Here is a 288,358-nt window from a genome sequence, read left to right on the forward strand (position 1 = left end):
GGTAACGCAATTTGTTGTTGTCGGCAGCTGCTTTTAAAATTCCAGAAAACTCCGAGGGAAGAGAGAGGCAGAAAACTCTCCACGACATACAGAAGAGGGCAGCGGCAATTGCAGGCCGGCCGCCTTAAAATGTGAGGTTATGTTGCAGTCAACAATTTGAAGGAAAACATAGAAATACAAAGCAGGTGTACAATTTAGGCCAACACCCTACATTTCCTGCCAACCGACATTGCTTTGCTCATTAACTGAGGCGCCTTGGGCGAGAAAAAGGAAACAGCTGCCATCAATTTTTGGTTGTGCTGTGATTAAGCAATAAGTGCCCATATGGAGAGAATGTTGATGCCCCCACACAGCCAGACAGGCAGACACACACACGCAATTACAAACTACTTGTCAGACCATATTTGTAGAGATTGGAGCAAACAGGTTAACCTCAAGCAATCTTGACGATGACGACAACCGTCTCTAAATAAAACTTATGCGTCGTGTGGCGGGGCGTGGGCAGGCGTTGAATCTGTCGCAGACATACTGTGATTAAAAGCTGCGCTTCAATGAATTCAGTTTCGACAAAACAAGCAACTTTTTCTATACGAGCCATGAGCCATGTAGCTGTTTGATCAATAGACCATATATAGCATAATGGGTGGGGGCCAAGACCTTAAATAGCTGTGCATAAAGCAGGTAGGCACCTGACGTAAGCATAAACATTGCTGAAAGTGCGAAAACTCAGTAACAATTGTCTAAATAAGAATAAAGCAAATTTTCTGCATACCGACTACTTGTAACGAGCAGGTCAGTTATTTAAATCTGCTAGAGCTGTGCGTGATCTAGCAATTGTTTTCGTGAAAATTTGTCACGCTAAGCTGTAAAATGTAGTTGCCAGTGCTGCCAATTGGCTACTTTTCAAATTTCAATTGCCTACAAATAAAAACAAGAGAGAACGCTACAGCCCGACAGTGTAGTACCCAGGTAAACTTCCGTCACTGAGTTATATGCGCCCAAAAAGAGGAAGAAGAAGAGCGAACATGTTGCAGCAGTTTGGGGGGAAGCGTGGGAAGGAGGGGGGGGGGGGGAATTAAAAAAAAATAATAAACTCTTCCTTTCTCGGACCTAGGAGAATCTGGATGCCAACTTTGGTTATTCTAGCTTTTACAGTTTCTGAGATCCTTGAGTTCATCCAGACGGACGGACAGACGGACGGACGGACATGTCTAGATCGATTTCTCTCGTCATGCTGATTCAGAATATATATACTTTATGGGGTCGGAGATGCTTCCTTCTTCATGTTACATACTTTGCACAAACCTAATATACCCCTTTTACCCTACGGGTACAGGGTATAATAATTTTGCTATTACCATTTTTTACATTTTTAATATATTTTTTAAATGATTTAACTTAGGGATTTTGTAAAATACAACGCAAAATAGGAATCAAATAGAGAAATGGTATTTTTCGTTGTTATAAAATTAAAAATTGCATTTATGATAGGGAATTTAATGTAATTTCTAAAACTCAATGCACTTTAAAAGGTAATATTACATATAAAAAATAGAACACAATGCTAAGATAATGAAAGAAAACTTCGTAAGTTAAGAAGAAATCATGTCAGCGCACAAACTGAAAAGCCAAGAGCACAGCAAGACCGGCCAAATTCGAAAATTATCTATATAGCAGTCAGTAGATGATGTCATATGGTAGTGTGAGACTTACTAAAAAAACAGCGAAACGATCGAATAAGAATTATAAGAAAACGTAGCTTTTTTTAGATGATCTAGCTTTTTTTTAACACTTCACTGCTCGCTGCACTGCTATTAACATTTGTCGTTGCTGAAGCTTACACTCCGTGTGAGAGATCGCTCAATGTTTATACAATACAAATGTATGTACATACACATGTATGTACATATATGAAAATATAATTCTTGCAAAGAGCAGATTTAAATGAATAAAATAACATCAAAGTTATTTATAAATATATTTAAAGTAACTACTATTAACTCATTGAATTGCTTTATAAATATTAACATTGCTGTTAATTTTTGTTTTGGCTGTTAACAGCCAATGTTGGCAAACGTCGCGCCTACAGCTGTTAAGGTTTTGAATAACATATCAGCATATGTGATGTTGACAAACGAAAGCATGCTGGCGCTTACACATCAATCAGATCTCATATAAAACATAACAAATTGTAAAAAAAAAACCTTCAACTGCTTTTCAAAACGTTACAATTTATTAGTTTACATTATGGCGGACAGCAAGGAAATGGGCACGGATGCTGAGCCCATCGAAGAAGTCAAGTTAAATAAACGCGATAGCTTGGTGTAAGTTGAAGAAAAAGTTATTGATAGTAATACTTATTTAAGGATCGGAAGAAACTTGCTTTTGGATCGCAACATTTCGTTTAGTAACTTATTTATTTTGTGTTGCAGCTTAAAGGATTTGCTGGAGAAACGTTTATCAGAATGTGGCTGGCGCCAAAATATTGAGGAATTGATACGCAAGACCGTGCAGGAGCGCGGCAATATCAGCCACGAGCAACTAGCTGCTGAAATAGTACCACACGTAAGCGATATACATATGTACAAGATATGCCTAAACAATTTACTAATATTTAATATTTTAATAATATTTATATCTTTATATAATAATATAAAACCAAAGAAAAATTTAATATTTAGAATTAAACTAGGAAACTGAAACCTGTTAGCTTTTTTCAAAACTGTTTGAGGGCCTGTACGAAAACAATCCAATATTTGTTGCTTACCAAAACTTTTGAAAATTGCTTCGTTATTTTCGATTCATAACCACAGAAAATAAAATGAGCTTCACGTTCATCTTTTAACTCTGTATTCTCATTAATGATCCGACTTTAATGGAACTTTTTCCCATCTACAATTCCTAAACACATTTCAAATAACAAGGATTGAAGTGTTGTTCCATATTAGAGTGATCGAAATGGTAGCGTAAATTCGAAATTGTTTTGGACAGATTTATTCGAGCTCGAAAACGGGAGCAGGATTCAGAATACTTGTATAACACTTCCTAAAGATCTTCATATGACTGATAAAAGAACTACTGCCGAAATATCATCACAGAACAGTTTCCTGGAACTACTTTCCAAAGATCTGTAGCTTAGACAAGAAATGCGTTATGTGAGGAACTTATTCTTGCTATGCCTTGAGAATCATAAACCAAATCTAAAATCAAAAGAAATACTAATCTGCTTGGGACACAATCCATTCCGAATTTACATTTCCTGCCTCTCTAATGATATTTACTTTTCCCAGGCTCGTGCCATGGTGCCCGATGTGGTGCGAAAGGAGATGATACTGCGCGTGCGCGCCGCCTTGGAGGAACCACTGCCCGTCAAGAAAGACTGAACAATAATTTTACAAAAAAGTACAACACGATTTGAGTAATGTTTACACACTAGAGCAGCACATTTGTCATCGATTTATTCACGTAATTAAGTAAATATATATATGTGTATATATATTTATATGTATTTGTATTTGTATGTACATTCCTTAGGTATGCTAAGCGCTAGTCATAAGTTATAGAACTGAGCCACTACTTTCGAATATAAATAAACAACTTAAGGATAATTGCATTATATAATTATTATAATATATAATTGCTATCTGTACGATTGGCTAAATAAAAATTGTAAATAGGAAACTAGGAACGCGGTTTATGGGCTCTGGTGGAGTTGTTGTTGCTATTATTATTGGCGTCTTATGCAAAATTAGGCTACAAATCATAAGGCTAGTGATTTATTTATGTATTTTGTATGATGCAATGTTTTTTTCTTGTTTTTTCATGTGTGTATGTGTTTTTTAAATATTGATTTTACTTATTCAATAGTGAGTCGATTGAAAAGTCTTTGAATTTGGCGTTGGAATCATCGTTAAATAATTGCGTTTGCTGCTCGCTTGTTGTTGCAGCTGGTGTTGCCGCAGTATGTTGCAATGCCGATGCTGCTGGCAACATTTTCATCAGCTTGTTGCGTGGCTTGCGCAAAAATTTTGTGTTTATTTGAAATTTTTGTGGTCTGCTTGTGGACGGGGTGTGTGTGGGTGTTGTTGTTTTTGTTGCAATCGCTGTTGCTGCTGTTGCTACTCCAGTTGTCGTTGTTGTTGTTGTTGTTGCAATTGTGTTTGTGCGATAATTTTGACGCCAAGTGCGCAGCTCATTATTTCCTGTGTTGCTACACAATGTTGCTGTGTCGGTTGGTTGCCGATTGAGTGCCATCGTTGTAGTTGCTGTTGTTGCCACTGTGGTGGTGGTGGGTGGTGTGGTTGTGGTGGTTGTTGCTGCTGATGCTGAAGCAGCTGCATATACCGCGCTGGCGCCAAAATATTTGAGAAAACTTTGCACCTGCATTAGACTCTCATTTTGATTGTTGTTGTGCGTTTTACACTGCTTGTCCTCATTCTCATCCTCGGCCTCGTAGTCCGGTGAGGAATGTTGCTGGGAGGATGAGGAGAATGGCGACGAGCTGCTGCTGGTGAGCTGTAAAGCGAAATGTTGAAATTGTTTGACTGTTAGAGTTGTCAGAGCTTCAGAGTGAATGTTAAATAAACTTGAAATCGGTGTTAAGGGTCGCTGCTAACCATGCAATAACAGAGGCAAGTTCTGTCTACTTACATCATCGTTCTGATTGACGGGCAGTGGCTGAAAGCCTCCCGCTGTTTGCTTCAGCTTGGTGTATGTGTGGGTTTTGGGGCGCTGTGTGGAAGCCTTTGGTTGCTGTTTGGGGGCATTGTTCGAGCTGTTTGCGTTGCGTCCACGTTTGGCCAACGTTCCTTTCTTCTTGGACAGTGGTTGTTGTTGTTGTTGTTCTTGGTGTTGTGGTTGTTGTTGCTGTGGCAGTGATAGTATTTGTTCGCGATACGACTTTCAGCTAGTTTTGGCGAGGTTATCGTCGCGCCTTAGTTGGGACTGTAAAAGAGTTGGCATTTAACATAGGACTTAACATTGTGGCTGTAAATGTCAAATAACAGAGAACAGTTAACAGTAACAGTTGATCAGCTGGCACACGAAAACAAACAAACAAACAAACAACAAACAATTTCTTTAACTTGCTTTCCTAATAATAAGAATTAACATTTTATGATGCGTAAAAAAAAAGTGAGCGGGCGCATTGTAGTTTTTGGTTTTGTTTTGGGGAGAAAATTAGGGCTACGGTCAGACATGCAAATAATTTGCAGCAGAAAAATATATGTATATTTGACTATAGAATTGTAATTGGTTTCGATACTGATATGTGTGCAATGGAAATGCTTGTCTGACCACAGCCTAAGGCACACGAATTGTATGTGTAAACATATTTGTGGTTGTTGTAGTTGTGGTTGAGTTGAATGCAGTTGAATGCGTTAAATTATAAGTCAAAATATATGGCATATATGATGGATGAGAATTTTGAAATAACGGTTACGAACAACGAACACACAATTGCCGACTCTCTCGCTCGCTCTCTTTCTCTCGTTTCTAAGCACTTCTGAACACATACACTCACACGCACACAACACACAACACACTACCTGCTGATGCGTGTTGTAGAGCGTATGATGAGCGGCATATGCCGTTGAGACTGCGGCACCACTGCTACTGTGTGGATGGGTGCAGGCAGAGGAGTTACAGTTACACAAATGTGCGCCACCTATGTGGTGATTTATTACAACGCAGCCCCCAAACTGTGGTGTGCTCGTTGCTGCTGTTGTGGTTGTTGTTGTTGTTGTTTTTGTTGTTATTATTGTTGTTGTTGTGCATATTGCTGCTGTGACGACATGTGGCAAACTGGCTGTTGTCGTTGTTAGAGTTGTAGTTGCTGTTGTTGCTGACCCACCTCGTCCACCAATTCCGACGCCGACGCCGACGCCAGCGCCACCGCCAGCTGCAACGCTTAAGCTGGCGGGGCCGAATGCCATCCCCACGCCCAACATGTGAGCGGCAACTGCCGCACTCGTTGCATGATGCGCTGTGGCATGCTGCATGTGCGGTTGCTGTTGTTGCTGTTGCTGCATGTAGGCCGCATGTGATTGTTGCATGTTGTTGCTGTTGTTACTGGAGATTGCATTGCTGCTACTGCTGTTGTTGTTGCTGTTGCTATTATTGCTGCTGTTGCTGCTGGTGTTGTATGCATGCGATGCTGAAACGTGCCTGTAAATAACATTGAACTGTTAATGGCTGGCAACTAAATAACATATGCTGTTAAGTAACAGACTGTTGTGATTACAGTTGAGCTTTTAAGTTACTATGTGTAGAAAATGTAGAAAAAAAACCGTCTTTATTGCAAAGTGATGCACATTTAAAGAAAACTTAATTTTTCATTTTAAAAGTTTCACATCTATTAGATTGTAATTCAATTAAGTTTCACTTAAATTTCCCTTTTTTAAAAAAGTTACTTATGCTTGAAAAAATCAACTGTTTACGCACCTTAGGCCCAAGTTCGTTGCTGCCGTTGCTGTGTTGTTACCACTGTTGCTGTTGTTGTTGTTGTTGATGCTGTTATTTGAATTGCCACGGTAGTCGACAATGCCACTGCTTGCACCACCACCAGCGCCACCACTGCTGTTGTTGCTGTTACCGCTGGCTGCTGTTGTGCCACCACCGGAGCGGCTGTTGGCAGTTGTGGGCGCTGTATTGGCAGCACTGGTCGCCAGAGATACGGCTGCTGCTATTGTTGTTGCTGCATTCAGGGCATTGGTGCTGTTAATGATGCTGTTACTGTTGCCGCTACCGCTGTTATTACCGCTGGAAGCTAATGTGGAAATAACAGAAGTTGTACAAGTTGTTGTTGCTGTTGTTGTAGTAGTGGTAGTAGTAGCTGAGTTTGTTGTTGTTGTAGAAGTTGTTGTTGCTGTGGCCATTGCGGTGGTTGTTGTAACACACGCGGCTGTAAGCATTTTGGTTAGACTTAAAGACTTTTGTATACCCATTGCCGTTTTTTTGTACATGTTGTCGTTGTTGTTTATCTTCTTCTTCTTCTGTTATTGTTGTGTGTGTGTGTGTGTGTGTGTGTGGGTGTGTGAGCTGGGTGTGCATGCAACATATTACAACACTTGGTCGTAACACAATCAAAATGTAAATTAAAAACAAGTTGCAGAAACTTTACATAAACTGAACAGCAAACAAATGAAGAGACAGACAGAAAGAGTGAAGTAGTGAGAGAGAGTAGAGTAGAGTAGAGCCAAGTGTACCGTTATATGAGCGCACAGTGTTGCAAATCATAAATAATAAATAAGAATTTAGAATTTGTTTTCGTACATATATTTTAATTTTTATTTTATTCATTTTGTAAATAAATAAAATCCAAAATGTAATTAATTAATTAATTAACTTAATTAATGTTGTGTTGGTTCGGAGTAGCAAATATTAGCATGTTCTCTTTTTTGTACTTTTCATATTTTCCTTACATAAATATGTATATATTTTAGGTGTATTTGTGTATGTGGTATGTGCCTATACAGATTATCTAAAACAATGGTTTAAGTACGTTTGTCATCTCAGAGAAATAGCTGCCTAAACAAGCTATGGTTTCGAAAATGCAATGCTGATTGGTTATATTTTGTTTTTTAATATATTTATAAATATACTTGTATGTATGTGTGGGTGTTTATTTACATGACTACTATGCATATTAGAGTGGGAATGGGGGTGGGGGGAGGGGTGTTGTTGTAGTGTGAACTTAAATTGTAAATATAATTAGCGACATGTTAGGAAAATGCAGCGTTGCTGCTGTTTGGCTTCGTTATCTATATTTAAAAGATTACAGTTATACCAATAGGTAGGTATCGATACTTTGGATTTATTTTCCTATCCTGTACTCCAAAGGGTAAAAGGATAATTTTTTGTCGACAAGTAGCGATACTTTGGAGTTATTTTATTTTTTCAATAATAAGTGTCGATAGTCCTGAATTAAATTTTAAATCATAGTTCTGTCGATAAGTATCGAAATTTTGTATTCATATTACTTTTTAAGTCATAGTTTAAAAAAAAAAAAAAATTTTATTTTTACAATTTCAATTGGTTCAGAAAGTATAGATACTTTTGATTTCTTGTATTCATATTACTTTTTAAGTCATAGTTTAAAAAAAAAAGAAGAAATATATATATTTTTACAATTTCAATTGGTTCAGAAAGTATAGATACTTTTGTTTTCTTGTATTTTAAAAAAAGTATATTAAGTCGGCCAGTAACGATACTTTTGATTTATTTAAATTGTGAAAAATATGTGTTTAGTAAATAAGTATTGATAGTTTCGTTTTATTTTATTTTGAAAATCATAATTTGATCACGAAGTACTGATACTTTAAATTGAAATAATAGTTTTTTTTCGATACTTTCGCATAAAGAGCCAAACAACAAGCAGCTACGCATCGAAAAACTTAAAACAGAGCACGTGAATCAAGCAATTTCACAGTTAGGATCGCACACTTATCATCTAATTGTGTATGAATGTAATGTAACTATCTATCTATCCATCTATAGATATTTATATGTATATATACAAAGAATAGAAAAAATTTGTGGTCGCAATCTGTGGCTCGCTAGCTAGCCGGCTGTGTCGCGTCGAGCTTCCAAGTAGGTAAGTGCTTTTTTGTTTTACGAAACTGCCACCAAGGAGTACAGAACAGAACACGCCGATTTCTCTCAATCTACTACTCACCATGCTCGGATTTCGTATTGTGCGAATTAAGCGGTATTTGCAGGCGTGCATTAACCGCCAACAGATGATCTCGGCGAGCTATCAGGCTGGTCACATGCTCCTCCAGGCGTAGATTCTCGCTCTGCAGCTGATGCAGACAATTCAGGAGGGCAGCGACTGCAATAAGAGAAGCAATGTACATTAATCGTTTAATAGAGTAAATCGTGTAATACTAATATGTATTATAGGATCGTATATAATATGTTGGAGACGAACCCTTCCAATAAATCGACTCATACTCACTATCGAAATGCTGGGCCTGCTCCATGAGAAACTGTGAGCCCTGCTCCCATTGACGTTCGAGCAGCTGTTCCAGACTCTGCAGCATGGGCATATTGCCATTCATGCCTGCACCACTGAACATGGACTGCAGGGGGTTGGGTGGTGCGGTGGTGTTATTCGATGTGCCTAAGCCGGCGCTCGCATTACGCTGCCATAGCAATGAAAAATTAAAAATCTTATAGAATGAGAAGAAAATTGCTTTTTGTTTAGATGTACCTGCTTGCCCGGAAAGGGTACGCCCGTATATTGGGAGTTGAGAGAGTCGGGTGTATAGATGGCATGATCTTGGACCTCCATGTGTAGTTGCTCGGACAGTTTTTGGGCCACACTGCTGTTGGGATTGACGTGATTGCCCAGCATGTGGGTGGCTGTGTGCGCGATGATACCACCGATGGTGTTTGTGGTGGTGTTACTGCTGCTGGCACCACTTGTGCTGGCCAGTGGGGAGTTGCTGGTGGCTGCTGGAGTGGTTGGTGGTGTGGGCGTGCTAACTGAGCCACTTGCGCCACCGTTCTGCAGCAGCCGCACATCCTTGAGATCATGTTGATTGGCCGCCAGCGCTGCTGCTGCGGCGGCGGCCGCGGCAACTGCCGCCTGCGCCGCTAATGTAACATCCTTGGCTTTGCGTCCACGCTTGCGAACATTGGTAATGGGTGGCACAGTCACCTGCAATGCGGCGGGATTTGCTGCACTAACGTTGCCGGTGGTTGCTGTATGCAGGGGGCCGGCAATTTCGGAGCCCGGGGAGCTCGGTGGTGAATCCTTGATGGCACTCACAGGCAGCATCGGCACATCCTGGCCACTTTGTGCTTCGTAGCTGAACTTCAAGCCACCGGCAGTGGTGCTGCTGCTTGCCGCTGAACTGCTGCTCAGATTGAGACTCAGGGAGTTGGCGGTGGTGCTGCTTGTACTGGTGGTTCCATAGGCATCTGGCGTTCTATTTGTTTTCGGTTTAGTGGTGGTGGTGTTGGTTGTCGTTGTGGTGGTTGTTGATGATGCGTTGTTGTTGTTGTTGTTGGAAGAAGCATTGGAATTTGCATGTGTGTTAGTGTATGACAAAATTTCTAAATCAAGATGTTGCTGCGCATTATTTGTGGACGTGGTGGGATTAGTGGTGGCTATTAGACTAGAAGAGGAAGAGGTAAGGTTTGTTGGTGAATCACCAGAGGCGGTTACGTATTGCTGTTGTTGTTGTTGCTGCTGCTGCTGTTGTTGCTGTTGCTGATACATTTGCGCCTGTTGCGCACGCAACATTTTCTTATTCAAAGGTTTGGAGCTGGCAGCAACATTGTTGCCAGTGCTGTTTGGGAGCATGTTGTTGGCAGTGTTGCCATAAGCATGGGAATCGCTATTGCTGTTATTTTTGGTGTTGCTATTGCTGCGATAGCCACCGGCTGCAACATGTTGAGTAGTCATGTTGAGAGGTGTATTTTCTAATAAATTGGAACAACTGGAGGACGACGAGGAAATGGAGGAGCAGGAAGATGCCGAGCTGGGCGCCGACTCAGCTAAAGGCCCAGCATTGCTATTGTTGCGAGTGGTGCGCATTGTATTAGAGGGCGGTGAATCAATTGATGACGAGGATAACGTTTGCAACATAACCACTGGTGAGGCTACAGGTGGTGTGGGCAACGCTGGCGGCGGCGTGGGTGTTGCACGATAGTGTGGTGAATTGTGGCGGCTCAGCTTTTCAGCGGTGGTTGCGGTTGCTACTTGAGCTGTTGTCGACTCATGTGTGGCATGTGCCTTGCCTAGGGCGGCGCCGCGTTTCTTGCCCGAGCGCGATTGGGGTTTGTTTGTGCTGTTGGTGGTTGCAGTGCTGGTAGGCGTGGGCGTAAAGGAGCTGGACGACGAGTGCACCGGTTGTTCTAGTGGTTGCTGTTGTTGTAAGTTCTGTTGTATTTGCTGCTGTGGTTGTTGTTGTTGTTGCTGCTGCTGTAGCTGTTGTTGTTGGTGTGTTTGGTGGTGGTGTGATCTACGCGTGGTGCAGTGTGGTTTTAATAATTGTAGTGATTGGGTGGTGTATTGGGAAGACATTAGGCAAAACGAGAGAAAAATAGAGAGTCATTTATAGAGAGAGCGGCGGTACACAGTGTGGTGGTTCGTGTGGTGCTTGTGTTGTTATGGTGTGGTGTGGTGCGGTGGTGTATTGAATGTTTGGTTGTGTGGGTAAGCAACAACTAAGAACAACAACTAATTAAAATGAAAGTGCTTGCTGAACAGCTGCAGCAAAAACCCACCATGTGGTGAGTTGGCATAAATGATAATTTAAGTTCTGGAAACGGCAACGCAGCAACAAATTGAACAACAAAATACGACAAAAATGAATTAAACTGAGGCGCACACGCAGGCAACATAGAAAACTTGTGTATGGTAGTTAGTGGTGGTTAGTGTGGTGAATTGTGGTGCGTACCTGCTGCGACGTGTCGGCGCCGCTTCCTGTTCCTGCAACTGCTGTACACGCGTTGTTTGCTTCTCGTAGCTTATCTTCAGATTTCCAGTCTCTGTGGTGGTGGCGGTTAGACTACCACTGCTTGCACCACTGCCACTACCACCACCACCGATATTACTGCTGACTAGACTGCCCCCCAGCGCAGGCGATGATTTGCCACTCTGATGCTGTATAACAGAGGCAGCAGCGACACCACTCGCCACCACTGAACCACCAAAGACACCGGCCGCATCCAATGGAGGCATGCGTGGTGATTGGCGTTCATGATGCGAGCCACTACTGACACTCTGCTGTGCACGTCCTGTGGCTAAATGTGCATCTGTAAAGCATGTATATGTGTGAGTGGTTGGTTGTTCTGAGAGTGGTTTAGTGCGTTGTAAACTCACCACTGCCGCCACTTTGGCTGCCAGGCAAATTGATACCAGGTACATTGGCTGTGGAGAGCGGTACGGAGACATACAGACTGGGCGCATTGCCACCACTGCTGCTGGAGCCACCTCCAGGTGGTTGTTGCTGCTGCTGTGCACCAATCTGATCCTTGCTGTGTTTTCCGCTGCTACTACTGCTGCCATTCTTGCCCGTGTCCGCATGCGACGACTTCTGATAGGCCGATGTTGTCGAAGCCGCTGCTGTGGCAGCACCACTGCTTGAGGTAGTTGTGGTGGTTGCTGCCGCCGCTGTGGTGGCAGCTGTTGCCGTTGCACTAGCTATTGACGCTGTCGTTACGCTCACCAACGTTGCATTCACCTCAGCGGTGGCGGATGTCTGATGCGTGGGTGGACTGAGCTCCGTTCGTTGCTGGAAATGATAACAAGAAGAAGAAAGCAATTCATATTTAGTTTGTGGTGCTTTATAGGTGGTTCTTAAAGCTAACACGAGATGTGGTTTAACAACGACTTGTTTGTTCTTTTCTGCTTAAGGCTGTTGTTGTTGTTGTTGGGGCTGCGGTCATTAAAAGTTATGTAGACACTTCCGGCTGAATAAGCGACTTGTAAACACATGTCGTCCCAAAGGTTGAGGGGAAAGAAACAGTTGAAGTGGTTTCAGGCAATTACAGCCACACATATGTACATATGTATATACACATATGTAGGTACATATGTATAGCCAGCGATATAAGTGCTGTCTGCCTCAGGCCGACTTCAAAAGAACCGTAATGTGGTAGATATAGTAAATAAATGAAGAGTTCGCGCGCAGCTAATGTTAATAATATTACACTTTTCTTTAAATGAAGCCTACGAATGAAATACTAAAGATATCCACGAAAGTCTGATTGTTGCTTAAGAACTGATTAAAGATGAAAATATTCTTTAACAGTATCCAACCACTACATGTTTGACACGTTCTTCATCAAGTTTTCTAAAGCTTTTCTTATTTTTAATTCCCTAATCAATCATTAATATTTAACAATTAAGCCATGTTTAAGATTATTTATAGACTCGTATGTTGTGTGTGGAAAATTTTCATAAAAACTTCTTACTGTATACATTATTTTACGTTTCTAGACATATAAAACATGTATTAATGTTTTTTTTTTAATGAAATATCAAAACTTATATTAATCGCAATGGAAATCTGTATTTACAATTGAAAATAAAATATTCTGCAGAGGTTCTGGGAACTTCGTGCCTTGAGAGTAGAGTAGAATCTCAACTAAATGTTTTATCAAATATTTGAAGTAAGAGATTCTCATTCTAATTTTTTGTATAATACAATTTTTTTTAAAATCTCTTTTCGTTCTTAGAATTTAGAGTTTCGATATAAGAATTTCTTGTATATTTATTTATTTATTCTTATGGGGACCTTAATGGAAAATACACATCTATAAAATCTGTGTAAAATTTTAAATTATTTATATTTATTTTTATGAAAATAATAAATAAAAAAAGCATTTATCGATTCGGCATTAGCTTTGAAATGGAAAACAATAGCATAAGGAGACACTAAATTGAAAACGATTGGTTCTACTTTAAAACAAAACTGAAAATATCTATTATCATGAAATGTAACTTTCAACATCGAAATAACAACAATTTGACTTGTTGACTAAGTTGTCTTAATAGTTGGTATTTAATAGCAAACTAATTTGCCAAAGAAATCTAAGTTAAGTTTATACATATGCTTATTTATTTTTGTAGTGCCAACCAACTACGTTGCGACATTTTGCTTTGACAGTTGTTTTACAGCGCGCTGTTAACCGCATGTCCCTGTTAGTCAATCAACTGCGTAAGCTTTGTTTGGTTGCTGATAATTGTGGATGTGGTGGTAAAAATCACGCGACGCAGCATGTGTTCCATATAGATTAAAAGTTTTATTTGCAGTCCAAAGACAGGCCTCACACACACACACACACACACGCACACATTCATAGAAACACATAAACAAAGGTACACAACATGCAGAGAACAGGAAAACAAAAACAATGCAACTCAAGAGCTTATCGCTTGATGCACTCAAAACAGTCGCCGCCGTTCGCCTGTCAATGGCAATAACTAAAAAGCAACGGCAACATGTAATAATGATTCAAGTCAAAAGAATGCTCAGACAGCAGCAGGAGTTGCAGCAGCACTAACAACAACAACAACAAGAACAGTAACATCAACAGTAACCACAGCCACAAGCCACTCGTCAGTTAGTTAACAACAACAGCAACGCACCAATGCAACGACGAGTTATTTTTTTATTTTATTTTTATATTCCCTCCACCTTCTGTGGTTTGGCATATGTTGCCATATGCAACAATGTATGTAACTTTATATGTACGAATGTGTATGTAACTAGTCACATGCATGGGTGTGTGCGAGAGTGTGAGGCAACAAATGTTACATGCAGCACCAGCAGCAGCAGCAGCAACAGCGGAAAACGAAACCAAACATAATGCTGAATGCATAAACAATAAAGAGCGCACAGGAGTTGGGGAGAGGAGATACAGCCAAGAGAGAGAAAGAGAGAGAGAGGAGCTGGCAGCTTCACTCTGAGCGACAGCAGTAGCTGCGTGAGCTGTTGCTGTTGCTGTTTAATTTGAGGGTGGGGGTTTGGCGTTGTGTTGTTGTTGTATTTTGGTCACGTAGACAAAAAGTTGAAAAACTATGTCTATGCATTGAATGGCGTTGCCACCTGGAATGCAACCGCTACAAAGAGAGAGGGAGAGAAAGAGAGTGCAGCAACATAACAATAACAATAATAGTGCTGCGTTCCATTTTTACATTGACAGTTGTCGTTGCAATCCAATTAGAATTAAAGTTACATCAAATATTTTTTATTACCGTTACTAATTGAGTAAGACTGGTGCCGCGGCAGTTTTAGGGCCTGTTGCTCCTTTCTTGTAATTTCTACACTACTTGCTATATTCAAGAAGTGTCGAATTTCTTCAACAAACAAGCGCAACAACAACAACGTCTTCATGCTTCATTAGATTTGGGTCAGGCAGGCATTTAAAATCGTGAACTCACAAGCTAAAGAGCTGTTTTGTTTTGTATTTCATGTCAGTAATGCATTTTCGGTTCTTTTGGGTTTTCTGCTCCCATCTGTCTATTATACACACATGGAGTTCTTGCAAGGATTCCAGATCGGATAACACTGAAGCAATCAGTATTACAAATGTGTACGATATTGTGGACATGTTCCTTTTTATTTCCTATTTAATATATTTGCGTTCTCTTTAGAGACTGATAGAATTAATCATATACCTATTACAAGCGCCAGTTTTTAAAAGAAACAATTGTAGGGCCCTACTGCCGTCTCTAGTCAGATTGTAAACGTAACATCGTCGTTTTATCTATCACAAATATTGTAATAGAGGTCAGATAATGTTATGACAAAGTATTTTTAGAATTAGGATAAGTTTTATGATTATCTCGCTTATTTTTCCGCTTTTAAAATGTTGGTGCCCGCCAAATGCTGGCCTGGTGTGAGCAGACGAAGTGAGAAGCAGCAGCAGCAGCAGGCAGGAGAGTCGGAGTGATTATCCTGTTGCTGTGCCGAATGAGTTTGCTTTTGGTTGACAGAAGGAAGGACGAGCGGTTAGGGGAGGAGGCAATCAACCCCTTTGTAGTTTGCTTTTTGCGTGCTCGCCTGCTTTGCATTTGCATTTCGATTTCAATGTCTATGTACTTTTTTTAGTTGTGTAAAATTCAATAAAGAGCAGGGCAGCCGGAAATAAAATACCAACTATAAATATTATATTAGCGTGCGTCGTCTGTCTGCGAACCCCAAACAGCAAAAATAATGCGACGACAACAATGCTGTCCGACAATTGTCAAAAAAGGGTTGCGCGCGTTTCAAAAGGAAGGAAGTAACGAAAGTTTTTGCTTATCGAGTTTCGCAAAATTCGCAAACAAACACAGAACACAAACGACAAATTGTGGAATTATTTAAATTGCGAGGAATTCTTGATTGCGGCTTCGCAAGGCATCCAAATATGGAATGTGAATGTGGAATACGGCAGGGAAAAAGAAAATCCAGCCCACACTCTGCCATTAGGAATTGAATTCAAATCAATTAAAGAAACGAAAACAACAACATATCCAGACCAAGACATATGAATGCACGTGAACTTCATACCTAAGAAGGGAAAAAAGGGCGCACGGCAGCTGTAATAAGATCGAATGAAGGATCAATCAACTGCCAAAGCAGCGGCAGCAGAAGAAGCAACGAAAAACAAACAAATACACTTCGAGAAAAATCTAGATTTCGTTAAAACTTTATATTATGGGTTAGTATAAAAAAACGTATAAATATTAAATTAGGTAACTATATTGTAAGGAAAAAACGAGTTGTTGGTACTAAGCATGTTTTTTCCAAACGATCGTCCTAATGGCAGAGGTTTATTGTTAAACTTAGCATTTGAATAAAAAACTTAAAATTAGTTGTGATATCTTTTTGAACAAACAAGTTTTGGGTGCAATCGTTTTGATAAAATGTTATCAGGATATATTATTAAAAACATTTAAATATTAAATTTGGTTAAGATATCATCATGAGAAGAGTTTTTCATTAAAAGAGTGTTCTACCACACAGTTTTGGCATCCCTATGTTCAAATATTGTTAAAAGCATTCCAATAACAAAATAGAATAGTCTTAGTAAGCCAAGTTTCAAGCATTTTTTCAATTGAAAAACAAGCTGAAATAACTATACTATAAAATAATATTAATATGTTCCTGAACACAGGTCGAAAGAAACAACTTGTTGTGGCACAGGAAACCTCCTTTCAGATGTACTTGTATTATCAGCTTCTTCATTTTAAACAGTAGTTTCTAGAGAACGCAAATAAAATTTTCTTGAAACTTCTTGCGTATTTGTCGAGTGTAAGGACCTTTGGCGAAGGGTAGGAATAACAGGCTGGCAGCTGTCGTAAACTAGGCGCAAATGTGCGAAGTGGTTGCGAGTCCGGGCACAGGACACACAACACAGGCCATTCCAGGCAGGCAGGCAGACAGGCACACTCGGCAACAGGATAGCCACAGCTGAGCCGAGTTGCCTTGAGCCTCGGAATAAGAAGGGATAAGGCGAACAGCTGTCTGTGCCCGTATCGTCGACGAGCCTTTTGTTGAGCCACGTCACGTAGGCCGAAGAACAACTACAAAAAATGTAAAAGAAAAACGAAGCCACCACCAGCAGACTCAGGCGATCGACCAACGCACTACTATAAATACATATAATGGCACTTACACTAATCAATAATCGGCGCGCTTATATTTGGCCAATTGGAGCGGCGGTGAGAACGACAGGCAGGACACAATAATTTAAGTGCCTACTGCATTTATTTCAAAGGACTTGTTGGCGTAGCAGGTGGCTTGCCTCTCAGCTCAATTCTGGGGCATTTGTACATATGTATGTATGTATATATCCGGGGTGCAGGTGCACAAGACAAAGAGTTCTAGTTACTATTCCATATTTATGGGTAGTTAGTTTAATGCCTAATCAAAATGGGAGATACAGTTGTTAACTAATACTATGCAAGAAACAAAGGGATCCATTCATAACTAATCGAAATTACTGTGCTGTTGTGGTAAACCTGTTGATATGATTTAGAATTTCCTGCTCCTATATAACGGGTACATTCCACAGATAATCTTATCAATCAACTATCAAGCAACTTGTGACACTATCTTAAGGCGACAAACTATAATAGCTATTATTAGAGACATACCGAATTCTATAGTTATTTTATAAATCGATAGTATTCCAATCTTTTCACCATTTGACCAACAAGTGATCACAAGAGGACAGTCCCGAATTCGATTCAAATTATGCGAATTGAAATGGGAATATATATTCGTAGTACTCCCAAGCGATTCAATTACTTGCAAATAAAACACTATTGAAATACTAGATCCAATTAAAAGCTTTGCAAGCAGATTAGTTAATTAGTTTCCCGAATTTAATTCATTTATTCCCAACGAAATGGAAAACTACTTAGAAGTTTAATTAACGTGTTAAATATGTTAAAATCTGAATATAATTTTATTGTTAGTAAAAATAGAATGCATTTCCGGTGAGGTCTTTCTATTTGAAGAAGCATTTATTTGTTTACCTATTTACATATGCAGACTAAAGACCTATTTGTTATTTAAGCAAAAATTTTATCTTTTATTAAAAGCTCGCGCTGCTGTTAGGAATTACTTTAATGTGTTGGCATCAAACCGTTAATATTTGTTGAAATTAGGAGTAACTTTTTGTTTACTTATGATAAATTTTAATAGTTATATTCGAGGAAATATGATTATAAAGATATTAAGATATCTCAACGTCGCTTTTAGTCCAACCTTTATAGATTATTTTTTTCCTGAGAATTATGTACTGTTTTTGTTAAAAGTTTGGGGTCTATCCAACCGATATTATGCAAAGGTTTCTCAGCTAAAAGACTTTTACATTGTCTGTAATAAGGTTTTATTTAGGTTTTTGTGATTATAATGCCTGTAATTCAAATATGAGTAGTTATACGTTAGTTTTTGCAAATCTTAAAAAACCCGTCTTTCCCAAAGATAATAAAGAAAATTATTTCTTTTTAATGGGCGTGTTTTTTCTACAATTTACCAGACACTTTATAAATACTACTACAGATCAATTTATATTCAATACAAAACCTTAACATTTTTCTGTATTTTTACTAAAACTTAATTTATTTTTAACCAGAAACTATTCCTGAATCCCTCTTTATTTATTCTAGTCCGAATAGATTGTTTTCTTTTAATTTGCTGACACATTTTAAGTTTCTTTCCTTTGACATCCCCATAAGTGATGTTTCTGAGCATTTTGAAAGTAACTTGTTACCCGATCTTGAGAGAAATGCCTTCCCCTAAGTTACACACTAGACTCTAAATCTGCTCACTTGTTGAACTCTGCGCCATTCTGGCGAATGGCTGAACTATGCAATTCTATAAATAGAGCACTTAAACGACGGGTCGATTGGCAGATGTGGCCAATGCGGCGCCAACGCACGTGCTGTTCGCTCCATGAGGCTGGATGCTGCACTCTATATGCATTATACATAGTGTGTACATAACCATATATGTATATAGCATTTCTGGATGTGTGTTTGCTTACCCCGGAAAGCAGGAAGCGTATTTTTAAATTGTGCGGATATGTTGTGGCTGCGGGTCCACTGTTGCCGTTGTTGCCACCACTGCCGCCCAAATAGGATGGCGAGGCTGAGGCGGAGCCACCAACATATTCGATAGTGGCTGAGGGGGTGGTCGAGGCGGACGATGGTGATGAGGAGGCAGATGTTGAATGCTGACTACTATTGTGATTATGTCCTTCACGCTCACGGTCTCGATCCGATCGATGACGGCGATGTTCGCGATGTTCACGATGCTCACGGTGCTCACGATGCTTGTGGTGGCGATGCTCCTTATCTTTTTCACGCTTTTCACGTTTCTTCTTCTTGTTTTTGCGATGCTCCTTGTATTCTACGGCCATCTCAATATGATGATGATTATTATTGTTGTTATTGTTGTTGCTCTCTGCGGATTCCGCCGTGGCAGCCATGCTGGCCATTGTGGCTGTGAAATCGACGAGTGTGCCGCTGCCAACAGTTGTGGCAGCCAAAGCAACAGCGGGTGCCACATCCATGGGCTGTGTGCTGCTTGTATCCAGTGTGTCCATCATCATCATCTTGGGTTTTGGGTGGTGGTGGTGGTGGAGGAGTAATAGTAGTTGAAGGTGGGGGGAGTTGTGTGGAGGGAATCACAGTTTTTGCCGTTTGCCCGCGAGCAAAAGTTCGCGTTTTTTCTTGCTTTCGACTTGGTCTTTTAGCGGCAATTTTGTTTTGTTGCAACGTCGCTGCTGCTGTCTTCGTCTTTGTTGTTGTTTCTACACTATAATTAGTTAGACAGGCAGCAGAGCTTTTGATTTGGCCAACATAATAATGGTTGCGTTTTGGCTCCGCTCTCTAAAACCAAAGTTAAAAGCCAATGAGTCAGTCAGTCGGTTAGGCAAGTCGGGTCGTCTGTGCGTTGCACGTTGCCTTTCCACTTCTTCTAACCCGTTTGTTGTTGTTGTTTCGTTTTCAATAATATTATTTTTATGCTCTGCTGTCGTTTTTTTATTTCAATTTTCACGCACACCCATTTAAAATCACAGTGCCTGTATGCATGTGTGCGTGTGTGTGTTGGGGTGAATAACTTTCTTGATGGCAATTGCCTTGCTCTCTCTCTCACTTCTGCTCACTCTCTTTGCCATATAGCAGTCGTGTATGCACACACACATATACATATATAAAAAACAAACAGCCGACGTTTAAACTTTTCTTCTGCTTTGCACAAAAATCATAAATGAAATTGACTTTGTATTACTTAGTTTTTTATTTGGTACAATTTAAAACATGTGCTGGCCGCTGGCCACGTGAACAAACACAATATTTGAACAGTTTTCATACACGAAAAACAACTTTTTCGCTACACACTGGCGGCCATAAAAGTTGAGCACGTTTCACAGAGAGGAAGAGTTGACGACGACAATGTTTAGACGATAATTAAAGCACACATAAATAAATGCAACATATTTAAAGCCAAGTTTTTTGTTTTTGTGGTTTTTCAATAAACAGAATGTAAAGACAATTTTTATACACACACACACACGCTCAAGTTAACAAAAAAAAAACACAAAAACGACTACTTAAACGACTGTAAAACTCCAGCGCGGAGTTTAATACTGCGAAGCCGATAACAAATGCATTCACCGTGCTGGCCGTGCGGAGTTGTACTAAACTCTGGTGGGTTGAATTTTATGTTTAGAAGCGGCGGCCTCGGCAGACTGTGTTGCACACAAAAGAGAGAGAGAGAGCGGTGCGCGTGTGAAATTGAAAGAGCACCAGCACAAGCAGCGATGAGAACGAACAGTATGTAGCATTGTTGTTGTTAGCTAGTCCGCAGCCGGTTTTCAGTGCTTTTTTTTGCTTGAGCAGGGGGATTATTTATGTATGTATGTCTGTACATATTGAATGTTATGTCTGCACGTAGGCCAGACACCACATATAAACATACATACAACACACGCACTCACCGGTGTGTAGACGACGTGTACAAAAACAAAATGAAGCATACCACAAAAACAAAACGACGGCGACGGCACCAGCATAAGAACGAACGGCAGCATAAAAATAAACACTCATACATATGTACATACGTATGTATGTATGTACATACATTCATACGCAAGACCTGACGTAGAGTCGTGGGGCAGCGCACTGACGACGAGAACAGAAATTTAACTGGAAAAACGTCACCCACTGCACAACAACAATACATTGTTTCGATAGGGTTGAGGCTGAGTGACGCATTTAATTGAATGCTGATTTCTGATTTTTGCATCAATAATTAAAGCCAATTAGTAAACATTTAAAATTTTTATAAAAATGACTAATCAAGTTCTATCCGAGTTGCGATAAAAATGTTTGCTGGGTAGCCCCCAAAAACACACACAAAAAGAGAACAGTTTTGGAACTCATACATATGTATGTATGTATGTATAAAAGTGAATCCGTCGCATACTCATAAGACAACATAGACAGATACACACACACACAAACACAGTGTCGACTGCAGCATGTCGTAATGCCACTGATGTTGTAATAAAAGAGCAACAACAATAATAACAGAACCCGCTGCAGTAACAGCAGCAAATGAAACGAAAATGTTATCAACAGCAGGAAGCAGCGACGGCGACAGCTACAACGCGCCAACAAAATTTGAGAAGTGATTGCTTCTAATAGAAATGTGAGATGAGAAATTGCAAAAGCATAACAAAATAACAAAAATTTAAAAAATAATTCATTAATAGCCTGTTATCAATTGTAATATACAAAAGCTTATGTTTTAACAACCTATTTTTTACAACAAAAAATATTAAGGCAATGATATTACATGTACATACATGTCTATGTATGTATGTACTTATACATACATAAATGTAAATAATGGTTTGTATAGTTGATTGAAAGGCAAATAAAAATAAACTGCGACTGTTCTCAAATCTAACAGAAACTACTACTAGGAACAGATTAACAGAGCATCAGAGCATAAAAGAGCACAATGTTGCCGTGTTTGAGTATGTGAATGCTTAGATATACGTATGTGTATTTGTATATGTATTGGAGTGTCTGTGCTTTATGCAATGTTGCCAACGGGGGCGGGTGTTGCAAGTTAATACAGTTGGGTACTGTTGTTGTTGTTGTTTCTGCAGCAACAGAGCCAGACAACGAAAACGATTCAAGAAGACAAAACAGGAAAAAGAAAAATAATTGAATTGTAAGGCAATGTTTACAGGAAGAAGAGGTCGTGGCAAAAGAAGTAATCTAACACACACTTACATATTTTTTATGCATTATGGAGCAGCGCCACAGACGTTTGCAATTGGCAATAAATAAAAAAGATTATTTTTCAGCTGGCAGCCACCAAAGAGCCAACGAAGCGAAAGGTGAACATGCAGCATAATTTGTAATGCAAATAAATGAATGTTGAAGCCCGAAAAAATTATAGCAGAAAAAAACTTAAGTGCCATTTATGCGAGAATACCTTGGCAACAATTGGCAAGGTGGAGTTTCATGGATACCCGAAAGGGGAGATAGGAGAGGAGGAGCTTCTACGGTCGCTCGGTTGTTGACGTGCTGACTGACTGGGGAACGTGCCTGTTTTACAAAACAAACAAACACGAAATGGGAATGGGAACGGCACAAATATTGCCGTTGTTTTGGTTGGTTGCATGACCGCGTCTCTGCCGCTGTGCCTGTCTGTAATCAAATCAAAGAAGGTGGCAAAGTGTACAATGGCGGCGTCGCTGATGGCGCCTTTAGTTTCGTCGTTGCCATACAGAAGCAAAATTAATTTTAATATGCAGTCATTGTTGTTGCTGATGCAAGGTAGCATCTTGACAACAACAAAGAAATGTCATTGTGTATCCCTTCCTTTTATACTCACTCAAAAAGTCCATGTGTTATCTGTTAGCGGTTGTAACACACAAAAGGTAGTCATGGGAAATGTTCAAAAGTGTATCGAAAACTATAAAACCTAGAATCACAAATGCCTTACGTAACCAATACTCTACCTCATAAGGAACAAGCCATAGTAATTACTTTTTGTTTTTAACTATTATTGGGTATTATTATTCGTGGAAAAGCAATATTATTTTCAAAAAAGGCAATGATTTACTTGTAAAAGGTTCAAATAGATTAGGTCTATAGATATTTCGAATTTCTTACCAATCTCTTTACAAACATTTACAAATAAAAGTGGTCTTTAATTTCGACAACTGAAATATTATTGTTTTAACTTTAATATAACTTATTTAATACATTCAATAGAGATATATGTATGCATTTTTAGTGAAACGAGATTAAGTGTTAGGGTATTTCATAGTCGAGAGTTTTCTGTCTACTTTTTGGGTATGCATTGAAGCACTCTCCTATGCTGAGACCCGGCAATTTGGCATGCTTAATTACCAGACACTTTATGAATCCTTTTTGGTCGGTAAGCATTAGAAGTAATATGCATTAATAAATGGAACCCGTACGAAGCATTAGCGAGCAGACAGGTTGGCTCTTAAGCGCGCCCAAATTGGTCATTCAACTTCAAAAGGGGGACCATCAAAGTCAAACAAAGAGAGCATAAAGGCATTGTCAAATATTTAATCAGGCGACAGGGTTTAACTTTGCATGCGCACTTCACACAAAACAAACTCATTTAATATCGATGATAAATAATGATATATAAAAGTGTTTGCGGACAGTAAATAGAAATCAAAGCCAAACTAAATTAAATTAAAAATGTCAACAGAAAAATATTTGCGCAGGCAATGCAAAAACAAACCTGTGGGACGAGGGTTGGTGAATTTATGCATTGCAGTGTTGCCAGATAGACACGCACGCAACTCATATGCATAAGCCATAAAGAGCGTGCGTGGGAGAGATTGAGAACGTGGGGCTGGCTGGCAAGGAAACGGTAATTTTGTTAACAGCTTTGGAAAAAGGTATAAGTAATAAACTGCAAAGGGACACGTGTCGCGCCTACTCACACTCTTATTCTCGCATACACATAAACATACACTGATGAAAAATGCAGGCAACACGCAAATAAATACACGGGCAAGGTGTTGATTTACTTTTTTTTGTTTTTGTTGCTGGGTGACCTGCACTAAATAGGTATTTGTGTACATACACACACCTATACATATGCGTGTGTCACGATACGAGCGCCTTTAAACATATTAATTGCGCTGGAAAAACAATTTTGTCAAAATAATTTTTTATGACCATTTAAAAGGAAGGAGGAAATCACTTAACAATGTGTGCGCTTTGGGCTTAAGCCGATTCTGGGCTAGTTTTTACAGGCCGAGGAGGCGGGTCATAAAACGCACAACAGCTGAGAGCAATAAATGATTTTGACACTCACGTGTGTGCATGAGTGTGGGTGTAACGCAGGCACGCGTGCATTAAGGCGGTCATACTTCTGACAGGCGCTTATAATCGAAACGGTAAATAACAAAATTGTGAATTATCACCCACCCTAAAAATTAAATATAGACGCATAATTTATGTACGCTTTTTTATATATATTTTTTACTACTGCATAACAAACCTTTAAGAAAGGGCATCTTTTTGGCTACTCTGGGACAGCCGCGGGGTTAAAATCAGCCCTTAAGAGCAAGGATGCTCACTGGTCAGCCTTTTTTGGGGTAATTTTTGCGGAATAATAAATGTGACTCATTTTTATTTAATTTAGATATGCAGGTCTGTTCTTTATATCAAATAATATAATATTTTACGGATGAGAAGATTTTACATATTTCCCTTTTAGGGCTAATATTTTTAGGAATATAAGTAATATGAGATATATTAAATTACCAAAGTGGCTATCCATATCATCTTTGTTATTACATTTTATTAAGAAGCATAATTTGAGAAAGAGTATATGACTTTGAAAATTTTAATATCGACAACAAAAATAACTGAATTATACATTCTTGCTAGTATCCATCATATTAATACAAAAAATTTTAATATTCCAGGGTAATACAAGAGCTTGCTATATACTTCACTTTTGGTAAACATCATCTTTATAAATTTAATATACCGGGATAACACAAGATCTCGCTATTGTTAACATAATTTTCCAATCAACTTGAGGTCCTTTTTCATTTTCCACATTTGACAATATGGGAACGAAGCCAAAACCAATTTAGAATTAACAATTTTCTACAAATGACGAGTTTTATTTGTAGACACAGTAGTATTATAAACATCAACACCCCTAAACCACACTCACAACAAAAACTTTGCTACTTCCCCCACATTTCGACCCTGAGACTGTCAATTGTGGTTAGTTTCTGCTGTTGATTGCATTTCATAGCCAAAGCATTTTATAATGTGAAATCAATAATTTTGCCATTAAATGCAATCTAGTCACGAAAATGTTGTATAAATTATGTATGTATGTATTTTTTAGTCCCTTTCAAACACTTGTGGAGTAAATAAATGTAGCCAAACGCTAGAGGCGGGTTGTTTAAGAAATCATAGGCGTTCAAGCAAAGGAATGACTTATGAAATAATTTAATATATTTCTCTAAAGAAGGACAAATGATAAATGGACTCGCCTAAACTGTCCGCCTGCATGTCAGTAAGAGCTCAAAATTCTCAGAAAATATAAAATTAGAGTTTTAAAAGTTATTGATTTCAAGAAAAGGTAAGATATTGTCTTCACTTCCATCCAATGCCATCGAAATTAGATTTTTCTATAACTGGCATTTTAGGACATTTTTCCCAATACTCGTAACGAAAACGGAAAAGTTGATTATTATACTTTGTGGCTTTAACTTGAAGGCCCAATCAACTTGGCCTCTTTATAATATAATCCCTGGAAAATTGCTCAATTGAAGCAACAAAAAGACATTCTTAGTTATATTATAAACACATTTAGATTAACTGCCAATATTGTTTTTACGATTGAAAATGGAATTTGGGAAGTAAGTAATTTATTATAAAGATATTGCGCTCTTTATAAAGCGAATCTTTTATAGTTATATAACGTATGTATATTTAACGATTTATATTAATTATTCATTTGTTTCATTTTCCATTCATGTTTTTTAATAACAGTATTTGAATTGTCCACTATTTCTTTTCATTTCAATATGTTCCGTAAAGTCGTCAGTGCATCTCACAAAATGTCAAATTTTGACATGATTTGCCTTTAGGAAAAGAGCAAATTATCGGCACACCCACCCACCCACATGTGTTCTACGTTTATGCGTTAATCTAAGCCATAATCAAGATCACTTCCATATACAAATAGACACAAATTTCAACAAGAACGCATAAATCTATTCGCACCAATGATCACAAGATATTAAGCATTAATTAAAAAGATTCAAATTCCGCAAATATGTATTCAAGTATAGACCTCATCAGCGTTATGGCCCCGGGGGCTGAATGAAGCTACACAGGCATTGGTAATATTTTGCTCATTTTTATATTTTTTGTTTATCAATCGGAAAAGTTTTTAAAGAGCTATGACACATGTGCAAAAATTTTCAAAAACGAATCACTCAAAAATAGACGCTGACTAGGAAGGTCTAAAAATATATATGCTATATGACTGTAAGATTTGTGCCAGCAATACACAAATTGAATTATTTACATATAGTAGATACAAAAAATATTCAACGCAACACAAAACACACCTGCCTGCCAGCATGCCTGCCGGTTTGAGTGGGGGGCTAAGAAACGACCTCCCGATGGGGTCTGGGTCTGCTGTTCTTATGTGTATACGTTAGTGAATAAATATTATCTAAAATGGCCTCTATATATGTTGGCATAGCAACATTTTAGTGGTCAACGTCATTACAAATACAACAAAAAAACAACGTGAGCGGAACTCTTAGAGAGCATTTCGAACGTTAAGGGTCGTGCAATTCTTGTAATTCCCATAAAGAAATGGAAATTGTATTTCTTGTAACTACATGATTTAGTGCTTCGGTTCAGAATAGAGTGGTTACAAAAACGTTATAGGCAAACAAGTTTATGCTACTCAGATTGATTATTGAATCGGTTATTTCTATGGTAGCTATATAAAATAAAGATGCTATATATGGTTTGCATAGAACTCAGTCTGCAAACAGATAAGATAACTCTCTATGCCAAACTTGGGGTTCCTAGCTGAAGTGGTATACAAGTTGTCTCGGTTCATACTGTCGAACAGACAAATGCACTAAATTATTTTGATTCATTTGCATCCCATTCCATTCCATTCCTTATCCTTTTACATACATTAGACACCAACCTGTTGTTTGAAGTGTATAAAATTATTTAATAGTCTGGATGCTTTCAGATGACTAAGCGGGTGAGTATAGGGTAAAAGAAATTGTGATGTTCGACAATTTGTTGAAATCTTAAGTGCTTTCTGCTGCAAGTAATGCGGCATGACATCAATTTTCTATTGCACAATTAAGGTATTATGGACTAGAGGCACTTAAGGCAACATAGTAAGGTAAACAAGCGAAAGAATTCAAGAATAATGCTTTCATACTACTCCCACATCTTTAAGCACGTGGCTTGTTGAATAAGGCATTTAGCTAAACAATATCTAACAGCTACAACAAACATTACGAAGAGCACATACATATAGTATGTATATAGGAAATTTCTCAAGAACTCATATGGGTTCGCACCGAAAGTTCTCTTGAGTTCTTTTGCACTTTCGAGTTAAAATCAAATTTTGAGAAATTCTACGAGTTTTCTCTCTCCGAATTCTTGACGCGCCCCGGCCATCAGGTCAGCTCACCAAATGGTTTATATAGTTTGATCCCAACGTGTCCAAACCAATGCTCTGCCACTCACTCGCACTCGCACATTGGGGTACGGCACGCATAGACGCACCGTTTTCTCTTACTTGTATGTATGTGCATATGGATATTAGCATCATATTTATATTTAGAAAACCGTTTCGATACGGTTATGGAACATTTAGAATGTTTTTCTCGAGTAACCGAATGAGCTGAATAGACAAAAACATGTCTAGGTGTATATAGCGAATAGAAAACATACATAGCAACAACAACAAATCAAAGACACACAACAGCGTGTACGTTGAGAAATGATTTTGTTCATGTTTGATCGACATTCCGCCTATATATAGAACCGATGATATAGCTCAACACCCACCCTTCAGGTGTAGCACCACAGGTATGCACAGCCAATTAAAATAATTGGGACTATGTGTGTGCAGGTGAAATGGAATAGAAAAACAATTTTCTTGTATATGTATTTTGTTTTTGGTTTTGTTTTCATGGAACCCACCAGGGCATATATTATTGGATCTTGTTTTTCTTTTGATATACTTGTACATCTACAACATATGCCAGAAGTGAAAATATTGCTTGTATTGGGCAAATACGAGTATTTTGCTCAGATTAGAAAAGAAATTTATGTATCATTATTATAAATATTAAAGATTTCGTAAGTATATATCGTAAGAACTAAATCAGCTAAATATACATATATAATCTTCATCATCTCATCATCAACAGCTTTAACGTTTTATTCAGTATTGTTGTGCTGCGTGCGTTTTTTTTTTTTTTTTGTATATAGTATATATATAAAATATCATTTTTTATAGCATGTTTTTTTTCAGTTATTCTTTTCTTCAGTTTTGCTTGCATTTATATATTGGAGCATAGCACATACATTTATTTCTTCATCTTCTTCTTGTGCTTTCGTTTGTAAAGAAATAAAACAAACATAGGTTAGGAAATAAATAAGACAATAAACACGACTGTGGGGAGCATTACAAAAAAAAAAAAGATTGTTTGCCCCATTTACATTTGCATTTCAGCATTCTGCGTGCCACACTGCCATCGTACAGTTGGTGACAAAAGTTGACAACGTCGCATTGCGCACAGTCATCGTTTTACAAAAAAATGTATCGTTAGTTAGCGTTCGATAGTTAATTTCGTTTGAATACAATAGCTTTCGAAAGTTGTTTATTTTTTTTTTAGCATTTTTTTTTTTATTTTTGTATTTTTGTTTCATTAAGCTTATTCTCTCATATAACCTAAAAAATTTGTGCAATTTCTGTGTCGTTCATCAAAAATCGTTGGAAAAACCGAAACACTAAGTTAGCTAGCTCTGGATAGTTAGATAGGTAGACAATAGATAGTTAGACGACAAAAATCGGAACGATCCATAGACAAGACAGTCAAAACAGTTTAGAACGTTGTCAAAGCGCCCGCGCCCAGACCATAGCCGACGCCCTTGGGTCCAAAGTTGCGTCCGTAGCATGCCCGGCAGTAGATATCACCGTCAGGGCCGTCGTTCAGATTTGTCGAGTCCAACGATTTGCGACAATCGGAGCAGTAGAAGCAACGTTTATGCCAGATGCGGCTCTTGCTGATCATCTGTTCGGCGGCAAAGACAGCGTAACCGCAACGCGGGCAACCACCGGAGGTGCGCTGACCATTCAGTGGACGACCATCGGGGAATTGTATGGTCGATTCGCCGCTGGTGGAGACCAGAGTGGGGGCATGACCATAGCCAAAGCCCTTGGGGCCAAAAAGTTTGCCGTAGCAGGCGCGGCAATGAATATCGCCATCGGGTCCATCGCAGGCCAGCACCGAGTCCAGGGGACGATGACAGGTGGCACAGTTATAGCACTTCTTGTGCCACACCTTGCCCTTGGAGAGCTGCTGTTCGGCCGCAAATACGGCGCCACCGCAACGGGGACAGCCCTCACCTTCACGTGCCTTAATAGATGTGGTGTCGGGATTGTAGAACGGACGATTGGCGCTAATTTGATCCTCGGTCAGACCATCAGTCTGCAGAAAACCAGAGCCGCAGGCGAAGCCATAGCCATGGGGTCCCCATTTCTTGCCGTAGCAGGTTCTGCAATAGACATCCTTATCGGGACCATCGCTGGCATTGATCGAGTCCAGCGTCTTGTGGCAATCGTGGCAATTGAAGCATTTCTTGTGCCACTCCCGACCCTTCGACAACTTTTGCTCAGCGGCATAGACAACGCCGCCACAGCGGGGGCAACCCTCGCCGGGGCGCGCCTGAATCTTGTCCACATCGATGGCCGCGCGTATTTGGGGGGCGCCATCGTCATGTGCATAGCAATCCGATTGCAATGCGCCACCACCCTGGCCATAGCCATAACCCTTGGGTCCAAACTTCTTCGCATAGCAGCCCTTGCAGTAGATGTTCTTATCGGGCGCCTCGCAGCACAAAATCGAGTCCAGACCCTTGTTACAGCTGCCGCACTTGAAGCACTCCTTGTGCCAGCTGCGACCGCGGGCCAACATCTGCTCGGCCGCATACACAAAGCCACCGCAACGGGGACAACCCTGACCCTCGGGTGCTCTCGCAATGGCGCGTGGCTCCAAACGAGCTCCATTCCGCAGCGATGGCTCTTCGCCGTTCTCGCGCAAAAACTGTGAACCGTTGTCCATGGAGAGTGTGCCCGCACCGGTACCGAAACCGTAGCCCTTCGGCCCATATTTACGTCCGTGGCAAGTCTTGCAGTACAGCTCGCGTTCGTGCTCTGTGCAGTTGGTCGAGTCCAAAGATTTGTTGCACATGCTGCACTTAAAGCAGTTCTTGTGGAATACATAGCCACCGGCTAGACGCTCCTCGGCTGCGTAGACACTTTTGCCGCAACGCGGACATTTCGGGGCCTCAATCGGTTGGAAAGGCATTTTTGTTTGTTTCGGAAGTCTGTTTTCTTTCTTTTAAACTCTACTTGTACAATTATATAAGTATGTATTATTGCTTATTATCTGGAAATGCAAACAGAGACCAAAAAGAGAACTCATAGAATGGCTTCACTCATTGACATTATAGATGGAACTGCAGCGGTGAATGAGTCGGGAAGGTGTATAAATGAATGAGTAATGCCGATTTCGTAAATGTTTTAGTACACGTTATGGATGGGTAGTTATAAGAACTGCTAGATAGATCCCCGAAGTAGAACGCCTTATGCTTCAGAGAATGTGATTGACTTATTGACATATTGCAAGAATAATGAGATTGGAGAGATACAAGAAATTATCCAATCTTGGAACAAATATGAAATGGTAGAAGATCTGATAGGTCTACTAAATTATTAAGGAAGATCGCCTCATCAGGTTGGGAGAAATTATGATCTCTTTTGTCACATTTTAAGAAATAAGGAGGATAAGGAGATGCATTTGATCTGAAGGATGTACTTTAAAACTTTTCTAGGGCTTACTTTTTGAAGAAAAAACGGTGTCTCTTTAATAATCTGTAATCTTGTAAATTTGGATTGATTGTGGGACCGATGTAGATTCTTTACTAAAAAGTACTTCAACTGTTTGATTACAGAACCGTTCAGATGAAGAAAGCCGGTTCCTATGTCTTTTACAATTTTAGTCTAGGGTTATTCTTATCTTGCAAGCAACCTTTTTAGAAATTGGACTACCGGAATGTAGACTTTTACAACTTTGTTAATCAAACTACTCTATGTTTTTACCCGCCTAACACTAATTCCGACTATTTCTGGCGTCCAGCTATTTCGAAAGATTTCTAGCTTTGATAAAATTCTGCAGCTGCTGGCTATTAAAAACCTAGAAGAGAATTTTTATAAAATTGATTAAAAATTGCATCACAGACCTACTCGCTGGGAAAATTTCTATTTCGAAACCGGCCATCTATTAAAACCTTATCCGATGATCGGAACGTCATCATTTTAGCCAATAAATTACCCAACAGGCGTTATACGTAATGCGGACAATATGTTAATGAGTTTTTACACACATGTACAGACATAAATCAGCGATTCTGCCAACTAGATTTTCTCGAAAATACAAATTCTTGTTTTCTCAACAAACGCAGACACACACACACACACACACACGTTAGATAAATATGACAGTAGGGTAGACGAAAGAAAAATAAATATACATATACCGCCTATATACGATATACGCGTGTGAATTTGTATTTGAAAAATACAGAAAATTTTTCTATAAAAATAACACAGGTGAAAGAATATAATTCTCTATATACCCGCGAGAGACTATGACAAATACCATTTCTTGGCGGATGATGATGATGATGTCAAAAACCATATACGTGAGTCACTGTAACTGAAGAATAGGACGAACGTTTCAGACAAATATCTGGGGCGATAATAGGTGGAAATGTTTGACATGTTAGATATGCAATGGGATAGTGGAGGTATGGATGATGATGATGATGATGCATTTATAATATATACACAATGCAATTGTACAACGTCGTGCGATAATATCGGTTAACCGCTGCTAAAATACCCTATATAGTATATATATATATATATTGTATGTATATCGGAATAACGTACAACGTACAGCGCCGCCGAACAAACACCACACGAAAGCAACGAGAACTGAACTGGAAGATTGCTCAACGCAAACTAATCTATATAATTGTGAGTGCACACGGCACCGCACAGCGTTGAGACCGACAATTTCTTCCTCAGATCTGAGTTGAGAAACTTTAGATGTGCTCTGGCTATGGCAGGCGCAACAGTGCTAAAGAATTTTCATCTAATATTGCCCAGCAAGTGTAGAGTGGGATGGAAATATGACTATGTATCTGGGGGCATGGGTGGTTGCAGCGGGCGGTGGCTGCGTTGGCTGCGTTGGCGACTCTGCCCGTGGTTTTCCAACATTTCTATACAAAATTCTACGAAAGTTGTTGTTTTTCTTATTTTTCATTCTAACTTTTTGCTGTTCAGTTTCATTCTGTTTTGCTGTTCAGTTTTTATGTTCGGTAGCCAGAAAAATATTGTGTGAAATTTTTTAAGTTTGTCGTGACAGTAGAAGCTGACTAAAAGAAATCGTAGAGAGTAACTAACACAGTTTTTCTATATCTTTTATGCAGATAATACACAAATCTTTTGAGTCTGTTTAGATGTTCTCAGTTTGCACAATGGGGTTTATTTAAATACAACAAATATGTCAAGACACAACACTTATGTCTTTTTAGTTGAAATTTAACTTCACAACAAAGATTAGTTAACAATTTGATGGAATAATTCCCCAGAATTTGATCAGAGAAACAATATCTTGGAATCAACTAAATACTACAGATAGTTCTCAACCTTTTTTATATGTTTTGTAAACGGAAATTGTGGTTAAGTGTGAAGCTAAAGAAGGTTCAAAACGAGGGCTACTTATTGAGCAACAAAGGGTAATAATCTGTTCTACAATCTTAAACATACAATTGGAATTTATTTTAGAGTTTTTCCTTATCTCAGCTATCTTAAATTGACAATATCCACAATATTTAGCATTGAAATAAAATAGAATCTGTTTCTAAAATGAACTAATGCGTTATTTTATAAACATATATTCTGTGTGCTGACTAATTTAACAACAAAACGGATCTACGACACTTATTTGAATAGAATATATGAGAGCTTTGTAGCATGACACATATAGGGATAGTCTGATTACTTTTGATAGATCTTAGGCATTTGAATAAAAATGATTGGGAATTTCAAAAGCCCCTTCTACATATTCGATTTAAGCAGAGCCCCACTTTGTACTTTAAAACATTTCTTGGGATTACTTTTTGAAGAAAAAACGGTGTCTAGAAACTTTTATAATATGTCCTATAATGCAGATAAACATTTGAGAACTTGAATACACTTTTTATAGAATGGATGTCTGATAAATTATACAAAATGTCTTTCCATCTTATAGACATTCGGCACTCTAGAATAAAGTTTTTTAGGGTGTTCTAAAACGTACTTAAACACAATTTAAGGAACCTTCCTTTTAGATGTTGTGAGGAAAATTTTATTCCATCTTAGATCTGTTTGAAACTTAAATGGGCAGGTTGTAAAGGTTTCTAAAACCGGCTTCAATTTTATCTTCTCACTCAAATATGGGAACTATGGGAACTCTGATCGATTTTTGATTCTAAGAACTTATTCACGCTTTCGTCATACAATCTATTTTTCAAATTTGTCTCAGCTCTGTGGGTTTCTGGATTGTTTTCACTGTACTCCACCGCAACTCACCACACACCATAAAAATTTTTCTGCAAAGGAGCTTATGGCTTGCTTTGTAACTAAAAAAATAAATTGGCTATTCGTGTTCGTGAGTGTGTGTGGGGAGAGATGTTTTCGACGCCTGTGGAACAATTTTCGGGTCAAATTATGCGCCGAATTTCACACTGGGCTAAAATTAAATGGTTTCACAAGCAAAATTTCATTGCGTGTAATTAAGTTGTGGTGATATTTGCAGCTATAACCGATGCTTTTGCACGACACTTGTACATAATGTGTATAAATTAATTGTTGATATTATTTATTGGCTTTCGCTTTTATATTATATTTACTTTTCGTTCGTAATAATAAAAATTCGCACAAAAATTGTTACTTAATTTTAGATGAGCATTAGCTTCGATTAACAACGATTTTCGACTGAGCGCGCTCTAAAATTGTCAACTTTTGTGAGGAGGCTACCCAGGCGTCAAAATGTTGGCCAAATGGTTTGCACACGGCACGAAACGAAACGTAAATGTTTGTCGCCACAGACAAAACGATAAAGATGACTATATAGATGGCAGCAGCAGCAACAACAACAACAACGACGACAACAACAACCGATTCAAACAACAAATCATATTGCTTAATATTTTATACGTTCTAAATTTTTTTTTTTGTAAATTAAAATTATTCGGCATGTTTTCCAGCTTTTCTTTATATTATTTTCGGGGTATTATTTTGTGGGGCTACGAATATTTGTTTGTTTTAAATTTGAATGTTTTGTCGAGTTCTTCTTTATATTATTTGCGACAATGTTTTGGTACTGAGAATATTTAAAAAATTAAAATTATTGAACTAATTTTCCAGAAATTCTACAAATGATTTTGAGAATATTTTCCAGAGTTCTCGAAACCTATTTTAGAAAATTCTTTACTATGCTAAGAATACTTCTTTTTGAATTTAATTTTTTAGTTGATGTTGAAGTATTTTAAAAATTACTTGTAAATTTTTTTTTTTTGTGTAAGGAATTTTCTTTGTAAATCAAAATTATTATCGTTTCCAGCGTTGTCAAAAATATATTATCGCGGTTTTTTACGATTATTATTTTTCTGGCGGTCTTCAAACATTCCCCAAATTATTATTGAAAATATTTGATGTGCTAAAAATGCACTTTTTAGCATGAAAATTATTCAGCTTTTTAAAATGTTCTGAGGCGCCAAGAAACTTTTTTTTAAATAAAATTATTCGTCGGTTTAAAGAATAGTCTCTTGTGAATATTAAGAATATTTATTTAAATTAAAATAATTCAATTAAGTTTGGAGCATTTCTTTTAAATACTTTTCATGAAATTCTTTTGGCTTAATTAGATTTCAATGAAACATTTTGCCAATCAGCCCACACTTTTGAATTAATTAAGAATGTAAGTAACGCTTGCCAACAAAATAATTTGCATCACGCACCAATGGGAACACATTTGGGACATGGCTCATTGCACACGTCAATCAATCAAATCAGCAAACAGAAATAGAAAATATTGAAAAGGCATTTCTTTGTGTACACACACCTGCATACATATATAGGTAGAGTATATATACATATTCGTATACATATATATACTTATAGAACTTTTCCACAATTTTTCACCTGCGTATGCATTAATAATTGCATTTTTCTTCCAAATATAAAAATATGATACGAAAGTTGGCAATGCGCCTGCGCTTGAAACTTGGCTAACGTGTGCGAGCGAAATGGCCTTTTAACCATTTTTATTATTTTTTGACTAGTGTATGCTTTCTTCTGAGCTATACCAGAAGAATAGCAGCATGACAAGTTGCAGACAAGTGTAGGAAATAGAAAATGATTAGACAGGCGCCTACGTCTCAAACGCAACAATGTATACAGAGATTCTCTCGCAATAAACGAGCCAAGAATGAACAAAAAAAAAAAAAAAAAAAAAAAACACTCAAGAGATTTCAAATACGAATTTTTTAGAGTGGCTAGTTTTGTGAGTATTTCATAATAGGCCTCTTTTGTCAAAGAGCTGGATATTCTTTTTGTCTAATTTCTCTTTTATGATTCCGATTTAATTTTGAAAGAACTAAGTACCCGTTACTTAATTCTTAGCTAAAACGATTTTTATTTAAATTTAGTATTAAATCTAGTACTACAGATCCTTTAAACTAAACTATAGCTTAAAAATATGATTTTTAAATTAAAACGTAGCAAAATGTGGAAAGAAGCAGAGTAAAATGCTGTCTGCTATGAAACTGTTGCAAATATACTCGATATCGATGCTGAATTGGATATGCGTTGGTAACACTAATGGGTATGAATGCTGACCTTTCTCAATCAGTCCAATCGACTTTAGTCATATCTTTAGAAACTATGGCAAAAATATTGAATATATTGATGACCAAGTTCACTTAAACTTAACTGAAACCTTTAAAATATTATTTTGATACATTATCATTAAGTTTAGTTAAATATGTTGTGTCAAGTTAACTTAAAGCTAAGTCAGAAAGCGTTTTGTTTATTTTATAATATCGACAGTATTTACAATTCCCATGAATTGTATATATGTATGTATGTATACCTAATATTAAAGCTTTTTTTAAAGGGACATTCAAGATGTATTTGTGGGATTTGAAAAATATGTGGCAAATTGATTGCCTACCTGACTAATATGATAGCTTTATGAAATTGGAGGCATTTGTGGGCAATTTATTTGCATGTCCGATCATAATTTAGATATTCTCTGTATACGAAAATTAAATTTGTATTTCGTAAGCAAATTGTTTACTTGCTGATCAACATTTTAATCTATATAGTTTAGATATATGCAAGCAATTTAGGTACTCACCCTTTTGGAGCTTTTTTCAATTTCCTTTTCAAAGTCTGTTAAAGGCGTTAGCGTGACATGCACATCCTTAATCACATCCCGGAATGAGCTAGAAATAATTGGAAGTTATAATTAGAAAAATTGAAATGATTAAATTATGATGACACCCACCTGTTGACATCGTCTAAGGCCGCTGTGGTTATATTGCCAGATTTGGATTCCGCTTTGCGTTTCTTTGAAGCGGAGCTACCAGTTGTTATGCCACCCGTGGTGGCACTACTTGAACCAGAGCTCTTACTGGCCACACTGGAATTGGCGCTGCCAGTAATGCCAGTGGTGATGGCAATATTTTGGTTTGTGGACGAACCAGCACCCGACAAAGTATCCAAGCCGCTGGACATATTGCTGCCACCTGTGCTGCCAGCAATGCCAGTGCTATTGCCACCAAAGCCAATTGGCTCATTTAATGTGCTGCCACTGACGCTTGTGTGTAGATCGGCGCTGAAGCTGCCACCAACTCCTGTGCTGAGATTGGAGCTTAAATTGGCAACCATTTGGAGTTTGCTACTCGCAACAATTGAATTGCCACCGCCACCACTTGAAACACTTGATCCAGCTTCTTGGTTGGTGCTCAAATTCTGTGCGTGTGGCAAACTGTGCTCGTTAGCAGCGGCTGAAGTGAGTAGTGAACCGCCCGTGCTCGACACATGGCTGCTTGGATTGCTGCCACCGCTGGTGTTGTTGTTGTTTGAGCTGGTGGTGTTGCTGGCCAGTGCGCTGCTATTTGTGTTGTTGCCACCACTGGCTGTGGCATTCAATTGAGCTAGATCTTTGTTTTTCGATGATTTAGATGATTTGTCACGCGAAGATGAAGAGGACGAGGAAGTGGATGAAGCCGATGAATTGGAGAATATGTTGCTCGTTGAGTTGCTGCCACCATCCTTATCCTTATCCTTGCTTGAACTGGATTGTTTGCTTACGCTTTTGCTATGCTTATCCTTATCTTTGTAGCTGCTGCTATTGCCACTGCTCTCCTTGTAGCCGCTGCTGCTCTCCTTGTAGCCGCTGCTGCTCTCCTTATAGCCGCTACTGCCATCCTTGTAGCTGCCACTGCTGCCGGAGGATTTTGTGCTGCTTGAGTTTGCAACAATTGAATTGTTGCTGTTGTTGTTGTTAGTGGAGCCTCCGCTGGGTAAGTGGCCAGCACTTGTACTGCCGCCTATGGAGCTGCTGGCATGCGTTCCACTTACACTATTTCCGCCTGGTAAGCTGCTGTTCACGGTGTTGTTGTTGCCACCATTGCTACTATTGCTGCTGCTGCTGTTGTTGCCACCAAGGGCCAATAAATTGCTGCCACCGGTGTTTGTGCTGCTTGCTGTTCCGCCAACATTCACAGAACTCGTGGGATTGGAGACACCCACCGATGTGGATGCAAATGATGAGCTGCTGCTGCTGCTTGAGGATTTATTGGAGGAATTGGATTTTCGTTGCTTGGACGAGGATGAGACGCCGCCACTGGACGACAGTGTGGTTGAGCTTGCGCCGAGTGGTGTTGTGGTTATTTTAATACTTGTCGCCGATGTGGCTGCTGAATTCATGGTCGAATCAACTTCCTTTTCGGGTGATGAACACGAATCAGAAGAGGTGTCATGTTGTATGGGTTTGTATGGCGGTATGGTTTTGACGTTGCCGCCCTTTTTCTGCAAGTACAAGAATATGAGTAGATATACGTAAAAAGTCTCTGCAAATACGCACCAATTTGCTATAATGATGCTGGCAATATCCGCAATATTTCACATTATCCAAATAGTTTCCAGCCTCCTCGCAGAGCAGACCTAGACTCTGGGCACAGGTTACATGAAATTGTTGCTTACAATTCGATTTATTGCACTGCATGCATGCACCAACATTGGCGCGATTCGGCTTCCCAATTTCCAAACAAATGTAGCAAGCTGTGGATAGATAAAAGGTACGTTTTAGAAAGTTTCTATGATGGGAGCATAGAGAAATAAACGTAAAATATAGCCTCAAGCTTTTATTGTTAGCAGACCAATTTTGGGATGATCGTCTGTTTGCAAAATTCTTTTAATACCTACAATATTCTAACAAAGTTATATTCATTTATTTTATTTTTCTCTATTTGAGGTTTTTTGAAGCTGGTTGTTTGGTTCAAGAGATGTTTAGAATAGAAGTATGTATAATTCACATGCCGTCAATCAAACAACAAAATTGGTTAGCTCTATGTACTTACTCTTCGAATAGCGTTCTGGTGGTATTAGCTGCAATATGATCGGTTCCATGGTCGTCACATTGCCAAAACGTACTTCTGGTATATATAGAGCGCATACGACATGAGCCCATCCACTATTCCCGGTCTTCTTTAGTGCACCGTCCCGCGACGGACACAATTCGCAACGCACTCGCGAGGTACGCTCCTGACTCTCACATTTCCGACAATACCAGGGTCCGGTGGGGACAGTAACAATGCCATAGCATGCCTGATGCACGGCAACAGTGCAGTTTTGGCCGTCACAATAGACGAGCGGGTTCTCCGGCCACCCCCGCTCATCAGAACATACACAACAGCCGCCCACCATTTCCTTCATGTCGTCCAGCTTGTATTTTTTAATTTTGACCAATTTTTTTGACAAGCCCGTGGAGGAGTGAATGGTGCTGTCGGTGCTGGAGCTTAACTCCAGATGTGCATCGAGGGAAGAAATTGTGATGGTATTTCGATTACGGGCGCGGGAAGCTACAAAAGAAAAGGTTAGACATGCAATAAGTAAAAAGCTTCTCATCGATAACTGCAATCGATAGATGCCGGTGTGCAGACAGGTGTTTTGTGTATTTGCAAGGTCATTATTATTTGACCAGTGTTGTCCAACATTCGCACCCTTAATCACCAACACCCAATACATGCATATGTACATATGTAACACAAACAATATCAATGCTCGTATCATTCATTCACAAATCGAGTTACAAGGCGGCGCACGGTAAATAAATAACAATTTTGAAAGAATTGAGAAGTACGTATGCAGCTGCTGCATTAAAAATACAACAACAACCATGGCAGGCATTCATTATTAAAAATTACTTAATTTATTTACATTTTAACGGCACTACAAACGCTGCCGATATGCGTGCAAACGAGATAGCACATACATTCATAAACAAACACATACATACATACATACATGGCACTGAAACCCAATGTCAAGGTGATTTAGCCGCTGCCGCCAACACTTAGCAGAATGGCATTGTGGGGCATTGTTGTTATTGTTTTATATTTGATTCGCAAAACGCAAATAAATTATGGCGATAAACATATCAGCAACGGCTACTTGATTTTCAATGTTTTGCGGCATATGAGTATTGAATTTAAATTTATTAAAGGCCATATAAAGTAAAATCAAATTTCAATTCACACACACACAAATAAACGTACACAAATGCGATCTGTGATTTAACAGTTCAATGAACTTTGACGCGAAACAAGAAATTCGCAGCATAAAAATAAAGACAAAGGTGGAACTTTTGTTGTAATGAGTACATGTGTATGTATGTATGTATTGTCGAATACTGAGGTGTGATTGAAATTTGTAGTAATTACTAATTTAATAAAGATAGTAATTTTGCTACCGTACTATTAGTTTCATTTTATTTAACATTTAATATTATTTAAACTGCGGTTTATTAATGGTTCAATTTTCTATTGAAAACCCAGTTGCAAGAATACATACAATAATTTTATAAACTGTCTGTATAAAGCCAACGATATCGCAAAAATATCGCACGCAGTCAGACGTGTGATAATAAAAAAAAAGCAATTTTAATTTGTACGTGCAAGTAACAAATTGTGAAGAGATTAAATGCGATGCAGTTTTTGTTTATTTAGCACCACTGTGCTGCGTAAATAGCACAAATATATGGGTCGCATCTGTGGAGATTTAACAGTAACAACAACAACACTAATAACGGTAACCGCATGGCATGCGGGCGTGTTCCATTCATGACGAGATTGCATTGGTGTATATGCATATACATGCATACATACGTATGAGTGTATGTGACTATGCGGGTGTCACTTTATACCGTTATTGGGTCAACGTGTTGCCAACTGCCAAAATGAAGCGCAAGTTGCCAACAGTGAGGCGAGTTCAGAGCACAATCAAGCGCGTTTTGGAGTCAGCACTGTAGCCTAACGGTGTAAATAAAAGCACGCGGGCTCACACAAACACACATATGTACATATATAAACTAGAGATGGGCATGAGCCGGCTCTTTGCGGAACTACATGAACTTTCGAAAACACGCAAGCGCACGCAAGGGTTCGTGTCCCAAAAACAATTTTTTATTATGATTTCAAAAATAAATTAAAGGTATGTAGTAATATTAAATCACAATTAACTTCCAAAACAAGTTACTTGTCACCTTACTTATTACGCCGGTTTTTTTTTCTGTTTGTTTTTTATCAACTTCGAGGTTTTTAACATTTTAATCAAAGTCTAACATATGCGGAATGGGCTTTCATAACAAATTCAGTTACTTTTTTATCAAAATTATTTTAAAACTTTAACTTACGAGTTCTTATATTTTAAGTTATTTTCGTGCCTTTAAGAGCCAACACGCCCACCTCTAATATATGCCCACGGGCACATAAAACGAGGCCGCATAGAACGTTTCTTTTGTAATGTTTACAACACTAATACATAGGACGCAGCTGCCGTGGAGCAGAGGCAGCGGGCAGAGCAATGCACTTTCGACAGATACACAAATACATATACACATTTGTATAAATGTATGTATTTGTAACGCAAAATGCCACAAAAGGGGGCGCGTTAGCTCTTCCGCCCGTAATGGGGTAGGAATGTGCGCTGCTACTCCATATATTTCCTTTGCTCGAAAAACAAGATGCTCGCCATAGAATTTGGAGCAGAGGCAGTGAGGGTGGTTTAGTTCCCCCCTCCACGTTCTTTTACACTTTTAGCGCTAAGTCATCATTGCGTTGAATTTCTATCATTTTTCGTAAAAATGTGTACACTCGAAGAAGCTTGAAATTATTGATTTTTATACCCTGTACCCGTAGGGTGAAAGTCTCAACGCTAAATAATTGTAACAGGTAGAAAGAAGTCTATATGGAAACTAAAGACACAAATCTAGGTAGGTGGATTGGTCCTATCAATAGGCAGAGCAGGTTTATTGCAAACACATGCTGCCATAGGAACGATCAGTGCAAAAATGAGTCTTAGTAAGATATTATATATATTATTAACCAAATTCACTATTTTAAGTTTTTATAAAAGCACAACTTAATCTGAATCTTCCACAAAATCGGTTGATAAAGTCGTATGGCTCCTTCAGGGACGATTGTAGAGGGTATGCAAGAGTCGGACTCACGTGACTTTAACGTTTATATGTTTGTTTCACTATAATTTAATAAACAAAACTCGTTTCAACATTGAACTTTTTCATTCACACAGGCACGCAAAGCAAAAACAACAAAAAAGCGGCGTTTTACATAAGGAAAAATGCGCGGTCAAGCAACGCACACATCAGCATAAAATAAAAATAAAAAGAAGTATGTACGTATATATGTATGTATGTATGTTTAGGGAGCGGCGGCATTAAAACTTGAAATTCTTTCGTTTTGTTTGTTATTTTCAACGCACACACACACATGCACAGTATCTTCTGATTGGAAAATGAACAGCAGCTTGAAATTATTGATTTTCTTTACCAATTCTGGCCGTTTTCAGCTATAAGCGCGGCAATAATTTAACTTTGTTTGATATAACTTATTATTCGCGTTGTTACATTTATTTATTGTGTAGTTTTCTTCTAACAATTTGTCTAGATATTTTCGTTGGTCGTTGGTCAGCAGCAATGCGACAGCCGCCCACAAGTTACACGCACGCAAGTAAAGTAATCAACACACGAAAAAAGGCGCTGAACATCCACCAGCAGCAGCAGAAGCAACAACAACATGCACGAGTATTTACAACACACACATACGCACACACAGGCGCGCACCTTGTAACTTGTTTGTTGTTGTTTCGCTTACACCATAACGCAGCCGATTGGAGTCATCATCTGCCAGAATGAGACAGCAATAGCACCTACGCAACAACAAAGCAGCGCTGCGACGACAACTGCAACGTTTTCTACTGCTGTTGTAAAAAGTTAACAACTTTTACAATGTTTTTCCGCCATTCGGAAAGCATTAAAATAGTTCACTTGAATTTCAGTTGTAGTTATTGTTTTAAAGCACTTAATAACGAGGTTTTCGTGGTTTTAAAGCGAGTTTTTCACGCCAATTTTTGTTTTTCTGTCGAACGCGAATTCTTTCGAACCCGAAAGCACTCGACTTGCTTTTATAACCAGGGCTCCAATCACACTCCCACAGTTTGGTGGAGTTCAGGCTTAGTTCAATGAACTTGTTCGCTATGACTGTAGCAACAACAAATTCGTTTTAAAGAAATAAAAACCGACTGATAAATTTATTACTAAAAGCAAAACAAACATTTTTTAAAATAAAAAAACCAATCGATGTATTTGTTGAACTGCAACGCGATTAGGAACCAGAGTAAAAAATTTTACAGCACTCTTTTTTCAGTAATTATCGACACATTTTCGATAACATATCCCATTGCGGTGCCAGTTGGAGTTGGAGTTTGCGAGTCGGAAAAATAAGAAATTAATTTCAATTAATTATTCTTAATAAAAGAGAGGATCTAAAACAGCGTACAAAGGTTTGTCGGTGTTTTGCAAACTCTTTGGAAGTTGTTGGCTTCACTCTTCAGTTTTTAAAACTCCAACGGGCCGCCCCGCCGCCTACGAACAACTGTGGGAAAAATCAATTCCATAACTCCGTCTGTGAATTACCATTAGTATTCAAACGAAATGAGCTCGAATGGCGACTGTTTTCTCGTACTACCGGATAGTTGTGCGAATGATTGTTTAATTGTTGGTCGCAATAACGAAGATGAGACAGCGCTGGGCGTGTCGCAGGAGGTTTGTTACTATGACGTCAGCGAGGTGCTGGAGGGAAAGGTGAGGAAACAAAGACAATGAACTTGATCAATGACTCATCACCATTACCACCCCTTTCCCATCTAAGACTGCCGGCGGCGGAGACTCCACTAAATTGTGTGTCATATTGCAAAAACCCAAGCCTGGCGTTTGGGGCGGGGATTTCGGAGCTAACGAGCGAAATGTTGTTGTGGGCCTAACTTGGAGCACAGGCGAGGAGTCGTCTGAAGATGGCCTACTGGGCACTGATATTGTGCGGTAAGTTAAATTAAAATCATCTAGATTGATAATCTGCTAAGTCGGCTATTCAACCAATATTGCAGGATGACTTTAGCTCAGTCGGAGAGCGCCGAGTCCGCTGTGGAACAGATTGGCGAGCTTGTGACCAAAGAAAGCAGCGATGCAGCTAAGCTGAACTTTATAGTATGTGATGCCACAGGCGCTTGGCTGGTCAGTTGTGCTGGCAAAGTATGGGCAGCGGAAAAGGTGAAGGCCGGCCATTTGCGCGTTCCCAGCGGCGGTTTAACCGTAACGACAACGATTGATAAATCAAGTGATGGCTTGGATGCCGCAGCCAACTTTGCAGCTGCTCATGATGCGGAGACGACTCCATTAGCTTGGTGTGGACCAGAACCCAATGGAGATGCCAAGTATACGCTGCCCGACATGTTCGAGACCCTAAGATCGGCCAGCAATGCCGCCAGCTCCCGTGCGGCATGCATCTCTGTGCTTTCGGCCAAGGGCATTTCTTGCCATTGGTTTACGGCAACTCCCAATGCCAGTGAGTCGGTGTTTAAGCCATTTGTGTTCGCACCAGCGCCCCGAGTATCCCCACTGACCAAAGTTCAGGCAGAGGCGGATGTAACGCTCTTGCATAAATTGCACTCCCAACGCAAACCGGCTGCTTTGGAGCACTTAAGGAGCCTGGAGGCATCCTGTGTGGAGGAATTGAATAATGTAAGATAAATGGAGGAGTTTTCTATTTTTTAACTAGACTTTTTATTCTCCATTCCTGAAGTTTTAATAGGTATACTAGAAATTCAAGATCAGACGACTCGGTGAAGACATTTTCTGTCCGTCTGTGTAAACATCGAAGACTCTTAAACTGAAGCATCTAGGGGCGTCGAAAGATACTTAGACTTGCATTAGAATATGAAAAAATAGGTTCCTTGTAAAGTTGTACTATAATATGAAGTTTCTCAACAATTTTGTTATAAATAAGTTGCTGGGAGAATTCAGTTTCATTTAAAAATCGGCTTACTGACTGCTGACATATAGGAATTATTGTTACACAAAATGTTTTTTATTTAAGAAACTGATGAACTGCAAAATGGGTAATGGAAAACCCGAGATAGTACTATTACTGAATGGATTTTAAAAATCTTGTACAAATTTCAAAATGCATTTTTATTTCTATACTTCCAGCTATTTGGACTGCAAGATCAGCCTACTGAAGAGTTGGATGAACTGCTCAAGGACTGTGTGGAGGCTGAGGTCAAGTTCTATCGTTAGTGGAACTCATCGATTAATAAATATTCAACAAAAACGACAACAACAACTAGCTTGCGACAACAACCAAAACTCTATTGAGTATAACACGACTTGAGCATTTTTACATTAACCTCTAAGCGAACATTCTCATTGCATTTTATTTATTGATTTATTTCTCATTTGTACAATTTTCTATTGTATTTTGCTTTGCGTGATATTTATCGTATTTCCAACCATTTGTAATCTCTCAAATGAAAAAAGCATTTCTTTGTGTTAATTTAAAAAAATATTTATTTCGAATTTTATATTTGTGCATGTGAAACATTCCATTCAGGTGATTTAATTTAGCTTTTAATTTAAAAATTGTGACAAAACATTTGCAACTAGCTAACGATTTATATACTTATATATAAATATATATACATATATAGCTCCTCAAATAAACGCATATATGCTGCATTTATACAAAAATTGTTTGTGGTTTTAAGCTTTATTTATACAAATGTATAAAGTATGTATTGTGGCCGGCTGTAGGGTCTATGAATTATTGTTTAGACCGATTCGACGACGAGATTCGTTACAAAAAGTGTGCTATCCTTGTGCAGGGCCTCCAGTTTTGAAATTTCGAATGCCTGGTAGATCTCCCGGAAGTCCATTATATCGCGTGGATCGCTCTCCATCCAGAAGCGATCGAACTCGAAGAATAAGTAGCAATATAGCTTATGAAAATCTTCTAAAGTGCTATAATGTTGTTTATATGTCGCCGCCTGATTGTAAAAATGCGTCTTCACAGCCCCAGTTTTCAGGAATTTAAAGGCCATAGAGGTAAGATTTATGCCCACAATGGCAAACGTATAGCCCAGTGTGGGGTGCTTGGAGTGGAGCAGCACATGTTTGGCCGCATCATTATAGACGCGCGCAAAATATAGCAAATTTTCCAAGCCCAACATGCCCATGCCACGAAAATCAGTTTTGGGATCATCGCCCTGCAAAAAAGAGTTGATAAGAAAATGTGTAATTACTGGAAGTTGCTTGGAACTCACCTGAAAGCCTATATCCTGCCACTGTTTGGTGATGCGGGCCGTCAGTGGCTCCTCCGGCATTAGCAGACGCCATAATTGCAGGAGTTTCTGTTCGTGTTCCGGATTCTCGGCATCGTACTTTTCGGCTCGCAGCTGCTCTGCGGTATGCATTAAGCGTTTATAACCATAAATGGCAGTGATGCAATTGCCGAAGATGCGTCCGAAATCGGGATGTACATTCGGCTTAATCTTTTTTACTTTGCCAATTACGTGGGTGGCTCGTTGCGCAAAATACAACAATTCCGCATCATCAGCATATGGCGCCGCCTGATCCAATTCCAATAACAGGCACTTAATGTCCGGATGCTTCGACAGCTGCAGGGAACGCTCGACCTAAAGTTTTTCAAAATTATCTTTAAATTCAACTTTAACAACTCTAGCTTTTCCATGCACTGACCTGCCGCGTTCGACTCGCTCCCGCCTTGGCTCCGTAGCAGATGCGCTGCAGCTCCGATAGACGCGTAAAAACGTGGAGGAACCATTTGATAAACGGCCTAATATAGCCGAAAATAAATGGCAGTATTTTGTCCAAAAGAAACATTGCACTCGCGCCACGATTAACGAAAAAACTATATGTACAGAAATATCTTTGTTTAGTACCTCCGCGTTGCTATGACGCCTGCCTAATTGTTTTTGTAATCGCAAAAACAGCTGTTCTACACTCTTAGGGATGGTACAGTATAGAAATGTAAGGTAGGCACAAGCAGAAGTTCTGCTCATATCTAGCAAAAGACAAGCGCGCCAATCAAATTTAAAATAAATAATATTTCAGCAGGTCTGTTTACTCATTTTAAATCGATATTGCTTGCTGTTCTGGTTTCCGGGGCAGCTATGAAACAACAAAATATATATTTCGTTAAATAAATAAAATAATATACAACGTATTTGTTTCGTTGTGTATCTTTATATACCTATTAACGTTCTGCATTGCAACAAAAGCCCTTTCAGTTACCGGTATAAAAAAGAAACTAAAAATAATTTAATGTAAAATATACTATACTGAATATACATGGCTTAAAAGACTGAAGGAGCAGAAGCGCCTTCAAAAGATAAGGCAGTCTAAGTATATGGTGAAACCTAGAGAGGAGAGACAAATGCTTTAAGCAAATTGATCATAGTTAACCGGTTCTTGATGGAGAAAATGTTTAGCGGGCGATATAAGAGATTTACAGCAATGTCGCAAATTTGAGGTAACTATTTTGTCAAATAATGAAGCGATATGATGACTTAATTAATGGCAATTTAGTACTCTGCTTTAGAACACCAGTTAATCAAATAACCAATTTGTACAATAGTTTATTCAACTCAATGGCTATTATCACAAAAGCCGGCAGTTAGCAGCACGACAAGTTGGTGCTACTTTTACGGCGTGCGTTAAAGAGCCGACACGCTATCACACAAAAAATCAGCTATTTAAACTAAAATCTATTGTTAGTCACAGTTTGTCGTTTGTTGAGCTCGGCTGTTGCTGTTTCTGTTTTTATTGCCTTTGAAGATAAGCGTGAGATTTGTTGAAAAATATGCGTGCTAAGAACGGTCGACTGTGGGCAACTTTGCGAGATGGTACGAAAAGTGAAAGTGTTAACATTATTTATGAACAAAAACCATAAAGTTATTAATTAAATATTTTAGGTCAATTCGAGGTGCGTAGCGTAACGTTGGAGGATTTGGAAGCAGCGTTAGATGTAAGTATTGATATCGCAGTCTGGCAGCGCTGCACAACAGCTGAATAAATGAATAACATACCTGCATATGTATGTGATAACTTTGTTTACGTGTTGCACTATTGCAAAAAAAAAACCAAAAGCAACAAATTTGCATACACATGTTGCTTATTATGGCTGGCACGTCAGCTGCTCTTGCAACAGAAAATCGAAATTTGGCGACGCTTTGAACATGGCGTCGGTGGTGTAATGGTTAGCATAGTTGCCTTCCAAGCAGTTGACCCGGGTTCGATTCCCGGCCGACGCAGCTCAATTTTTTTTTATTAAGTCTAATCTTTATTTCAGATAAGTAATATAGCACATTATTTTTTCCCAACGGTTTCTAGGTGCTGGATGGCTCGTTTTTCTTGAATGAATCGGTGAGCATTGCTTGTAAAATAAATTTGCCAGAGAATGTTCAAGCGCGTAAGGAGCTTCGTGAGCTTTGCAAAATAACAGCACAAGATGGCGTGTCCTTGTTGGTGCGTCATGTGCCCACTGGGCGTATTGTGGCTGTAGCTTTCAACAAAATCCAGGTGAAACAATACAGCATTCACACAGTCGACGTTTCTTATAATATTCTATTTTTTTTGCAGTACATCCCATCAGCCGGCGAGGAGCATTTCTTTCTCAAATTTCGCAAAGAGAGCACCAAAAGTCCTCAGGCGCAACGATTAATGGATTTTATGATCGAAGTTGATGAAAAGATCGATGTCTTTGCCATGTATAAGATGGATTGCTTGTGCGAATTAATGTTTTTGGCTACCTTGCCCTCCTATGAGAGATTGGGCTTGGGCACTACTTTGGCCAAATACACCGTCGAGTTGACTCGCGAATTGTCTAAAGGGGTAGGTTTGGAGGATATCGCCCCCGAATTGCGTGACAAACGTCCCGCCGCCGTGACTGCGCTTTGGACCTCCAGTTTCTCGCAGAGAGTAGGGAAGCGAAATGGTTTTAAGGTACTGAACACGGTTCCCTACAAGGACTTAACATTTGATGGCAAGCGCTTTGATGAGCGCATCAGCCCTTTCCATAAATTTTGCGAACATGTCATATATACTTGGCCCAATAACTAATTGCTATGGCCCTATATCTTTGTACTTTATGCCAAAAACAAAGGAACAAATCAAAAAATTAAATGCAGCTTGGAAAATGATTCTATTGCGAACTGTTTTAAGATTGGATGTTAAATGTGTTTTAAGAGTGTTCTAAAATATAAGTAGAAATGTTTTGTCAATAAAAAGGATTTCTAAATCTGAAAAATATGAATTTATTTATATTTATTTTTTTAAAGAAAAATAAATGAAATATTTGTATAATCTAGACATTTTTGGATAAAATAGATCGTTTGTCCGTGAAATATGTTTTCTACAGATCAGATCGACATTAGTTCTACAGTTTATGTACATTTTGTAAGTATACTAGGTACTAGGTATACTAGTATACCTATAATAGAAGATAGGTCTGCGATCAACATACAACAATTAGAAATAATAAATTTATAAATAACTAATAATTTGAATTTTAGACACTATTTCAAATTACTTTAAACATTAATTTAAAAAATATTTTCCTAGCCCTAATTATTATAGCTATTATATAAGCAATGTATTTTTGTTATTGCAATAAATATTTATATAAAATTATAAACGAAAAGTAAAAGCAGCAAAAAAGCAGGGCTGCGTCGGCCGGGAATCGAACCCGGGTCAACTGCTTGGAAGGCAACTATGCTAACCATTACACCACCGACGCCATGTATGGGGGGTGTAAATGTACAGTTTAGAGTTCCAAGAAAGGGGTTCTAGGTAGTTGTGTTTAAGATACAGTTAACAATTTACGATGTGACTGTGGTAGCAAAAAATTAATTACATATATATTTTTATTAATTTTATTTACAAAATTTATTGATTAATGATTTATTTCTTATGTATTAATATTTTTTTTTATTATAATTTATTCTTTCTTTTTTTTTCGCAATTTTAATTTCAGTTTGTTCATTTTTATTATTAAATTTTAATAATAAGTATTAAATGGATATAATTTAAGTGCTTAAATTTGAAATAATTGTCTCTCGTCCAATTAGCAAATCAGCGATAGCAGAGCATTTACTTGGCAGCACTACAAAATACTGACAACAATTGAATTAATATGTTGGAGGGGTCACACTTTTTTGGCGGAATAATTGAATTTTAAATGAAAAAAATGAGCGAAATATGAGCAAAACGTAAAACAAATAAAATGTGACAAATTAATTAGTCAGAGTACGACATTTTCAAAATAGTATGGAATAAATGGTAAAAATACATACATATAAGTTTATTATGTGAATACATTTTGAGAAATATTTTTCTACCTCTACAACTGACTTGCCAAATGGCAATTGTTGTAAAAATCGCAATGCACTAATTAATATAAATTAAACAGCATGTACAACGCGTATTTGTATATAAAACTGTATGTACTCGTGTGTGTGTGTGTTTGTTTCTCACAAGTGTCAAAGGCCACTTGTAGTCTGCAGCGTCTCATTCACAAAATATTATTATTACTCCATAGATACATATGTATAATATGTGTGTGTCCATGCCGCTTGTTATCAATTTAACCACACATATGTACATACATACACATACAGATATACTAGCTATATAGATGTATCTGCCTGCCTCACATTTCAAACTGTTGTGGCACGCTCACACACGCTGGCTGCTTCACGCTTCACAACAAATCTCAATTACATTCAGTTAAGAAACTTTTACGCTCTCGCAAATTTTCTTCATGACGCGACAGCTACTGACTTTTATCATCATGAACAAATATGAATATACTTGTATATTGTTTCGAACATTTGCCTTTCAGTTCTATGCCAACATTGGCGGTGTACGTGTGTACATTTTTGTTTTTATTACAAATTTCTATTGAAAAGTAAATAAAATGGCAAAGCAGTTTGCGCTCAAGGGAGGTAAAAGATAGCGAGAACACGTGCCAATCAATTGTTTATATTCTAATTGATATTGTTCAAAAAATAATATGCAAATTCCAAATTATTTACTCATTTACATATGCGCTGCCAGAGGAATTCGAAATAAGGAACATATCGCCCGATATGTACGAAGAAACGGAAGAGGTGAGTAATAGCGAAAATGTTAGCATTATTATTAAATCCGACTGGAAAGGTCGCTTTTAAGCGACATGCACGCGCCATAATTCGAGTCATAGTCACGCAAAAGTGTGTGTGGCAGACGTGCCCGATGCAGTTGCTTTTGAGCATCAAATCAAAATCCATCATAAACCAACCTTCCAAATGCAATTTTGAAAAAAAAAACATGATTTATGCACCAAACTGTGACGAAAGTACGTTATATTTGAAAACTCTTCTACCCAATACTAAAATTTTGAGTTATTAGAATTCCTTCCTTAGTCTACACGCAGGACAGGCAAAAAATTTGCTAATACTCCTAACTTTGAAAAAAATTATAAAAAATTTAAATTAATTTTGAAGCGGGAAGTCCGAAAGAATTTTTCCTGATTTTACAATATTTTTAAAATATAAAAATTTAAGATGGTGTGCATTTTGGCATGGACATCAAAATGTATTATTCTTTAAAAATTAATATTCAAACTTAAAAAAAGGCACTATCTTTATTAATAGATTTTTATTTTCTATAATTCTTTGACAAAATATCTTAGAGTAAGACACAGCTCAGAATTTTAATTTTGGCAAATTTTCGCATGGACATCATAATGTATTATTCTTTAAAAATTAATATTCAAACTTAAAAAAAGGCACTAACTTTATTAATAGATTTTTATTTTCTAGAATTCTTTGACAAAATATCTTAGACTAAGAGACAGCTCTAACTTTTAATTTGACCATATTTAGGGAAAATTTTCTTTCAAATTCACCCTTAAACTATAACCTACCATATTAAAAAATTATTTACATAATTTTTAAAAATGACATCGAATTTTCAGAAAATGTTTCTCTAAAACTTAAAAAACCGTTAAAATGTTCAAATGTAGTCCAAAAATATGATTAATTTATAATTCATCATATAATTCATATTGCACAGATATATTTATATTTCCCTTCCCATTCATTTGTGTATAAAAAATATCAAATTTTTCTTCAGTCCTTTAATTTTATCAAAAAAAATTAAAATGAAAAATATCAATATTGTTCAAATTATTTTTAAAAAATGTAAAATTTATGATTAATGTTTTTAAAAATGTATTTTTTTATTTGTGTGTAGTGTAGCTTTTTCCTTAATTTTTTTTTAGCTTTTTATGCACGTCTTTCCAAATTATGAAAACATGTGTCTGGCCACCAATATGAAGGAATCCCCAGAGGCCCTCGAAGAGTTAAGGCAACTGCTCCATGCTGTGCTTCCCGATGGAATCTCATTTGCGGTTATACACAAGCCCACTGGCAAGATAGTGGCAATTTGTTGCAACAAAATTATAGTAAGTTTTGGAAGTAGGGCTAATAATTTCTTACTATTCGATTTTAGTGAATGGCTATTTGTAGGTAGTAGTTTTTTAATTTTTTAGTTTTTTCTTAGTTTTGTTTCATTTTGTAAAGTTTTGATGTTTGTGAAGCGAAATTAAAGGCCTGACAGACTTACTGTTAAAGATACGAGACGAATCGATATAGCCATGTCCGTCTGTCGGTCTGTTTTATAGTAAAATTCTAGTGGCTCAAATTTATTTATAGCGCGCTGAGGCACGACAGATTGGACCTCTATATGCTATAGCCGCCATATCGGCGTTTTTAGAATACATAACTTCTTGCTTCCCAACCAAATTTTTGACGTGTTCCAATAATACCTGAATTGGAACCAAATAGAGTTACTTTATAGCTGGAATGGGAAGCATCAGTTTTAGAAAAGTATTTGCCTAGAAAAGTAGTTAGTTTTAAAAGATTAAAACAAAACAATACTTTTTAGGTAGAGCTCCAAAACGAATGTAACTATTTGTGTAAATATTGAATCTCAATTTCATTCAACAGAACCACAAGAAGAATATTTCATTGGACGAGGTCTTCGAGAGCTTTAAAACGCCGCAAATGTTCACCATAGATGCGTATTTGGTACGTTTGGAGAACGATTTCGATGTTTTCAAACAGTGGCAAGTGGAGTCTGCTTTCGAAATTGAGTTCCTTGCCGTCCATCCCGATTGGACCAAACGTGGTTTGGCCTTCAACGTGTGCTCCTATGCCTTGGACTTTGCTGTGGCGATGTCCAAGGGCGAACTAACCCCGGAACAGATGGCACAGATGCCCGATCATATACGAAAGGAGCGACCGGACGTGTCAATGGGTGTCTTCACATCGCTCTATACACAGAGAATGGCTGCCAAATTAAATTTTATTCCAGTTAATGTGGTGCCCATGACAGAATTTAGTTTTGAAGGCAAAACTTTTGCCGAAGTCGTCGCTCCGGAGCACGTCAATTCGCAACATGCAGCCAAAAAGTTGTAGAGGAGATGACTTGTAAAGAAGACCATTTCAGAATTCAAGACAATAAAAAAAATTTGTAGTCGTTGGTGAAAAATATAGCCTAGAAGGCTCAAAGTTTTAATATGATTTTTAATATTTTAAAATTGAATTTTTAATTTTATAAATCTCGTTCCATTTTATTGAAATAAACATTGTCATTACTCCAAACTCCTATGCAACCTTTTCGTTCTAACACAATCGTCTACTAAAAAGTGATTCACGCTTCAAAAAAGATTAAAACAAATTTAATGCTTTTGCAAACTTTTTGTTACCAGCTTACTAAGTTGCCTTCCGTTTTCGTTTGAACAATATAATTGCCAGTTTAATGCCAATATTGGCAGTGTACGAGCGTGCAAGCGTTAAAGTCGGTGTTTAAAATGGTTGAGCTGCTTACGATCGACGGTGGTAAGACATTTAACGTGTAATTCACAAACTCACAAGAATATCCGAGACACAAACCACCCATTTTCCAGATATTCCAGATTCCAGCCACAGTTCATCTCCATTTTAGTCACATTCCAGACATTTTTTTTATGTTTTCCAGCCCGTTCCATTTCCATTCCAACTATTTTCCAAATATATTTAATTGAATTTTCAACGACAGCCCATTTTCATTCCAATAACATTCCAGCTATATACCCAATACTTTCCAGAAAGAGTCCATCTCCTTTCCAGCCTGAATTCAACCATTTTTTAACTACACTTGATAACCACATTCTAGCCAGAATCCACACACTTTCCAGTCACTTTTCAACCTAGATATATTTCGGCTACATTTCAGTAACATTCCATCTACATATGATCTTTATTCCAGCTATAATTCAGTCATATTCCAACCACTTTCCAAACATATTTCGACTCAAATACAACCAACATTACATTTTCTCTTGCAGAGGAATTCGAAATAATGTGCATAACGCCCGATTTGTATGAAGAAAGCGAAGAGGTGAGTCTTAGGAAAGTGCAGCTGGAAAGTCGTCACTGTGCCTAAAGCATGAGTCATACGTCTAGCTTGAATCACGCTAATAGAGTTGCTTTCAAGCGTCACATATCACAAATTGCCGTGACCGACCCAAGTGTTTTATTTTTTTACTTTTCATTTCCCCTATACAGCTTTTTATGTATGTGTTTCCAAATTTTGGGAACATGTGCCTATGCACCAATTTAAAGGAGGCGCCAGAGGCTATGGAAGAGCTCAGGAAACTAATGCTCGCCGTGCTCAATGATGGCATCTCCTTTGCAGCCCGACATAGGGCCACTGACCAATTGGTGGGCATTTGTTGTAACAAAATTATCGTAAGTATAGGTATATAAATATATATACATATACATATTAATTAGCTTGCAAAGCTAAGTCAGTTTAGTCACAATAGTCTATCTGTTCGTCTGTATGAACACTTCGATCTTAGTATCTAATAACTGCGTGGATGCCAAATATTGCCAAATTATTCTTTGAAAATATTTATAAATTGTTTTGAGTTGCATATGGTATATATCTTTCTATAAAAGTAGTTTAGAATAATATACATATATTTATATTTTTACATTTTGAAACTAAAACCGATTATCAGTATCAACAACTTTTTCTCTTATTATATCCTATTTTTCCTAATTTTTTTCCACAATTCCTCGACTACATTGAATTCCAACTTTCAAGGCAATAACCCATAAACTATTTTTTATTTATCGTATCAGAACAACAAGAAGAACATTACTTTGGACGAAGCGTTAAAGAATTTAAAATCACCAGAAATGCTCGCTATAGATGCGTATTTTGAGCTTTTGGAGAATGGTTACGATATTTTCAAAGAGTGGCAGGTGGAGTCTGCTTTCGAAATAGAGTTTCTCGCCGTCCATCCAGCTTGGGGTAAACGTGGTCTGGGCTTCAGTATCTTATCCCATGCATTGGATTTTGCCCATGCGATGGCCAAGGGCGAACTGAGACCGGATCAGATGGCCCATGTGTCGAAGCAAATACGAGAGGAACAGCCACAGGTGGCCATGGGGCTCTTCACTTCATTCTATACACAGAAAATGGTTGCTAAACTAAACTTTGTATCCATAAATGTTGTTCCCATATCGGAAATTAGTTTTGAGAACAACACCTTTACCCAATTCATCGATTCCCAGCATGTCAATTCGCAGTTTGCAGCCAAGAGGTTGTAGAGAAGGCAACCATCTCAGAAATTCTTAAAATTTCTACATAATATAATAATGTTGTTCGATCAGAAGTATTTAAAATTTAATTCGTACAACATTTTATCATATTTTCAAAATTTTACTATTAAAATATATGGGACACATTCAAGAAATATGAAGATGTGAGCATTTCATGATTTTTAAAATGTATATAATTTTTATACAAGTATCCTTGCGTAAAGCTAAAATACAATTATGAACTTTATTTTCTTGATTTATTTATAAAATTGGACGAATTTGTGGGCAAATTATTTCACTGTCTGACCGTAGAACAGAAATTTCTGATTCTGAACATTTGACAATCAATAAAGACAATAATTATTTGAAGGGGCCAGTTTTTTAAAAACAGTATAGAAGATTAATAGATTTTTTTAGGTTATATCGACAAATTTGCTTTAAATATAGAAATTCTTGCATAAATAGTTTAACAAAAATTGTTTATAATGGTTATAACTTTAGAAAGTGGAAATTATTTTGCCAAAGTAAAGGTTTCTCACTGATTTGTTATTTTTTTTTTTTAAAGAATATCTTTAAGTACCTATGATATAATATTAAAACACATGTACAAGTAATTCCCACACTTTTATTGCAGAACGTAAAGAAAAACATTTCATTGCAAACCGTGGTTGAGAGCTTTAAGTCCCAGCCAATGCTCACAATAATCGAGAATGTGCTGCGTTTGGAGGACGGCTTCGATATTTTCAAAGAGTGGCAGGTGGACTGTGCCTTTGAAGTCGAGTTCTTGGCCATTCATCCAGATTGGTGCAATCGCGGTCTCGGCTACAGCATCTGCTGTTATGTGATGCAGTTCGCCCAAGCGATGGCTAGGGGCGAACTAACCCCACAACAGATGGCGCCACTGTCAGTGGAGATTCGGGAGGAACGACCGGAGCTAGTGATGGGTATCCTAACTTCGTTATATGCGGAAAAACTGGGATCCAAATTGAAGTGCATGTGCGTAAATATTGCAGCCGTATCGGGACTTGATGCCGATGGCAATATTGTGGATCCGGAGCACGAAAACTTACGCTTCGCAGCTAGAAGGTTGTAAAGGAAAGGACCCCATAAACCACTTCAGAAACCAAAAATTATTTTTATAAAGCTTAGTTTGCGAATAAAAATGAAATTGAATTAAAAATTGTAATGTGGGCAACCCTTCCATAATCCTGCATTTTCTAGACCAACCTGTGGTTGCAGGGCCCTCAACCCTCAGTTTTCAAATTCTGCACTTTTTAAAGCCTCCAAAAACTTTTGAAATGAGATTAAAATTTACACACACACATTCTATAACTCTAGTGCTCGCCCAGGCATGCCACTCAAGAGGATTTCTTCAGTTTAATGCTCAATGTCAACACAACCCAATGAAGGGCTGGGTTTTGGGATTGCCATTGGGATTGGGAGGGATCAGTTAGTGTGATAAGCATTGCACAGAGTCGTGCTATAGTTTTATTGTCTGCTCGTACCTCAACAATGCAGTTTGGGTTTTTAATTAGAATTCGAAAAGAGAAAAAAATATTAAAAATCGTTTGGCAGTTAGCACAAAAGGACAACACAGATCCCAACCCTTCGCGAGGCAATTGCGTGTAATGATATCGTTATAGCCCGGTATAGCCCGGCAGGCAGGGTGCGCGGAGAGGCGGTTACGCTTGATTGTGTTATATGACGTGTGCATAATTTTTACATACCTACGAGTGCATATGGAGGTAGGTACCACAAAATAGTTTCTAGTTATAAGCCTGGCTTGCCTCTGCAGAGGGGTGGCTTTAATTATATAGACGAGGTCTTTAAGTGTGTGTTATGGATATGGAAAGTGTGGGAAGTATTAGTTAAGAACAAAAGCTAAGCAGGTGTATATTGAAAACAATTTAAAATTTGTCTGTACCTGTTAATAGTGCTAATGATCATTTTTTTAACATTTATATTATTCGTTTGGTCCGTGTTTGTCTGTATGATCCTTTATATCTTCGAAACCTCAGGAATAAATGCTGCCAAACTTTGCAGATAGATAGCTCTAATATAACTGAACAGCTGCTGATAAGGAAAAAGTGTACTTTTCGTGGATGTCTTAGGAAGGAACAGTGCGCAAATCATGAGTAATTGGTTAGGCATTTAAAGGTAATGTTACATTGAACAAAGTTCTAGCATTTGATAAACTTCTGTTTACTTACTAAACAATATACATACTTACTGAACAAAGAGATCAATATATTTTCTATATCTTTAGATGATTTTGTGGACATATGTATGTTCATTTTTTTTGGCTTTAATTTCATACTTTTTGTTATAAATTAATAGGCTGCATATAAGTTTGATACGTTTTAAGGGAAAAAGGAAAATTTGTCGTTTTAATGGCCTTAAAATAAATGTAATCGATTTTTAAATAAATTTGGTACTTGTGTTAAATAAATACAGAAAAAATTGAACCTTCTTAGACCTGATAAACATGAGTCTATTATTGGTGGCAAAAGGTTGCTTTGGTTTACGAGTAATTCAAAAGGTTGAGGTTCAGTAACCTTTCATAAATAAAACTAATAATCTATAAATTTTCTTCAAATATTTTACTGGAAATCACAACATTGTAATCAGCACATCATAATATTATTAACAAATTAGCAACTAAAATAACCAACAACAACCCTAGACCGCCATCCAATGGTCTCTCATTTTTCTACCGAGACGGTAAGAACTTTGTAAAATTGAAAAACTAATTTGTTTATACAGCTGCATGAGGAAAAGCAACAACAACAAGAACAACAACAACGATAACAACTGAAAACAGCAATTTGTTTATCATTCTAGCCCTAGTCGTCGGCACTACCAACCAACGTTTGGTGATCCACAGACAGACTGGCAAACGGACAGCACAGGAAAAAGGACAACAAACAAACCGTTGATGCGCCTCAGCCCTCCGCTCTTCCCCCCTCCTCCCGAGGCACTCAGTTGCTCATCAAGGGTAGGGGTTGAATATTTTGACACCCCTGTCTGCGCCGAGAAATATGCAGTAAATATTGCAGACGCATTTTAAGTGAGTTGTTGCTGCTATTGTTATTATACCCTTTACAAATGGGTACTATGAGTTCATCAATGGAGTTGCTGAGCTGCAGAATGGAGAATTTTCGCACTTAAAAATGTATTGGGTTCTCCACTAGCTTGTTGTAAGTAAGACGAAGAATGGTTTAATAATAATGTTCTTTGCAAACTTCTGATATTTTAAACTATTCATATTTTGTTTTAATTTCTACACTGTTAAGTCATAGCCTGTATTTTCAGTTTCAAGAGGGATATTCTCAAGAATATCGCTCCAACGTTTGAAACGAAATAAGTAACTGTAATATACACAATTTTCTTTAAAGGTTTAATAAGGGAACTGACTTTGATATTAGTAATAATAACAGGGTTGATTTTAGGATTCAGAATCAGTTTTGATATTCTTTATTAGAAATTTAAAATGTATTCCAACCTGCAATTTGATTTTGCCAAAAGAACTTCCAATTTTTCTCTGATTTCGAGTAATATATAGAAAACCGGCAAACAAACCCAAGTTCAATTCTTTTTCTTTTTTTTAAATATTGTTTTCAATTATGTAAATTGTTGTAATTTGCATTTCTTAAAACAATTTTGGGATTTCTGCATGGAAATTAAAAAGTATTTCGAGCAGTATAAATTTATTTTATTTACATGAGTATATTTAATGAACAATATTTATTGTTAATATTATTTTCTTTAAAATTGATAGTATTTAACTAATAGTATTTAGGGATTTGAAAAATAAATACAAAAACTATTTTATGGAATTTAAAAATAAATAAATAAATATGGATAGATTAGTTGGAGCATGCTTGGAGACGCTCAAAAAGATTTGTTTACAAGAAAAATGGCAATCCTATATGCTCGACTAAAAACTAGAAAGGCGAACCAACGTTATACTCTAATCGATTCTAACATACCCTTTTTTTAGAGAACAGTATTTATAGAGTATTTAGATATCGTCTATGTTTTCGTATTACAGGAAAAACTGTTTTTTAATGTTGATTTTAGGATATCCTAGACAATGCAAATATTTGCATTCGGCGACATTTTCCGGCGACGTTTGTCGCTAATGCTTAAAAATTATGCTGGTTGACAAATTTTTCGAATATCACAGAAAACGCAAAAGAGTGTGAAAATAAGTGCTGGCTGTTGTTTCTGCAAATGTTGAGGTCTTTGTCAGACGCAACAAATCATTAATTAGGCTCAGCAGTTGTGGACAAGTTGTGGATTAATACTCTTGATGACACGAGGAGCAGAGGCAATGAAATGGGAGCTCGAGACTGTGAAATGTAGAAATGGGAATTATGCGCAAGTTTTTTGTGGAATTACGAATCAAATTCCAGCACAACTGCAGCTTAGGAACACCTGCAACAACACACGCTACGCTTTCAAGAGCACCACCTTGCAACCACCCACTTGGGCAATAATTCCGCTTAAACAGATAAACGCGCACAAAATCAAAAAACAGTTTAGTGTTTGTCTACAATTGAATGGAAATGGATGAAAGAAAGCAAATAAAACGAGCCCATACGTACAGTGCGTATTGCACCCCAAATTGTTCAACTTAATAAGCTTATAGAAGCAGACAGCCACCCCCTCCCTCCCAATCCTGCTCCTTCCCCACACACCCACCTCCCATTTGGGAAAGCACAATTTTCGTGCTTTCTGATTGGCTCAAACGCAGGCTCCGCCCATTTGGCTGTACCTTTTGATGTCGCACCGCCACCAGACACACACACACACACACACATACATATACACGACATTATTTGACTGCAACCCCTCACTAGAGGCATGACAAGCTCTTATCGGGGCCAGAGTCCTGACTATTCTGCAGCCCATTCGCTTTGCGGCAGTTCGCGCGTTCGTTACGAAACGCGCTTCCATGTCCGATAACCTCTGCACGGGCGGTCAGAGTTCCAACGGCAAATATCGGGCTAGACTCTGTTTGAGGGTTCAGAGAGGTGTCATTAACGCGTGTCGCTTGTGTGTTGAAAGATCTGGTGTTTTATTTGATCGATGTACCTTTCGAGAATGATTCAAAATTTTAGTGCAAGACAAAGTTCTATATAGAGCGGAAGCAGCAGTTACTTAGTCAACAGTTTTCAAAGGATTATTCAGCATATAGTATAGCACAGAACAAAGGGTAAGCTAAAGAAATTATTTATGATTATGTCAAAAATAAATTCTTTTAGAAAAGATTTTAATTAAATAAATTTAAAAATATTTTATACCAACTTTCAATCAAAATATAATAATAAAAATAAAAAATGTAAATAAATATTTAATGCCCTTTCGCAAAGATCTTGCAATCGTTATTCGCGTTCATCGGTATTTTCAGCTGCATTTTTTTGAATTCGATTTTATAATTTTATTTATTTGCGAATAAAACACTGAATCAGAGTAAAAACTGATTCTCAAACATTTTAAAATGAGCAGAAATAAGCCAGAAAACGATGGTTGATGGCGTTGACGAATCGCCACGAAACTTCACAGGTTTACCCACGAGACTATTTTGAATATTGCCACAAAATTTGATCAACATCGCTTGAGCGGTTTCGGAGTCTATACGGAACATATATACATAAATACTTCCTTTTATATGTATATAAATAGGGTGCTAACAACTGTTCGATAGTGAAACAAAACTCAAAACCTACTGCTTCTGATTAAACAAAAATCAAATGTATAATAATTTTAAATTACAATTTTGACTCCTTGTGCAGTTTTAGGAGTAACGAACAAAAATTCGAAGGATAAACAAAAATATTAATAACATCAAAAATAGATAATTAATGATGAATTTGTTCGCCAAAATGTTTCCCGACTAATTGTTAACGTTATTAATACTCTTCTGAAGCATCAACATTTGTAAAAGGCATATCGTTAGGGATGCTGTAAAACGTACAATAATAAAATAAAAAAATATAAAATGAAATGCATGATTTAAAGCCAAATGTTACACAATTATTAAATATATTTTATTATACGAATGTTAAATTATTGTTGAGGGTATTCCAGTTTTTAAGCTTAAATTATAATAAAAAAGTATCAGCCTGACATAGAAAATAAGTAAAAAAAATAATAGTTGGTTTCACTGGAAACTCTCTATTCCTGTTTATTTTAAAGAAAGCTACCTAGATTTACTTATTGTCTTAAATAAATTGTAAAAAAAGTTAATAATGGTACTATATATTTATATAGGCATATTTGTTGACGTACTAATAATTTATAAATACATATTTTTTTTTTTTTTTCGTATGTATACAAGTATAAAGCAATTCGATAACTTCAAATATTAAAGCTGCACGAATCCCATATCAGTACTACTTCATTTTGAATGTGGCTTCTAAATGCAACCCCTAACTATTCTTCTTCTTCTTGACTGGTCTTCAAACCCGTTATCGGGCTATGACCTGACGTAACACAGCTCTCCACGCGCCTCTGCTTCGCGCGCGTCGCTTCCAGTTGGTCACTCCGCAGGTAGTAAGTGCGTTCTCTACCTGGTCCTTCCAACGTAGGCAAGGCCTCCCCCGTCGTCGTCTCCCCCCAACATCCGCATCGAGAACTTTTTTCGCTGGAGCGTCTTCTTCCATACGCACGACATGACCTAGCCAGCTTAGCCGCTGGATGTTTATTCGCTTGACTATGTCAATGTCAGCGTAGAGCTCGTACAGTTCGCTGTTCCATCGTATGCGGTAGTCGTCGCCAACGCGTATGGGACCGAAGATCTTCCGAAGCATCTTTCTCTCAGACACTGCAAGAGCTGCTGCATCAGTCTGCGATATCACCCATGCTTCTGCACCATAAAGCAGCACGGGGAGGATGAGCGTCTTGTAGAGCGTTAGCTTGGTTTTTCGGGAAAGGTCTCTGCTACTCAATTGCCTACTGAGGCTGAAGTAGCATCGATTGGCTAGAGTTAATCTCCATTTGATTTCTAGGCTGACATCGTTGGTTGCTGTGACGGTGGTGCCAAGATACATAAAATCTTTCACCATTTCGAAAGTATAGTTTTCCACCGCGATCTGGGAGTCTGGTTGCCGCGTGTCCCTGCTAGAGGAAAACATATACTTAGTTTTGCTCTCATTTATCACCAAACCCACTTTTGCAGCTTCCTTCTCAATAGCCGCAAATGCTCCGGTGACGCCTCTCCTGGTACGGCTGATAATGTCTATATCATCAGCGTACGCAAGAAGCTGAACGCTTTTAAAAAAGATCGTTCCGCCTCGGTGTACACCAGCTTTGCGCACCACACTCTCCAGCAGGAAGTTGAAGAGATAGCACGAGAGGGCATCGCCTTGCCTGAAACCTTGAAACCTGAAACCCCTAACTATTCACATTATTGAAATACTATCTGTAGGTATTTATCTGCCTAAGGCAGTTCTCGTAATATTTATCTTATCATTTACATGTTAAACACGTTTATTATCAATTCACTGAAATGGACAAGTGTACTCAACACAAAGAGTTGATGACATAAATGTTTACTGATGTGTAACTACAAAAGCCTTAATTTACCATATTGCTTTGCAGATATAGGCAGTTGATCTGAATTCAAAATTGGCAGCACGTTCCGCCGCCCGCTTTCCCCCGTTGCGAGTCAATTTTTCTCACGCCCGCACGTGACCGACACGCGGACTTGTTTATGTGCTTAGAGCAATGTCCTTAAGCGCCCACTTAGCGCACAATTAGGAATACAAACAAAAAAATATAAACAATCTGAAGAAAATGTTCTCCATGGATAATTTTGATTTGGAGGCCACCATGGCGCGGCATTTCTTCGAAGGATCTCAAGCAACTAATGGTTCGAGCTCCGGTTCGGAGTTCTTTTTCGGCGACGAGCACAGCTCGGAGAGCGATGACGACGATGATGCCTATAGCAGTGGCTTTAACAGCGATCAGGAAAATAATGAGAAGACGTAAGTAAAATAAAATAAATAAATTATAATTTATTTATCTATTTAATTCTGTTTCGTTCATACTACACAATATTTCTATGGCAGATAGTATATGATATTTCGTTTTAATTTTCGTGATTTAGATTAGGACTATAATATTATTCATTTCTCTTCATATATGCTCATTGCTTCAACTCCCATCGATTTGAACTCAATTCCATAACAGATCAATCCAATTTTGAGTATATTATTATGTGTTCAAAGATATCTAAATAATCGGCAAAAATATTTCACATTTCTATAAATTCTTTAAAGATGTGTATTCGGGATCCCTTAACGATTTAATTTTAGATAGTTTCAGGTGTATATTATTATTCTGAAACTCAAGAAAGTGATTCAAATACAGTTTCCTTTTGGATAGTTTTGGGTGTATAAATATAATTCTGAAATCCAAGAAAATTATAAAAACAAATTTAATTTTAACTGTCCATTGTCCGTTTAATATTATTTTTTAAACCATTTTTTAATTGCTTCGCTCATTCCACTATTTTAAAGCTAGATATGGGGCTTAAAAGTCTAATATGGGCCTGTTGTTATGTCTTACAGACGCAGTCACAAGCCACGCCGCTTGAAGTTGAAATGCGCCTCCCAGATGGCCCAGCAGCGTCAGGCGGCCAATCTTCGGGAGAGACGACGGATGCAGAGCATAAATGAAGCCTTCGAGGGACTACGATCGCACATTCCAACGCTACCCTATGAGAAGCGACTCAGCAAGGTGGATACCCTGAAGCTGGCGATTAGTTATATAACCTTTCTGAGCGATATGGTTAAGAAGGATAAGAATGGCAACGAGCCCGGACTGAGTCTGCAGCGCAACTATCAAAAGGAACCTCCCAAAAAGATTATTCTAAAGGATCGCAGTGAGTTGACAATCCATCAAACCATAGACAGTGCCAATGTGTGGGTTGGTCCAATCGCTATACATTTAATAACATAATTCGTTTGTGTAGTTGGTTGGTTGCATATTCAAAGGTCATCAGCAGCATCGGGAAGGTTCAGATCTAGGAGGGTTGATCCGAGTCTGTCTGAGTCTCGCTGCTGTATCTCTGCGTAACTAATTAGAATTTTCACACTTTTCCTCCGCGTTTGCGTGACTGTGACTGCCAAACTAAATTGTTTTTCCCATTCCAGTCGCATCGATCACGGTGCGGTTCATTGGCGCAAAGGGCCAAATGGTCCTCATGAGCTCGAAGCTTGGGTTTCGGGGTGAGAGAGCCGCACCGCAATGCAATTTAGGGTTTTAAATAAGCCAGCCAGCCAGTCCGCTCATAAAAGTAGCTTTAGTTACGGTTTCTTGGTTAATAATTTTTCTATTCAAAATGTATGACAGCAACGGGTTTCCGAATACTCTATACTCGCACAGCATCTGCATAGCTAATAGCCATTCATGCCACTTGGTTGGGTTGGTTGGGCAAGGGGTGGCCGGGAGGAGAGGGTTTTCAAGAGTGTTTTCGAAGCGAGCAGGAATATACAAAAAATTGGTTTTCCTACTCTTTTGGGTGCGGGTTTTTTTTCCGACCGCCAAACTATGTCAAAACAGAAATAAATACTGGTTAGAATGAGTCGAGTTCTAAGAGTGAATACAATTTATAGTCCCTGCTGAATATGAATATCATCGTTGGGAAGAGTTTTTTTTTCAATTAATTAAGTTGATATTTATTTTCAACATGACATGGCGACTATAAGTCATGGCATGGTAGAGCTATACGACTTATAGTACCATTGTTTTAGAACCTCACGATGACAAAGGTATTAGATATGCTTCCTTTAATAGAAATGTAGAGCTTGGTACTGAAAATCAAATTAGAAACACAAAGAAAGGAAATCTAATGTGGGGCTCATAATGTTTAAATTCAATGTTTAATTGCCATTTTGGGCTTATAAAACAATTTAAACAGAATAACTGCTCGTCTCTCTTCAAAATGCAAAAAGCATTTCTAGAAATTTTGCTATATAGTAAGTATCCAATGGGTATGATAAATTATACATATTTGTTTGGATTGGTAATGGTTCGGTGTTTCTTTCAAATGTGTTACACATTTCCTCTTCATTTTAAACGCGAAAGTTTTGTAAAGAAAGTTCTATGACTTATATATAATTGTTTTGAATTGATTGTAAAATCATTTACAGCAGCAAAACTTTAACATATTAGAATACACAAGCCAATGGGAAATCAAAAAACTTCTTAAGCTTGATAAAATCTAATAAAGTATGCATTAAATTGCTACAAAAACAATTGGTTCTAGCAGTATCTTCAGAAACAGTTTCCTTCCCCTTATAGCTCCTAGAACACTGTCCCTTCACAAATAATGGAGCTCGTCTATGTTTTCCATTAATTGAGGGCTATGCTTTCACAATTTAAAATCTGAAAATAAAGCCCTATCAGTGTATGTTAATCAGTGGATTTCTTTCTTTTTTTCTGTACAAGTTTGAAATTTAGGAGTGAACTACAATAATAATAAAAACAAAATGTAATTCATGCCATTGCTAACATTTTTTAAATCTTGAGGCAGAAAACTATTTTCTAATATAGGATTGCCGTTAATTTTTATTGAGCCAGAAACTGAGTATTGAAAAGAGCCTTAGGTAGCCTTAAATGAGCTTAAAGTATTGGTATTTTAACTAAGAATGCGTAAATATAATCAATTATTATTAATTGTTACAAAAATAAATAAAACTCAACGAGTTGCTATATCGAATTGGGAAATGCGTTGTCGCCAGTGAATTTATATTAGAAAATTTTAAAATAAATTAGTATTCTCTGGAACCAAAATCTGATTTCCCCCTGGGACTACCGCAATGCCATTATTGCACATATTCCTATTTTCTGGATCTCGAAAAAGCAGTGAATAAATAAATTTGGCATTAAACAAAAATGTATCGTTCTCAAATAATAAGTTCGTAACACACGACTATTTTCGAATGTTGATTTTATTTTAATTAATTTTTTTTTTAGAGGAAGTTAAAGAATCAGTATTATTATATTTATATTGTATTATAACTTTCTAATATATAGAATAATATGTTCATTTGAACTTTTGCTGCGGCTCATCTTAATGCGACAATGATGAGCATATAGGGGAGAGGAGCATACAACTTTTTCAAATAAACGCCCCAAAAAGCCTGTCGTGCTCAGTAATTAATTTTAAAATGTTTCCTCTACCCATATATGTATGTAGTCGCATGTAAATTTTCCGACTGACAAAAGCGCAAGCGATATAATTTGTTATTATAAATATCCAACATGGCAGGCAAACACCTTGCACTCCTAACCACATACTATATTCGACAAGGGGGAAAAAAAAACACCCACCCAGGCGCCGACAAACAGGAACACTACACACACACACACACATACATACATATAGACACATGTACATACATATATATGGAACAATAAAAACAAAAACAATAGCAGTAGCAACAATCGAGCAAAATCGACATAATCATAGCGTGAGAAATTCGTTACACTTCAGCAGATGTTGGCTGTCGTCGTCGACAACAACAACAACAATAACAAAGATAGCAACAACTACAACAACAACAACAAGCGAACCATGTTAAAGGCCAAACTATGGCCAAACGATGGCAAAAGCATTTTCATGCTTCGCAGGCATTAAAAATGTTCAGTAGAAGCAAGGAAAAAAGGAGAAAACGCCAAAATAGATACAAATCGCAAAATAGTAGAAATGGAAAACGAAACAAATTGTTGTTGGGGAGACCAGGCCCCCTTTCCCCCTTTCCGCGCCCTCGGCCATTGAAAAGAGTGCAACTAACTGCTTGGGGGAGGGGGAGGGGCGCACACGCCTGGCATATGTTCACACCAACTTGCAAGATGATGATTATGTTGAATGGGAGAGGCTGTGTAGAGGAGGGATGCCGCCTCAGGGCAATGGTGCTCTTGTACACTTAGAGAAATGCATTTTCTAAATAAAACAAAATAGAAAATTCTATAATAGAAAATTCCCTTCACTGCCCTTTAAAAATTCTATAATTATGAATTTGTATACAATTTGTTTTTTTTTTATTAAGAAATAATTTTCATCAATTAGAAGCTTTTGTTATAAATTATTATACAAAAATTGAAAATTTAAAGGCCTTAGTTGCGAGCACCAGTTGAGAGTTCACTTAAATGTAAAGTTGTAGTTTAAAGCAGACTTTCTTACTTTTGCAAAATATTATCCAATTTTATTTATTTTATTTTATAAAAACTATGATTTATATTATATTATAATATTATAAAATAAAATAAAGATATTTCAACTTAAAAGATAAGAAAGCCTAAGAAAAAACTATACAATAACGTCTACTAATGCCTCCGACACATTGGGGGAATTTCATTTGCCATTTGGCCAGCTTTAAAAAATATGTTTTCAAAGTTCACCTGAAATTTTAAAGCAAATGCTCTTGTTTCAGGAAAGAAACCGTCTCTAAAGTGCTGCTGGACATTTTCTGAATTTTGTCTCAGTGTATGTGAAAAAAATTAGCCCAACAGTTGTGGGTTTGGTTGTTCAAGTGGATTCCATGTGGGGAGGAGGGTTGGGAGCTGCATATTTGAGCAACACCCGCATGAGACACTTGAAAATTGCGTGCGTTACAAATTGCTGTTGGTCGGCGGGGAGGGGGGTTGTGGGGAGGTTATGGGTGTTGCTGCCGGGGTTGACAGTGGACGGATACCCTTTATTATCTCCTGCGCAAGCTGATTGGACGAAAAAAAAAGTGCAAAGCAGCAGCATCAGAGGGTTGGCTCTGGCGCTCTGAACCTCAGCTCTCTTGTTTGTTCAACGCAAATGGCGGGCCAAGCAGGCGGCGGCAGCTGCAATAACATTTCCTTTTTCAAACCCTTTGCTTGTTTGCACAAAATTCCTGATGGGCTTGTAATGATGTCTCCGTTAATGGCATTTGCTCACTTTTGGCAACAATTTTAATTGTCGGGGCGTTACTTGACTTTTGGGAAAGTGCAAACAATTAGATTGACGTTTGTTGCACAGCGTTGAAAATGGGTTAAGTTTTCTATAAATTTCGATAATAAGAAAATTATGTCTGTTACCTCGTAAACTTTTCGAGAATCTATGCGTTCAAACAGTCACACGAATGAACAGACTGAAGAACATGAACTTCAGGGAACTTCGCTAGCAGATCTTCAAGTTCAATAGCTACTGGAGAAAGATTTCGATAATAAAGTTATCATCAGTTAATCATTTTCCTTAAAATAGAAAAATCGCTCTGCTAAAGAGACTCTTGAAACGCTTCAAAAAATTGGAATGTAATATCAGGGTTTTCTCTCTGAGAACTACAAATGAATTTCTATAAATTTCCCAAGAATTATAGAATCATCTTCTAAGAACTAATAGTTCTCATAGTAAGAGGAAATGTGCCTGCATTTTTTCGCAAATCATAGTATCTAAGCGTATAGTTAGAACACCTGTGTTAACACGGTTTGAGATAAGGAACCAATCACCTATTTCCGCATATATTTCTTTTTTTACACGGTGGTTTCTGGAATCAATCTACCGTGTAAAAACAGAATTAGGTGCATAAAATAGGAAATTTTTATTTCAAAATCGTGTAAAAAATGGCTTACTAAATAAGTGCGACATTTTCTTTCTTTTAGCCGGCGGTATTGCCCATTCCCTGTCCTGGTATCGCAAGGGGGATCGTTATCCTGGCAGCAAGCTATACGCACGCACTTGGACTCCGGAAGATCCGCGTGCCCCGCCGCCGCAAACCGTGCAACCAGCGCAGCAGCCGCTGTTCAATAACTCCAATCAGAGCCAGAACAGCAGCCACAGCAGCGAGGATTATAATGGCAGTGGCGAGATGAGCGATGTGAGCGCCACTCCAAGTATCTTTAGCACTGGTCTCTAGGAGGCGAACCTCCAACGCTCCAAAGCAACTCTAACTAGTCAACTCCTGCTAGTCTCCTACACATCCTATGCATAATACGAGTATATCCAATTCGAAAATATTTAAAATAAAACATGTTCTGTGGTATTTAATTGCTCTAAGTTCGCTAATATCTAAATGTTATGACTATACTTAGTGGTTTAGTTTAAAATCAAATAAATTATGAAAAAACAACAAATATATGTATTACTATATATAACAAACATTTCACCCCATTTGCAGTTCAATTGCTGAGGCCAAAGGAGCAATTTATAACTAAATTATACCCGAGTAGTTATCAGCAGACAGTTTATTGAACACCTGGCCTTGTGTCGCGGGCGATATCATTAATACAATATAAAAAATACAGACCGACACACACAAATTGACAGACAACCATCATCGTGGGCTGCAAGTGGAAGGACGTTTTATTTTTTTGGGGTGGGTGTGCGGCACAACTAGAAAATTATTTCCGGTCTTCGCACATGCAAGAGGGATATGTGGAAATATGATGAAAAATGAAAAGTTTTATACTTTAAAACGACATTTTCGTCGTTATTCTGTAACATGGCATTTAAAAAATCATTAACACAAAGGACAGTACAACCGTGCAGAGGCGTAGGCAGGATCTCATTTGGGGGGAGGAACAATTTTTTGTTGCTAACATTAGCTAAAATATATGTTTATGTTTTTCATGCCAATATTGTATTATTTGTAAAAGGGAGTTAAGTGGGAAAATGGAAAAAAACTACCCAAAAGAGTTTCCAAAAAAAATTCCCTTTACATGGCAAACAACTTTTGTAGGAACGACCATCGGAAAATGTTATTAAAAGTACTCTTTTAATAACTTGATTGACGAAAAATACTCGAAAAACTTGAAAGAAATGGAAAATTAACAATGAGAACATTTGCAGGTACAACCAATTATAAAAATACCTATAAAAGAAATGGAAAATAAACTAATTTTGCAATTATTGAAATTTTAATTAGTACTATTATGAGATTCGATTTCATAAAATTTGTATCAATTAGTCAACCTTCTAAAAAAACATATTTTTCTAAGAACTGGATTTTAGTTCAATAAATTCACTCAATTCCTGAAAATGTTCGCCTTTCGATTTAGATCAATGAAATTGAAGTGGAAAACCAGAACCAGAAAAACCAAAAATTTATGAATTTATTCAGACGGTATAAAAATAAAGGTAAATGTTTGTTTTTTAAATCAAATATTTAATTTCAGTTGAATTAGGTGCACAGAATTATTGTAAAGGTCGTTTTTAGGCGATAATTAAATAAGCTTTCTGGCAACTTAAATGTGTAGGTTAAAACTATCTGACTTGGGGAAGATCAGTCAGAAAAAAAAAAAATATTCAAGACGACAAAGCTAAGTTCATTTATTAGCGTTTTGTTGGAACTCTATGGTATGCCCGTCCGTATGTTCCCCCTTTGCAAACAACGCCCATGCAATAGTCCGCAGGGCTGTCACGCTCACACTTGTGCCAGTGCCCTGACAGAAGCCGAGGGTACCGTTAGATAACCAACAGCTGTGTGTGGCGCGTGCGCACGTTCCGAAGCGCAATTTAGATGTTTATCAGCAATTAGGCTTAGCCCACAACTCTCTGACGGAGACCGAGACCTGGAGTAGTGGTGGTGGTGCTTGTGGGTAGGTGCTGTGCCCATGATTGAGCGTTTTGATAAATCAATTCCATCATATGTAAATTTTCGTGTCAATGCAACAATAGATCGACCTTTTTGTTTATGACTTGTGGTCAAAGATTTAATTAACTGACAGAGTGCCGTGACAGCTGCAAATGGACGCCATATTGCGGCATTTATGTATACTTAATAATATTCGATATGACTTTTCATCAATTTTTGTTCGACAGTTATGACACATGCATATGCAAATACCCCGTAATTAGCTGCTAAAGCAAAACAAATCTAAATAACAAATTTCAGCTAAAAGTGCTTTCAACTTTCTAGGCATTAGATATCTTAAGCTTAGCTAAATTATTTTTTTTTCATGTTTTTATACTTTAATAGCTTTGAATAAAATATTAAGTATTGGTGTTTTCGCGTAAGTCGATAGCCAAACTTGCAATTAGGGGAGTCCCAAATAAATGAAAATAGCACATTAAAAAAGACAATTTCTAAGAATTTAAGCAGCAGTCACGGTTTCTGGAAATTTGCACCATTTCTGTCAAACACTTTTCGCTTTATAACAAAATGGTATAAGTCTGATGCGAATTCATAACATTTGTACATTTATGTATGTACATAATTAATTAGTGTATATTGTAAAGGTAACACACATTAAGTGCACTACTTACAGATAGTACAAGAAAAGGATGATTTTACTTTATTGTTAGGATGGGAAACTTTTAAGAGATGTCTTCCATTCTACAATTAGTTTATGTTACACTTACCGATATTCTGCTGCTTGTTTTTATTGTTTTCTCTCCTTTTTATATTAGCTTTTCGTCAATAAATAATTTCTATATAGACAATTTATAAATAAATAATTTCTATATATAATTATTGCAAGTTGCAACTTTTAGAATTTTGTCGAGTTCTTCGTTTCTCGTTTCGTGCCGATATATTCACAAATTTTGATATAATATGTATCGTAAGTTTAAATATCGACCAATTTTGATATACAAATTTTTCTTTCCTTGAAAATATCAACGTTGATATCTCCTCCTGATAATCAGATGTGTTATCTATTCAGTTCTTTTTATCACTATTTTTCAAAGTGTTATTTTCAGGTATTATTTTTATTTTTTCTAATGTAATTAGATTATATATATATGGTCTATAAAGAATAATTGTAAAATATTGTAAAATGTCCGAAATACCGACAGTTGCAGATTATCGAGGCATTCCGTGTATTTAATAAATGTGTTTAACAAAAATTGCAATATTTTTGGTTTTTAAACGCAAAACGTGTGGTTTCTGAAATAAATGCAATAGAAATAAACGCAATGTTTACATTACTGAAGTGATAAAAAAGCGTTGTCAGAACTATCGAGTGTCCAATCTATTGAGATTAAACAGTATAAATATTTGAAAATTAATAGCCCTAATTTAAAAAAAAAGAACTGCTTAGAGCGTTGCCAGATGTTTCAATTGGCTGCGCTCAGCACGAGGTTGAGGTATTTTATGCTGCAAAGCAAACGTTCACACTGCTTTGTTGCTTGAACTGCACGCGGCGGCTTATTTTTGTTTACATTTCTTACTTTATACGGTTGAGAATGCGATTTGCTCAGCTTATTGTGGGACCTGCGGGCAGTGGCAAGTCCACGTATTGCAGCACAATGCAACAGCATGGCTTCGACACCAAACGGAACATACAAGTTGTTAATTTAGATCCGGCCGCAGAATACTTTTCCTATAAGGCTCTGGCGGATATACGGGATCTGATTCATTTGGACGATGCCATGGAGGATGAGGAACTGCACTATGGACCCAATGGGGGCTTAATATTCTGCCTCGAGTTCCTCATCGAAAATCAGGACTGGCTGAAGGCGCAACTGTGCGGGGCTGACGACGAGATAATGTTGGGAGAACCCGATGATGATTATATATTATTCGATATGCCCGGACAAATCGAGTTATTTACACATCTTAAGATGGGCAAACAGTTGGTACAATTACTAGAGTCCTGGAACTTTCGCGTCTGTGTCGTTTTTTGTCTGGATTCACAGTTCATGGTCGATGGCGCCAAATTCATTTCCGGCACAATGGCCGCTCTCAGTGTGATGGCCAATTTGGAGCAACCACATGTAAATGTGCTGACCAAAGTAGATTTACTGAATGCCGACGCACGAAAGCAACTGGAGATGTATCTGGAGCCGGATACACACAGTCTGTTGGGTGAAGTAACGATAGGGTCGGCCTTTGGTGAGAAATATCGAAAGCTAACAGAGGCTATAGGCGCACTCATTGAGGATTTTAGGTGAGTTATAGAATTATTTCCTATGTCGTTTTCCTGAGGATATCTTAGCTAAAAATAGAAACCTTTATAGCCAAAATGCTAAAAGAATCTTCGATCCCTTATTGTCTCTTGTGGGCAGAGTAGAAACAAAAACTATAGAAAGAAAATCCTGTTCCAACAGAAATAATTGCTATAAATGGTTACTTGGGCGCAGAGAGTACAAACAAATAAAGCTTTGGGAAAGAAAATAAATGGGAGTATATATAGAACAATATTTTTAATAAGCTATTTAATACGATCTTTCTTCCTTCTCGTATAGCCAATAAGTTTCAATAACAAGTTTTTCAACCCGACATACATATGTGGTTAAAGAGTAATAAGTAATTTATTTGCTTGCATATTCTATATATACATATTTTCTAGGCATACAATATAAATTAAAACTAGCGGGGTGTTTTTTAGTCAAAACTTAAGCCTTGGGCTTTCGTGTTGGATGAAACGGGTGGTGGACATGCGACAAATCGGGGGGATTTTGTTCAAATTCGTGTATCTCTTGCATGCCGCTATTGGCGATTTCCCACAGCTCGGGATATTCAGCCTTGAAGGTGGCGTACCATTTCTGAACCAGCGAATAGGGTGATAAATCAAAGGATATGGCCTCTAGGCACAGTGTGGCCGAGATAAGCGCAAAATCTGCAATAGTAACATGTTCGCCAGCTACATATTTGGTGCCCGTGCGTTGCAAATATGTCTCCAAGACTTCTAGGGCGTTCTCCACCCGTTTCTGGGACATGGGGGTGCGCTGGTAATCATAAAATATGGGCGCCATGGCATGCATTGAAATGGGAGCGTAGAAGAAGCCCATATTAAAACACAAACGCTGATTGACCAGCGCACGCTGATTGACCTCTTGTGGATACAGCTCTGAATTGGGAGCATATTTATCGCACAGATATTGCATAATGGCAATGCTCTCCGACAGATAGAAGCCATCATCATCCAGCACAGGAATTTCCTTTTGCGGGTTCATCTATAAAAGTGAAGAGAAATGAGTAATATTTTTACAATTGTTGAAGCATTGCTGACCCACCTTGGCATATTCCTCGCTGCGATGTTCCATTGCACAATAGTCCACATTAATGAGTTGATATTGTATGTCCAACGCCTTCAGGGTCATGCGCACGGCCAGCGAAGGCGGTCCATCGGAGACAGCATAGAGCTTCATGGTATAAATGGGTCTGTTGCAAAAAATGAATATTTTATTTGGTTTTTCCACAAATCGAGTGCCTTGCAGAACCGGTTTTTATTAGAAACACGTCAGCCAAAAAGCCCTGAATAGTCAGTCGTATGTGGTTTCTATGTTTGCCAAGAAATAGTGAAAGTATGTACCTAGTTTGTTCTGATTTGCATCTATTTTTGGAGCATATTTGTGTGTGCGCTATTTATGATTTAAAATATATTTTTGTCCAGACGCGGTTAGAGTGTGTCCCCTCTCTTAGTATTTTCTATAAAAATTTAACATTATTTTAGTTTAGTTTACCTGATTTAATGGGTATACGGGTGCAGCTTCAGAACTCAACTGTAGTCGAAGCCACAAATGTTACAGGTTTTTAATCAATTCAAAACAAGTGCGGTTGCTATAAGTTTGTCTAAACGACTAGAGCATACGCTAAATTTTATTATAAAAAAAAAGTCTTCAAATCGGTAATTATGGTGTGACCGGAATAATCGTATGAAATGCATTTCCGGATCTATCTATATAAATATGAGAATGTTTGTTTAATTGTTTTATCTTCAATTATTTTTAGATAAGACTTGAGTTCTTTCTACACATAACGGGTTGAATTATTTAAATAATTGTGTTAGAAAAATCAACACGCAAGTGGGGTAAAATTTGAAAAAAAAACCTCTAATCTTAAATTATATCACATTTTTCGGGTTAAGTCACCTAATAATTGCTTCGGGAAAATTTGCCCCATAAGTGGGGTAAAAGTGCGGGAAATATTTACTTGTATATACAAAATGACTTTATATTCCTAAAGATAAATATCACAAATTTTAGGTTTAATTATTAAATGAACGATTTTAACAAACTCAACCAAAATGACAACTTTTTGAACTTATGGGTTACCTATTTTTGCTTAAACTCAATATACTTATTTCCCTTAGTTAGTGTATTAAAAAGCTTTCAAAGCTGCATTCAAACAAGTTAACTGGTTTGATTGGAATTTTTACATACTCAAGGTCAGCATAGCTTTCGAAGTCGGCCACTTCTTCGACCACCTCGATAATGTTGTCCGTATGGTCCATAATGACAGACATTTCTGACTCCTCCATGGTTATATATTGCTCTTCAGCTTCCTCCTCCTCCTCCTCGACAACGAAGTCCTCTTCTATATCCTGCCCTGCAAGCTCATCCAAAGGTTCCTCGTTTGCCTCCAATTGTTGCTGTTCCTCTAGACTGAACAGCACGCTGCCTGGACCCGCACTGCCGGTATTATTAGCACTCGAATTGGTTCCACCACTTGTGCGCGGTTTTTTGTGCACCACAATATCATCGGATAGATTAGATACGCTTAGCCGCTCAATGGCCAAGTCTCCATACTCTTGTTTAATTTGTTCCAGAGATTTCTCAATGAAATGCAGCGGTCGAAATTTTAATTTCTTATTGCTCTTCTTGTTGACCTCATTAAATAGGCGCCGCTTAATATCATCTTCGCTGTATGGATGGCTATGATAATTATAAACGCGTAATACTCGTATGGTGCCATTTTTTTGTGTGGCCGTCGAGATGCGACTTTTGCAGTTGATTTCCGGATCGCGACTCTTGATGCAAACCCAGTAATTCCGGGAAATGAGACCACGATTTTTAGCATGATAGATGTAACCATCGACGCAAAGCAACTCCCTGCCTTTGGCCGAACGTAGCTTACAAATTTTGGTTAAATCCATGTCAGATGATTGAGGCATTTGTGGTGATATGGTCTGTGCCTTGCGGCGCCTCTCATTCGTAATTTGTGGCTGTGGCGGTCGCCTTACATTGTCTGATTCTGCGTCGACCTCTGCTTCCATTTCCGCGTCCATGCCTTCCAAGGCATTGGGCAAAATTTTTATTTTAGCACTTATATTATCAGAACTGTCCTTCATATATTCGACAATCATGGGAGCCGCCTTGTTGTGTGCCTGCGGCTCCATTTTAATGCCGTCAATGCCAATAACCTTTTTCATCGCTATATTGGCTTTGGCTTTTGTGTGCTGACTATCGTCGTCTAATTGATCACAATTGCTATCGCTACTATGATTATCCATGCGTTTTTCATCAGAAAATTCATAAAATTCTGGTTCATCCCTAATAGCACGTTGTTCCATGTTTTTACGCCTAGCACCAGTTGCCTGCATTTTGTCCAATTTCTTCTGATGGTTAATGCGTTTGAGGATCTCCTGCATGTCGGGGGCATGCGTGTGCTTTCCATTGATGCGTGTAACGACGGGTCCGTCTTCCCGGGGATCTATGGTGACGCGCACATGGCAGAAATGATGCTTATCCCGTCGCATTATGCAGGTAAAGAACATATGCCCGTTGGCACGACTCTGCGAATCAAAGTGGTAGAGATGACGATTCAGACAAAGAACTTTTTTTCCTTTAGCCGAAGGTAGAAATGTGAATTTGGTTACATCGCGTTCGATTATTGGATTATAATCCGCAGGGGTGACATAACTATTAATTACATCCGTAGCACTTGGCCAAGTCGGTGTTTCGTCCTCCTGTGTGGCTATAACTGATTGAAATTCGCTCACGACAGGATCCAAATCCATAAACTCTTCAAAATTCTCCTCACAGTCTTCGATAATAAACGACTCGGCATCCTCATTTTTCGTTTCATCCGCTGTTGTGTGCTCGTTTTCCTCGATGTACTCCAAGTAGGGGCACTCCTCAAGAACCTCAACAATTCTCTCATCGTCGACCATTTCGATTTGATGCTTGGAAAACATGTGCATTAGCTTGGCGGCCGAATAATTCGGGTGTATATGCGCATCTGTTTCCATGTCATGCAAACGATGTGCACCCAAGACTGTTGGCTCCGTGCATATCTTGGCCGTGCAGTCTATGTCCTTTTGACGCACACATGTCCAAAAATACGAATCGGTTTTGCTGGATTTCCCAGCCAGATAGTACAGTTGACCATTTATGCAGACCATCACACGACCATCCCGGCGGTGCAGCATGTACACACGATCCTTGTCCTGCAAACATTGATAATTGAGCATTTATTTAATGAGTAGAATGTTAAACGTCGGGAAGAACCGCCACAGCTTTTAAAATTGAATATGTGTGTATACTTTGCTACATCAATCATTAGTATGACAACTATTTAAGAAGCTTATATATGATTTGTATGAATTTGTGTCCAGGCGGGACAAGTCTACATTGCGGACAGGTGAACGGACTATTTTCAGCGGTCTTTCCTCCCGTTCAGATACAGGCTACAAAAATTAGTTCTAACAATGAGTTTTAACAATGTAATACCTCAAAGTCCAAATGTATGGAAAATTCGGCATTTTTTGCATTTCCTTCTTCGGCCTTTGTTGTTATCCACTCTGGTGGCAACATTGAAGCTGTGGCACGTTCATAGATTCGTGCTCGCTTCGGCTGCAGCACTGAGAACTTCTCCACCGTATTGGCCAACAGTTTGCGTTGGGAGACTTTTGTAATCTCATGATCGCTGCAACGTGGATGTGTGTGTGCCATCGCAACATCGACCACCATGTGGGTCGCCTTGTCCAACGGATTGGTCAATATGGATGAAATTCTGGACTTGCAAGGCGCTGCTTTATCCTTGCGACGATTGCAGAGCCAACGGTATGTGTTGTTCTTGCCAATCCTATCGAAATGATACAGATAGTCGTCCACACATAGCATATCGACCCCTTTAGCTGAGCGCACCACATAGACTCTGGTTAAGTCCATGTCGTGCTCCTGAAATTCCATTTTCGAATTGGATGGCGTTATTTTTTTGGTGATTCTAGAAATTCAGCGTTTTTTAGTTTCTTCTTTCTGTGTGTTTGCAATTTTTTGGCCAAATTTTCGGGCACGAAAATTAGGCGATTTATTGTTTTCACATGCGGCCACTTGCAGTATTTATATTCATTGCAGCCATAATAAATAATTCATTTTGAAATCAAGTAATTTACAAAATCATTGGTACATTGCACATATTTAATTAAAATCTAGATTCAACTTTCTGAAAACACTTAAAAAGTCTGTAATGACGCGTTGCGGAAAAATGCCATGTCGCGCCAGGGCTACATATCGCACTTTGGCGCTGCCATATCGCGCGGCAAATTAAAAATGTTTAAAAATAAATGTGATTTTACACTTTCGACCGCGAACATGGTACCTTTTTTAAAGCATTTGATTCTTTTTTAATGTTTATTGTTTTTGATCAACATTTTATATTACCCTTTGGCCTGAGGAGAAAGTTGCCAACATTGGAAAATATATGATCATTATTCTTTTTTTATAAAAATGTATTAATTAAGTTTAAATCACATAGTTTTTAGTATAAGTTTATTACATTATATATTTACATTATTTATATTCTTTTAAACAGAACACCTATTTTGTGTTAATTGTTAAAATTTATTTATGCAATTTGAATATTAGTCAACAAGTGTTAGCTATTTATTTATTACGGTCGCAGTTTTCATATATATTTATGAAATTTAATAGTGGTAGGTTTTGATTTGTAATATATTTTGTCTAAAAGTTCTTTATAGATGCTCCATTAATTACATTTGCATTTATATGTATTCTTACGCTCGTTTTATAAATTTAAACATTTTATTTTCAGCTTGGTTCGGTTTTTCCCCTTGGACTCGCAGGACGAAGAGAGCATTGGTGATCTTTTGTTGCAGGTTGATAGCATATTACAATATGGTGAAGATGCCGATGTGCAAGTCCGTGATTTTGACGAACCGGAAGACGCACGCGATGACGATATGTAAAGGGCGTCTACCAAAACTTAGCTTTGTAGGACTGTAAATAAAGTTAAACTGTAATAAAGTACACTTAGTGCCTTTTTGTTTCCTTTCAAACTTTTGCGTCAATATGGTAGCACTATTTTCGGCGCTACCACAAGCGCGCAACGTTTATCAACACTACTTACGCATCCTGGCTTCTGTTTTGAATTTCTTTACACAGAGTGCATGTTTGTGTTGCTTATTTGTTTTGATGGTGTTTTTTTAAAGTGTAGAAAATGATTGAAAGCGGTGACGACGTCGTCGCTGCTGCGACTTCACAATTGGACATATCAACGCGCCTGGCTGCGCTGAGTCGTTGGCAGGAGGAACAAAAGCGATTGTTGGAGGAGCGTCAATCAAAACAACGCGAAATTTTGGGCTTAGAACAACGCAATATGTACCAAATGCTGGGACTGCTGCAAAATGAACTTCAAACAGAACATGATATGACAGAGGACAGCATTTCGCAGGACCAGGATGCAACGTTGTGTGATGACCTAGAACAACCCGAAATGCCGCGTCATCATGTAGCCTACCAAATAGAGAATAGCCTGCAGGAGCTGCATCCAGACAAGGAAGCATCCGCAAAACCAAAACGTCCTTTTCTGCGACGTGGAGAAGGCTTAAAACAACGCTTTAAGATACATCCCGATCAGCTGCGTCTGGATAATTTGCCGCGCTACAAGTTTTCGAAGGCGCATCCGCAATATCGCGCAGCTGCGCCTGCGCCTCCGCCTCAGCAGAAGAAAGCGAGCATATTAAAAAAGCGCAAGGACGCGGAACCAACTAAGAGTAAAGAATTAGATCCCCCACCACCACTTACTTTACCCGAGCAACGCTTTCAGCAGCTTCTGTTAAGCGCCAATAATGCGTGCAATTCAACGCCTGATCTCAAGTCTTCGTGTGCTTCGACAAGTGATAGCATATCGCCCAAGGTGCGTTTCATGGAGATAAAAGAGCAGATGGGCCATATGCCGGGTCAATCGGCCGACGACGAAAACTCCACAGATGCCAGCTCAATGGCTGGCGTCTGTTGGGCCAAGGTGCTGGACACCCAACAAATCAAACCGTTGCCAATGCTTCAGCGGCGAACTGCTCAGATTCGGGTCGAGGAGGAGGGCAACGTCAGCATATTTGAGCTGTTGGAACAGAAGGCACGCGAAGGTAATATCGACATGAATTCCAGCTGCATACGCGCCTTTATGGCACGCAAAGAGAAGCGGTACGAGGCGCCCGATGACAGCGATCACATTGTGGTGACACAGAAAATGCGGGAGATGCGCCTCCAGCCGGAGGTAAAGGAAATCATCGGTCAGGAGGAGGAGCTGGAAAGCGATGAAGATACTGTTGGCGACAGCACTTTAACTCTCACGCCTATTCAAGTAGGCAAAGCTAAGGTACGCGTGCGTTTCTCCGACTCCAATGACACCCACGAATATACCGATGGAGCCACCTTATCAGCAAACAGCACTGTTAATGGCAATGTGGAGCTCTTTGAGCAATTCAAGACAGCCCTCTTTCAAGCTCTGGAACAAAAGAAGGCACAATGCCCCTCCACTGAGGAGCCACTCGCACAGGAGCTGCATGCCAAAGCAAATTTGGTGCGGGAACGTCTGCAGGAACTTGAAACCGAAATTGCCACATTTAAGGAGCAAAACTCACAACTCCTGCACCTGAAGCAGCAACATGAGCTGGAAAAGGCGCGTTGCGCTCAGGAACATCTGGAGGCCATGGAGCGCGTGCATGATGAGAAAATCCAGGCGGAGATCTATCTGCATGACGAGCGCATGAAAATCGAGGAGGAGCGACGCAAGTTCGAGCAACAAATGCGTCTACATAAGTCCAACGTGAACAGCAAGGAGAAAAAGGAGTTGGCGGCACTAAAGCAGGAGGTGGATGCCCTTCAGCTGCAGCTTAAACAAAAGGAACAGGCTCATGTGTCGGCGCAGGCACGACTGCGGGCCCAAATGCGTGCCCTTGAGAAGGAGCAACGCAGCTATCGTGATGAGATAGAGTTGCTGGGCAAGGAGAACAAGCGTCTGGAGCAGGAGTTGATAAGATTGGGACGTGAGAACAACAACAAAATGTTGCAGGAGATCAATAGAAACATTGCACGTCTGGCTCCAAAGGTGGTGAGTACCATAATTTTGAAAGTGTTAATACTTTCTTAAATTGTTAAGCTTTGAACGGCGGACGAACGACTGACCGACTGTTCGACTGTATGAACGGCGAGATCTTTTAAATTATAACAGCTAGGAATATCAAGTTTGGCGTATAAAGTTGTCTTATTTAGATGCAGGATAAGTTTGTTTCAGAAGCTATGTAGGCTTACTACTTTATATAGGAACGGTGGTTTCAATTTACGATTTTTGTTTTGTAGAATGACTTAATATATTATATAACTGCTATAGGAACAATCGTTAAAAAAACAACTCTTAGTATCAAAAAGTTTTTTGCATTTTACAACTTTGGTATGTTTTGGTCTTTTATAATGCCTTACCATATTCTCTAATAACAACTAAACATTTTCCCCATCAACTTTTTGTTTCCCAAAAGACACCTAACTCATCCGGACAGATATTGGATGAAAATGGGCGACGTACCAGATCTTTGGATGTTGTGGAAATGGAGAAGCCAGCTAAAGAACGTGAGTCAACAAGACGCCGAGGCAGTAATGCTCCAAATGCCAATACTCGCAGCCGTAGTCGTTCACTGGGAAGAACAAAGAAGCCTCCGGAGGCTTTAGAGGAAAGCTATGCATCCAGCTCCAGTTCCGCTGATTCGGAGGCGCTTGAAGTGACACCAACGACCAGAAAGGTGCACTCGAAAGCCGAGAATAATGTCGATAGCACAGCCACGGAACTGAAGCGTGAAATTACAAATGCGGATGGTAGCAAAGATATTTGGTATCCCAATGGCAATCTCAAGAAAATTAGCGCCGACGGGATGTCAGTGCGGATGCTTTATTTCAATAAGGACATCAAGGAGACGGACATACGGGCTGGCACAGTCAAATATTATTATGCCGAAACAAATACGTGGCATACCAGCTACTTGGATGGCTTGGAGATTCTCGAGTTTCCTAATGGCCAGACCGAGCATCGTCACAAGAATGGCGTTATCGAAATACATTTCCCCAACAACACCATCAAAATTGTGGATCCCAGTGATACGGAAAAGCTGGAGGAGTGGCGCTACGCGGATGGCACACATCTCGTCCAGCTCCGCAATGGGGACAAGATACTCAATCTGCCAAATGGCCAGAAGGAGATACACACGAAGCTTAATAAGCGGCGTGAATATCCGGATGGTACCGTCAAAATGGTCTATCCGGATGGCAGCCAGGAGACGCGCTACTCCAATGGTCGTGTGCGTCTCAAGGACAAGGATGGCAAACTAATTATGGACACGGACTATGCAAAATATTAGTAATATAATTCGTTTAATGTTAAATTTGAGTGCAAGTCATTACTTATACGTGGGCTGCCTTTTATTTATTGGGCTGCCTGATTTTTCTTTTACTATTGTATGGGTTTGCATTTTTAAGATCAACCTATGATGTACACAGAAATATAGACAATAACTGTCGAAATTTCACTTCCAGCTGGTGTGTATTTTTATTTGGTTAAGAGGGCGGACTCGCCTTTGACAAGCGATGATTTAGTTTCAGGATTGTGTTGGATTCTAAACAGTTAGCCAGAAGTGTTTGTTCTGAAATATGTATTCGTGGCTGAGTTTTGTAAAAATCTCAAGTGGCTCACAATGTAATTTTATACTTTATCCATTGAATTGCGTAAGATTATTTACATAATGCTAGCGAAGGCCCAATTTCTTTTAAATTATTTCCTTGTGTTTAAATAATATATAGAAGTATGAGCAATAGCAGCTATATCTAGATTTATTTAAGAAAAAACATTTTCTTTGGCTTTAGCTATCCTAGTTCATTTTCCAATTGTGAAGCCTCGACGTCTGACAGATCCAAATCTTGCTCCGTCCAATCCTTGTCCAAATCCACAGAGGATGTCTCACTTGGAGTCCTCTGTGTATATGCCTCCGGATTGGCCAATCTTCTAGCCATATTCAGTTGCTGATCGAAGAACGATGGGTCCTCGCGGAACAGCTTGGCGGAGAAGGCAATAATATCGTCAAAGGATATTTCGGCCTCAGCACGCGGACCCCAACTCAATTGGATTTTTGGTTCGCTGAAGGAAGTAATTGGCTGACGTTCGCGCTTTAAATACATCTGCTTTACAAATGTCTCCTCGATGAGTTTCTTCAAATTCTCACCGAAATAGCTATGCGTCTCATTCACATCAATGTTCATGAGATTAAGGAAACGGAAAAGTTGTTCGTCCTCAACAACATTTTGGCGCATGAAGATGAAAGTGAGGATTATGTAGAGCAATGTGTAGACGGGACGCTGCTGTTTTGTCAGCTCATAAGCGGATGCAATAGGCGAGTCGGCTATGCAAATGAGTCTCTTGCCAGGACCCGGTAGCTGCTTTAGCTCAATCCCATAATGCTCCTTCAGCAGTTCCATGACGGCCGCCACACGTTGGTTTTGTTCGTTGTTGTTGCCACCAGATAGTTGTTGCAGTTGGCTCATTTTTATGGGCACTTTGCTCGCAATATGACGCAATATGTAATTAAGTATGGCGGGCAATTTTTCATCGCGTCTCTCCACTTCTGGCTGTGGTGTCGATCTCCGACCGCGTCCAGCAGATCGGCGCGTACTCGGACCGGGTTCGTCATCGTCCTCAATTTGTGATGCTGCCACATTCTGCGTACGGCGGGTATTACGCGTTCTGGAAGCCATCGATAGGGAATCTCATCACCTCCTTTGGAAAAGGGTTTTGTTATTATATATATTTACTGAAATACTGCAGTTCTTACCTTTTGATTTTCGAGGAACTGTGTTTCAAAGACGGCTAGCTTGCAAAACGAGCAGCGCGCTATAGTGTCATTAGAGATGAGCGATTGTTAATGCCTGTGATATTATCACTATTCTTTAAAATCACAAGTCGCAGCTATAACGAGCTATCGTTATCGCAATCTGTAATTTTCAAATGCACACGAATAATATGATATAATAATAATATAATAACATAATAATTGCGATATGTCAGTTGTAATTAAGCTTTTTTCTTTTGAAAAAAATTATTTTATGAACCTTTCATGTCGGATTTGTGTTTTGCATGTTTTTTAAAAACAAATAAGTCAAAACAGCTAATTGAAATATTATCAATGGATTAGATAAGAATTTTAGGATTTCATGGTTTTAAAATCGTATTATTAATATTTTTGTAGTAATATTTGAAATTAATAATAATTACACGACGACGATGGATATTTATCAAAATTTATTTCCCGCAATTTTTAATTTATTGATGAAAAATATTTGATTTTTCGGATTATTTTTAAAAACAATAAATATCCCAAAACAAATGTTATTAAACGGTTTATGAGTCAAAAATGTAAAAACTATAATTAAAAATAAAATGTTTGAGAATAGCATTTTATTACTATCTATAAAATGGTAATTTTTAACTCCCTAGAAAGTAAAAAATTGAACTAAGATGAACGATATGCAAAGGTAAAACTAATTTGGCTATCAACTAAATATAAATGTTTGCTCTATCTATGCATCCAATACTTGATTGACATTTACCTTCATGGCTATTTTTTGCGTTCAAGTGCACTTAATTAGTTCGTTTAAAAGGCATTACACAGTAAGTGGTGTGAATAGGACAATGTGTGTCAGAGCACTTGATACGAGTGGCTGAGCATCGATTACAATGTGCCAGTTATCCTTTTTTGTTGCTATTCTATCTATTGATTTATTGCTTCAAGTTGTGGGCGCCTCACTGGCGTTGCCAGAGAGGGTTCAGTTGCTTAGAAAACCGTTAGACGGACGGCTGTTGGCTTTCGGATTGGCAATTGTTTTTAATATTAAAGTGCCAAGTGGATTATAATTAGTAAGCCTTTCAAATCTCTTGAGTGCTAAAATTGCATTTTGCATGGCGAGTTATGTATTTTTTCTATTTAATTAAATTGTTATTTAGCGCGCAACAGGAAACAAACAACTTTCAAAAACAAATGCAAGTGACATGCACGGTCGACAAAGCCAACAACAAACCAAATAAACAAGCAAATGAAATGAAAATGCATTTGGTGCCGCAGACGAGATATTGCATCCAGACGGCCTATGTATATACATATGTACAAGTATGTACATACGACTATGTATGTATGACTTTGGTCGGGCATAGTTTATTACCTTGAAATATTTGTTTTAGGCAGCCAGCAGTCGACTGAAGACTGGCAACATCGCTTCGCATATTTGAGTGAAAACTACTTACATACTCGTACCCGTATTTCCTGTGTTGTTGTTGCTTCTGCGAGAGTGCGTAAGCCGTTAAAAAAGTCGGTGCTTTATCTTATTATTGATGATAAATGCGCAGGCGGAAGATAAAAGTGGGCTTGGTGGTAATACAACCAACCATACGGCGAAGCTTTTGTGCACATTTTAATTGATATTTGCCGAAGGTTTTCTTCACTACTCTTTAAAACAAAGCAACAATTTATGCGCACCTCTTTGTTTGCCGGCTGTCAGGAATTCTTCTTTTAGAAATAAATGAGGTCTATACGTAATTGCGTGTCCGAATGTTAACTCTAAATGAATTGTGGAGTGTGAGGCAAGCAGATTCTGGCAGTTGTTAAAACAAAACAAATTTGCATATAAATACAGACCCTACGAGCAAAGAGCAAAGAGAGGCGTGGCAGCTATTTCCGACTATTTGTCTGTATGAACATCGAGTTCTTTTATGCCAATATCCATATATTCAGCACACTTGGCAAATAGACTCTCGCTTTTCAATTGCAAGTAAAGATTTCAAAAATAAGTTTAATTGCTTGTAAAGTTGCTAGGGGAATAATTAGTTTAGAAAAGTGATATATGATTATCTATTCTTGTTTACTTATTGCTGACTGTTTGTGTGTATGAACGTCGAGATCTTTTAAACCCATAAATAAATAAATTGTTTTTGAAATGCAAATTTTATATCATTTACTCAAAAGTTCTAATCAATCTTGTTTAATTTTATGAACGTAAATGTCTTTTGAACCCAAATATATAAAGTCTTGTTTTCGTTGGAAATTATGTTTATAAACAATTCTCTTTGTAATTTTAATGTGTGGTGTAATTGTTTTGATAATTGGTACAGAAAAGAGACTTTTTCAAAAACGTATTTAAACTTTTATCCAAGTGAAAAGTTATTAAAGAAATATTAAAAGCAAAACAATCTAGCGAGCAACGAACTGTGAAATGTCGCATAAATATTTTGTCCGCTAAACTAGAAACTTTTTTTCTGCCTGTCAAATACAAAGGTAAAAATTAACAAAGCATATTGTCAACATTATGACTATTCATATGACTTTCTATATACACACACACATAATGAACAACACTTGCCGTTTTACTTTCAAAACGAGCCAAGTGCAAAACTAAGCTTAGCTTTTTTATGGCTGGCTAATTGCAGATGCTATTCACAGAGTTTTGAAGAAAGTCAAGGTCTCTCTGGCCAGCCAAGACTCGTTATTGGTTGTACACACACAGACTAGTTTAATGTTCGACCATTAAAATTACCAAAAGTCAAAATCAAGTCACTTATTAGAATTTTCAAAGTAAACAGAAACTCGTGACCAAAAACAAGTTTTTTGTTGAAAAAAAAGAGTTGAAACTATTTATAAATTAATAACTGATATTCGAAAAAGGCAAAAGAAATAGAAATATACATACATACTCATGCATTGGGTATACACATAACTATACTCGTAACAATAGCCGCTTAGCTCTTGGCTCGCCGCCGTTGTCTTTGGAAGCCGTCTGCCTCCAGCGGTTGAAATTCTTGTCCAACTGGTGTTGAGGTGCCAAACAGAACCGCTCTCCGCATCTCTTTCACAGACAGCCGGCGTTTCGATTATACGGCAAGTATTCGGATTCAGTTTCGTATTAGTATCAATAAAAAGCGCAACACAAAATATGAATGCTGACGGCATATGTTTGCTTCTGAATACCTGTTTGGTATTTTCAAGCTCATAAAGTCAACTGTTCCATTAATAAAAGGCTGAAAATAATCATAGATTTTCACAATTTGTGCTTCTCCAAGACATAAGTACACAGGTGGAGTTAATAAAGTCTGAAATTATTCGAAATGTGGAAGATGGAAATCGTAATGTCTGGCATATTCTTAGTTTTTAATTACAATCGAATCAACATTATTTTAAGGAAATTTCTATTACTATGAGATAAAATAAATTTAAAAAAATAAGAAAATTTGTTAATTTATTATGCTCTGGCTGAATTGGAAAATGCCCTTTTGCCTTGGGCTGTTCCATTTCGAGAACGGTATAAACTTAGCAAGGGTAATATTTTTCAGGTTCATACATTTTTTTATGTCTCTGTACAGTTCTTGAAGAAGTAATTCTTGTCATTTTAAGTCACGTCTATAAAAAAGCTATGAACTAAGGGGAAAGTTAATAAAAGGAAATCAAGAATTAAAAAAATTATAATACTTTTGCTGAGTTTAAAAGGGTTTTAGAATTTTAGCAAAAATAAGAGTTTCATTTTGAAATGCTTTTGTAAGAAATAATGCTTCGCGTTTAATTATTTGTGTATAATTTATTAATAATTTATTAAAAAAGTTGTATAGCCCATTGTTTTAAAAGACTAACCATTTTTTAACCATAATGAAATGCGTTGAAAGTGTGATAAAAATCAGTTGCGATTTTCGTATAAATAATGCGTAAACAAAAGACTTTGACAACGAATTCGTTAGCATAGCTAAATAGCGCAAAAAATGAAGAGGAAAAAAAGAAATATGAGGCATTCTAAGCTACCAATTATGTTGTCAATTTGTTAAGATATTTAGCACACAGACCTTGACGCAGACAGGGCCTGAACTAAATCCATTGGCTAGGGAACGCAAATGGGCTGACCTTTAACACTAAATAAATTTCGAAGCAATGGTCAGCAGATAATCAAATTAAGCGCTTATCATTGCGGCAATAGTGCCTTTTACATGCTTCACGTTTCTTAAGTAATTTATACAGCAATGCAGCAACAATTAAAACTATACAAATGGGCCAACAGGGCCAAGCTTACTCGTGCATGCAAAATCACGCATACGCAGTGTGTGCACTTTAACGCAACTAAATGAAAGATGGAAGGGTGGACGGTGGGGGTGGAGCAGAGCTTAAAGTGTTGACTAATAAATGGGCATATAAATAAGACTTAAGCGGCACTAAACTGTAGCTGCTAAGTGCCCCGGCAGAGACATTACTTTGCGTTATTTGGGTCGCAATATTAATCGTAGCATTCATGTCATGGCATTCATGTCTTCAAAAGGTAGATTTAAGTATTTTTAATGTATTTAATAATCAAGTGCTTTAAATTATAAATGAATTTTGCTTAAACTAAGCTATACTACCTATTTCCATATTTTAGAAAAAGCTGGCAATATTATTTTTTATGTCAAGCGCACAAACATCAGTGAAAAAATAGTTGATTTTTTATTTTTATTTTTTGATAGAATAAAATGCTAGCTTGAAATTAAAATCTTAAAACTACTAAAAGTCGTTATGTTAGCAATGGCTTGTAGCGCCTTCAGCTAAAAAGTAGCTGAATTTGTATAGCTTTTTTAATACTTATATTTAAATACATATTTTAATTTTCCACCATCTATGTTAGAGCTTTAAAGCAGCGGCATTCAGATGAAATGTCAGTCGGAGCCCAACCAGGCAGCCCGTTACTTTTAAAAAGCGAACAAACTGAAAAAAGTAAATAATATTTATTTATAAATGAGCGCAGATTTCGGGCAGTCACAAATATCTCCTTTTGATTTATTAGCGTCCATCTCATTGTGCCCAAATATTTTCAGCAGCTTTGTTGAAGTCTTTCGAAGGTCAGCCAAAGCGTGTGTTTATTTATCAGGTTTTTTGTTTAGGGTTTGCAGTTTTTGTTTCTGTTCATTATATTTCTCATGTTTTTGTGTTATCTTTGAATGTTGCCTTCAATTTTTTATTGCTTCTAAGCCAGAGATCGAGAGTTTGGCGGAGTATTCTAAATGCCTTTTAAATGGTTAAGCTGATGATTTGATTTGATGGCTTCCAAGTGGGCTATAAACCCAGCTATTATGTAAAACTTTGAGTTCTTGATCAACGAAAATATCAAGCAAACAAAAAACCCATGTGAATCAAAATGTGTGACGTTTTGAAATGCCCAAAAGCTGAGTCATAGCTGTCAAATGTTATTCGTATCGATCGCACGTAGCGCAAATGAGTGAACAGTTGCGAATATATAAAGTATATTTAGTATATGCGAGTATATATTGGGTTTCGCACAATGTCAAGCATTGGAGCACAAGTTCAAAAAAGTCAATTGGTTTTTTTAAATCGTAAAAATGTCGTGACGTTTCTGAGCCAACTTTCGAGTGGTCTGAAGGTCGCAAATGGCCAAGTGATCGAACATTTCGTTTTTTTCCTCTTTTTTTTCTCTCTCAACAAATGTGAATCACATGGTTTGTTTTATATGCAAGCAACGATCGTTACGACAGCCTTGAGTGGACGGTTTTTGCATTTTTTCGGGTGACAAGCGACAGAGTAAAATAATAATAACAATTTCTTGTTATATAAAACTTCAACAGCTTCCTGTGCGAAAACTTTCACGACACAAACACACATACAAACAAATAAGTAAAACGCAACTGCAATTTGCCACAATTTTCAGTAATTACTTAATTGCCGTGCGTTATGCATAAAATTAATCAACTATTGGGACATATATTGATGTGCAAATCAGTTTAGAGAGCACTCGCAGAGTCAGGGTCAAGTGTCAACAAAATAAAGAAAGCAAATTAAGAAAAGCTAGACTCACACGCCAGACTATTTAATACACTCTACAATGCGGCTATAGTAGACCGATTTTGTTGAGACTTTTAAGAATAGTGTGGGTTTATAAAAACACAAAATTGAGATATTGTTGTAAACAAAATTTATTCAATAAGGACTGCAGCTATCGTTTTTAAAGCAGTTCTAAAATATATTTTTGGTGTGGCATCATAAAATACTGATAAACGACAAATCTGTTCTAAGTAGGTTTTGTAATAAATGAGTAATGTCTATAAATAGGACAACTTTACGATAACAATTTTGTGTTCATAGTTCGAAAGATATTGTCGTTCAGACCTATACTTCTGTTGCCTATAACACATTTTATGCATTTCTTTGTATACTCTTTAAGGGTATAAAAACGAGTTTCAAAGCAAATGTGAGACGATTTTGTTTAACAAATGTGTACACATATATTAGGAAGTAATTTGTATTTTGTTTGTTCAGGCCATTTGCAACTATTGTGCAAATGCATTTACCAGAAAAAAAAACAAACAAACAAACAAACAAAACTATGGCATTCATTAACATTGATTCGTCTTTTCTTTTTAGTCAGAGTGGCACGACATTGAGCTGTTTTTGGTGGTTAGGTGTGAGTTGTTAGCCGAAAGGGAAAGTTGGCGAATTGTAAGCTAATTTAAATGATTTCCCTAATTGAATTTCCTGCCGTATAATCCACATAGCCATTGGTTAAATGTTGTTGTTACATAAAAGCGCAAACCAAATATAAAACACGCGTACTTACAAAAAATGTCATTTGATGTCTTCATGCATTCAAAAATTAAGATGCTGTCTAGCCATGAAATCTCTTTATTTTTTCTACTCACTCGTTCATGGAATGTGAGTACACTTTTCCTATAAAAACTCACTGGCCTCTTTTCTATTTCAAAAGCAGAAAACGCTGCACGCTTTAATTTAGCTTAGTTTTTTTTTCCTATTTGGTCATTAAAATCGTTTAACTAATTTGCTTTGCAATGTGCCTCCAAAACTGATGGTTACGTCAATCTTTAACGGTGTATTGTGTGTGTTTTTTTGTTGAGTTTTTTGATTGGAATAGCTTTTATTGTTTGTTTTGTATTGATGATTAAAGTTGAATAAAGCAAAATAAATGGTGATTAATAAAAGATGAAAACAAATATTAGATTATAATGGGCGATAAAGCCGTTGAATAGTTTGCCACTTACGAGAGATTAGGGCAGAATTGAATGCTTTAGAAATTGCAGTTTACAGAAAAGTTTGTTGCACTTAAATAACTATCGGATTCCGGAGAGAAAATTCATTGCAAATGCTTCCTAACGGAGAGATCCTTCAAAATCTCAGTTATGAAGAGAAATTTCGCATGACGTTCTTTTGAATAAACTCCCACAAACTTAAGATTAGGCTAGACCTCGAGTTCCAATAAATTTTGCTTTTTATTTAAAAAAGATAATAGGACATATAATTTATATATATTTGTAATTTTCTACAAATTAAAGAATAATAATAATAAAGTATAATATACGAAGCATTCTTATTTTTAAGAGTCTTAGTTTAACAATAATTTGTATAAGTATACATATGTGTGTTCCTTTGTGTGCGTTTCTACGCTACGGGTCTTACATTAATAATAATTTTTGTTTTTCCTTTAACAAAAGTTAAGTGTAAGTATGTGTGTGTGCTTTTGTGTGCGTGTGTGCGATACGTATTCGGCACACATTCAAGCTTAACAAAATCTATATAAACAACATTAAAACATGAACTGCCTTAATTGAGCCAACAAAGACAAATAATATGGCCAGCCGATCTGGCTACCAAATGTGTAGCAGCTGCTGTTATTGTTGTTATTGTGTTTGCTACCATTACTATTATGCCGGTTGTGGTTACAGTTGTTGCTTTAGTTGTTGTTAAGGCGGTTAAGCGACATGCCACAAAAAATGATTGACAATCACTTTACAAACAATTTCGTTGTGCTTCTTGGACTGGCTGTGACACCAAAGGCAAAAGCAACACCAAGCGATACTCAACGGGTGTGCACACACACTTCCCAGTACAACAAAAACAAATAGCGACAGCAACAACAACAACAATAAAATAAGAAGAAAAATGCGCGACAGGCTGCAACAACCAGTTGTATATGAAAGTAAAAGTAAAGCAGTCGAAAACAAATGCAATACAAGCGCGTCGCATGCATTTAAATGCAGTATACATACACATATACTGCATATGACTGTACATAAATTGTATATAACTTGTGCTCATATACATATATTTATGTAAAACAAACAAAAGCGCACGAAAGCCGGCGCGCAGGCGCAGTTACTGTCGCAGACAACGACACCGGTCGTCGCTCATTTCTTGTTGTTGTGGCTGTTATGGTTGTTGCCCGGGGTCTGCAAAAGTTGCTCAGATATTTATATATATATATATATAGTGTACACATATGTTTACTTAAATACCTGCGCCCGTTAAAATTTAAACAGCTAATGAAATGATTTCAAAGTGCCGCAATGCGCTTCATCTTTTTTTGTTGTTGTCTGGCTGCGATATGCGTTCACTGATAAATCAGAAGAGGGCAGAGATCTGGCAAAGAAGTAATGCTTATAAGCAATAAACATTCACGGGAATGATGTCATAAGCTGCAGAGGTGCGAGAGCAGAGAATTTTGTTATTTTGTTTGGCTTTTAGCCGACATTTCTTTGAATATTTAATGACTCAATGGGACGGCCTGTGAATTTAACTTTGCCAAAAAATATAGCATGAAAAATAACGGTGGCTATAAAACAATGCACATGGCCTTCACATAACACTTGAATGCACGATTTTAAGTGCTTTATTTTTGTTTTTAATACGATAAAAATAAGTTTTCACTAAGCAGCAGATTATTTCACTATTTGATTTTTCCCTAAGCAGCATATTATTTCTTTTAAATATTATACAATAAAAGTGAAACTAGATAAGAAATAATATTAAAGTTTTAAAGAATTAGTTGGAAATATATTACTATTAACAAAAATATTAAAAAGTCGGCACTTGTTAAAATGTTGTTATTTATTTATAATGTATTAATTAATTTTTTGTCGCATAGTGTAAGGCATGCATTAAATATTATTTATAGTTATTTTATGCTTAGCACACAATTTTTAATATTCTGGAGCGACAGTGTGAAAAAAATCTGCCAACCGACGGGCAAGTTTGTTGCCTAAGTCTTTTGTTTGCTGCAACGAACATTGCGACTTTTTATGCTTGTTGTGATGAAAAGGTGATCCGAGTATTATAAATATTTGATTATATAGCGTCAACTGGTCATGTGGCAGCAGCTGTTCAATTCCAAGCGGTTGTTTGGTGCCCTGCATATGATTATGAAGTTTTTGTTTTTGTTGTTTTTCGAGCATTGCCGCAATAAAGAAGTTGCGTGCCAAATGCAAGCGTTATAGTTTTCGTTGTGCCACATGCAACAAGAGCTCCACTCAATGGCAAACTCACAAAGCTCATAGATCGGGCAACAACTTCCAACTGAAAACAATGCACCACACATACACACATCCACACGTTTTTGTGCACCTTATAAAGGTTTGTGCAATACCAAAAGCGCATTTTTGCATTTTTTTCTTTTGAAAGAGCAGCAGCACCTAAGAGCTATTTTTTTTTATGGTTGTTATGTTGAAGTTTTATTATACTTCATTTTTGTTGTGGTTGGTATGACTTTTATGGAATTCTGTCGTTAATTTATGATTGATTAGACTTGCCCAAGAAGTAAGTGGTGTTCGGGGCGCGTCTTCAATGAGATGTGTTATTGATTCATCATGGCTTGGGCAAGAGTTCAATAAGCAGTCATAGCCTTCTTCACATACTTCATACATACAGTAAGAAAAACGAACCGAAATAGGAATCTTAATGGCAATTTATTGACGAAACTTTACGAAACTTTTTGTTGATGATAAGTTAAAATGTTTGGTTGCTTTATACGTGTATGTCCAGACTCCTTTTTTTTTCTCAAAACAAGTGTTTATTTTATAATATTAAATGAGCTTTAGGAAGTATTTTTTAAGTCCAGAAAATATAAATAGAAAATTTGTTCTGATATATTTTGTGTGTTTTTTTTTTAAACTCTGACGTTAGTATATGAATAACATTTTTAAAAATATACAAAAAGTATGTTCAACTCTTAAATATTGGAGATATTTATTTCTATTCTATTCTTTATAATAGAACACTGATAATATGTTTCTTGATTGGAAAGAATTCATTTTTCTGAGTGTATGTATATAGGTATGTACACATTTTTGATAAGATGTTTGGTTATTTCACAGACAAACTGTGGGCGTCAGCGACAATGACTGTCAGCTCGATTGCTTAGCCTTTCAATGACTTCTTGTTGAATAAACCGTTGAGCCGTCACACTACATGGCGAATAGTCATTGGCTTGGTTCAAATAGTTCACGCGTTGAGTTCATTTGTCAAGAAATGACTTCCAAACTGAACCAAAAAATTGAACTCAATTGGCTTGAAATTCAAAAAACCAACAGCTTCTAACGTATTTCGCGTGACGCACACCCACACACACACACACACACTTATACACACACCTGAGCCAAGCCGACTATTATGTCAAGCCATGCTCAGTGAGCACAAAGCCGCGCACTCACTCTTTCTGTCTCTCTCGCAGAAATCTATGCGCTCAGCTGTCAGCTGAAACTCAACACTGTGGAGAAACCTGTCGGAGCTATGCAAACGTGGCGGCCGGCAAGCAGCCTCTTGCGTTGTGGTGAAATCAAAACCAGTGTTGTCGATCTCTGACTGCCTGAAAAAGCCAGATCAGCAATTGAAGCAAGCTAAAAAGAGCTAAAAACATAGTAGTAATATAATGTCTATAAAGTAAGCTCTGCAATTGCGTAATTTGCGGTAAGAGCCTTCATATTTATAAGTGGTATAAATTTATTTTACGTTTTCGTTGTTTTCATTCTCATTAAAAAGCTAAACACTTTAACTTCGCCATTTCTTCTGTTTCATTGGTAAAAGAGTTTATAATTTTCTTTGAGATTTAATATACTTGTATATTTGATGTTAAAAATATAGTCTACGGCCCCAATGTTTTCTTAAAGAACCTTTGGATTTTTCCAAATTGGTTATTTTAAATAAAATTTCGATATACATATTGGAGAAAAATAAAAAAAGGCAATTACATTTTCTGCACTTTATTTTAAATCTTATGAGCCCATTTCAATTTATTTTGTTTTTTTTTGTTAATTTTTTAAAATCTAGGAAATATGTACTTTTGAGCATAAATAACACAGTCATCATTTTGTAGTACAGTATTTTTTCATTCTTAGGTATATTGGTTATTAGTTCTTTGAAAAAGCAAGCTGAACTATCACGAAACGCTTCAAATTCTGCCAACATCAAGTTGACAGCATTTCCCGCAGTCGGCAGAATTGGCGGGCAAAATGGCTAAATTGACAACACTGATCGAAACTGAGACTGAAACAACCACGGCCTAGTCGAGCAGGCTGCCCGCTCAGTTGGTAGACGTGCCTCAGCCGAAGCGGTTGACGAGTGCGCTAGACACGCAGAAAAGAAAAAGAGGAAGCAGTGAACTTGTGTCTGTGTTAAAAATTGTCAAACGTGGCCCAAAACCTTCTTGGGACCGGGGTTAGTGCAAAAGAGCAGCGACAGAAAGCTAAACGAAAGCAAAATTATGTTGTTGTTGTTGTTTTTTATTTAAACTGTGCATCTGTGTGTTTATATGCAAAGCGTCGCTTTCTTATTGAACAGATTTGTGCCGACTAACAACAACAACAGCAACAACGGCTACTAACAAGCTAAAGCAAAGAAGTGAAACATGCAGTGAAAAAATTCCATTGAAAATACAAAAACGAAGGAAAGGAAAAAACAACAAAAACAAGTTTTTCATACACACTTGGCTGTCGGTTTGGTGTGTTTGGTGTTTGTTGTTGTTGGTTTTGTTTTCGTACTGCCATTTCATACATAAAAGGAGTGAGAGTGAAATGTGAAATGTGAAATGTCAGTACAAATGGCCAGACTTGTTGCTCTTAAGCTTTTACAATGACATCATTGGCAATAACGGCAATAAAATGTTAAAAGAAATGAATTAAAACAAAGCAATTGCAGCGACCAACTTATGTGTGAACCGTCACAGACGAACCAAGCATTGTTTTCAAATTTATAATAAACCAAAACTGCTCGAAACTTGGCCAACACTAACCGCCAAAAGCTCAGCTGCAGTTGCGGTTTTCTAGTCCCGGCTACAGAAATGCCAACCAGCCAGCAATTGCATTACAATAGTTTTTTTTCGTATTTTGCGGAACCGGTTCAAATAGTTTTGCATCTTTTTTTTACATTTTTTTTTGTTTGTTTGCCGCTGTAATTTGGGTCTAAGGTTTGCTACTGTTATTATTGTTGTAGCAACGAATTGCATGCGCTTTGGCTTTAAGCATATTTCTTCTTTGGCTGTAGCAAAGGTTGTCTTCTGACTTACTTTTATTTTTCCCAATCGTACAGCATTGTGAGGAGTTGGCAAAAATTATATACCTATTGCACAGAAGTTTGCTTAAAAACGAAGAGCTCAGCTTAAGCTATTAATTAATTTACAATGCCTTAAGTTTCTTTCTTGTATTGGCAATAATATAGAATATCGGCCTTAATCTGTTTTTGGCCCAACTTTGGGCAACAAATATTATTGGGCAAATCTAACTTTTTTCTATATAATCTTAACAGCAATATTTGCTTCTAATATCATTCTAACGTCCTCTAATTAATAGTTGATTATAATTCAAATCGAATGTCAGCCTAAACGGCACATACAACACATTAGCTCTCGACTTAAGTTTCTACGATCCTTTTAGTTTCAAATTAAAATAATTTAAATTCAAATTATTTGCCTTTAAAAGAGTTTTTATTAATCAGTTTTGTGTAATCTTTTTATAAATCGCTAAAAATAATTTCATTTTCAAAAATGTTTTTGAAAAACATTTGCTTTAAAGATAGTTGTTCACACATTCATTCGTTTATTAACCTTTTCTTAAAGCAAACATATTGCTATTTAATCTTTGCAGCAATATTGCTTTCTCGATTAATAGCTGAATACAATTATAATTCAACAATTATATAAGCAGGGCCCCAATTGACTGCCACTTTTCTGGCATGTAAGCTTCCGCAAAGCCGTGCTATCAATTGTGTAGGGATAGAAAGCCACACCTCCCAACCAACTAACAATTGCAGCCAAATAATTGTTTATGAGAAATAATAATAATGAGTATTCTAAGAAAATTTCACTTAGATGCAACCCAAGATTTTTATTCAATAATTTAAAAACTTTCGAATCGATTTTTTATTTTAAAAGAATATTACCAATACGGATTAAGCTTCTTTAAGTTTAGTTAATAAATAGGTTTTTTTTGTTGAGTGGTTTCTTAAAACCAAGCAACAAATGGGTCCGACAATTTCAGCAGCGATCTGACAGCTTGAAGTATTTTTTTTTTGCATTTTTTTGTTCTGCCTTCTAAGAGCTTCATTCGTTTTAAGAACGCACATTGACTCGGTTTAGATAGATGTCTCACGCAAACTCTCTCTCTTTTGAAAAATAATGCTCTCAAAAAAATTGCTAATAACTCAAATAAATATGCAACCTTTCGAAGCACATGCACAACAACTTTCAACGGAAATGGCAGCGTTTTGTATTACCAAAAAAAAAAAAAATCGAATAAAAACCGCTAAATAAAAAAGTAACAAACTCCAAACAAATGTCAAACACAGACCACAAAACGTGCCGAAAGTGAAACAACAGAAAAATTCAAAGCGCGCTGAATTTTTGTGCAAATACAAAAAAGAAGAAGAAATGTGCCGCGAAACTGTTAAAAAATAACAACAATAATTTGTGTCAATTTTTTCCCACAGGAGATTATTATAAATTACCTTAAAGTGCAAAAGAAAAAACTTCAAAAAGTTCAAAATTGTAAATCAAAATGCAAGCTAACAAAAGAAGAAGAGCAGCAAAGCAACCAAAACAACTTTGGCTCTGTCTGGCCAGCCTCTGTGGATTATTGCTGTTTGGCATTCAAATCGAGCGCGCGGCGTCTGCGCCTGCAGGCGAGGATGTTGCAGTCACCACCCTAATGCCAGCAACAGCCATAGCTTTCGAAACAACAACAGAGGTGGCTGCTGCAGCAGTAACAACAACAACAGCAATTGGCATAGAACAAAGCAATAGCAGCGAGTCGAGTTCAACGACTTCTACCACCACAGAGGCAGAGACGAGCAACGCCAACAAATTGGATGCTGCTGGTGAGTTAAAATCTAAAAAAATAGGCAGCTAGAAAAATAATAGCCAGTTCCCCGACACTTTAAACTCACACTTTGACGGTTCTAGGCGCTGGCCTTAATCAAATGTTCTTACCCAAGATATCGCACAGTGGTCGTGGAGCCCACAATAGCTTTCAGAACTGAAAGAAACTTGCTGCTGATTGGATCATTGGAAAAAGTTTAACTTTTTAGTTAGGGGGAAATGTGATTTGAGAATATATTTTCATCTTGCAGTGTGCTGGCAGACAAATAAAGGACAGAAGGACAGTCAATCATCAGGCAGCCGTACAGGCAAAGACATAAATCTGGGAATAGGCAGACAATTGATAGTTGGATAGACTTCATCCAGACCGGCTAATGGTCAAACAGCAGACAAAGAAACACACAGACAGAAAGAGAGACAGAAGTTATAAAAATTGTTATTTCAATTGTAAAATTGTAATAAAGAACTGAAGCTTTATAGCTTGTATGCTTAAACATATTGGCAGCCTGCTTACTTTTTTATGTTGAATAAATCCATTTATAATTTATCCGATAAAAAGCTCGTGTTGGCCCACTGTCTGTCACTCCTCAAGACTAATGTTCTGCTCATGCGTCATTTTGTGTTACCAATTAACGCCCAACCGCTCACCCTGCTCCCCCCTTCCCCCACCTCTTATACATCTTGATAGCATGTCTCTAATAATTATAGCTTTTTGCTTAAATGGAGCGCACCATGTGGTAAGAAGAAATTTTTTCTTTCGATATTTTTGGTAATTTCTTTAAATACAAATTTGGGTTTGAGTTTCAAACGCTTGGCTGGCGCTACTCTGCCGAGTTTCCTGTTGAATTACTTTTGTTAACTATGCGGCACATCAAAGTCCAAGTGAAGAGCTTTTTATTTATCAATTTCTTCTCCTCCTTCTTCTTGTAACGGAAATAATTTCCATGTTGAAATTATTATTTTTGTTTTGGCAGTTTTCAGCAAATGAGCCATGAAAATATTTATGTTGACACGCTATCGACAGCTCTAGATTGGGTTAATGCTTCTTTAATTAACAACGAATCAACAATTCCGTCCGTTCGTTGTAACATTTTATAATTAGTTTAATGTAATTTTCTGTGTGTGTGTGTGTTTTTTGAGTTGAATGTCAGTTGCACATCGAACGCGTCACGTTGCCCACAACTGTGATTTTAATCAGCATTGATGGCTCTGAACTCATAAAGTTTCATTATTCTTGCGCTGTTAGACGTGTTTTTGTACTGTTTCATTTGTTGTTGGCGTTGTTGTTGCTGTTGTGGCCGATGATTTGATAAAGTGGTCTAAAGCAGGCCACACAACACGCTCAGGTTGATTTGAAAGTGTGGCACCGCTTACTTATGTATAAAGGTGAATGGCTGTCGTAAACAAAAGACTTAGGCAACGATCTTGTGTGGGGGCCGCCGCTGTGTAGGGCATTGGAAATGCTGAGATCTCTGCAAATAAGTACTGCTTCTTTTTATTTTGAATGCCTGCATATATGGTGGGAATTCTTTAAAAAGCAAAAAACTTGAAACAAAAGACTTAGACAGCAAACTTGATTAACATAAACAACTTAAGAACGCTTCATGCTGTTACAACTGACTATAAGCCGCCATATGATTTATTGTTATTATGTGCTATGAAATATTTTTTTGTTAAATAATAAAAAGCGAATAATAACTTTTTTGAAAGAAGGTGCGTTTCAAAGTAAAGAGAGTAAGGGTGTTTACTATTTGGTTATTTGGTTTACTTTTGCGCTACTGCTTTAAATTAATTTAATCCATTTGGAAAAGGCAATACAAATTTCTTTGTCCGTTTCATTTTTCTTTAGAAAAAGATTGGTTTAGTTTACAAATCAAATCAACGGTAGCTACTATAATACTTTTTTCTTTGCTTCCAAGTCAAATGTTGATGTATGTATGGAGTTTTAATATAGAACAAAAAATAAAAAATGTGAAAACAATTAAAAATACATTATTAAAACATTTTTTATTAAACATAACAAAGAATTCAAATACCATAAAACCTTAAAGAGTTAAATAATTGTTAGAAAGTACTTCAGACAGACGAAACGTGGCCTCTTCATTAGCGACATATCCAGACAATTAGCACTTCCTGCTAATTAAATTTGTGGGCGTTCTTTTTTTGTTTGTTCGCGCTCTGCAGTCTTAGCGTAAAAAGGTATTGTGCTCATTTATTTCCTAAGGAACGTGCCTTAAAGTTCATACCAAACAACTAACACTCCTCACGAATAACTCAATTATTGTGTTCATGACTCATGCCCTTAACCCACGTGCCGGCTACCGCAGTCTACACCCCAAAAAATGTGTGTCAGCTTAATGTGATGTTCAAATATATATAAATTGTTGTTGGACGCCACTTGGCATTGCCATAGACATTCAAACAGACATGTGGGTTATGTGGGTTTATGGCTTAGGCAATGCCAATTAGAAAAAAGCATAAAAATTAACTTGAACTTACCAAGCGAGAGATAGACAAATGCCATAAGTCAATGTCCATAAATCCGGCAACGAACACCCACGTGGGAACGCACTTCAAGATCCATAACCATGGTTCGATGGTGCCATGCATTGGCATTTAATTAAAGACGATATTAGGCGGCTGTTAAAACAAAACCAAACTTGATGAATGTATGTACAAAAAGGTGGGACGCAGACCTGCAGCTTAGGCAATATCTACTATGATTAATTAAGTAATTAAGCGTATGGTGTGCTCAGCATCTTTATATGAATGAATAAACTGTGAGCTAATGCATCAAGATTATTAAATAACACCACAACAACTTCAGTTCAAAACCAGTTTATCCATATATTTAATAGTATCTGCAGCAAGTGCAAAGTTAAATTTGAGCAATCGAATTTTCATTATATACTCTGTGCTGTTAAATGTACGTAAAAGAGTATGTATTGCAAATGCATGCACAGTTTATTGGAATTGCCCGCTAAAAATAACACAAATTCTTAACAAGAGAAACAAATCAAACGAACGGCCTTTGAGTGCTAACTGGTTTGCAAAAACCACCAAGCCACCAATACAGCAATAGCACGCGTTAAATGTTTAACCCATTTAAGCACAAAAGTTAGTTGAAGCTAACGGCAATTGAATGTGGATTATTGGTTTTCTATATGCAGTTACTTAGTTAATGTACATATATCTAATCCGTTAGATTTTCTTACCCTATTATCCTGATTAAAATCTATTTATTCCTATTTATTATATTTTTTTGTTTTATTTATTATCAAACGTACCTTTTTTAAGATTGCTAATCTTCCACACAACTTATAAAACATATGCTTGCTGCTAAATATTAGTTTATAGAATTGAATGTTTAACAAAAGAAAAATACCATCACACTTTCAAAAATATTTAAGACGCCGTTCAAAAATAAGAAAGATTTGTTTATTTGTTTTTTTTTTGTATGTTTATAATTCTTCTTAGGAAAACTAACGAAATCTGCTGTACAACCTGTCCTAAAAAAACAAATCATTTCAAGAAATCCCAAATTTTAGATTCTTGAAAATAAAACCTTCAGGGTAGGTCATTTAATCTGCTTAAACTGTTATCCAGCAGGCTCGTTTTCGAATGGTTCCATGGGATTAAGGGACCGGTTACTCAATCGTGAAATCCACTGAGCATCAAATGCTTCGCCAAGGATAAGCCACACTTTTTGGTTATTTTCCGTCCTGATTGTTTGTTTGTTTATTGAAAAGGCATTATGAAAAATGAAAGATGTTTCTCTGCTAATCTGGAAGTAGACATACCTTTTATTATTCACTAAGAAGAAAACAGGTAAACAAATTAACAAAAATAAATAAGAAAACAAATATGAAGTAACCAAGCTCGAAGCATAATTTGGTTAACCTGATATTTTTCAATAACTAGAAAGCATTTAAGCTGCCTTACTTAGTTTTTAACTGAGCAATAATCATAATAACAACACTATATGCATTTTGGGAAATGCATTTGGAAATAGTACTTTAGAGTTAAAATTTTCATTTATGTTTTTTATACGCTTTGGCCCGTAACGGGTTAAAACGTTTAACAACAACAACTCTTACAAAGTGCAGCAAATGTAGAAATACTAATGAGTTGGAAAATTGCAGACTGCATGCTGTACTCGAATGTCGAGTGTGGAGCAGCGGCATAAATCATTTATGTAAATTTTTTGCGGTTCACCAAAGTGCACACGAACCTTGAACATTGCTATGAAGGAAAAGATATAGAAAAAAAACATGATATGCAGACGAAATCCTATTATCGGTTTCAATGCAAAAACACCAAATTGAAACACCAAATTGAAAATCGGCGCTGTACTGAATACGGCGATACAAAAGAGGTCCATAAAATAAAGCCAATTTTATTATTACTTTGTTTATTTTTTTTTCTGCATGGAGGTCTCTCCAACCTGCTCAACAATGCGGCGAAAACAAAGCAGAGTGTGGCCAAAAATTATAGCCAAGTGCAGTTCATGAATAATATTCGGCAACGTGCCAGCCAATGACCTCAATTATACTTAGTATAATAAAAATATAAGTATATATGTATGTACGAACGATTATATTTTGGCAGCTTTCTTCAAGGGAAACTGCGAAAGAAATATGTACTTAATACGAGCTTGCAAGTTGGCATCAACGCCGTCCATTACGTTGTTTTGTTTGGCAGTTTTACAAATCAACGCATTATATAATTTTGTAGCTTGAAATCACGATTTCGTGCACTTGAAAAATCAAAATTGAAATTGAAATTTGAGCGCCAATTATAAGCGGCAATTAGCTTGTGAATAATTTTAGGGCCCTAAGCTCAAGTAGGGGGACAAGGGCGCCCTTGAGCCTGATTATATTGGTATGTAGGGTTTGCTGAAAATCGTGCGGCTTAAGTCGAGGCTACATTATAGAGGCATATGCTTATTAAAGTGTAGAGAAGATGGCTTCTGTTCACGGTTTCCATTTATGGCTCTAAAGTCAAGGCCCTTTAAGCCACTTGAAAACATTTTGCAGCACTTTATTAAATTAATATTTATATACCGGAGAATATTTTAGGGACTGATGGAGCTCAGAATTCAGTTTTCTCCATTTTCAATTTATTATCGAAGTAAGTAGATATGATGAGACGAATCAATAGAGTCATGTCCTGTGCTGTTCGACAGTATGAACATCTAGTACTTATTAGCCATTTGCTTATACTTGTCTTTTTCATTTTATAAATATTTTATATATGTATTCGAAATAATTAAACGACTCAAAAAAAGTACTGTATATGATCAAATCCCTTGCAGGTACTATAGCTGATATTTGACAGGTACTGCAAACATACTGAAGATAAATATAATTTAAAGTTAAGCAAAACAATCATAATTTGATTTTATTTTCGCATAGGCACCCCAACAAAAACATACCAAAGACACAAGCAATAAAGTGACGAAGCGAGTTCGTTGCCTAAGTCTTTTGTTTTCGTTTTCAACGCTCATGTGCGACGTTTGCTTAAGACTGGCAGACGACTGTTGATTTTATTTTACGAGTATGCTGCGCTTAACATTTCAAGAAATTCTGCAGAAAAATGCCAGTCTGTGGTCTTTTGTTTGTCGTTTGAGCTCAAGGATGCCGGGAAGGTGTGAGAAATATTTACTTATGCATACGAAACTGAAAGCATACCAGTTTTTTTGAATGAATTTCCAAGAGAGAATATATCATATCATTGTTTAAGGTGTGGTCGTAAAAAAGTTTTAAATGCGTGTAGTTTTCGCCTCATTTATATAGTCAGAAAAAAAGATGCAAAATCGTAATTGCTTAACGGAAACTTTCATTGAAAAGTGAACTAAAGGTGACAGGTGCTTTTGTTTATGTATAAAATTGTGTTTTGATTTGTTCGCATTTAAAGAAAATGAAAATAAATACTCTCAGTAAAGGGGAATGATTGTCTTTTAAAATTCATTTTGTGAAACTGCAATTCGAAATTTGTATTAAAAATAAAACAAACAATAAGCTCAAAGAGCTGTGTGAAGGCGGGATGGCTATATATATAAAGCGTAACAAAGAGACACGCCCTCAAATATGATAATAAGTTATGTACAAGAATAAGTATATAAGTACAACGTTTAACAAAGTCAATATACTTGTAGTTAGTGTTTAGTTGGTAATACAAAGTGAAGTGCTTTACTTGGTCTTAAGTTAACTGAGAACCAATCCTCCTGACAAAGCAACAACAAGCTTGTCAGTATTTCAGTTCCAGGAAAAGCAAAAGCACAGTATGCATGCCAATGAAGTTCGTTCAGGAATAAGTATTGCTTGCCTTAATTTGATACTAGAATCGTATCACAGAATCCCAATAGATCCCGACCTTTAAACTAATTGTGGATATCAATGCGCAAAGGAAGAATTGCCTCAAGTGATTGCACGATTTGAAACGAGAAAAACGAAGAAATTATACTTTAACAAATGCATATTGGGAGAACTTTGGAAAAGAGATTTGTTAAAATTGAGAAAATTTCAAAATAGGAATATGTTCTTAATATTTAATGGCGATATATGTGTGGTAGCGTTCTTTCAAATTGTGGAGTAAGTTTTAACATTGTATTTTCCATTATTATTAATACTTTTGTGTTAAAGCAGCAACATAATTTTCTTCGTTTTACTTGCACTCCCAGTAGCGACTGAGTGTATCGCATATATTTGTAAGCACCTTTCGCTGGGAGTTCATGCACGATTAGCCAAATAGCCGCAATATGTCAAAATATAGCGCACAGCTTATATTTGTTTGTGTGTGAGTGTGTGTGTGATTGTGTATTGGCAGTTGTCCGTTATAATGAAACGATAAGTAAAAGTAGCTTACGGACTTTTCAACAAGCCACAAACACCAAGACTATTGTTGAACGAAAAAAAAAATAAAGCAAAAAGTTGTTGGAGTGTTAGGTGTTAAAAAAAAGAGTGGAGTGGAGTGGAGTGGACAACAACAATAACAAACTGCTGTTAATTGCCAACATGCGCCGCTCTCTTGTATATATGTATATTTTTGTACATATGTGTAAACCTTGTACATTGACACTTGCAGCCGAACTGATGTTTTCGTTAATTTCTCTTTTCCTTCCCCTCCCAAGCGACCGATATGCGTGAAAGTGCAGACAACAATTAACATTTTGGCTATAAATATCGAAATATTTCATAGTTTTTTAACGCCAATGAAAAAGTTTTTCTTCATTTTCTTCGTTTTTTAAGCTATCTTTTGAACTTTGCACACGTCTCTCATAATCTTTTAAGCTGCCATAAAATGTAAAGTCTTTGAACTTTGCCTGGTATGGCATAAGACATGGAAATGGACATGGACATATGCTTAGGCTAAATGTCAGGTGCATAAACAATCGGCTTAGTGCAGCGAAAAAGCTTTCTCCTCAGCTACTTCTTTACTTCTGAATGAGAATGACATTTTAGCGCACATTAAACTTGAAATTTAATAACTGGTTGATAGTAGCTGCAAAATGCGACTTGACACGATTCTCTTGGCAACTGTTTAGTGAAAACTTGCTGGTTGGTATTTATGTCAGGGGCGCTGAAAATGCCAAGCAACAATTTTAAAACACAAATGCAGTTAAAGCCAAATAAATATTCAAACAGCTTGCGGTTCTACAAAACAATTTTCGTTTCATTTTTTTTCAAAATATTCGTTGAGTAATGGCATGAATTACAAATATGTTGTACAAAGTCTAGACCTGCGTTAATTAGTGCAACGATTTTCCAAACATTAGGTAATTGTCTAGATTTGTCTGTGTGTGTGTGAGAGAGTGTGTGTGTGCGTGTTGAGAAAATGTAGCACAAAAGCAAATGTACGACTAATTAATGCATTTTAATTACACATGCTCGCATGCATTATTTAGATGTTGTTATTTGTGTAATTAAGTATGTCATTGAACGGTGTCTAGAATGGTAACAAAATGGAAACAGGAAATTGCCACTTGGTGTGGAAGCCAGAGAAGGCAACTACAACCCAGCCAGCAAAGATTTTCAAGTGCGGAAGAATTCTAAAGATTTCCACAAACACTCGTTTCGGATGCTGAAGCCTTTCAAACTATTTCTGATTTAGTGTGGAGATGTTGTGATATTTAATGTTAGTCTAAATATTTGATTGAAGATTCGATTTTATACGAGTAGCTAATATTTTGTTAACTAGTTGAAGCAGTTGCATTGTTTTTTTTTCTTCCAGCACAAGCAATTTTTTTAAACCTCGTAACAAATTTTAATTGAAATTGATTTAAAACTGATTGCAAAATTATTTATCTGCTCTACATACTAATTATTGATAATTGTGATAGTTATAGGCATTAATTTCTGTTAATTTGTTCGTGTTAAAAATCATAACAATTCTAAAAATAAACGAATTGACTAAAAACCACCTGTAGTTGCACTTGTGGGCTTAAAAGCTGGCATGCCTGACATGGTTTTGAACGCCTTTTGCCACTCTCAGAGCGACCTTCGATTTCAAACGCAAAACGCAGCATAATTTGTGCAACAAACTTTTGCAGCTTAGCGACACTTTCAGGGTCAACTACTGCGTATATCTTTAATAATTATTTATGTCCACCATTCACTTAAAGTTGACTGTGTGAGTTGATTTTTTTCCAAATGAAAAGCGTAGCGTCATGCTAGAAAAACGAGCGCATTGATAAAGCTGAAATGTATCAATTGAGTGAAGTTAAGTGGCTTTTTGTTTAGTCAGTTTGTGCGCCATTGTCTCGAGACTTTCGTATATAACTGAGGGTATACGCTGACTCTGTGGAGTCAGTCAGTCAGTCGTCGTCTTTGGGCCTTTGTTTGTCTGTGCGGCCTCTCGACGACACGCGTCGTCATAAAAAGCTGTATCTGAAACGTGTTTGTGTAGTTTTTTTATACAATATATATTTTTTTTGGCATGATATCAGACTGCAGCAGTTGGCATTAAATGTCCGCCACATGACTGGCAGACTGCATTTTTATTAGTTGTTGTTGTTGTTATTGTTGTTGCACATGAACTTTCGAGACAGCATGCAAGAGTTGAAAAGGTTAAATGCTGTCTTTACGTTGCGTTTTCTTACTCCTAAGTGGGAAATTATTTTGCCTTATTGCTGGTTTTCTGTTGTTCGGCCATTTAAGAATGCTTCCCGTCCCCCAGGCACTAAATTCTTGTAGTCAAACATTTCATGTCATTAGTTAGATAGAAAGCTTGATAAAGAAGCAATGTATGAGTATGGTCGCTGCGGAGCAACTTCTTCTATTCTATTCAGCAATAGAATTTCTTTTGGGTACAGGAAGAGCTCGAATCTTTGAGTATTCTAACGTAATGGGCAATTTTATTTCAATTACAAGCTGGGTTCGGCTCTGATGCTTTTGTTCAGCTCTGTTGGAGCTTTTTTAAGTTAATTGGGTTTCAATTTAATGCTATGAGTTATTCGGAGGCTTTTCTTTTGATGCATTTGTATCGAAAAAAGTTGCGACTAATTTAAATTCTTTTTAAATTATTATACTTCTTATGAGTTTGTTTTTTTGGTGAATTTTTATATCGAAACAGATTGTGTTTTCTTTTTTAAGTTGTGCATTGAATTACGTTCTTTATTTATTTCAAATGATTTATTTATGTCGACACATCTGTGTGCGTATTTATGTCAATGTCAATCGCATAAAGGTTTGCCAACACGTGGCCAGCAAACATCATTAGAGTTTTACGATAGCGCTCGTAAAAGAATTGGAAAATTTGCATACATCAGTCGCATCTATTGTTGTGTAGAGTAACAACAACAAAAAAAAAACTACGCAATTTCATTAACACCAACAAATTTCTAAATAGCCACATTTTTTTATCCGGCCCTAATTACAAAGGCTGTGGCGTGTTGGCCACAAAATTCGTCTAATCAGTCAATATGCAAACGAAGCCAATTGCGTAAACATCTATTTGTTCATAAATTTACATTTATTCAACGAATAACAACAAAAACAAATCGGAGCAGTCTACAGATTTAAAAAGCTGCATACGCATAACAAAAAACAAATCACATAATATTTTTGTTGCCGTTGCTTTGTTTGTTTTTGGGGAAATGTGTGACGCATGACCGTTACACTGTCCAAATTTGGATTTCTGTTCCGCCCCCCTCCATACGTCACGCTCACGCGCCGTTTGTTGACACTTTTTGATGGGCGCATTACAACACTTGAAGCTCAATGCAGAGACCAACTTGGCCATCGAGTAGTGATCGCAATGGTCATTAGTCAGCTCATAATGAGCAGCAGACGGCCCGTTTCCGGATGGCTGCCTGATATTATATGGAAAAACTATTGTTCGAATAAATATGAAGAAGAAAATCAGAGAAAATAGGAACCTTTATTGTAGATTGAAATACCCTTTACAAAAATGTGGCTACTTTTTATGTTTCATAGCGGCTTAAAATTATTTGTTAAACATCATGAAATGTATGATAGTTTAGATTTATTTAGGAAACATTTCTTGAATTATATGAAAAGTTACGTTCAAGGAAATTAGAGCAATGGGAGAAATTGAAATTAGCTTTAAATATGGAATTCTTCCTAATGAATATAAAAATATTTCTTACACAAAAAAAATATTTCTAGAATTTTTTATAAAATTAATTTCGTTCAATAATTTTTTTTTGTTGAGAATTATATTTTTTTCCACTTGGCTTCGACCCCCTTCAATAATCAAATACATGTTGAATTTACATTTTTTTTAAAGTTGTATAATATTTCCTTATAATATTTACTGCCTCCTCATTGTTGCAATGACGCTGAGATATATTTAAAGAGGTAGCATTACTTTCTTACTCCTACTAGATAACATTAAGGACCTCTTGCAGCAAAATTCAGTAAATATTTGATAATACAAATGAAAATATTTTCCTAAGACGACAGACATAATCGTATATGTTTTCTGTCGTATTGACCATGTCTTTCTAACATTCAACAGCTCTCTGAAATACCCTTAAATTTCTTTGTATTGTATTTACGTGATGCTTCTATTAAATTATTATTATCAATTGCAATAAATAGCAGAAACACACAGCATGAAAAAGTCATAAAACTCTAGCTGCCTCTCCTTTTCGCTGTACATAGAAAATAAAATCTAAATAGCCAGACATGAAAACTAAACTTAAAAATGCAACACTAACGAATACATCCGTTTGCATGCGATGCGTTGTGGCATTGCCGTCGCGGCTTGTCAATTCCAAGCACATGTCTTGGGAGCCCCTTTTCAATCCGCTCTCCCCGGTCTTCTCTACACATTGTTTGTTTTAAGCCGCAAAACGTGCGTCGACTTAGAAAAACCGCCAATGAATTTGTGGCTGACTCGTGTTGTTGGTGTTCTTGTTGTTGTCCTGTCTGCGTCTGTGAACGCAGTTAGCATATAAGCATGCGAATATCTTAAAATGTAATGTATATGTGTACGTATATATGTATGTATGTATATTTATGTATATCATAATCAAGTCGGTCATAAAGCAAGCGGGGTTAGGTCTGTGCTGCAGTTTTGCATAGAGATGGCGATTCAAGTTCGTTGCCTGAGTCTTTTGTTTCGCTGCAAACTTACATAACCGCTGCTGAGACCACCAAAAGCGTTTCGTTCGTTAAAAATAAAGAGCAGCGAGAGCAACGCTATCTATCTGTGCTGCTACATATATAAATTGTATGTTTGTGTATATATGTATATATAAAAATAAATTGAAGACGTTACGGCACAGTTAACGAGTGCCAGCAACAACAGCAACAAAAGGGACAGCACAGGCACAGTGAAAAATGAAAATCAATGACAGTAAAAGACAAATTGTGCGCTACGAAAAAACAGACAAAACAAAGCAAAGCAGCGATCCCAAAAGGAGTTGAAAGAGGAAAAAACGGCAATGCAGTCAAGTCAGAAGTATTATAAACGGCTAACCGTGACACAGGCCAACTAAGCAAGTAGAAGCAGCAGCAGCAGCAACAACATCAACATCAACAACAACAACAACACTAACACACAGCTGAAGTTGTTGCCGATGTTGTTGCAGTTGAGGCTGACGGCAAAGCAAGCGCATGCAGCATAACGAACTAAAATTCAAGGTTCATGTCAGTAACCCTAAGCACAAGTTCTGGCCAACGCCGCCACCACAACACAGACAGACCATCCAGCCAGGCAGTCAGGCAGTCAGGCAGCCAGCACAGCAGTCAGCCATTCAGCCAGACCCAGTCAACCAACCATCCAGCCAAGTACAAGCACAAGCCAAGCACAAGCACGAGCTCAAGAAACAGCAACAACAATAAACATCTGTAAAGTTAGCTTCGGCTGATGCGAATCCATATGTTCTACTCTCTACACACTAACAGTAGTAGTTTTAATTTGATTCCTCATTCAAAGCTGCGTAAATAGAAATGCCTTTAACTACAAAATTAGTTGTGTAAAAAAATTGTATACCAATCAAATTAAAGTGTTACAAACAAAATGCACTGATTTGCACGAAAACTGTTTTGAAAACATAATAATTGCTTGTATAGTGGATTCCATTAGATTTATTTGTATGTATACTCTGGTTTCCGGGTTGAATTCAAATTGCCGAAAGGCTGAAAAAACTTTGGAAATTTTATGAAATATGTGATTGAATTTAATTCCAGATTTTTCCTTTTTAACCCATAAAAGATAATAAAAACTGATCAGAACATTTGTAGAACCACCCAAAATACTTCTAAAATGAATATTATATAGATAAAATTAATTCAATTCATTTGCTCTTCAATGCAATCCTAAAGTCCTCCCTTCAGAATCTTTCTGAAGTTTCCCCAGTTTGGGTTCCTAAACTTTCTTCAGGGTTGGTTGTAATAAAAAAAGTCTTAAAAAGTCTCTATTTCTGATCTGTCTAGAATCTTCCATTCGAGTAAGTTTCCATTCTGACTTTTTCTAAACAAAGACAATTTACTATTATGAAACTTAAAAGCGACGCGTAGGGTATTAAGATGAAGCTGCGTCTACCACATACACTCACACATGCACGCACACACCCAGACTTGAGGCTACATCGCGCTTATGTGGTCAATGGGATGCTTGCAGTGTCTAGTCTCTCTCTCTCTCTCCCTCTCTTTCTCTCTGTCCCTTTCTGGCTAACAAATGAACGGCATGGCAGTAAAAACTTCGTCTACTTTTTAATGCTAAATTGGCGGCCGGTTGTTGTTGGTTTTATTGTTGCTGTTGCTGACTGCAAAACTGCCGACTTGCAACTCGCAACTGCTGGCTGTCCTCTAAACTCGTATGCTGCAAGCACTTTTTCTTATTGGAGCACATGCTGTTTATTATTTGCCTTCGCCGGCACCAGCACCAGCACCGCCAACAGAACCATGGCGTGGTTCGCTTTTATGCTTATTACCACGCATGGATGTCAGTGACTAAGACCGCATGGGTGCTATGGACCTATGCCAGCCATAAATGCAGTCCCTATGGGGGCGAGTTGGTTGTTGTTGATGTCTTGCGGGTGTCGACGACTGACTCAGCAACAGAGTTTCTGCCTGAGGTGCTGCATGGAAAGTTGCAGTTTACTTACACATATACTTGTATGCATACCTTATTTACCTGCAATTATATATTTTTATTTACCAAGCAGCTGTTTGCTAATTGCTAAAATATATAAAGAAGTATTAGCATATGCTTATTTGGTTTGAAGTGGAGGAGTGATTCATTCTTAGTTCCTCTTAAATGTTATGATAAATGCATTTCTAGGTAGATGGAGCTGCAATCATTAATCAAATGGAACTTTTAAATATATCACAAGAATATGGGGGTTATTTAAATTGCTGTTTCTTGCTGAACTTTAAAGATACATTTAATTAAATATATACATATTTGTTTGATTTATCTTTTGGATTCAAATTTTGCAATTTCTAAATACATATGAATATTTAGTTTTTCTTCTCGGGTATTTCTTTTTTGTTTTCATTCCCAATACTATATTTATTCTTATCCCAACCAATATGTATTTCTCTTGGAGCTTACTCTATGAATTTAATGTTTGTTTCTAAGACGTGTAGTATATAACCTTTTTACTTTTTCCTTGCGAAGAATTGGATTGTTTTTTGTAAGCTTTAAAAGCATTTTTAAATAAATACTAGGCGTGGGAAAAAATCTTCCTCTTAGTTTAAAGTAAACCTTTTCAGAAACCGACCACACAAACATCACTTCCTTCTGTTTTAAGAGCTCAATTAAACTTTCAATTGCTGCAATTAGCGCCTTGAGTTTTTGCTCAACTAATGCCTCTTCTAAGCATCTTCCAATTAATGAATTAAGGTTTAATTGCCTAACAACTTTCCAAGAACAAGCCACGCGGCTGTGTCCACGCAACAGGCAGTCAGGTGGACAAGTGGTAGACTCTTTTAGTTGTGCGATTTTTTGTTGTTGTATAACCAAACTCATCATTTATTTATGACATGCGTTTGGCCCCCAACTATGTGTGTCCGAATAAAATGTAATTATATAAGCGAGAAGCCAAAAAGTCAGCAAAAAAGCAGAAATCTTCGAGCCGCGCCTGAGTCTGCGTCGAAACTCTTCTCTTGCCCTTCCCCTTCTAAGCGTGTTACAGCAGCAGCCGCAACAACAACAACAACAAGAAAAGCCAGCCAGAATTATAAAAGATGCGGCCAATCTGATATTTCGCATGGTGTTGGTTGCTGGGTTGGTCCGCCACTGCTGCTGCCTTCCAAGAATGTTTTGATGATTCAGTCAACAAAAAAGAAGAAGAAGAAAAATAAGTAAAAAAGAAGCAGAAAAAAAAGAATCGTATGTAGGTAGACGCTTAATGAATACCTTACTCCATGCTGATCTTTAAGAATTGATGCTGCTGAAAATTACGTTTCAATGATGGCCGCCGTTGATGATGAAACGCGTGAGATATTTCCAATGCCTCAATTCTTTTCGGTGGCTTGCATTTTGCGAATTTCCGCTAGACGCGTACGGTAAATCGAGGCCAGCTAAGCGGATTGCGCACTCGAAGGTTTATTTACCCCGGCCGCCCCAACCCGCCATCTCATTCACAAATCGATGTCGAATTGAAACTGTAAACTAGCCAATGATTCGATAATTAGCAATTGGTTTGTAATTTGGGCTTGGGAAATAGTTCACAGCTAGAGTTATTTAACTAAAATATTTGAAAAAGCAGGGCATGAATCACAAAACAAAGTACAATATATAAATACATAATATCGGTCTGTGTCGGTGTTAACAGCCCTGCTGGTGAGCAATTCGCAGATAAAAAAATATATCCCATCTATGTCTAACAACGCTTAAAATGCTGCCTGTCAATACTACCAGGGAACACTCTCAAGATAGATGGATAAAAGATGGATAGACGACAGATAGAGTATAGATAGAAGATACCTTAGATAAAAGATTGATAGAACATAGACGGAAGATAACTGGAACATAGGTGGACGGTTCTGGAAAGATCGATAGATGAAAGGTAGATGATTGATAGAAAATACACAGAAGATAGTTAGAAGATAAATTAAAGATATGTACATAGAAAGAAGACATATAATCGTAGAAGATAAATAGAAGATAGATAGAAAATAGATATAAGATATTAGCATCTAATTAGGCAATAATATACGATTTGTATTAGAAAAGAATGATAGTTTTAAAAAGTATTAATTAATTCGAACATTAGATATCTTGTTTTAATTTTGATTTAACTTAATTTATTATTCATCAGTTTCCTTTGACCTTTAAAATATGAATTTATACGTTTTCCGGAAAATTTTCTTTCTATTTGCAATCAATATGTACATTATTTTGTGATAACTTTTTCTGCGTAACCAATAAAACAAACATAAATTATATATCTAACAAGAGCCTTTCCTTTATTGACTTTTCTTAGTTGGAGCTACCGCTGTGCCAATTGTTGAGCCTTCGTCTCGTTCCACCAGCATAGAGCCGATAACATCGACGGAGCCCACAACAACACCCCCAAATGTCAGCTTGGATCATCCCGAAGGCACACACATACAACACATACCGTTAAGAGATGAGCATGCTGAGAATGTAGGAAGTTCAACCACCACTGAGCAGCAGCAGCAACAACAACAGCAGCAGCAGCAACAACAACAAAATGAGCTGCAATTCAATCAAATTTCTAGCGAGAACGATGATGAAGCCAAGGAGTTGAATAATTTTCGACATCCGGCAACGCTAATAACGGCGAGCAACAGCGAGGAGTCGGCGGCGTTGTTGTTGCAGGAAAGCGAAAGTGACAGCGACAAGCTGACCACCACAACAACAACAACAACGACGACGACGACAACGACGACTACGGAGCGCAGCGAACAGCGCGATGAAGATCCCTATCATGTGCATATACTGCCCGAGAATCATGAACGCCTGGCCGAACATGAAGATTATCAAATGCTGTCGAGCAGCACTGAGGATGCCCCGACAACAACAGCAACAGCAACAACGACAACAACAACAACTGCAGTGCCTGCTGCTGTTGTGGATGCAGACAAAATTATTGTCAGTGTGGAGAATCGAGCGACGGCCGAGCCAGAAAGCAACCAGGGAGGAGCAGCAACAACAACAGCAGCACCATCACCAACAAGTTTAAGCAACGAAGCGCGCGCACGCGCCATGCATATGAATGAGCAGCAGGAAGAAGCAGCAGAATCGGCAGCAGCAGCAGCGAATAAAAATAATGACAATTTTAATAATAACAGTGACGATGATGAAAAGAAACAGCAAATGGGCAGCACAGAAAGCGCTCCTGCAGTGATTAACATTGTTGAAGGACAACATTTGCAACACTCCAGCGAGACAACAACAACAACAGCAGCAGCAACAACAACAACACCAGCTTCCAACACTGCCAACACAGAGCTGCCAGAAAGCAGCACAGTGTTGGCCTTTGCGGGAGAGGGACGCGCTGCCCATATGGACAACGATGTCGAGCTCTTTGTTGGCCAAACCAATGCCAGTTCATCCACTCATGCAGCCTTCATGGACTTGAGTGATGTTAGCATGGATGAGGAGCGTGCAGACACTGCAACAACGAGTACAACAGCAGCAAGTACAACAACAACCAGTACAACAACAACAACACCAATACCAACAACCACATCATCATCACCAGAGTTGTCCAAACAGGAAACGGAAGTGCCGAAAATCGTGGAAGTCACTGCCACTGGTGACACGATGCAACGCGAATGCTTGGCCAATAACAAGAGCTACAAGGTGCGTATCAAAATGCCAATGTCCGCGACTCACTCCTTCCCCCCTCACCCCTCCCCACAACTCAAACAAACACACTACCGCCCACATTTCAGTCTTCAGCCTTGCTGTCTCTTGCATTTCCGTCGATTCAATTTGGCGCAGCCTTCTGCGCACGCAAACCAATTCGCCTTGTCGTCACATTTCGTGTCTCGATTGCATAATGATGCCAAAAACAAAAAAAATATACCTATATACAAGACAGCGAGAGCAAAAAGACCGATTTATGAATAACACTAGGCAACAAAAATTGTGATTCAGAAAATGATCAGCAATTTAACATAAATAGTGCGAGCTTTTCCTTAATTTTACATAACTTGAGTTCGTCGAGGGTCACCAGTTTTTAATTAAAAAAAATCAATAAATAATAAATAAAATAAAATAATAACTAATAATGAATTAATAGATTAACGTAATTAAATATATAATTGATACATACTCGTAAAAATAATTATAAAATGAAGCATAAACTAAAACGTATAAAAATAAAATAAACCTAAAACAACAGACAAAAAAATACCTAAATAAAAAATTATAAAAAATTTAATTTTTAATTAATAAAACATGAAAATGAATACACAACAAATATTTAATATAATTCAAAAATAAATTATAAATCTTGGTGAAATATGTATCAAACTATGAAAATTTAATAATTACAAAATAAAGTGTCTAAAATAATATACAAAAATAATAAATTATTTTAAACAATTGATATGAAGTGCGTTTACATATAAATGAAAACCAATAAAATAATTTAACATCCAAGAAGTTTTATTTAAAAAAAAAGAAGTAAAATATAATGGAATAATAAAGAATACAAAAATGTACAATTTAATATATTTGGAAAATAATATATGTATGTATAAAATCAATATAAGATTACAAAATAAACATAAAATAATAAAATAAAATCCATAATTTTATAAAATAAAAAGTAAAGGAAAGGTTAAAACAAACAAATTTGCTACAAATATTTGAAAAATTAAAATATATTTCACATAAAATGAATGCTTTAAGAAGAAACAATGGAAAATTAAACTCAATTTTATATTCCTTAAAAAAATCTTTGATTTTAATTTTAATGTGTTCGTCAATGAAAAATTAATTCAAAAATAATATATCACTGCTCTGCCTTGACAAACTTAAGATTATTCAAAAGAATTTTAAAGCTATCATATTTTAAATATACATTTACAACAAATTAATTAACAATTAATGCCAATTAACAACAATTAATGTATTACGAAAATTTAGAAACATAAGGTGAAAGGAGCAACATTATATTTGCCTTACAACAGCTTCTTACCTAATATTAAATGTTAAAATATGTTAGCAATTTTGTTGCATAGTGTACCGTCAATCGAACGACAACAAGTTTGGCCAAAAATGAAACCGGTAACAAAGTTTCGGAAGGTGTCGCAGCTGTGGCTGCTGCTGTGTTGCAGCTCTAAAATATTTTTGCCGTGCACTCTTTTTTTTTTTTTTTTGTACATACATAGATTGATTATTGGTTTTGGCGGGGCTGCCTTTTGGGTAACCACCGCATTTCTTAGTCACTTCTCGTTGTTGTCGTTTGTGCAGCGAAGCAGCAATTATGCAAATATTTGCCACAATCTGCAATCCCAAAAACGCACCTCAAAATATGGCATACCAACAAATTGTTGTACCGTGATTGATGCCTTTCGCAAAGCATTATGTATGTGTGGCTTGGGGCTGTCTGGCTATCTGTCTGTCAGTCTGTCAACAACACCGACAAGACCTTGTTCATAACTGCAATTGGTTGCATTGCTGGCATGCCAAGGAAAATGTCACAAGAATTACAATTGGTAGTTACTTTGCTTGGAGAGCAATTTAAATATGACAAGATTTTATAATGATTCCACAACTGATTTTAAAAGAAATTGTTTCAGCATGGGTCCACTTCTTTTATCATTTCAATTAGTATATATTTTACAAAGTATTTGAATTAAAAAACTCAAAACCAGACTTAATTGGTCCTCCTACAATATCTTCAAAAATTAAGATACTGACCCAAAAGGAAATTTTACAAATATGTCTAAAATTGTTTATTAACTGCTACTATTACTTCATACAAGTATATGTTCAACTAATCTTGTTAGTTTTTGTTGCATAGGTTTTTCCTTCCGCCTAAGAAAAAAATGCAATTTCAATAGTAAACCACACATTGATTGTTTATTGTCAAATTCATTGTCAGATCGCTTCATAGGCGTAATCGATCCATCGAGCACGCCTTGCACTTAGCAAACAATGCACTCATTAATTTAAATAAATAGCTGCACATTGCACGCCTTCGGTTCATTTGGCGAAGCGAAACGTGTTAATAAAGCATTGCACCTAAATGGGCAGACACGAAACGGCGCCTGGACACGGACTGGAGCAATGCCTCAATACATATTGACTGTCTGACCAACTGACCAACCCATTTCAATGGTGTTTGTATGTGTGTGTATTTATTGTGCTTTAATTACACGACATACTCCCATGCTTTGGGTTTCTTTTTGTTGTGGTTTTCATAACTCGATATGAAATAATTTTTGCTTTCACTTTTAATGAACTGTTCACTGCTGTTCGCTGCTACTGTTTTATACTATTTTTATTTTATTTTTGTATCTTTTTTGTTGTTTTTGCAATCGATTGGTGGACACGTGCAGCAAAATGCCGAAGCATGCCACAACAACGCATGCCGAAAATATTTTGCATGGCGTTTTGGTCTTTTGAGCAGCCAAATGGCAAACAACTTATTGCTGCCACACAATTTAATTGGTTAAATGGACCTCAGACAAACTTATACTATATGTATGTATATAATGACTTCATTTTTATGAGTAATCAGAGCTCAAAGGTTTCGCTACAAGAAATTCTTAAGAATAGCGCGCTCATTAGTTAAATTAGATGCCAACGTAATGGGCCATTTAAAGCGGGAAGAGTGTAGAAAACACAAGACGCGATAAAGAGCGTGAAAAGTCACACGTCTAGGGTCTAAACTCGGGATCATAACTAGGCCAAAAGTCTGGCCATGAAAATTGTATATTTTTTAAAGCGAAAGAGTATGGCTTCCACATTTTTGAATTCAAACAAATATTAAGTAGAGAAAACGTATATAAGAAAAATAAATAAACTATTAAGTTTACTTACAACCAAGGAAAGAAATTTATACACCATGAAATAAAACAATAAGAATTCAAGAAAATATGAATATTAAAATCATTTTCTCTCTGGGTTCTCATTTGCAATTGCTGAGAAATTGTAAACAAAAATATTCAAATCAGAACCAAACATGGTGGCCTATACTTAATAAACTATTAAGTGTACTTACAACCAAGGAAAGAAATTTATACACCATGAAATAAAACAATAAGAATTCAAGAAACCTGCCTTTTCAAACCTCAGCAACAAATAATATTGAAACTATGAAAGCTACAATGCAGAAAGACATAATGCATTTCGTGGCTTTGATGGGAAGTACCATGCAGGAACTTTTTTGCAATCAACTAAACATAAGACTACTCCTCTGAATTGCTAATGGTTTTCCTCGCCATAAGGTGGAGCTGTCCAGATTTCTTACCTTCTTATAGGGAACTAGACATAATGCTCCTTGTAGAAATCTGCCTTACTCACTAAATCACGATGCCTGAACTCTGAACAAACAAGTTAACATATTACGTTCACTTTTATTTTATTATTTATTTCAAAGCGAGACTTTTCCATATTTTTACTTCCTGGCCTTGCAATTAACGAAGCAGCACCTTATCAAGGCTTTACTTTACAAAATTAATTTGTATTCCATAAGAAAATATTATACCTTATTAAAAAAGAAGAAAAACTATTTACGGCTATATTCCCACAACTATAAGTTGCTACAAACGTGCTCTAGAAAATGTTATGCTATCTAGCAAATGGCTTACGAATCGTATTAATACGTACCTGTAGATGCAATCAAAACAAAAGACTTAAGCAACAAACTTGTTTGCTGTCAATAAGTTGAGTTAATCAGCTAAAAAAGTAATCTTGACTCGCTTTGCATTTTGCGACGTTGCTTTCGTTGCGTGGGTTTATCCCCCCAGCCAGTGGACTTAAAAGCCACATTGACATATTTGGTTATTGGAGCACTCAGCGCAATTGTGGTCGGTCGCGGTAAGCAGGAAGTGTGTGCGCTGTGTGTGTTGATTGTCTAGACGATTGGTAATCAACAGAGACAGAGACAAAAGTACTCGCAATGATTGATGATGCGCCGACCCGAGTGTCGCAATTTGTGTGAAATGAGTGGAGTGAGCTAAGAAATGAGTTTCGCCAGCCTTTCACATTACAATTGGCATCAATTGTGGCCTAAGCTAGCAATTGGCCTAATCACTCAACTTACGGCAGGCAGCTGCTGTTCTAAGGCCTTACACTCAAAGCAATAAGTGGGATTGTATTTTACTGACAGTCCACTCTCGAAAGAATAATTTACTAAACTCCCCAAACATTATGTTGCTAACCTTTCCATTGCCATTGTTTGTTACAAACAAGAAAATGAAGTCTGTGAAATATTTCCTTTTCTTGTTAGGTGTCTTTTTCCTCGAGTGTACGTCACTTAAGCAATTCTTAAATTTATACTTGTATATTTTTGCAGCATGGCGAGACGATGGAACGGGACTGTGATGAGCGTTGCACCTGCAATCGGGGTGAATGGATTTGCGAGGCACGCTGCAAGGGCAACAGCTATCCGCGGGGCAGTCAGCGGAGCATGGCGAATCCCAATTGCCACGAGCGGGTTGTGGAGGAGGACGAGTGCTGTCGCGTTATGGAATGCAATGAACCACTGTTGGAGCCGAGTGTGCCGGCCACAGAGCTGGGTGTGGGTGTGGGTGAGTTTTTGAACCTTTCTTTCATTTGGAAAGCGAACCATTAATCAGGTTGAGAAGAAGCTTTTGTTGTACTTACACCTTAATAGTAGCTTTGTAGCTTCGTAATGCTTTAACGCTGTGTTCTCTGTACCATTTCATACACCCCATATATGCCACAAACATACGCACACCACCACCCACACACATATATATATGCATATATAAAAATCAGGCTTGACGTCGAAGACGCGCAGCGATTGTCACTACAATGGTGGAGTGTATAAGTTCCGCGAGCGTTTGGAGATCGGCTGCGAACAAATCTGCCACTGCGATGAGGACGGTATTATGAATTGTAAGCCGCGTTGTCCCGAACGGAATCACACGCGTGCCGACAAGTGTGTGTACGTCAAGGATCCGAAGGATGTGTGCTGCCAACTGGAGCTCTGCGATGTTACTCTGGACGATCATGAGCAGCAGCAGCAGCCGACGCTGCACGGCTCCCCCAACAGCATTGGCGAGCCGGATCAGCTGCATCCGCTATATCCAGCCCTCGAGCCGCAGGCCAGAGATGCCGGCGGCGTCAGCGCCAGCTGCACCTTCAAGGGCCTGCCCTATGAGTTGGGGCAGCAGTTCCGCGATGGCTGCGAACAGCTCTGCATCTGCAACGAGCAGGGCGTGCATTGTGCCAAGCTCGAGTGCCCCTCGCACTTCGGCTTAGACGTACTCAATCCGCACTGCATACGCTGGGAGCCGGTGCCTGCCGACTTTAAGCCCAACCCGCCCGCCTGCTGTCCAGAGAGCATGCGCTGCGTCGACAATGGCACCTGCCAGTATGGGGGCCAACAGTTCGATAACTGGTCCCCCATACCCGCTAATCTCACAGGTGAGTCTCTCATTGAGTTCCTACCATTCTCGCATTCCATTCACACAAATCATGCCTCCACACTCCAAGGTTGCGAACAACATTGCTATTGCGAGAACGGAAAGGTGGAGTGCCGGCCTGCGTGTGCGCCAGTCCTGGCCTTGCCGCCCCCCGATCTGCCCTGCCATCCGGCGCAGGCCCGCCTCCTCCCCATACCCGACGACGAGTGCTGCAAGCACTGGGCCTGTCCCCCCGCCGGCCCCAAAGTTGCTGGCCAGGAACACGAGGAGGAACCGTCAACGCCATCACCCCTCCATCCAAATGGTAAATATTCCGCATGCCGCCATTGCATTTACTTTTTTGCTTTAATTCTGCATGCTGCTTCGCATGGCAATTGGGGGCAGTGTGAAGGCGCAATATCTATTTTATTTTTTCTCTGTGTTCTCTTTCCTTTGGTAGGCAGTGTAGACTACATTAGGCGGCATAAGTCAGTTAACATGATACTCAAAATTCATTCCTAAGAGCGAGCTGTGCTGAGACTTTTGAAATCTATTCTGCTAAAGTATTGCCAACGGCTTTATGCGGTTTTTCATAATACAAAAAAATATGTGGTATAATAATAATTTTACAAATATTTTAAAGTATATTCTGCTCAAAAATTAAAAACTGTGCTTAGATTTTTAAGAATTATAGTTATGGCCTAGCTCTTATGTCGTCTAGTCCGCCTTAAAATAGGGCTCTACAAGTATTCTTGCTGTCAACAACATGTTCCCCATTTGAAAGTCATTCGTAAATGCGTTATTCATTCTCTAGTTATACATTTTTATGTGAATCAAATCGCGATATACTATATGTATATGGCCTTTACTTTTCTCTCTAGCCCTCTTCACCCCTCTCTCTCTCTCTCTCTCTCTCTCTCTCTCTCTCTCTCACACCCTATCTTTCGCTGTTTATCAATTTATTTGTTTTTATGACTTTATTTTTGTAACGCTAATCAAACGATCATAAAAAAATAATTCACGCTATGCATTTGTATATAATAATCAAAAAATACCACCCAACATGCAACCGATAACAGAAACAACGACAACGACAACAACAACAACAGCAGGTATAATGACAACAACAACAACAACAACAAATAAAGCGCCGCATAAGCCCACAGACTTTGAGAAGAAAGCGACGGGCGCGTTTTATCCCACGCTCGATGGCAAACCACCCAAGGTGGCTGGCATTTTTGGCTCAGATCTCGGCAGCAAGCCCGAGAAGCACGAGAAACCGCACAAGAAACCACTGCCGCCCACCACACCGCCGCAGCATAACGATATTAAATACGATGTGCATGAGGAGCAGGTGGAGGACGAGCGCGCACCACCGCCGCCACCTAGTGGTGGCTTCATGCCCATACCCCTTGGCCATGGCCACTTCAATGACTATCAGCAGCAGCAACAGCATCAACAACAGCACCACCTGGGACCCTATGGCTTCTATAATCCCATAAAGCCGCCCTACGATGCGTACAATCCCTACGAACCCTACGATCTAAATCCCAACGGCATTCCGCAGGGTAAGCCACCCACACCCACTAGTCAATCGGACCTGTTCAATATATTGGGCGCTGAACAGCCACCCGGCAACCACAAGGATAACCACAATTTGCCGCAACACGTCCGCATCGAACAGATTTTGCAACATTTGCAACAGACCGTGCCGGGCGGACCGGGCGGACAGAAACCACCACAGTCGCCACATCTACCACCACAACAACAACAGCCGCTGGGTCCGTTTGTGGCTCATGGTCCGTTGAATGGCAGCGGCGATCAGCAAACACCGCATTATGTGCCCATCGTGCACAGTGGAGTGCCACCGCCGCCGCCACCACATGGCATCGCCATTGTCGATGGCCAGCCAGTGGCTTATGAGAGTTATCCAGTCATACCGGGTCTGGGTGTGGCGCCCATTCATCAAACGGAGCAACAACAACAACAACAGCAACAGCAGCCAGAGCAGCAGCAGCATCCAACCAGTTCCAGCACCAGTAGCCTCGGTCTGGCCACTCAGGCCAGCGAGCACAGTCTCCATCAGAGCCTGGACAAGCGCCCAACGCAAGCAGGTCGAGCCCACTAGTCTAGTCTAGTCCACAACACTCAGCTTACCGTCTCTATCCACTAGCCAGCTATACTATCCACAGATCAGATGTTAGAAAAACTCTCAACCCAAAAAATGTCCAAGGGAAAACTATTTTTCTAGATTCTAGATTATTATCCCAAAATTAAAGATTTCTTTTTATTATTAAAGACATTTTGTAAAACATTTCACCTCCTATATCAAATACTCATAACAATTATTTTTTAATAATTGGCTAAAAATTATTTTCAAATATGAGGTCTGTAGATTATAGATTTTCGAAAGAGATTCGAAAATATTTTCAAAGTGAATACTTTACATTTTAACTCTTTTAAAAAATAATGTTAGAACTCTGCACGCAGAAAAATACAATTTATATATTTTTAAAAGAAAGCATTAATATTTTTAGATGATATTTATTTAATTTTATAAAAAATGTTCATGCCAAAAATTCAATTTGTTTTAAGAACAATTAAGCAATTGTTTTTATAAAATAACTTTCTTCAATAATCAGATCAGATATTGAATTATGTATATAAAGGGGATACCTATAAAGATAGTTCAGTTGTGGGCTTATTTAATTGCCCTTACAAGGATTTACTTAAGTTACTGTGTGATTGGACTTTCCGATATTCTGTTCTGTGGATTAGGTGGAGAAAAGGCGTCTAGTCTGGACACACTCGAAACTTTACCTCTACTCTCTGCTCTCTCTACAGTATACAACAGTCAGCTCAGGGCACTAACTGTGACCAAAGCAATCCACAAAGCTCACAAACCTCACACACCACCTCATACACCACCACCTACCATTTACACAGGCATCTTGCAACCTCTCTAAACCACTCATTCAATGCTTCTTTTTGACACTAATCTATGGGCATTATCTAAACTCTAAACTCTATAAACCCGACTATAACTTGATTTGAAAATTGAGTGGCTAGTTAATCGCAAATCTTTTCCATTAGGCTTCAACAACAATTTACAACCGGACATTGAGGTGCATACGCTGGAGGCCATCGATCCACGGACCATACGAATTGTCTTCACCGTGCCGCAGGTTTATGTGAACCTGCATGGACGGGTCGAGCTGAGGTATACAAATGGTCGGGGCAATGATACGTCCACTTGGGAACAGCAGATCTTTGCGCCACCCGAAGATCTCATTGCCACTTCTCAGATGGAGTTCGATTTGCCGGGTCTGGAACCTAATTCGCTATATCGTGTGAAGATCACGCTGATCTTGCGCGATTTGAACTCACAACCCTCGAGTGCCATCTTCACCGTGAAGATGCCAGCAGAACGCACTATTACGCCGCCACCTTCCATCTCGGACTACAGACCCGACTTCCAGGACATATTCAAGACCGTGGAGGATCCCGAACTCAATGTCAGCGAAACGAACAGCACGTGGCTGCAGCTTACGTGGAAGAAACTCTCCGACGATCAGCTGGAATATGTCGACGGCGTCCAGTTGAGATATAAGGAACTCACGGGCATGATTTACTCCTCCACTCCGCTCATACATCGCACACTGACCAGCTATACCATCCAGAACTTGCAGGCGGACACGGGCTACGAAATCGGCATCTATTATATACCCTTCCCGGGTCACGGCGCCGAATTACGTGCCGGCCATATGATTAAGGTCCGCACCGCGCCAAAGGTAGATGTCTACAGCTTCGATGTTACGGTCAATGTGACCAAGGTCAAGGCTCAGAGTGTGGAAATTTCGTGGAACGGTGTGCCATATCCGGAGGACAAATACGTGCACATCTATCGCGCTATCTACCAGAGCGATGCCGGCAAGGAGGACTCCAGCGTGTTCAAGGTGGCCAAACGGGATAGCACGACGGGCACTCTGATTATGGATCTGAAGCCGGGCACTAAATATCGTCTCTGGCTCGAGATGTATCTCACCAATGGCAATACCAAGAAGAGTAATGTCGTCAACTTTATTACCAAGCCGGGTGGACCCGCGACGCCGGGCAAGACTGGTAAGTAAAAAATCCCATAGCTCTAAGAAATTAACTGCATAACGAACTTTTGATCTTTGCAAGTCTTGCGTATTTTCGAACGCATCTATTTGAACTTGAAAAACTTTGGTAATTTCCAACATAGCCCAAGAAATTTTCCTTTTTCAAATGCACTTTAAACTGAAAGTTAATCTTTTTTTGTGAACTGTTTGTTTTATGGATAAACTTAGACAATACTTACTGATTGTATATACAAGTATACATATTGTACATATTCTGAACTTGTCGGCGTAGTTTTGTTTTGTGTATTGCTTGAATAATTGGCATTACACTTTTTCATTTTTGCGCTCTCTCTAATCCCTTTCCTTCTCTTTTGACGACTCAGGAAAACTTTTAACAGCGGGCACAGATCAACCGGTTGGCGACTACTATGGTCCGCTTGTTGTGGTCTCTGTTGTGGCCGCGTTGGCGATTATGTCAACGCTTGTGCTGTTGCTGATCATCACTAGGAGGCGTGTCCATCAAACGGCATCCATCACGCCCCCGCGCAAGAGCGACGCTGCTTACGACAATCCATCGTACAAAGTTGAAATTCAGCAGGAGACGATGAGTATGTAACAGGCCGCTGTTATGTTAATTAACATACGCACTCACTGTTAAATGCTTGCAGATCTGTAACAGCGCTGACATACCAACAACAACAGAAGGCAATGATGATAATGATGTTGAGATGAAGATAATGATGATTGGGCAAAACTCAAACTTAAAACTAGTTTAAAATTGTGTTGTAAATATTTAAAAACAAAAAAGAACTCAAACTCAGTGCGGTTAATGGAAAATCGTGAACAATGTTGGATTACGTATTTTTTGGTTCAACCAGAGAGTGAAAGAAATTTGTCAAAGCCATGTTAAATGTGTATTTTTTGTATGCAAAGCGCTTAGCATGTGTTGTACGTAGTTTGTAAGTAAATTGTCCAAAACATAAGAAAATAAGCGAAAAAAAGGAAACAGAAACTCAATTTTTGTTAAACAATTTTGTGTTGTATATAAAAAGTAGGAATTCAATTCGGTAATTGGCCGCCATTTGGGTGTGAATTGATTTGCGCAATTTCTATTTAGCAGTTTCTAATAATTAGTTAGTTAACTTGTAAATTTTAGCTTTACATACTTATTAATTTATAGGCGAGCGAGCAGCACGACTAACAACAGCAACAACAGCCGCAACAACAATGAGAGCCGCACACTTAAATAACAGTCCATAAATATTTAAATTAGCTTTTAAATGTAATGAGATATGCATATAAAAATAATAAACGTACATATAAAGTATATACCTAATACTTGTATCTTATCCTGACTGATTGGGGCTATAATAGCACATTTCTTTTATTAACATAGAAACTGAGTTTCAAGTCGATCCCGTTTGAAAAAAATCAAATTAAATTCAACAAATTCGCTCGCAACGTTGATAAGGCTTTCAGTCGAACACAAATGAACAGCAAATACACAGCTGGCAGGGATTTAAATTATGAGTGAACATAAAATGGCGGGATGATCCTAAGAGAGCATTACGAAATCTGGATATTTTCATATTGGTTGCCTTTCAAATGTAAACAAAAGCAGCTGGAGGAAAGATAGCTGCATGATCCGAACTCCAATGCCCCGGGAATGTAAGTAGGGATGCACCAAATCGCCAAATACCAGGTGTTTAGGGAATATTTCTTATGCAAATCAGAACTGCGTTTATTGGGCACAAAATCGTAAGATTTTCTATTGGATGCATGTGGAGAGTAAGCAAAAATCTGCTGCAACGACTCATTTCCTGTCATTGTTTGCCTTTAAAAAACATGGCCGTATGTCCGTTTCGGGCTATTACTAAATAACAGCAGGCATTCGGTTAATTATGTTTACATAGGAAGATGTTAAAGAATATTTTCAGCTATACTTATCCCTGGTGAATACCAGCCCATACTTAGTTCGCTTAGTCAAATTATCAAGTACTTAAATAAAAGAAGATAAAGGTTTTTATTGTATGTTACAAAAATATATATTTACTTGTATATATATTTGCCGTTAATTCTATGACATTTATACAACTTGAACTCCAGTTAACTAAGTTTTAGATGACTTCACCGTTTTGTTTTTTATGCTGTTTACATACCTCCTCTCGTTTACATTTCATAATTAATTTCTTTTTGTTTCGTTTGCCTTGCAATGCAGCACCAACAACAATATTTACAAGATACACATCTAGAGTTTGCAGTGCAGAGAATTCAAAATTCCACTTTAAATCATGTAATTTAAATGCTTAAATTCATAATTTATATATATATATATATAAATAGAAGCATGTGTGTGTATATATATAAAAAAAACAAAATTATTTGCCAATGCTTGGAGTTGACGTTAAAATTATTGTACATTTTAAAATAATTATATTTTAAATATGGTAGAGTTTCTGATTTTTGTGTTAATTTACATTTACATTTGCGTTTTGCTTTTGCATAAAAGTAATCACTGTTTAGCCTCCGTTCTTTGACATTAAGTTTGTTGGTTGGTTGGTTGATTGATTGGTTAGGTAATGGTTGATGGTTTTTCTTAGACAAGGCAACAACTATAATATTAACAATAGGAGCAATAGCATTAACGATTTTCATTTCAATTAAACTACTTTGTGCTCGCGCTGGCAGCAGTCTCGCTATTGCTATTACTATTGCTGCACTGCTCAATGACGCTGTTGCCTTCGGCTTCGCTGGTTGTAGTTGTTGAGGAATTGCTATCGTCGATATCCTCATCCTCGTCGTCTTGCTCCGACGAGGACTCATCGTCGACTGCATAGACACTCTCGTTTTCAATTAGGCGCATGTCCATGCTATCGAAGGAGTCGGTTATAACGCTATCATCATCTGTCGTTGTCTCATCATCCTGGCCCGATGTGTCGTTGTCCATGTCGTCACCGGAGGGATGTGACGAGTCGTTGCCCGCATCCAGACGCATTTCTTGCATCAGCTCTCTTATCAATTCAGTCTCAATTTCCGAAACGCCGAGCTCTACATGCCGTTTTCCCACATCCATAAGCACGTTCTTCACGTTACGCGCTAACAGACGCAAATGCTCATCGCTGGTGGCCGGATTGGATAAATAGCGTATATAGTCCTCTAGATAGTAGGTGTTATAGTTATCGTGACTCGGTTCACTGGTGGAGAACTGTTGGTGTGTGAGCAGCATTTGATTTAGAAGCCAATTGCGACTCCCCTTCAACACCTCAATCGCATCCCGCACGCACTGACGGCCCAACTCGAAGTTTCTGTAGAGCGGATAGGTTATGACTCGACGCAGGAATGCCACCAGCACATCCTTATAATTGTCGAACTGCTCGAAATAGCAGAAGAGCGGACAGAGGATGCTGCGTGTCCAGCCCGATTCACAGGTGGGCTCATTGTTAGTGGTGCGGACATCGTAGCAAATGGCCAATATAATGCTGATGAGGCCGCAGTCGATTTCGTTTTGCATTTGGCGAGTAATTGTGATTGGCGACTGTTCGGAGTCGTAAACACAGAGATTGTGCAGCAGATGCGCCTGCTCTTGTGTCATGGAGGTCTCATAGATTTTGGGCTTGTAGCGTTGCGGATTCTGATGGCCGGGCGGCACCTGCAGCTCCACAAAGTTCAGCTTGTATTGCTCGCGTGAAAAGCGTTTCATCTCGTCCGTAATACGCTCCAAGCGACGCTGCACGGGACTTAGGCGATAAGGCTCCGGTACACGGCAGGTGACCTTGTCCAGCTATTGGAAGGGAAAAGCTCATTTTTTTTTATATTTTCAACGACAGACAAATGAATTTCGTACCTCGCAGGATTGCAGCGGGCCGCTGTATTTACTGGCATAGCCGTAATTAAAGTTACTGGTCAGCTTGTAGAAACGGTCCTGGCCATCAATTTGCAGTTGGCACTGTTCAGTGATGCGTTTTAGTTTCCATTCCTGTACCAGCGGAGCGTTTTCCTGCAGCGTCTCCGCCAGCGGGGTCATGTGCAAGAAATTGGCAATGTACTCCTTTCGCATAGTCTTTGGTTTGGCTGCTATTGCATTGGCGCTGCCGCCGACGCCGCCAGCGGCCCCGCCTCCCGCATTGGCAGTGGGCGGGGAGCAGGGTATGTTCAGCTGATAACAATTATCAACGGTGGAAAAGTTTATGTTCAGCGTTTTCAGCTCCTTTATGTCAAATGCGCGGCGGCTATGGAATCTGCACGCACATTACAATTATTATAACAAACAACATGCAATAAGTATTATATATATTATATCCACTCACTTGTGTAGCTTGTATGCATAAAAGTACAAATCATTGTCATCTATAAAAACATCGCAGTTCCTTATGCGATCCAAAAGCATGCTGATGTTGGCTTCCGTTTCTGGCGGAGTGGCTGGCGTGCCCGTGTCCGGTTTTTCCTTGGCATTTGAAAGTGGTATCACAATGCTGCACATATTTCCTAGATAACTGTGTGTAACCTGTCCAGTCAGCATTATTTTACAATTTTTAACGCAAATTTGATTTGTAAATAGACTTGTAAATTAGAGGTGAGCAATATTTATGTGCCTGTCACTGGTTCGCTGTGCTGACAAATTCACAAATCACACCCAGTGATAAAATAATAATTACATCACAAACGCAAAATTTCACAGTTATTACAGTTGCTGCCAGCCCTGGTTGCAACAGTTATAAAAACAAAATCATTGCAATTCCATTTGAAAATGAATTTGCACAAATCACAAATATAAAAATATGAATCACGATTGAAGACTTAATACAATATGTTTTTTAAAGCAACAATAAACATAATTTAATAAAGAGGTTACAAGACAGTTCTAAAACTGTTTTCTTGAATACCGCGATTAAATATAGTTTTCAATAGACTTTAAGGGAAACGGTGGGAATGAGCGATAAGAGTAATAGATTGCAATTGCAGATATATAGTAGGACAACACTGCATGCTTATTACTGTGAATGTTATTTTTTGAATTGAGCGGGAAAAAGTTTTCAAATATTCCCATTGAATGAAATAATACATGAAATAATCTTAAGAGAGTTGACATGATATAAGAGTTTATAATTTTCGAACACTTCTCTTACATAATTAAATAGTTTAATTATTTTTGAAGAAATATAAGAGTTTTAAATTATTTGAATTAGTTAGTATACTTTTATAGCTTACTAAATGTATTATGTGCCATTTTTATAATTTATTATTAATTTATAATTATAATTAATAAATTTTTTTTTTCAATTTCATTTTTATTTTAAGATTTGTTGTAAAGTAAATTAAATATAATAATTGTAAATTGTTTAAATTAATTGCTTACACCCATTACTGTATTAAAGCATTATGGAATATTGTAAAGAAATTGGCATTTTATTATAAGAAATAAGACAACAATTGAATTATTCAACTGCATTCAAATTTTGTGTCGTTACATAAATAATAAAATAAAATAATATAATATACTTATAACATATAAAAATAATTATTTAACAATAATAAGCAAAAGTTTAAAATATTGATTTATAAATGATTTCATTTAGAAAGTATTGTACACATTAAAGCATTTTGTTTGATTGCAGTAAATAATAATAATAAGTAATAATAATTGAACATTTGACTGACCCATCAACGCCCAAATCATCCCCCCACCCAGCAACCCCTAATTGTGGGCTTACGGGACGCGTACCTTTCTTTACACAAAGCGTCAGAGCGTCGAAGGACCTCAGAAGTGGTCGACCAATCATAGAGCAAAACAATGATTGTTTACAAATTGTTAACACATTTGCGGCCAAAGCGTTGTCACCTCTGACATGTTACGCCCAAAGTTCGTGCTGTTGTGGGTGTGGAAATCGCTAAATAAATAAAAACTACAAATCATGTGGAAACACAATGCACATCGAGTAGTTTGAAGTGCTTTTGATTTGCATATCATTTGTGGCCAATATTGCTTGCAAGGCTATAAAAGTGGCGAGGACTCTGTGCTAGCCGCTCATTTCACTTGAACTCTCTAGTTAGTATGTCGCTTGTAAGTCCAACGGCGGTACTTTATAGCGCCTGTCGGGTGTGTGGGGATCAGAGTTCGGGGAAACACTATGGAGTATCCTGCTGTGACGGCTGCTCCTGCTTTTTCAAGCGAAGTGTCCGCAAAGGCACTGGGTATGCCTGCATAGCCGTCAAGGGGAACTGCATTGTCGATAAGGCCAGAAGGAATTGGTGCCCTTACTGCCGCTTCCGGCGTTGCCTGGCCGTGGGAATGAATACGGCTGCCGTTCAGGAGGAGCGTGGACCGCGGAATCTACAGCCCGCCGCCAGTGGCAGCAATGGACGCGTGCAGGCGCTGGTCACGCCCACAGCCTTGCATCCTACTGCCGGCCACACCTTGCCCTTTCAGATACTCGCCCAGATCCTGGTCGCCTGTCTGCGTCAAGCCAAGTGCAATGAGCAGTTTCGGCTGCTAGAAAGAGCCCAGCAGGACGCCATTCTGCATGTGGTGTGGAGCGAGTGCTTTGTGCTGCGCGCCTCCCACTGGTCCCTGGACATCAAGTCCTTGATCGAGTCCTGTGGAGATGTGCAGCTGAAGCGTCTGATAGCCGAGGCGCAAGAATTGCGAGCAGATGTTCTTGAATTAAACTTTCTCGAGACGCTCATACTGTGCCGCAAAGGTGAGTTGGAAAAAAATTCAATATTATATTATATTCAATATATTATGATGATTAAAGGAAATAACTTCAACAAAAATTTAATATTTTAAATACCCAAAAATATTTTATATAAAAACTACAACAAATAATTAAAAACATATTACAATAAAGCATAAACAATTGCTTTAAATTGTATTTTTCTTTATTTGCTTTTATTTGTTTTTAACCGTAGAGAGATTATATTTACAATGCATTTTAAAATTTAGTTAGCAGCAGTCAATTCTGCGTAATTACAATTATCCTTTTTGAACCAATATTGTAGAGCTTGCACTGAGCCCGGAATACGCGATGGTGCTGGAGGCAGCCGGAAATGGAGCTTTGGCCTCGCTGGCTCGTTATACGCTGCAGCAATCGAATTGGTTGCGTTTCGGGCAACTGCTTTTGGGTTTGCGACAGCTGTGTCTGCGTCGCTTTGATTGTGTGCTTTCCTATATGTTTCGCACGGTGGTTAGAGATATTTTAAAAACGCTATAAACGCAATAAAACACTTTAATAATATTGCTGCATTTTTATTGAAAAATGAAGTTTAAAAAGAAATGAAAAATGCGCGGTAACTATCCGCTTTACGGCGAATGGCAGGTGAACAGCTGTGCGGCCACTTGTGTTCCATGTCAAGCATTTCGCTAGTGAACGCCGTGGAAACGGAACACCGCGTCAATTTTGTTGTCTGCAGAAGTTGACAAGTTTTCGTATTTAAATTAAAGATATAATTTAGCACAAAATGGCGGATGACACCAACGAAGATAGCTGGCTATATGGCAGCTCGAATCCCGACTCTACAACCAATGAGCCACCCACGGAGGCGCAGCAGACAGCAACAGCCATCGAGCACGAGGCTTTGGCTTTGGCCGCCGTGACCGGCGAACAACCAGATGCGTTGGGTACTTTTCCAAAAGATGAGGTGCCGGACTATGTGGAGTTTGATGATCCCGCACAGGAAATGGAGGAGGACGACGCGGTGGCACTGGGTGGCACGTTACCGGATACAACGGATGGCAACTCGCGTGCGTCTCGTGTCGATGGTGATGAGGGCAGCTGTGGTGCAAGGACAGCTGAGGGCGAGGAGGAGGAGGAGCAGCAGGAGGATGAGGAAATGACGGACGCGGGCGGGGATGAAGGCATGGCGGGAACGCGCAAAGAGCGTACGGCATCAGGTTCCGATGAGGACGACGATGATGATTCCGATGATGACATAAATGTGGTAATTGGTGACATTAAATCTGCCCCAAGCACGTACAACATTAAGCAGCGCCCTAACTTGCTGGTGGGCGCATCAGCGGCGGACAAGGCTAAGCCCGCGGGCCAGGGTGGCAAGTTCAGTATCGAGGATTTTGAGGGCGCCGGCACCATAAACGGGGTGGCTGTGCACGAGTTCAGCATAGATTCGCTAGAGGAGAAGCCGTGGCGCAAGCCTGGCGCGGATATAACGGATTACTTCAATTACGGTTTCAACGAGGAGACGTGGCGCGCCTATTGCGAGCGTCAGAAACGATTCCGTGTGGTGGAGAGCGGCGTTGGGCTCGCCAGTCTAACACAAAATGTCAATCAGAGTGCACAAATGGGACCGCCGGACGGTAATGGACCGCCCGGCATGGGTCCCAACATGCATCACAATCAGATCACCAGCATAGGCGAGGGTTCCATGCAAATGCCGCCGCCTGGCATGCCACCACCAGGCATGATGCAACAGCCCCCTCGCATGGGCATGGGAATGATGCAACGACCGCCACGGCCCATCATGACAACAACGGGGGCCAAGGAGAATGCCATACAAGTGATGACGGCCGAGTGTCGCGAATATTCGCGCGCGCAATTGACTCCAAACTTCCCACCGCCCGGCGCCGCCGATGAGGTCTTCTCCTACGAGCCGGAACCCTTCGACTATGGCTATGAGCCCACGCAGGAGTCCCAGTGGGGTAATGACAATCCCGGCTGGGTGCCCACAGGCATCAAAGAGCTCACCCCAGGACCCAGTCACATGCAGCAGCCACCGCCACAATTGTCCGGCCCACCGGGCATGCCGCCGCAAATAATCGGTCCGCCGCCACAAATTGGACCACCACCTCAGCTACGCGGACACGCGCCACCGGGCATGATGCCACCGAACATGCGCATGCCACCCAACATGAGTAAGTGCAGCCAATGGAGAAAGATTTCATTTACTTTTTTGTATTAAATTGTGAATCTTCCGTTCAGATATGGGTCCTCCGCCGGGCATGCCTGGCATCATGATGGGACCCAATGGACCGCCGCCACAGATGCGAATGGGCATGGGGCCACCCCAACGCATGCCTATGGGCGGCAATGGCAGCAATATGCCTCCCACTTCCCAATCCAGTAGCGAACGTGGCAACTACGATGACGAACGTGAGCGGCGGCGGCGTGAAAAGGACAAACAAATGAAAAAAGAGCAGGTGAGCAAAGAATTCCATCTATTTCCTATATTTAAAATAACTTGTTCCTCCATCTAATAGTTGCGCAAGGATTTCATTGATATGTTGCGGGAGCGGCACGATATTGAGCGGCACACACGCTGGTACGATATAAAGAAAAAATTCGAGGCGGATCCACGCTATCGCGCCTTGGACTCGGCATATCGCGAGGAATACTTTGAGGACTACTTGCACATGCTCAAGGAGGAGAAGCGCAAGGATCGCGACCAAAAGGAGCAGCGCGATCGTGATAGGCAGCGTGACAAAGAACGCGATAAGGAGCGTGAAAAGGACCGCAGCGAACGGGACAAAGATAAGGACAAGGAGAAGGATAAGGAGCGTAGCAGCTCGCGGCGAGAGGGTCGGTCCAGATCGCGCGACAAGTCCAGTCGCCGCAAATCGAAATCTCGCGAAAAGGAGCGCAGCGAACGGAGCAGCAAACAAGGGAGCAGCTCCGCATCCTCGTCCAGTCGCAGTGACAAAAAGAAATCGCATCGCAAGGACAAGGAGGAGGAGGAATAGCATTTTCACAGATACTATATGGAAGATGATCGGGCAGGCGATGAATGACTTCAATCTAGAAGTCACTGCAAAAATACTTCCAATAAACGAAAAGTTAAATCCATGCCACCCATAACTTGAACGGGCGATTGTTTCATTTTTATAAGTTATATAAATATTGGAAAAAAAATGTTTAAGTTGTGCTGTTTTTCAGCTGGGGAAGAAGTCCGTGCTTTAACTTTTGATTTAAGCTTTTTGCTACATTTCTTTAAATTTCAATTGTTTGTTTGCAGCGTTTCAACCGTAGAATTTAAAGCTCAATCATGAAAGCCACACATAATCCCCATTCAATGGCCTTATTATCTGTTAAAAATGGGCCGACATTGCACGCTCTCATTGCCACTTATTATTTATGTAAAAGCCATAAAATCAGTGCATTAATTGAATAATTCGATTCGTTTCAGTCGACTACGCAATACCCAATACATCAGTCGAAAGGAGATTTTAACAGCACGGTCATTCGCACTTTCACTCACAGTTCTGTAAAATTCGGATAGGTTTTAGTGTAAAAGTGTCATCAGGGTTTTCTTGAAAGGAAAGAAAGTCTAAAAAAAGCTTCAACAATATGCCAAATAAATCAAATAAACTCGTATTGCCGTGCGATTCATAGGGCTTAGAAGTATTTATAAAATTTGGTGGATGTGGGTTCCACTGTTTCCGAAATCCAAGCGTTCATACAGACGGACAGATGAACGGACGAACAAACATAATTAAGCGGATTCACGTGTCTTGACATGCTAAACACACTTTATGGGGTCGGAGATGCTTCTTTCTGTTACATACTTTGCACAAACTTAATATATCTTTTTTCCATCGGGTACAGGGTGTAAAAATAGTCTTCGAGAAGTTGAGAAAAGGGTTCCTTAAATCGTATTTGAGAGAGGTTAAAAGATACGCGTGGCTTTTGAGACATACTTACGCTAAACAAGTTGGAAAAAGAGTTTATTAAATAGTATGTATTTCGAGGTGTTTTGAGAAAAGATAGAAGCTTTTAGTGGTCGTGTATTAGTAGGGTATCGAAAACCGCAACGTATGCTTGACCGCCACGGTAAGTGCCGCCACAATATTTGATCAGGTAGTATGAATTCTACTTTTTTTAACTTCATCAGACGACAGCCGTTTTTATGTTCGATTTAAAACAACAACCATTTAATATTAAGTTTATGCATTTATTTATTTGTATTCAGTTGAGTTTTTTATCCCATTTCATATTTGTTTTCAATTTTTTCTTTCTGGTTGCCATTTGGCCCGACGCCTATAAATATGCAATGGAATGAAGTTAAACAATAGTTGAGGTCGAATGGCTTGCGCCTGTAAATTAAATAAATAAATAGCTGAATGCATGTACAACCACAGAGGAGGCATGTTAATTAAAATCAGGCTTATGCATAAGTGTTTGTGGGTATTTTAAATGCCAGAAGTGAAGTGCTGAATATTTCATATGGTTTGGCTATGAAATAATTGACATTTTTCTTTTTTGTTGCCATGAAGTGAAGAAATTAAATGAAATTATAGGCGGGAAGTGATGGCGATTGTTCTTAAAAATCTAATCTTAGGCATATTATAAAAGTTGGGTTTGGTAACTACAAAGTTTGTTGGCTTCAATACAAGTGATAATTTTATTTGATCATATTTTTATTTTTCGATTTAAATATCAACATTAAGTTTTATTTTGTTTTGGCTTTACGTTGAGAATCTTTGAAACGGTTTCGATTTTTATTTATCGCTTACATTAGGGACTGATATTGGTTTTAGGTGTCTGTTTATTTAGAATATTTTCTACTCATGAATATTAGACACACACAGTATTTTTTTTTTTTTTTTTTTTTTTTTTTTTTTTTGATTTCTTGACTGCATTTTATAAAAATTTTGGAAATACTTTCAAATATCGCAGCCGAAAAGTCAGTGATTTGCACACTTATATAAATGTGGATAGATAAAAAAATGAATCACTGTGAATCAGTGACCGAAACGCGCCTGAATTTGATATAACTGATCAGTTTTACACTTAGTTATGCACTTGCCATGCTCTTACTATATAAATACTTGTATGTATATATGTATAGGTATAGACAATGATTACAACTATTTTACTGTAGGTATAATATCCCTCAATTATTTCTCTGTTCGCGATTCTTATACGTTTTTCTCTCATTTAGTTTATCATTATTTATCAATAAATAGCAACGATTGTCTTTAGAAAACTAAATTCATGTACGCCCTTCTTATCTGTAGTATAATAATAATAGGTATTTAATTCTTATAGTTCCGTTTAATAATACATAACGTTTCCATATACGAGTATACAAACACATATATGTATGTATGTGGAATAATTCTCTTTAATTCAAAAGGAACTTTAATTATTACATTTATAATTGAAAACGCATACTTCGTAGAACCCAGAAACAGCCAGTTTAATACGATATTTTTTTTATACATATATGTATGTATATTTATTTCGTTTACACTTATTTGTGGCATCAATGGAAGTCAGTACAAAAAAGGTTCACTGCTTTTTTTCTTTTGATTTTAGGCATGCATTTCAGATTATTTTTAAAACTAAGTTGGAATTTAAACTACACACAATGAGAGAAATATTTAATAGTATGTCCTTATGACACTAGACTTGGGACTTAATTTGAAGAAACTATTGCAATTTTAGAATCGCACAGCAATTACAAACTCCTTAAACTTTTATTTAGTATAAAAGAGGTAACATCTTTTGACAACAGTATTGCACTATTTGGGTTTTTATTTGTTTTTAAATTTCGTTCTTCTCGCTTTCACTCTTATAACTTGTAGTCTATTTAATAGTCTAGTGTCGTCACAAGAATGTAAAACCTTTGAGAATAGTGTTAGAATACCATATAAAAAATTTACTAGTTAATGCTTTGTTCGCCTATTGAACCCCTTGGCTTTCTATTTGGCACATAACAAGAGATAAGAGAAAATGGTACTTTATGAAAAGCCTATCTTGTGTAAGATTAACTGAATTGATGCCTCAGACTTTAAAATTGAAATGAAGCAAAGGATAAGTTGCACTTCAAATTAATAGACTAAAGAAATTAATGAATGTTTAAAATTAATTGTTTAAAAATCGATTTTGGGCTTCGCAGATTCAAGTCCTAGCACATGTTTTCGTTAACTATAATATTTCAAGTGTTACTTTTTTTAGCAAACATTTTAATGATATTTAAAAAAAACTATCTAAGGAATGACTTCTTAAAATATATTCACATTAAAAATTGACATAACTAGAAATAAATAAATTATAAATAAATTTAATATTTTAAAAACAATTAAAGAAAAATAAATGATAGTAAAGGTTAAAGTTTTGAGGAAAAAATCTGTTATTCTGTTTGACTAGACTTGCGTCATGTTGTGAATTTCTTCGAAAACAAAACAAGTTTAATAAACTTAATAAAATCTTGAAAATATTGTTTTTGGAAACCTTAATATCTTTATGCAATCTTTTCGAAAATCAGTTTTTATCTTCCGATATGAAAGTCAGTTGTATTCTAAAGGGAATAAATAATATTCCAGCAAAGTATATATAGAACTTAATTACCTTTTAAGAAAGGAAAAACTCTATGAAAATCAACAAATTCTAAGCGATCATATCGACATTTTGTAGAGTTTTTAGAAAAAAAATTTCACTAAAAATGGTTGCGAACTACAGACAAAAATATATATTTAAAATATATATTTTAAGCAAACAGATATAACGTGAACATTTTCTTGTTTTCTCAAAACAAAGTCACTAGAAATGTTTGTAGCTCAATTTTAAATTAAGTGAGAATGTTACGAGTAGTTTCAAATTGCAAATCTATTGAAAAGTTTGTAAATATGTGTAGCTTATAAAATGTGTGGCAAGTATGTATTATGCATTTTATGTTCCACATATCCAACATTGCGTTTGCAAACATTAACTTTTAAACGGTTTTTTGGTTTTTTATAAACTCTGCACTCTAGATTTGAACTAAATTGTACTTCATATTGCTGCTGGAACCAAGTTTTCTTACCCCGAGGTACTGACTTTGCTTTTTAGCGACATCACATCACAAACACACACTCACACACTCTTAATTCACACCTCATTCACACCCCAAGATAAACAGCCACACAGATAATTTCGTAATTCATTCATTCAAGTGTAGCGAAGGGCAACTTTTTAAAAGTGACCTTCGACCTAAAGCTTTTCAAATTGCCGGCCCACACCCATTCCCTTAAATTGTGCCCTATCTGCTCAGCAGGGTCTCCACATTCAATGTCAGCTCTGGCGCCCGATGCATCTGCTCCGGTTCCTCATTATTGTTGGCATTGGCATTGGCATTGGAATTGACGGTTACTGGAAGAGGGGGAGGTGCGTTCGCATTCGGATTGGCATTGCGGGGCAGCGGCGAGGCCTCCGAGGTGAGGGACATGGTGGCGCGAAAGGCGTGCAGACCGTTGAGTGTGCGTGACGGTGCCGGTGAAGTGGGTGCGGAGAGCATGGGCGGTGAGGTGGCGCTGAGGCGCGTGCTCATGGCAAGTGGTGGAGGAACCGGCGGCGATTGCGCTTCAAGTGTTGACGGGGGACTGCGATTTAGATTGCTGTCTAGACTGCTGTGATGCTGCGAGGATGCTGGCGATAGCGGTATCTCTTCAATCTTCTCCAGATCCTGCGTGATCGAGGTAGAGTTCTGTTTGTGGGCGCGCGTCAACGTTGTCTTCGGACTGCGCACTGTTTCATGAATCATGGGTATGTCTAGCGTCGACGACTTCGTTGCATTATGCACCAAAGCCTGGTAGTTGGCCTGCAGTGAGGTCTGATGATGCTGCTCCAGCTTCGATTGCTGATCATCCCGATCGAGACTGAATTGACGTCTCAGCAGACGACTGGAGCCGGGCTTGCTATCAAACTTAGCCGTACTGCCGCTGTGGGAGCAACCTCCGCTGCCCGGTCCGTTGGCGCCACTGCCAGCACCGCCGGCACTACTATAGAGGTACTTGCCATCGTAGAATTGCGTCAGATTGCTTTCGCTGGGACTGAGGCATTTGTAGTGGTTATACGGGGAGCTGAGATCCATAATCTCCTCGATTTTCTTATACAGACGGGAGCTGGAACCACCCGTCGAGTTGGGCAAACGATTAAAACTGTTCGGATTGAGGAGATTGTCGGGCGTCAGTTCGGAAAGTTTTCGCGACTGCGGACTCGTGCTTGGCGTTTTCGTAGGAAACTCTGGACAGAGCGTAGGATTCGGACTGATCGTGTTTGTCGAATTCGAATCTAATGAGTAGGAATTGGGGAAATTGCTGGAGCAGACGTCTACATTGGTCGGTGGCGTTATTTCAACTTTCACCTCCACAGACTCGCCGGCGAGCGACGAGGATTGTGAGGAGGAGGGATTGGTGCTCGTACGTGATTTATTGGCCTGCGCCTTAAGCGTTATGGAGTTGCGAATTAGCGACTCATCCAGTCTGTGAAAAGTCAAGATTTATCATAAAAAATGTTTAATACGAATAAGAAAAGTAATGCTAGAGGTTTTCAGCACCTACCCATGTGACTCCCTGAAGGCGGGCAGTGAAAAATTTAAAAAATAAATTCACAAGATTATATAAGATTTTTCAGTTAACTTGGAAGTAATTGTGCTGTGGTTGAGGCCTTTGTTTTTGTTTTCTATTACTAGTTAATCATTTGTTGAGGAACTCACCCAATTGGCGGTGGGGCAGGCAGCTGTTTATCAAAGCCTTTTTTGCCCAAGAGCCAGAAGGTGTTCATCATGCCCTTGCCCTTGATGTCAATCAAGCCGCGCGGCTCAATGGCATAACCACCGCGAGCCTCTAGACGATCCCGCGTCTCCTGCGACATGTGAATGCGCCACGAGGAGCCTATTTAAAGGAAATGTAGCTTTTATGTAGCAGACGTTGTTTTAGAGAAATTGCGAGCAACTCACCTGTCGACTCCATTCTAGATGCCGTATTCACGGTGTCCCCAAACAGACAATATCGAGGCATGGTCAGACCCACCACTCCAGCACAGCAAGGACCCGTATGTAGTCCGATGCGCAGTTGGAGCGGCACTCCCGGCAAATGCTTCACATTGAAGCGTCCACTCTGATGCAGCAGATCCAAGGCCATGGTAGCGATCTGCTCGGCGTGATCGGGAATTTTGACTGGCACGCCACTGACCACCATATAGGCGTCGCCAATAGTTTCGACCTGCGAGCACAGAATCTTTGTTCAGACGAAACGCCTACTGGCTTGGGCCATTCACTCACCTTATACACATTATAGGCGTTAATGGTGGCATCGAATATGGTATAGAGATCGTTCAGTAGGTCCACCACCTGCACGGGACTGCAGTGTGCGGCAATTGTTGTAAAACCAACAATGTCGCTAAAGTAGATGGTCACATCGGAAAACTCCTCGGGATCCACAGCCAAGCCCATTTTTAGTTTTTCGGCAACGGAGCTGTGGCAAATGCGTAAGTAGATTATATATTACATTATTATATAGAGATATAGGTATCTAGCCAGCTACCGTCTGGCATTTTTCCTCTGCTAGGAATATTCACGTATATAGTATAATATCTGTTTGATCTGTAGATTTCATTTCTAAGTTTAATCAATAACCGGCCAGAGAAGGTTCTTAGAAGGATTTTCTACATTTTGGGACTAGTATTTCTTATTATATGGCTCTGGGAGCTGAACAGTTCTTACCTTGGCAACATGCGATTTAAAAGCTGCTCAGTCTTCTTTCTTTCAATGTCCAATTGTTCGGTGCGCTCGCGTATGAGTTCCTCTAAATTGTTGGAGTATTTCTCCAGCATTTGAAACATTGTGTCCACAAAATTGACCTTGCGGCCATGATTGAGCATCTTAAAGCGCTCGTAAACGCTAAAAGAGAGCTGAGTCAGAACCCCCATTCGGTCCTTGGTAATGCGGTCTACTTACGAATTGAAATCGGGTCGCATTTCCGGCTGTTCGGCCCAACATTGACGCATGATGTTGATGGCTTCCGGGGGCGCAGCACCTTTTGATACCGAAGGGCGTATCAGTGGAGGTGGTTTCTTGATTTTGGCAATAATTTCTTCAGGCGAGAGCGAGAGCATGCAGTATGGTTCGCCGCGAACCACAACCTCCTGCATAATGATGCCAAAGGAGTAGACATCGCCCAGCTGAGTGCCCAGCATGACTCGGCTATGGTGGTGATGATGTTGTTGCTGAGACTTCATGGTTCTGAGTAGCTCTGGGGCCGTCCAGAGCAGCTCTTTGGCGCTACGCGGCACTGGTGGTAGACACTGGGACTCATAGAAGGAGGTCAGACCGTAGTCGGTGATTTTGAGAACCCAGCGCGCGTCCACGACGCAATTCCGAGAAGTCAGAGTGCCATGAACCCGCAGGGGCGAGGCGTGCAGATAACGCATGCCACGCACCAAATCCGTCAGCAGGCTTAGACGGAAGGACCAATCCAATTTGATTTCGTCCATAATGAGAACATCCTGCAGAGAGCCACGTGAGCAATAATCGAAAACCATGGCTGTGCGATTGGGATCCGATAGCCAGCCAATTAAAGGATTTATGTTCTCATGTCGTAGTCCGTGTGCTATCACCAATAAGTCCATTGCCTTTGACCGCAACTCCGTGGAACCGTTCATCGGTATTTCCTTTAGCTGCACCAAATCCCCATTATACCGCGCCCGCATATCCAGGTGAGCGGGCTTATGGCGTGCCAAGCTGCCAGCGGCTGAGGCGCTCTTTCCAGCCACCTTCACTGTGGTCGTGGCTACGGCGGTGGTGGTGGTGCTGCTGGTGGCTGCGTTGCTGGTAACTGCCGGTGCTCCCGGAATAACAAATCCTAGATTCTTCAGTGAGCCTATTGAGCCCTTCAGTAAGTCCGGCTTATCCACCTCGGGACCGCCGAATTCCTGCAATTGCTGCAGCCAGCAGCAGAGCATAGCCTCAATGCCCTCATCCACCTGAAAGTTTTGTTTATGACTTGGATATGTCGGAGAAAAAAGGACTTAGGACTCAGGATACTTACACGCCGCGAATCGACGGGAAATACAAAGTCACTCGCCGAGAGCACAATCTTGTTGGGCCCCTTTGAGAGGCGTTGGCGTAGCAAGTAGTTTCTGGGAATTAAATGAGAGAAGAGAGTTATTAAGTTAGCTTCTAAAGATATGGGAATGATAGCAAAATACAATAAATTGCTACTCAATTATATATTATTTCATTTATGTTGTAACTTTTTATTTTCCACGAGTCGGACTTAAAACAAAAACTTTCATTTCATTCGCGTTAATTTTGAGTTTTCGCGGCATTAGTTATCGAGGCGCGACTGTACTTCCGCTGCCACAGCAACATGCCTTTGCATGCACAGTTAAACTTATTATCGTTCTCCTTCTGCGCTCACCTCTTCGAAACACGTTCACTTCAACATCCAGCCGCAAAAACTTTGACCATACAAACAGAAGAGAACAGCCGCTTAAACGGTACTCGTGTAAATTAAGCTCAATTAACTGGTACATCAAATCTTGCACACTCATGGCTCCACTTCGGCACACTGACCTCCTTCCTGCTCCACTCTTGGGGGTCGCTTTTAGGAATATTGCATGTAATCCACAACCATTAACCCAAGCCACCTTTTCACCTGTGCCGCACACACACACACACACATACACACAGATAGTCGTTTACCATAAAAACTTTTTACTATCAACTAAGACTAGTATTACGAATACTTACAACTAGTTGCAGTGGCACGGTATAGTCCCCGCAGAGGGTAAAAACCGCAAATTCATGCAACAATTGTTATACCAGAACTTTGCCACGTGTTGTGGCATTGACGCACTGAGGAACTGAGACACATTAATGGACCGAAGGAGGACACCCACAGATGCCTTCGGCCAGGACAAAGTTGCGCCTTGCCATCATCGGCTTAAGGGCGCTCAACTCTTTAGCTACACGTGTATCCGCTGACCACAGCCCTCCAGCCCTCCGCTCCCCAGTAAGACTGCTCTGTTCATTCAGTATTTGTACAACTTTTCTATTTATGGCACACCTTTGGCTGTTGGGTCAACTATAAAAAAAAAGGAAACAACTTTTACATCTGCGTTAACCAGGCTGATAATCACGCAGACCCGCCCATTCCACTGAAATGCCTGAATAGCTGCGCGTGTGCGTCATCTTTTTGTCGGATACGGATAAGTAGTGTGAGAACCTGGCAGGACTCATTTTTCTAGCTTTCAAAGTTGAAATAATATTTATAATCTGCTCAGCGGCCCGCAGATGGGTTGCTCTTTATAATTAAATTAGAGGGAAGTCATTAAAATTGTTGGCTGACAATTCTATTTTCGTTACTGAACATATAGTATTAAGAGAATTATATTTTGTCTTCGATATTAAACAACAAAACCATTGAAATAAATAAAACAAAATCAATATAAATCACTTATAGTATATATTGCTTGTAGTTAGCAGTAAGCAGTTGGTAGGTTTTAGCTAATCTGATGTAAATAGTAACTAGCAAATTATTTATGGAAGTAGTAAATTATAACTAAAATGTGGCACCTGGGAAATAGTATTAATTAAGTAACTATAATAGTTAATAACTAAAACCGTTTTCTTTCATATTAAGCAAAAGTACCATTCAAATAAAAAACACCAATATAAATCACTTATATAATGTACTAGTAGTTAGCAGTAAGTAGTTAGTAGGTATTACCTAATCTGATGTAAATAGTAAGGAGCAAAAAATATATATAGCTGTTTTAAGTAATAACTAAAATGTGGTAACTAGTAAGTGATATTAATTAAGTAACTATAGTTAATAAATATTTAATAATTAATACTTACAAAATAGCAAGTAATTGACAGTTAGTAGTAAGCAGTTAGAAGTAAGTGGTAAGTAGCAAGCAGTAAGTAGTTACTGGTAAGTGGCAACTATTCAGTTGTAAATAGAGTAAATGGTAAGCAGATAGTGGCTGCTGGTAAATAAGAACCAGTTACTAATCACACACATTTATTTGCGAATTTAAATTGAATAGCGACTGTTACCTATTAAGTTGTAAATTCTAAGATAATCATAACAATCTAGTAAGTTAAGTAGTCACCATTCATTTATTTTTAAAGTTAAATTTAAAATTATTTAAGAGTGCCTATATTGAAAAAGTAACTGACTTTAGTGCCTTGTACCATCCTGCTGGTCCAATATATAGTATGTAGGAGTGTAAGTATGATGCTGGCAGAGCTGTGCTTCCTGTGTGTTGTTTAATTGTTAGTTGGCCGCAGCGCGTGCCTGGGTTTTGTTTTTTTTTTTTTTTTTTTTTTGCATCCGGACACGCTAATTAAAAGTTCATGAATTGCAGTTAACCAGAGGCGCTACAGTTTTTTGTTGTTAGTGCAAAGTTTTTGATTGTTGCGGTTTAAAGTTGGGCGTGTAGTTGAAAATGCAAATTGTTTTTTTTAGGTGTATTGAATTTTAAAATAAAGTTAATGAGCCGTTGCCATTATATAAATATATATTTATTCACTTAGAGGCTGTTTGCTGATGTCAAACAGTTAATGATTTGTTTAACCACACTTGACATGTTTTGTGGCTATCACACATACACACACACACACATACACCCACACACATGCACATTGCATGTCATATAAAATGTCAAACCAGAGTCAACCTTTTGTCTTGCCCTCCTCCTGGGTGCGTGTGTGTGTGTGTGTGTTTGCCGTAACTTTTGCTACGCTTTGATGAATGTAATTAATTAAATGCTTGTTTTAATGTCAGCCCATTCTACCCCTCCCCCCTATCACTCAGTGTGTGTGTGTGTGTTTGCGGTCATAACTTATATGTGGTCTGTATTGATTTTCTGTAAATGATTTCAATGCCACCACAACCACAAACCCACCGATTCCAGTTCGACATCAACTGCAGTGATAAATATATGTCAGTTGTTATATAAATACATACATATGTATACACATATTTGTTTGCAATATGCAAATCATCCTTTGCTGTGTTAGCGCAAAACAAATTGAGTTAACTGAGGGCTAGATTGTGATTAGCATTTGGCATGTTGACGGCGTTTTTGTTTGCCAGCAGCTGTCAATTTTGTTAAACAGTTTACGGGCAATCCTTTCTTCATTTGTTATCATTACTTATAATAGCCTACTGTCGTTAGAGCATCTTGTTTTGATTATATTTAGAACTGCTTGAGTGTTTTACAATATATTTTAATTAAATTGTGCTGCTTTTGTGTTCATGATAGTGAAGCTCAACTGCTTCCAGCTTAATAATTAATTTTGTGGCAGCAGCAAGGAAATTATTCGAGCACTTCACTCATTTGTTTATAAAGCTGCAGCTAATATATCAGCTTTATTTATAATGCAAATAGCATGTAATATAAATTATACTATTGTATATATTACTAGAATAAATGAATATTGTTAATACAATTTTGTATTTATATTTATTTTTTTGCTAGTAGAGAATAGTTTTAGAAGTACTAGAAATAAAATGACATTGAGCTTAAGCTATGATCCACCTACTCTAGCTGACTTCTGCTTATTGAGTCCTATCCAACCTATTAAGTGCAATGCCTGTCAACTATATTTAATTTAAAAGCTAACGAGCATGTTAAATGAGTTGTAATTTTGTTGTAATTTGGCTGTAATGCGATATCATAAAAAACGAACTTAGTTAAAATGCGTAATTGAACTGTTTCTGTAATTAACAACAGCAATTATCCAACCTTAATTTTTGGAAATCTACACCATATTATCCTAATTGTGTGGACATTGATATCTGCGCACAGAAAACATTCGATTCGCAACTTTAATATCTTAAAACGCAACTCAGTTTTGTATCCACAATAAGACTCACGTGCTTTTTCGAATTTATAGAATTTATGGCAGTCTGGTTGGCTCTAATCTTTGCACGTGCCCAATGGCACACTCACCTAATCAAATTAAAAGCCACATTTAATTATGCGGCACACAAAAAACAACAACCAAAGTTGCGGGAGAATCTCGCATGAAATTTGTGTGCGCGGCCATTAGACAAAGTGCCTGAAAAGCCTGAGCTCGAAAAACGAAGCGAAAATTTCAATGAGAATTGCCACGCGCAAAATATTTTATGCTCCAGTCAATGGCCGGCTTTAAAATGGCCAAAGATAGCCCTTTATTTGGGACCCAAAGTCGAAATGTGCCTTGGAAAACTTGCTAATTGATTGCTTCCCACTGCCTAGGGCGAAGGATTAATAAGGGGGTGTGGAAGGGGGAATGGGGGAGGTACTCAAGCGTGGGTTCAAATCTTAATTATGCCACAAAATAAGCAAATAGACATAAAATATTTTGGTGGGTTATCCTCAAAACCAAATACGACTGCAAATTAAATCAAATATGCGAATGGCGTTGGCAATCAAGTTTGGCGGGGAGTCCAATAAAAGTGAAATTTATGGAAAATTGGAAATTGGAAGAAAAAAATTTTGTATTTTAGTGAAAATGTTTAGTTGAATAAATTGATTAAAATTGATTACACAAGGACTGTCAGCATATAAAAATATATTTACAACGTGGTTTTGATGTGCATGGAAATCATATGAACACTAATCTATTTAAAAAAAATATATATATATTAAGCCACACAGAATATAATTATCAATTTAGCTGGCCCGTGTCAGCAATCAGTCTATAAAATAATAAGTGGTGCCACGAAAATACGTCAGATATCGATTCATCGCAAATGTCATCATTGTGCGGAATTTTATAAGATTCTCACACAAACATGAGTTCAAAAAAATAAATTTAATATATTAATAAAGTATAATATATCGTTTACGTATCATATAATAACCCACACGCCATGTACATTAATACAACGAGAGAAGTTATTAAGGATTTCATAATTAAATCGATACCAAAATTTCGACAAGAAAAATGTCAGTTCCGATTTTTTTTTAATCGAGTAAAATCTTGATTTCAGACTGTTTTAATCTTGTTTCGGCTTAACCTGATATTTTATTTAAAAACTATGTTAGTATGAATGTATGAACCCCGACAACTTTTAAATCTGAACAGATAGGTACATCAAACTTGGCGTGTAGACTTATATTATGCATATGCAGAGCAAGTTTATTATAAGCCATACATAGCCTCAGTATTTTATGCAATATTACCGATCGGTGGAATCATCATTTTTAGTTGGTTAACGTCTTTGCTTATGAAGATATCTGAAGCAGTATTTATATATTTTTATATGCTATTTATAGTAAGTGGCTCATGATATTCTAAAGCCCGCCCTATCAGGTTTTCTTATTCATTGATGTGATCCCAAAATTCGATGAAAGATATTTTCATGACACCATTGAATAGCTCAATTTCCCAAAACGTTAGTTTGTTTTTAATAACTCCATTCTTGTTTAGAAATTCTCTAATCTTAACAATTATCCACAAATATTCTGTACTGTTAATTGCCAAAAATGGTGCACGAGTTTTGAAATGTTTATGCAATTGAATTGGTTAATGAACTATAACATGCTTGTATTCATACATGTTTTTATTGTAAACGTCATCAACGAAAGCAGAAATTGATGGCTTACGTAAATAATAATGATTGTAATGACATCTATTTAAAGAGATTTGTACATTGCCTCCAACCAGAAGTTATTCAACTACAAGTACTACACGAGTTTCAACGCTATGGCTAGAAAGCTGATAATTTTGGCAGTGCTGCTGGTCTGGCTTGGAGCTGTAAGCCAGAATGTAATTATAGAAATTTAACAAATATTTGGAGCTCTGATAAGGTTTTCTTGAGTTCTATTTTAGCAAGCGGCTTTACTGAAATTCACAAATGCGGTCTGTGAGTCGTACAATAAATCGTGGGTTGTTATCGACCTCTGCCGACTGAAAGCAATCCAACGGAACAAGGTGAACGTGAATATTTTTCTTAACGTTCTTCATCCGGCCAACGATATTTTCCTAAGACTGCAATTGGTGAAGAAAGCAAATGGATAAAAGCCTTGGCTAATTGATTACACGATCGATGCTTGCCTATTTATGCGAAAGCGTAATCATCCGTATGTGAAATTAGCGTGGCTGATGCTTAAGGACTTTTCCTCGATCAATCATACCTGTCCCTATGAGGTAATTATAGTCTTTCGATATTGAATGCTTTTTAATTAATATTCTTGCTTAAAAATCGTATTTACAGGGCGTTAATTATTTGAAGGATTTTTATGTCAGCGCAGATGATTTTTTCATTCCACTTCCAACTGGGGATTATGGCTTCCTGTTGACTTGGATGTTCGATAAGAAACCCCAGTTTATTACAAATGTATACTTTTTATACAAAGAAGATCTGCTTAATGGTAAGGCGGGTCGCCGACATCGTTAGTTTTTTGGGAAAAGTACGTAGTAAAGCTATCAGATACTCTACATTGATGAGTCTATTACCACCCCATAAATAACTGCAATAATCGTATTGGAATTATAGGACATTATAAAATTATTTAAAAAAATCCATTTTGTTGCAATGAATGTAAGATGTTTATTATAAAAGGAATATTATATAGTATTATAATCCAATGTGGGATACGTTAAATACAACTGATTTAAAGGAATATATATATAGAATTACAAACTACAACGTTGACACACTGCTACGGACGAAACAACTTCTCTTTACGATGTTCTCAGCTCGACCTCTCTCTCACGACTCCACTGCTCTACTGTGTCTCTCCGTGCGGAAAAGGCAGGTTGGCAATACTCTTGTGTGTTGCCACCTTACATTCGGCCCTCCTGATCTTCGTCATCCGACCCGGATGACAACAGCTCCTCGTTTTCGACGAAATACTTCCACAGCTTAATGTTATCGCAGCTAGTTGCTGTGATACCTGGTCCTTCGACGTTTGCGTCTGCTTTCTTCACATCGTAGCGGCCATTTCGCTTAACCTTTACAATTTCGTAAGGGCCCAGAAATTCGCTTGCTAATTTCCGGCCCGCCACAAATTGTGTCCGCTTGATAGCGACGAGATCGCCCAACTTGTAGCCTTTCTCGCTACAGCGCCTCTTGTCGTAGTTTCGCTTGTAGTCCTGCTGTGCCTGCTGTATGTTGCGCTTAGCCTCTGCACGCAACTCTTCTCGCTCCTTGTTAAACACTTCGATTAACTCTTGGTTTAAGAGCTCCAGCAATCGATCATCAGCTTTGTTATGCATCTTGGTGCCAAATAATAGTTCAAATGGCGACGACTTTGTAGACATGTGTATGTGCGCGTTAATTGCCCTCTGCACACGGGGCACATACTTGAACCATCTTGCAGGTTCCTCATCTGACAGCTTCGCAATGATGGACAAAACGGAACGGTTCACCCTCTCGACTTGACCGTTGCCTCTCGCTACACCTGTTGTTGTCCAGACGTGCTCAACCATGTTTGCGTTTACAAACTCTTTAAACGGAATAGACGTGAAGGCGGCGCCCCTGTCGCTTATAATACGCCTCGGAAAACCAAAGATGCTCGCCCACTCCTTCAACTTTTTGATGACTTCTTCTTGGCCTGTTGACTTCGTAGGGAACAGCCAGACAAATTTGGAAAACGAATCGACGACCGCCAGGATGAACTTATACTGCTTTGATGTTGCATCCATAGGGCCTAGATGGTCGATGTGCAGCGTGTGAAGTGGTACATCACCCTTTTCAATACAGTTCATGAACCCTTCTCGTTTCGTTAGCTTTTTACTGTGAATTATACAACTTATGCAATTAGCAATAAACCTTGTTACCTTACCCTCCAGATGTGGGATAAAAAACTGCTGTTGAATATTATGCATCGTTTTGCGCACCGCAAAGTGACCCGACTCGTGAGCGTTCTTGATTACCTCACGCTCCATCAGCTTTGGGACGACCAGCAATTCGCTACCGTTGACTTCTTTAAATAGCAGCCCGCCTTTCATCTTATAGTTCTCGTATGGCCCAATTTGTAACAGCTTGACGACTGCTTGTAGTTGCTCATCATTTTCTTGTGCTTTCTTTAGTTGTACCGACAAAAGTGTTGATACCATAAACACATTTTGTGGGTAACGGCTTAGATGATCGACGTGTCTCATTTTTTCGGCTACACGGTGCTCCATATCGATACAAAAGTCTTGTAAATACAAAACCCACTGCGCGACTTCTCTCGGCATATCCTGCTTGCTCGTGGTCTGCTTAAAAGCGATGCAATCCGTCACCAGCTTAAACTGGACTCCCAGCAGATAATGGCGGAACTTTTTCAATGCCAAATATGCCGCCTTAACCTCCAGGACGTAACTATGCTGCTTCGACTCCGCTTGCGACGTTTTCTTGCTCCAATAGTAGATTGGATGGAGCCTTCCATTGAATGACTGCAGCAACACCGCTCCATAACCCTCTTTAGATGCGTCTGTATGTAACTCGGTGGGTGCTTCTCTGGCGTAAATATGCAAAACTGGTTCACTCGTAAGCATATTCTTCAACTGTTGCATGGACTCCAATTCCGCAGGACCAATTTTAAATTCCACATCTTTCCTCAGGAGATTCGTAAGTGGACGCGCCACCTGCGCATAGTTCGGCATAAATTTCCGGAAAAATCCCGTTAGACCAAGGAACGACTGAACGCCTTTTATATTTTTCGGCGTGGAAAACCGGCTGACAGCAGTAATCTTTTCAGTACCAGGCCAAACTTTACCATTCTCGATGACATGGCCAAGGAAACATATACGTTGATAAAGAAATTTGCATTTTTTCCACTTCATCTTTAGCCCGTATATAGCAGCGGCTTCCAACACTTTTCTCGTTTTCTGCAAACATTGTTCAGCTGAGGAGGCATAAACTATTATGTCGTCCATGTATAGTTGCATAATATCTTCATTTATCAGCTTCTGGAAGATATGGTTCACGAAACGTATAAAAACAGCTGGAGAGTTTCGGAACCCAAACGGTGCCTTGTTGAATTCAAATAATCCTTCTCTTGTAACGAACGCTGTGTAGAGTCTACTGCCTTCTTCCACTGGCACATGAAAAAATCCATTTTCAAGATCCATTATTGTGAAATACTTAGCTGCTTGTAGTTTCTCCAGTACATCTTCAACCATGGGCACAGGAAAGCGATCCTGTAACACCATACTGTTCAACTTGCGGTAGTCGATGCATACTCTAAGCGTCTGATCCTTCTTTTTGACTACGACGACTCTGCTTGCAACGTGTGATGACGATTTCCGTACAATGCCTTTCTCCAACCATTCTTCGACTTGGAACTTTACAGCTTCGGCTTCTTTGACAGACAGACGACTTGGTGAGTGGCAAAACGGTTTCAGTACTCCATCGGGAATAATCTTCAGCTCGATTGGGCTCTGTAACTGGGCTGCAGGCGGCTGACAACTGTTCTTGATCAACTGCTCGACGACTTTTTGAAACTGCGGAGGGGCTGAAACGACACAAGACTCTTCAAAAACACTGTAAACATCTAGCGGATATTCATCTGTGGATTTCTGTTCGGCTTGCAACTGTTCAAAAGAATAGCCGTTGCTATCGGCAGAGAACTTGAACTTTTTAAGGAAGTCGTGTCCCAACAGCGCATTACAATCCATCCTGTGACTTGGTACGACCAAAAACTTCTGCTCTATACACAACTGGTCCACTTCGACCTTGGCAAGAAAGCATCCAACTGGCTTCGTGCTGGCATTACCCAATCCGCGCAACGTAGAATAACTTTTCAGCATCTCGACATCGTTTAAATATTTCAGTATACGTTCGTTCAAAATTGTAACATCCGATCCAGTATCAACTAGGCATGCAACACTAGCCCCGTTGATAACAATTGTTTTTAAGCGACTTTGATCTGCAATAACTCGCACTTTCTCGACTTTTTTCTTGCAGTCCCGCGCTATATGTCCGCTTTCGCTGCAATTGAAGCACTTTGTATCCGCTGTACACTCTCTTCTTTTGTGGTCTGGTGAGCCACAATTAAAACAGAACTCTTTTCTTTTGTCACTATTGTATTGTTTACCAGTTGCAATAGTTGTATTTTTCTCGGTGCGTTTTTTCTCTTGCTCATGAACTAGTTCGTAAATTGCGTACTCCTCTTTGAGCGACTTATACGACTTACATCGATACATGGCACATTTAAATTCATTCTTTATATTGAGGCCATTAACTATGTGGCGTAAAACGGCTGCCTCTTCTACATCTCCTACACTTGCCAACTTTTTCATATGCAAAATGTATTCATGAAAGGACTCAGACTTTTTCTTTTTTCGGTCACTCAACAGCTGGTGAATATCGGCGCTGTTCAAAGAACATTCAAACTCATCGATTAGCTTTTGTTTAAGCTCTTTAAAATCACTCACACACTCTGACTCCAAGAACAATCTGGCAGCTCCCGACATTTTTCCCCTCGCTTGTACATATTTTTGCTTGTCCGACAATTCGTAAGCATCAGCATTGCGCTCAAATATTTCAAACCATTTTACAGCTGGCACCGAATAACCGTCGAAATCGCTTAAAATTTTTTCAAAATTATCGGCCGTTATTTTGATTTGGTTCTCTTTGCGTTCATCCACTTCAACTTTTAATGCCAGCAACTGTATAAGCTGCTGCATTTGCGCTGTGACGTCACTGTTGCTCTTTATAGCTGTTTCGCTGACTTGCAGAGACATTGTTGCTATCTCCTTTTCTTCGTTTTCTTCTACCGTATCAATGGCGTCGATGTAACTGGTACTTATGTTCCCTTTATGCGGCGTTCGTCTGGTTTTCGGCATTCTCTTCTTCTGTATGTGCAAAATTCCTTACGGTACTTTTGCGTGTGTATCTGTAGAAATTTCTAGACGCGATCACTTGGCCTTGAATACTGCGCTGCTTTTGGCTTGATTGGCTGAATTATTGTAATTGCTTACTTTAACGGCTGCACAACTTCACATCTTTTCGACTTTTAGCAATCTACAATAAATAACCCTCTACGCTCAACTTTTAGCCCGTACAACTTTTCACACAGTTTTTCTATCTCCACGATCGAGTCAAACTTCACTGTACATATCCGATTTTACTGCCACTGTTCTTTAACTTTTGCGCACATTGGACCGGTTGAGCCCCCAAATGTAAGATGTTTATTATAAAAGGAATATTATATAGTATTATAATCCAATGTGGGATACGTTAAATACAACTGATTTAAAGGAATATATATATAGAATTACAAACTACAACGTTGACACACTGCTACGGACGAAACAACTTCTCTTTACGATGTTCTCAGCTCGACCTCTCTCTCACGACTCCACTGCTCTACTGTGTCTCTCCGTGCGGAAAAGGCAGGTTGGCAATACTCTTGTGTGTTGCCACCTTACATGAATCATAAAAATAATAAATCTTTATTTTAATAAGCGAGAAATATTTTCTCCTGCTTGTTATATCCATACATGCATCCCATAAAGTATATATATATATACATATGTCATACACAAAAAGAAGATCTATCTTTGTACATTATAGTACATTGCTTTTTAGTAAAATGTGTTTTTTGGAGCACACGCGTTTTTCGTATAGTTGATTCTTATTGATTTTGTATCTTTGCAAAATTGATTTTTAAATACTTTCATTAAAGTTCCATCAATCGATAAAGTTATTGCCAAACCGATCTCTAAGCCCAGTTAGCATACAACATTTTTTAAATTGTAAAGTCGGCTGAGTTTTTATACCCTGTACCCGTAGGGTAAAAAGGGTATATTAGGTTTGTGCAAAGTATGTAACATGCAGAAGGAAGCATCTCCGACCCCATAAAGTATATATATTCTGAATCAGCATGACGAGAGAAATCGATCTAGACATGTCCGTCCGTCCGTCCGTCTGTCCGTCTGTCCGTCTGTCCGTCTGGATGAACGCGAGGATCTCAGAAACTATAAAAGCTAGAATAACCAAAGTTGGCATCCAGATTCTCCTAGGTCCAAGAAAGGACGAGTTTATTTTATTTTTTGGAATTTTCCCCCCCTTCCCCCGCTACAGAATTTCGTCAATAGCGTCCACATTTCAAATGCTACCTAAACTAAACTTTGCACATATAATTTATATATAATTGTCTACTGTTGTTCAAAATTTTATTCAATTCGGTCAATTCTAAGAAAAGTTATTAGCGAAAGAAATTCTCGCCCACAAACTGCAGCAACAAGTTCGCTCTTCTTCTTCCTCTTTTTGCTGCTGCTATGGGCGCATATAACTCAGTGACGCAAGTTTACCTGGGTACAGGGTATTACACTGTCGGGCTTGCTCGACTGTAGCGTTCTCTCTTGTTTGAATCTGTGAGAACACCAATAACAGAGTATTGCTTTTACGAAACAAAATCAATAAAAATAGGAAAATATGGGTTTACTATGAGTAATTGTACGAGTAGTCTACTAAAAGTTCGTTGAAGTATTTAGATTTTAGCTAAACTTTACTAAAAAATTAATAAACGTTGAAAAACATGCTTTAAGAATGAAAAGGAGGAAATTATCACAGAATCCCTAGAATCCATATGCTAGAAAGGCTTGTTTATAAAAAACGTGGGTTAGTTCCTCTTACAAGTTCGGACCTGTTTTGATTCACAATTTTATAAAATTATAGTGCCAACTGGATTGTAAAATAGTTGGCAGTAATTATAGCCCTATTACAAGTGATGGAATATTAATCACATTTATTCGAATGAAATAGTTGACTTGTGCAACTAAAATGAATTATTTTTCATTCGAACTATGGAACGAAAGCTAATAAATTCAGTCGCGTTACTGGTCTGGTTTGTGATTTAAAAACAAAATGTAATTCTATTCTACCTCGACCTACCAATTCACCTAAATAACTTTTTTTAAAATGGCAAATGTAGTGTGTGAGGAGGTTGTACTCGTGGGTTGTCATCGATCTCTGCCGCTTAAAAGTTGTCGGCCGTAACAAAGTGAATTTAAATATTGTGCTTAACGTACTACACCCGGCCAATGACATTTTGCTAAGGACACAGGTGGTTAAAAAAGCAAATGGGTACAAGCCTTGGGTCATAGATTATACCGTTGATGCCTGCGCGTTCATGCGAAAGAAGAATCATCCATTCTTGAAAAGGCTTTACCAGACAGTTCGTGATTTTACATGTCCTTAAGGTAAGTACTATACATATAGCAGATCAATAATTCTTGTACATTTCCTCAAAACGTATTTATAGGGCTTGTATAAGGTGAAGAATTTTTGGATACCATCCAACGAATTTTTTTTCCCATTTCCGACTGGAGACTATGGTTTACTAATTACTTGGATTTACGATAAGAAACCACAGTTTGCTACAAATATTTACTTTTCATTTGAAGAAAATATGTTGTGAATTATTTAAGCCAATGCAGTGCATTATTATTCTGTTTTTTACTCGAGATGTGTGTGTGTGTGTTTTACGAAATAAATAAATAAATTTAACATGGAAAACTGTACAGGCGTAAATAAGTATGTAACAGAATTATAGAATTGATGGCACAATAGCTTTTTCGAAACGAACTATAATATTTTTAATAAATAACGTTTTTTAAATAATATAAACGTGTAACTTTTGGCTTATAATTTTCCATTTATTAATATTACCAATAAATATTTTATAACTCTGAAATTCACCACGATATTTTATATTTGTTTTGGCAAAAGATGTGGAGTAGCAAACAGAGCAGACAATTCATCCTTACCATTCGTTTTATTGTGCTTTTCCTTGAAATATCGTGTGCAATCGTTATATGTCCATCACTGGTATTTACGATAATCTCACAGATGACATTTGGTGATTAAATAAATAAATGTGGGGCAAATCTATTTCATAAAATTGTTCCCTTTTTTTTTGACGATTTCAATAAATAAATGCAAGTGGATGTTATTTTCTCGTATACATTCGGACTTTTTATAAATCACAATTTTTGGACAATTGCAGTGGCTAATGGATGGTTAAATACTTAAGAGTCATAATATTATATAATGTCATGATACCCATGATACCAAAGCAAGCAAAATGAAAAATACTTTATTCAAACTATAGAACGAAAGCTAATAAATATAGTCGCGCTACTGTTTTGATTTGTGATTTAAGGCCAAAATTTAATTCTATGAGGACATACAAGTATGTCGAACTGCAAATTCATTCAATTTCTTTTCCTCGATTTTTTCAAAATGCAGTAAGGTTTTACCGCTTAAAAGTCTTCGAATGCATTCATTAAAACAGTTTTTTTAATGGTCAAGGAATTCATATCATGCCAGATGCCCTTATCAGATAAATATATACATATATCATAAATGCTTTTGAATTTTTCTAAAATATAATTATAGGACTTGTAAATGGTGGATTTTTAGATACCACCTACAAAATTTCCTTACCCATTTCCCAGTGGAGACTTTAGGTTCCAAAAAATTTGTAAAGAACTGGACACGACTTGATTGTTTTTTGTATATTTGTAAATATTATATTGTAAATATATAAACATGAATTTCCGTTCCCATTTTAGGATCCAATAGAAACTTGTAGAGTAATCTATTGGCATTTATCATAAAACAGCAATAATAATGGTAAGCTTGAACTTAATATGTTGACTTGGTATTTTTCAACCAATTCTATCCACAACAAATATTCAATATTTACTGACTCACTCCAGATAAATATATTGAACATGGAAATTATGAAAGGCCCTGTCAATAGTAAACAAGTTATTAAAGAATGCTCTATTGCATTGTAAAGTACTTGTATTTATACGCCACACTCGTGCCGCAATTTTCGACAATTGCTATCGTTAATGGACTGTTCAATGCAGCCGGATCAATTAAAATAAATCGGGAAGTACTTGATGGGGCTTATGATTTCGTTTTTCAAATGAAAAAGATTTCACTCTAGCTATGGAAAGTACACAGAGAACTTTAGTGCTGCTGGTCCTGGTTTGGTTTGCGATTTTAAACCAAAATGTAATTCCATGTAGCATATGGCTCTAATAAAAAGTAATTTAATTAAGATTTCTTTCCACCATTGCAGCTAGCAGCTTACCTAAAAATGACAAATGCTGTGTGTGAGGAATACAATAAATCGTGGGTCGTCATTGACCTCTGCCGTTTAAGGGTATTCGGACGTAATAAAGTCAATTTGAACATTGTACTTAACATACTACATCCGACCAATGATGTCGCGATAAGGACACAGGTGGTTAAAAAGGCAAATGGGTACAAGCCTTGGATCATTGACTATACAATTAATGGCTGCCAATTTATGGAAAGAAGAAATCATCCATTCTTGAAAATCGGTTGGCAAATGATCAAGAACTTTACAACGGTTAATCATACATGTCCCTATGTGGTAAACACTGTACCCAGATCGGGAATACTTATGCATAAATAACACTTTAAAACATTTTTACAGGGTCGCCAATTGCTAAAGGATTTTTATGTACCATCCAGCGAATTCCCATTTCCGTTACCAACTGGAGACTATGGCGTGTTAATGAATTGGACTTACTATAATAAGCCGCAGTATGCAACAAATGTGTACTTTTCATATTCAGAAGATCTGTAAGGCAAAACTCAAAATAACTCTCTAAATATTGTGTATGTATTGATCCAAGGGCGATCAACCGATATTCTTATGGAATTGCCGGATTATCTATATGTTTGGCTATACCTTAAGCTTGTGAACCGACTTGGAAGTGGCTTAGAACCATATCGAAGAACTATTTTCACATTTCGAACTGGTAATAAAAATAAGCCGGCTCTAAGATTTCTTGTTAAGTTCAGCTTAATAATAATGCAAGTCAGGCAGCATCCTATCTATCCGATTGTCTATTTCAGCTTTAATTTATTTTTATTCTTTTTCACAATTTATAGTATTTTAAGGGTACAACTTAAAATTTTGCTTAAACTTTTAGGTTTTTTATTTTCAACATAAAACGGAATTTTTATTGCATACAGCTTGGTTTTTTCTAACTAAATCGAATTATTTTTCTTTTCGAAAATTTTAATTTAATTTATTTTTTTTTGCGCTTTACCTCTTCTCCGAGCTGACAATTTAACCGTAAGAAACATTCATCTGGAAATAATACTAATTCAATTTTTCTCTGCTCTCTGCTACATATCTCTGAATATACTGAAATCGGTGTCTGGGTACTATTAGTTTAATATAAGTTAGTTTAATATAAGTTAAGTTAAGGTAATTGCATTTTTGAACGATTTAGAAATATTGGATATTCTTCTTGGCGTTATACATATTTTCAATATCAACCAGCTTTGTTTCTATTTCACTTTAAACACATAAACCAATTTAAAATTATTGATTGCACTGATCTCTTCCGCATTGAAAATACAAATGGCCATAATTGTCAAAAATAACAAAATTATTCTACTACTTATGGAAAACTCATTCCTGGGCAATCGAAATCAGCAGCCATAAAAAGTTAAATCGTATAATTAGCTTAAACTATATTATAATGACCATATTTCGCATTAATAGTTACAATGTACCTGCTTGCTTCTATCACTTCAAATTCAACATCATGGGTGTAACGTTTAAATTTTATTTTGTTCTACTAACGTGCTTCGGGGCTATTCAACAGAACGTAAATATAGAAATTGAGAAATTAATGTTTATGAATAATAGTTTTCGCTTCAATACAGAATGCAAACACTATTAAGTTTACGAATGCTGTGTGCGAATCTCACAATAATTCTTGGATTATTATCGACCAATGCCGATTGAAAGCAATACAACGGAATAAGGTTACTCTAAATATTTTCGTTACGTTTCTGCATCCGGCCAATGATATATTTTTAAAGCTGCAAGTGGTGAAGAAAGCAAATGGATATAAGCCGTGGCTCATAAATTACACGATCGATGCTTGCGAATTTATGCGAAGGAGGAATAATCCACTTGTGAAATTGGGCTTGAAGTTGATAAAGAATTTCTCAACCTCTAATCATACATGTCCCTATACGGTAGGAATATAAGTACAATGATAATGCGATATTAATTAATTAAAATCACATTTTAGGGCATTAACTTTCTGAAGGACTTCTGGGTTGGTGCTGAAAGTTTTCCACATGCAATTCCATCTGGAGAATACGGCGTATTGTGCACTTGGATATTCAACAAGAAGTCGCAATTTTCTACAAATGTGTACTTTTCATATACAGAAGATTTTGTGTGATTCAAATCACAACAAAAGGCTTTAGTTCTCTATATGAAGTATTTGTTGTAAACAATTTCTTAAGCTCCATTATAAAAAAAATTAGTGATTTTAATTAAAACAAATACAAATAAAATTAACAGCAGAAATGGGATAATTGGGTTGTTGAAAAAATACTACGATCACGATTGGTCAATAAAACGATTACACATATCAAACCATTGATCAAATCACAAAATATTCTCCGTAAATGTAAAATACACATTTGTAGAAAATTGAGGCTTCTTATTGAACATCCAAGTCAATAACACTCCGTATTCTCCGGTGGGCAGTGAATTGGGAGAACCTTCAGCTCCAACCCAAAAGTGCTGTTTAAAGTTAACATCCTACAACAAAATTATTATTATGATTAGAAAAAGTTAGTTAATGTTTTCGAATACCGTATAGGAACACGTATGATTAATCGATGATTAATCCCTTATCATATTCGAAAAAATGGATGATGCCTTTTTCTCATAAAACCGCAACAATCTATTGTGTAGTTAATAAGCCAGGGCTTGTATCCATTTGCTTTCTTCAACACTTCTACCTTCAAAAATATGTCATTGGCCGGATGTAGAAAGTTAGGAAAGTATTTAAATTGATCTTATTTCGTTGCACTGCTTTCAATCGACAAAGGACGACGACAACCCACGACTTATTGGGCGACTCGTACACAGCATTGGTAAATTTAATAAAATGTGCATTCTGTATAGAGCGAGTATTTTTTAAACAACTGCTATAATTCCGTTTGTTGGAAAACTCCCGAGGCACGTGAGTAGCACAATAAAGTTAATAAACGTTGAAACCATAGCGTTGAATTACGCGTAAAACTTTCCATTTTGCGTGTTAGAAGCGAAGCAGAAATATTATATTTAAAAAATAGTATTTAATTGGTGTTGGTTTGATTATAATAATATATATATATTATATAAACTGTGTCTGTTTCGATGGCGAAATGAGTTTTCGATAAATAGAATAATTTAGTTGTTTTTTGACAATTCTGGCAGTTTGTGTTCTCCGTGCAGAGTAGAATATGAAAGAGCGGCAAAAGCAGAAGATTGCTGAGCTAGTATGAAGAGAAGTCCTGTATTCATTTAAAAAATAGCAGTTATATATTAAATATATTATGAGCAACATGAAAATCATAATAATGTGGATTTGGTAAGACCCGGTCCCACAAACCGAATAACTGCCGCTCTCGTTAGACGAGTATTTAATCTACTGAATAATGAACTGGATAATTATATGAAAAATAGCTAAATACTAAATAATGACAGCAATAAAAAAGGTTGTTCCGCTATTTATTTAGTTAGTTGTTTTTGAGCGTGCAAAGTGTGAAACATTTTTAGCTCGAGCTATGGAAAGAAATCAAATTACTTTAACACTCATATTGTTCTGGCTTGCGACTTTAAGCCAAAGTGTGGGTATAAATAACATTTATAGGCGCATATTGGCCTTTAAAATTTTGCATTTCTCGACTTTTTTTTTTAGCACGCAAATATGCTAAAAATGACAAACGCAGTCTGTGAGTCGTACAATAAAACGTGGGTTGTTTTCGATCTCTGCCGTTTGAAAGTATTTGGACGCAACCAAATTAATTTGAATATTGTATTCAACATACTACATCCGATCGATAATATTTTGGTAAGATTGCAGGTGGTTAAAAAAGCAAATGGGTATAAGCCCTGGCTCATGGACTATACCTTCAATGGTTGTGAATATATGCGTAGGAGAAGTCAACCATTTGCTAAATTAATTTCTGAGATGATCAAGGACTTTACAACGGTTAATCATACGTGTCCTTATCTGGTATAACTATACATAGATTAAGAATTATTTTGAACCTCTTTCATAACACAAATCGTTTTTATAGGGCTTGCAAGAGATAAAGGATTTTTGGGTACCACCCAACAAATTTCCTTTTCCTTTCCCAACTGGAGACTATGGCTTCTTATTGACTTTCAGTTTTCATAAGACACCGCAGTATGCCATTAATATTTACTTTACATATATGGAAGATCTATAATTGAAAAAATATATAGAACTACATAGTGCAATATTTATAGTGATGTTTTTAAATAAAAATTGGAAACTCTTTTTGTACAGTATATTTGGTATGCCATAACACTTTTGAGACTGACACGATGCTAATAGATAGATTTGTATATCATCAATAAATGGAGTTATGTAATTCTAAACTTAACTCAATTTTGGTATAAACTTCTACTCTTTATAATTTATGTCGCATTTCAATCGTCCTTTCCACTCGTTATCCGATGGTTTGAAAGTTCCACATACTTTTAGAACTTAATGTTAACGACTAGTCTTTTCAATATGTAATTAACTTTTGGTCTTTAAATTATAGCTTATTTTTGTATCACCGTTTAAAAATGAATAATCTGTTAACAATTAAGTATCAAGCATTACTATAATTAGTTACGCTTGAAAAAAGAAACAATTATTTAAGGCGATTAGAAAAATAGATATATAAAATATTTACTATATACAAGCTTGCACTCAAAGAATATTCGTTCGTATTGTTTTATAACAGATTCTACGAATTTTACAGTAATGTTCAACATTTTTTGCACTCAAGATTATTTTTCTTTCGAAAATCCCCAATTGTTAAAGTTCGTAAATGGTGATCCCTTTGCGAATTTAAACACAATTTATATGCTCTTTTTGTTTTAATTGAAATATGGTTTCTGATTTATAAATGGTTTAAATAGATTAAGGTACTCACCTCATAGCAATGCCTGCGGCCACACTGGCTGCAACAATGATGAGAAGCAATCCGACACAGATGGCCACAATGGTCCAGCAGATGGCGCCACAGTGCCACAATTGAACACTGCTAACCAGCAACCAATCGTCGTAGCCCGGCTGTATGGAGTGTGTTATATAGGTGCGACCATTCAGCTCATGCTGTTCGAGAATCAACAGTGGACGCCACTTAAATGGACCGTAACTGCCATTCAGGGCCATGCTGCGCACAATATCGAGCACTATAAAGTCGTATTTGGCAACCGCAGCGACTTTCGACGCATTGCCATGGAAGGAGGCCATGTAGGATGTGTGGGCGATGAGGAAGTCGTATAAGCTGAAGTAGTCGATGAATGGACGCAACTTTTCAATTGCATTCGACGGTGTGGCGTTGCAGTGACTTTCCAGCAAATGTTGCAAGTCCTTTTGGGTGGCATTTCGACTGCTGTTTAATGCCCGGTCACAACGCTGCATAATCATCTCGATATTCCGACATATATCCGCCTGCTGGGCACATTGTGGCAATGTCCATGTGGCATTTTTATTGTTGTTGTTCGTGGTGGTTGGCATAGTTCGTTGGCGTTGTCGAAAGTTCTGTACGGCTGCCATGCCACCGTGCGGCTCATTCAAAAAGTGTCGGTACTTATCGCTTAGCATGGTCAACACCAGCAAATTGCTGGTAGCCAGGCCAGCACCACCAGCACCACCACCATTCACAAAGCCATTGGCGGCTGTGGCATCGGCCGCATTGATGCGTGCCAAATATTTGTAGAAGCGATGCTCGGCATTCAATGAGCTCGCCACAATATCGATGAGCAACACTTTGATGTGCTGCTGTTGTTGCTGTCCGGGTGGCTGTTGGGCGACCCATTTGGTGTTGTTCAGCAAACGCAATGTACTGCCATCGTTCAGAGGCGCTGTGATAATAATTGCTTTTTTTGTTTCGACCGTAAAATGAAGGACACAGAGAAGGGGATAAGATGGATAAAGAGATATGCATGAGTACACTCGCAAAAAAGTGAATATAACTGTCTCTATCTATATGTTCAATATGTTCAAGAGGTTCGTAAAAACAATCTCAAAATGTGGATTTTTAATCCCCAAAACAAATAAAACGGATTCCTTTAAATGACGATTGAAAGAACTTCTGAACACGACAATTCACATACAGTGCCGGACTTTTCCCCAAAGGTTAAGAGTGCATAAAATTTAATCTTAACTTCGAAGTATTTTCTTTAAATAGTGCGCTAATAATAAGTTAAATATTATTTCTCTGTTACGAAGATCTTTTGAATTAAAAACCTTTATATACTGAAATGAATTTTGTTTTCATATTCGTAATCAAACTGATAGCCCAAGAATTCATTAGGAAATTTAAAAACCTTTATACACTCATAAGAATTTTGTTTTCATATTCGTATATCAATCTGATAACCCATAAATCTATGAAATTTCAAACCAATACAGGAGATTGTTTTATGTTCAATTTAAGTAAATTATTTTTTTCTGAGTGCAGGCAGACAGTTTTGTTTCGTCTTGTTTTTGTTTTTCGGCCTGGAGGAGTTCCCATTTTCTGTTCAGACCCGTACAATTTTATTGCTATTGACTGGATTTTCTGTGGGTGCGTTGTTGGTGTTCTTACTGTGGTTTTTATTGTTGTTGCACTTACCTTGGCCGGGCTTATCCTGTCCATGCAGGTCACGTATCGTGTCACCAATTGCGATACGATATGGTATATGCAAGTTGGCGGCTATGGCCAGTGGTAGGCCCCAATTGTCGTCTGTAAGTAGACGAGACATGGAGACAGTATGAGAGCAGACATTGAGAGAGTTCGACACTTCGAAATTAAATTGCGTCCCAACGCCATCAAAAGTTGCCCGCACGTACTCGCAAATGTTAAATGCGAAGGGTGTGGGAGTACGAGTATGAGTTGGATTGCGAGAGTATATGATGTGTGTGAGTTGCTCTTTGGGGTGTGGGGATGGGATTTGCAGTGCTTGCTGCATAAAGTTGAAACAATTGTTGAACCAAAGTTGCAAACAATTCGATAAGCCAGACTCTGTTAAGCTCCTCATTAGGAAATAAGTTTGAGGCTAAGCAGATTTTCGTTTCGAGCTTAGTAGTTCGAAGGATATTTTTCTTAAATTTAAATAGATCGGCGAATGTGTGGTACTTCAATTAGCAGAGAAATTATGTGATAATGGCCATAATAGGGCTGTTGATACAATATCGAAATAATTAAGTAATGCTATAATCGTCTAGTTTTCTTTGATAACACAAATAATTTGACAGACATTTTTTTCCTCTCAGCTGTAAGTAAATTTGTATTTTTTTGTCTGAAGATGATTTTAGCGTTAAGGTGTTTTGTAGGTTATACTTTGTTACTTATAAAATTGCCGTCGTATTGAAAAAAAAAATACAGCGAAAAAAAGATATTTCTTTTGATAAAAATTCCATTACCCCCAAAATCTACATACTTCCTTATTTTTGCCTAATTTCACTATCAACATTAGAATTTTTAATCTTCTTAGCATTTTTATCTTTATAGTCACTGAAAAATATTAGAGTCGCATTACAACTAAGCTCTGAATTTAAGAAAGAAACTGCTTCGCCTTGGAATGTTTTTTTTTTTTTTTCAATTTATATTATTGATTTGCTTTTTTTATTATTTATTTATGAAGTTTTATAATTTAAAATGTGTTAATTTTTGAACCCTGCACTTTGTGCTAAAAAATGACTTTATTAAATATTGTAGTCCTTAAAAAAGTGTTGCCAAAAAAGGAAACATCTGCATGTAACTAGTTTATGATTCTCAGCTCGATAAAGCAACAGTCTGCACAAACGATGACGGCGCCCATAAAATCAGCAAAGTCATAAAACTAATGCCTCTAACACATATAGACGCCATAGTCGCTCTAGTCAGACGACTCTGCTTTGCTTATGCAGCCCATAAAATGAAATGCAAAGGCCATAAACCACACGAAGGTGGGGGCGTGGGTGACCGGCAAAATGCTGCCGGGTATGCAGACTCATGCTTAATGGCAGATTTCGAGCTCAATCATAATTTATGAACTGGTTGCAATGTATGGGGTCGAGCTGTCAAAACTCTTTCAGGCATTTTATGAACTTGGCCCGCCCTAAAGGGCTAAGGTATGAATTAATTGAATGAAGGGAACGAATAGTGTTAAGTGGTTTTTAATAAACGTATATTACGAATATGCTGTGTTGTCAGTAATTGGTTATTAATTAGGGGATTAGGCTAGACATAATGGAGTGAAGATTTTATTTTAATGGATCTGGAGAACGAGAAGAGGTGCTGAAGAGGGTGCAGAAGTATGCTCACAATTAATGATAAAAAATGTGACGTTAAATGCATAAATCGAAAATATAAGTAGCATTGAAGCACTACTATCGCTAGAAACATCCTGTACGAGTAATAGCAACATGGCTGCAATACAAATGTTGACGCAACATGGTTGTTTTGGCAGCTTAAATGTTGCCGCAACTTAAGGCCCAAATATTTGAGCTGCAAAAATAATGGAATACTTGTATAATGAATGTACGAGTGTGCGAAAAAAGTGGGGAAAATAGTGAAAATGGAATTAAGCAAGCCCGAAAAAAATTAACTATGTATGTAAATAAAATGGTTGTCAGTCTGTATTATGGACGCAGCAACCAGAAGCCCAGCGCCAAAAGCGAGTGCATACAATATTTATAAAATTCGTTCAACCTCCCAAGCCACCACACCCCAGACAAAGACACAACCTGTTGTTGTGTCTATGAGTGTGGCTGCTGTTGGCATGTGGCCTTGCCCTGTTTGTTGTTTTTCATTACCAAGGTTGCTTGGCGTGCATTTGTTTTTTTTTTGTTTTTTTTTTTGCTGGCCTGCTTGAAATTTCAGTCAAGCGCCTGTTGTTGTTTTTATAACTGCCTTTTAGGCTTTTAGGCTGTGCCTTGACCCGCTGTCCTAACTCAATTAGGCTGTGCATGCAGCTGAGACGCTAATTAACTGGCTTGACATTTTTTAGACAAGACTTGGACAGCTGTTTCCGCCAAGGAATTGTTGAGTGCATTGCGTTGTGGCAGAGAGGGGCTCCGAACAGAGCTGCAGGTAGAGCAGGATTTGCGAGCAGCTGTTTGCGATTGCAAGTCCTTGGAGGACTCAAAACTGTAAAAGTGGAGGTGCTGCTGCTTGTCTTGGCTGCTGTTTTTCTTCTAAGGAAAGAGCAAATATTGGCCCGACGCATGTGAGCTGAAGTGGAAAATTGTGCAATTACGCAAAGCGCGAAGGATGATGTTGGCGGCGACAACAGCAACAGTTTACATTTTCTTTGCCACATGCGGATGATTTAGGGGTTGAGATATCCCCGACAAAGTTTCAGCGGGCGCTGTGTTTGTGGCAATTTGCATAGTTTTTGTAATAACTGCCGCAGAAATCTGCAAAAAACGTTTTTCATATACGAGTATGGTAAGTCGATGTCATTGCAGCTGCCACGTACATGCCACACTTTTCTGCCGCATCCCCCTCCCTCCCGCTCTCTCACACACACAATCTTTCGCTGCAGTCGTGCGCATTAAGTGTGGAATGCTGAAAACCGAATTGGAAATCGCAGTCAAATACCCATGATGCAGTTATCCTATAGAGAGTGGAGTTTATGAAGTCGGTTCAAATGTTTGCAACTGCGAGAGGGCAACAGTATGGCTGCTTTAGGTGAAGAAATATTTGGAGCTTAGCATAAATGATTAGAAAGTAAATATTAAAGTTAAATATTGAATACATAAGAGTAAATGCAATATTTAACAGAAATTGTATCTTCAGCATACTATATATTAGATGTTGGTATAAATAATATTGTGTTAGTTCTTATGGGGAGGTGGAGCCTGGCTTTGAAGTAGGGCACTAATATGGGGTTAAAAAATTAATAAAAAATTAAAAAATGCGCTCACAGCTAAACATGACAATGTGGGAGCAGACTCTGGCAGTGGACGGCTTAATTAGCGTAAACAATTAGCTTATGTTATAGGATGTTTATGATTTTGAAGTAAGCAAAACAATATTAGGCCCAAGAAAGTTGCAGACAAGTCTATTACAAAAGGAATCTATAAATATTTTAATATTTCAAATAAATATTTATTTCGATGCAACTTGTCATAAAATGCTATTATCTTCAATTCTAGTACATGCGACACTCGTCTACTATGTGGCAGAGTATTTTTGTTTGTTCTATTACCGATACTCGACATGCGTGGGCGAACAATATTCCACATACGCCTCGTGTGACATGTGTTGATTGCATTTCGTTGGTGCGTGCGTGCGTCTGTGTGTGTGTCTGTTGTTGTTATCTCGCTGTCCGCTGCTGCCACTACCTTTTGTCCCCCTCTCCAATGGCTGTCTGGGCACTCAAAGCTCTTAAATAGACGCACAGGTGTATGTATTTCAGCACAGCCATTTATTTTGCATAGAATTTGTTCGCTTTGCTGCATTTTTCAAATATTTTCCATTGCAGATTTTTACTCACTTGACCGGCAGTCAGCTAAAAACTTTCTAACTAACCCAAATATCGGATCCGATCCAAAAATGGTGCTGATGCTGCTGCTGCAGTGTTGGTGGGTCGCGGGTGGCTTCGTATTTATTTCGTTTACGCTTGAAATTCGATGTGCGGTGGAAACGGGTGTTTTTTTTTGTATTCTACGGATTTTGTGTTGCCAGTTTTTGGTGTTATAGTCGCTGTTGTTGTTGCTTTTTATTTTGTGAGTTGATTGTAAATAACAACGCTTGGCTAACCAAGCTCGGTGGCGAAAAAAGCGCAGCAAAAACCGTAGCACCATTTTTATAAAATGTTTGTACATTTTGCCGGTTACTCCACTACACACACACACACACACACACACACACACACACACACACACACACACACACACACACACACACACATACTAATGCCCATTTTTATACAAATTTATATACGAGCATACATAAGCAAACACAAATACAGATATAGTGAGTCAACGTGGACGCAGAGCGGCCACAATTTAAATTTGAGCAGCCACATGAATATTTAAATGTTGAAATGAAAACGCAAAAGTACAAATATGAGTGTGTGTGACTGTGTGTGTGCAGCTTGTATGAATGTGTGTGTAAATGCATGTGCACGGAGAAAGGCAAGCTGTGCTAAGTGTGCGTTTTAACCTCTTCAAGGGACTTAACTTATAATGCGCAATGGAGCGACAGTTTCTGCAGTCTGGCGGCTCATATCGCAGCCACAAAAGAGTTATTTCGTGCATGAGTATCAGGTTGCAGTAGTTGGCCGGGGAGTCAGATAAGCTGACATTTAAATTAAGCTAATTAAGCCGCATGGTGAGGAATGTTGATTAATGTTAAGAAAGGGGCAGCAGGTTCAGCATTCAATTCAACTACTTTATAAACTTTATTTCAGATTCCAAGCACGTAGCCGAGCAGTGTTTTCTATTCTATGCATAGTACTGTAGTAGATTATGTGAATGATTTGAAAGACATTATCTGACAACTTGATCTTATAATTGATATCTCTTAATAGCGAAGTGGCAAATCAGACATAATTTAAAGCTATTTGTCATTTGTTTTCTTACTCTGATGAGTTTTTTGTGTTTGTGCCAAAGACTGTTATTTAGGTGTATATGTATTTAATAATTTGTGTGTGACGAAAAATTAAACTTTCAACATATCCTTGAATACTCGTAGTGTTATTATTATTTACTTATTACTTATTTATTAATATTCTATTCATGTATGTGAAAGACGCGGGTCATTGTGGTTTGAGATTCACAGAACAATTGTACACTGGGCTTAATTTTTTTAGCTGCTTGTCAAAAATGTTAAATAATAAATATCTAAGAAACAATATAAGGGGAGAGATATCTACAATTTCCAAAGCGCTTTTTGTTAAATTTTTAATTTCCTAAACTGGTTTATTATATGATCTTTATTATAAGAATTATGTCGATGACGGCAAAGCCACATTTTTCATAATCTCAGGACTATGGTTCAGTCCTTCTTTTATCTCGTCTCTTTAAGATGTTTCGTAACACACACACATTTCTAAAGAGTTATACTACTCTTCAAAAGTAAGTGGGAAGACATCGCAATTCTATTAATTTCTTTAATTTTAAAGACAACAAGCCGAATTAAATCATTTTTTGAGCGCCAACATTTAATTTTTATGCAACAATGTCCCATGATGGTTCTTAGGGAAACATATATTTAGAAAAAAAAAAACAGTTTGTTGTTATTTAACCATCACCTTAAATGATTTATTTAATACATTTAAGCTAACTGCATCAGCATTATAATATTCATACCCACATGAAATAAATTTTTATTTAAAATACTTTAAGAATGCCATAAGCTTCAAGAGCACATCAAAGTTGCATGCAAGGCCGTGGCATAAGTTAAATTTTACTTAAATATTAACACGCTGGGGAGTAAATACAGACACGTTTACACGCACATGCACGCACACAAGCATATTGGCATAAGGCAAGGGAGCGAGCGAGATGACGAGACATTAAAATTAAGTCATAATTCACTTAACGTCTCTGAAAGGCAGCTGGCAATATCAACAACACGCAGGCATGCACACAGACGCACACACACGCACACACAACCGCACATACATAGTCAGGCACTTATTGTTGTTGCTTCCATTCACAGGCAGGCGAGCGACGCTTGCGCTGCAAGTTATGCTACACTTTTTATGATGCGTTTTTGATAGGTATTCTTGTATTACTTTTTACTTCGGTCAAAGGGCATCATTGTAAATTAACAAAAAAAAAAAAAAAAAAAAAAACTGCATGCTGTAATGTGTGCAGTATTTGTAGGGTAAATGAAATTTTCATATAAATTTGCTATCTTCATGCATTAAACTATGAAAACAGAAACAGAAGCCTCGTTATTTAGTATCACAAGTATTTTATCTTGCTCAAGAGGCTTAACTTGCATTTTTTTCGAATATATAAACTCTAACACTCTTCCTAAGTTCCTAAGTTTCATAAACTTTGAAATATCAATAAAATATTACTGATACCAAAACATGTTTTTACTATATTCGAAAAGATCTCCACAAACACGGCTTATTTATTATTCTAAATTCAAAATGTTATCATTAAGTCTTCAGTCTGATCTGTTTTGCTCTAAAATACTCCCTTCATTTGTATACTTGTAGTCGTTTATACGCTTCCCATGTACAAATTATCTGCAATTGAAGCTACGCCCAAGTGGTTTTGAAATTAATTTTGTGTCTCTGTATTGCGGGTATTTGGGGCAAAACTTTGTTGTCGCATTGAAATATTGCAATGGCATTTGAAGTGAAATCGAAATTCTTGTTGCCGCCTTGTTTGCGAGCTTCCACAAAATGGATGTACGAGTACATTGAAATGCAATTAAAGTTGAAAATTGCTTTTGTGCCATACAATTTACATAATGCTCGATATAATCTTTATGAAAGTTTCCTCCTAGTTCAATTGAGCTGCTTGATTGAGTGGATGTCGCCCTATTGCGAATATTCCTCCCGTAGTTGTTGTTGATTTCGTTGCCATTTTGTCGTCGCCAGTTGTTGTCTGTTTTGTAGCTGCAAACCTTGTATACTCGTACCATTTTTTGCATCTATTTTTCTTAGTCCCTTGAGGCACGCTGAATAGGGTGGGGGAAATTGCTAAGAGAATGTAAATTGCAAAAGATAGCGTGAAGTGCAATTGCAACTGCTTGCGTTCATGATTGGACATTGCAAATACATGGCTATCGCCGATACAAAAGACTCTGCATCGACAGCTCCAATCAAAGTAATAAACATGATGTTAAAGGCCTTTGAGTGCATGCTTCACGTACTTAAAGTTGTTAAAACAGTTTCTGAAGTTGTTCGTTATTTGGCATTAACAGTCTTTTGCATACATTGTTGGCCTACTTTCTTAAAGCTTCTGAATTCAGCTATTGAGACACTATTTTTATAATTGCAGCTAAGAAGTGAAATAAATTTGAGAAAGAAAAGAGAAAGAAAGAGAAAAGAAGCCAACTTATGAGGTGAGGGAAGAAATTACTAAAGCAGAACAAACCGTCTGAAGCATTCGTGACAGAAAGCAGATTGTCTGCATTTGATGTACAAATTACAGTGTCTGTCGCGCAGTTGATGATTCATTTTCTTTATTTGCAATGAAATTCATGTTCATTTCTATGGTCCTGCACATGGCATTGTATAAGAGGAAAGCACCTATTTTTTACGGACACAGCTCCATTAGCAAATCATACATAAAATGTCCAGAGCCAACAGCAAACGCGCCATGCTTTGTAAACTCAAACGGCAGCTAATTATGTTGTCATAAAAAGGACAACTCAGAAGCCACTAAAAAAAATGTTATGTTGATGCAAAATTAAGGCTCTAATCTATGGCCATTTGCTCCAAAAGTCTGCGTGCCCAGCAATGTTAATTGTTAAGCACTTGAGATTAATGTCAGTGTCAGAAAAATGTATGACTTGAGAAGCAAGTGTGCTGGCTTTGTGCGTGCCTAGCCGTGGTCTGGCAGTCGTGTTTATTGGCTATTTATAGACAAAGATGTGCGTCATTATTCATATAAATGTTCGGACCATCTTCGCTTTTATGAGTGACTTCTTTTTGCCACTTCCGTAGTCGGCACAGTCCGCATAAATCAAGGGAAATGTGAAGTTTTGTTTGTGTGGCCCCAAAGAGTGTGGAGTGTGGGGGGGGGGGGGGTGACTATCAAGTGTGCCCTAGAGCCTGCTTTTGGAGTGGGAGTGTTGCTGAGGGCAGTTGGGCCCACTACTGGGCTTTTAACTGCACATCTGTGACTTGGCCCTGTCCGGCAGTCGGCCACTGATTGTGTGTAGCCTCAGTGGCACGTACTTTGGTATCCGAAAAAAATCGAAGTAAGCATACATTCAGATACATGTGAACAGTAAGCATTCGATGCTTACTACTGCTAAATTAAAGCAATAATCATGAGCTGCATTAACCTCAAATTTTTAACAATAATGCAATGACAACTGCATCCATTTTTGCATTCACGCCAGCCTGCATAGAGAGTCGTCTTGGCATACTACGAGATTATTAAACCAACAACTGATTTCTTTTTTGTAATTTCTATCAAATTTCAAGCAGCTTTATATCATTTTGAAGCTTAACTGCCGCACAAGATCACATAACTCCATGCTACAGTGCTTATAGAAAACTTATGAGAAACTAAATACCTTTTCCCTTTAAACTGGTTTTAGAAACCATTATAATATAGAAACAGATGCACTGAACTGTATGGTTCGATCTCTCGAATACTTTGGAGATTTGTCTGTGAAGCACTTTTAAACCAAAACTGGTTTTCGAAAGCCACGTTGTATTTATTTTTGAATATGCTAGCAATTGCTTTTGGAGCTATTGAAATTACTTTATTTGGTGTTAACTGAACCGATCATTTCAAGAATGATCAAATGATTTGATCAGTATTGTTGGGGTTTGTTCCAACGCCAGACTGGGGCATTTATGTTTGGAATTGAAAGCTGAATAAATTAAAAACTATCTACATCGAATGAAGCTCATTTGAGGCACCAACAGATAGTTCTTAAATGTAGATATGTCGATTTATTGGGTATCTCTTTTTTTAAAATAACTTTTTAAATATGCAGATGCTTAGGTAATCTAAAACAGGATAACAGAGCAACTGCGTATTTAAAAAGTTATTTAAAAAAGAGATACCAAATAAATTGGCATATCTACATACATTTAAAATATTTGTTTCGGATTACCTAAACCCTAAACTTTGCTTTCACTAATTAGTGGCCCTTTGTCGAGTACGCACTGTAGCTTGAAATGTATAGTTGTGTGTCAGTGCCCCGCACATATGGTTGTGCGTGCTGCGCCTTTGCGCCCAGGACTCGCCATTGTTCCGTTTGCTTGCTTGTTCTGTTTGCCCGCCGGTGCAATGCATGGCCGTGCATGGCTGTGCATGGCCGTGCATGACTGTGCTTGACTGTGCTTGTGCGTCTGTCCATTGATTGCCTGCGCGTTTAACTGCTCTCTGACAATGGCCCATCATATAGTTATGAGCTCTCAATTTTTGTTTCTTGCTGTATTCTTTTTTTTTCTGTTTTTTTTTTTGGTTAGCTTTGATTCTGACGTTACGTGTTTGGGGTCTTGGGCACGGTCGTGACAAAGACTTTGTAGTCTTTGTAGTTATGGGTTGTAGTTGCTTCAGTTACTGTTATAGTTCTTGCAAATACTCACTTGCCTGGCACTTGGCTGGCAAGCACATTTACATTTACTATACATTTCCATATACATTCTGTTCGCTTCCACCACATATCTTAGCTATTTTGGTTGGCTTGCGTGTGTGAGGGCTCTTGGCGTGTTGTCTTTTGTTGTTTTGCTTGTCTTATTTTATAACTTTGTTTTTATACATTTTTCAACTGCTGTCACATAATTTTCAACTTGTTTTGCTCTGGCTCTGGCTGTGCGGTTAAAGCTGTTCGGGGTCAACAAACTTTCGACAACTTGCAACAAACTTGTTTACACACAACTTAACATGACTTCGACAGCTTATTCAGCCAATTTGTTGTCATTGTCATTGGGAATGGGAATGGGCTGTTGAATTTTAAAGAACATGCGCCAACAACGTGATGGCTGCTAGTCATCAGTTAGTTAGTCGCTCAGTTAACCTAATAAACGGTATAAAAACGTTGCCATTCATGGGTGTGTGTGTCTGCTTTTCGCCTTGTCGTATGCTATAAAAATTTTACTTTATTACCAAGAGCTCAGCTGCTTAATTAGTAACGACATCGTAGACGCGACGACTGAAAGCTGTCAGCCCTACAGAGCACAGGATATTACGGTTTTGCTGCGAAGTTTGCACACTCAAGGGGAATATATGTTTGGGAATGGCATAATAGGGAGAAGCAATGCATCTGGAAGACTGCAGAAAAACTTGTATAATGTTATTTAATTAATCTTGTTATATAGTAATAATTCAAGAGTGGCAGTTGTTCTTTAGCTGGATTGAAATGCAATTATTTGATACTATATTGCAGAAAAATATTATAAATAGTTAAAATAATGGTTACTAAAAGTAAAGAAAACAAGAATAAACTTCAAAACAGCTATATCATAAAATTAATTGGGGATAGAAGAAATTATTTCGAAACAAAAATTTTCAATATAAACAGAAAATTAAAATAAATTTAATGAGAAAAAGTTAGTCAAGCAAAAATTAAAAAAAAAAATACAACTAATCTTTATAATGCTCCCTCTATTAGAATTTTTATAGATAATTAATGCTGATAAAGCAGTCAATACCGATTTACAAATGCTGGATTTAAGCATCTGTGAAGTAAACGAAAAATAATATTAATTGCACCATAATTCCTATTCGATTGGGAATTAGCGAGAGCATTTTATTATCGGCTAACCAACACTCTGGCTTTCCGTATTTTGATTACACATATGTAAGCAGTGTTGGCCGCCATGTTTATCTTGTTGATTAATCTTTAATTGATTGCGGCAGCAGCAATGGCGACAATGACGACAACTTTTTGCTCTTTATTTGTGGGCGTGGTCGGTGGTCGTCTATGATGCTTAAATTAATTAGCAAATGGCTGCGCATAATATTTTTGATCCACATGCAAATGTAAGGCCGGAGGCACAGATTTGAACTTCTGCTAATTGTGGCCGCATGCATGGTGTATGATTAACTTTTCTCGCTTAATTAAATTTCCAGCAAATGTAAATGATTCTCACTCTCTGTGTAGCTTGTTATCTGCCTGTTTGCTTACTCTCAGCTTACTGTCAGCACTTATGCAGACAAACACACCCACACACAAACGCACTGTGGGATGCGGGGGATATTTTTTGGGCAAAAGTAGAAACTGAATGGATTTATGATTGCGAATCCAGTATGAAATATGTTGGGATTTGTTGGGACCGCTGATAATAAAACTGTAATGCGAGACAATATGTTGTAATTTTTGAAACTGGTTGGACTGTAATTTAATTTTTTGTTCGTTCATGAGTAACCTGAGGAATATAAAAAAATTTAATGTGGTGGTTGCTCGTACTTTTGTGTTATTTTTGTTTCTTTTAATATTCATTATTAATTTACTGACTCATTGCATGTGTAATTGTTGTGAAGTTTTTAGTAGGAATTGAGGAACTTCCATTTAATTGCTTTGCTCCTCAATGAAGTAATAGGATTAAAAATCTATATATACTAAGAGGGCTCGCAGAAAGTGCTCATTGAGCTGCTCATATGTTCAAGCTTACGAGCAATCCGTGTATAATGTGTATACAACACAATACAATACAAAATATATCGGCACTTTGCTTCTTAATGGAGTAATAGGAAGAAAAGTCTATATAAATATAATAAACCAGGGATCACAAAAAGTGCTCATGGGCTGCTGATCACACAGAATTAAAAACGAGCAAAATTATAGCTCAGAATTTAAATAAAGGAAAGTAATGAAGAAGCTCAAAAGCATTTGTTACTGCATTATTTTCAACCACTCCTGAATCCTAAAACTAAATAAAACATTCTACATTTTTCTAAAAGTACAAAGAACTGTATATTTTTGATTTTTTTGTAATTGTAATATAATTAGAAAATGTTCAGTAAAAAAGAGCTTAGAAAATATCATATCATTTATTTGAAATGCTTTTCAAATTATAATCGAACTATGTATTTGAAAAGGTCTGCTTTAAGAAATACTTGTATTCCATGAACTTTTCCCTGAAAGAGTTGCACTTGTATCCCATTGTGCAGTGTTGTGCTTAACGTTTGTCATAATAATGTCACCACTAATTGCATTGCGTATACGCACACGTGTGCTTAGCCTAGACATGAACGGCAGGAGCCTGGGTGGCTCGGCGGCTGTTGTCTTAATGCCTGGCCCATAATTTGGCATTACCCAGCGCGAGTCCGCCGTTGGCCCCATCGGGTGCTTTAGTATGTGTTTATTTAACATTTATGCGGCTGCCTTAGCTATAACATGGTCATAACATGGCTCTCTCAACTAGAGCTGGGCGAGTCATTCAAAATGTCGACAGAATCACGCATATTCACGACACGAAAATAATTATCGCATTGACATATTTTTCTTTTAATTATTTAATTTTAAATGTGGCGGTTAGACTCGATTTAATGAATTTTTGTAAACGAATGAGTTTTGGAATTTTGGCAAGGTCGTGAATGTTACACGAATTTCAAGAACATTTTATCACGCTCCGCCCTAGTCTGAACGGACGCCATGAATGGGGGATGCTGGACTGTCATCTTGTTGTTCAGATACTGCAGCGGCTGCTGCTGTTGTTCTTCTTAATAATGATGATTAAAGTTTGCCTTTATACTCAGCTGTGGGCAAGTATGTGCAGATGAAACACTTGTGCTTGTGTTTGTATGTGTGTGTCTGTTTGTTAATGCCCAACAATTGCAATTGTTGTAGTAATTACAAGCAGGGAGGCAAATTTGCAAGTCGAGTGCATAGCTTAGGGCGTCTATTGTTGGCTGATATTGCCGCTGCTTCTTGGCCTTAGTCTGTCGACTTGTAGTAGACAACAAAAGTAACAGCAGTCAGCATAAAAATGCAAGCCATTTGCAGACCATTTAAAGCCAGCCCCCAGCTCCTGGGGTGCATTTGCATTGTTAGCGGATTTGTAGCTTGATAGCTGGGCTGCTTGGGCAGTTCCGTTTCAGGTAAGGTTAAGGGCTGCCATGTTTATGGCTGCAATTATTTTCAATTTCAATTTTGGCAACTGCAGACAACTGCCATTGACTGAGCTTGATTGCTTTTTTTTTTACCTGACCTGGTAGCGCCTTCTGCATATTAATGCCGTCTGTCGCTAAAGCGCAGACCGTTCTGCCAATGACAACAGCTATTAAAATTATCAGCTATTAAATCGAAAATGAACCAAGCACAAAAAAAGTCCCGAAAAAAATAAACGAAATGCCAAAAGCACACTTACCACCCACATAGATGTCAACCTGGGTCCAATTCAACTTGCTGGCAATGCTCTGTACGGCGAAGGAAATGGCTTCAAACGATGGCAGAAAATTGCTGGAGATCTGCAAAGGTAAGATAAGTGAGGGGTGTTAGTGAGAGGCTTTAAATTAAACGTGAAAACGCCTATAAAGTGCTGAAATGGTCGCCTTAGCAGGCCCATTAGAAATCTGGTTAGGGAAGTCAGTACTGCTTGACTGAAAATAAATACATACATATATTCACAAAATTCCTAAATTCCAAAACTAGTTGTTTACATACATAGTACATATTTGTGAATTTCTCTTTAAAGCTTACTAATTAAATATTTTAATTTCCCAAACATGTAATGGAACACTTGCGAATTTATTTTAATTATCGTAAATTTCCTAAGCTATCAATTCATAATTCTTATCTTAAATATTAATTGCCGAATTCAGAATATCTGTGAACTCGAAAATTTTATTTAAGACCAAACAAAAGGCAGAGAATTTTTGTAGTTCCTGTCATTTTATTACTGTACAAACATCAGCAATATGCAAAGTTTAGCAAAATATTTAAATTTTATTCACATATTACTAGCTCTTTGTAAAAAAGAAAAAAACAATCCAACAATCTCTAAACAATTCGACGGTTTAACTCTGCAAAGAAGCTTCAAACACACTTACTTAGTAAGTATGTTGAAGAACCAAGTAGGAGTCTAATTTATTTAAAGGAAGCGCCTACTTAGGAAAAGATGCACACAGAGTTTGTTTGTCCCAGCTCTTACTGTTTTAAAGATCCTTGCATTCATACAGATGGACAATGGACATTGGAATACTATCTATGCTGATTAAGAATATACTATATATATATGTTGAAATTGTGTTACAAAAGAACCCTTTTTTTCAATTAAGGAAAACAAAGTCATATCTCTATTATAATTCACCATCATTTAATTAACTAGTGTAAAAAAATATATATTTTGCATTTACAACACAGTGGACGTTAAGCAAATGGTCGATTTGTGGGATATATGAGCTGTTTTTTTGTCGACATGATTTATCAATTAGTTATTTAAAGAGTTGATGTCCATACACATAATTAAATTAATTTCAATCTTCATTTAATTTTTGTGATTTTTTGTTGTTATTATTGTATTTTAATTGACACTGAATAATTGACAGACGGTGATATTTCGATTTTTTCGAAACAGTCTGTTTTCACTCAGTACTAATTCACTCATGGCAAATAATTTGCTCATAAATTCTTTAATTATACAAAGAAATATTTAAAATAGCTGTATTTCTGTAACATTTTTGTGGCTGTGGTACTAGAAATTCTACAGTTTTTGTATTGAAACTTAAGTGCTTTCGATTATGAAGTGGGAACTTGATATATTTCCTGCCTTTTCATATATTTCTTGAGCTTTATGTCGAACATACTCGTATATTTATATTTATCATTATATTAATTAAAATAATAGTTCTTGCTAACGTCTGTATCAACCAGTGTTCCCTGTACCATATTATGTATTTAACTATAAATCTCTCGCTTTAAATTGTGTGTGCATTGTTGGCCATTTAATGTTGTTTTGAGTTTCTCTTTTTGTCTTTTGCACACTTGAAAATTGCGCTTTTGTTTTTCCAGCTCTCTACGCTGCTCCCTGTCCTTCACCCACCCACTGTGTCTATTGTTTAACGGCAAATAAGAGGCAAACAGGCTGACAGACATTAGTTGGCTGGTTTGTTAAAGCCAAATAAATTAAATGTTCCAGCAATTAACATTGTTTGTTCTCTTGTAGACAAAGCAGAGGGCCACTTAAGTAACACCTTAAGTTTCCGAACTAATGCGAATGTCAAGACAGATATAAGAGTAGCTAGAGAGTAGGGATTTATATTTATAAATTAACTTGTACATCAAATTATTAATACATGCTTGGACCTGACATTTACGAGACTACAAGTATGCCTCTGCTAGACAATTCAATCATGTTTAATCAAAGCATTAAACTCGATAAATGCGCACAGATAAGGCCATCATGTGTGTGTGGGGCTGTCAAGCTTCAATCAATAATGTGGACCTCATCAGCATCCTCATTGCCACGACAAGCTTAGGCATAAAAGTGCCCTTTTAGTTCTGACTGCCTGTCTGCCTACTTGCCTGCCTGCCTGACATCCTCAACTCTCACGCTTACTCTCGATCTCGCTCGTTGTCTGTCTGTCCTTCGACGCACAGAAAGGAACAAAAAAAGCCAGCAAAAATATTCGATTTTGTATTGCCATTGATGTGGGGCCAAGCGATTTAAGTTCTGTACCTTTTTGACCTTTTGGCAGCCGTTCTGCCGCTCTGACGCTTGCCGCTTTGCCGCCTGTCGATTCTCACATTTTCTTTGGACTCATTTGTGCAAAGTTGTTGGCTTGATTTGAGCTTCGCCTGGACAGCTGCTTCATTATTTTGACAGACGAAATAAATTGAAAAACGTTAGGCCCATGCCCCTGTAAGTGTGTGTCTGTGTCTGTGCCTGTGTGTGTGCAGGTAGAGCTACAATTTTCTACAAAATTGAATTTGAAGCGTATTTCGTTTGGTATAACAACGGAAACAATCAGCTACGGCAAGTGGGAGCCGAAGTGTGGGGGCAGAGCAGCTGATGTGATTAGACATTTTCTTTTCTTTCTTTCTTTCTTTATTTCCCTTCTTCGTTTGGGTTGTTGATTTGATGTGCCTTTGTGACACATCAGCATGCCATAATGGCGTTTATGAATTTTTGATTTGTGCGCCAATCCATATAGTTGTATAACAATAATGTTAGCAATTGAGCAGAAATCGTTTATTTAAACTGAAATTCATAAGGTTAACGTGAAATGTGTTGATGACTTCAAGAAGCTAATAGCAATAGCTGTTAAGTCGCTCTTTTGTTGATAAAGTTTATGTAAATTATAGAATTTGGCTTCAAAAGTGTATGAAAAAAATAGGTTTCATATTGAAGGCAATTTACAACGCAAACTAAAAGCGGCCAGGTGTGATAGAGATGGGGGCGCTTCTGAAGAATGGACAACAACCGGGCCCAAAATAATTGCCCAAAACAAAGCACTTTATTAGTCTTCAATGGCGAACACAACAGACAAATGGCCAAATACTTCACGATTTAATTACACATAGATGTTTGCGCACTCGAAGTAGAAAAGGGCTCCTTGAAGTTGGTTGCGACAGCCGACAGACAGGAGCTGCTTAGTGTTGGCGCTGAGAGGCTATGGATTTGAATCATCACTATCTTCATTTTGACTAACAACAATTTTACAACTTACAAAATATATCCATTAATATTCTGCTTAATTAATAATGAATTATCGAAGCAGCGAGCATTTGCGTCTACGAAGCAATAATAAATATTTAAAATTAAAGCAATTATTATGCTAAGGCCGAAGCTCATTGTGTATACATTTCATTTGTAATATTAGCACAGCACGGTCCTTAAAGAAAGAGTTCTGCTACTATGTTTAATAAAAAGCTTTACGTTGAAATGCACAATTTATTTTCCATTAAAATTAAACTTACTATATTGTATGTAAATTGTACTAAAGCCACAGCTCTCTTAATTTAAGAATGCAATACAAGTATTTTCCCCATTATTAAAGCTTCATCCGTGAAAATGTGTGGTGAAGACGGATGCAATTATTTGCAATATCAGTTGTCCATTGTTTAAAGCTACTGAATTAAATAAGCATATGATTGGGCTTCGCAAATTCGTTTATTATATATCTTTTGTTCCAAATTAAATGTGCACTTGGTTGAAAGCATTTTCATTTGACTGGGCGGGATGGCGGAGCTGTGTCCTTCAAGCAGACAAAAATAAATGGTCTGCTGTATGCTTGATTCGGAAAACTATCGGTTAGCTCCTTATGCAGTGCACATTTATTACTTGTCACTCTGTTAAGGGAATCGATGCGCCTCGTTTGCCAAAGTGCCATCAAACGCTGTTTGTGTTCAGTGAACGTGCGTGTGAAAACGCAACAAAATGTTGCGCCAATTGTTTCAGCAGCGTGTACAAATAAAACGAGTTAGACTTTGAGCAGAACTTTGAGTACCCTAAGCCCGCCTTTTTCCCCGCCACAGTCATTCAACTAATATCAATCAATTCTATTGCAGCTGTATGATAAAGTGCACTGATTTTGATTAAACTTGTGGCTGTGATGGGGCACTGGGATATCACAACAAAGTTCTTCTATAATAAGGACGCTGCTTTTGGTTGCGTATGGATAAGACAAGTCTACATACAAAAGTTGGCTTCCCTAAGTGCTAAGGTTCAAAAGTTGTCGACGTTCATACAGTCGAACAGAGAGAAACAAGCAGACGGACGAGGATGGACACGTCTCTACCGCTTTGCTGATCATATACGTATAGGTACCTATAATATGTGGTCTGCCGACGATTCTTTCGCCTGTTATATACATTTGGCTGTAGAGCTTTCTAACATACTCTTTAAACTTTCGTGCACACTGTATACAAAATAAAATAAAGGACAATTTTGAGGGAGGGGTGATGGAGAAGGGACTGCAACAGTTTTCGTGCGGCAAGTGCATTTCAGCTGTCTATTGACACAACGTGACCAGCGAGTATTGCCAAAGCATTTACCCCTACCTCGACTGTAGAGGGCACTTGGAATGGAGAGGAGGATGGGAGTACAACCATTGTTGTTCCTGTACTGGTACTTTTGTTTTATTGAGCGTCAAATTGTTAGCACAACAAACTGAGCTAAACTGTAAAGGAATCTATATGAAGCCAATTTTTTAGACAATTTTAATTAATTGTCTATCGAAAAAGAAAAAGAATAGCAAAGTAGAACAGCAGATGATTTTTTTTTTGTATTATAAGCAATCACCACTGGTGATTGCGTCAGTTGGGGAAAGCGTCCTTTTTACAAGTGAACTGTGCTAAGCCGATGCTAAGCCCAAGCCACAAAGGAAAGAAAAATGTTATGCAAAAGCAATGAGCGTGCCAGAATCAACATTAATCACAGTTCAACAAATATTTGACATTTGCCTGCCAAGCCGTGGTGGCCACGTCTATGAGCCTCTCAGTGGCTATGCACTGCAAAAAACTGAGATGTGTACTAAACTTTTTACTTCAATATAGGTAACATTTGATGGAATATTTTTTTTTTGGAATAAAAGTAAGTGGACTTGGGATATCGTAAGCATCTCGTTCCGAATCCTGGACCACTCCTATCCTCAATATTATCGCCAAAAACTTAATAACAACCCAAAAATGTCTCAGTACTTATAATAAATTTTTGAAATAAAATAAAATATAGTTTATTTAATTTATACTTCATCCTTTTGCTAAATATGGTTAAAGATTACCTTAGATATTAATTTAATCAGTACTTTTATCTTAATAATCACAAATAAATTAAAAAGCTTTTGTGAAGCTTCCCAAATACACTCTGTTGTTTATCGTATTTCTCTCTGTGCAGTAATTGAAGTGTGGGTCGAAACCAAAGTCGTGTCGGCTTAGGGCACATGCCTGGCATTTTGTTTGGCTGCTAGGCTACAAGTTCAATCCGCTGGTTGCATAGCGTGGCTAGCCTTTTTCACAATTCGCCGCACAACATCCACAACAACAACAAGAACAACAAAAATAGCAATAGCAACAATCTTTGTATATATAATTTATTTACATGTTAATAATTCATCTTTTAAAGCATGCGAAACGTGTCAAGAGCGTGTCGAGCTCAGGTCGGAAAAAAGTGGCTGAACGCATATGCAATATTTTTCAAAGGCATTATGCTTATGTGTGTACACTATACTTACAAAATTTACTTTGGCTTCTGTGCTTTTAATGTGAAAATGTGATGCGTACATAATTTACATATTTTCAGCTGTGTGCCATGTTGTATGACACACGTGGCGTATGCTTAATATTATGCTACGCATAGCCTGAGAATGCAAGTGGCATGATAATGACATGGGAAAACAATAACAAATGGCACGTGTGTGTGAGTAGGCAACTTTAGCTCTCTCTCTCACACACACATCCGCAAAATGGTAATATTTCATAGTTGAATTTTGAATATTTGAATATATTACGAAGCAGTTTGCTGCCGAAAATGAAAATTGTAATTTCAGATTTGCGAAGCCATACTGGGAGTGAGTTTTAATGGGAAAAACGTTGCAACTATTTATTCAAAAAATAAGTAACAAATATTTAAAAAAATTTCAAGAAAATAGATTAATTAACATGGGAAATGAAGCAATTGGTTAGGCAAAGTATAATTTCAAGTGTGGAAACTCAACTGATTTAGTCCAACAGATAAAACATGTTTCAGCTTTAAAAAGTGTTGAGAAAGGAAGGAAATTTGTGCCTTGATTTAAGTTAGCGTGGTAAAATATTTCCCAAAATATAACCTTGTATTTAAAGTGTAATGTCGTTTGTATTGCCTCATCAAATTGCCTTTTGTCGAATTTTGCAAAACATTTTATTCAAAATAATGGTGGGCCCAAGAAATTGTGAACTTAATGTGTAGGCAGGCAAAGTTTTGGTTCTTCTGAGGAAAACTCATAGCCAACAGCTGCCGCTTTCAGATAAAAATTAATGTGCAAACTCTTATTATATAGTCATTATTATCAATATACAATAAAAGCCAAAAGTTGCTCCAAATGTGTTTGGATCGCTGCTGTCAGGCACTTAATTTACTGTCACTTAACTCAAAATAAATGACCAGAAAACCAGACCAAACCACACCGAACCAACCAACGCAATACGAAAATTTTGGGTACGTGTGAAGCGCTGAAGGAAAGGCTGAACGACATTAAGTGGCCGCAAAGCAGAAGTTGAGCTGACCAGCTTGCTCGCTTAGCCTGCTCGGCAGCAGCATTAGCAAGTGGGATAGAGAGGGGTAGTGGAGAGGGAGTGGGAGGGAGAGGGGCAAGGCAAAATAGTGGCCCATTTTTATTGTGTGCCAAGGCAGCAGAAAGCAACATTGAGGTGCTATAAAGTTACAGCAGCTGCCACGGGCTTTGTTCTTACTTGTATTGTCTGATCAAACTGGCTGCCAGCTTGCCTTACACACACACATACGCATGCACACATACGCGAGCACGTGCACATTCATGCAAATCACATACAAGGAGCACGTGCTGCTATTCTCAATGCCATCGTCCAAATTGTTTTCACTTTCTCTTAAGCACATCGCAAATTTCTGCACTTTTCCCGTTAGTCCTTCCTCTTTGCTTCCTTCCTTCCTTCCTTGAAGCATTTCTGTTTTGCTGTAAATTGAATATGCTTTGAATTGCAGAATGTTTGTTTGATGCCATTCTGCCAATACTGCTACGGAAATTGGTTTTTAATGCGATAAACATATAAACATACGCCTATACATATACTATATGCGACAAATGTTTAGTCCCAAGCGGCAATTCGAACATTTCCACATTCCATTTTAGTTGTTTGGGGTAAAGGGTATACAGCGAGATTGTTTGGACAATTCTTCTCACACTCTGATAGAGACGTAGCGGACCACAAAATATATTCATGTCTGTGCTATTCATTCGCCTGTCTCCTTAACCTTGATAGCTGGAGTTGCTCAACCTTGCATAAATGTGGGGTTTCTTAAGTTGTATATAGACAAGTCCTAATCAAGCAGAAGCAATGCATCGTATTTTCTATACTTACATTTTTTATAATATAATTTGTTAAATTGATGTTCAGCTTACAGCGAATGTTTAAGCAATCTGATATGCTGAACCGTTCAATATTCATATCGACAGTAAAGCCCATTGAGGGTACACTCGTATTGTTAGCTGCCGGCCAAGAGTGCGGTTAGTGGTTTGAAGCAATTTCGGTTTCCTGCAGGGACATCATTAGTTAAAGTAGGGAAGTGTGTGTGACTGAGTCGTTTGCATTACGATTTATGTGCATAGACGAGTTTATGTGGTGTATGTCGTCAGCTTAATTTGAGTAATTTCTGGCGTGCACTCACACATACACACATACATATCTACATATTTACATAGAAGCCAAAAATAGAGCTCATTTAACCCAGCAATCATTTTTCATAGCTGAAGAATACTTTTCGTTTTCGGACTATTAAAATAAATAAATAAAATTAAATCAAAAATTATAAATTAAATGAATTATACTTGTAGATACTATTTTTTCATAAAAGTACGCAAATCACTTTCTTTTTACCAAACAGAACTCTTTTGTTAAAACAAATGTTGCAAATGCAAAAAAGAGATAAAATTGTCGAAAATAAGTTTTTTAAATAATAAATAGAGTTGCTAGAAATTGAAAATAAACACAGTACTTACTATTTTTTCAGCATGCTAGTATAATCGATTTACTGATAAAGAGAGAGATTCTAAAAGTTTGTTTTTCTCCAGAGTATTTTTATAATAATAAAAACAATTAACTAACAGTGCTTACAAAGTATTCAGAAACAATTTAAGCAAGTACATGTAATAGCTATTTAATATCAGTTCTCTATCAATTCATGGCCACAATTCCTGCAGAATTGTCGCTTTGAAGTTAAAAGTGTTATAAGATTGTACTCTATTTGTTTAAAATTCACTTAAAGTAAGCCATTCGTGCCTTCAGATCGCTGAGATGCTTGCTGGGATGTGGCACATAAACCATCCTCAGCCACACACACAAGCACTTCCATATTTTGCTCGTGCTCTGACATTTATTTGATTTGGTTTGTGCGCGGCTTCCACTGTTGGTATTATATATATTTATGTATGTATAGTATATAGAGTTTGGCTTATGTAAACCGATAGCATAATCGGTTGCCGTTGAACAATACGGGGTGGTGGTTTGGTTCAGTGGTTGTGTGGTTATGGTATGAAGCTAATGTGCCTGTGTATTGCCTTCCTTTTAAGGCACGCGGGTACGCCAGACTTTAATCAAATCAAATTGAATTAAAGTTACGGCATGCAAATCCGTTGCAACATCAGCACATTTAATAACATTTTATTATGCAATAAACAGCAGACCCAAAACCAGGCCCAAATGCGAGTACAACACCGAAGGGGCACGCCTCTGACCCAGCGCTTGAGTAGCATTTTATTTTAAAGAACGGGAGAAAAATTTGCCAAAAAATGTGAACCAATTACTTGAATAACATCAGCTTTAGTTGCAGCAACATTGTAGATTTTGTTACGTTGGTGACTTTCTGAATAATTGAGCGTCACATAAATATGCTTATTTCTTACTTTTTTGTTGACCTTTTAAAAAGGTTGGCTACATAATAAGCAAGCATCATTGAATTTGTTATGATTTGTATGTAAATTGCTTTCTGCTTTTGTATGCAACGTTCAGTGTACCCGGGGGCGTATGATTAATGAAATTAGTATGCACAGCTTTCGTTTTGCTTGACGCAACAAAATCTAAGCATAAAGGCGTACTAACGTGGCTTATATTACACGAGCTAAGCAAAAGGCTTACATAATAGCGGCAAGTGGAAACTTTTCTTTCTTCAGCTAATTGTCATTAAAGATGGGCTGACATTTTGCCATAACCCACGCACAGCTGTCAGCTTTGAGAGCTCACCATAACCACAGAAGCGAATAAAAGCGACCATGGCAGCGGCTTAAGATTTCAAAGTGCTGCAAGCTTTGAATGGCAACGTTTCCCACACACAAACATAATATTTAAATATATATGTCTGGAGGCGCATTTCAATAACAACCTTATTATGGATCACATTATATGCTGACCTTTAGTCTTTTGAAAATACAAACAATATGTCTTTTCATAAGCTTTACATAGAATGGCTTCTTAAAGAAGCCCACATTGTATTACACAATTATTTACCTAGGTGGTTGTTTTATTTATTACCGAATGGTAGGGCTGTACTGACTATGATTGCAACTGTTACGAGTTTTATGTGCCTTACTATGGATAACTTTTATGAATATTCTTAAGAATTTCGATTTTAATAACCGCATTCCTACAATTTTATAAATTTCTTATAAATGGCAAATTAATAAAATTTTTAAGTTCTAACTTATGCCTATTGAGTTCAGTGACAAAATATTTGTTGTTAAAGCTAGCAATTGAAATGAAATTAGTTTTTACTGATTAAAATTAATATACAATCACAAAAATGTATAAAAAATGTTGCAATACTTTATTTGAACTCTAGATGAGCGACTGATTCTTAATTTATCAGCTTAAGCAAGTTGGAAAGAAGTGAGAAAACTTAAAAGGTGTGGCTTAAGAAAAATTCCACTTATTTAATTAATTTATTTATAAATCTAAATCTAGTAGATTGCAAATTTTGATTAATTTCTGCATTATATATGAAACATTTAGAGTATAAAATAATTATAAATTATTAATTGTCTGTTAAAATAATACACAATTAAATAATATAAAGAAGAACAACGAAAAATTGCAATACTTGTAATTGCTAGATATTGGTATGGAAATTGCAGAAGTTTTTGCGATAAGGAGGCGAAAATTATATTTTGTCCGAATGCCGCTGCAATATGAACATTTTCTTCATTTCAATTAAGTTCTAATTGAGCAGAGCATCGTTGCAGGATCTGTCAATAAGATTGCAAATGCAGGCTTTTGACGGAGAAACAATGACGGACTTAGCCGATCTAATATTAAACACTAGCGCATAACTCTATACTCTTACATATTCATGTGGCTGCAACTTCGAGCTCAGAATTCATAATTCGGGCAAGAATCACCAACACACTGACACATTCGCAACTTAAAGCGTGACAAGGAAAAAACTGTAGCATACCTGCGGGCGCGCTATAAAATATGCAAGACCCCGAGCATGAGTCGTGCCTCAATTTAGACGCCAGCCACCTGTATTCTGCCAGTTGCCATTTGCCATTTGCCACCTGCCACCTGCCCTCTGCATATTCATGCGGCATTGCTAACCAGGAATGTGGTAAGTATAGGAGTCTGCGTGCGTAAGTATGGGTGCCTGTGTCTGCCTGTGTGTGTGTGTGTGTGTGTGTGTGTATTGATTTGCCGCTTCGAATTGATTTTTGATGCGTATCACGCAAATTAAGAACAATTTCATTTTCATTGCGTTGCCAACACACACAACTCGCCATGTGAGTGGCATATTTGATTGGGTCGACAAAAAACAACACTGACTAACCACACACACACACACACACACACCAACACACAAGAAGGAGAACACTTGAGTGCTGTTAAAGTAGTCACTTGTGTTTTTGACGCTTTTGGCTTCTGGGAGTTACGCCGCCCACGCACATGTAATTTAATGTGAATTACAAAATATGACACATATGTGTGTTGTGTGTGTGTTGAGGTTAAAGGTGAGAAGGTTGGCTTTGGCTGGGTTTTGTGCTGTGTCATCGAGTTGACCGCACGAAGGCAAACCTGCTAATGTTTTTGTGCTTTCGGTTTGCACCCACATAACTCATTCGTCCTCAAAAATAATGACATTAAAATGTGCAGAAACTGACACTTCAATTGCCGCATCGTAAATTAACATCAAATATGCATTATTTGTGTTGAAATTGGAGGCAAATAGCTTTAAAAGCTCTGAATGAAAGCAGAACTGAAAAGTTTGTTTAAACTTCTCGTAACTTTGTGATGCCGAAGGGTATATAAATACATATATGTATGTGAGTAGACAAACTCCCAATGCCAATGGCAATGTTGTTTTAAATATTACTTTTTAATTTGAAGATACACACTGCAAGTTATTTCTGCTTCAACTTTCTATTTAATGAACTCGTGAGGAGGCATTATTTGTGCATTTCTCACTTAAACTCCAATGAATAAAGATGGATGATAAATAGTGTTTATACAAATATTATATTACAACGTTTTTGCTAATTTCTCTTTGTGCTATTTAGCGAAACAGGAACAATAATTAAACAATAAAGAAGACAAAGAACTGACTAACTTTATTCACACATCAGTACAAAGAGTGGAGATGCATTAAATTTAAAGGCCTATAAACCAAAAATAGATGTAGGATTGACATCGACACTGTTGAGAAAGCAGATGTTAACATTTAGTTTCAGTTATGACTTGGTACACCTTTCATATAACAAAATTCTACCAATCGCCTTTGGTGTCAATTTAATAATTTATTGCACATATATCATATAATTCAATTTTTTTGATTTGTTTTAAATTTTTTTTATGTAAATGACACAAATAATCAATTGATTATGAATGAAAAGGTAACCAAACAAAATTGTTATTTTCTGATCTTATAGTTAGTTAGAAGTATTTGGTGAAAAAGCCATATATAGTATAGACGAAAAGATGCACCAATCATACGAGTATGCTTTAAAGTATCATATGTTATTTGTCTGGACTTACGTTAACATTTTGCTTACTATTACTTCATTTATTCTTAAGACTTTTTAAAATATTGTTACTTAATTAGACATTAATTTTAAGGCAAAGGTATTGTTCAATTGACCTCTAAAATTGGTAATCTATTAGGTCTTTTTATTAATTTATATCATTTTCCAAAATGTGTAACAATCCATTAAGGCAAACAATCCACTTAAAGAGCTCCATTATAGATAAGTGTGGTCACACATATATGTCGTAAATTTCTTAGCGGTTTAGTGCCTACATTATCGAGCATTTAATGAGCATTTTAAATGCATTACTTGGCGCCCATTTTGTGGTGCGAGCACATACCGACGCGTCTGTTTTATGTCAAATTGATTATGTTGAAGCTCGGAAGACCACTGGAAATTGCATGAAAGCCAATTGGCTGCAATGTCAGGGAAAGATTTTGCACTTGCGCTGGACGGGTGACTGTACTGGGGGAAGGGCATGCGGTCACGGTACGTTGAACTTGCCTTATCACAGCGACACAATAAAAAAGTGAACTTTGCTTTGTGCGGCAACAGCAACGAACAAAGCTCAATTTACTGTACACATAGCGTATACGCAATATTTGTTACTGCTGTTAGCGAAGCTTTTAGAACTGCAATCAGACGCTGTACAGCACAGCACAGCACTCCTAAGCGACAAACTGTCAAAATGACAGTGACAACAAAGCACAGTGGCATCTTTTACACTTTTCGCAGACAACAAGCCAAAAATATAGATAAGGCATAATATTGTTATTATAGTTTTAAAATGTGATACCGATAGGAAAAGGTAAGTGCGGGGTTCTGTTTATGTATTTATAAACGAGCTAGGGCGAATCACATAATATGAGTTGGTTCCAGAACCATACCGCAATCATCATCGCAAAAGCAAGATATCGAGCTCAAGACTTCTCATAAAAAATAATAATTATTGTCCCACCAAAAACAGATCTTGTATAAAAAAAAAATGTTTTTAAATGTAAAAAAAACTAGCATTATCTTAGCTTAGAAAAGAAAGAGAAGAATCTCTTCGCTCTCAGAGTACAATGTTAGTGTTACCAGAAGAGTACATATTTTATTTAGCCTATTCAAATTATAAAATTCGTGTAAAATCAAAATCAACATTATGTGAATCAATTTTGTGCCATTTTAAAAATGATTTTCTTACACAACTGCAAATACATTTTTTACTCAAGAATGTGACACCTATAGATATATAAATCAAATGAATGATGCAATACTGGCATATTTAATAATAATTATATTGTTTCTCCGATTATTATTGCTAATTTATTTCAGTCAAAGAGCATAAATGTTCCACGGTGCAACGGTGGCGGCGAAACGCTCTAACAGTTACGTTGCAAGTTGTAAGTTTGTTGTCCGCTTGTCACATAAATTTTGGAGAAATGAGAGGGAGAGCGAGAGTGAGTGAGAGAGAGAGAGAGAGCGTGACACACTTACACGACTATACACTTAATTGTGTTTGTGAGCGATGCCTTGCAGTCCTCTCTCTGACTCACAATGGCTGTCATTACGAGGTGGCAATGCACAAGCGATTGTGTAAACTTAACAGCAACTTTAAAGCACGTTAAAGGATGTGTTTAGAGGGCAGCAGTGCCTGAAGTTGGAAAGTCGATTTATAATAATACTTAAGTGCTTGCAAAGCTACCTTCATATTACTGGCTTATTTATCTAAGATATATAACTGATATTTGATTAGTTAGCCAAATTATTACAGCCCTTTTCCACATTTTATCCCTACTGCTTTTATCTGTTCTTATAATGTGCAATGTTTGTAATTGAAATGGTATTTTAAACGCATTAAGCGAGTTTGATTATGAACTTGGCCCATTTAAGTAAAATCAAACTACAAAATGTCAGCGTGTCGGTTGTGGAACAGAAAATATAGCCCGCGCATTCAATTTGAATTTGCCAGGCGATGGGGAATAGCGTTGGCGATGGTGATGACAATGACAACGATGATGAGGATGGCGGACTGCCGACTGCAAGCAGGCGCGTAAACAGCAATCAATCATGCCGTGCATTCAGCCTGCAAGGATGTGCCGGAGCAAGAATACTAAATCAATGTGCGACGGCTGGCCGAAGGCGACAAGCCAGCCTGTCAACGGGCTGGCATTGATGATTGTTTTCAGCCAGAAGGGCCGGAGAGGGTGAGAGAGCGAGGAGCAGTTGGTCTGCTCGACGGAAGTTGGCTCAGCATTTGCATGCATTTTGTTTGCTGTTTATTATTAGCACAGAACCCCACACCTCACAAGCTCCCCCCTCCCCAACTGCTGGACTGTCATTGCATTGTTGCTCCCATTGCTTTAGCATTTCCCTTTTTGCGTCTTCCGCTTGGCAGCTCAACTGAATGCGATTGTCAATTGTCAAGCTGATTGAGTGAAAAGCAAAGCAGAGACAACGATATGTGTGCTATGTAGTATGTGTCTGAGTGTGTGCCTTCTTTGCATTGATAGACTGCACAGCAGACTAAATGACTAACTGACTAGCTGACTAGCTGACTCACGGACTGACTGACATTCTTCCCTCTTGGCCATCACTTGCTTTGCTCCGCAAGGTGTTGGATAAATGCTAAAGCTGCTGCTGCATTTGCGTGCACAGCTTGTGCGAATTTTTTGTTTGTTTATTGCACAAAACATTTATTTGAGTGAATTTGCTTGTCTAGAGCGATTTGCCTGTCGCTTGGCATCGACTGCATTAATCTTCATTAAGTTGTTTGTATGCAGAAGGGACAGCTTAAAGACTGACAACAAAGGCATGCGAGCACCTAATTGTGCGCTCAGTGAGTTGAAATCAAGGATAGTTAGACAATAGAAGTGAAATGAACAAAATGATCTAAATTTGATTGAAAAATGTAAAAAATCTTGCTATAAGAAATCATGTAAAAGTATTTCTTAATTGTGGTTTTGATTAATTCGAGTTGTTAAATTAGCTCAAAATGTATTTCCAAAGGCAAAATAGGGACTACATAGAGAGATACTCCCACATAAATATAACAATATGTATTCATAATTAATCTAGCCAGAGTTTACTGCATATATCTCCAAAAGCGTATTTTATGTTGCCAGAATCGGATAATCATTTAAGCACAATGACAATGAAATTGACGTGAAAGCGTTTTATTCATAAATTGATGTTTACATTCTCTGGCAGTTTTAAATTGTTTGAATTTTTCAAAGCCTTTTATTGAATTAGTTTGATGTGTTGACATAAATATGAAATGTGACAGCAGAGTTCAGTTGGCCCGCATTATGATTGTGGAATGCATGGCGTTTGGGTAATAAACAATTCGTTTATATTCTAAGCGTCGCTAAGCTGCACACAAAATCCCACACAGTAACACACCCCTCCACCCGCACAAACAAATACAAACAATGTTGAAAATCATGCGGCTGCCAGCATATTCGAGTGGGTCAGAAACTCAATTTGGCGTATTAAACAATTCGAGCGGCACAAACAAACCGCACAACAACAACAATAACTGCAATAATAAAGGCAAACAACGCATGCAAACATCGAAGCGAAAAGTTAGTAAAGTGCTGCATTCGAGGGAAAGTTTTCAAAATGCTGTAAATTGCATGAAATTGATATGGCAGCGGAAATCCAAAAATAAAAACTTATGTGAAAGAGAAAGTGAAAAATTTGGTTGAGTGTTGAGTGCTTCGCTCTTAGCACTTGAAACTCAATGATCATTATGCGAAACTAAGCCAAAAGGGTCGATGATGGAGTACACTCCCCCACACAGACTGCTAGACAAAGAGCGGGTCTAAGCGGCGTATGCGCAATTTTCTGTGAACCAAAAACACACTCGACATGCCGGCAGCAACGTGACAACTTTCCACCCGAATTGCATACATTTGCCAAATGTCAGGCGTCTCAGCATTTCACAGCTGCGGCTGCCAACCGACAATGGCCAGCCACCATGACAAACGCGCCAATTGAAACTTTTGTAGAAACACAGCGGCATTTGATCATCGAGCCGTCGCGATTGCGGCTCTGGTTTTGAGAAACCCACACCGATTGCTCTACTATACAGTGGGGAACATTTCCGATTTGGCAACTTTGGATTGAAACGAGCTGTAAAGCTGATGTGAAGTTAAATTATATTCCATCAGCGAAGGATGTCTATACAAGAATATAATTCTGAAAACAGCTTTTCAAGTCTGTGCGAATAATTTCCACTTGGTGGTATACTTGCTTCGCACTCCGGGGAGAAATCCACTTAACAGTTTAGAGTCGATTCATTTGAAATTTAAGCTAATTGCTAATTATACCCTGTACCCCAAAGGTGAAAGGGTATACTAGTTTTACTTTAGGCTCTAATCCAGAGCTTGATGTCTAGAGCTGAGGGTAAGATTGCTAATAACAAATGTTGGGACCCAAATAAATATAGAGATTTATTTAAAACATAAACTAATATATTAAAAATGATTATAAAAAGAAAACGATGTATTTCAATAATAAAATAAAATAATAAAAGAAATAAAAATTGTGTTAATTAAATAAATAAACAATTAAAAAAATACTTATATATTTATATAATTATTTAATGAATATTAATTTAAAGCAACGCAAACAATAAAAAAAGGCGGCGATATAATATGAAACAGGAAATATTTTCTTTTGAAACCATGTTTGCCTAATTCTAAGCTTAAAAAAAAATGAAAGGAAATTAATTTTAAGAAAATTGTGATTGCAGCTTACTTGGTATTCTTTCTCAGAGTATACAAACAAAGTTTCACGTTAATTCGATGAAAAGAGTATATATTTCATGCTATGCTGACAATTCGCACAAACATTTATCGAATTTCACAAGCATATAATGAATGCTATCAATAAATTCGCAAATAGGTTAAGTTCTACTACATACTGACTTCGTTGAACATGATTTTTAAATGTATTTAAATAACTAGTGTCCATTCCCTGAGAAGGGAGTGAGGTCAGTCTATTTTGGTTTTATTTCCATCATTATTTTTTACAAAATTCATTTATTACGAAATAGAAAAAGTGTTCATTTATATTAATTATTTGATATATTTTCAGCGTGTATTAACTTTTGATTCAGTTTGAAATGTTTCTGCATTTAGATCTAATGGACATGGTATTCAGCTTTATCAAACTTTGCTGTCATTCTCTTTTCAAATGAACGCATTTGAACATTAATTAATATGATTATCGTTTAATCATTTGCTATTGGAAGTTGTTTATAAGTTACTAGGCCCTGTAATTGATTATTCAATTACTTAGCTCATGTTGATTTTAATTCTGATTGACATTTTTAGTAATTGAAAATAATTGAAATAAATAGTAAGAATAAAAAAGTGCAATTAAAAGCGATGTTAATGCAATTTTCAAATAGTAAATAGTTAACAAACACATAAAAATTAAAATACTAAAGAAATTACAAAAAGTTCTGATTGAAATATTTTGTCAAATGAAACCAGTCTGTGTTCAATCTTCTGCTGCTACGAACATTAAACTGTCACATTGTATTAAAGACAGAAGCGGGGGAGGGGGGGAAAAAAAATGTAAAATGATTTTTGTGCCTTCTAGCCTTCTGATTAAGGGCCATTGTAGGCGTGTATTGTGTATTGCAGTTCATGCAGGACATAAATATTGTGGCCGCATAAAAATTGCATTTAATTGCACGTTTTGTTACTTTGTTGTTGCTGTTGGTGCTGGTGGTGGTGTTGATGTCCATGTCGCAGCTTGCTTGCCTGCTTGATTTTATGGCCATGTTTTGCACAGCAAAAGTCCAAGTTGCGCTTCATATTCCTAGTTATATAGCTATGTACTCGCTGGCCATTCCTCTAGCTCTCTAGCTCCCTCGTGTGCGGGCCATTTCGTTTTTATTTCAATTTTTTTCCTTCACTTTTTGCTGCGCTGCTTTTTTGTGTTGTCAATTAAAAACACTTTTATCTGCAACATTGTTTTGCGGGTCCGCACGGGTGAATGGATGGAACTGGCCGGGACTCGAATGCGAGTGCGGGGCGTGTCCTGACTTGGCTGCGGCTTAATGGGTGTGCATATGTGTGTGTGTCTGTGTGTGTGTGCGGGTGTTACTGACTGCGCTTTGGACTAGAACTTATATATATTTATATATATACAAGTATGTATAAAATATATATACTTGCGAGCCAGCTTAGTGCAGTTTTCTTTTGCAAGTTGCGCTCATTTTATCTACTTGTCCACTGTCTGTATGTTTCAGTTTGTTTGCTTTGTTGGCTTTAAAAAGTATGTGCTTGCTTTAAAGTTCAGCATTTGTTGACATTTGCGACAGGGCCTTTATAATTTATTGCCATGGGCATTAGTCACTTGTATTTGAATTCAATTTTACAATTATCTAAATAAATGTTTTGCAGCAGCTGCAGAAAAAAACCAAAATTGAAAGCGAAAGAGAGCTCAGTAATTGTGCGATAAATGTAATTAGCCTTGTGGATGTAGCGGCGCTTAATTTCATTTGCATATTGATCGTTGAGCTTAAGCTCAATAATTTGTTTCTCCTGCTTTTACGCTGACACGGCGCATTACACAGCGTATTCGCGACAAACTGAGTCCACGTTTATTTCCACGAATTCTCGCAATGCTCAGCAAAAAAGAGAAAAACTGAACAGAAAATGTGAAGGTTGCGTTGAATATGCAAAAAGCATTTACCTAAATATTTAGGTTGTCATTTGGTATTTTGCTAGGAATGCTGAAAATTTCATGAAAATGTGTAGCATACTTATGTGGGCAGCTTATTTGGCCGAGTGGGGGCAGAAGCGAACAAAAAAAAAGAAGTTATGAACAGCTGAAGTGAGCAAGCTTTTAAATATTTGATACAATTTGCTCTTCAACGATGGTTTTTTTGTTTTCTATGTATGTTGTTGTATGAAGGAAACGTTCAAATTAATCAATTAATGTCGATGATTTCGAAAATTATATTCTTGCAAAAATAAAAATAACTTTCAAGGAAACAAAATACAAAATAAAATAAAAAATTACCAACAATTTGGATAAAATAATATTTATAAAATCGATCTGCAAATATATTTGTAAATATAAAAATAATAAAAAATACTTTTATAAAGTTACGAAATTAGATTATAAAATATTTGCTTTTGCTTGTAAATAAAAGAAAATGGTTCAAATTTTCAATACAAAAAATGCATTGAAGTATAAAATCAGTTTAGTTAGTTACCTTAAGTAACTTGAAAAGAAACTAAAACCGAAATGAAAGGAATAATTCAAAAAAGGACATTTCCTTTGCAACACATATTGTCATGAACTATAAACTGAGCTTATTTTGTATACAAATTTAAGAAACTCATTGTTTTTAAATTGTAGCTTAAAAACACGACCTATGGCTTTAAAATAATGTCAGTTACTAACGTTATATATATAATCTACTCTTTGAAAATATCTGACTATGAACTATGAAATTTGAAAGGAATTTTGTCTGAATCGTAATCATCTATTCTACTATATATGGTTAAACAATTTAATTGAAAATATGCAGCTAAGACCAAATGGTTTTAGAAAGTCAGCACATTTTACATAGGAAAGCTGAAGGAGCTTAAAATAATTTATAATAACCAAAGAAGCATGTAAGCCCATATGCTCATGTTTAAAATTTCAAGCAACCGTATTTTTCAACCATTTACCTCATTGTGACCTGCCATTCATATTTCATGCTAAACATTTTCCCCAGTTTCGTTTAAAGTCACATAAGAGCCCAGGGAAATGTTTTTGCAGGGAGGGAGAGTGTGCGTGTGCGTGTGTGTGTGCGTTATTGTGTGCAGAAGGATTTTCTTGTAGTTTAGCTGGACGGTTGGTTGGCAGAAATAAACTGACCTTGCGGCATTTGCTGTTGGTGTTGGTGTTGTTGATGCCGCTGCTTTTGCTGTGCTTGATGTGCATTTCAGTGCTGTTAATAACTTTGGCCGTCTGCTGACGTTGCGAGCATAAACATTGAGGACAGAACATAGAAGTGGCTGATGGGCGGCTGAGCTGCTGCATCAAAAAGCATCAACGAAAATGTCCATAAAAAACAGACAGCTGTCGGGCTAAGCAACGCTTTTGTTTATATAGCTATGAAGGCGTAGTTAGGGAAGTGTGGGGATGGGGGTGTGTAAGTACACAAAACAAGAGATAGATAGAGAGAGAGATAGAGCTCGGCAGAATTCTGGCACGTGCCTTATGTACTCGTATATATACTTAGTATATGTATTTGGTTAAATATTTTTATGGCGGGCAGGCAGAAATGTTCGACTGATGAAGTTTTGTGGCTGCACATGTGGCACGTTTTATGTGCCACGACTGTAGTCTGGCATTGAGTGATTTAAATGTTCTGGCAGCGTAAAACTGCGGCAGCGATCGGCGTGCATAAAAATCAGAAATTATGGTGCTTTAACAATGTGAAATATTGTGCGCGTAGTTGGGTCAGTTGAACGGCAGCTGTTTTATTGACACAGCTGCCAACGAAGTGCAACAGCATGCTGCATAATAAAAGGCGCAGCTCAAGGGTGTCTATGTGTGTGTGTGTGTATGTGTGTGTGTGTCAGTTAAGCATCAATTGCACTGAATTTAATTTCTTGGATAAACGTTCCACTTGCCAAACGTCATCATCAACAGCAACAACAACAACAACAACAACAGTTTTTGCTGCTTCAAGTATTTCATCATCGACTGGCAGCGACTGTGCTTGCCTCTTCGGCAGATTTGCATAGAAATTAAATAGTTAAGGATTTTTGTTTCTTTTGTCCTTTTGTGCGCATTTTATTTATTTTCCACTATTTATCTTTTGGCTTGCGGTCCTCGCTTTCCTTTTGTCTGTATCTAAGCCGTTGCGCTGATTTGTCATGCTAAGCTGCCAATTGTACTCAGCTTTGTTTCTAGTTTTTTAATATAATATAAGAGCCCTTTAAGCAAACTTGTTCTATCGATTTTGTCTCATGCTTTTTGAATCACTCAGACGCTATTTACGATTCCTTTTTCTTTTATCTCGTACATAGTAACTATTCCAACATCAACGTGCATTGATGTATATGAAGCTATAGAATTACTTTTTTTTACCACTTCTGGAAATTATGGATACAGATATTCAAACTTGTGGCATAGCAAACATATGAGCTTTGGTTGTTCAACTTCATAATATATATTGATTTGAATAAATCTAAATGGACACCTTAAGAGATCAACGAAATATTTATAGCCTAACTGGCGAAACTCTAATGCAATTAACATAACAAAATTAATAATAAATATAAAACATGACAACATTTAATATGCACTATTTGGCAGTAATTGTGAAGTTTACCTCAAAAATATTGGCCCTTTTTTTTAATGTATTACTTTTATAATAATAATTTATTTTAAAGACCTTTGCCTAAATAGTAGACTATAAACATTGCCTGCCCCTATGTAAAGTAACTCATATGTTTTCAAAGGAAACAAAATATATTCTTTAGTTCAGATAAAAGTGTCATAATTGTAAGACGGGGAAAAGACATATTCAGTTTTTCCTCTTCATTATAACGTTAAGTAAGGTAATTGTAAATTATCAAGGAGGACGTTGCTCATCATCCCATTTATGCTTCCAAGATCCATTGTGATGATAAATTATTATTAATAATATATTATTTATAGTTAGACGACTAAAATTTTTTGAAAGATTTGATAGTGATAGTGATTTTGGGAACAGCAAACATGACCAATTAAAAAAACTTATGTTTTATTTAAGCTTGTTTGCATTTTTGTTGGAACAGAAAAACAGTCTTTTCCTTTCATAGATATATTGAATGATATATCATACTGTTTTTTTCTATATTTAATATAAGCATTGAATTCATGCAGGCTTAGCAGCTTTATAATTAATTTTTACAAATATAAATAGCTTAACCTCGAGCACTTCCGTGCGAGGATTAATATCGCACATATATCAAAAAGTAAATGTCATATAATAATTATGGTTTTATATTCTCAATGCGCTTAGATTTTCATTTGAGCCTCCCAGTAATATCCACCGCTAGGAGTAAAATCTCACCAATGCTCGATTCCACTCTGCAAATGCCAGACATATTTTTAACTTAATGGAAGAAATGCACTGTTTTTAATTTCACGACTGGCAGCAACATTTTCATTGGCCGTTGTGCGGAAGGGCGATCGGGTGTTGTTATCTCCAGTTGGTCCAATTGGATAGCGACGAGAAGAAGAAACGTTTTCTTTTCCTCGAGTCAAATAGTTTGGGCAAATTGGAATTGAAATTGTCTGCGAGTCTCACAATTCCATGAAGAGTTTATTTTTTTATATTAAAAATTCCATTAAAATTGAGATAATGTTGTTGCTTGCAAGCAAACATCATTTTATCAATATTTTGTGTTCAACAACATGTCTTTCCAGCTCTTGCATTATTTTTCAACTCATCGTTAACCGACTATTTGCCAGCATTTTGTCATTGGTCTGCTCTCTCAACACTTTCTGAGGTTTCATTAATAACTTGCTGTCAGCTTTAACTTTTGACTTTGGCCCGCAGTGTTCATCCATTTATTCATTCGTTCAGCACTTTCTAATTTTCAGTTTGTCAATCACTTGTCGTGCTTTTTGCTTTGGCAAGAATTTATCAAACAATTTGTGGGACGGCCGAGAATAGCTTTGCAAATATTTTTTGTGTGCCATAAATATGGATTTTGTTTTTGCATCTGAAAACATTGTGACATTTTGCGGAGCGCTCCCAAGCGCAAGGCAAGAATTTGCACATGGAAATTTGTAAAATTTATATGCGTTCTTGGGCAAGCAAATTAAGAGAGCATTACTGTTGGTTGGCTTCGGCTCGTTTTCGCAAAGTTTTGTGGCTGATGGCACGTTTGCAGCATGCCACAAAAAGTAATTACTTGCAGCAAGTGCTACTTCTAGCTTGTAGCATATTTCTTGTCTGGTTTTTGTTTTTTGGTTTTTGGTGAGGCTCCGATGTCCGAGGCATGTGGCAGACAGAAAGCAGAAGATGCACGTTGCCGCCTCAAGCGATTTGTCTACGTGGCTTCCGTCTGCATTTGAGTTGCAATAAAACGCACACCAAACACACACATACACAGCACCATATGCTGCCTCTGGACGCTAAATCTTGTGCAAAGGTTGGAAAATTGAAAAATTTTCTACAGAATGCCAGCGGGTCTCAGAAGTGCGGATGTGTGTGTAACCAAGTTGCTAAAAGTCAAGCGTTGTGCGTTGCCGTTAATTACTGTACACTGGCTATTAATTCAGCTCGACCCACACTGCGTATGCGTAATATTTGTGGGGATTTGAACATTTTGGCCCTGGGCTTAGAAAACACTTAAAAACAACTTAATTAAACTTTCATTTTGGATTTCCTACCCACACACCACACACAAAGTAAATAACATCGAGAGGGATAAATGAAAGCGAACATAGAAATGTGCAGAGCGAAAAATTTCAAAGCTTGTAATCTATCCGTTTCTAATTTCCCCATGCGTATATGCAGGCAACATTTTGGTATTAAAACGATTGCATGAAGCAATTCTAAATCGAATAATTCTGCAATCAAAACTGTATTAATTTCAAATAATTCTTGGTATATATTTTAGAATCCTCATGATTTTAACTAGACAAGGTAAATCGTAGACGGCTGAAGCGATGAAGCACGCATTGGAGCCTTCTCTAAAGGCTGCTTAACATTATGTTTAATTGGTTTGGAAAAATATGCTTTATATTTTTATTGTAGCTGCAAATTTTATTTAGAACTAATTGCCTCGATTAGAGACAGTTTTCTCACAGTGTACATATACAGACATACTCACTTTCATGCGCGGACATGGCCATAGGATGACGCGTTTATTATAATCATGAGCCAGTTGCTCCGCCAGCTGACAGTGACCCACGCTGCGGGCGTCCAACAGCTTCGACTGTTGCTCTTCCTCTTGCTGCTGTTCTTCTTCTTCATGTTGTTGTTGTTGTTGTTGTTGTGGATGCGATGATGTTGATAAAGCGTCTGCTGACAACTGTTTCAGTTTGTCCGTCGCTTGCTGGTTCTGGTTCTGGTTTTGTTTCTCTTTCAGTTTCTGCTGACGTGGCTCTTTAGCATTTGCCTTTGGACGCAAAGTAACTCGCTGGTTAGGGTCAGTGTCCCTCCCATTCCACCCATTTCGGGCAATTCCTCCAGCATCCGCCGCAACACTGCCATGCTCGTCAGCGGCGTCATTGAGCCCGGTGTCTACATTAATGCCCGCATTTAAAGTCTTTACAACGGTCGTGTATTTGGGTAGCTGGAGTAATTTAATGAAGCCACTTAAATCTGTGAGCGTTCGTGGCATCATTGTCAGCACCAGTATTGTTGTTGTACATGTTGTTGTTGTTGTTTTATTGTTGTTGTCAGCAGCGGACAGCAGCAACATCAGGAGCAACATCAGCAGCAAAAAAGTGAAACGAAAGAGAAGAGCAGAGTAACAATTTATAAGATGTATGTATAGTATACTATGTGTAGAGTATAAAAAGCGTTGCATATTTTATTGAGTGTGAGAGGGGCGTGTATGAGTACGAGTACGAGTTTGTGTGTGTCTGTGTGTATGTGTGAATGTGTGTGTGTGAATATTTTATGACCAAGTTCAGTTTTAAACGAGGCACCACCACTTGGTCGTTGAGGCTTCTATGCGGCTGGCAAATGGCTCGTTAGTGGCTATATAAGAAAACAAGTTTACGATCACAAAATGTATATTTAAATGAGCTCAGCTGCATACTTGTAGTTATGTGTTAAATGCTGCCAAGTTCCACTAAAGGTGAGAACTATGCGGGTGAATATTCAACGGTGCAATTAAATTTCATATTTACTTTTCCTCTAACAATTATCAGATTAAATGTAAAGACGAAGCTTTTCTGATCAGTTATAGAAGTTTATTTAATTGGTCGACATCGTAAGAATTAATTGAATGTGGCAATGCAATCATCTATTCAATCTATTTTTGGAATATATGGCAATACCTTGGAAAGAATTTGTACATTTTCAAATGTTACTCGATTGAAGAGTTTTTTAAATAAAGTTGAAGAAACACCAACGAAAGTCCAAAAATATTTGAGTTGTTTAAAGCTAACATCAGTGATTTGGTCGGCAATTGATTGGATATAATTAAATAATTTTTCTGTATATCTATTTAAAATATTGAATTTGAAATTGATTTGAGCTCTGAGCTCTAACTGAAACAATTTTTCAAAAACCACCATAATATTTTATAACTAAAATTTGCACATAAATCTCTATATAACGTGCTCATCTTTAAATCAGTTCTTTATTATATATTTTAAGAACTTTATTAGTTATTATTCTTTAAAATAATTAATTAGTCTTTTAACGTTAATTATGTTTTGTTGTCTGTTAACATTGAAGTAAGAAACATTATTTTATCTTTTGAAAATTTATTTTATACAGCGAATCATTTCATTATTATTAGTACAAGTAAAGATGAATTGAAAATGTTCTTGTTCCCTTGAAATCGAAAATCAGAGTCCATTACAGTGAGGTTAAAATTAGAAAAGTTGGACCTTACCGATACGAATTAGTGAATATCTTGCTAAGAGAGTAGCTGCTTTATTGCTTGCTTTAACTGGCTATAAAAAGGTGTTGAAAGCATTGCTCAAGGCGTGTTATATTAGAGTTGAGTTTAAATAGTTTCTATAAACTTTTTGAAATTAAAGCGCCTATAGTTTTCTTCAATTTATCTATAAAATAACGTGTTTATTCTAAGCAATGAGCCACTAAGAAACAAATGCTTGCTGCATTCCTCTGTAATAACATACGTACTTTTTATTATGAGTTTTTATTAATTATTTATTAACTTTTATGACACTCAATCTTAAAACTTGAACTTATACTGATTTCTTACATTTTACTTAAAATGAACTTAGCTAAGGCCTCGTAGCTGCGCTGCCAGAGACGCCGGCAGCGGAGCGGCCGCATTATGTATTTTACTTATGTATTTGTACTCAGCGCTGTTGGCAGCGAGAGCGCGAGGGAGAATGTTATGTGCACTTGAGGTGGCTGACACTAGTTGCACTGACGCTGCACTTATGCATGTGCGATCATATTACATCGCGTCCGAATTATGCTTGGCTTTTTGAATTAATTTATTCACTGCAATAAAGTGTTACAGTGTATGTTCTTAAGAGTGCACTGCGTACAGTGTGTACTCCTTATGTATGCACACTACATCTCCCTCCTTTTGAAAAATAACGTAATATTATGAAGTTATTTTCTAAATTATTTATCTATTAATTTCATGTATATCTAGTTGTGAAATATGTTTATATCTTTATGATTCGTTTCTTATTAATCTATTTGTTTTGTTTGTTTAATAATGTTTTTAAAGGGAAAATTGATATATGTATGTATATACTTATTTGTATGTATAAATTTTGTTTTTTTTTTTTATCTTATTTTTATTTTATTTTATTATTTTTTTTTTATATGTATATGTATATATATATATTTTTTTCTTTCTATTATTATTTTTTTTCGATGGAATCATAGAAAATTGATGTATATTTTTTTTTGTATTTATTGATATTTATATATATGTATTTATGCTTGTGTATGGCCATACTTCAAGTTACGAATTAAAAATCTTTAACCTATCCTTATGTACTGTTTGTTTTTTGTCTTTATTATTTGATATTATTATGTTATTATTTTCTTCTACTTTTTCTACCTTATATGGTCCTGTATATTTAAAATCTAGCTTGTGACCTGTTTCATTTTTCAATAGAACCTGGTCTCCTATTTTTAACTTCAGATCTAAACTATTCTTGTCATAACTAATTTTCTGTTTATGTTTATTTGACTCTAGCATTAATCTTGCTCTTTTCAAAGCTTGTTCTATCCTAAACTTAGATTCCTTAGCATAATCTTCTATATTGTAAAGTGGTTCTATTCTATCTATGCTATTGAAATACTCTGGTAAATTTGAGGTTCTACCAAAAACTAGCTCATATGGACAGTAATCATGTGCCATTGAGGGTGTAGTATTAAAAGAATATACGAAGTACTGTAACCACACATCCCAATCTGATTTGTCGACTGAGATGTATGACCTGATGAACTCATTAAATGTTCTGTGGCTTCGCTCCACGGTTCCTACAGTCTGGTGATGATGTGCAGTAGATGTTATGTTTTTAATATTTAGATTTTTACATAAATCTTCAATTATTGAATTCTTATACTCTGTTCCCATGTCCGTAATGAACGTCTTCATTGGACCGTACTTCAGAATAAAATGTTCAAATATAGCCTTGGCTACTGTCTTTGCACTTTTGTTCTCTATTGGTATGGCTACAAGGTATTTTGTTAAATCGCAGATTAAAGTTACTGCGTATTCATTTCCTTTTTCTGACCTAGGTAGTGGACCGATCGTATCCACAATTACCCTATCGAAAGCCTTTATTGGCGTATCTGTTATTATCAATGGGGCTCTGGTATGTTTAGTCGATTTCGACTTTTGACATTTTCGACATTTTTTTATATAATTTGTAATGTCTCTTGTTATATTTTTCCAGTAATAATGCCTTTTTATTTTTGCCATTGTTCTTGCTATACCCGTATGGCCTCCTTGTATTGGATCGTCATGGAATGTAAACAGTATTGCTTCTTTTTCTTTTTCTTTATTTATTTGGGTCACCGGCTTGAGTAGCGCTACTCTTAATGATTTCAATATTTTATTGCCCATTTCTTTAAAAGATTCTATTGAAGTTGTTTCAAAAATCTTTTCGCTCGGTGCCACTTTGAGTCGGCTGATATTAAGCACACCGGCTTGCCTTTCAAGCCTTTGGAAGAACTGACCTAAGTCGAGAATTCCATTGGAGTACATATCGCTAACATCAATTCTTGCTATGACTTTTTTTCCATGCTTTAGTAAACATGTTGAATCTGTCGTACGCAAGGTCACTACTTTTCGTACCTCGTCATTTATAATGACTTCGTATACGTTGGGCTTTGAAGCTTTATTTTTAGTTTGCTTATGCAAATCTACTTTGTCTTTCTCTGCGCAGAGATTTTTCTGTTTACTTTGATTTCTTGTAGTGACTTTTAGTATTTTGTTTCCTTTATGTATATCTTTTAAGTCTGTTATAGTTATTCTCGACAACGCATCTGCTATATGGTTGTCTTTTCCCTTGAGGTATTCAACTGTGAAATCATACTCCTCTAAGTCAAGTCTCATGCGCGTCAGTTTTGAGCTCGGGTTCGTCATTGAAAACAAGTAAGTTAAGGGCCTATGATCGGTTTTGACTGTGAAGTGTCTGCCATAAATATATGGTCGAAAATGGTTTATTGCCCAATGGATGGCTGCCAGTTCTTGCTCCGTTGTATTTTTGTTACTTTCCCCTTTTGTAAACGATCTTGATGCATACGCTACTGGCAGTTGTGTCCCATTATGATTTTGGGTCAGTACAGCTCCACAAGCTTGTTTACTCGCATCCGTCGTTATGCAAAATTCTTTGCTAAAATCTGGGTACTGCAACAACGTAGGCTTCATCAACTGGACTTTTAAATATTCGAATGCTTTTTGACATTCACCGGTCCACTCAAACTTAACATTCTTTCTACATAATCTTGTTATGTGCCGCGAATAATCGGCGAAATTTTTTATAAAACGTCTATAATAATTGCAGAATGCAACGAATCTTCTAGCGCTATCAGCGTCCGTTGGGACTGGGTACCTTTCTATGACATCATATTTCTTGCTGTCTGGCAAAATACCCTTATCAGTACACTTATGGCCCAAAAAGGTTACCTCGTGCCTGAAGAATGAGCACTTTTCGGGGTGCAATTTAAGGTTGTGTTTTCTACACAAATCAAAAACGCTTGTAAGATTCTTAATCATATGTTTTTCTGAACACCCGATGACAATCAGGTCATCCATATATAAGAATGCCTGAGTAGGTTCTATACCCGAAAATGCGATTGTCATCATTCTTTGAAATGAATTTGGTGCTATTTTTAAACCATATGGTAATCGCGTGAAGCGATAAGAGCCATTGCTCGTGGAAAAAGACGTTATGTTTCTGGAGCTTTCCTCAAGCTCTATCTGATGAAATCCTGACATCAGATCCAAACATGAGAAGTACTTAGCTCTACCCAATTGATCGAGAATATCATCAATTCTGGGCAACGGAAACTTGTCGGATAAGATTTTTTTATTGATCTGGCGATAGTCAATCACCAAACGCCATCTTTTACTATCAGAACCCGGCAATGACTTTTTTGGAACTATCAATAATGGGCTATTATATTCTGAGACTGACGGTTCTACTATTTTGTCTTTTATTAGCTTCTCGACTTGCTTGTCTACCTCTTCTTTTTGGCTATGTGGAATTCTATAGTTCTTAATATAAACTGGTTCATCATCTTTCATTCTTATCTTTTGTTTGTAGAAATTATTGGTTGATATCGATTCGGTTTCTATTCCGAATACGTCAATGTACTTGGTGCATATCTCCGTAAGAGCGTGTTCGAACTGTGGTGGGAAATTTTTACTTAGTTTGTCCAAGACCTCAATGTGACTGCTGTTCATATTTGTTTCTATTATTTCATAATCACTCAATGGTTCAAAATTTACTTCGTTTAACCGAATGATTGCATTTTTATCTGTGGTATTCAAAATTCGGACAAAAATATTTTTAGAGTCTGCAATGGAGTTCCCAATGTATACTCCGTTTTGAATTTCTTGATTTGGTATGAATATATACTTGCTTGTAGTATTTATGGAAATTTTTCGGACGACTTCGGATCTTGCTGGCAAAATTGTGTAACTATTTTGAAGTGTATGATGTATTGGGATTTTTATTGAGTGATCAATATTATTAGGTCTCAGTATGAGCCAATCACTCTCCTGATTTAAGTCTATTTGACAATTATATTTCTTCATAAAATCTATACCTATTATTCCATTACATGGAAGCGGAAAGTCTGAATCTACTATATGAAAGTCATGAGGGATGGCATAGCATGTTGATAGGAGTTCTATCATTGCCGATCCTTTGGAATTGGTTGTTCCCTCACCTATACCGGACAATTGAGTAATATTATTATAATTGACGTTATCAAACGAGTCCGTATCTTCCTTTATTAAAGACACATCTGCACCTGTATCAACCAGCAATGTGTACAACTTATGTGTTGTTTCATTTTTTAGTGTAACATAAAGATTGAAATTAAGGTTTATTGCGTGAACCGTTTGTTCCACAGTTTTCTTTATCCCAAGGGTTTTTACTGGTTTTCCGACGTGGTTTGCACCAGTCGGACTTGGTTATAATTTCTGTTATTTCGTTGGTAGCCATTCTGGTAGTTTCTACCACCACGATGGTTATCTCCACCGCGATAGTTATTTCCACCGCGATAGTTATTTCCACCGCGATAGTTATTTCCACCACGATAGCTATTTCCAACGCGATGGTTATTATTACCTCTGGCTCTATGATTATTACTGAAGCGTCTGTCTATTTGCTGGTTTTTATAATACAAAATTGTATCTGTTCGTCCAGTTGCATCGGTACAACTATTGACAAACTTGGAGACAGCCTCATTCATATTGTTGAATTGGCCGGCCTCCATTACCAGCTTTACCCTGTCAATGTTACAATTCTTCATCATTGATTTTACAGCATGTTGCGTACTGTATTTAGCGGCTATCTCCAATGAAAGTCCATCGTTTATGTATGCACTCTCTAGAGACTTTGTCAGTTTTTCTACCTCTTGGGTATACTGATTAGCCGTCTTGCTCTTCTGTTGAAGGTTCATCAGTTTGGCTGTAATAACCTCAACTGAGTCACCTTTTACAGTGGCAGAAAGTTTGCAAACAATTTCAGCAATTGAGTTCTCAGTGCTAATTAAATTGCGTGCGTTGCCTTTGAGCTTTGTTTTTATTAATTGGACTGCCGTTGACTCGTGTGTCTCTTTAATTGAGTCCACCAACTGCAACGCGTCCAAGAAGCTTCTCAAATTTTCGGCTTTGCCATCAAACTCCGGTATCAGAGATGACGCCGTTTTTAAGAATTGTATCTGTGTCTGCGACATTTTTCGCAACTGCGGGCTGTTTACTATTGCGTTGAGGCTGTCAGCCGGTTCGCTTCTTGCGGGGCTGTTATTGGGAGTAAGTCCGCTTTTGGAATCTTCTTCCGAAATTATGCTGACATATGCCGTATTTGGCGATTTTGACCTGGGACTTATAGACATTACTTCATCTTCGTCCACAGCTATATATGTCGCCGCGCTACTTATGACATTTGGCAAGTGTATATCCAAGCCATGTCTTTCCCTAACAGCGAGCAGCTGTTCTCTTAGACGTTTGACAACGTCTGAAGCCTGAGTCCAATGGAGATCCGTGAGCCTAGGTTTGTTTTCTAGGAATATCTCTCGGATCTCGTTATAATAATGCACCAATTTGATGGTGTGCTTATTCAATGTACCAATCTGTATTGGCCTATTTTGAGTGAGGCTTTTGTATGATTTATCAAATTCAGCTCTCAGCTCTTGCACTCTCCCGCATATAGCATTCCAGTCCATGTATTATGGATAATTTTGATGCTCAGCAAGATTTTTTTTTCATTGGACTCCTAGGTAATTAAGTTGAACACCCTTTCTTTTTTTTTACTTTTAATTTTTATGTTTTATTTATTATTTATTAATTTTTATTTATTTATGTTTCTTCTATTCTATTCCTATATTTCATAATTATTATTTACTGTTTAAATCTATTGTCCTGGTCATCTACCCATTGTGCATAGTGGTTGGTTCTACCTAGGTGTGGATTTCTTTCCACTCTTGGGCATACCTGATATTATAATTTTACATTGGTGAAAAATGTCCTTTTTTTATTTATATTTATTTATTAATAATTTTTTTTTGCTGCTGGCAGTAATCGCTGTATATTTTTTTATATTTTATCTAAGTCATTTGCCTTACTCAGAATTCTTTTTTTTAGGCATTTATTGTGTAGCTTATACAGCTTAAAAAACAAATTCGCACTCATTAACACAACGATTACTACCAACAGGATATTTATCATTTCTACATCTACTTTCTGTGATTCCACCTTATTGACAATTCCTGCAGTGGAATCTACTACCTTAGTGTCTATCAAACCCATTTTGGGTATATTACTTATTTTATCGGTAACTATGCCACTTTTATATGGCTTATATATTTCTATCTGATCTATCTTACTTATACTATTGCTCCTCATTCATACTATTAAAAGATTGACAATTTTCCTGCCTATTTGTTCGTACAGCTTTACGGGCTGTACTTCTAATCGGGCAGAAAAGATTCCGCTCAATTTTACAATTTTCCTTATTAATTATTTTACAATTTTCTTATTGGCTATTTTTTTTACAATTTTTCTTACATATATATATTTTAACTTAAATATGCATTACAAATTTTGCATTATAAGTTTTTATCTTTGCTTAATCATTAAATTTTCCTCTGGTGTCCCTTTTTGGGATTGTCGTCTTGTGGCGTCCGCATCAGCTGGACGTCGCCGGTGTGGCACGCTGATGCTCCCTCGTTGTCGCTGGTGGTGGTTTGCCTCCCGCACTTGTCGCTATTTGATGTGGTGTATTCCCGCATCAGCTGGGCGTCGCCGGTGTGGCACGCTGATGCTCCCTCGTTGGTGCAAGGGGCGGCCTGCCTCCCGCACTTACAGTTGTCGTCGGCGTTTTTCCAGCGGTGGTGCAAAAGGCGGTCCTATGCCTTTCACACTTACTGCTCCTAATTGCGTATCGTGCAGTGGCGGCACGTGTACTCGCAGTGTGGGGTGTGCAATGGTCCCTCGCAGTCCGTTGGGCAGCTTTTTGCGTTCCTTGGCAGTTGCTTGGGTGAAGGCGGTAAAATTATTTCACGTTTATTTATATTTTCAATACGAGTGGAGCGAGTTGCGGAGTCGGGTTTCGCATTTTTGCTTATTGACTTTAAATAGTCAAGTTCTGCCTGCAATTTTTGGGCCGTTGTCCACGCGGGTGGTGTTGCAGTTGAGAATAAAAGCCACTTTAAATGTGCTATTCTCTTATTAATTTTATTGTGCACACCTCCGCGTTTACCCATCACTCGCGCACTCTACTCACTCAGTATTTTTATTGTGTTGATGTCCATGCCAAGCTCCGTCTTCCGAATTTTAAAGTTGTCCTCCTGCCGTTATTATGGTCGTTTTTATGGTATATCAGCTCCTCTGTCCTTGGTCCTCCAGGACCACTATCACGGTCCTATGTAGGACACTGTCATGGTCGCCATGTAATAACATACGTACTTTTTATTATGAGTTTTTATTAATTATTTATTAACTTTTATGACACTCAATCTTAAAACTTGAACTTATACTGATTTCTTACATTTTACTTAAAATGAACTTAGCTAAGGCCTCGTAGCTGCGCTGCCAGAGACGCCGGCAGCGGAGCGGCCGCATTATGTATTTTACTTATGTATTTGTACTCAGCGCTGTTGGCAGCGAGAGCGCGAGGGAGAATGTTATGTGCACTTGAGGTGGCTGACACTAGTTGCACTGACGCTGCACTTATGCATGTGCGATCATATTACATCGCGTCCGAATTATGCTTGGCTTTTTGAATTAATTTATTCACTGCAATAAAGTGTTACAGTGTATGTTCTTAAGAGTGCACTGCGTACAGTGTGTACTCCTTATGTATGCACACTACACCTCAATCAGTACTGCATCATTTATTCTCTGATTGCGTAGCTTTGCTTGAAAATAAAAATAAATATAAAATCAAAATGTTCAATGCTTTGCATTCAATAAAAATTCTCATTGATTCGCAATTGGAAATTGTTAACAATTGTGATAGTTAGTGTAAAATATTTGAAGTTATACTGGAAGGGCTCTTTATCTTTAAATTTAATATTATACTTTTGAAAAGGAATTTCTACCACTATTACAATTTGCATCGGAATGTCGGTTTTGTTAAGCCAACGATAATATATCTTTTACTGACAACTGCAAACTTTTCCTTATTGACAAGCTTTTCAACCATTTCTCAGCCACAAAACGTTACAACGTGCTGGTTGGCTTTGCCATTTCTTGCCAGCAAGCCACAAAAGCCACAATTCACCATTTTAATTTGCCTTTTTTACACAAAAGGTACATATATTGTAGTATTTTATTCATTTGTCGAGCTGCTCGTGTCCCTGGCTGGTCAGAGAATCAAGTTGCTAGTCGCGTGCCTAGCTCTGTAGGATTGTCCATAACAATACGAATAAGTAGTCGGGTCTTCCTACTTTTATGCAATATATGGCAGAGGCAATAAATTTATATGCACATGCATGCTGTGTGTAGGGCAACATATAGAATATAGTTGCAACATATGCATGAAAATTCAATTTCAATATTTTGCAGCATAAAAAAAGCTGGCAGACAGTAAACTAGAATTACGGCCAATAGAATTTATTCTGCAGGCAAATAGAGAAAAACCCAAATGGTGTGCATGTGTATGTATGTATGTGTGTGTGTGTGTGTGTGTGTGTGTGTGTGTGGGCAGTTAGTTAAGGTCGTTTGGCTTTTTAATTGGATTTCTTGTCAGATATATGCATACACATTTAAATGACAGGTGCGTGTGTGTGGATTGCTGGTAAAGTGAAGTTTGTTTGATATACAAGTACGAGTCTATGGTTTATATTTGTGATTTGCTGAGCACGCTGCTTGTGAGTGAAATGCTGAGAATTAAAGAAATCAAATTTAAACTTTTGCCACACATACTGCGAACAAAAATTGTGGAAATTGTAGCAATTGCAAAACTTTGGCGCCAAATAAGTGAGCAACTTGCTCAGCGTCTTCTTTGTTTTTATTTCCAAGTTTTGCTGCCAGCTTTTGGGGCATGTGTTGTTCGGGCTTGTTTACAAAAAAAAAACTTACGATAACTATCTCCCGCATACGTACAGTGGGATCAAACATTTAAAATTTGAATTCTCACTTTTAAACAGTTATTTAGAACTATCTACTACTATAATATCAGCTGAGTTTGGAACATATATGTGCTTATGAGCAATAATTTCGTTTTTATGTTAATTTAAAAAATATGAAAGAGCTGCGAATTGTATTTGAACTTTGCATAACTAAATTAATTTTTTATTTATTTATACTTATTATTTTTTGGAATTTATTTAAAATTTATTTCAGTTTTATTATTAGTCATTTAATGTTTATATTTATATGAAAGTGATTTTATTTCAGTTTTCTTAATTTAAATTGTTCACCTTTTATTATTATAAAATAATTTTTAGTTTAAATAATGTTTGAATTGTACTGGTTTAATTTTATTACAATTTTAGTGTTACAGTGGTTATTTTTTTATTTAATTTTTTCGGTAAATTATGTTATTTTATTATTATTCAATTTTATTTTATTTCAATCGTAATTATATTTTCATTAAATTAAATTTTTACATTTACATTATATTTTATTATATTTTTTAATAATATATGAATTTTATCTCAATATTTTTTGTTTATTTTCAGCAATATATAGTTAAATCTTTATTTTTTACTTTTTTAAATTTAATGTTTCCATTTCTTTATTAAATTGTTTTAAATTTATAAGTGTACATAAATTTCCTTGTATGTATTATGTTCATTTCAAGTTTTTTGTTGTCATTTGCATTATTTGTATTTTAATTTTATTATTTTATTTGTACATTTAATTTGATTCTTATTACGAGTAAATGGCGTTTCAGTATTTTACAAAAAAAACCAATTGTATGAAATCATTAAAGCTGATAAATGTACCCAATTGGACAATGTTCGGCCCAGAGTGCAATGCAGGAAAATTGAAAAGAAACGCAGGCAATGAATAACAAAAGCCCGAAGAACGGGAATAGTGGCCAGAGAAATCTTCAGAAAACTTTGACAGTCGAGCTGAACTGAGTTCAACAAATTGAACTGTGAGCCTTTAACCCACTTTGCGCGGTCCTGGTTTTCGGTGTGGCCAGCGAAACTTTGCTTATCGCGATTTATAGCAATTCATTTATAGAAATTGTAATAATAATAATAAAAGTAATAACGACAAACATAATTTCGCATGAACAAGCGCATTGTTGGTGCGCTTATCGCCACCAAACACCAAACATCTGTTTTCCCAGGACCCCCTCCCGCCCATGGGCAGTCGTACGTCAAAAGTTTTTCCACTGCAGCTGGCATTACAACTTTTAATTTATTTTCTATGCTATTTATTTAAAAGTTCTTTCTTTCTTAGGCGCCGACTCTTTAATTTGTGAAGTGCGCGAAAAACTTTTGCTAGCGCTTTCAATGTGCCAGCTGCACTTTTATTTAGAGTTTAGTGTGGCTTCACTTTGATTAACTTATTAGGCGCACTAAAGTGGAAACTATCAGCATGGGGTTCACAGTTTGCTACACAGTGAGAGGGCTTAAGAAAAATTTAAAAGGCTTAGAGTTTTCTCTGAGTTTTGTTCGGTGTGGGATATGGACTTGTATTTAATGTGGAAGCAGTAATTTGATAGTCTACGTAATTTAAACGCTATAGGCGGCTGAGATATTCAAATAATTTCGTAATTTCAGATAATATTGTACTTGCTGCCTCAACACACTAGCAAAGCCCCGATTCGGAAAGTAGACTGTGCTGGAATGAAATTTGTTTAGCTATTTAATTCTACGTCACGGCCTCTGCACTTTGCTTCTTTGCCTTCCATACTGCAGATACTCCAATGAACACTATTACAATATATTTTTGATACTTTCGAAAATAGTAAGCAAATTAAATGACCGTTAGAACATATATCTCGAATTTCCAAGGTGTTTTGACATTGAGGCAAGAAAGAGGAACACGAGTTTTTGCTTAATTTTTTAAAGATTTAAAAGGCACGTCTACTTCCCAAAGGCGTATATTTGTTTAGATTATTGAATTCGAAGAAAATAATTAAATTAAGAAAGTTTTATTTCCTTTCTGCTTTGTTTATGTGTAGTTTGAAAAGGGCATTGCTATAGCTTTAAATAGTTTTCTTGTAGTTCAGTTTATACAGCAGCTGAATGTAATTTTTAAAGACTCTGACATTAACTTGAACAAAGCTTGATTGCTTAATTGAATTCATAAATGATTTGACTGATGATTTGGTAAGCTGACACACTCAAGTTTTAATTCAACTTAAAGGAATAAAGAAAACTAATTAAAATCAGAAAACTGTCTAAACTATTTACTAAACTTTGCTTTAAGTACAACTGTCAATTTGTGAGCCGACTTAACTGGATTATCATGCATTATTCTTTCTGCATAATTTCTGCCGCACAATTAAAACAAATTAGAGAGCTAGTTGCTGAAGCTGGAGCTGTCACGACATCTTCGATGTTCTTGTCCTTGTCCTTGTCCAACCTGCCCCTTAGCTACAAGTACTTGCTATAGATGACAAGGTTTCTGCGCTAAATCCACGCTACTTTTGCGTGTTTTCCGCGCTTACAACTTTAATTACATTGCCTTCAATTACAGGCTGGCATGTTCGAGCTAAAGAACTTGCCGCCTGCTGCAGTCGCCAACTGGCCATGGAGGACATCATAAATATTTCGCTTATATTCCTTTGCAAGTGACAACTTATAATTTCAGCACCAAAATTTCATTTCTGCGGCAGACTTTCAATTTTTTGAAAGGGCATAGCCCTTAAAAAGAAAAGAAAAAAATTAACTTGGTCAACTATTCGTTTTGCCAGCAAGTTTCCAAACAAGCATTCGCTTTGGCCGCTTTGACTGCACAAGTATTTTATGATATTTTTTCTGCACTTATTACATATTTTATACAAAAAACTATGCTGCTAAAAGGAAACTGAAACTGACTCATAATTGCCAACAAGAATGGCCAACAAGCCAAGCCAAGCATTCATTCAACGTACACTTGATGTGGGGGAAAACACATTTTGAAGCATACTTATGGGCGCGCCCTTTTTGCTAGCTTATTCATGGCTCCTGCTTGGAGAGGGCTCTGATTCCTAATCATTCACATCGATTGATTTGTGAACTTGTGTGCAATTCAAATTCATTGAGGTGTATGCTCACTGCTGATCAATAAGTGATTACGACGTTATTTGAAATGTGTGCCGAATTGTGAAGCCAATTAAATTGTTTTGAATGCCATAAATATGTTTGTTAATTGTGTACATTTGGTGCTAATCATTAGAAGAGTAAATAATTTGTAATACTTAAGGAGAATGTAAAATAATGTTTAAGCAAAAATACAAACTTTTTGTAAATAAACGAATAAATCGTACGATATAAGCTTACTTAATTAATCAATTAACGAAAAATATACAAATTATAATTATAAAAATAATTTTGGTAGCTCTTGCTGTCGATATATGACATTAGACAACTATATAATAAATCTTCACATATATTAAGCCGCAAGTTGGGTTTCTCTACTTAGGATATGTTATTAAACTTACTAAGACAAGTAAACTGAGCCAATAACTTGACATTAAACCGCTTTAGACATAGTTTCAACCGCATTCTAATGCATTCAAGCAGCCCACAAAATAGTGATGTTGTGTGCGGTATAAATAATGCAATGCAATTGCAAACTAACAACATTTCTTGATATTTTTGCATTGAAAGCATAAATGGAAAATAACAAATAAACCAACAGTACAATCCCTACGGATTTCTTTTATTGCATTGCTGCCAAAATTACTTGACTGATCTACGTACGCACTTAATCTTCTTTAAATAATAAAGCGGCCAATCTTCGGAAAGCCTTTTGATGCTATATGCACTTTTGTAAAACAAACAAACTGCATGCAGGCTGCCAAATGCAATTTGAAAGCTTTTTAAAAAAAATTGCAACTCAAATTCATCTTCATGAAGCTGAAACTATTTCATGTACCAGCCATAAACCTTTCAGCAGCGCCACACACGTGTATACAAAAAGCATTACAGGGGGGCAAAAAATTGCGAAGCGCTTGCACACAAAAACACACTAACACTATACACACACACATACACACACACATACACACACACATACACACACACATACACACACACATACACACACACATACACACACACATAAACAAATCATCGACAAAATGACGTGTAAATGCATGTTGGGTCGTCATTGTGTCAGAAAAGATTTGCGCACAAAATAAATATTTCTAAAATGTGCACGGCAGCAGGAAGAACAGCAACAACAATAACAGGAATAACAATACCAACAACAACAACAATAACAAGCGGACAAGGCAAATAGATGGCACACCCCATGCCGAAAATCGAAGCGACAAAAATCAACAAAAATGGCGAGCAACACTGCCTGACTAGCTGGCGCTTCTGGGGTGTGTGGGGGGAGGGGAATGGAAACACGTGTACCCTGTCCGTGTTTATTTAAGTGTTGTTGGTCGAAAAAATGCGCATTATGCATATAGTGGAAAAAATATTGACAGTTTTGACTATGCTTGCACATGTGTTTATGAATCGAAATGCAAATATTTGTCACAATGAATATTCCTTTCGCTCTTTTCACATTTTTTGTGTGTGATTTTCGTTTTAAGTTCGCAGCCTATAAGTTTTCTTCAAATGGTTGTGATTTCTGTGCAGTTGCCAGACAAAAGAATGTGCAATAATTTGAAAGTCATTTTAGTCAGCCTTTCCTTCCTATGTACTATATAGAACTCGGCTAGAATCATGGCATGGTTCGAATAAAGCATGAGTTAAAATTGACTTGAAGGTATAAAAATTTTGTAAGAGTGGTCTTTTATATACAAAAATGTCAAATCTGCAGACCAATTGCACAGCATAATATAATTAAAAAAAAATTTCCCAAAAAGAAAAAAAGAAAAAAAAAAGAAATAAAATTTCCCAATCTCTACTCTCTATGAATTTGTTGTTGTTGTAATTGATTTGTTGCCTGGGCAGCCATTTTATAAGAACCGAAGCCTTAAAGTATTTAGAATGTTTTTTCAAATTGTTTCGATTTCCACTCAGTTGCTAATAAAAGGCTCCCAAATCATTTTTCTTTTTTAAATATTTATGTAAATGCGTAAAAAGCCAAATCTTCACTGTTTTATGTATATATAGTATGTATGAGGAATATATTTTTCTATGAGTGTAGCTGTTGATTGTTAATGGATTGGCTGATTGGCTAGTTTTGGGTTACAACTCACCGACATCGGGCAGGAACTCAACGGTCACATTATCCAGGTGTACGTGAAAATAGTCCACAAAGTGCTGGAAGCCCTGTTGCACATGCATTTTATCATTGAGGAGGGCTGGAGGTATTAAAACACCCACACGGTGAAATGTTGACGTATCCTGTGCGGATTTGCTGGGCAGCGGCAGCGGCAGCGGCTCTTGCTGTCCTTGTTGCTGATGTTGGTATTTCTGGCGTGTTGCGGATTTTTGCTTCTGACGTTTCTGACGCTCACCTTCACGCGCTGGCGCATTGCTGGGCGTAGGCGTCGTCCTCGTCGTCGACGTCAGTGGCTTGCTATAGTTTGTTGTTGTTATTGTTGCTGTTGTTGTTGGTGTTGGTGTCTTGCTGAAAATTGAATTTGCGCTAAACGCTGCCGTTGTGGAAGTCCATGCAGCCGAGGAAATGACAGTCGCTGACGTAGTTCTTAGCTCTAACTTGAGTGTGGTTGCTGTTGTTGTTGTTGTTGTCACTGCTGCTGAAGACGTTGCCAACTCACTAGTTGGCTGGAAAACCACTGCAGCGTCCTCGTCGTCTACTGGTATGGCAAGGACGAGCAGCCCTTTGGACAAACCACGTCCGTATTTAGTGGGAGAATTGTGAAAGGAGAAGGCGGCTGTCAGCAGCAGAAATAATTTAACAATTTGACAGATTGTTAACTTCATTTATGTTGCGTATTTGTTGCTGTTGTGCTCCAAGTTCCTCGGCAATATCACTGGCCCTTCAGCCACTTACATATTCGTATTGCAAATTGCAGCGACGACAACGCAGTCGCTGTCTTTCTCTTTGTCTTTGTGGTTGCTGGGAAATGTTATTGTTTATTAACTTTTTGTATCTATTTGCCGCTTTATGCTTCTTGTTGGCCATAATTGTGTACTTTATTGCCAACAAATCAAGTCTGTGGAGTGGACAAAGAAAAGGAAATATGCATAAATTTAAGTGCGAGTCGGCGAATTTAAATTGAAGTTCAATTTTTTGTTGTTGTTTGTGTTTTTGTTGAAAATATTCAAACGATACGGTAAGCAGAACTTTTGCCTGCTAGTGGTTTAGTTTTATTTGTGGGTAGAGCCGCACAACTTTGCGGTTTTCAAACATCTTTGAATTATAGAAATTGTTGTTGAAGTTCTGCTAAAGTTGTTTATTTTTCATAGAGACTTGAGTCTATATGCAAAACATAAAAGACGATGTAGTTTTTCTTTTTCAAAACTACTTAGTTGTGCTGCTTTTTTTATTTCTTAATATAAGGAAGGAAACAGAATAATAGAGAAGGAGAGGATTATGGATGATGGGGAGCAACAAAGACGGTGAAATGTGCTTAAACAGTTAAGCAGAAAGAGTGAGGATAAGTGTACAAAATATGTTTTGTTCCAAGGGGTAGAATGTAGTACAATGTAGGCAGCTTTTTATATAAAATGCCTCAGGCAGCTGTTGTACAAATATAGATTTTGAATTGATAATAGTTGTTGGTTGTATTTGAGAACAAATTAATTTAAATTAAAGTCGTACCCACTAGGAATGAAATACATAAATAACGAACAATTTTAATATTTTAATTTTCCAGCCAATCCTACTTGTATGATTAAAAAGGTTTGTTCCACTATTTAATATTTCATGATATTTAATTTTTGCTGAAATATTTCTAGAATATTTAATTTTATTTTTCACTTTCGCGTCAAACTTTTTTGTGTGTATAGAACGTATATAGTACTTTGTTTATTCATAAACGCCAACTCAGAATTCAATTAATTTTGCCAAAATTCAATTATCGTTTTGCTTGTCAATAAAAGCAGATTTACAATTTTCACAGCATACTTTGCGGGGCTGTTTGTCGGCCTCAGCTACACACACCAACACCAACACATGCACAGAAACAGCAGCCGCACGAATTAATTAAATTAAAATTTCAAATTAGCTTAAAAGTTTACAATTTCAACTCAAACTTGCGTTTCCATCTACACTTCTACACACACAAGCGCAGTTGTTTTTTGTTGTTTTTTATTTGTTGCCTGGCAGCATTTTCATGCACGCTTAAGCATTCTAACACACACTGACACAACGTTGAGCGTGTGACAGGGTCGCGCCTTTAAAATAAATGTCGACTACTGCATAATTCAGTTGGCAGGCGAAGCATAAACGCACACATACACACACACACTGTACACATGTGTGTGAAAACGGTCCTGAAAACATATTGATGAACTTTTCAGTATCTGTCCACCATTTATTTCTTCCTTTGCTTCCTTTGCGGATGCAGTAAATCAAAGGTAATCTAAATGAATTTAAAAATATTATAATAATGTTGTTAATGGAGGACCGAAACCTTTTGGTAGGCATATAACAATCTATCACAAATTTAAGTATTGAATAGGAAATAAAAGAAAAATAATATAGTATAAATTAAAATATTAAATAGAAAATAAAAGAAAAATATTAGAAGCATAATAAAATTCTTAAACTTAACAGAAACACGATACGTGCAATTGTTACCTAAACTTTAGATAACTGAATATTTATTGATAATTGAATGTCCGTTATGATTAGAATGCAAAACAATCCAGAACTTTGAAACTACATTTTTCCCATTGCATGTTATCCCGAAAATTATTTCTCACTCGCAATTATTTAGAAATCTCAATTCTATCTCTATTCCAATAAGAACTCCACCAACCTCCTTCCGTTCACACATTATTGTTTAAAAAAGAGCAATATAAGAATAATATATGTTCTTAAAATGTACTTTTAAACTGAACTGCAACGTTTATGTTGCGGCAAACAAACATTAGTTTATTCAATCCATAGGTCTAGGTTCATGTAAAGCCTAAGGTGGATGCTAATAGTTTTATTTGCATTTAATACAGTTAAGCAATGAATTTTATGTAAATAAACGCTGACTCCACTCGAAGTAACTTAAATGATGCAATAAGCAGAAATATTCTTGGAATATTTGTAAAGATGGATGTGTGATAAAACGATGGCCATTTGCAAAGAAGAACGATCAATTGGCGAAATGGTAGAATTATTTATAATCATTTTATGCCTTGATCGTTTAGTTGATGGAACTATTAAAAAAACATTATTTCCTACTTTAGCAAACTTTTCGTAATTCTGAAAGCATCGATATCTACTGCGAGTAAAATGTTTGCTGGGTATGTTCGTATAAAAAGTATATGTTTATAAACGCAGTGGCTAGTCGATTTAGCTAAGCACACACAAGCATACCCCACAAGTGTCTCCATGGCAGCGCTATAAAAAAGAATAACCTTGATGCCATAAAATTGATTGAGCCCAAAATAAATACAGTTATATATACACATATATGTATACATATGTATATAGTATACTTGTATACTTTATTGGCGATATTTGCTGGAGTTCCATTCAGCGGCTCTGCGCCTCAATGTAATACAACGAGCAGTTCTTTTATGGCTTGGCAACCCTTTGCTATTTACATTGTTTACTTCCTTTGCGCTTGAATTGCCACTTTGGCGCAGTCGCTTTGTTTTGATTACTCAATTTTGTTTTCATACCTCACTCTCCATCCTCGTCGCTCCTTCCACACCCTCCAGCATTCCGGTTTAAAGCGCAAAGTTCAAACAGCTGCGGGGCAATTAGGGCGGGGAGCTTTCTATACTTAGTTGTCAATATTTTTGCAATATTTTACTCATTAGGGGCCCCACATCTGATTCATGCTTGATTACCTGCGGCGTTCATTCGTGCGGCAATATTTCAATTCATCACACTTTTTTTTGCCATGTTGTTCTCTCCTTCTCTCCCCGGCAAAGATATTAAATATGGCAGCGATTCAAAGTCAAAGCGGCAAACTGCCTAACGGTTGTTATTGTTAAAGCTGCTGTCCGGAAATGATTGATCGTTGCTTTGTCAATGGGCGAAATAAAAATCTGCTACACTCGCACATAAATTGGCTCGCAATGACGACGACAGCGAATAGGGATGGCTAGGATATTGGCTTCCTTGCCTCATAATGGACACACGTGTGCCGGAGCCATTGAGAACTCTGCGGGAGGTCGTCCTTTGCTTTCTGCCCCCAACTGACCTGTCTAGGTGTGAAGGTTAAACGGGACAAACAAATTCTATTTGTATATGCATGTGTGTTTGTACATTAGTGATGAATTATGCTCTTGTGATGGGAAACAGGTGGGGGTCCTCCGCAGAAATGACATAGCAGCAAATTGGCGTTTTATATAAAAAAATTGGGTGTATGTAAGGTCTATTCCTCTTTATTCATCATCATCTCTTTAACTTTAACATCTCTTTAACTTTTCCTAAGGACTGGGCTGTCTGAGAGATTTCTTCAAAAAATTATATTTGAGCTGAGAAAAATAATTACAATAATAATTCAAAATTGAAATAAAGTGAACGGAAAATATGAGTTTTAAAATTCAATTTAATATAATTTAAATACAGAAATAATTAAAGAAAATAAGTTTATTGATTGATTAACAAGAATCAATATATTAGGAAACAAAATTATTATTTTAAATTAATTTGTTTTTTGGCAAGATTTCGGTTTAATTATTTTCGTATTTAAATATCTTGGATAATTTAAAACAATACATTTTATAGTCATGATTAAAGACAATTGTAATTAAAATAAAAAGAGGAGATAGATTGAATCTAAAGAATTCTGAATATAGATACTTTTTTTATTTTTTATCTGTGGAACGAGCTACCACATAACTTAAAAATAATCAGCAACGAGACGCATTTTAGAACTAGAATTGAAGCACACTTCAAAGAGTATAACTAATTGAAAAACAAAAAGCACTAAACCCATACTATACATTTACATTCATTAGGCAACTCTCTTGTACCAATTTAATGATAACGATAAGAGCAAAAGAAAAATCACCTTAAATTTACATATGTATTAATAATAATATAAAAACAGGAAAAAAACCGAAAGAAAAACAAGCCTTAAATTCATGTATTAATAATATTAATCTTATAAAAATAGTGTTAAGTAGGTTATAAACATCACTATTCATTTTATATAAGAAAATTGCATACTTTGTGACTAGTACATTAATTTATAAGAAATCTTCTTGTCGTACTAGGAATTAATAAACAAACAAACAAATAAAAAAATTGTTTATTTTTAAAATAAAAAGGTGATCAAAAATGCATACTCCAATTTTAAAAACGAATCAAATAACTAGTCCAGATATTATTTAAAATAATAAAATATTCAAAATAATTTTGAAGGAGATTAGGAAATACAGTGAAGTCAGTAACATCAGAAACTACTTTAAGGGGTAAATTTTAATAGAGCAATAAATAGAGCAATATGTAATAAGATAATTAGTCTTCAAAGAGAAGAAAGTTGTGAACAAAATATGAAGTCCTTAAGGCAAACATTTGTATCTAGCCTTGCGAAAAGTAGTTCCACAAATAACTTTTAGCTGGAACGCCCAGTACTGAACAATATCAAGTTATATAAAGTATTTGTTTAATGCCGCAGTGCAGAGGAAGTGGTGTTAAGTCTTGCTTACAATAAACTGCCCATTCAAAGTTAAAGTCAACTGACCTGGCTAGCTGACCAACTGATGTCTGAAGATGAAGAATTTCTTACATTTTTACTAACAATAAACGTTGTTTTCAAGTAAACTGCAGGCATGCATTATAAACTTGACTGGAATGAAAAACTTTTGCCCAGCTGTAGGTGTTGTTGTTGCTGCTGGCTTCAACGCCATCGCCATTGCCATTGTCCTCGTCATCATCATCGTCATCGCCATCGTCGCATTCTCTTTGTCATGGTCATCATGCGAAATGGCGCGCAGCATAAACCAAATGGAAATGTTAAAGTAATGCCCTACAAAATTGCTTTTAATTTTATCACATTTTATGAGCACGGCAGATGAATGAGAGTGTCGAAGAGAGTAGCAGTGGAGGACAGTAATGGAAAGAGAGCGAGGGACAACATAAATAGCATAATAAACTGAAAACTACTGGCCAGAGCTGGTTGGTGCAGGGACATCGACGTTTATGTGTATAAATAAACATATTAAAAACTTTCAAGGATGCGAGCAATAAAAAAATTTATAAAGGAAATATGTACACACACGTACACACAGAGCCCAGTCTTTTGTTTTGTATATGAGGGATGTAAATACACTCAGAAAAATGTCGAATGTTTAATTCTAGACCGATAAAGCTCGACTTTATGTATTAGGGCCTAGTAATGAGATCGAAAATATAGATTGCCGTATAAAAAAGCAATATATTGGAAAAATTGGGGTTAAATGCAAATAGTTGATGGTTTCCTTTTTGAAAGCACCTACTAGAAGACTGGATTTTATGCAGTAAGTTTTTCAATATTTCCTATTTTTTCTGACACTGGGACACTTTTTTGACAATTATAAAGTGAGTTTGCAAAGTTAAAGCAATTCAGAGCAGCGCTCATATAAATGTACTCTAATTTCTTTAAGAAAGTATATAGTACACAGAGTTTTACAATCTTTTAGAAGCTCAACCATGTTAAGAAGAAAAGTGGCTTCTTAAAGTTCGAAGTTGACTTATTGGCTCAAGCTGAGGCTTGATTTCTTTCCAAGTGCTTGGAAATTTGGCAGCAAATCATTATCTAAGGAATCCCAAATAGTCAGAGCGCTTCAAAAGAAGTAGTGGACGGATTCGCCTTAATTATTGTATTGATCACATCTAAAATTTTCAGCAGCTTCATAACTTTATAAAGACAATAATTTCCAAAAAAATGCGGATCGACTGTACAATTCAAAAAACTAGAAAGCCACAAACAGTCGTGTTTTTTCAAGAACTCCATTTCAAATTGAAAACCCTAATTGTTTTTTTCAAGTGTACAGGCGTACTTACACACCCACACACACACACGCATGTGTGCTTATGCACGCCTCATCAGTCTTTGGCACTCGCTGGGCCATGTTTACGTTTATTTTATTTTACATTCTCTCGCTTTTTTCTCTCTGTCTTGTGCTGCCTATTTTTGTTTTGTTATTGAGTTTGAGCGCAACGCGTCCTTTCTTGAGGGCATTATTATTAAGGTACACACACACACACACACAGCACACACACACACACACCCATCTATATGTACGCAAACATATTACTTTATTTTTGGTTGACGGCTTTTGGCCTCGGTGGCGTATACGCAATGCCACGCGGGGCCCTCTGGCAGGAGGCAGCAGCCTTGTAAATTTATAACCACTTGTTTTGTCGCCTATTTACATACATATTGACAAAAAGCAAAAGCTCTCGCATGGGTTTGTGTGTGCGTATGTGTGTGTGTGTGTGTCTATCTTGAGCATCTCTAATACGCACACATGCATTGAGGCACAACAACAGCTTAAGGTCTGAGCTCTACCATCTTCAAAACTAACAATATGAGGTGGCCTGAATGGGCGAATGGGACGATATACAAATAGTAGAGCGGAGCCGTGCGGAGAATACTCTTAGCTGGTATCTCGAACACAAATACAGAAATTGCTACAACTAACAAGAACTTATGTATACAAACGAATACGGTTGTTGGGCACTATGAATGGAGACAATTTTTTTTTTTGGTTTACCACAGTTTCTTACTGCATACTGCGAAGGTTTTTTGTGGGAATACAAAAATTATGTTCTGAAGATTGTTTATACGAGTATTGATGTGCTTTTGTTATTAAAGAAGTTGTTTTGGAAATAAAACAACTTTTGTAAAGTAAATTATTTAAATGTAGCTTTGATTATGTTTTGAAAGCAAGACAATCAATATTTAAGTTTTGATTATTGCTTTTAAGCTTACGCACATTTTTCAGACACACAAGGGATTATATTGATGTGAAATAAGTCTATTACTTATTTTTTCAGAAAATATATAAAATTAGTTGCAAGTGTGCCTTGACTGGGGCAACACAGCAGACTAAGGAAAATAGCTGCAGGTGGCGACTGATGAGACGGAATTAGCGTCTGCTTCCATTTCCACGATATTCGGTAAACACAGAATTAACCTTTTGAATAATTCACATCAAATTCTTTGACTTTAAATAAATAGAGACTGCAGCAGAGTTTTAATTTGTATTCTAAACTACAAGTGTCTCGTGTTGGGCATTATTTGGGGATTACTTGGCTCAAGCAAAATGCATTCATACACAGTACATATGTACATGACTTTTTGGTAACACTTATGTGCATAATCCTATTGTGTCTGCCACTCCATTGTTACTGACGTGCTTCAGTTATGAACTCGTGCGGTCGCTGCCTCCCAACTTGTCGCTCATTACATCTGCATGCTGTCTGGCACTGAGAGCGGACCCTTATCATGTGCACACTGTTATTGTTGCTATACTACTTATATAGTAGTGTGTATATAATGCCTAAAGCCACATATCCTCTAAATTGGTACGCAGTGCCTGCTGGTATTCCAGAGAACTGTCGGCATCTTTTTTCCACATAATAACTTAATTACGTGGCTGTTGAGTAACCCCGGCAACAAATTTTTGCATAAGTCGTACTGAGTATGAGACTGAGCTGAGACTTAGTGGGGAAGGCTGCGTATCTTCAGCTGCCTACGTCTATGCCACTAATTGAGCCCGGACCTGAAAGTATGCAAAATGTTAGAGCAGCTGCTGCTATAACAACTAAAATGGTTAACCCAACAGCTAACAAAATTCGCCGAAATGCGCTGTGGTCGTGTCTCAAAACTTTCCCCTCGCTTAGCCCGCATCCACAGCTGACGACAGCGTTGTATAAATATTTTCGCAAGCCGAGCAACCGCTGCGTTTATCAACATTTTCACATGAAGTAACTCGGTTAGGCTTTCATTTAAGTCAATGTCGCCATCATATCGTTGCCAGCTCCTTCGACGTACTCGTCACTGGTGTTGGCATTGGCTATGGGGTTTCGCAACTTCTGAAGCGTGGAACTCATTTCAATTTAAATTGCAAGAAAGTTCAACTTTTGTGCCCTGCTAGTGGGAGTTGTAAATAAATGGAAAATATTCTCGGGCTCATACCGAAAGTGTTAAGTGTTGAAGGTCCAACTGACGCCGCAGGTACTTCGTAGTTGATGACGATTTAGTTCCCAAACTTAGTAGTGGTGGGGGGATATGGATTTTGAAAACGTGTCACGTGACTGCAAACGATATAAGAAGCGCAATAATTGAAACAGTTTCAGGAAGCGAGCATTGGCGGACTATAAATTTGTCCCAAAATAATATTTTGAAAAGAAAAGGCAATATGGCGGGCAGTAAGCCTTTTGGGCGAATGCCAATGCTTTCATTTAGAGGTCCACTGCTTTGGTACTCAAGAATTTTTTAAAAATAACAGCTACATAAGTGAGAGTTGTTGCTAAAAAGTTGCAACACGCTGCATTGTAATGGCTGATAAGACAACAAAAAGGTTTTTGTTGTTGTAAGGATTACATAATCAAGTGCAGCGGGCATGTCGCTCACACAACTATAATCCAAGTGATTATAGTTTCGCTTTTTGTAGTCGCACTTCTAGTATTTATGTGTGGATTTTCGGTGGGTGTGTGTGGACTGTCGCTGCCGGTTGTGTGTGTGTGAAATGTGAAAGGTATGAACAAATGTAACGCTCGCAGCTTTGCAAAAATTTTCGACATCAGAACGTTTGGTGCTGCCTTGTTTTCATCTCCACGTTTCTTTTTCCGAGTCTTTGTTGTTTCGCCCACATTTGTGGCGACAAAAATCTCTTGCGCAACATGGTTGTGGGTAGTGGTGAGAAAAACTGTGATTTTGACAGAGCCTGTGATTGTAGTTCCTGACACAATATTGTGATTTTTTAAATTTAATAGTAAAATTATGTAAAGTGTACAAAAAATACAACAAAATAAATAGTTGTGTGCTTTTATGTCGTTTTTGCAATCAGAAAAATGAGAAAAAAAAAACTTAAAACAAAAAAAGTTTTAATCAATCATTTAATATTCTTGTAAAAATTGGAATTATGTCGCATATTAATTCAAATTAGGCTGCAATCGAATCAAACTATTCACAACAGCATTTGCCACTGTTATTGAAATTAAACTCACAGCTCTCTCTTAACAGGAGTTGCATTACCAGTGGTCCTTAACAACATTAAAATGTTTACTTAACATTAACAGACGCATTAACAGAGGCACTAGTAATGGCATAATGAGCAGATGAGGAACAGACAGTTATAACAGTGGAAATACTTGTAGATTAACATAAAGCAGTGTAGTAATAGTACGCGAATATAAAAATAAACTAGAATGATGAAATTAAATGAAATAAATTGAAATATAATGAAATGAATTAAAATAAATCATGAAAATGAGTGACATAATCAGTAATACTAACTGTATAAATAAATAATCATAAACAGGCAATGCAAGTAGGGTAGATTAATGCGGGTGAAAGATCAGAAAAGTCAACTTCATACCAAATACGGATTTTCTTTTGTACACTATTCAAAAATAGAACTGGAAATATAATAAAAATTAAAAACTTGCACATTTCTGCTATTCTAATAGCATTAATAGATCGTTAAAGGAATTGCAATTACAGCTATCATTAACGGTATAACTAGCACCTTTTTAACGCAAGCGTTTTTTCTTCTTTGGAGTTAGAATTTCTTTTTAAAACCAATTTGTAGTGATGGCACAATTGTGTATAAATATCAGTTAACTAGCTTTACTGTTTGCTCCAATTCGTTCACAGGTAATTCCCAATAAATTATAGTTTGAAAAAGTCTTTGTCACCAATCAGATAGTCAGTCAGTTACAGAGGCACTAACAATAGTTTTCATTTACAGCGGCATTAACATAGCATACAATTAACATTAAAGTTGCAATAACAGTTGCCAATCTAAGCTTTTATTTCAATTTTCAATAACAGTGTTTGATTGGTGTTTTGCAATCACCGCGATTAAATCACATTTAACAGTTTTTTCACGCAACACTACAATATTCTTTCGCACAGGCACACAACCACATGCATACTTGTGACATTGAGCTGCGATTTTGCTTTTCTATTTGCTCGTTTATTACTTTACTTGCTTGCTGCTGCTGCTGCTGCTGCTGCTACAGTTACTGTTGTTGTTTATTACCTTTACAGCTGTTAGCTGTGTCGCCATACATACTAGGCATTCGACATTACACACACACATACACAAACGCATATGTATATGTCTCCCCCTCCCCCTCCGTCTTTGTGTTTGTTTTGTAGTCGTATGTTCAAAAATTAGTCGCAAAGGGGTTGGAGACAAGCAACATAAACTTGGAAGCTTGTGCAAATTTCAAAATGCCTGCCTGATGACTGTTCTTGCTGTTGATTTGGCTTTGAGTGTTGTAATTGTAGGAGAGGGCTTTAGTTTTTGTTGTTTATTTGTGTTTTTGATTGCCCCAAATGTCAATCGACACTAATGAGTTTTCTTTCTGGCCTTGTCTTCCGTAATAGCACTCGCACTCGACACTCAACTTTCAATGCGCTTGTTGTGTGTGTTTGTGACACTTCAATGCTAACATTTTCACTCACATATAACGACTAGAGTTGTATACTTGTATTTTCTTTATTACAAATAAACAATAAACACTATTAGATACGATTAGCCTTTCGGCATTGGGGCAATAAAAAGCGGGCTGGTTGTATAAATAGTTATATTTTTGGTGTCATGGAAATGTGAAATGAAAATCGTCTTTCAATATAGTTTGAATACATACGTGTACATGGTTGCTGAAACTAACATTTTATCATAAATTAATTTTTTGTGTTTACCAATTTCATTTTACAGCCTTGAGGCCTTCAGCTTTTAATAGAGTAATATATTACTTGGCGTTTATTATAATTTTAATTCTGTTCTACTTTATGTGAAATATTTTAAATCCCTTAAAAATGATGTACTCTATTTTTAACTTTAAAAGAAACTTCTTTAATTTCATGTGCCTTTTTAAAAAAATTTCTTGTTATTTGTATTGTAAATTGCGAAGAATTTGCACTCTCATTTAAATGAATGGTTTGTTGTGCGGGTGAAGGCCTAGTCGAAAAAATCCAAACTTTGGAAACTCTTGTTGCCACAATAAATCTTTTGGACCTTTCACATTCAGCACGACTGCCAAACCTGAATTCATATTGTCGCTGAAATGAAATTGAATTTGTTGAAGAGGCAGTGGAAAAATCTAAAATAATTTACATCACATTATTTGCACGAATTTTATGTAAATTTTCAACGTAACAAGCACATGCCACACGCACACACACATACACATACACACACATTAACGGAAAAAACTTTCCATGTTGCCGTGCAGAGCATTCATCATTAAAATTCAGGAAAAAATAAGAAAATGAAATAAAATGCAAACGATGAGTGGCGGCGATATCAAAAAGCAAACAGGCATCAGACAGCAAACATCAGATAGCAGGCAGGTAGGATGTGAGCCAGGATTTGTGATGCCACAGCAACGTAAATCTGTGGATAATGTTATAATTTCTGCAGCCAACACCAACACCAACAACAACATCTTGTTGCCTTTGCATTTTAGAGGGAGGCCCTAAAGTATGCGAAAATGAAAAGCGCTCGAATTTTTAATGATAAAAACACTTGCGGCAGAAATATATGAACGCCTGCAGTACCCACATAAATGCTTTTTTATAAGTATATCGCCAAAGTACTACATTATTAGGGGTATTCAGCTTTCCTTTAAATATATACATGAATTAAAATAAATGTTAGTAAATAAATTTAAATATGGAAATAGAAATCGTGATAATCATTAAATTTATTTTGGACTGGGAAAAAGAAATTGAATTTTTCTACCTTTTGATTTAATTCAATAACCTCTTGCTATTTGGATGCCAGCTTCATAATTTCATTTTTAATAGAACTCGGGTCTTTGCTATTAAAAAAGAAAAAGACCAAGACCAAACCAATATATTTTTTATTTTTAATATAAGTATTAAATAAAAACCTAATATTGTTTTCTTAATAATTTCTAATGTTTAATGTTTTATAATTTTACTCGTTTAATTTGTTTCTGCAAAAATATTTTAATAATTTTCTAGTGTTCGTTTATGTATTGTTGAGCACCCCTCCATTTAATAAAATAACTACATATTTATGCAATCCAAGAAAATATTTAAAGGGCACAGGACTTAAGGTGTCGTCGCTGCTCCTTCGTCTTGAGAGAAATGAGCGTTGAAAGCAATTTGCATACTCGCATACATTTATTTATGTTTGTATGATGTTGCTTTACCTTTTCTTTGGTGTTTCTGCCAATGCTACTTAAGGTTTTTATTTGCATTTTATTTTATTTTGCGTTAAGCATCGCTGTCTGTGTTGCCTACTTAGGGCATGTTCAGTGAACCTCGCCAGTCAGGTCTCTCCTGCACTTAAATCGTGTGTAAAGGTAATAAAAATCTCAAAGCCAACATCGGCGACGCCAATTCTTTTCGAGTGCCGACTCAGGTTTGTTTCTCTGTGTCTCTGCATTTGGCATTATATAACGTATGTGCGAAGGTGGAATATTTATATATAAAAATAAATACATACATATATGCCTGTGACTGTAAATGATTTACGACTATTTGCGCCCAATGTCGTGCAATTAAATTAATTGTGTAATGCGTGGTTGGGTGTGTGTATATCTCTATGGCCATATAAGTCATTGGCTGGCAGTTTATGAGTTTTATGACAACTAATTTCGATAGGTTGGCCAATAAAGACGCTTTGTGCGGCACATTCAACTCTCAGTGAGCAAAGTTCATTCATAAATGTACTGTAGAGATTCGCACGTTGCTGCCTTTAATTGCAAGGACCAATAATTTGGATTGACGGAAATCATTTTCGATGCAACAAAATTCATAAAATTGTGGGAATTGTTGGTACAAGTAATTAAAATGAAGATAAAATTAACTCAGTGGAGTTAATTTACCGAAAACCAGTGCGCATCTCGTTGAACGAACTTTTGAACTTTCAATTATCCACCATTGTTGCTGAACTTAAGCCAAGATTTTGTCCAGGCACCTTCACCTAAATTTCGCAAAAATATCTGACTAGGCCCCTGCCAACGCCGATCTATTATTCCGGTGGATTTTCCAGGGAAAGAATCGATCAGAAAGAACACATGACTAGGGGAGAACATTTGTTATGCAATGCAATTTAATATAGAGTCTAATCATAAGCAATTACTAACATTACTTTAGAACTAATTTAGGATAATTAATAATAATAATGACCTCATTCACATACTGCACTTAGAGAAGCTTAGAACGATGGAGGTCTTAGGTAAAGAGGCATTTTATATTTGTTCGGCTTCTCCAAAAACCCAAGTGAAAATGTTTAGATGGAAGCCAGAATTATGAAAATAAACAGAGCACAAGATTAGAGTGTTATTTGTCTTTACTGCCAATCCAGGCAGTCTGTAAATGTAAGCAAGTGTATGCATAATTTGTTTACTCCGGTTAAACATTTTCTCCAGCCTCTCAAGTCTACTTGCCTGCTGACTCATTCAAGGGCACAACAACAACAACTTAACTTATTACATCGCCCAACTAGCACAACACTCATTAGTCGTCTGACTACTAGAGTGGCCAACAAATTGCGTATATGTGGCCAGGAAGAAGGGTTAAAGCTGCCTGTGAAGCATTCCTTTTTGACTGCCACAAGCACTTTCAATTTCATTTTCATGGTCGTTGTCGGCGCCATCGCAGAAATCTACAAATAGTCGCACATATTTCACGCGCTCGCAAATATACAAAAATTAATTATGCTACAACACACACACACACACACACAGACACATATGCTGGAAGCAAGGAAACTTCTTTGCGTTGGCTTTCGTTTCTTTGTGCTTGATTTTTATTGCATTTTTGCTATTTGCCGCTTTTTTAATGACTTTTTATGGTAACCCTTTTTGCTTTGGGGATGGCTGGTCGGTATTTGTGCGGCCGGCCCCTAAGCCCGCTTTTAATATGCCTGCGACCTTGGACGCGGATGTCAGTTTGTTTTTATTATACATACAATATTCCATAGCATACTTTTTCGGGCCACATGTAAGTTTATGTGCCTTCGTGCTTGTCGCCGTCGACGTCGACTTCGTCGTTGCCGTTGTCGTCCACCAATTGGGTTAATTGAATTTCCAGTTGAGTTTCTGCTACAGCACCCTTACCCACGCCCACGCCCACGCCCCTCACTCAATTTCTCTCTCACGCCGCCTGCTCGTCCCTAGCTACCCTACAGTGTACGTTATGGCTCACCGAAAAGCTAAAGTGCCAGGGCCCGGGTAATCTTGATGGCAACTAATTTCATTTGCCGATCCATATTGTATTTGGGCTTTCAGCACATTTCATTGTTGACATTGACGTAGCACGCCTGAAGGGAACCTGAAGGGGCTTTTGTATACGACATGTGCACCGCCTGTGCATTTTGAAATATTTTATCATCAAATGTTGCCAAAATATTTCTCTTTTTCTCTCAACTGTGCACTCAACTTGCAATGCTTTTTATGCTGCATTACTTTAATATATTTGTTGCACTCTAAACGGAAAACGGAAAGATGAATTTGACAGCAAAGGGAAGCAAACAGAATAGGAATTCTGCATTCAAAGTGGCGTACATTTGATTGCTCGCAAAATTTGGTTGCCGGGCAAAACATACTATAGGAGTATGTGTAGTATGTTCAAAAAAGTGGATTCTTCTGTTAGATGCTCTGATGCTGTGAAATTATTACTTACTATAACTCATAGGTATTCAAGTCTGACTCTGAATTGTTAGAGAAGTTTACAAATCGAAAATAAATTTAATAATTGAGTTTGGAGAAATTGTTTTATTTCAATAGCTTACCAGGAAGTTAAAGACCTAAAAAGAAGGCAATTTAATAAATTGTTTGTTTACCAAGAAGTTCTTTTTATAAAATATATGTAATGTAATGTAAATATATGCTTCTTCTAAATTAGTTTAGAAGAAGCTACTTGTATATATTACTGTGCCCTCCTCTCACAATATACCTATGTATGTATACCTAGTTCACCAGATAAATCCTAAGCATAGGCGATGCTCGCAAGTGATGCTCATTGTTCCTTTTATGAAAGGCCGAAGATAAAACACAAAGGAGCAACGACAATGGCCCGCCTTTTTTAATCTCTTGCTACAAACGAAGAGAAGCCCGCGGGCGAATTGCTTAAGGCACGAGCTAGGGCGGGATCAATTTCTTTTTACATTCACAATGAATGCACATTTTAAGTTATAGTTTCATAGAAATTTGATTCCATTGAATTCGATAAATATAAACGTACAGAAATAAACGTTTAATAATCGTGTCGGTAAGTTGGGCGGCTCTGGAATAATTCGAATTGTCGCAACACTTGGTTAAGCCTTCTTTGAAAGAGTAGATAATAGTATAGCCGCACTGATAAGGATAAGGTTACTCTCTTTAGATTGATTCTTCTTTAAGGCTTTTATTTAAAATTTGTATTGATTTCAAATTATTTATTTTAAGGAATATTTTATTCTATAGATATCACACTTTATATCAATGCTGGGACTTAAATGAAGGTTCAGTCTCAATACTTAACATATGGTTTCTGCTATAAAATACATTTTGTTTTTTAGTCTCTTATAGCTAATACTTGCGTACATCAGTTAAAACTCGTATTTTTCAGCACCATTTAGTCGTTGAGTAGAATGTTTGCTTACATCTATTCGTGCTCTGTAATTGAAAGACCGTGAAACTGTGCGTTAAACTGGCTGAGAAGTTTTCGTCTGAAATGCCCTGAAATGCAAACCAAACAGTTTGCAATGAAATCTGTGGCATATTCGAGTATACTCGTACACGTTTGTGCATGCTTGTGTACTTCACACATTTTAATGCATTAGACCGTAGCTTATGGCTGTACGTGCCGTTGGCCAGCTCATATATAGCTGCCCAAAACCCACAGCTGCAGCCTCATAATTGGTCTGATATTAAGGGAAAAGTTGGTGCAGTGTATATCACAGTTTTTCATGCTCAAATTTCACTGCAGGCTGAAAGTATGTCTGGAGGGAACGTTGGCACATACGGTGCTACAAAAATCATTTGTCAGGAAACGGAAATAAATTAGAAACTTGCCATTAAATGCGTTTGTTGTCCGAAAAAAATGCGTTTGAGGACATGTTTTAAGGAGACTATTTAAGGGAACTATTTAATTAATAAATTGATTGGAATAAATTGTTGTTTGTTTTTCTTATTTTTAAAAAGTGTTGTTTACTTTTGAAGCTCTTCTTCTATACACATATAAAAGAAACCCTTACAAGTAAGCCCTATAATAATAATATAGGTGTGGGTAAAACAATTTATAATATACTTATATTTGACTTTATTGTCCTTTAGAAGTCGATTTAAATGACGACTAACTGTCAGGCTTTGAAACTTAAGAGCTCGCTCCTTTTGTTTGCAAAGTTATGATAATTTGAATGTAAAGTTCTGTTGTGCAACAAATAAGCTGCGGGCCACTGTATGGTATATGTATTTGTACGGCCGCCACTTTCGAGCCTTTGGCTTCACGCTCACGCATTCGCGCCTGTCCTCACACGTTGCCAGTCAGTGTGTGCCTGTGTGTGTGTGTGCTTATGTATGTGTGTGTTTTGGGCGTCATAGTCCGCAATCTACTCATTTACATTCCAATTGAAACGAAACATTTTCGCGTGTATTTTCAGTTTCTTGCCACTGGCCAGCTGCATGTTTGAAATTCAGGTGCAAAGTTTGGTATTGCACATGAAATTAACAACAGTTTTAGGTTATAGCCCGGTTGGTGTTGCTGTTTTTCTGCCTCTCCTTCTTGTTGTTTGTTTTGCTTTAATGAGCGCCCCCGCAGGTGTTGAATGTTTTGCTCGTTTTTCCGAACTGGCTGACGGAATATGTTTCAGGCCATTTGACACTTTTGGCCATGGCTCAACAGGCGAAAAGTACTCAACGACATTGACAAATTACAATAGCGACTCACACACACACACACACGTGCACAACAAAATGGCTGACAGCCAAGGAAACGCACAGATTGTGGATGCAGAGTTTTTTCAAGCAACGGAAAGTGTTTGGCCGCCTAAATGAATTGTGCGGAAGTGCGCCAAAAAATTTACGCAATGCGATGGCAGCAAGCCAAAGATTCTAACGCAATTTTACAATACATACTTTGTGTGTGTGTGTGTGAGTGTGTGTGTGTAAGTTTCTGTGACAACTTTATGAGTTTTATGGCGGCACGTCGGCATGTAACCCCAAACAGGAAAACAGCTTAGACGCCACTCAACTCAACTCAACGTATGTCATGAGCTGTCGGCCATTAATAAACGTGCTCTGTGCGCTCCCTTTCTTTCTTTCTTTATCTCTTTCTCTCTTCCTCCATTTCTTTATGTGTTTGAATGCATTTGTGTGCTTTGCTGAGCGTTTGCTTTATTATGAGTTCCTTGAACTCGCGCTCAACGTGCGCGCGTCTTTAATTTGGCCATAAATATTTTGTGCACTTAAATGTACACACATTTGTACTAAGTGTTTCAGCTTTAGTTTAGTTAGTACATAAAGAATGTGAGCATGGAAATAGTTTCAAGTATTTATGCTGAATGCACCGACAGCCGTTTAAGAAAATGAATGATGACAGAGCTCAGCTGTTAATTTGATTAAAACACTGGAATTTTGACAGATAATGAAATTAAAGCGACTTAGTGAAGTTTAGCTAAAGATTTAGTAGCCAGAGTTGATTGATTTTTGATTGATTTATTCATTCAAAGTGTGTGAAAATTGTCGATGCACAAGAAAATTCAAATAAAATGAAACATTTGAATAAAGAAGGAAAAAGTCCATCAACAATTTAATAATATCTAATAACAACTTCTTTTCTATTTAGTAATTCAATTTGCTCTTCGTTTCTATCACCAGGGGTGTGATTAAGATCATTTTTATTAGAGCCTTTATTAATATTTAACATTTGTAGCTGATATTTTAATTGGAGGCTTTAATAACCTGCTGGCTGGTCAATTCTCAAGGTAGCGTCTACCTCTGCATTTGTTGGCCACATCCTGACCTCTGCATGCGTCCTTGTCGACTCAGCTGTTCTACCAGCTGTACTAATTGGTGCCAATGCCCCTCCTCTGGGGTCTCCACAAAAGAAAACAGTCGATCCATTGTGCCAGTCTCATCGTTGTCGCATCCCCGCAGTATCTCGTTGAGCTTTTGCTTGTACAGCTTGTCTCGTGCGTTTTCCTAACACATATCCGTGTGTTTGTAAGACTTCAACTAAAATACTAACTAAAAAGTCACTAAATTTTCTTTTAGCCATTTATGCTTCATTGATCGTTTTTTTACTTCTTATTAAATTTAACTGCAGTCTAGAAAAAAAGTTTAAAGTTTAAACACATACATAACATTCTCATGGCCTTTAACAAAATGATCATTTCATCTGACCGACAATGAAGATTAAATGGAATATGTTATAGAAAGAAGAGCTCATTCCTGGAACTAGGGATAGTTCTTTAGTCCAGTCTCTTTCCAGTCTCCTTGACTTTTCTTCTTATGTTGTAAGACTCTAACTAAAATGCTATATGTTAAGGTATAACATTAGCCATTTACAAGCATGCTTTAATTATTATTTTTTCACTAATTTTAAAACATAATCTCCAACTTAAAAGTAAACTCATTTATAATTTCCTTCACCAAAATGATTATTTCATCTGACTCACGATGAATATTAAATGGAATATGTTATGGAACGAAGAGCTCTTTCCTGGAATAAGGGATAGCTCTTTAGACAAGTCTCTCTCTGTCTCTATCTTTGGCTTTTCTTCGTTTGTCTGAATACGCACAAAATGATTCATGATTTCGTTCTAATTGAAATTTAGTCTCAGTCTAAAAAGTAACCTCGGCATATTATTATTTCCTTCACTGACAATGAAGCTCAAATGGAGTCTGTTTCAGAATGTAGAGAGCCCTTTCTTGGAATTGGGGATAGCTCGTTAGTCAAGTGTCTCGCTCCCTCTGTCCTCTTTGGCTTTTCTTCTTTGCGCCCCTCGCGCTTTGTGCGTGGTTGGTTCAACTTTGCTTTATTTACATAATCAAACTCTTTTGCACTTTAATTGGTAACCCATTTTGCCAGCCCGATGTCATCAGATGTCACACCCACTCGACGGCAACTCGCAGACGCGCTCCTTTCTTCACAATTCCTCCTCCTTTTGCAAGAATACTCGAACTTTTTCTTTTTTGGGTTTTTCTCGCGCACACAAATCCAAGTAAATGAATTTTCTTTGCTTCTTTCCGAAATCATAATAGCCCCGAAAAAATAAGTAAACGATGGGGCGTCGGGTGTCGGCGTTGGGCCAGAATTTTCAACTGCTTCGTTTCTGGTGCTGGGGCTGTGTCACCATACTTACCAAGTTTCCATTTCCTTCCGTGTTTTCTATGCTACGCCATTTACGTTTTCATTCATTGCTGGTCTGACTTGTTTATTATGTAATTGTTGGAAAATGGCAGCGCTGTCGGTTTGGTTGGCTGCCTGAGTTGACTCGCCTGGGTCTATGGTTGGCTGCGAATTGCTTTTCTTCTCTTTGGGTTGCTTTCCTTTGCTTTCGTTTCCCGTTCGTTCGTTCGTTTGCTCGCTTTTTTGTTTACAGTTACGTGAAATTAAATTGTTTGCGCTCGCCGTTATTGTTGCTATCGCTTTTGTTGCTGTTGTTAATGCTGTTGCTGCTGCTGCTGCTGTTACTGTTGTTGTAATCCTTGTTGATGTTAAGAACTCTCAGAGTATTGGTGGTTATTTGAGTTAGTGCTTAGCAATGCATTCGGATTTTGATTGGGAAGCCGCCAGTCGCTTTTAATTAAAAGCCGAAAAGCACTTCACCCAAGTATTTGCTTATGTTAATTTCTGTTTGCTACTCTCGAGGGCCAAATTGCAACGAATAATTCTGGAGCGATTAGGCCGGGATTCATATCGGTTTAAATTCAGAATTTGAAAATATATTTCAAAGTGCTTGCCTTAATTACAAATCAACCTCGTGTACGTTAAGAAGACACAGCACAGATGAACTTTATCTGACAGAGAATAGACACAGAAGCAGCTGAGCCGAAGGAGTCAGTAAAGTAGCTACGCGGATGCTTTATGAGAATTTTGAATTCGCATAAAGAATACATTCCTCGTGATCCGATTTAAGTGAAGTAGAAGAAGATGCAAGATCTGGAAACATTTGAATGGTGTATTAAGAATTTGAAGGCAGCCTTCCAGTTCCAAATCAGAAAAGCCATTTCCGATATATTCAGCACAAAATTTTAGGCGCCATAATAATTTCCTAAGTGATTACTTATTTTGTTGGCACAATGTTGGTTGACTGAAAAATCAGTGCTTAGCTATATCAGAAAGGCAACGACGAACGTAAATAAAAGAAGAAGACCCAGTCGCATAGTTAAGAAGACATACGATTATTCATGACGACTGGGTCTTAGTTAAGAAGAGATTCGATTATTCAGATGACAGGCCTTCAATGTTGTTACCTTGAGAAAGGAAAGGGTTAACGGCTAGGAGCATTTAACTTGCATATATTTAATTTTTATTTGCTGCCGATATATAGTATAGACATGCATTATAATTTTCATAAGAATTCTTATTTTGCTGCCGATAGTATAGACATGCATTATAATTTTCATAAGAATTCTTATCCGTATACTGACAGATAATTTGTTCGTCTGCTGACATTAGGTAGATTGAAAAAGATTTTTCTAATAACGACAACCTATTTCCACTTGCAGTTAAACAAATGCCTGGAGTAGATTTAAAGCCTTGACTTATAGCTCGGGAGCATTATGGGCGCATAACGATTGAAATCTGTCGATTCCATGCATTCTCTTTTTGGTCCTGATAGAAAAGGTGCTCCAATTTAAATGTCTGTTGTCGATCCATTGCTATCGAGCGCACATTTAGTCGTAAAGCTCGATTTATAGTGCTCTCTGACTAATCCAACTATCAACACAATATTGTAGATTCATTTGCCGAGTGTACTTTTCCATATTTTTTCATATTCTTGAATCGCAGCTGGTAATGGTTGTGAAATTTGGCTCAACTTGGTTGCAACAGGGAGCTGAGGGCGCGTCCGGCGCGTCATCAGCAATGCCGCTAATTAGGCGGTTTTAATGACATGCACGCGACTCACCACAAAGTGGCAGCCGAGACCACAATTGCTGACCGCAAGTCTCAGTCTCAGTTGTTCACTGACAAGGACAGCGATGGCGAACACCTTCCTGCCCCCCATCCCCTCTCCAGTTACATATGTAATTGCTGGCTGTCCAACACCTGGCACCTCTGATAAATCACAATTAGCGGCGCATTTGGTTGCCACCGAGCACCGTCCAGTTGGCTGATTCTTGCTCATTAATTTGTATCTTGGACACTGCTGGGCATCCCGTCCGCCCATCCTTTGTCAGCTGTTTTAGTAATTGTTAACCTTCTCACTACACCCAACATCAACCTTAGTTGGGTCTGATTTGCAATTGGCTTCAGTCTTCTCATGTTTAATTGAGTGCTCAAAGGCTGCAATTTAATTGATTGCTGCCCGAATTCGAGATATCTATGCACTTGTATATAGTATGTATTTTGAATGGTCACATAATGAATAGATGTTCATTAAATAAATACATTTTGCCATTTGTTTAAATAGCTGTGGCTTGCTCTGCTTTGTTTTGTTTATTAGCATATGTGTGAGATAAATTTATTGTGATCTAACAATAGTGGGCGTGTTTCGACATCTTTTAGTTCCAATTGCCGGCAATTTATTGCCTGATTTAATAAATTAAATGCTTAGCTATATAAATTACAGGTATAAATTATTTTATCTACAGTTTTGAATTACAATTTGTGACTTTTGCTGGATTTGAAATACAAACGCAGCAAAAGCATGAGCGAAAGGGATTATAGAACTTGGCATTTAAATGACAATGGTTTTATGAAAATAATTGTCTAAGCTATTGTGGTTAAACTATTTAAAATTTTTGACTCTCCTAACTAGATTGGACAATTGCTTGGTTATTTTATTAAAATAATTGCCTGAATTCATTGAATTTTTTAAAGTGATTACAAACATGAGACCAAACAAAAAGGATTAGAGAACTTTGCATTTAAATGACAATCGTTTTATGAAAAGTATTGTCTAAGCTAATGTGGTTGGACTATTTACAATTTTTGAGCCAAATAGTCAGCTAGAGTCAACTAGTCTTAGATTATACACTAATCGTATAAAATTTTTGTATTTCTAAGAACCGAAGCTCCAATAAAATAACAACCAAATTGTGAACCTAAATTCAAATACAATTTAAAATAAAAACTCATCAAAAGAATGAGACCAAGCTAAAGGGATTAGTTTTCATTTAAATAACACCCTTGCTAACAAATTTTGAATAGTTCTTTTTAAGGAAAATAATTGAAAAAGTCTGCCGTTTGGCGGGCTTGAATTATAAGTACTATTAAATAGCAACATTCGGACTATAATTAAATGCTTTTAAATCACCTGCATATTCAACTCAACTCTATTTAATTGCTAATTGGCATCAGCAGTTGCGGTTATTTCATTTTCTCTAGGAACAGAGGCGTTTAATGCATAATCGTTTTCATATTTCATCGCGCGCATAATTATGTTTTCAATTTGGACTCAACTGGAATACACTTTTTAAATTGTGCGGAAACAATTCATTCAATGCCAGTCTGCATTTTCATTTATCAACACGCCATTTTCCTTTTCTCCAATGACAATAATAAATGAAAACAAATAAATATCGTATACCCTGCTCTGTTTACGACTGTCATTGTTGTATTGTTGTTGCTGTTGTTGCTGTTGTTGCAGCGCAGCTCGAAATGCATTTTTCATGATTATTATTACATTGAAATGTTTTGGCCCGACACTTTGTTTAGCATAAATTAGCAAAATGCCAAAACATATTAAATGAAATTTATGCATTTCAACATTTAATATGCACAGAAAGCCAACACACACACACACACACACACACACACGCACACTCCGATACTCACACACACGCACACAATTACAATAAACAGCATCGTTTATCATGTGGAGCAACAAATTTGCCATAAATTACAAAATTGACTCGTTACCGACGACGCATTGCCACATCGAATTGGCAAATTATATGCAGCTATTGTGGCAAGTTGGTACTGGCAAGTGGCAAGTGGCAAGAGGAGAGGGGCTGGCTTGCTGTGTTGCTGCATATACTCGTAAATGATGGCCGTGCAATTTTTTGCTAATTTGCAGCTGCGAAGAGTGCAACGCTGTCTGTGGCCAGTTCTGTTTTCATAAGATCCCAGCTGGCTGTGTGCATCGTGGGTGGCTCTTGTCTTAAATCATATCTGACAAGATAAATTAGCACGCACACACTCAGATGCGGATAAATAAGAGCACATGAGCTGCCAAAGAAGTGCAGCATGAACACAAAAACAAGTGGAAATTTGTTGCCAAAAGACCAAAAACGTTTCATCCTCAAAGTGTTTGTATATCATTATATCCCTACGATAGCTCTAGAAGTAATCCAAAAGGATTCACAAAAACCCCAACATATTCCTACGCATTTCGCCGCCAATAAAAAATATTTCAGACAAATGGAATAATCAGCTGAAATATTTCTATTATCTTCATGTTGCAATCGCTGTAAAAATCTATCAAAATTAGAGATCAATGTATAGGTAGAAGAAATTCAAATTTCATGGCTGTTTGGAAAGGGTAGCTCTAATTGCCTCGTCCAATCAGCTCTCTTTTCGCTTTTCCCGCACATCAAATGTATGTCAATTTTTAACTGTATAAGAACAATCCACAAAATTGATTTCAAAAGAACATTGTGGCAGGAAAACTCTGTGGATGAATTACGAGCAAGATTCCGCCATTATTCGAAATATCTCATCACACTTAATTTCTTTTTTGTACATTCTAAATTATAATCCTACAAATCTGCTACTTTTGAAATTCATTGGAAGGAAGCTTGAGCTAATACTTATAGAGGTGGTAAGAAGTAGCAAATGAACAGCTTATGATCTAAGTAGCTTATGAACTGGCTAATGAAATAAAACTCATAACAAATACCAATTTATTTGTATATTTTATAATCAAAGCTGTATTTTTTAAGTGTTTAGAACTTTTTAGCAAATAAAATTATTTCAAGTTTAATAAAAAACCCCGCATATGGCTAAGAAAGTGTTTAACAATTCCTCTAGGCAGAGCTCTCTACCTTTGTTTTGCTCTCAAAATTGTTTGCAGGGTTGCTTTGTTTTGTTTTGTTTTTGCAGCTGCTGCTATATTTGTCTTGACGTGCTGTTTTTTCTTCTTTATTTTGTCTGTTTACAGCGCCATTTTATTTTTTAAGTATTTGTCTTTGTTTCGCTTCCTACGTTACCGCTTTCGCCTTCTACAGCTGCCATTCCTGCTGTTTACGCACTCACCCGCATGTGTTTCGCATTTGTTTTGCATTTTGCATATCACTTATTCGATGCTATGCTAATTTTTCAAAACGACAGTTTAGCAAATGCAGATAATGTTTAAGGATGTGTCTATGGGTATGGGTAAGGTAGAAAAACGTATCAATATATGTGCCGGTATTTTACGTAACAAATTATTAGTGCTTTAGAACCGTACTACTACGGATTTGGGTCGTCAGGGGCAGAGTAGCTTTAAGAATGAAGGAACAGGACTGCAGAAAGCTGAAGAGTTCATCAACCGCTTGCCATAAATAAATTGATCAGGAATATTGCCAGGATTGCATTTCTTCACAGGCAGTAAGTCAGACTCCGCAAAAAATATCTTCTGCCGAGTCACAGGAATCTACAACTTTTCCACGAATGTTCCCTTTAGAGTCAGCTTTTCAGATAGGTAGTAATACTTCAGGGGCCGACTGGGGTCGAAGAAATTAGTTTTAGACTTCATGCTGCAGGGAGGAAGTCAGACAGAGCAAACACTTATGTCTGGGTAAAAATCATCTGCTGAGTCGATTGCTTTAATAGAAAGCTTGTCATCTTGGATGACAACACATAAGAATACATATTTTTCTTGAGACTAAGAAAAAAAAGCTTTAGGAGAAAAATCAACTGTTGAGTCAGAGAAAAGGAAAGTGTCCATGCAGAGTGCAAATTTTGCTGTAAGGATGGGGAAATCTCTTTAGGTATATTAAAAATGTTTCATTTATTTATTATATATTTGATTTAAGCCTCATTCTGTAATGCCATTTTTTAAGATCATATTCAAATTGCATTGATAAAATAAAATAGCACTTAATTCAGTATTTCTAAGAACAACTTGATTGCATAATTTATATAAAATTGCATTAAAATGTAACACCACATTTCCAACTAAATTCTTAAACGAAAAACTTGAATAACTGCACACGTGCAGAATTCTCAATAATTTAAATCAGTTCTAAAGTCCATTCAGCTCTGTTCATTCAAAAGAAACCCAAATAATTTCTGATTTTCACGCGAATTCCATAATCAGTGAAGTATATTGTTCTGCGAAATTTTTTATGTAAATAAGTACATGCATGATGATGAGGCGGCTTTGTTAATTCCTATGAATATATACTATATAGATATATGTAAGTATATTTATTTATTGTAACTTATCTGCCTGACATTTTGGTGCTCCACTTATTATTATCAGGTTGCGTTCTGAGAAAATACTTGCACAGTGTCTTGTTGTCAGGCACTCTTGGCCTCAAGCATGTTTAACATGAATTTATTTATGTTTGTGTGCTTGTGTACTGAAAGCCGGTGCTCAACATTGAATGATTTTCAACAACATGTCCTTGTCATTTCTTATCCCATTATCCCAAAGCTGAGCTGCGCATTTTATTTATTTTGAAATAAAATGCTACACAATAAACCACTTGATATGCAAAACAATGTTAAGTGACTGGAACGAGCAGGCTGCGTAAATATTTGAAAGCAATGAAATATTCCATGAATGGCCAACTTGTTTTTTTCAGTTATAGAATATAAATAATTTAGTATTTGTACAGATCGCTAAATGGAATTGAATAAGAACATGTAACTGCTACAATATATTCAGCTATAAATGTTTTATGAATATTTCTTAAATGTTTCAACTGAGAGACATAGGTACGACTCTTATTGAAGAAGTGTATCAACAATGGATCAACAGGCTGTGTAGAAGTAATTATCTGATTTTTTAAACTAAGTAATTGTAATTAGAAAGAGAAGTTCACAGTTTCTTCAACATGATTCTTTTTAATGAATAAGTGAGACTAAGCTTCAGGAATTCTAAATGATTCTTCTTATGTATATATAATCCCTCGATATACTTGTTGGAAGAACAAAATATATTAACAATTTATGAATAAAATCACATACAATCTACTCGTACTTTGTAATTTCAATATCTATCTCACTGCTTTCTTTCAATTAAAATAAAAATCTCCGTTTCACCATAATCTATTTATATGTCAAAGCTTTGGTTTATCATTTTCATTTAAATATTATTTATTGTTAAATTGATGTTAAACAGATTTCTTTCTTGCATGAAATAATATTACAGATTATAAACATGAAGTTATATTCTGTGTTTAAAATAATTAACAATTCTTGTCATAAGTGATTGGCAAAGATCTGCCCTCAATTATACCTTTAGTAAATGAATATTTCAACACCTCATCAAGTAATTGTTGATTTAAAAAAATTATATAATTTCATTGACTCTTCCTCAAAGGAGTAATTAATAAAGTTTTTCCACTAAAATAATTATTTATCTTCTGCTGGCGGGCATTTGTCATGTTCAGCTTTAATGTGCATATTGTGTTTATTTTGTTAGCCGCATGGGGCTTTAATTGCGAACGACAAAAACAATGCGTTTTCAGCGTTTGTTTGCACAAAAAATGCAATAAATAAGTTGTTGAATAAATATTGCATATTAACATTCCGTATGCACAACATATTCCGACCCAAACATCCACATAAATATGCAAACACACAAACACACCGGCACACATAAACGGACAAAGCATCAAATATTTAAGCGCCAGTTTTGTATTTTTTTTCTGCTCTTCTTCTTACTTCAAATCGTGTATTTAGCATTCGTTTAACAGTTTTTGTGCGCTTTTAAAAATCTGCCAAATCGTTGCCAGCTTATAAAAAATTTAATAAATGCTTTTAAACTGATTTTCTGCAAAAAAAGGGAGCAAAGAGCCGACACACGATGGCATGCAAAAGTTTAAAAAGGTTAAAAATCCCAAAGAAATAATTAGAATACGCAAAAGGCACCCTCACAAAAAAAAAATACGAACATACCGCACTAGCTGGCTAACAAAAAATTAACATAATTTTCGAAAGCCGCTTAGGCCAAATAAAAAGTCATCGCTTAAGTCGAGAGACACGACCAGCGGCCTCTTCAACTAAGGCCGAGAATACTGTTGGCCCCGCTCATTAGCATTCAGCGGGCATTTTTTGATTTGAATAACGAGTTTCATCTCGAATTGCCGGTCACCGTCTTTTTTGGGTTTGAATTCAATTTCTGATGCCTGTGTGTGGGATGGCACTTCAAAATGGATGGACACACACTAATGTTGCTCTTTTCAGTTTTTATTTAACGGGAAACATATAGAAAATGCCATGGAATTAGTTGAGATATTGAACTAATGTTAAAAGGTCTTCAAAATGAAAAAAACGCATCCTAATTAATTCCGTCAAACAACTTTTGGGGTAAAATTTGTGTAATTTGTCCAACTGCAGCGAAATTTAAAAAGGTATTGAAGTACAAAACAGTATAGAAGTAGGTTCTATAGATAAATAGAAGCAAGATTTTTAGTAATAGTGATTCTATTAAAAATCCATTCAATTGATAATTGGTTTTAATGGTATTTAGTAGATATACCAGCCGTTTTGATAATCCATTATTTTAAAAGATTTTATGGCAATATTGTAGAAAATTGCAAAACATTTTGCAAAACAACTGTAGATTTTTATAGCGTTTGGTTTTCAAACTCAAGAAATAATGTATGACATTTTTATTGGCGATAATAATTCCATTTCTGTCATTTGAGGTGTTTCCCACAGGATGTTCCATTACCGGGCCTGTCAGGGCCAAAGGGGAGGACACGGCTTGAGAAGTTCCCAAGATTAATTCCCCCAATTCATCATTAATTTGGAACACAGCTCTGGTAGATGGAAACAGTCAGAAGTGTTTCTGAAGCATTTGCCAGATGTTTACTTGTAACACAGATTTATACTTTTCAATCCAATTGATTCAGTCATATTCCAACTCAACCTCACCAATACTATGCGCTCTCCTCAATTGGCTCTGGATTTTTTTTTAAATCAAATAATAATTGAATAATTACACAAATTTGGAGACCAGTTACTGCTCTTGAGGGTTGAACGAAAAGAAAACTCACAATCATATAATCATACGGTAACAAAAGCTATTGTGGACATTTCCTTTAACGTAATGATATATATATATATATATATATATATATACACTGGTCGGCACAATTATTTTGACGAACTGTACTCACGACTATCGGTGCTGGTTGCTTTTAGTTTCAAGGAATAACGGTACAATTTTCATACGGGATATTGAGTTCATAGCAACAACAATATGTAGGCAAAATATTTTGTCTATTACTCTTCACACCTTTTTTCTACAAATGACAATGTGAGTTGACTGCGGATTCAGGCACGGCATAAGTATTTTGACCAAACCTTGTCGCCGTTTTCGCGTACGTTTTATCAAGTGATACTAAAATAACTTTGGTGTAACAATTTTTGTTGACCTTTTTACATTATTTTCATTAAAATTTGATTCAAAAGTAATCGATACAATGGTAAAAAAGACAGAATTAAGTTATGTTGTTAGAGCCTCAATAGTGGCGAAGTTTAATGCCGGCGTAGCACCAAAAGACATTGCAAATGAATATAATTTGTCGCGGCAAACAGTCCACTATCAAATTAACAAATATAAGACCCACAATGACGTCAAAAACTTGCCTAGATCAGGTGCTAACCGCAAAACAACACCCATTGAAGATCGAGTCCTATTGCGGGAATTTAAAAAAAATATTCATTTAAAGCCGCAAGCTGCTGCAGATCAATGGAATAAGTCGACCAAGACTCCAATCAGTGAGCGTACTGTTCGGCGACGCCTAAAAGAAGAAGATTTTAAGACATACAAAGCGAAGGACATACCTTACATATCAAAGGTGAACAAGCTCAAAAGATTGGCTTTTGCAAAGGAGCATCTGCATAAGCCAAAAGAGTTTTGGAGAAGCGTTCTATGGACAGATGAAAGCTCCTTTGAATATAATTCATCAAAAACAAAGATTTTTGTAAGGCTCCCACAGTTTCAAAGACAAAAAAATATCCCCGTATGTCAAAAAGTGAGCCATGGCGGAGGCTCAGTCATGTTCTGGGGATGCATTGCGTACAATGGGTTAGGTGATTTCGTTCCCATCACCGGCTCAATGAACCAGCAACAATATTTGAGTACCCTTAACGAAAACGCATTCCCTTCCGGTGACAGGCTGATTGGAGAATCATTTATCCTGCAACAGGATAACGCCCCATGCCACAAAAGCAAAATGATAAGAGCATTTTTAAGCGATGTTGGTGTTACTACTCTGGATTGGCCACCACAAAGTCCGGACTTAAACGTTATTGAGAATGTGTGGTCTCTTGTAAAACGTAAAAGAAATGCGTCTTTGCATAAAACCGAAGAAGAAACTATTTCCGAGGTCACTTCTCTTTGGAAAGAGATACCATTAGAGGTCCTTCAAAATTTAGTGGACTCAGTTCCAAGACGTCTTCAAAAAGTTATCGAAGCCAAAGGCGGGTATACATTTTATTAATCTACCATCAATTTCTTATGTTTTGTTTAGTATTAAGCTTTGTTTTTTTTGTTAATATCCATTGTCAAAATACTTATGCCAACCCATGAAAATTACCTTGATTTATAATTTTAAAAGTTCTTATAAAAATATATCCTTTGAATTATTTTTAAGTTTGTAATACCAATATGGAATTGAGAAAAAAAGTTTCCTTTGATATCTTAAACCAATAACCAGTTATTGACAAAAATGTATGATTTTCTTCTCGTCAAAATAATTGTGCCGACCAGTGTATATATATATATATGGACTTATCATCTGTGATTAACATTTGTCAAGCAGCACAAAGTCTGACATGAAATAAAATAGAGCTTTGTTCAGCACATACGAGTACGTATGTATGTATGTGCGAGTATGTATGTCTGCATAGATATCTATTTGTTTGTACTTATATATGTATGCATGTATGTACAAGTAGGTGTGTGTGGCAACACATCAAGCTGAGTGCACAAACAAAATGGCGCAAATGAATTCATTTCAACACAACAAAACAAAACGAATCCACACACACATCAGACACCTCCCAACAACTCCACACTCTGAAGAGGCATAATGGCATTGATTTCTGCATTTGTGCTGAGGGAACAATGCTTTCAGAATTGTTGCCTCCAATGAGTACACTATGCAACGAAAACAGTTGCATTTATTTTGCTTTCTGTAAGCATGTTAAAAACACAAGTCTATAGTCAATGAAAAAAAAGTAATAAAAATATAAGGTAATCGAAACCGGTGAGCGTAGACCAATCTCATGGAATTTTTTAATTTTTTTAAAAGAGGTTTTCTATGGAAAATGATTTGTAAATGAACATTTTGAGTAACTTTTAATTTTGTTGCCAAATTTGTGAATTGCAAAAGGTAGTCGAATAGCAAATGGACCTAAAAATATGCTCTAAAACAAAGTAACAGAATACAAATAATGACGGGGATATAACAGAAGCAGATCTTATTAAGTTTCATTTTAAATTGTAAGAAGAATTATTTTTCATACAATTTGCGGGTATTTAAAAATACATTTACTGAATTAGTTGATAGTAATTTTTCAGCGAAGCAAACGACACATTTTGAAGGGAATCTTTCAATTCTCACGGTAGGGTAGCTAAGCATTCCTTTATCTATGAAATGCACTTCCCAGTCGCCCTGCATAGTAATAAAAATTGAGAGCTCCAAAATCAATTCTATCATTATCGAAAGTGTTTGTTCATGCATAGTAACCAGTTGTTTTCACTTATTTTATTTATATAAAATAACATAGTATAACTAAACAAAATTATTAGTATATAAAATAAATTTCAAAATGTGAAATAATTATATTTATTAATTGCATTTTCATATATTTATATTTATGTCAACAAACATTGACAGTCGACATAGGAAAACGATATATAAAAAATTATTTAAAAAAAAAACTGTAAAAGCTGGGAAAGCCTCATCTTAGCTATTAAAAGATAGGATGAGAGATTGTTTGAATCAAGGTGCAAATAATCGAAGGATATGTGTTCAGAAAAAAGGTTATAATTGGAGCACATCAAACGAAAGGATTCCTATTGAGGCGAAGGTAGATCTACAAAGTGGCAATCGAAAGGTACGAAATGCACGAGAAAATCTTGAGGAAAAAACAAGTCTACGAGACCAAGAGTATAAAAAGTAGTTCAATCAATGCGCCATTGTAACCTATGTGTTTATTTATTTTTAAGCAGTCTCAAGAGATTCCAGAATATTTTCAAAATTCTGTGTAGTTATCCGTTCGATAGCGCTAGCTTTCCCAAGTGAGAATGTAGCCACATCCTATCCTCTGTTGGAAAAATGGGTTTGGCTAGCAAAAATCGGTTGCATGGTGTTACATAATTGTTTGGATGGGTTTCATGCCTTATTTGTGCACTTCTGAGAAGTGCTTGCGAGCATAACTTGATGTGTCAAGGGAAGAAGGGTGACGAGCATAGGAGACTTTGTGCGTGTGTGCGTTACTTTGACTTTCGCCACAGAACGTGTTATGGCACAGCTGGCTTTTGTTGTTGCATACTTTAGAGCGCCCCACTAAGGACTAACACTAGCCTATATAGTTAAAGACATGGCATGCAGGAAGTTGTAAAAGGCAGCGAAAACAAATGTTTCGCTTGACTTTTGCCTCGTTTTCGTGTTTTATTCCGCATGTGTGTGCTTTGCTTGTGTGCGTGCGTGTGTGTGTGTGTGTTCGTACAACAAACATAAAGCGAGCAAGTTTAAGCTCTAAAGTTGACAATCGCAAAAAAGTCTGGGAGAAAAAGTTCGTTACTGCGCTGTCGTTGCCAGTGTCATGTTTTTAGGCTCCTTTATATAGTATGTAATATATACATAGTGTATGTATGTATGCATGTATGTATGTGCTGCGGCAGATTTATGTGCTGTACGCGACAAGGCATTGAGTTAAGAAGGGAGGCAGCGCCTTGAATTTGCAGAACGCCAGATAGACAATGGAAGAGAGCAAGTTAAGGATTTATAGTATAGAGGAAACACCAGAAAGTCACACACAATCAACGACTAAACTCAAAGTCTACGGCCACGTATTTGAGCTGCGACGCAATGCTAATCAAACCCAAAATACCATGACTAACTGGAGAGCCGAGGCTATAACGCTGCGGTGACCCGCTCGCTAAAAGGAATTCCAAAACTCTCAGTCATGTGTGTCGAATTCGATTTAAGCAATAAACAAGTTGTACAGATTTTTATTAGATGAATAGTGGGTGGGCGGTGTCTGGAGAGTTTTGTAGCACAAAATTGATGAAAATAGAACGTGTTTGATTTTCTTATAGACGCAGCCAGTCGATATTATCGATTGTTTTTGAAGTTGAGGAAGTTTACTTTTTGAATCTCTCAAAGAGGAAGAATTTTAAAGACCACAAAAAAGAAATTTAAGTGCACAACAAATCAAATTTTTTCGTACCAAGAACATCCTTATCAAAATTGTTTCCAGTACCAGTACTGCCTTTATTAGCTCATCGTAAGATAATTCTTCGTTTTCTGTTCTTCCATAAATTAATTTTCGGAGATATTGATTCCTCTATGCTTTTGTTCGTATACATTTTTAGTACTTTCCAGGCCATCAAGGAACCTTTGTCTCTCTAAATAAAATAACTTTTTCCCCAACAGAGTCGGATTTGTTATTGCATAATTTTGTAATTTATATAGGCTTTTTTATTGTTTAGTTTTATTTAATAAAAGTTCTCTATTGTATTGATTGTTTCGACTGCTTTTGTTTTGCTGCTCATAAATCATACAAGAACTTGGAGCTAAAAGAAGAATACAAATTACTTCACCTACTATGTTTTTAAATTAAATTTGCAGCTAACATTATGCCGAAAATGAAGCACAGACTCCTGGCATTCCAATTAGACGATAAATAAGTGACCAGACATACATATCTCTTTGCTGATCTAATAACCAACCAATGTGGAGTGAGCGTTAAAATATAGATTGGATTTTATTTTCTAATTCTGTTGCCCAACACACCTTCTGGTTATTTAGCTGACCATCGAAATGCAAATCACACCCAGCTCGAGATTTATTTGCTCATCAAACCCATATAAATGAACAGAAATTCAAGTGTGTGTGTGTCCGCGTCTGTGTGACTTTATTTTCACCTTAAAACCTTTATTAAGTGTGGACTGACATGCAAATGCAAATCAGCAAAGCTGTTCATGTATTTCGAATTTGTTGAATGCCATTCCTTCATTCCATGTGGATATTGATGTTTACAGATATACTCAAGCAGATACTCGTATGTACCCATATGTTTGCCATTCATTCATTCCAAATAATTCTATTTTTGGCAACATGTTATGTGAGAGTTATGTGCAAGTTTGTGAAACGCCTTTTCAGTCGCGCATTTGTTAGTTGTTGTTCAAAAAATATAAGTATATATTTGTCAGCTCGACTTTTGTGTGACTTTGTCGCTTAATTTGGCGCATGCCTCATTCTTTGAGATGGCGTGGCTTCAAGAATGCCAGAATGCTGTTCACATTTCAGTTTGGCAACGTATGCTTATCTCTTTGAAGGGCGCGGTGCCGCATTGTCATAACAACTCAGTTGAAAGACATACACGAAAAGTATATATATATATTATATAAGTATATATATATTACATATGTATTAACGCACAACTCACGACCGAGTGCTCTGCGAATTTATGTGCGTATTAATGCGCTCTAGTTGAAGTAAATTATACATATTAACGTGCATATACGAGTATATATACTTGTACATATACTTTGCATGCACCACGTTGCTTAATTTTGTACGCCAAGTGTGCGATAATTTTTTTAAGTGCCGCATTATTCATACAAATCATGGTGTTTTGTTTAAGTTGTGGTCTGGGCTGGTGGACATACATTTCTGAGTGCTTACAAGCATAACACTGCGAGGTTAAGATCTGCACGAAAGGAGTATTTGTAAATAATAATTCTAAACAAATTTTTAATTCAAGCTTATTATCCCTTCCTTGTTCGTACGCAGCATGCTGTCCAAAATACTAATAAATTCTATTGCGTTCGGAAGCAACCAAGTCTATTTACATCCCTTTATTTGCAGACAATATAGTACAATACAGCATTTGACATTTATTTGAAATTAAATTCAGCCTTCATATCCTTTCATTATTCGAGCCCAGCATGTGTTCCAAAAATCCAAAAGTCTGGTCAAACTCTCAGAGATGTAAAAGAAAAATAACTTTATTTGAAGCTAGAACCCAGCATGATTTTCTTTTAATCAAATGAGAACAACAACCTAAGAAGAATTTGAATTAAAGAGTTTGAAAATGCTTTAAGAACTGAAGCAGACCTTTCTTTATTATATTTATTACATTCTGTACTCAAAGGGAAACACAGCATTTTTTTTCCAATTTCAATTCAACAAAAGTGTTGGCGACATGAAGATGCCAGCAAAGGTATGCACTGTATACAAATATAGCGAAACTGCAATTCTACAATTATAATTATCAATTTAATAACAATATATTAAAGAAAAGTAGTCAGTAAATAAATAAATAGTGAACTTGAAACAACGGTGTGAAGCAGTTAAGGAAATGTTCCAAGACTTTTTCTCAAAATAGATTGTTGTCTTATCTTTACCTTTAAGCATTATTTATAATATTAACTACAAATATAAATTACAAAACTATGATTTAAATTAAGTGGGCTCATCACGCTGAATCAATTTTTCTAAAGAAATTTAATTTATAAAGCATCTGTAGTGACTTCTTGAAATAAATGTCTTCTCTAATATGTATTTGTTTTATAGAACAGCTATCGTCCCATCATATATATTTTTGAAATGTAAGGTAACAGTTAAAATAAATACAAAAATTTGCCTTTAAAAAGCAGCTTAGTATACAATAAAATTTTTCAGATCATAAACACATGTTCATTTTTTAAAACTGTATTTTTATTCTCTAATATTCTATAAGTTATATTTGTAATGAATTGACATTTTTTTGTGATACAGTTTCTATTTGAAAACTTGGAAAAACCTTAGAGACGTTTACAAGATTCTTTCCAGAAAACATTATGCATTTCATTTATTGATTTATGACTAAAATACATTAAAAAAGCTGTATGCTTTGCCAACTATTTCTCTTTCCGCACATAAACACATTGTATTTATAAGTATATGCCTCATTTCTCTCGTCCAGCCCTAATTCTGACTTACTGACTTGAATATTTTTTATGCCATTACTTCCCCTCCCACCCACTTCCTAATGCATATATGAATTCTATTTATGTTTCAATCAAAATATTCTCCCATGCCGGCTTAAAGGCATCAGCTTTAAGACTCACTCACACACACACAGGCATATACGCAGGGATCAACAAAAAAGAAGTGGAAATAACTAACAGTGTAGCCTAAATCAAAGCATAACATGGCGTATGCGTATCCAAAAATGGCAGCAAAAAATAGATTGGAAAGGGGCTAAAGGGCAGGAAACGAAGAGAGAGGGAGATTTTGTAGTACTTACCAGCGTCGGGAGCAGCACGCGCTTTTGATGAATGCCCAGACACGCACATGCAGACGACAAACGGCAGAGCGCCAGCAACCCTACTACCCGGCCCAGCACTCCTGCTCTGCGGGCCACTAGCCTGAATGGGGCAGTAAGCCGCTTTGCCGCCCTTAAGCCGTCTCGTCCAGGCGCCTGCCTGTTTTGCCCAAAAACTTGTTGTCGGCCACGTCTAGTGGCCTAGTCGGCCTTTGCCTTGACACGTTGTCCGCACTCTGTGCTCTTCTGTTGCTCGCACACACAAACACACACGCACGCACTTGAAAGCCTTTTTGCCAGGCTCAATTAATAAGCAGCTGACTTTGAACGTTTGACTTTTTTGCTTAGTTAGAACACCTCACTTCTCTTGTACAAATTTATAGCAGTTTGTTTACAGGTAATTGTACGCGCACGTAATGCCGCTAATATCTAGGATATTTCAACATCAGTTCTTGCCTCTTGGGCTCTCTAACAAGGTCGGAATTGTGCAATTATTGTGTGTGTGTGTGAATGCCAGCAAAAATATTCGAAAATTAAATGACACTCGCAGTCGCACTCGCAATCACAAACGCACTCGCACACGGTGCGTATGAGTGATGGCAGTGGCGTGTGGCTTCAAAAAATGTGCCTCTTAATGTAATCAGGCGTCAGCCGGCTGGCGTGTGTCGACTTTAATGGCTGCTTTGGCGACAGCGACAGCGACATCCTCAACGATGTCGAAGCGAAAATCGCTAAATATTACCACAGAGGTATGCGCAATGTTGTTGTTGTTGTTGTTGCTGTTGCTTTGGGGCTTGTGATTATTTTGCCAAATAGTTTATAGTGTTCCAAATATGAAAAAAAAAAACCGCACGCAATGCAAAAATTTAATAAAAGTTGAATGAGCACTAAGGACCTTGAATATCAATGTTTTATATTTGTACAGAAACTGCCGACAGGCAAGCGTATGGGCTTTGAATAAATTTCCGCAGCATTTCTCCTAAGCTCCTATATATGTTATATACACAAGTATGAGTAGGATAAGTCAGCTTTTAAGACTGCAAAATTTTCCAAGTACACGATTAAAGTTGGGGCGTACTTACAAGTATTTGTATTTACTTGAACAATAATCAGCTAGCTGTTTGTTCAATATTTTATATTCTTCTTCTTGACTGGTCTTCAAACCCGTTATCGGGCTATGACCTGACGTAACACAGCTCTCCACGCGCCTCTGCTTCGCGCGCGTCGCTTCCAGTTGGTCACTCCGCAGGTAGTAAGTGCGTTCTCTACCTGGTCCTTCCAACGTAGGCAAGGCCTCCCCCGTCGTCGTCTCCCCCCAACATCCGCATCGAGAACTTTTTTCGCTGGAGCGTCTTCTTCCATACGCACGACATGACCTAGCCAGCTTAGCCGCTGGATGTTTATTCGCTTGACTATGTCAATGTCAGCGTAGAGCTCGTACAGTTCGCTGTTCCATCGTATGCGGTAGTCGTCGCCAACGCGTATGGGACCGAAGATCTTCCGAAGCATCTTTCTCTCAAACACTGCAAGAGCTGCTGCATCAGTCTGCGATATCACCCATGCTTCTGCACCATAAAGCAGCACGGGGAGGATGAGCGTCTTGTAGAGCGTTAGCTTGGTTTTTCGGGAAAGGTCTCTGCTACTCAATTGCCTACTGAGGCTGAAGTAGCATCGATTGGCTAGAGTTAATCTCCATTTGATTTCTAGGCTGACATCGTTGGTTGCTGTGACGGTGGTGCCAAGATACATAAAATCTTTCACCATTTCGAAAGTATAGTTTTCCACCGCGATCTGGGAGTCTGGTTGCCGCGTGTCCCTGCTAGAGGAAAACATATACTTAGTTTTGCTCTCATTTATCACCAAACCCACTTTTGCAGCTTCCTTCTCAATAGCCGCAAACGCTCCGGTGACGCCTCTCCTGGTACGGCTGATAATGTCTATATCATCAGCGTACGCAAGAAGCTGAACGCTTTTAAAAAAGATCGTTCCGCCTCGGTGTACACCAGCTTTGCGCACCACACTCTCCAGCAGGAAGTTGAAGAGATAGCACGAGAGGGCATCGCCTTGCCTGAAACCTCGAACGGTATCAAAGGGTTCGGAGAGGTCCTTTCCTACCTTGACGGAGCTACGAGCGTTGCTCAACGTCATTCTGCAAAGTCGCACTAGCTTTGCAGGGATACCGAACTCAGACAGTGCGGCATATACACGTTCCCTCCTCGGGCTATCGAATGCTGCTTTATAATCGACGAAAAGATGGTGGGTATCGATTTGAAACTCATGAGTTTTCTCCAGGATTTGGCGTAGCGTGAATATCTGGTCAGTGGTGGATTTACCAGGCATAAAGCCGCACTGATAAGGCCCAATCAGTGCTATCGCAAATGGCTTTAGCTTATCACACACTACGCTTGATATGACCTTATATGCGACGGAAAGAAGGCTGATTCCACGATAGTTGGTGCAGACCGTGGGATCACCTTTTTTTAAGACGGGACATAGGACACCGAGATTCCAATCATCAGGCATGCTTTCAGTTAGCCAATATTCAATATTTTATATTATAGTACAAATTTAACAGAATTCGTAAAAACTATGATACGAAAATATTTAAAGAAAGAGTTTTATTTTAATTGTTTTAACTCAAGGTTGGCATTGGAAATCAAAATTCTATATTTTTTAAATTTAATAAAAGTGCTTGGATGAAAACTCTTCGATTGGCAAACTCTGAAGTAAAAGTGAAAATTAATTTCCTTTAGTTCATGATTGCTTGTGTGATTGGTTTTTCAGAAGCCATCGTTTTATGAGTGTTAAACAAATTAATAAAACAAAATATTTATTATGTATAACTATTGCAAATATTGTTTGAAATAAGCACAAACAAATCCGGAAATATTGTATGAAGTACCAAGCAAGGCTTCTTGTTTGGTTATAAGTACTCTTTTGTGTTAGTTATACTTTGTTTTTCCTTCAGTATGCTTTATAGTTCTGCCACTTGTTATATACTTAGTTTACCGTCTTCCACAGTTGAGCCTTTAAGCACACATACACAGCAACAATAACTAAACAAAGTTTGCTTACATTTAGTTTTACTTACAAGCAAACCATTATCATTGAAAATAATAATAATTCTACAAAAGTAGTATTCAATACAGAAGTATACAATATTTATGTAGGAGTGGTAGAATATAACACAGTAGCCCTGCCATACTGCAGCCCTGGTTAGGAAATGACAGTTGGCATATGCAAAAGGGAAGAGAAGGAAATGAAAGAAAACGAAGTACAGCATAAGTAGCATCAGATCAGTTAGTCGGGTCTGAGTTGTTGAGGCAGAAAGAGGTATTGAGTGTGCTCGTGCTAAAATCAAACGATGAATTAAATAAATGTTAAATAATAAATAACCTTACAGACCTACATACCTAATGTTAATTATACAATAAAATAATTGAGAAAACTAAAGTGAGTGTATAATTTAATCGGAGTAAGGCCCTCGACAACCCATGCCCTACAATCTTGGGGGCTCAACCGTTTTTTGTGCAGTGAAACCCGAAGAACAATACCATAAAGGCATCATAACAATCATTAAATTGTTTGTTTTTCGACGTTTCGTAAAATTGCACAGAATACATAAAAAAAAAAACAATTTTGGAGTGCACGAGGCATAATTTTTCTTTTGGACGCCTAAATGCATAGAAAGCGGCGAACATTTGAGAAACTCAAACCAACAAGGCGCCAGTGAGACAGCCTGTGAGACAGCAGCGTGGCACGTTTAAAACCGACGCATGCGAGCGAGACAAGCAGATGGCAACAAAATCATAAGTGTGCAACAACCGAAGGTCAGAACGATCACAAGGTGTTCATATCGGCATCAACCGTTACACAGCAGAGATCGACTGTACCGAAAAAGAAGCAGCGAGCAGAGTAAGCGGCGACGGCGTAGCAAGAGAGCTACGACAACAGCAGCGAGCAGAGTAAGCAGCGAGCAGAGTAAGCAGCGACGGCGTAGCAAGAGAGCTACGACAACAGCAGCGAGCAGAGTAAGCAGCGACGGCGTAGCAAGAGAGCTACGACAACAGCAGCGAGCAGAGTAAGCAGCGACGGCGTAGCAAGAGAGCTACGACAACAGCAGCGACCAGAGTAAGCAGCGACGGCGTAGCAAGAGAGCTACGACAACAGCAGCGACCAGAGTAAGCAGCGACGGCGTAGCAAGAGAGCTACGACAACAGCAGCGAGCAGAGTAAGCAGCGACGGCGTAGCAAGAGAGCTACGACAACAGCAGCGAGCAGAGTAAGCAGCGACGGCGTAGCAAGAGAGCTACGACAACAACAGAGTAAGCAGCGACGGCGGCGAGGTGAACATAGATCGACGACGACGGTGAGCAGAGTAAGCAACAACAGAGAGAAGAGTAAGCGGCGTGTCTTATTGCCAGAATAAGAGAGTACCGGCGGTGAAGAGAACAGAACAGAAGAAGAAACAACAAGACGCAGCCAAGAGGGTGGAAAATCGCACAACGGCAAACAGTGGAGCAAGTTTGCTAAACAAGTAAATATAACACTAATTATATTTAACAAATTGGCAAATTACAAGCAAAAGAAGATTTTTGAATATATATGTTTACCACAAAAGCACAAATATTCCAATGAATTTTGTAAAATAGAATAAGCTTACTAACTTTGTATGTAAGGCGCATTATGTTGTACCACGAGATAGCACAACTCAAAGTTCCAGAGCTAAAAAAGATTTTAAGTGAATTAGGTTTGCCAACAGAGGGGCTAAAAGTTCAGTTGCAGGAAACTTTATCGAGATATTATTCTGAGGGAGCAGATTCTGAGGCAAGTTCAATATACGAAGAGAGTGTAGCAGAAGGTGCAGGTATTTCAGAGCAAATTGAAAATATACAGCAAGACGTTCAAGAGAGAGGATCTGAATCTAGCAACAAAATGACGTTCACATTAAGAGATATTCAAGACTCTATGACAACTTTCGATGGTAGCGGAAGCTATGACGTTGTCGATTGGTTAAGAGAGTTTGAAAATAATGCTCTTACTGTACAGTGGAACGATTTGCAAAAATTTATATATGGCAGGCAATTACTTCAAGGAGGAGCAAAGCTGTTTATAAATTCTAAAGAAGGGCTAAACGATTGGCGTACGCTAAAAAATGCATTAGAAGATGAGTTCAGCACAAAGTTTACGGCAAAGCAAATACATAAACTATTGGAAAATAGAAAGAAAAAATCCGATGAGAGTTTAAATGAATATTATTACAGCATGCTGAGTTTAGCTAATAAAACCAAACTGGATGAGGAGAGTATCATTGAATATATCATTGAGGGTATTCCAGATTCAAAAGTAAATAAAAGTATTTTATACCAGGCAACTACATTATAAGAGTTACGCGACAAGCTAAGAATTTATGAGAAAATAGCATCAGGTAGAGAATGGAAACCGAAAACAAAGTTTGAAACAAATGAACAAAAGAAGTTTAAAGAGGATATTCGTTGTTTTAAGTGCGGAGGGAAAAACCACCTAGCCAAAAACTGCAGAGAACAAAATATAAAATGTTTCAAATGCAATGAGTTTGGGCACAAGGCTAATCAATGCGAGGTGAAAAATGAACATGCATTGGTAAAGAAAGATAAATCAAACTTGCAGCAGCTATCGCAAAGCGTTTTTAATAGAGTTTTCATAAATGTCCAGATAGGTAAACATGTTTTGTCAGCTCTGTTCGATTCAGGCAGTGATATATGCACCATCAGCGAGAAAAGTTACAAAGCGATACATCCAGTTACTCTAAACCGAGACATAAAAGAACTTATAGGTATAGGAGGCAAAAAAATTTATACATTGGGTTCTTTTAGAGTACATACACAATTGGATTCTAATCCAATAGCGATTTGTTTTCATGTAGTTCGAAATGAAGATACTTTATACGACGGTGTCATTGGAAGCGATGTCTTAGAGTTCGTCAACGTGACCCTTACAGCTAAAGGCATTAGTTGCCAAGCCAGAGAAAATGTTTTAAATGAAGCAACAAAATATCAGGAAAGTAAAAACAAAGAAGAAAATAAAATACCGGAGTTAAAAAATACATTTAGCCAGCTACTATCAATGGAAATTGCTAAAGAGTCGAGTAAGCTTGACTTTTTCCATCTAAAGAGCGAAATTAAAACTGAAGTAGAAAGCATGATTGATAGTTACAAATATAGAAAGCCAAAGAGTAGTCCAGTAGAGATGAGCATTATATTAACAGACGAAGCACCAATTTATCAGAGGCCTAGGCGTTTGTCAATTGAAGAGCAGGAAAAGGTGGACAAGCAGGTTGAGGATTGGCTCAAAGAAGGAATAATTCGTCAAAGTTTTTCCGAATTTGCTTCTCCTATTGTACTTGTGTCAAAAAAAGATGGTACCAAGAGATTATGCTGTGACTATAGAAAGCTCAATTCAAAAATCGTCAGAGATAATTTTCCGATGGCAACAATCGACGATGTTCTTTGCAAGCTTCAGAAAGGGAATATGTTCACAACATTAGATCTTAGAAATGGATTTTTCCACGTTCCTATTAATGAAAATTCCCGAAAATATACAGCTTTCGTCACGCAAAAAGGGCAATACGAGTTTTGTTTTGTTCCTTTTGGAATTTCAAACTCCCCTGCTGTATTCATGAGGTATATATTTGCAGTATTGAGACCACTAATAGACAAAGGAACAGTTATTTTGTATATGGACGATATAATCATTCCTTCAAAAGACGAACAAGACGGTTTAAAAAAGTTAAAGGACGTGTTGAGTTTGGCAGAAGTTTCAGGCCTTAGGATTAAATGGGAAAAATGTCAGTTCTTAAAACGCAGAGTAACGTTCCTAGGGTATATAATCGAAAACGGTTCGATAACTCCATCAAAAGAGAAAACTTCAGCAGTTAACAATTTTCCAGTTCCTCGAGACAAAAAGGCAGTTCAACGCTTTTTAGGTTTAACCTCTTATTTTCGCAAATTTGTACAAGATTTTGCCATAGTGGCCAGACCTTTGACCAATCTAATGAAAAACAATGTGACTTTTAGGATGGAAGCAGAAGAATTAGCATCGTTTCAGGAGCTTAAATTACGTTTGACTAATTCACCAATTCTACGTTTATTTGATCCAAAGATTAGTACCGAAGTGCATTGCGACGCGAGTATGTATGGATATGGTTCTGTACTAATGCAAAAAGATTCCGTAGACCAACTTTATCACCCAGTCGAGTATATGAGTCGTAAAACTACCGCAGCCGAAGAGAAGTACTCGTCTTACGAATTAGAAGTTCTCGCGATAATCCAGGCTTTGAAAAAATGGAGAATTTATTTGCTAGGACGAAAAATTAAGATAGTGACGGACTGCAACGCTTTTGCTATGACCATTAAAAAACAGGATGTTCCTTTAAGAGTAGCAAGGTGGGCGATTTTTCTTCAGGATTTTGAATATATAATTGAACACAGAGCAGGAACGAAAATGAAGCATGTTGATGCTTTGAGCAGAGTACACTGTTTGTTGATTCAAGATTCTTTAAGACACCGCATTAAACAGGCACAATGTCAAGACGAATGGATAAATGCTATTTTTCAGGCATTAGAAACAGGAATTTATAAAGATTATTATATTAAACACGAAGTATTGTACAAGGATTTAGTGAGAGAATTAATAGTTATACCCTCAAAGATGGAACACGAAATTATTACAATGGCACACCGCCAGGGACACTACGGTGTTAAAAAGACCAGTGAACTTATCCAAAAACAGTATTATATACCAGATTTAGCAAAAAAGGTTGAAGCGATTATAAAATCATGCGTAGAGTGCATCGTAGGTGAGCAAAAACATAGCAAGAAAGAAGGTTTCCTCAATGCAATCGATAAATCAGATGAGCCTTTGAAGACTTTTCACATCGATCACATTGGTCCAATGGACACAACAAAGAAACAGTATAACCATATATTAGTGGTTGTAGATGCATTTTCCAAGTTTGTTTGGCTATACCCAACAAAAAGTACTGGTGCAGAAGAAGTTGTAGATAAACTGCAAAAGCAATCAGCAGTATTCGGTAATCCAATGCGAATGATCACAGACAGAGGCACAGCTTTTACTTCAAACGTTTTCAAAGAATATTGTGAATCAGAAAATATTCAGCATTTATTAATAGCCACAGGTGTACCACGAGGTAATGGACAGGTAGAAAGAATCAATAGAATTGTCATTACTATGTTGAGTAAGCTATGTGCTGAAAATCCACAAGTCTGGTACAAAAACGTCAATAGAGTCCAGCAGTTTATTAACACATCTCCTCCAAGAAGTACTAAAGTGTCTCCTTTTAAAATATTAACAGGCATAAATATGAGAACAAAAAACGATCCCGAACTCAAGGTGTTGCTGGAGGACGATCTCCTCAATGAATTACAAACCGAAAAAGACGAAATTCGTAAAGCTGTAAAAGAAAATATTGCACATATTCAGGAAGAAAATCGACAGTCATATAATAAATCTAGGAAAACTGAGAATGAGTATGAAGTCGACGACATGGTAGCAATAAAACGTACACAGTTTGGACCAGGACTTAAATTAAAAAGGAAATTTCTAGGGCCCTACAAGGTAGTTCGAAAGTTACGACATGGGCGCTATGTAGTGGAAAAGATAGGAGAAGATGAGGGACCAAATACAACAAACACTGTTGCAGAATTTATGAAAAGATGGTGTCCATCATTCGGGACGAATGTCTTGTCGGATGGCCGAATGTAGGAGTGGTAGAATATAACACAGTAGCCCTGCCATACTGCAGCCCTGGTTAGGAAATGACAGTTGGCATATGCAAAAGGGAAGAGAAGGAAATGAAAGAAAACGAAGTACAGCATAAGTAGCATCAGATCAGTTAGTCGGGTCTGAGTTGTTGAGGCAGAAAGAGGTATTGAGTGTGCTCGTGCTAAAATCAAACGATGAATTAAATAAATGTTAAATAATAAATAACCTTACAGACCTACATACCTAATGTTAATTATACAATAAAATAATTGAGAAAACTAAAGTGAGTGTATAATTTAATCGGAGTAAGGCCCTCGACAACCCATGCCCTACATTTATGTTTGTAGTTTTGATAACAAATAAAAGTGTGATTTAAAAGAGATTTTAACTAATATGAAGTGCAATTTAAAAAGGAACTCTTAGTACTTAAAAAAAAAAGAATTCTTTGTTGAAAATAATAATAATTCTACAAAAGTAGTATTCAATACAAAAGTATACAATATTTATGTTTGTAGTTTTGATAACAAATAAAAGTGTGATTTAAAAGAGATTTTAACTAATATGAAGTGCAATTTAAAAAGGAACTCTTAGTACTTAAAAAAAATGAATTCGTATTGTAAAATGTGTAAGATCAATTATTTTGTATAATTTCCAAGACTAACTGTATTTTTTGGAAATGAAATTATTTTAATTAATTTCCTAATATTAGAAAAATACCTTAAATTTCTTGCACTAATCTACCATTTTAGAAATGATTATGTCTAAAAAGACACTTCAGAGTAGCTAAATTCAGCTGAAGAGGTATTTTGGTTTCATTTAATTGATGACGTTTTTGAATTTAATGCTTTTGGTTTTAAATTTATTTTATTTTACAATAATTGCTATTTGGTCAATTCTTTTATTTATTTTGTTATTATTTATGACAACAGCAACATTTTATACTTTTTAAAACCTTAAACCCAGTCACGAAATCGGTATTATTTTTAGTCTTAAGTTAAGTATATGGATGAGTAATCAGGTACTGGACTGACTTGGGTTCTTAATTTAAGCATAGGACAGAGCACCAAAACAATAATTACAAGTGATTAATGAATGATTTATAATTCATGATTAATATTTAATGATAGTTCTATTTATAAGAAACTAATTTTGTTAGTCTTCTAATGACGTTTATCGCGTTAGTTGTTACTTTTAAATTGTTTGGCACGTGTTAGAGACACTGTAGAAAATCAAATTTAAACTATTATAGTGTTTTACCCTTTGGGTACAGGCTATAAAAATATAAATTGAAAAAGTTTTTTACTTTTATCTTGCTAGTTATAGTTACAAATATTAAGACCAACAAAAAGCTTAATATTTAGAGAAGTTACTTATTTATCACAACTCAAGACGATGTGTAATAGAAACAATGACTTCCAAAAAAGGCAAATTTACAAATGCGGGCCTTCAGTCTGTTCCCTATTTTTCACATCTCAAGATGAGGGTTAATAGAAATGATGACTGCCCAAAAAAAAGGGTCTGTTCATAAAACCCCTTATGGGGATAACATATCTATACATATATGAGGATGCTCATTATTTTGCATTGCTGCGAGCTTGGAATTTGTTCAATGTGGTTACATTGTTGCATTGTCCCTTTGTGGTAGAATGTTTGTAGCCAAGCAACAGCAACTCATTAACGTGGTGTCGCCGCTTTTGGCATGCCAGTCACGCCTGCCTTGCCACAGTCAGCGCCATTCAATTGCAGCTGCCTTCGATTCATTCATAAAAATTGTACACACAGAAGTATGCAGACAGCATTAAAGCTTTAAAATTGTGCCACACACAAACACACACACACACACATACACACGCACACACACACAAACTAATACAAATAAACACTTGGAGCATACCCGCAACTTAAAGTTGTGCCACTTGAGTTGAGTTTCATTTTATTTTTATATACAATTTTTTTCTTCCTATTCTTCCACTTTTTTGCCCAATTTGTTGTTTTGCTGCTTTGCCTACTTTTCTGGGCCAAGCACAACAACAAGCGGTGGGGGGAAATGATGGCCAAAAGCCGCGTAACGTTTGCTCGAGCGTTTTGGAGCAGAGCGTGCTCGCAATTTGAATTAACCGACGACGAGAACTGAACGCTTGGAGATTTGCACGGGAACTGAAATTGAAATTGAAACAGGCAACACAAATGGCCGAAACGATGACGCCGTCGCAGCAGCCGAACGAAAGTGAAATGTAACGCATACGCAACGTTGGCCCACAATATAGCCAGACACACGGAGCTTTTAAAGTTGCCTCACTGCCTTACTGCCACATCCAGAGCTTTTCACTCGCAATCTCTCGCTCTGTATCTCGCCTTCTTATTGGTGGGAGAGCGAAAGTGGCCGCATATATATATTTTTTTGTTGACAACAGCTGATTTTTGTTATGGCCGTGCGGCGTTTAACTTCCTGCTTGCGGAACATCCTACTCCCGCCTTTACTGTTGTCTGTGCATAAGTGTGCGGAATGTGTGTGTGTGTGTGTGTGAGTAAGTGTGTGGGGCGGATTATGAAGTAATTGATTGTGTATTATGGCCGCTGATTTGTGTAACTGGAGTGTCTGTGATTGTGATTGCGATGGCGATGGCAATGGCAATTGGAACGTCTGCCATCGTCAGCTAAGCAAATAGATCAAGCAATTTCCACAGCATTTTCCTAGAGTAGAGTTCAAGCTGTTTGTCCACAAGGCTGACAGCACTTCGAGTTAAAATTAGGCAACTAAAAGCCCTACTTGCATCTATGTACTATCTTGAGAGGCTCTCAGCAACCGCAATTAATTAATGGTCGCCCTTGCCCGCAACATCGAACGGCCAACTGCACTCGTTGGAGCACATTATGTTGTTAATTCGATTGCCTGTGTCAATATTGTTTGGCTCTATCAAACACTTGGAAAAAGAAGAGTGGTGTTCTGCAAGGAATATTTATTTTATAAATTAGTTTGAAAATACTAATTTTAATGATTAATTTTAAAATTAAATGAAATTTCTTTTATAAATGGCCATTTCCAGTTTTAAAAGCATGAGCTTTTGAATTATAGATTTTTGTGTATTTATTGCTTTTTTCCAATTTGTTATTTATTTTTTCGGAATAATTTTTATGACGAATTAAAGTCCCTAATTTTTACTTCTTCCACGATTGGCCTTCGTTACCGTTTTTTACCTTCTTTATTTATTATGAGTTTTTTTTTGCTTTGGAGGCATGTCTGTTTTCTACATAATTATTGATACATAATTATTTGATATAATTGAAACGGATATATTAATTATGCCTGACCACATTTTAATGCTCCGATATCTTAATTCAATTAATTTTATTAATTAATTAATTAATTAATTTTTTCAGAGTCCACCACAACTACAGTCCCCCTTGAGAGTGCTCACATTTCCGCAGTAAACTTAACATATATACTAAATACGTATTTTGAAATCATAATTTTTATTAAAATCTGTAAAATTTAATGCTAAGTTGAATTATCGTTATAGATCATTTTATTAAATTTTTTCTTGTGTCTACATCTTTTTAATGACATTCTTTGACGCTGTCATGTGCGTTTAATAGGAATTTAATTATGTGTGTGTATTTTTGCCACAAGTCCTTGACGTTGACTCCTCCACGAAATAATGAGCTTGAATATGATTTATTGTTGTTGTTTTTGCTGCTTCGATCATTATTCGAGGCCTATGCTTTAACAGGCAATTAATTTGTAACGTTAAAAGCTATCAATGTCGACAAAAACCAATGCCGAAACTCATTACGTCATTAATAATATTTAGGTATTTTTAATTAGACAAAGGCTGCCTGTGGGCAAAAAATTCCTTGTAGTTTCTTTCAGGATGTATTTTTAGAACTGCTACTTAAATGCTTCTTTTCATGCGGTCAATTTTAATTAAACGGCAAAGGCCATTTTGAACAATTTAATAAAAATAATAAAAAGAGAATTTAAGGTTTCCAAAAAAACGTTTTAATATTTTTACCAAAAACTTTGGCATGTTATTTTGTATAATTTAAACATTTAATTAAAGCAGTAGAAAAACATTTCTCAAGTCCAGTCGAGAATATTTAATTTTCAATTAAATAGCTTAAAGACATAAAAATTAATAAAAAGCTGGCTTAGCGTTTGATTTAAACAAATATTATTTCAAATAAATAGGGTTACTAAAAGATGTATTAGAAAGAAGAAGAGCTGATTATAGATTAAAATGAAAACAGCTGGCTGCTTATTTGCATATTTGTTGTTGCTCTTAAACAGTTCGTTAGACTTTATAACCAAAAAGTTATCGTGAATTACAATTAAATCCCAAGTAACAGGACTTATTATTTTAAAGAATATTTTGCCTAATTCATTTTAAAATTTGCTTAATTTGTATATAAAAATAAATAAATAAATATAAATAAAATATTTGAAATGTATACATTTTTTCTGGAATCAGGAATTGTTTCGTATCTGTGTTTCGAATATTTAAAATTCTTCATGTAGACAAGTTTTGAAAACAAGGTTCTGCAGAACTTGATTAAGAATTTGCATCTTTAAGCAGTTAATCAGAATTGTTAGAATTGTTGCAAATCTAGTAACAAGTAATATTTTGTTTATGTTGCCATTTGTGTAAGGAAGTCAGTATTTTTAGTCAGTGCTTGTGCTTAAAATCTAATATTTAAGCTCTGAAAAGTAAACAATTGCCGCCTGTCTATAAAATTTAAATAATATATTAAAAGATAGCATGTGAATTAATAATCAATGTGTTGATGCCATTGAGTGTTTTAAATTAATGTATACTCGTTTCTCAGTTTGTCATTGTCTATCAAACTAAATTCGAGTCATGTTTAGGGATAAAGCCGTTAAAGTTTTGGATACTGCGTATGCTTAAAGTTCTCTCGCCAAACTTTTAAGGATATAATTTGTCCTTTGAATACACTTATTATAGCACAAAAAAGCTTACAATATTTTAAAGCTGATAGGCCGTGCACAAACCTGTAACTGCTAGAGAGAGCTTTTTCTCTGATGTATGGCTAAATTGTTATAAACTTTGCTATAAATTTGTTGCCCTCAATGGTAAGGTGCTTAAATACTTGTAAGCTGTCAACTGTTTAAACAAATGTTGACTCTGACCAGAAATCGCAACTTAATTGTATTACTTTTCTATTTGTGTTTCCCACTTTCGCACAATATTATTGCTAAACTTTTCGTTTGCCTATCGTGGATAAAAGCCCTTAAGTGGGCGTGCGGTTGACTGAAATTTTGGGGTAAAAGTTTACATGGGTCAAAGAAAATATTTTGAAAACCAAAACATAACACACACACACACATACAGGAGCTCGGCCACATCATATGACAACTTTTATCGAATACCTTTGTGTTAAAACGACTTCTGCCGCCTTCTTTGTTAAAGGTCAGTGCGGCATATGAGTTTATTGTGTGGTTAAGCAACTTTGTCAGACAATAAAAACAGCAAACGATTTAATTTCTATGCTGTGGATGCTCCAATTGTTTGAAGGGGCTAGGAGATGGATGCGGAAGAAAAACCGCAAACCGAAAACTTTGGAAAAATTGCTTTAATTTCGCAGCTGCGTTTGGCAGCGAAAACGTTTCAAACAAAAAGCGCAGCCAGCCATCTGCTTGATTAAATTTCATTTCCATTTTACACAACTCGCTTTACTTGACTTTACTTTATTTTCCTTTTGGCACTTTTCCGAATCCGTTTGGTATTTCAGGTGTCTGTGTGTGTGTGTCTGCTAAAGATTTCGTTTAATCAAATTGAAAATTGTTTACGTCGCTGGCAATGGCGATGGCGATGGCAATGGCGGTGCCAGCTGCCAAAGCGTAAAATCTAATTAAAATGGTCACTTGGTCCCAAAACTTATTTGCCTCTCTTGCAAGTTGGCCAATCGCTTACTGCTTACTTATCCACACCTGCTCCATTAGCATATTCACACTTCCGGCCTGGTCAGCACTCTCAGACAATCTCTGAGGAAACTGAACATGTGTCCAAGCTGTGTACTCATCTGTGCTTATCCAAGCAAAGTTTTTAGTTCGGTCACATCCTCACTCTTATTTTCATTCCGTTTCCTCTCCCCCACTCTTGGCTGTATATTTTGCCTGTTTATTTTGCATGCCAGGCACATAACTCATTTCAACTTCAGGCTTCCTGTGTGCTTAAAAACTTAACACGTCGACGGGAAGCAGATCCAGCAAAGATTTACTTCGAAAGAAAGTCGAACTCTAAACACACTCTTAACTTAACTTTAACGGTTAGTAATTGGGGATCCAACATTTCCAACTGCTGTTATATCTCATTGAATATTTACTTTACATACAAGTTTTTAATACATTCTATTATTTTTATTTATACAATTGAAGGCAATATTTAGACTAAATATATTTCCAAAACGACTAATAATGAATCGTAAAATTTAAATTGCATTTAGAAGCATAATTGGAATCGGTTCCACATAAAGTATTTGGCTGAGGCGTCATTTTGAACTTTGCAAAAATTCTACTGCGATGCTCATATCGAATTCAATATTAAGTCCTTACAGGATGTTGCGAACTTTATGCCGATATTAATTTACCTTTAGTTGGCGAGTGTGCGCAAACTTTTCGCCTCTGCTTATCTCTTTTGTGTGCCTTAATAAAAATTTCAGTTCCTGTTGCTCAGTTGTGTGTCCTGCGCACCCGACCTCTTCCTTTTGCAGCAGCACCTTGACTCGGTTCCAATTTATTTGTTTGCCATGCTGTACAAAAAGCGCCGCATACGCCTACCTTATGCCTCTTTATTGGAAAACTTTTCTGTAATGACTTTATTTGCGCTCAAATGAGTTGGCCAACTGTAAAAATTTATGAATTTCCTAGATAATGACGCTGTTGATGGCCACAATGACGATGAATATGATGTATGTGTGTGTGTGTATTTATCACATACACATATGCATATGTTTTTCAATTAACAGTGCAATAAATTTGAGACGCTGCTGTGGCAATTTAATTATCATATAAAAAGGAAACCAACGCTTTATAGTCGGCCATTACGAATCATATTAAAATCAACATCCACATGTGTGGAATTTTTATGTAATACGGACAACTGTGGAACTTTATTAGGCCTCGCATTTGAGTGTTGGTCAGCTATGGTCACAAATCGTGGCCCAACACGTCGTATGCGTAATTACAACAGTTGGCGAAAGACAGAAAAAAACTGAAAAGGGGTGAACCATTGCCAAATTCGTGCACGTCGCGCACGCCTCAATAATTTACAACAGCATCTGCATCTATACAAGCCATAAAAATGGCGCTGCCACTGTCGTATTGTCAGCGGCAGAGCGGCCGGGAGGCGTGGCTGGGGGCTAAGTGAAACTTTACTGCATTTAACTCTAGGCTTACTGGCTGGCTGGCTGGCATTTCGACTGTGTTTAAAAGGCGTTCCAAGTCAATTACCATGCCACGCACGGGTACAGTGAGGCAACAGGAGAGACGACCCACACTCACTCACACACGCATGCACGCTTCTGCACAGCTTTCACATATTTTGTTTATGTTCCTTCCTTTAGCTGTAAAACTTTTTTTCAACACATGCCACATTCCCGCTCCTTTCCAGTTGTTAAAATGTGAAAACAGAGGCAAACAAGTACTTTTATCCGTCTGTCTGTTTTTCTGTTCATCTTCCTGCGACTGCCTGCATTGTGACTGAAATTAACATTTTTCGTTGCCTACTTTTGTGCGTGCGCATGCATATTGCCATGCTTGGTTAAATGCTTCTGTTGCTGTACCTCTTGCTGCCTATTTGTTCAAGCGTTTAACCTTGAGAATGTTATGGCGGTTGCTGAAATTCATGACAGCTATTCCTGAAGTCTCTATGGAGCGTGCGCTACATATGTAGATTCAAGCCTAGGGCAATACATCCACTCATTCGCATTAGTAACACGATTTAAAATACGGCAGCAGTCAACAAGGTTACCAATGAAATTTGTTTGAAATATGAATAGAATAACAATACAATAACTGCAAAATCTAAATATAAAATACCATATTTCTAAAAAAAATACAGTTCCTTCGATGATGGGTGGTAGGCAGATAAGCCGCAATACGAATAGAGCTCAATCACAAAACATAAAGACCAAAAAGACGCATGTGAATACTACCTGATAATTGGGCGATACGAGAATCTTCGAATTGCTTGGTGCTGTAATGCCCTTAAACTCCGTTAACTCCATAGTTTCATAAAACAAATTACTATACAGATGTGTAATTATAAAGATATGACGATTTGAACTCTTGAAAAAAATATGCACAGCATTTTAGAAGTTTATATTTTGTAATTATAGTTTTGCAACCTTTAATTAAATTGAAGTTATTAAAACTGTTTGTTAAGCCACGCTGCCATTTTAGTCATTTAAATTAAAATGCACGGAAAACAAAGTAGTATTAATTATTATTATTAAATAAAATCCAAGTTTAAGGAGCTTGGAAAAGAGCCTTAAGTAGTGGTGTAGAAACATTTTTTTTGTATACTGATATAGTTTCTTTTCTCAGCAATACGGTTGGAAAACAACATTATAAATTTATCATTAATTGTTTTATTTGATTAATCATTTTTATAATTATCAGCCTTTCTTCAGATATACGAAAAATATATAATTCACGTTTATATTCGTTCTAATAAACAGCAGCCCATGGAGATGATATATCTCCGTTCCTTTCCACTTATTGTTTGCTTACAAATATTTAGCACTATAAATAATATTTATATCTCTTGAACCATTCATTTTATATTTTATATATTCAAAACTATACAAATATTCCGGATCTAACACAACTCATATTAATTTTCACAACAATGCTGATACCTTCGAATACCTTTTCAAAATTCTCTCTGCCCAATAGTTGAATTTAAAAAGTCTGACAACTGGACTGGCAACCCATTGCCACCCACTTCGTGCTGGGAAGTAGCCCTTTAAGGGGCTTTCTGTGCCCTGCATGCATCGTCGACTGTGCGCCCAAAAGCAGGCTATAGAAAACGTGCACATCGAGTTGGCAGAAATGGCAACAACGCCGCACTAATTATTGTTTAAAAGCACGTAGTTCTTGCCAGCAGAAGCAAAAGCATTTGCACTTTCCACTTTCTTTTATGCACTAACGAGCATTGTAGTCGCATATTTGTTCAATTATTGTTTTTATTGTTTCTTGCAACTGATTTATAATTATTTTGCCATTTAAGTTACTTTTAATGAGCAATAATTCATAATACATTCTCGAACAATACGCAGTGCATCCGTTAAGTTTTCATTCATGAATTTGCGATGAACAAAGAGCCTCGGACAAGAAGAATACACTTTCGGAGCACCTAATGCATAAATTACCCAAAACAAGCAATAAAACCAGTATTTTAAGAGTCAGTTTGAAAGAGCAGACAAAAAATACTGGGAAGTTGCTCGCCATATAAAAGAGAGTGAAAGAATCAACATAAGTATTTGATTGTAGGTGAAGCTGCTTGCGTGTTAGTCTATAATGATAATAGTTTATGATTAATCGGCTCTATAAATTAATAAACAGGCTTGGGAAAATAGTAGCTGCACGCTTGTGAAATATGAGGACTTTAAATGCAGAAGTTGTGCGTTGGAACAAGCACTAATCTTATATTTACAAACCAGATATTGTGTTGTTTTTTGAGAAAATTAGACATACAACAGGTATAATTTCTTTAAGATATTTCTTCACATAAAATAAGAAATGTCTTTCTATGTAAACGGCATTTTGTTTAAATAATTTGCATTAATAACTGTCTCCAGTTGTTGGAGGCTTTAAATATGGTCGCAAACAGATGCTTTACGCTTCTCGCATATAACATAAATACAAACAATACTCAGTTTTGGAACAATTCAATAGAATTGAACAAGTGGCAAACTGATTTCCATAATATTTACTTTTATAAGCTGCTCTATTAAATAATTAAATTATTAATTATACTTAGTTACAATCATATTCATTTCAACTACACTTCAGCGTTTTGTTTACATTTTTGAGGGAATTAAAAAGTCTAAGAGCATCATTTGAAGCTATAACGTACAAGAAAGGGGCATTAAAACTAATAAGAAATTTATTTATTATACTCTGTACATGAAATGTACAGAAGTATATTAGGTTTGCGGGAGGTGAAAAATGTAACAGGCAGAAGGAGGCGTGGCAGACCCCACAAAGTATATATATTCTTGATCAGCATGACGAGACGAGTCGATCTAGCCCTGTCTGTCCGTCTGTCAGTCTGTCCGTCTGTCCGTCCGTATGAACACCTGGATCTCAGAGACTATAAGAGCTAGAGACACCAAATTTTGCACAAAGATGCGTTATGTGTGTATTCTATACGAGTTTGTTTTATTTTTTTGATTTTCCCCCACTTCCCCCCTATGGGGGTTTTCCCGATTTTCCATTCGTATAATCGCCTATATCTCGGAGACTATAAGACCTAGGAACACCAAATTTTAGTCTCAGATGCCTTATGTGAATACGCAGAAAATGTATATTTGGGAATTTCCCTCCCTCCCCCCTCTACACCACAAATCGTAACTCCCGTAATTCTTGGAATTTCGAACTAAAATTTTGCAAATACCCCCAGCTTGTAATTATGTGTCCGTATGCCAAGTTTCACTATGATAGACCGATTTACCAAGAAGTTATAGCCATAAATATATTTGCTGCTGCAGCGCTGCTCAAGCGCTGCCCGCGGCTGTTGTTGATGTTGCTGTTTGGTTGACTGCGAAAATGCTTACACAGACACGAATTGATGCGCATAGGCATACATACACTCACATACACGCAATTGCTATGTAAATGTGCAATTATACACCCTTTACGTGAGTTCGAATACCGAGAAAGGTAAAATCGATCATTGAATTTTTTATACCCTGTACCCAAAAGGGTACAAGGGTATATTAGTTTTGTGCGAGTGCACATGGAACACACAGAAGGAGGCTTGGTAGACCCCACAAAGTATATATATTCTTGATCAGCATGACAAGCCGAGTCGATATAGCCATGTCCGTCTGTCCGTCTGTCTGTCCGTCTGTCCGTCTGTCTGTCTGTATGAACGCAAGGATCTCCGAAAGTATAAGAGCTAGAATAACCAAACTTGGTATACAGATTCTCCTGAGACCGAGAAAGGACGAGTTTGTTCATTTTTTCTGATCCACCCCCCCACTCCCCCCTATTAACGATTTTCTATAACTCCCGTAATTCTTGGAATTTTGAACTAAAATTTGGTAGTCACATTAGGTTAGTTACTATATAACCGTATACCAAGTCTCATTATGATAGAATGATCGGAAAGAAAGTTATAGCCATATAACCAGGCCCAATGCACACATACATACATATGTACAAGTACACAAACACGCATAAGGCACGATTCTGATGTAAATGTAAATGTATGTATGCATGCATGGAATATTTTATATTTAATTTAGTTAATTAATTAAATTAATTTAGTTAATTAATTAAATTTAATTAATTAATTAATTTAATTACTTTTTTGTGGGGTGGTACAGGGTATTTAAGAGTTGAGCCTGCTCGACTTTAGCATTCCTTTCTTGTTTTTATTTTCTTAATTTTTTTTATTTTTTATAATTATTGTAAACATATGTACAGAGTATTTCAAAGTCGGGACACCCGACTTTAGCTTTTTTACTTGTGTTTATTTAAGAATAGCTCTTTTATGATTAGCTTAAAAAATTGTTGTATAGAAAGAATATAATCTATTATTTCTTTAATTTAAGAACATTAGAATACGCATATATCTAATTAGTTTATTCACTATGTTTGCTTTGTAAGACTTTTTAGAGAAATGAGGAGAACACACTCAGTATTTCGATGTTGTCTCCACCATGCGTTTGTTTTGATTGTCATTTAAAAGTAAACGTTAAATGAGCTCAATTCAGCAAAAGTAATTGATTGTGATGATGTGTTGGAAATGAAAGCTGTATTTATGTCCAAACCATCAGTCATTATGTTGATATATTCTGAAAGCATTATACTCTAACTACCTATGTGTCTAAGCCAATTTAGCCTCGATCCTGCCGTGTGCCTGACTCAGCTGAACCGGAAACATCTCCCACACAGTCCATAACAATAACTGCAGCGATCCAATTAGCAGACAATCAATTTTCTTCATAACAATCATTTACAACAGTTTCGAAATCAAAGCACAGAGACGCACGCGCCCCTCGGCTCAACACAATCAGCAAACAAGATGGACGCTGTCAGCGTTATGTTACAAACAGCAGGGAAGGTCACCGAAATCGAGGACGTTAATAATAACAATAAATAAAATTGTGTGCGCCTATGTGTGTATGTATGTTTGTAGTCGGCAGGTCTGCCAGTCTGCCAGTCTTCCTTTTCTCCCTGTTGGCACCACCTATCGTCCTTGCCCGACTGGGAGCCATCAGTCAATCAGCCAAAGCAAAGCGCAAATATTGTTCAATCGCCCAACTCAATAAAGGTTCAATGTCTTGCTGGCAGCAACAACAATATGGGAATAATGTCTTGTTCAGTGTGACCGTTCGGAACCCGATTGATATGCTTGTCAAATGGCCAGACTGTTATAATTTGCCATACGCACATAAAGTCGAGTCAAACAAAATCAGAAGTATCGCATATCGGCGACTCAAACTTTTGCTGTCCACTCTTATCGGGCATTGTGCTTTCAATCAGTTTGTCGCCCAATGTATGCATGTATGTATATATTTATGTTTGAGTGCTTCTTTTTGCCTTGCAAGCAGTTTTTTCTATGAATTTATTTGTTATATTTTTTCACTATTATTATTATGATGTCTGTGATGTGGTTTGCAGCTTCATTGTAAAACTCAGTTGATTCTTGAATTCATGCCAATTTTGCACTTCAAAATTACAAAATGGATTCTGCTGTTTTTTCTAGACTTTTCCAATTAATTTCTGAATATACAGTAGGAACTCGGCTGCAAAGGCAGTAATTGTAGATAAAAAGATTATCACCTTTTAAGATATTAATTTTGAACTAGAACTGACTTTTGTTTCTTTCTACCGAACATAAGCTCAAACGACTTCCCTAGCTATACTTTCAGGTAGCTCAAATGTATGAAGGAATGCCTCAAAAGTCAGCAGAAGCTGTTAGGTTTATCTGCTCGGTCAAATGAAACGAAGACAAGTTCAGCTTTGACGACTGCTGGGTCTGTGTATTTAGGGTGTCGCTACAGGTTTTTTTTTTTAATTTTTTTATATCCAGTCGGCTTCACTTTCAGTCAGACTTTAACGTTACTGAGAAATGTCTGTTAAGTGCCTGCCACAAATCTATTTGTATAAAAAGAATAAAGCGAAAAGTCAGCCGCCGTCTTGCCGCTGACAGGTAATGAGCTTGGTTCGAGGCTCTCTGATCCTTAGGCAGCATACATATAAATAATTATAATTGCTTCCTTGGCGCTGAGTTTATTAAACATAATATTTGCCGTCGACCGCAGTCCTTTCTTTTTCTTTTGCGGCCATTGCTGCTGCTTTGTAACGACTTGTCGGTATTTTCTTCTTATTTTCCTGTCCGCTACGCTTTCCTTTGACCATAAAAATGAGCAACATTTGCATGCCGTAATTTTTCTCTTACGCTGCCTGCATATTTCATGGCAATAGTCTGGTGTTGCATTTTAAAGTCAATTGCCAGCCAACTAAAAAATGCATGGCAATAGTTGGGAAACTTTTTAGGATCTATCCCTAACCTCTTGCTGTCACTTTTTTGATTGCATTCGAGGCCAAATATGTATTTCTATTAAAATTTGGCTACTTTCCAATTTAAATAATGTCTGGCCATATTTTATCTGTCTGCCCTCCCCCTCTCTTGTCAAATTGCTTTATATAATTTTTCAAGGTTAAAACGGTAAGAAATATAAAAGAACTTGTCGACAAATCACGGTAACAAAAAATTGTTACAAGAAAACTTTTCTCGTGTGCAACTTTCTTTGTACTTTGATTTGCTCGTCGATTTTCCAATCGCAGTTTTTGCTCAGTCCTATAACACGTCTCAGTGCTTGCTTTTAGTTGAATTGAAAGGGAGAGGAGAGGAGGAGAGGTGGAGTTTGTAGGGCAGGCAGTGTGAAATCTTGTTTGACTCCAATTCGTAGTTGTCATTAAGTTGATAAACAAAGAGGAAACAAGTGCGACGACCAAAGGATCCTTTTGGGAATTCAACAAATAATTGCCTGCATAATTAATTGTGACATACATACATATTCATTTGTACTTATTTCCTGAGTCTGACTCAATGCGACTCTCCTGCATTGTATATTTTCGCATTTAATTTGACACGAATTTGAATGTTTTTGTTTGCTCAACTCTCTGACTCTGAGGCACAATTGTTGATTTATCTGCAGCAGGGCACAGGTAAGGTAGGAAGGACCCAGCAGGTGCCTGGCTGGGCGCGCAACGTCATCATTAATATTCATTCATATTCGCTTATTGTTTTGCATGCTTTATGTCAGCAACAGCGGCTCGCCCGCTGGGAGCCTTGACTCTACAAAAAGAGTCGCCTGTTGTTTTACGACACTGCAACTAACTGGCATGACAAACAAACATACACACAAGCACACAAGCACACACACACATACATACATATCCACAAAGTTGCCAAGTTGCGGTCGTGCCCGGCCAATTGTCGCCGTTGGTTGCATTTAACAGCACAGCATGTTTAACTTTTAAACATTTATTTTGTTTCAGCTCAGTTCATGCCTTCTCATTTTTGTCATGTGTCAAAGTTTTATGCGCTTTTAATTAACATACAAATTGTTATGGGCCGCCAACGGCGCGTATGCGTAACGTTTAATTATATTAGCATCGTCGCGCTGCTCTGTCTATATTTGACACATGCACCACCAGACTTCGCTGGATGCCACAACGACAGCAGCAGCAACAAAGAATAACATCATCAACTTACATTGTGTGTCTGTGTGTCTCTGTTTTTGTTTTTTAATTGAATAAATTGCACAAAATAGAATGTTGCAAAAAGTGTTGCATACGCTGGGGCGCTCGCAAATTTCCATTAAAATGCATGGCGCATGGAAAAATGGGCGAGATGGAAAAAATGATGAAAGCAGTTCAGCTGTATTTTCTGCCAAGTTATGTTATGGCTGGCAGCGTTAATTTGTCAGCCCGTTGGCTATGTTTCTGGGGAATTGCGATACGGACACCTCGTATTTAACAATTTGTGGAACTTATTCATTTTTACAAATAAATCAAAAAACAATAAATGTTGGATGTATTTAAAGGATTATTCAAAATACAATAAATATGAAGAGTGTAAAGAATATAAAACATATATCTCATGTATTGAATATAGAGTATATGAAGAATATAAAAACTACAAAGATGTCAATATTTTTCACAAATTAAATAGAAAATATACGTATGAATGAGTAAAAAGAATATTTATATAAAATATTATTAATAAAACATAACCGAATACTCATTAAGCATTTTCATATTAGGAGTCGAAGCTTGTAAGGTTTATGCAATTATTAAAAACTTTAAAGCATTTAAAAAAATATTTATCCATATATTGATACACAATTATATAGTAAACTTCTTGTTGGTCGTCAAGGAACTGAAACTGAGATATTAAGACGACTTTAATACTGAAGAATCCACAAAGCTGATCATCAGTTGATGGAGGACCAAAACATCAAAGACAGTCCTGCAATTACTTAGCCATAGAAAACTGAGAAACAGTTGTCTACTTGATAAGGATGGCTGAAGCAGGTTGGGGTCCTAGTTTAAGCCTTGTAGAGCAAGCACAATAGAGTTATTTGTTAATCGACTTAAATGGTAAAAAAAAACGTTTGTATTAAAAACAAGTCGAAGGAGTAATGCCACTTGAATAATTAAACAAAAATTAATTCAACACCTTTCTAATATATTTATGGGTTTATTCATTGCCACAAGCTATTCAGAATCAGCTCGCCTAGTGTACAAATAATGCGTTATTGTACAATTTATTCTACCACACTCTGTGTTCAAGCAGCCACTTAGTAGTGGCTGGCAGTGTCAATGATACTCAATGGCGCTCATCGGCATGCAAAACTAACACCGAGCCATTCATTATTCATATTAATTGAGGAGAGCCACAGAGTGCAAGTGTTGTGGTGGAGGGCGGTGGCATTGTTCGACAATCCTAATTGGGTTTTATTTATAATTTTTTTCTTCCTTTTAGCGCTGCTTTTGGGGCTCTTGGTTGTGCACATTTTGATGATTGCGTGTTAATTAAGCGTTTGCACGCACAGTTGCGCAAACAGGCGGGCAACATCAGCGAACATCAAGTAGAAGGCAAATGCGGCCATAAATTTTCGCTCTCTGTCGAGTTGCTCCATACAAGAGTATATATGTATGTGTGTAGGTGCCGCCTCTAGACTTTATGTGTGACTGAGACTGTGCCACAAGTGTTTCTCCCACCGTGTGAGTGTGTGTGTGTGTATGTGTGCTTCACACCTAAAAAAGTCGGCAGCACATATGTGCGAACTACCGACACGCATACATAAGCACAAGTGACAGGTAATTTGTGCATAAAAGCCTGCGAGGAGAAGTCCCGGCAAGCGAGCGAATGTGCGAGTCCCCATACATTATGCATTTTATAGTTCAGTTTCTGTTTCTATTTTTTTTTATTTTTTTTTATTTTCGTGCACACTTGACAATTTTTGTTCAACAACGACTACACTTGACGGTCCTCCCGAAAATCTGACTGTCTGTCTGCCTGTCTGTCCACCAGTCCACCTGGCTGCCAGTCCGACAGCTTTTTACAGTCTTCAGCAGATTTGCGAGATTTGTGCGCGACAGCCAATTCGAATTTCATGTTCATTATAAAGTTGTCAGTCTCGGGGCCTTTTACCGCTGTTGCCAGGTGAGCCAAAAATACCTTTGGCAACAGCTCTCCAAACAGACAATTAGCCAGTTTTTGACTAGGGTACGATAGTTGACTTTAAATTGTAGAAACTTTATTCACATTTAAAGCCACCTATGCTTTCACCTACAAAGTGGATTAAACAGCAGCTATAGTTCACGAAAATACGCATAGCTTAACCTAATACTACTATATTTCACGTAATAGGCTTATCCAGTCTTAGCTAACTTAACCTAACATAAGCTAACGTATCGTAAATTGGGCACAATTTTTAACCGAATTTAACATAACGTAACCTAAACTTAAGCCTGCAATAAACCTAACCTAACATAACTAACATTATGTTTATTTAATAAAGTTGAGGGACTAATTTATGAAGCTTACCTTAGAAATAAGAAATAAAATGAAAACCATCATACATTTTCTATAGCTCTGTAAAAATACCTTCGAAAAAATGAAAACTGTCTTTAAAAAAATTATTCCAATAAGATAAATGGTCAGTTGATTTAATGAAAATGCTGGTTTTTCGAAATAAACATATTATTTAAACAACAAAAGTATTAAATTCTAAATTTTCAGAAACAATTCCATTATTTTATTCTGAAATTGTGCACTGTAAATACTCTAAAGCAATTTTAAAGTGCTACGTTTCTTTGGAATTGTCCCTCGGAGAGTTCTAGACTCGCCTCATTTGTCAAGTGTTTCATATCAGGTGCTTGACGCGTAACAACTATTTCGGCCTGGCAGGCACAAAGCCAATCTAAAGTCATTACTCAAATTGTGGGTCCGAGTCAAAGTCATTTATCAAATTGAAAATGAAATTTCATTTCATTTACCTGCAGACCTTCACAGACTCGCACAAATTTAAACTAATTGTCTGATGCACAAAGACAAGCGCTCGAATCGAATCAAATTACGGACAATATTTGATTTGTCACACACACACACATACACTCGCACACACGTATTTATATATTGTCTCAGATTTTCACAATAAACGAGAGGCGGTTTCCAAAACCGAATCAATTAAATTCAACTTGCTGCGACGCTCACAGAGAAGTGCCTCTGTCTGCGTCAGTTTGTCAACAAAAATTACCTTACAATAACACTAACTACGCACACATACCTACACATTGTTGTTTTGTAGTTACGCACACACAAGTGTACTCACACATTGCAATTGACAGCCAGCATATGCCGCAGTGACAGGCAACGAGCTGCCCGCCTCCCACTTACTCTAATGGGCATTGACAAATGCAATTTATTCAGCAACAGCAGCAACTAAACAACACAACAACAGCAATGTCAACAACTAATAAATCATAAAACAGCTGCATACTTTCGGGAGCAAATGCAACTTAAGTCAAGGCCGCATATCCTTACTGACTTCCTTTAACCTACTATGTAGGAGCGAGTAGATTTTTGAATTAGATTAAAGAAAATTAAAGAAATATAGTAGAAATATAAGCAAAAGTGTTCAAATGAGCAAATTAGAGTCGATTTTACAAAAAACTAGACTATTTAAATATATTTAAAACCAGTAATAACCTGCATCAGCTAATACAAAATATACAAGTAAAAGACAAATATGTTTAATAATATAATCCAAAATATATTTTATTTTTGATAAGGGGTAGCTTTTGAAGATCAATACGGAGATGACTAGCCTCTTTGTTGATCGTTGTATTCGAAATGCTTTAATATGTAAAATATAATCCTAGTAGGTATAGTACTTATATTGAGTACACAATTTACTTATAATATGGGTGTTTGAATTATAGCCGGGCCAGCTTAACCCTTTAGATCCAGTGTGAACACGCAGTCTAGCAATTTCCAATTAACTGAGCTTCTTAATTATATCTATTAAATTACAAGTATAATAAACAAACTTTGGTAGTTCCTGAAAAATATAAATTTTTTATTTAATATTTGTTCTTAATGGAACTACTACTTATTAAATATTCTTATGAGAACCTTCACCTTTAAAAAGAACTTAATTTAAGCAGTGTTTAAAAAGCGGGGAATTAAGTTAATGATGTCCACACTAAGTTCAGTTTGTCCGTTCGGAAAGGTAAGTCCCGTGAATGGTACGTTTTTAAAAGTATTCAGTGCTGGCTGGTATCGCGCAGATTTCTTGCTTAATTAATGTCATGATCAAGCAACCTTTAGACATGTTGACCCGCAAAAGCAGTATAGCTTATATAAAAACAATCTATTTTTATAAATTTAAACCAACATTGCTTCATTTTTTTTCTTCAATCTACACCGCTTCAGAGCCGAAATTAGTTCTATATACTTATAATTGTAACAGCATTACACAATTTAATGCAGATTCCATAAGTGCTGTTGCAGTCTATATAGGACAAGAAATATTTAAGTTTATATCATTCATATAGTAAAGTTTTTTAGCTTATTATTTTTTGTGTAGAACAGAGTATACTTGTGTATCATTCATTAGCCGGTCTAACTCTTTCAAGCTAAGGACACAATTGAATTGTGGAAGAAAACGCACAACTCGTAAATAAAATATGTAAATATTTTTCTTCAAATGCAAATGAAATGCTTTGAATGTGTTATTGCTTGATAAATTGCATTCTGTGTGTGTGTGTGTGTGTCAGTTTGGTCAATGTTTAAAGTAATTGCCACAAGAGTGTGCACATGTAAATGATTTCCATTTGACTGCCACTTCCTTAAAGCCATACAAAGCACATTGTTGACATTTAATCGCATAGTTTGCACTGCCACTTCGAGTAGCCACTTCTGCAAACAATTTTTGCACATTTTTTCCACTTCCCAGCGCAGGACACACACACAGAACAGACACACGGCCGGCAAGGATACATCGGCACCATAACTCTTATCGCTCTAGTTTCAAGCATGGCAGACTTCAAAGCAGCCAACGAGCAATGAGGGAGCATAGAAGTGCTGGGAAGTTCACGAAGACTGAATACATTGTAAGCGAGTAAACATTTTCAAATTAAAAACAATATACTTCACTTCAGAAAACTGTAGCTATGCAGTTTGAAAAGAAATGAAAAGATGTGGTCAGGTAAGCAAATGGCATGCACACAACTTTGATAAATTTGGTAACTTCATCTATTATTTATTTATTTATTTTTTAGAAAGTGGATGCATTTAATTTTAGTTGTGATGATACTTCAATAAAAAGTTAAATAGTTTATACAGGAAAGGTAAGTTTTTGCAAACTATAGCTTTTTTGTGTTAATTGTATAGTTAGTTAATTTTGAAACTTGGCTATCTATATTAAGTTTTCTATATTGTGGATTTAACCTGCGGTTTGCACAAATTGAAATTCTCTACACTTCCACTTCTACATTAAATAGAAATCAAGCTATGGAGGTGCGAATATTTAAAATGTCCGCAACCGCTCTTTTATTAAATTACTTTCACATTCTATTTCTAAGGTATAAGGTTTCGACCCTTTTTAAATGTATACTAAATGGTGTGCTTGATACAAAAATATCTAAGACACTTCCTTATTAACAATGCTTATATTAATCATTTATCATAATTCATTCTATTTTTCTTAGTTCATTAAATAATATGTATATTACAACACTATAAATTATGCTTAGCATACAGTTTTCCAACTACGTTTTTAGTTAAATTTTTACAAGGAAGTAATCTGTTGAGGCTTTCAATTTCAATCTAACTTTTTTTGTCTGTTTTCCTTTAAATAAACAAAAAAAAAACACGTTTGGCTTAAAACAAAACTGCACTCAGCTCCCCTTTTTATTAAAATTCATTTCCCTGTTACATACTATAGCTGAAAGCAAATATTCTCTGTTTCGTAACTATTTTATGAGTCGAGAGTATAAAAACTTAAATTCCTTCGATTTAATAGCTCGGAGATATGAGCTAATGCCTTTGGTCAGCTTTTGTTACCAAATTTATGTGGTCGTTAAGATTTTTTTGACCGCACATGTGAAACTGCGCTTACGTACATGGATGTGGAATGTGATGGTTTTTTGGGGAAGCCAACATGTCATAATATGATAATAAATTTTAAAGCCAAGCATTGCATTTAAAAGCACATTAATTTATCTGCCATGCTGAGGCCATTCGAGTCTCAAAAGGAAGGGGAAACATACTATATACTTGTATATAAAAAAGTACAAAGTATCTCAAAAAAAGAGAGAAAGGTCTCGGCTAGACACGAACAGCCCAGCCAGCAGCAGCTGCACTCAAAGTGTACTTATGTATCAATGTCGGCGTAGTTAAAATATAATGTCAATAACTCTCAATTGATTAGCTGCGACAACGCGCAGCGATGCTTGAAGAGCTGGAGTGGACGCTGCCTTGAAAAGGATGGGCCCTTGAGGCACAAGCCCGAGTCTCCTGTTGATGATGATGATGATGGTCGTTGAACGTCGTATACTTTTGGACTGACAACAAATTTCCGCCACATTGATTTGCGATTTCACAGAGATATCTCTAGATGGCTGTAAGGGATGGAGATACGGGGAGGACGGACAGAGCAGACGCCGGTCCATTGACTTGTTTACAAAAGCAGCCAGACAAGCGACAAACTGAACATTCAGCCACTCAGTTAGCAACGGCCTGCTAGGCAATGGAACACTTAAAGCACTTTAAATTGCTAAAATATTAAGCATACGCCCCGTGTCCTACAGCAGCCAAAGTTTGAGCTTGTGACAGTTTTTGTTCGTAGTTCGCCCTCCCTGTCAGCCATGTGGTGGCTTTCAGTAGCCCCGCTGGCCATTGAAGCAATGAATAATAATGACACATTTGGCGTTAAATGAGTTTCCACATTCTGGTCCAGCTTATTGCATTTTGGTTGGGAAACTTGAAAAATGTTTGTGGTCAAACATTTTATTGCTCTTTTCTGCTGTTTTATATTTTGTGGGTGAGTTAAATAGCTTTCATAACAGCTTAGTAAGCGTTTTTCTGAAGAGATTGCATTTGGGTTATGAATAATAATAGTTTTAGAAATGCTGAACTAATAGCTTTTAAAACACGAATCGGGCTTTCAACTCAAAAGAAGAAACATTTTACTTTGGCAGATTTCAACTTTTTGTTTGGTTTTTACAATTGCGTTTAAATTGTTTGTTTTGGAAACTATAGCTTCTGGGCAGAATATATTAAGCAAACTGTACTGTAATCTCCAAGTAAGCATATTTAAATGGAATAAGTACTGGCTTGATAGCCTAAGACTTTTATTAAGCGAACGAGAAAATAGCGAGAATTGCCGTAAAGATTTTAATTATATTTAAATATGAAGGCACGTCTCGAGAACCAAAATGTCCAGCGGCTCTCTACATACGACAAAACCTTGACCACAAGCTTGCTAAGCACCTCAAGGGCCTTAACAGGATTCATTCAATAGTCCTATAGTTAGTTATTAAGAATGCAGTCTTCAAATTTAATAAAACAAAATGAAGACCTTTAAAAGGGTTAAAAAACCAACAACAATTTAGTAGAATTTAATTATTTTAGAGGAATATTTTATGTAGCACCATGATTTTGTGATTTAAAGACAGCATATAACTTCAAAAAAACCCAAAGCTGACACATTTTCGAGCACATCTTACTTGTAATTTCGCATTTACTTTCTACTGTGAAATTGTGTTTAATTCTTCTGTACTATTCTATTCTATTTCATTTTATTCTATTCTAGTCTGTTGAATTGTACTTATTTCGCTGGAAAATGTGAAAAGTGAGCTGAATTACAAAATCTCTCTCTCACTTTAAATTTAACAATGAATTTTCCATTCCCCAGCAACTCCTTGTCGTGCATTTTCCAAGTGCGCTATTGTTGTCTGATTTCAAGCACACTTCTTATATACGTATCAATAACCAATAAAGTTCCACTCAAATGTTCTTATTATATAAAATTAGCAGACAATCTTCGAAAACGAAGACATAAATTAAGTAAATGGTACTTGGTTTAATTAAATTAAATGCGTAATCACACAAAAGAATCACTCGACTCTTGGATTAGCGGCTCTTCAAGCATCTCTATTTCGAAGTCTACCTGGACAACCATTAATGCAGGCTGATAGCCGAGCTGTTGGTCGAGGAAAGGTGCGAATGGATTTCCACCATTATTAGCATTGCTGCTGCAAAACTGAGGACTCTTCTAATATATGGAATTTGTATAAGAAAGGACCATACGAAGAGGTGCCAGCACGCAGGAAGGAGCACACAGCTTAAGCACTTACTTAAGGTCCACTTGGTCAACTACTGGCTGGCGCAGCTCGGTCAGAGAACTCGACGCCTCAGTTAATTGCTTACTCGCAAATGCATAATGTGAGTCCGATTTTTGGGTTCTTTCTTCCTTACCTATCTCATATTTCTCTCCCTCTGTTATCTCTCTGTGCGGTGTAAATATTTCGAGGATAACTGTGGCCGCTTGGATGTTTGGTTATAGTTAATTGGCTGACAAAATGGCCGCATTGCTGGCACATTGAGAATGCACATAGGGCGTGTAGTGTTTGAGGAACTTGTTGCTATCACTTCCGAGATAAGAAGTAACTGAATACCTCATTAATTAAGAAGGTAATCGTAGTAATCATTTATAGTGCTTTCCAAGCCACTTCGTTTTTTATTCCACACACCTTAATTAATTGGCTTTTCTGCACGGCGCAAAGATGAGTTAACATTATTAACAGTCTGCATGCCGCAGAGCAATTTAAAATTTATAA

The 288,358-nt window shown here is 37.2% G+C and overlaps 20 protein-coding genes and 2 non-coding genes across 27 annotated transcripts; 13 read left to right on the plus strand and 9 right to left on the minus strand.

Moving 5' to 3' along the window:
* The first annotated feature begins 2,169 nt into the window (after positions 1-2,169).
* On the plus strand, positions 2,170-3,553 carry LOC115623807 (enhancer of yellow 2b transcription factor). Of its 2 annotated transcripts, XR_003995427.1 has the most exons (4): positions 2,170-2,324; positions 2,433-2,565; positions 3,291-3,473; positions 3,535-3,553. XR_003995427.1 is itself a non-coding variant. In XM_030518351.1 (3 exons), the coding sequence occupies exons 1-3, from the start codon at positions 2,248-2,250 to the stop codon at positions 3,381-3,383; spliced, it is 303 nt and encodes a 100-aa protein (XP_030374211.1). In that variant the 5' UTR covers positions 2,170-2,247; the 3' UTR covers positions 3,384-3,508. The 2 variants fall into 2 exon arrangements, 1 of the variants encoding a protein (XP_030374211.1); XM_030518351.1 differs by lacking the exon at positions 3,535-3,553 and having other exon boundaries at positions 3,291-3,508.
* Positions 3,453-5,933, minus strand: LOC115623927 (mucin-5AC-like). The gene is given in 3 exon segments (XM_030518486.1): positions 3,453-4,515; positions 4,651-4,944; positions 5,547-5,933. Coding segments are annotated over 3 exon segments (1,344 nt in total). The 3' UTR covers positions 3,453-3,852.
* A 2,554-nt stretch (positions 5,934-8,487) lies between these two features.
* On the minus strand, positions 8,488-43,215 carry LOC115623802 (protein AF-10-like). Of its 2 annotated transcripts, XM_030518344.1 has the most exons (10): positions 42,515-43,215; positions 39,026-39,526; positions 38,530-38,726; positions 36,946-38,474; positions 36,796-36,883; positions 11,834-12,245; positions 11,409-11,766; positions 9,212-10,970; positions 8,957-9,143; positions 8,488-8,830 (listed from the first exon to the last, which is right to left on the minus strand). In XM_030518344.1, the coding sequence occupies exons 2-10, from the start codon at positions 39,378-39,380 to the stop codon at positions 8,667-8,669; spliced, it is 5,049 nt and encodes a 1,682-aa protein (XP_030374204.1). In that variant the 5' UTR covers positions 39,381-39,526; positions 42,515-43,215; the 3' UTR covers positions 8,488-8,666. The 2 variants fall into 2 exon arrangements, with proteins under 2 accessions (XP_030374204.1, XP_030374205.1); XM_030518345.1 differs by lacking the exons at positions 36,796-36,883; positions 36,946-38,474; positions 38,530-38,726; positions 39,026-39,526; positions 42,515-43,215 and adding an exon at positions 18,997-19,919.
* Positions 28,525-34,400, minus strand: LOC115623803 (muscle LIM protein Mlp84B). Of its 2 annotated transcripts, none has more exons than XM_030518346.1 (2): positions 34,286-34,400; positions 28,525-30,714 (listed from the first exon to the last, which is right to left on the minus strand). In XM_030518346.1, exon 2 carries the CDS (start codon positions 30,631-30,633, stop codon positions 29,149-29,151), a length of 1,485 nt encoding a protein of 494 aa, XP_030374206.1. In that variant the 5' UTR covers positions 30,634-30,714; positions 34,286-34,400; the 3' UTR covers positions 28,525-29,148. The 2 variants fall into 2 exon arrangements, with proteins under 2 accessions (XP_030374206.1, XP_030374207.1); XM_030518347.1 differs by lacking the exon at positions 34,286-34,400 and adding an exon at positions 32,280-32,306.
* Positions 43,216-43,438: 223 nt separating the features above from the next.
* Positions 43,439-45,621, plus strand: LOC115623805 (secernin-2). Its single transcript, XM_030518348.1, has 4 exons — positions 43,439-43,827; positions 43,895-44,064; positions 44,130-44,763; positions 45,232-45,621. Exons 1-4 carry the CDS (start codon positions 43,678-43,680, stop codon positions 45,316-45,318), a joined length of 1,041 nt encoding a protein of 346 aa, XP_030374208.1. The 5' UTR covers positions 43,439-43,677; the 3' UTR covers positions 45,319-45,621.
* A 147-nt stretch (positions 45,622-45,768) lies between these two features.
* Positions 45,769-46,940, minus strand: LOC115623806 (ELMO domain-containing protein 2). Its single transcript, XM_030518349.1, has 3 exons — positions 46,777-46,940; positions 46,341-46,712; positions 45,769-46,283 (listed from the first exon to the last, which is right to left on the minus strand). Exons 1-3 carry the CDS (start codon positions 46,918-46,920, stop codon positions 45,849-45,851), a joined length of 951 nt encoding a protein of 316 aa, XP_030374209.1. The 5' UTR covers positions 46,921-46,940; the 3' UTR covers positions 45,769-45,848.
* Positions 46,941-47,849: 909 nt separating this feature from the next.
* LOC115624230 lies at positions 47,850-49,184 on the plus strand. The gene is made up of 4 exons (XM_030518846.1): positions 47,850-47,942; positions 48,012-48,064; positions 48,430-48,618; positions 48,679-49,184. Exons 1-4 carry the CDS (start codon positions 47,900-47,902, stop codon positions 49,156-49,158), a joined length of 765 nt encoding a protein of 254 aa, XP_030374706.1. The 5' UTR covers positions 47,850-47,899; the 3' UTR covers positions 49,159-49,184.
* Positions 48,279-48,350, plus strand: Trnag-ucc. The gene has a single exon. It is a non-coding gene; the product is annotated as a tRNA-Gly (tRNA).
* A 578-nt stretch (positions 49,185-49,762) lies between the features above and the next one.
* On the minus strand, positions 49,763-49,834 carry Trnag-ucc. The gene has a single exon. It is a non-coding gene; the product is annotated as a tRNA-Gly (tRNA).
* Positions 49,835-50,945: 1,111 nt separating this feature from the next.
* On the plus strand, positions 50,946-53,744 carry LOC115624148. Its single transcript, XM_030518744.1, has 4 exons — positions 50,946-51,041; positions 51,154-51,206; positions 52,361-52,543; positions 53,088-53,744. The coding sequence occupies exons 1-4, from the start codon at positions 51,014-51,016 to the stop codon at positions 53,556-53,558; spliced, it is 735 nt and encodes a 244-aa protein (XP_030374604.1). The 5' UTR covers positions 50,946-51,013; the 3' UTR covers positions 53,559-53,744.
* A 207-nt stretch (positions 53,745-53,951) lies between these two features.
* On the plus strand, positions 53,952-56,913 carry LOC115624186. Of its 2 annotated transcripts, none has more exons than XM_030518783.1 (4): positions 53,952-53,981; positions 54,470-54,522; positions 54,690-54,872; positions 56,368-56,913. In XM_030518783.1, exons 1-4 carry the CDS (start codon positions 53,954-53,956, stop codon positions 56,824-56,826), a joined length of 723 nt encoding a protein of 240 aa, XP_030374643.1. In that variant the 5' UTR covers positions 53,952-53,953; the 3' UTR covers positions 56,827-56,913. The 2 variants fall into 2 exon arrangements, with proteins under 2 accessions (XP_030374643.1, XP_030374642.1); XM_030518782.1 differs by lacking the exon at positions 56,368-56,913 and adding an exon at positions 55,272-55,980.
* A 3,755-nt stretch (positions 56,914-60,668) lies between these two features.
* LOC115624050 (pancreas transcription factor 1 subunit alpha) lies at positions 60,669-69,748 on the plus strand. The gene is made up of 4 exons (XM_030518630.1): positions 60,669-60,951; positions 63,339-63,724; positions 64,310-64,623; positions 69,378-69,748. Exons 2-4 carry the CDS (start codon positions 63,534-63,536, stop codon positions 69,629-69,631), a joined length of 759 nt encoding a protein of 252 aa, XP_030374490.1. The 5' UTR covers positions 60,669-60,951; positions 63,339-63,533; the 3' UTR covers positions 69,632-69,748.
* A 3,113-nt stretch (positions 69,749-72,861) lies between these two features.
* LOC115623384 (GPN-loop GTPase 3) lies at positions 72,862-79,650 on the plus strand. The gene is made up of 2 exons (XM_030517681.1): positions 72,862-73,604; positions 79,436-79,650. Exons 1-2 carry the CDS (start codon positions 72,901-72,903, stop codon positions 79,587-79,589), a joined length of 858 nt encoding a protein of 285 aa, XP_030373541.1. The 5' UTR covers positions 72,862-72,900; the 3' UTR covers positions 79,590-79,650.
* LOC115623382 (glutathione S-transferase 1-1) lies at positions 73,945-78,738 on the minus strand. Of its 2 annotated transcripts, XM_030517679.1 has the most exons (4): positions 78,112-78,738; positions 75,823-77,828; positions 74,674-74,821; positions 73,945-74,613 (listed from the first exon to the last, which is right to left on the minus strand). In XM_030517679.1, exons 1-4 carry the CDS (start codon positions 78,571-78,573, stop codon positions 74,053-74,055), a joined length of 3,177 nt encoding a protein of 1,058 aa, XP_030373539.1. In that variant the 5' UTR covers positions 78,574-78,738; the 3' UTR covers positions 73,945-74,052. The 2 variants fall into 2 exon arrangements, with proteins under 2 accessions (XP_030373539.1, XP_030373540.1); XM_030517680.1 differs by lacking the exons at positions 75,823-77,828; positions 78,112-78,738 and adding an exon at positions 75,124-75,139.
* Positions 79,651-79,806: 156 nt separating the features above from the next.
* Positions 79,807-83,207, plus strand: LOC115624142. The gene is made up of 2 exons (XM_030518739.1): positions 79,807-81,736; positions 82,161-83,207. Exons 1-2 carry the CDS (start codon positions 79,841-79,843, stop codon positions 83,031-83,033), a joined length of 2,769 nt encoding a protein of 922 aa, XP_030374599.1. The 5' UTR covers positions 79,807-79,840; the 3' UTR covers positions 83,034-83,207.
* LOC115624143 (MAGE-like protein 2) lies at positions 83,203-84,579 on the minus strand. Its single transcript, XM_030518740.1, has 2 exons — positions 84,498-84,579; positions 83,203-84,442 (listed from the first exon to the last, which is right to left on the minus strand). The coding sequence occupies exon 2, from the start codon at positions 84,418-84,420 to the stop codon at positions 83,536-83,538; it is 885 nt and encodes a 294-aa protein (XP_030374600.1). The 5' UTR covers positions 84,421-84,442; positions 84,498-84,579; the 3' UTR covers positions 83,203-83,535.
* Positions 84,580-98,643: 14,064 nt separating this feature from the next.
* LOC115623645 (putative epidermal cell surface receptor) lies at positions 98,644-127,268 on the plus strand. Its single transcript, XM_030518091.1, is given in 9 exon segments — positions 98,644-98,831; positions 114,737-115,521; positions 115,591-116,082; positions 120,755-121,037; positions 121,201-121,851; positions 121,921-122,154; positions 122,909-123,943; positions 124,923-125,951; positions 126,316-127,268. Coding segments are annotated over 9 exon segments (4,911 nt in total). The 5' UTR covers positions 98,644-98,662; the 3' UTR covers positions 126,549-127,268.
* A 1,074-nt stretch (positions 127,269-128,342) lies between these two features.
* Positions 128,343-130,498, minus strand: LOC115623699 (protein SHQ1 homolog). Its single transcript, XM_030518175.1, has 3 exons — positions 130,240-130,498; positions 129,777-130,170; positions 128,343-129,713 (listed from the first exon to the last, which is right to left on the minus strand). The coding sequence occupies exons 1-3, from the start codon at positions 130,449-130,451 to the stop codon at positions 128,598-128,600; spliced, it is 1,722 nt and encodes a 573-aa protein (XP_030374035.1). The 5' UTR covers positions 130,452-130,498; the 3' UTR covers positions 128,343-128,597.
* Positions 130,499-131,984: 1,486 nt separating this feature from the next.
* LOC115623928 (photoreceptor-specific nuclear receptor) lies at positions 131,985-133,143 on the plus strand. The gene is made up of 2 exons (XM_030518487.1): positions 131,985-132,630; positions 132,932-133,143. The coding sequence occupies exons 1-2, from the start codon at positions 131,985-131,987 to the stop codon at positions 133,141-133,143; spliced, it is 858 nt and encodes a 285-aa protein (XP_030374347.1).
* A 194-nt stretch (positions 133,144-133,337) lies between these two features.
* LOC115623810 (pre-mRNA 3'-end-processing factor FIP1) lies at positions 133,338-135,738 on the plus strand. The gene is made up of 3 exons (XM_030518354.1): positions 133,338-134,798; positions 134,866-135,083; positions 135,144-135,738. The coding sequence occupies exons 1-3, from the start codon at positions 133,391-133,393 to the stop codon at positions 135,621-135,623; spliced, it is 2,106 nt and encodes a 701-aa protein (XP_030374214.1). The 5' UTR covers positions 133,338-133,390; the 3' UTR covers positions 135,624-135,738.
* Positions 135,739-139,903: 4,165 nt separating this feature from the next.
* On the minus strand, positions 139,904-219,791 carry LOC115623929. Its single transcript, XM_030518488.1, has 15 exons — positions 219,499-219,791; positions 219,101-219,423; positions 202,753-203,246; positions 178,606-178,705; positions 165,285-165,395; positions 164,139-164,547; positions 163,596-164,015; positions 143,691-143,781; positions 142,601-143,625; positions 142,367-142,543; positions 141,926-142,118; positions 141,602-141,866; positions 141,359-141,536; positions 141,204-141,215; positions 139,904-141,125 (listed from the first exon to the last, which is right to left on the minus strand). Exons 1-15 carry the CDS (start codon positions 219,789-219,791, stop codon positions 139,904-139,906), a joined length of 5,313 nt encoding a protein of 1,770 aa, XP_030374348.1.
* On the plus strand, positions 162,353-162,667 carry LOC115623741. The gene has a single exon (XM_030518254.1). The coding sequence runs from the start codon at positions 162,353-162,355 to the stop codon at positions 162,665-162,667; it is 315 nt and encodes a 104-aa protein (XP_030374114.1).
* Positions 219,792-288,358: the final 68,567 nt, after the last annotated feature.

This window comes from Scaptodrosophila lebanonensis, unplaced genomic scaffold, assembly GCF_003285725.1.
Source record: "Scaptodrosophila lebanonensis strain 11010-0011.00,11010-0021.00 unplaced genomic scaffold, SlebRS2 tig00000053-arrow-pilon, whole genome shotgun sequence".
Taxonomy (NCBI): Eukaryota; Metazoa; Arthropoda; class Insecta; order Diptera; family Drosophilidae; genus Scaptodrosophila; species Scaptodrosophila lebanonensis.

Bases quoted from the DNA above. Each gene is read 5' to 3' on its own strand.
- LOC115624142 (XM_030518739.1), top strand. From the start codon at position 79,841: ATGATTGAAAGCGGTGACGACGTCGTCGCTGCTGCGACTTCACAATTG. The intron at 81,737-82,160 runs GTGAGTACCATA...GTTTCCCAAAAG, and splicing joins CACGTCTGGCTCCAAAGGTG to ACACCTAACTCATCCGGACA.
- LOC115624050 (XM_030518630.1), top strand. From the start codon at position 63,534: ATGTTCTCCATGGATAATTTTGATTTGGAGGCCACCATGGCGCGGCAT. The intron at 63,725-64,309 runs GTAAGTAAAATA...TATGTCTTACAG, and splicing joins CAGGAAAATAATGAGAAGAC to ACGCAGTCACAAGCCACGCC. The intron at 64,624-69,377 runs GTGAGTTGACAA...TCTTTCTTTTAG, and splicing joins GATTATTCTAAAGGATCGCA to CCGGCGGTATTGCCCATTCC.
- LOC115623810 (XM_030518354.1), top strand. From the start codon at position 133,391: ATGGCGGATGACACCAACGAAGATAGCTGGCTATATGGCAGCTCGAAT. The intron at 134,799-134,865 runs GTAAGTGCAGCC...TCTTCCGTTCAG, and splicing joins GCGCATGCCACCCAACATGA to ATATGGGTCCTCCGCCGGGC. The intron at 135,084-135,143 runs GTGAGCAAAGAA...TCCATCTAATAG, and splicing joins AACAAATGAAAAAAGAGCAG to TTGCGCAAGGATTTCATTGA.
- LOC115623382 (XM_030517679.1), bottom strand. From the start codon at position 78,573: ATGGAATTTCAGGAGCACGACATGGACTTAACCAGAGTCTATGTGGTG. The intron at 74,822-75,822 runs GTATGTAAAAAT...TTTTTGCAACAG, and splicing joins GAAAGCTATGCTGACCTTGA to ACCCATTTATACCATGAAGC. The intron at 74,614-74,673 runs GTGGGTCAGCAA...TCACTTTTATAG, and splicing joins GCAGCGAGGAATATGCCAAG to ATGAACCCGCAAAAGGAAAT.
- LOC115624143 (XM_030518740.1), bottom strand. From the start codon at position 84,420: ATGGCTTCCAGAACGCGTAATACCCGCCGTACGCAGAATGTGGCAGCA.
- LOC115623802 (XM_030518344.1), bottom strand. From the start codon at position 39,380: ATGAAGGAAATGGTGGGCGGCTGTTGTGTATGTTCTGATGAGCGGGGG. The intron at 38,475-38,529 runs GTGCGTATTTGC...TTGTACTTGCAG, and splicing joins AGCATCATTATAGCAAATTG to AAAAAGGGCGGCAACGTCAA. The intron at 11,767-11,833 runs GTGAGTTTACAA...CATGCTTTACAG, and splicing joins CAGCCAAAGTGGCGGCAGTG to ATGCACATTTAGCCACAGGA.
- LOC115624230 (XM_030518846.1), top strand. From the start codon at position 47,900: ATGCGTGCTAAGAACGGTCGACTGTGGGCAACTTTGCGAGATG. The intron at 47,943-48,011 runs GTACGAAAAGTG...TAAATATTTTAG, and splicing joins GTGGGCAACTTTGCGAGATG to GTCAATTCGAGGTGCGTAGC. The intron at 48,619-48,678 runs GTGAAACAATAC...TTTTTTTTGCAG, and splicing joins TAGCTTTCAACAAAATCCAG to TACATCCCATCAGCCGGCGA.
- LOC115623803 (XM_030518346.1), bottom strand. From the start codon at position 30,633: ATGCCTTTCCAACCGATTGAGGCCCCGAAATGTCCGCGTTGCGGCAAA.
- LOC115624186 (XM_030518782.1), top strand. From the start codon at position 53,954: ATGGTTGAGCTGCTTACGATCGACGGTG. The intron at 54,523-54,689 runs GTGAGTCTTAGG...TCCCCTATACAG, and splicing joins TGTATGAAGAAAGCGAAGAG to CTTTTTATGTATGTGTTTCC. The intron at 54,873-55,271 runs GTAAGTATAGGT...TTATCGTATCAG, and splicing joins TTTGTTGTAACAAAATTATC to AACAACAAGAAGAACATTAC.
- LOC115623929 (XM_030518488.1), bottom strand. From the start codon at position 219,791: ATGAAGTTAACAATCTGTCAAATTGTTAAATTATTTCTGCTGCTGACA. The intron at 203,247-219,100 runs GTGAGTTGTAAC...GAACGCTCACAG, and splicing joins TGAGTTCCTGCCCGATGTCG to ATTTAAGTGGCTTCATTAAA. The intron at 142,544-142,600 runs GTAAGTAGACCG...GCTCTCTTTTAG, and splicing joins ATGCGACCCGATTTCAATTC to CGTTTACGAGCGCTTTAAGA.
- LOC115623807 (XM_030518351.1), top strand. From the start codon at position 2,248: ATGGCGGACAGCAAGGAAATGGGCACGGATGCTGAGCCCATCGAAGAA. The intron at 2,325-2,432 runs GTAAGTTGAAGA...TTTGTGTTGCAG, and splicing joins AATAAACGCGATAGCTTGGT to CTTAAAGGATTTGCTGGAGA. The intron at 2,566-3,290 runs GTAAGCGATATA...TACTTTTCCCAG, and splicing joins CTGCTGAAATAGTACCACAC to GCTCGTGCCATGGTGCCCGA.
- LOC115623741 (XM_030518254.1), top strand. From the start codon at position 162,353: ATGCTAAAAATGACAAACGCAGTCTGTGAGTCGTACAATAAAACGTGG.
- LOC115624148 (XM_030518744.1), top strand. From the start codon at position 51,014: ATGGCAAAGCAGTTTGCGCTCAAGGGAG. The intron at 51,042-51,153 runs GTAAAAGATAGC...ATGCGCTGCCAG, and splicing joins GCAGTTTGCGCTCAAGGGAG to AGGAATTCGAAATAAGGAAC. The intron at 51,207-52,360 runs GTGAGTAATAGC...ATTTTTTTTTAG, and splicing joins TGTACGAAGAAACGGAAGAG to CTTTTTATGCACGTCTTTCC.
- LOC115623805 (XM_030518348.1), top strand. From the start codon at position 43,678: ATGAGCTCGAATGGCGACTGTTTTCTCGTACTACCGGATAGTTGTGCG. The intron at 44,065-44,129 runs GTAAGTTAAATT...CCAATATTGCAG, and splicing joins CTGGGCACTGATATTGTGCG to GATGACTTTAGCTCAGTCGG. The intron at 44,764-45,231 runs GTAAGATAAATG...CTATACTTCCAG, and splicing joins GTGTGGAGGAATTGAATAAT to CTATTTGGACTGCAAGATCA.
- LOC115623928 (XM_030518487.1), top strand. From the start codon at position 131,985: ATGTCGCTTGTAAGTCCAACGGCGGTACTTTATAGCGCCTGTCGGGTG. The intron at 132,631-132,931 runs GTGAGTTGGAAA...CCAATATTGTAG, and splicing joins GCTCATACTGTGCCGCAAAG to AGCTTGCACTGAGCCCGGAA.
- LOC115623806 (XM_030518349.1), bottom strand. From the start codon at position 46,920: ATGTTTCTTTTGGACAAAATACTGCCATTTATTTTCGGCTATATTAGG. The intron at 46,713-46,776 runs GTCAGTGCATGG...GAAAAACTTTAG, and splicing joins GAGCGAGTCGAACGCGGCAG to GTCGAGCGTTCCCTGCAGCT. The intron at 46,284-46,340 runs GTGAGTTCCAAG...TCTTTTTTGCAG, and splicing joins GGCAGGATATAGGCTTTCAG to GGCGATGATCCCAAAACTGA.
- LOC115623699 (XM_030518175.1), bottom strand. From the start codon at position 130,451: ATGCTGACTGGACAGGTTACACACAGTTATCTAGGAAATATGTGCAGC. The intron at 130,171-130,239 runs GTGAGTGGATAT...ATGTGCGTGCAG, and splicing joins TATGCATACAAGCTACACAA to ATTCCATAGCCGCCGCGCAT. The intron at 129,714-129,776 runs GTACGAAATTCA...CCCTTCCAATAG, and splicing joins GCCCGCTGCAATCCTGCGAG to CTGGACAAGGTCACCTGCCG.
- LOC115623384 (XM_030517681.1), top strand. From the start codon at position 72,901: ATGCGATTTGCTCAGCTTATTGTGGGACCTGCGGGCAGTGGCAAGTCC. The intron at 73,605-79,435 runs GTGAGTTATAGA...TTTTATTTTCAG, and splicing joins GCACTCATTGAGGATTTTAG to CTTGGTTCGGTTTTTCCCCT.